This window comes from Molothrus ater, chromosome 8 (assembly GCF_012460135.2).
Source record: "Molothrus ater isolate BHLD 08-10-18 breed brown headed cowbird chromosome 8, BPBGC_Mater_1.1, whole genome shotgun sequence".
NCBI classification, from domain to species: Eukaryota; Metazoa; Chordata; class Aves; order Passeriformes; family Icteridae; genus Molothrus; species Molothrus ater.
The window spans coordinates 17,506,683-17,738,631 of NC_050485.2; the positions used below are offsets into that span (position 1 = coordinate 17,506,683).

General features: G+C 42.2%; 7 protein-coding genes and 1 pseudogene across 11 annotated transcripts; 4 read left to right on the top strand and 4 right to left on the bottom strand.

Annotated features, from left to right (window-relative positions):
* Positions 1 to 2,228: 2,228 nt before the first annotated feature.
* Positions 2,229 to 37,833, bottom strand: WASHC2C (WASH complex subunit 2C). Its single transcript, XM_054515585.1, is given in 32 exon segments — positions 2,229 to 2,712; positions 5,854 to 6,028; positions 6,655 to 7,260; positions 9,013 to 9,225; positions 9,937 to 9,999; positions 11,585 to 11,701; positions 13,886 to 13,981; positions 14,192 to 14,320; positions 16,410 to 16,592; positions 17,621 to 17,806; positions 18,559 to 18,670; positions 19,104 to 19,267; positions 20,652 to 20,768; positions 21,697 to 21,801; positions 22,301 to 22,393; positions 24,180 to 24,313; positions 24,917 to 25,081; positions 26,952 to 27,008; positions 27,791 to 27,863; positions 28,910 to 29,022; positions 29,373 to 29,399; positions 29,402 to 29,440; positions 30,614 to 30,701; positions 31,229 to 31,333; positions 32,614 to 32,661; positions 33,463 to 33,518; positions 33,887 to 33,980; positions 34,633 to 34,806; positions 35,479 to 35,544; positions 37,031 to 37,195; positions 37,570 to 37,674; positions 37,755 to 37,833. Coding segments are annotated over 31 exon segments (4,005 nt in total). The 5' UTR covers positions 37,755 to 37,833; the 3' UTR covers positions 2,229 to 2,575.
* A 6,376-nt stretch (positions 37,834 to 44,209) lies between these two features.
* On the top strand, positions 44,210 to 48,318 carry LOC118688496 (beta-microseminoprotein-like). 2 transcript variants are annotated; one of them, XM_036386144.1, is made up of 4 exons: positions 44,210 to 44,261; positions 46,663 to 46,762; positions 47,078 to 47,180; positions 48,035 to 48,318. In XM_036386144.1, the coding sequence occupies exons 1-4, from the start codon at positions 44,259 to 44,261 to the stop codon at positions 48,162 to 48,164; spliced, it is 336 nt and encodes a 111-aa protein (XP_036242037.1). In that variant the 5' UTR covers positions 44,210 to 44,258; the 3' UTR covers positions 48,165 to 48,318. The 2 variants fall into 2 exon arrangements, with proteins under 2 accessions (XP_036242037.1, XP_054371630.1); XM_054515655.1 differs by lacking the exon at positions 44,210 to 44,261 and having other exon boundaries at positions 46,639 to 46,762.
* A 3,868-nt stretch (positions 48,319 to 52,186) lies between these two features.
* LOC118688212 (beta-microseminoprotein-like) lies at positions 52,187 to 60,832 on the top strand (annotated as a pseudogene).
* A 13,216-nt stretch (positions 60,833 to 74,048) lies between these two features.
* NPY4R2 (neuropeptide Y receptor Y4-2) lies at positions 74,049 to 85,153 on the top strand. Its single transcript, XM_036385204.2, has 2 exons — positions 74,049 to 74,163; positions 79,733 to 85,153. The coding sequence occupies exon 2, from the start codon at positions 79,847 to 79,849 to the stop codon at positions 80,978 to 80,980; it is 1,134 nt and encodes a 377-aa protein (XP_036241097.1). The 5' UTR covers positions 74,049 to 74,163; positions 79,733 to 79,846; the 3' UTR covers positions 80,981 to 85,153.
* A 19,847-nt stretch (positions 85,154 to 105,000) lies between these two features.
* On the bottom strand, positions 105,001 to 117,360 carry LOC118688277 (annexin A8-like). 3 transcript variants are annotated; one of them, XM_036385740.2, is made up of 12 exons: positions 117,325 to 117,360; positions 113,975 to 114,065; positions 113,617 to 113,711; positions 112,387 to 112,500; positions 111,557 to 111,647; positions 110,881 to 110,960; positions 110,206 to 110,265; positions 109,619 to 109,712; positions 107,944 to 108,039; positions 107,640 to 107,698; positions 106,677 to 106,799; positions 105,001 to 105,342 (listed from the first exon to the last, which is right to left on the bottom strand). In XM_036385740.2, the coding sequence occupies exons 1-12, from the start codon at positions 117,343 to 117,345 to the stop codon at positions 105,286 to 105,288; spliced, it is 981 nt and encodes a 326-aa protein (XP_036241633.1). In that variant the 5' UTR covers positions 117,346 to 117,360; the 3' UTR covers positions 105,001 to 105,285. The 3 variants fall into 3 exon arrangements, with proteins under 3 accessions (XP_036241633.1, XP_036241635.1, XP_036241634.1); XM_036385742.2 differs by lacking the exons at positions 113,617 to 113,711; positions 113,975 to 114,065 and having other exon boundaries at positions 117,325 to 117,345; XM_036385741.2 differs by lacking the exons at positions 110,881 to 110,960; positions 111,557 to 111,647 and having other exon boundaries at positions 117,325 to 117,345.
* An 8,975-nt stretch (positions 117,361 to 126,335) lies between these two features.
* Positions 126,336 to 182,589, bottom strand: ANTXRL (ANTXR like). The gene is made up of 18 exons (XM_036386024.2): positions 182,137 to 182,589; positions 170,953 to 171,024; positions 170,747 to 170,818; positions 168,580 to 168,661; positions 168,452 to 168,485; positions 166,470 to 166,549; positions 166,275 to 166,343; positions 165,996 to 166,076; positions 165,837 to 165,897; positions 159,905 to 160,003; positions 157,570 to 157,639; positions 156,353 to 156,431; positions 153,296 to 153,391; positions 152,623 to 152,661; positions 149,418 to 149,516; positions 148,229 to 148,396; positions 147,036 to 147,116; positions 126,336 to 131,464 (listed from the first exon to the last, which is right to left on the bottom strand). The coding sequence occupies exons 1-18, from the start codon at positions 182,295 to 182,297 to the stop codon at positions 131,234 to 131,236; spliced, it is 1,674 nt and encodes a 557-aa protein (XP_036241917.1). The 5' UTR covers positions 182,298 to 182,589; the 3' UTR covers positions 126,336 to 131,233.
* Positions 182,590 to 188,051: 5,462 nt separating this feature from the next.
* On the top strand, positions 188,052 to 204,890 carry ZNF488 (zinc finger protein 488). Of its 2 annotated transcripts, XM_036385200.1 has the most exons (4): positions 188,052 to 188,131; positions 197,138 to 197,360; positions 201,249 to 201,477; positions 203,447 to 204,890. In XM_036385200.1, exons 2-4 carry the CDS (start codon positions 197,145 to 197,147, stop codon positions 204,637 to 204,639), a joined length of 1,638 nt encoding a protein of 545 aa, XP_036241093.1. In that variant the 5' UTR covers positions 188,052 to 188,131; positions 197,138 to 197,144; the 3' UTR covers positions 204,640 to 204,890. The 2 variants fall into 2 exon arrangements, with proteins under 2 accessions (XP_036241093.1, XP_036241091.1); XM_036385198.1 differs by lacking the exon at positions 188,052 to 188,131 and having other exon boundaries at positions 196,888 to 197,360.
* Positions 204,891 to 212,700: 7,810 nt separating this feature from the next.
* On the bottom strand, positions 212,701 to 227,700 carry RBP3 (retinol binding protein 3). Its single transcript, XM_036385798.1, is given in 5 exon segments — positions 212,701 to 213,029; positions 214,843 to 214,985; positions 217,751 to 217,941; positions 224,654 to 224,985; positions 224,988 to 227,700. Coding segments are annotated over 5 exon segments (3,708 nt in total).
* Positions 227,701 to 231,949: the final 4,249 nt, after the last annotated feature.

Consider the following 231,949-nt stretch of genomic DNA (forward strand, 5'->3'; position numbering starts at 1 on the left):
CTGTGTCGGAGCGCAGCGCTGGCCCCGGGCGGCAGGGACGGGCCGACTCCCAGCGCGGGCAGCCGCCCCGCTGCTCCCAGCCAGGACACGAACATTCCTCCCCCCGGCAGGGCCGGCACTGCTCTGGGCACCTTCAACTGAAGGCCAGCGCTCGATTGCGCTCCCAGTTCAGCCTGAGGTGGGCCAGGGCAAGCTCCAGAAGCAGCGGGCCCGCGGATGATCACAGGCTAGAGAAAACAAGCTCATCCTATTAGCAGGTGCTAATTACATTAACCACTTTACTTTCCTTTTAGGTTTTAAAATACGCAAGACCTACCCTGACTCACTGTTAGGTTTTAGGCCCAGTTAAAACGATGACTTTTGAGAAGTATGTAGCAGGTATGGGAATCTGTCAGAGCTTCTGGGTTTAATAGTGAGCCTTCAGCTCTGCCATTCTGGAAATAGGCAACTGTGGTTTATCAAATTTGCAGAAAAACTCAAAAAATCAAACCTGAAAAGCAACATACAAAAACCCCCCAAATCACCAAAAAACCAACACAAGCCAAAACCAGACCGTCTAGCCAAAACCCAGTTCAAAATACCACCTCTCAGACCAAGCCCTCCCAGAAGTGAAGTGCCCAGACCTCATTTTAATATGTGAAGAGAGACAAGGAAAGGCACAAACACTCTCCATCTGCCAGTTTAGAAAGACTAGGTGGGAACAAAGGTTCTGATCTACATCATAGAAACTTGCACTATGAAGAGTTTTTCTCTGCTGAGCTTTCACATGAAAGTTTAGGAAACACTAAGGCAGGAGCTTTTTTTTTCCTACTCCAAGAGCTTTTAGCCCTCAGGGTTCTTAGCTTGTGAACAGCCCTTTCTGTAATGTTAATAGAAGTTATTAATGTGAAGGCCCAAGAAGAAAGATGCAGAAAAGAAACAGAAGAATTTACCATCCTTTTCTTCGTCATCATATCTTTGAAGCCCTTCTAAGCACAGAAGAAAGGAGTAAAGAAGCAGTCCAAATCACATACGAGGCATATGCAGCAGATGTAATGCCTATAAATAAAGTTCAAGTGCTTTCACTGCAGACACCCGATTGCAAATAGCCCCCACACTCTTTTTCAAGATGCTACTCTCAGCTTAACCCCCACTTAACATGAATCATTGCCAGGCCCACCTATGGTGCAAATCAATACATCATGTTTCTCCTTTATCCCTTCCAACCTTTCCTTCTGCTTTACCCTCATTAGTGCTAGATGTTTCAGCTGTAGTATTTACTGTGCCTGATAAGGGAAATTCAACTTGAGAAACAAGACACTGAAGCAGATGTCTCAGAATGGGGACTGCAGTGCAAGTGGGAGTTGATCTCAAAGAAGTCCTCTGAGCACATGCTTTAAATTCACAGCAGAACAGTCTTAAAGAGTCCAAGATAAAGTAGTCACTATCATAAAAGCAGTGAATCTAGTCAGAATTGCAGGCAGTCACTTGTACAATAAAATAAACATTTGATCCTCCTGCATGTATGCGTTTGCTCTGCTTGAATGCATGCAGGAGAGCAAGTGTCTACCACTGGGTATCAATTACAGTTAATGGCATCTGTTTCAGAAGGGAATCTAGAAATTACAGGAAGCAAAGTTAGACCAAATACATTCCACGGTTAGAGGGATTCCAGAGCAGCAACCTCCTGTATACAGCTTACACTGTGTTATGGAGGAGAAGGGAAAGCAGACAGCAAGCCTTTAGGCACAAGAGTCTTTCCACAAAGTATGTGCATTGGCTTGTCAGCCTGGAAGTGACCAAGCGTGCTCTGTACAGATGGACTTGGTGAAAACACTTATTTGCAAAACTCTGGCAGCTCCATGCAGGTGAAAAATCTCATTTAATGGCCTACAACTTGAACAGAAGACACTGTTAGGTTTCTGTTGTCTTCATGGACCGCTTGGTGCTCATTTGTAACACACTCTCCCTGGCAAAGCAGCATTAACTGTTGTTATTTTTACAACCCACATTAGCTGCCTATATGAAATACCTCATTAGAGCTGGTGTCAAGTCCTGCTCTGAGATTTCCTAACTGCTCCATCTGTAAGAGAAGCTGTACCTGGTACTGAACCCAGCCTAACCCTCCCACTAGCTCAGTAGGTGGCAGCTGACCCAGACAAGGCACGGTAATGGTTTTGGTAGCATTCAAGTCATGATGCACACGTTCTAAGCAAGAAGTAAAGAGGAAAGTAAGACGTGCAGACAGATCAAGTTTAACAGACTCCATTTACTATTTATCAATTATTTTATCTATAGATCTGTTCAATAAAACAAACTATACTTTATATAATAGATTACTTCATTGCAGGTATTGCACAGGCTGTATTCATCTCGGCACTATGGAAACATGATAGCAGGAGGTTACTGTATTTTTTAAAAAATATATAATTTAGCAGAATTAGACTAGCACAAGAGAATACTAACCATTTTAAATGGGTAATCTCATTTAAATATCCATGTCCATGTCATTCCAGTTCTACTGAATTAGAGAATCCAGAGTATTAGTACTGCACAGGGCTAAGGAAGGCTGCTTCTCTGCAACACATCCCCTTGACTACTGGCCTCCAAAGGCATTCAGCGGGTCATCAAATGTGCTGAGGATCTTGCTTTCAGATTTTGGTTCTGAGGCTGCTTGGGAAGATCTGGTTTTAGGAGTAGGTATCTTGACTTGGCTGCTAGAGAAGATATCATCTAAAGAGGGGAATAAAAAATAGATTTTAATGAGAAGTGACTACTAAACAGAAGCAACATTGTACACAAGAGACTCCATCACACAGCAGTGACTGCCAAGGACATTCTGTGATAAACAAATGCTTTCCTGCTACTTGCAATTCTGAATGCATTTGTAAGGACATACGTGGGAGCCGTTAGCTGTTAAGATTTGTTTTTTCTTCTTAGTAGACAGCATAATACTTGTATTTTATAACATGTTCAGGCTCTCATAAGCATTTGTAAAGTACTAATAAATTAAAGCTCCACAATAAATTCTATCAGGCAAGGGCCAGATAACATCCCTCTTATCTAGAACATTAGTGTCTGAGGAACCTGAGAGATCCAAGCGCTGTGAGGTTGTTGCTAAAGAAAATCCAAAGAGGAAAAGATGGTGGTTGCTAGCAACTACTGTGGTGATATTCACCAACCACGAGTCTAATGTACAGCACAGTAAGAGCATAATATAAATTCCCTGAGAACAGACCATTGCTAAGATGCAAGGAGGCAGACAGCTATAACCACTCTCCTGATAATATTCAAGAAGTCTGTCTACAGTCTTGAATCGAGGTCTTGCACCACCTTCCTCAATACAAGCATATCTGTTGTGAATAACTAGGATCACAAAGTGGAAAAATATCACACTGCCATTAAGGCAGAGGACAACAACACATAGAAATTAAATCATCCAACACAGATAGCCTGTGTCAGCTGCAGAGCTCACAGTCTTGCTGTGGCTATAACTGCTTGTGTTTAGGACTATGCTCATGAAAGAGATGAAGCTGCTACCGTACACATGCTGAGGGGTTACCATCAGGTTTCCTGAGTGTACACAACAGTGTATCTTGTACTCTAAACTAAGAAATTTAGGATACTCAGATTATGTAGTTGGAGTATAAAACCAAAAAATTTCCAGCTTTAGATATAAGGATCACTACTGATTCACAAGGCCAGTGTAAATAGCACATAACTGGTCTTGAATCCCTATTAAGAAAATATGGGTGTTATACAGAGGTTAATGTAGCCACTGAGTCTAGCTGGTCAGAGCATGGCTCTAATAACACCAAAGTTGTGGGTTTGATCCCCATATGGGCCATTCATATAAGAGTCAGACTTGATGATCCTTGTGGGTCCCTTCCAGCTCAGAATATTCTGTGAATTACTAGTCCAGACTATAAAAACTACTATTTCAATCTTCAGCACATAGCCTAACCTTGAGCAGAGGCCAAGCACAATGTGGTCTATCAAAAAGTGTTTCCTTGTCTCTTCTCACTACTTCCAATTCAGCATGTGTCTGCTACTGTGCTGATCATAGGGATTACACAGGAATAATCCAGGACCACATTGCAGCACAAGAGCAGTTTAGAAAGGCAGCAAAACAGAGTAATCCCCTACTGGCATCACTCCAAAGCAAGAAGCTATTACATGGATTAGCTTTACAGCAGAGAGAGACTGCCATAAGCAGTAGAGGTATCACTCCTATTTTTTATAAAGAGGCTTAAAGAAAACAAAAAAATTGCCCAGGGAAAACAGTATTTGTCAGAGTGCAAGAAAGCTCAGTGACCATTTTGAACATAAGCAGAGGTGACATCAGCTATAAGGTAATTAAGGACTCTAGTGACTGAAAGGTGAGGTAGGATGAAAGAAAACAGCCTGCAGCCTTCATCCCCCCTCAAACTGCTGCTGAAATTTACTGTTTCATTTGCAGCAGAAAGGTTCTCCTAAGACAAACACGTACAGCTCTGTAAAAGTGCTACCACCATCACTTAAGCCAGCCCTTAAAGTGAAATGTAGGCAAGTGCCAGTTCCACAATTCTACTGCAGAACTTCCTCATCTTCAGGCATCTCCCTGCACTCCTGTGGGTGTTGTGGAGCTCCATGGGCACTAAGGAGCTGCATACCTATGGCTGAACAGTCACCACTCTACAGGAAGATGAAGCCCATCAGATGCAGGTACTTTAGGTGCAATAGGCATCAAGATCAGCTGTGACATCAAACACAAAGCTCTAGCACCAGAGTTGATGTCAGAAGTGGAAGTACAAACAACAAGTTCTGTTGTGGCTAATTTTCAAGTGGCACTCTACAACTATTTTCTTCAACATTCAGTTCAAATTCTTCTGTTGAATATTTTGAAGGGGTAACTGCTTGGCAATTTTTTTTCACTTACTAGAGACTACATGATAAAATGTAAATTATTAAAACAAGATTTTTAAAAAAATCATCCCATATGTATTTTAAATACCTTTCTAATAAACCTTTAAGTCTTATTTTTTATATCAATCAAGAAGATTTTGAAACCTCAAGATGCTCATTCTCCAGCAAGTTTTCTAGCACATTTATAGACTTCAGCCATCAGGCTAGAGTGCTTAGCAGCAGTCCAAGTAAAACAGTGGTAAGTCAGGTTCAAATTGAGTAAGTCAGAGGGAATGAAGACTTGACAAGAACCAAAGCTAGAGAAGAAATTTTGTCTTAGAAAAGAAATACATGCAATCTCAAAGAGCTATGAACATGAAGAGTCTGAGAGACAGAGCTGAGAATCACATTACTTTCAGTATCTCTGCTGACGGAGAAGAAAGGAGCATGCTTTGTGCATCATTTCACATTACTACTCGCTGTTTTTTCAACAGATTTTACATAGCAAACATTTGGTTTCAGTTGTAGTATCTGTAAATTGTCCTGGGTACATCAATGTAAACAAAAGCTTATGGGCTCCAAGGTAGTTAACACAATAGTGAAGGTGGGATGGACAGAGATGCTAGTTTGTTCATAATAGTGATTCATCTGAAAGTGCAATACAAAAAGGTGTGCAAATTAAAATATGGAATCTGTCTCAGAGCCATAATGTGAAATGAGTCTCTTAGAAACTTGTCTGGAGTAATTCCCTACAGGAATTAAACTTTTTCTCAGAACAATTTTATACTCTCTCCTAAACTACTTTAATGCTATGCTAGTTCTACAAATCTAGAAAGTTCTCATCCAAGGTTAAAATCCAAAGATGACTAGAGATTCCAGAGAAGATGAAAAGTAGAAGGTCCTAAAACATCTTAGATGAATGCAATTCAGGACAATAGTGCTACAATAGTACAAGACTAGTAGCAAGATTTTGTTTATACATACACTTACCCATATCATCGTCAAATATGGATTTTTGTTCCACCTTTTTCTTGGTCTTCTTTTCTTTTGGTTTTGCAGTTAGATCCGCAAAAATATCAATGTTATCATCAAACAGGTTTGTCTCTGGCATTTTCTCTTTAATTTTGGTCACTGGCTTAATTGCCTCAGTAGCAAATATATCATCCTTGAAGAAAAATAGAGAAAGATCTCATCAATCCACAACACACTTCAGGAGAATAGTCAAATTTTCTGTACACAGCATCTGAGATGTTTAGAAGACTTGGGTTTCCTGGGCTTATCAGACAAAGGTTGAACTCAGCAATCTGAGAGGTATTTGCCAACCTAACTAGCAAGAAGTTGGAGACCTTTTTCTTCATGGGGGACTTGGCAAAAGTGCCTTAGTAGTGGATTGTACACAGGTCAAGTACAGCTCACAGAGGCCCGTATCAAGTGCCCAGCCCACCAATTTTACTCCTTTTTTTAAAGTGTTATTTAGTTACTGGGAATGGAACAGACAGTTAATAAATAAGAACCAAATACCTTATTATTCTGCAAAAGGTATGCCATCACAGCATACTCAGTGCATGCCAGCTCCGTGTTAAGACTCCACCTTTTAAACTACTGCTGCTAGTTAGGGGCTGAACAACCAAAGAGTTTCTGTATCCCAGCAGTGGAGCAGGATTGAGAGTTTACTTCACTCCCTTATCCTGCACACCCCATCCTGTTCAGCAGCCTCCATTAAGTGTCAATTAGAGGAGTCTACATATGGACCCGGGAAACAAAAAACAACGTAGCAGGTTCAGCCATTACCTCAAAGATATCTTGGGCAGTAGGGTCAACTTCTTGGTGGACAGCAGATTTTAACTCCTTTTTTCCAGTTTTTTGAGAGGTAAAGAGAGAATCTTCCTCTTCCTCCAAAAAAGGTATAGAGCTGCTTTTTGTTGAAGACTTTTGTTGTACAGGCTGGAAGAGATCATTGCTGTCCTGGTCACCCAGATCAGGCTTTTTCTCTCTGCCCTTTATAGGTTTGTTAGCCATACTGTCTGGCATTCCTTCCTTTAGCTTTGGTTGTGCAACTGGTCTGGATGATGAGCTGCTTGCAAAAAGGTCTTCAGATTCAAACAGATCATCCCCATTTTCTGTGGATTCTGGAGGAAGGAGTTTGTTTGTCCCAGCAGACAAAACACTGCTGTGAGCTGATAGTGACAAGCTAGAGAGAAAGCCATTTTCCTTGGACTCTGCTTCAGCAGCAGCAAGAGGCTCCTTTATGTTCTCTACTGCTGACATCTGTTTTGGTAGAGAGAATTGTGGCTCTTTATTAGTGTCCATGTCCTCACTCACTTCAGCCTCTTGGGCAGCCAGACGCCGCGCCATTCTGCTAGGGGGTCTGCGCTTCCCTGGAACCCTGATCCTGGTCTGCAAGGAAGGAGGAAAAGCAAAGTAGGGTCATACTTAAGGAAAAAGCCCCACAGGACATTCAAGCTTGGAGTAATTAGGAGAATGATTTAGAAATATAACCCAGGATTTCTGATTTGCTGCCCTTAGTCATTCTACAGTGATGAACTGGCGTACAAAAGCAATAGCACCTGCAAATAGAGTCACAACAGGTCAGCAAGCCACACTAGCCCCTTGGCTTTAGGTGATACCTTAGTCAGCCTGTTATCTTGCTAATCTAGGGGCTCTTACAGTGCAGTTCAAGCCATGACTAATTGTATTTTCCACCCAGTTTCATTTTATGTATAGCCTATTGCAGTTAATTGCCGCTTTTAAGGAAGCCCCCTGCAAGTTTCCATTACAGCCTCTCCCCTTTCCCACATGGACAGGAGTATTAACATGGGTAGGAAATGGATCACTACAGCTTCTTCTTCCCTTCTGTTAATTGCTTCATGCACTCTTCTTTGAAAGGGCAGGCAGAATGCTGGGCAGGTTGCTTTGTTCCAGCCATTGGAAAAAAGTGCATTTGACTGGATATATTTACACTCAAAGTTGAAAGGTTGAAGAAGCAATGATATGCCAAAATACAGCATCTAACCTGAGCCACAAAAAACATTCACTGTAGAGTTACCAAGATGCTGCTTCTCAGATTACTTCTGTAAAAAACATGCATCATCACTACACTAAAATCAGCATTCAAGTTGATAATATGCAGCTACAGGCAGTCTATTCTTTGCAGGCCTATCTATTTAAAAGTATCACAATAGAGAGCTTTGTCTGTTGGAACACGCTGCTATTGGAAACAACTATGCCTACATAGTAATGCACCAGGCTGATGTACAAGCTTCAAACCCTGTCACTAAGGGGTCATGTCAGCCCTGGTTGTTGGTGGCTGCTGTATCTTTCCAAGTCATCTCTGCTACTTATCTAGTAATGAACAGCCTCATCAGCATCAGAGGAAGAAATAATCAAAGTTAAAATCTTAAGTTATCTTACTCAAACTGCTGCTCTCAGGAAACCCCACAGACTTATAAAATCATAGGCACCTAGATGAAATCTTAACTACATGGCTGACACTTCCATTTTTTAAAAGAACGATTAAGTCTCTAATTAGAATATGTCTTTTGCAGTCCATAAAGTAGAAAGTATGAGTGAAAAACAAGTGAGTCAGGAGGCAGAGATTTGCCACATCAAAAGCTGTAACACTTCTTTTTGTTTTCCTTTGTGTAAAAACAAAAGTTTTCCTTGAAAAAGAATTGAGAGTTACAGTTCAGGGCAGCGTGACATTTTTATCCACAGAGGAGTTAAAGGTCACCCTACAGCAGTGATGTGTTCTGGATAGCTTGTGAAAGCTGCCTGTAACCTGTTTTACCTAGTTAGCCTAGCAAGATGTCTTTTAAATATTTTTTTGGGTTGGTGTCTCCTGGGATGGGACAAGATGTTATGCTAACATACCTTCAACCAATAGGGAAATCCAGTATTTGGAAAAGGTACTTATGTACTTTAAAAGGCACCAGGTATATGCATAAGCCCCTCACTGAGCTAAGTATAGGTGCTAAGGTAGACTTTTTCTTCAGTGATCCACAGAAGTGAGAAGGGATTAGATTTTCACAGTCCCATTTAGATTCAGATAAACCACACTGTTAGCAGAACTTGCATACCAAAATAAACTCCTGCACGAGGACAGACTGTGTTTTTAAACCCCCTTCCTCTTATCCTAAATACCAAGGTTACCTTATTGGCGTTGTGCAAGGTGTCTGCTTGCATGGGCTGATCAAAGCTTACACCCAGCTCTTCATTCCTTCCTGTGGCAGAGAAGGCTTCGCTGTTCTGCACCTCCTTGGGCTCATGTAATGGAGTGTCCAGCACTGGTAAGGGGGACTTGAGATTGGAAACCTTAGGCATTGCACCAGGTAGTAAGGCTGAAGGGTTAATAGCTAAGTTAGCCTACAAAACAGGGACAACAAAAACATACACAGAGAGAGAGATCACATTACTACTGCTCCAGAGCAGGCATGGCCCCAGAGAAGCAGAAAGAACTAGTGTATCTTGGTAATCAAGTTCTACTTCTAAAGTACCTGGCTTTTCTCAGATCTAAGAACTTCTGTGTCTCCCACAAGCTCTGTCTCACTAAAATTGTGGAGTGGTCAACACTATTATTATGTGTAAAAGCTTCAGGAACAGCAGGGTCAAGTTATGCCAGACCAAACACCTACATAGATCAATATTCTGTCTGAGGAGACAATGATTCTGACTTTGAATGGTACTGACTTGAAATGGTACACATTTCACTGTGATACAGACAGTTATTAGTCGTTTTGTGTCAGAAGAGGGACATAACCATAGTCCCCCCTAAGAGTCTCTAAACCTACTTAATAGTGCTAAGAACAATAGCAGTTCAAAGTGGAGCCCACCCTCTGCCCCCCCAGCATGAGTAAATAGTGCTGCTTAGAGTCAGGACTGAAACAGAAGGAGGAAATAATATTAAACATGCGATACAGAAAAAGCAATCAAAAATACGCCATCTGAAAAAAAATAATAATGTTGCAAGAATAAGGTAAGGAAGCAATAAGATTTTGGTTCAGGGAAAGCTATCAGTGAGGCAAGGAAGATTATCTTTTTTTTTTTGAAAGTTAAAGTGCCAGTAAAGTTAATTACTTGTAGCTTTCCAATCCGAGATGAAGGCTCTTTGGTTTTAATGGGAACAGGACCTGTAGATTTCTGCACAAAATTACATTGGATTAAACAAGTTGACAAGTTGTTATCAACCAACCATAGTTTTCATTTTAATACATGTATAGAAAGCAGCTAATTGCTTACCAATTTTTTCTGAAGATACCTTGTTATAACATTCTACCATTAGAGCTATAGTCACAAAATTTTCAGCTTCAGCTTCCCACATGCCATGGCCCCATCTTCATTACATTTCATTCACCTGTCCTTCTACCCAATATCATACTTTGCCATGGTAACTGAAAAACATCCATCTTCTCCAGGTCACTGCCACCCCTAGGACAACTAGGACAGCTGCCCTCAGGCAGGACAGCTACCTTCTCTCTCCTTGCTTATTCTGTCCCCTGGTGATATGAAGCCATATTGCCAGGCAATGATCTAACTTTTCTCTTTGTGACTGGCTGTAACAGGGCTACAGACTTCAATGAAGCCCACATGGAAGCCAAGAGAGCTTCAAAATTGTTCCACTCAGACTTCAAAAAAAACCAGTTTCAGAGAAGTGAGTGTTCCTTTAAAACACCCAGGCCAGTAGTGCTAGAAAGAAGACTAGGCTAAAAGAGTGAGAGCAGCTGTTTGGTCTGAAGACTGGGTCGATTCTAGGACTCAAGGAATGAATCAAATCAGCTAAGGTGCACTTCCCATGGCTTGCTCTCCCCAAGTTTGTAGTCTGCATGGTTCTGTGAGTTAGGTAATAGTGCTGTTGGTATGACTGGGCAGTCAGAGCTCCTTCAGCTACGTTGAAGTAACTGAGATTTTGCAAGAGTTACAACACTAGTTTGAAGGGCTTGAGAGCATGACAGAGGAATCCTAGTATCTAAGGAGATTGTTCTCTACTTAATTGCATGTGGTGTTCAGCTTAACCTCAGACAGGCTGAAACCATTCCTAAGCAGGCTGTAGCTACAGAAAACAGGAAGATGAGCCTGGTTTTAAACTTCAAGGAACACTTTACAAAAAGGGAAGACATGCTAATTACTAACCCTACAGGTGTGCTCTGTGTTCTTCAGCCCAGGGGAAAAAAAGAGACTCCCACTCCCTACAACAAAAAGCTAATCTTGTACACATGAAAATCCATCAAGCAGCTCTGGTGAGACACAGACCAGAACTCTGGTCCAGATCACCTCTCCCAGAGACACTTGATTCTGCAAGATTAAGGACAGGAGTCTTGTTTACTCACCATAGAGACTCCAAGATAGGAGTCTCAACTGACACAGATTTGTGCTGCATGCCCTGATCTCCTTTCTGAGAAAGGCTGCCTTTAAAGACCACATTCACACCAACAGACACTGGCACTTCAGAGAAGAAGAAACAACTAATTTTCAGTACAACTGGACCACTGTCATTTCACTTTTTAAAGTGAAATGTGTATGTACAATGAATAAAATATCAATAACATTTAAACTTCTTGCTACTAACAATGCACCTGGTGATAAGCAGAGAAGTTTGGTCACACACTGCTGCCTGGCAGCCAGTGAATCCAGGCATTACTTTTCATCTTTCCAAGATACTTAAAACAGGATTAAACATCTCCTTTTTCTTTGCATACTGTTCGAGACACAAGATTTAAGTACTTGCCTCTGTAGTTGCTGCCTTCAGAGTCTCATCCTGCTTGGCACTTAAAGCATTTTCTAAGTTACTGCTCACTGAGGAAGGGCCAACACTGGTCTGAAGAGTTTTCTTCTCGGCCATTTTCTGAAAGCATTATGGGCACAAGTCAACACGAATGGGGTAAAAAGCATGGTGTGAAGATCCAAAAAAAAACAAACCCAAAACCCCAAAAGAACACAAGCAAAAATCTTTAAAATCTTGTTTTTAACTGAACAGAAAACTGGCCACATCTTTTAATCCTACTATGCGTAGTTGTATTTAGTTTGCATGGCCAGGTTTTGGTAGCAGAGGGGGGAGCTACAGGGGTGGATTTTGTGAGAAACTGGTAGAAGCTTTTTCCATATCTAGCAGTGCCAATCCCTGGTGGCTCCAAAGATGGATGTGCTGCTGGGCTAGGCTGAGCCAATCAGGAACAGTGGTAACCCCTCCATTATAACATACTTAAGAAAAAAACAAAAGTTATTGCACAGATGTAATTGCAGCCAGAAAAGTGTGGGATGAGAACATGGGAGAGGAACAGCCCTGCAGACACCAAGGTCAGTGCAGAAGGAGGGAGAGAAGGTGCTCTAGGCGCTGGAGCTGAGATTCCCCTGCAGCCTGTGGTGAAGACCATGGTGAGGCAGCTGTGCCCCTGTAGCCCATGGAGATCCACACGGGTGCAGAAATTCACTCACAGCCTGTGGAGGAGACCCAGCCAGAGTAGGTGGGTACCTGAGAGGAGGCTGGGAACCCCTAGGAGACCTGGGTCCTGGGAGGGACCTGCAGAACTGTGTGAGAGGAGCCCACACTGGAGCAGGTCTCCTGGTAGGACTTGCAACCCTGTGGGGGACCCACATTGGGCCAGGCTAAGCCCAAAGGACTGCACCCCATGAAAGAGTGACCTCATGGGATGGACTTAGGCTGGGGAAGTTCATGGAGAACTGTCTCCTGTGGGAAGGACCCCATGCTGGACGAGGGGAAGGACTCCCCTCTCTGAGCAGTGGCAGAAACGAGATGTGATGAGCCGACCTAAACTCCCATTTCCCATCTCCCTGCACAGGGGGGATAGGAGGTAGAGCTGGGAAAGAGACAGATGGGAGAAAGGTGTTTTTAAGGTCTTATCTTACTTCTCATTATTCCACTCTGATTTTGCTAGAAATAAATTCAATTAATATCTCTAATTCAAATCTGTTTTGCCTGTGTAGTATATTGTGCATGACCTCTCCCAGTCCTTATCTCAATTCATTTATATAAAATATATAACTTTGTTATATTTTCTCTCCCCTGTCCAGCTGCAGAGGGGAGTGAGGGAGGGGCTTTGGTGAGTGTCTGACATCTTGCCACAGTCAGCTGACTACAACAGTAGGCATTGATTTATGGCTCTGCAAAGCAAGGGCCTTCCATTCCTCCATTCCTTTAGTCTATCTCAACCTTTGCTGTCTGCGCTAACAATTAATAATGAGAGTTTCAATAAACTTTTAAATGCATACATATTTCCTCATGAACAAAACAGCAGAGAAAATAAAAGTACAACGCTAGCTAAGGAATTGTGCTATTTTTATATTTTATGGAGCAACCAGGCTCCATATATAGTCTCCCAAGCACTAATTACTTAAGACCACTCTGTCCAGAGTCCTCAAAGAAATAGTTTTCAGCAACTGTTGTCAGTTTTCTAGCCTAACTTCCAGCTATAGACATGAATATAGACTAAAGTAAAAGTTAGTTTCAATTTAATTAAGATAACTGTATTTAGAAGTAGCAGTTTAAAATGTATGTTAGGACTTTGACCTCAGATCACCTGTAACACAGTCTAGTTCATTACTGTACTGACTCACCCTTTAAAAGCAATTGGGTGACCATGAGGATTTTAACACTGCATCATTTTACCTGAGATCAAACCAATCTGCAGAAACTTGAATTACACAACTCACAGAGCACAGCTCATCAGGTCATGCATAAAGCACAGGGAAGTAATATCAGCAAGTTAAGCAATTAAACAAAACAAACTCTACTACTCTGATTTCTGCTCAGGTGCGCTGTCTTACACCTAAGCCAGTCCCAGGTGTACACAAAAGGAAATAGAATCCAATTATTTCATCCCAGCTTTGAGAGACCCAAGGCATCTGTTTGCTCCCTATGTCTTCAGGGTCACAATGACCATTTCTGTTCTCTCAAAAAGATTTGAAAAGTCATTTAATTTCTTGTGGGTATACAAATGGAGAAAATCCCTTCCCTACACTTCTTTCCCATCTCTTTTATTTGAGTCATTTACAGTAGAGAAACAGGTACCGGAATGTTTGTTTTAGCAGTACTGAAGAGATCATCCTCATCATCATCCCCAAAAAGCCCTCCTCCAGGTGATGGCTTCAGGATACGGTTTGCAGACTAAAGAAACACAAGACAAAGAAAAGGTGTGTCACAGACTCAAAGCTCATCTCTTTCAGCCCATGATGCCAGAATATAACTGACATTAGCATTTGGCCCTCCCTGGAAATCAGTGACCTCTAAGCTGTGTCCAAACAAGGAACATCAGTACACTGAACACTTCAAAGACTGTTTCTAAACAGGAGGTTCAGAGGAGGGCTTTGAACTCACCATTGACTTGTTGGGGCTGGCAAAGAGGTCAACATCTGGGTCGTTGTCCTTCTGAAGTTTGTGACTGAAGAGAAGCTCTTCATCTTGAAAGACCCCAGTGCTTTTGGGCCCAGTACTTTTCTCAGAAGCCTGGAAGGAGGAGAAAGGGCCACACAGTGAGAAACTCCCTCTGTGAGGAGGTTATTTGCCTCATGATAAGGCAGGTTACAATTCCCCTGATGCTACACTACAGTCCCGTACTGGTAACAAAAATACAACTTTAACTGCTGATTATGTTTTATTTTGACCAAATTTGCAAAACTTACAATGTAAATATTTGTATTTACAGTTCAATTTCATGAGAAGATATTCACTACAATATCTGTCTGCTGATCTAAGATCCAGCTGCTACTATTTACTTGTAAAGCTTCCTTCAAGAGGAAAATAAAAGGTTTTCAGTATATTATGACTGTACAGTAAGGTTCATATTCCAGTAAGACTTTTATGCCTCAAAAATTTCAGCTAAGGATGCAGGACATGGTAGTCAAAGGAAGAGAATCTCTTGGTTATCTTCCTAAGCGACATTTTCAAAGAGGAATAAAAAAATAGACTTTTTTTTAACAAAAGGCCTGTAAAGCTATTATTGTTGCTAGACTCCCTGTTCTTCTCCTGTGCAAGCAAGCAAACACCCACATGGAAGAACAGAACATAGTGCCTTTGGCAAGAACTTGTACTTTCAAATTTGCTGCTATGGGGAAGACTGCAGTTACAGTTATCATCCTGTAAGTCCTCCATTACCTGGCAAAGTAGTAAGTATCAGCTCCAGCACCAAAACCAATGCCTGTGTATGATCGTGGTCATTGTAGGCACCCAGGTGCAAAGGCAAAGGCCCCACTCAAATGTCCAGGTGAAGGCCCATATCTGCGTTTCACCACTCATCTGTCTCTATTAAAACAACTCAAATTAAAGGATGCCTCTTCTGGCATAACTGGCTGTCCAGTTATGTTGCTAGACATGTTATGTTACCATGTGTCTGATGTTATGTTACCATGACATCAGACACAAAATCCAGGCAGCAAGAGTAGTCTTCATAAGAGTAAAGCTGATTCTACCCATTCCTGTTCAAGTCTTCATGAACCCCAAAGGGCTGCCTAAATTTAATTTCCAGTACACCACTTTTCATCCATACACCCTCTCCTATGATTTTTACTACTGTAATTTCTTTATTACATTCTCAGTCTCTCTCTGCCCCAGCTTTAATTTCGTATCAACAGCCAGGTGACATTTTTAGAGCACTAGAATTACTGTTTATGCCCAGATATGTGAAAACCTAATGCAAATCTAGAATTATCCACACAGAAGTTGAAATAAGCCAGAAAAGTAGTTGCACCTTTCAGATTTGCCTATCAAAAAGGTTAAGTTCATAAATTACCATTCTGATTTTTGCACTTCAGCATCTTAATCACTTTGTGACTACTATATGCTGAAAGATGAGAACTTTGAAGGAAAGATTTGAATAGATTTCTGTTTTTCCAAATTCATAAGACAGATGTGACTTATTTCAATCATCTCCCAGTGTGCTGAGCTGCTCTAAACTGATTTTTCTACAACAGTCATCTGTTTCATTAAGTTCCAAGGGCTTCTGAGTAAAGTGTACATAGCTTTTAGGACTGGCAGCTTACTTTACATGGTCACACTAAGATGACAAAACCTTGTGGTACACTGTAGTATATAGTATATAACTTTTCACCCTACTTTAAACTTACAGAAAAAATGTCAGTACATTTGCATCAAGTAGAAACAAGAATATTGCCATGGATTCAAGGATATTGCTGCTGAAAATTCCAAGTGCACCTCTTGATGGTACACACTATAGCAGAAAAGCCAGACTAATAATACGGTTGCTGGAAGCTTTTTAAAAAATTGAACACACTTAAAAAACAGAAGTAAACATAGGATTAAGATAATTATTGTTGAACCTAAGTCTGAAGGCATATACCAAGCAAGCAAACTGTAACAATGTTAAAAAAAAAAAGGGATAAACCACAAGGCTTAAAACTCCACATTATTTTACTTCCTAGTGTCTTCGACCTTGAGGAGTAACTGAAGAGTCAGTTCTGTAAAGCAAAAGCAAGTAGCTGCATCGAAACATCTGTATAGAAATGTAAACAAAACCTTGCCTAGAAAAGCAGAGATGGAAATATCATTTCCCAGTGCTCAAGAACATCCTTACACTCACCATATCAACTCCTTTTTGTGCATTTTTTATGCCATCATCATCTTCCAGTCTCTCCTCTTCTTCCTCCTCAAATAAGCTTAACACTTTCTTAGCTTGGCTTTTCACATCTTTCTCCAGAGCTGGTGGTGATGTTGCAAACAAATCTGAATTGTCAGTTGGTTCTGAAGATATTACTGTAAAAGGCTCCACCAAAGGAAAACAAAAGTAACACATCAGCCTGTTATTTATTTCTGGTTTGCCCAAAAACCCTGCTAAGCTTTCTTGGTTAAACAGCACCAGTGGTCAGAGTTCTGCAATCGTTACCAAGCAGGCACCTGTATTCAACTAATTTTTCCCAAGCAGACAGATTATCAATATGCAGCTTACCAAGAGACAGTTGATAAAGAAAAGAACACACCCTTCAGCTCTGAAAGGAAGACAGATTTCCTCCTTTACCCTTCTCCATGGCACTACTGATAAGCAGCTTCCTGTGTAAGGCTTTTTCCTCATCTCTATGTCAGGCTGCATATGCACCACAAGGCTGCACTATATCAGCTTTGCCACTATCCTTCAATTACCTAGCTCATACCACTTGGGATACTTTAGAGTGAACAGCATTACCAGAACCTTAAATGTGCTCAGGAAAAGTGTGAAGAGTAAGAACTACAAGGGAAATTCATCAGCTGGTAATTCCTCAACAATCACTCAGTAAGACTATGCCCAAGATCAGTTCTGCTGAAGCCTCTGCAATAATACACTCAATACTCATCAATACTGTTCTGTAACAGTATTGCCCAGCAGAAATTCACAATCCTGAAGGCCACAATAACACTCATCACTTTATAAATCATCACTCATTATGGTGAAACAAAGTTACTGAGCTTGAAGAAAAATCTATATATTAATATAGGCTATGTTTTAAGGGAAAGCTTTGTTCATGTAAATGAAGATTACCTAACCCACTCTGGAGGGAAAATGGAAACAGATTCTGCCTACCTCCTTCCCCACCAAAAAAACCAATCCCTCTCAAGGACATCAGTTAAGAAACAACTTTTAAATGTCATTTAATAAATTTGCTGTTTGACTGACAAGTGATTTTGCTAAATGGAGACAAAGGAACTTTATCCTCCAATCCAGAAAAACAATTCCGTGCCAGAGCAGCACTGTTTGATTGTGGGTTTTTTTAAATGAATCTTTACCAAACTTCAGATTAATGTAAGAAAATCCCTCACTTTTTCCTTTATTTGCTGCCCTGCAACATCTGTTCCTTGAGGCACAGGAGCTGGTCTAGGCTTTTCTGAATACCACAATGTATCTTCTACCTGGTTAGACTTCACTGTTTCATCTGGCAGATCTTCCTTTTCCTCCTTTTCTTCTTCATTAAAGGTAGGTGGTGCTTGTGCTGGTTTTACTTTCTCCTGCAAAATCAGGAGAATGTGGGTGACACAGAATTGGTGGTTATATATAAAAAGTGTATGTTGCTGTGGGATAGCAGAGTCTCAGTTTGCCTACTGCAGAGGTCTAGGACACTGGCAACATACTTGACTTCTCCTGTTTTCCTCCCATGGGACATTCTGGTTTGTGACTTTTAATTTTCAGTATTATGAGTTTTTGAATCTGGCTGAAGAGTGCCAGGAAGCACATGTACATGAATCCCCACTACAGATACAGCTCTATTAATCCCTTGCATCTCATACTCTCAATTCCAAAGCACAGCCAGACAGGCAGTACATCACAGGCTAAGCTTGTAAGACAGAGGATGGCATGAGCACACAATAGGGAGGGCCAGTAAGAAGCCTGTTTACACATCTCAATCATCTTGGGTAAGGTAACATGAAAGGTTAACCCTGGCTACTGAGTCAGCAGTAAGCTGTTTGTTCCTTTTAGTGTTATTTAATGTTGAGAGAGCTTTCAGAATATCCTTAGGAAGGACTTTTAGCATAAACCAAACAAATTTAGGGTAAGTGGTCAAGAAAATGTTGAAGTCTCCATTAGGCTAATAGTAGTAAGAGTGTACATGTAAGAGTTCAGTCTTCCCTGTTCCCATTCCCAATTTGCTAGAGTTACCATTGTGTAAAATGAGTTAGACTTATATTCAGTACCTAACAACTATGATAGACTGTAAAATGAATAAGTGTTCCATGTTAGTTTTAAAAGAATGGGGAGTTACCACTGCAGCCTTAGCAGCTGAAGGGAGTAGCATTGATTGGGAGCTGAAGAATGATTCTCCATTAATATCATCATCTTCAAATAACAATGATGGCTTCTGTGGCTTTCTTTGGCTGCAGTGAGAGAAAGAAGAAAGTGGAAAATTCAATGGCCGTGCACTGCATCTGTTTAAAAGCATCACTGAGGACCATCATTTGCAGCAAGTGTTCCCAGATAAAGCACTTGACTTCCTCACTGTCCCAATACTTCTAACACACTCTTTCTTGTCTACAAAGCTTTCTGCAGAAGTAGAAATAAAAAAAGGTCAAGAGGATTTTATATCACTGGCATAGAAATGGAAAGGCCAGTTCAGTGGTGGCAAGGAGAATGACCCACCACAGCTACAAGAGCCCAGCACTGCCCCTTCCTACTCACACACCCCTACTTCCTCCTCAGCAACAGTACCAGGAACCAACACTTGCAATATGCCTGGGACCATCTGGTTTTGGAAGGGCTGCTGGGCTGTTCTGAATAAATGCCTCCCCACTCCCCTCCCAGGATCGTCACCTCTCTTTAGTGATTGCAAATAAATCCTCCTCATCCTCTTCCTCAAAGAGGCTTGTTGTCTTCACATCTTTAGCCTGACTGACAGTGCTCGCTGGTTTTGCAGGGTCTTCTTTTCGGCCATCCTCAGAAGGAAGTTTAGCTGGCTTGGAGACATTCCAATGTTCCTTAAAAAGAAGGAACAAGTTTTCTTTTGTCTTGGTCAAAGCCACTGTGCAATCTTCTTTAGAAGGAACACTTTGTCATCTTGGCAGTCCTTTCATCTCTCTACTAGTTTATTTAGCTGCCTGCATTTTAGCCACTGTAATGTGACATTGCTCAGGCTTTGCAAAGGGCCTGGTCACCTTCTGGCACACAATATTAATCCAGCAAAATACAGTACACACATTTTGTTACAGCTGCTCTTGACAACTGAGGTCAGTGTCAACTGCAGAGTCACAAGAGTAGGGCCACTCAGTAGAACCTGATTGGAGCCACTTAAATAGTTAGCAAGTTTGATGTATGGGAAAACAAGAAAAAAGAGGAAAAAAACCACCACATATACACTGAAAGCACAAGAGGAAAAAAACCACCACATATACACTGAAAGCACCTTTACTAAACTTCCTTCACAGCAGTTCTCCCCCAGGCACCCACCTCCTCCCACGTCTACCATTTATTCAAGCCTACACACTAAACAAGATACTTCTGCTTGTTTGTTCTGCTATTCCCAGCATTTCAAGTGGCTTTCCCCAGTTTCCCACCTTTGTGAAAGGGATTACAGGCATGACAAAGTTTGAACTTGGTTTATTCTACATTAAGATAAAAATGCATCTAAAGATATTACTGTTGCCTACTAAACAAGCAATTTAGGACAAGTAATAAAGTATATTCAACAGAGTAATTTTGAGAGGTAGGAGGACTAAGAAGAGTCTGGATCCTATTCATATGAGCTAATTTAGAGGTTTCCAGACAAGTTTTAAATTTTTAAGTTTTTAATTTACTTTAGTGTCTCTAGCTTTCATTTAAGATGGAGGATAATACCTAGTCCATCCCTAGAAGAGGGCTGCTCTATGGAAAGACTAATTATTTATGTATCATTTCACCATCCCTAGATTTAAGAAAGCAAAACAGCTAAAAAAGAAAAAAACCACCAAAACTTAAGCAAATAAAAATAACAATAAACAAAACCACATACAAAAGAAACCCAACTCAAAACAAAGAAAAACTCAACACATCTATCTAGAACTGCTAAACTTTCCTTATAGAATTTAATGCAGTAAGAACTAACTTATTTTTCCCTTTTAGTGTTTTTAAGTCAGATTTGTTGGCAACAGTCTTCATTTGCTATCAAACCTTCTAAAATTACATTGAAAATACTGATTTTCTCTATTACCTAGATCCTGTGAAAATTTGGATCAAGGATCAGCCTCCTTAGCTGCAAACAAGTCAAGGGATTGGGGTAAGCATGGCATATGGACACAGCAGAATTGGTCTGTGGTTCCCTTCTCAAAAGTTTTATAAAGCATAAAGCCCAGTAGCCACTTTCAACCAAATCTCACTCCTCAGTACCTCCTCATCACTGCTGAACAATAAGGTGGAAGCTTTCTTGAGAGACCCTGACTGTTTTGCTCTCTCTTCTGTGGGCTTTTCCTGGTGCTTCTTGGCAGGTCCCACACCAAAGAGATCCTTAAAACAAAATAAAATACAGTATTATAAAAAAATCAAAAGCCAAAGCCACAATGAAAAGCTCATTGAGAAATCATCAGCACATAAGATACTGTTGCCATTCACTTCTCATGTAAGTAGGATACAGAAATGGTGCTTTTTGAAGGCAATTTCAAGTTTAACACAATATTCTGGTACAAGGAATTCTACACATACAGCTTTTGATAGACCAGAAGCCTGTTAGCACATAGCCTGGTTCTGGCTCACAGATTCTCCACCACAAGACGTGACCAGGAGCCAAAACCACCCCTCAGCAATTCTGTAGCACAGCAGCCAACACAATGGGGCACTGTCTCTAACGTGTATAATGAAATGGAGAATTAATCATATTCTGAAGACAGGCATTAAGTGAGCTGAACAACTGCCACTGGGTAAAAAGATTAAAAAAGTACACCTCAATTCAAATTTTTTTAAGGTTTATTGCACAAACTTGTGCTCTGACCTGTGTTTCCATACTAGCAGTCACGATTCCTACACACTGAAGAGTGAGAAAAAAGGAATTCAACAGCCATGACAAGAGAAGCAAGAAGTCATCCATGTGACAGATACCACAGGTTTAGGATAAAACAGCTTCTTGAAGCTCATATTTGTTCTACTGCTCAGTGTTCTCTAGTCCTATCAATCAGAGGGATAATATCCTTCATGTTTAGGTCCAGAGATGAAATGCACTGACTGCAAACTACTTAAAAGACCTCAAGAACTTGCAAGACTCTCCACTCCCACTCTTCTCCACTGTCGACATGCTCAGAACTGCTGCACAATGCAAGAGCAATTTAGTGCTCCACTTGCAAGGCCAGTGTTGTAAATTTCTCAGTATTTCCTGCTGCATTTGCAACAGCCAGTGCAGGTGGGTTCCCTCACACAGGCAGTATCAGGAAGTGGTACTTACCTCTTCATCATCATCAAACAAGGAAAGTGGAGTTTTTGTCATGGACTTGCTGGTGGGGAGAGATGTAGCTTTGGACTTCACAGGTTTACTTGATGAAAACAAATCCTGCAAACCAAAGAAACGTCACTTTGCAAAGCAAGGCCATATGTTTAAGAACTATAAAGGGGACATGCGTGTTTTTCCTTATGAAAAAAGATGTTTAGAATGTCTATGAAGTAGTGGATGCCTTGTCTGAGGTACCAATCATTTCCAACTGCACAGGGATTTTCCCATCTTTGCTGGTTAATTGCTAGCTGAGAGCCAAAATGAAACATATGCAGTCTTTAATGATTCTTACTCTTAATTTGCTGCTCCTTCCTGTCTTCAGGCTTTTAATTTATGCCTGTGTGTACCACTAATGTTTAACTCCCTGAAGACAGGGAAAACAATCAGCTTTCACTTCTGGAGCAAGAAGGAACTTTCAGAACAGCTGGGAGTATGTGCATGGATGTTAGACTTCCCAATCCAACAAAATGCATAAAGAGTCCCCAGATACAAATGGACTGAAGTTAGGATGACTGAGATGCCAAGGATTTCTGTAGGGATTTCTCAAAGAAATGCTCACCTCAGCATCCTCCTCATCAGAGAAAAGGCCCCTCTGTTTTCTTGGAGGTGTTTCAGACAAAGGCTTGAAGTCCTCACCTGAAGATGGTTGACTCTTTAGGACAAAAAAAGACTCATCAGCACCCACTTAGATTCAGTAAGGGCTGGCACAGCTATGACACATTTTTTTGCAGTAGCCAGGAGGGGGCATGGCTAGGACTCAGAAGTTGTTTTATACCACCTCATGCCATTGCTGGGGACAGGGGGAAGGGAGTCTCTTCCAAGGAGAAGCTCTCTCTGAGTCAGTTCAGCATGGCAGAGGCAGTGGAATCATTTGCCTCTTTTTTGTACCTTCTGTCATCAGTATTGCTGCTGTTCCTGTTTGCTTTCTTATCTCATTGCTGTTTCAAGTAAATTGGTTTTATCTCTATCTCTGATCTTTATCTTTTGTGCCTCCAATTCCTCTCTTTAGCCCTCCCCAGGGAGAGAGGGATGGTTGCAGTGGAGGCACTAAATTGGGAAGTACCTTTCCTAACCCATGACAGATCCCTGCTAAGAGACATGCTGATGGCAAAATCCCAGCAGCTGAAGGGACAGAACCCAAGCTTGTCACCCATGGGCTGAAGTCCAAAACTCATGTGCTATGCACAAGTGACTTGCAGGTCTTACCACAGGCCTCCTCTCTGCCACACCATCCTTCTCAGCAGAAGAATGTATGCAGCAACTCATGCCAGGCCTCGGAAGCTAAAGGGAAAGGTTTCTTTTAACCAGCTGTGTTTCATAAAGGACAAGGGCAGTTTGTAGCAGCCATCATTTCCTGCATTATCACAGCACAGCTCCAGCCTGCCACCAGCTATATTGCCATTAAACTTAGAATAATCCCAAACCCAAGCACTACTGTCATAAAGCTGGGAATATAAAACAGCCCTTTCTTCCTCCACCCCTCCCTGAGTAGGAGGGGTGCTGCTGAATCAGTTCTCATCCTCTTCCCTAGGAAAGCCCAGTGCTGTAAGATTCCTCTCACTGCTCCTGCTTCACCTGCCCATGGATACTCTTGCACTGCAGCAGAAATAGAAGCTGGCTTTGGCCCCTGTGCTTAGGTGCTTCTCATAGGACAATATGGGGAAAGTGCTACAGCAATTTGCATTAGACATCCCCAGCACTGTGCTTCTCAGTCCAGAGGGGAGAAGAGTCACTGCAGCTAATTATGTTCAAATACTCAATGGACAGAATGCATAAAATGAGTACATACAGTATCTACTCTAGAAACAAAGAGCATTACTACTTTCCTGAAGGGACTGTTCTGAAAGTGGAGTGGGTATTAGGAGGTTCTCCTAACTCTCTCACATACATATGCATGTGCTCAGTATCATGTTCAGAGCTTTCTACAACTTAGAGGAGTTTTCAGCTGAAGAACAGTTTTCTAAACACCTCAAGTTTTGTAAATGCTTAGGTAGAACTGTGACACCCATCCTCCTCTCCCATAATACACACACAAGCTATGGGTTACCAGTTAAGCTGCTGTCAGTGGCTGGTTTAAGAGCAGACAGTTTCTGAAGCACAGAACTGTGACACCAAAGGTTTCTAACTCAGGCTGGTTTCATTTCAGCCATGAAATTCATAAACATTTTTTATTATCAGAGACTTTTAATTTTGCTCTCATTTCAATCCTGCCTTAATAAGATTCTTTCAATCACTTCCCAGACAAATAAAAACCTCAAATAAACCCCAAGTTTAAAAGGAAAAAGGCATTTAAGGACCACTGAAGCACTAAATTATGGAAGACCCTATGAACCGAGTCCTATTTCATAAATATGTCACTTTCATAGTGTTGTATATGGAAAGACTGTTTCAACTGCACTAGAAACTTTTCCTAAAACAATCCATTTATATGACATTACCTTTTTTTCCACAATTGCCTCCCTATGACTTTCTGTTTCTTTAGCTGTGACAGCAACCACAGAAGGAATGGCAGGTTTCTCCTTGAATAAATCACCTTCTTCATCATCATCAAATAGGTCAGCTGTAGACTTGACTACATAAAGAGACAAAACCAACAGGGAATGAGGAATACAGAAGAGGAGAAGATAAGAGAGTCTCAAAAGATACTGTTTAACGTACTGTTTAACAATGACCAACATCAGGAGTCTTTGAGAGAAAAAGCTAGACAAGCTCCCAAAGTGAAACACCACTTGCCTGAAAGCACTGATGATAGAATATGCAATGAAGGAGTTGAGCCAGCTGGCACCTCTAAAGGCAGTGTTTTGTATTGGCTTAGCACCCGCCTAGACCCTGCTAATAGGGAATGCTGGGCACAAAGGTTCAAGGCTCTGTGAATAAAGCCTGTACCTGATTCAAGTCTAGATACTGCTCTAGTGGTAGGAGCAGCATCCTTAGAGAGAAGTCAGAGAGAGCATGCACAAACAAACCAGCCCCATGTCACTCTGATGAAAAGAAATACCAATGACAAAAAACCCTCTACAACAGAACATCAAAAATCAAACAAAACCACAACCCCTCAAAACCCAAGCAGAAGTCGCAGTGATGAAGTTTGAATTTTATAACCCATTCGTTCCTACCAGTTTGAATTTTGATGACCTCCAGTGTTTAATCTTTCACCACAAATTTTTAGAGGTACCTGGATCTGGAGGCTTTTTAGTTGCTTCCACAAAGAAGTCATCATCATCATCATTATCAAATAGAACAACTTTCCCAGGTTGTTTAGGAGTTTTTTCTGTGCTCCGTGCTGCAGATTTCTTGTCTTTTTCCCCAATTACAGTGGAACTAAACACATCACTTCCTCCTGCAGGTCAGATGGGGGCAGAATAAAAATCAAAATAACATTTCCAGAGTTACCAAAAGCTGAATTTGTGCCATAGTAAATGACATCAGGTACAGTTTCCATCTCAGCAACTTTTAAGGCGCTCCTGCAACAGTGCCACATCAAAAGCATTAGCTAGACACATTCTGATAAAGCCAAGTCACAGACAGCCCCTCACTCTCACTGCAGCCACTTCTTCCTCAAACCTGCTCATCTTCCCTAGGTACAGCAGCCAGGCTCTGTGTTGAAGCTAGAAGACTCAGTAGTCCCACACTGCTGCCCCTATGGACTTCCCAAACCAGAATCCTACTCTACTAACTAGTGCACCACACCACTGTGGCCCAGTGAAGTGGTAATGTGCCTGGGGAGAGGGAAGGACAGGTGACTGAGCTCTTCCCAGGAGGCACACTGGCCATGTGAGCCCAGCAGCCATCCTGCAGTACAAGGCTGGCTTTGGTCATGAGGTCCCTGCACACCCCAGCTATGGCAGTGATTGATTAGAGCCAGCCAGAGCAACTGCTCCTTCTGCCTCCCTGTGGCAATGTCCAGCCTCAGTGCTGAGTGTGTGATCATCTGAAACACTCCTAATGGTCTCAGCCTGTCTTCTGGCTTCTCATGTGTAGATGCTTGGAAATGAGACAGTGGTAGGGAGATACTTGAAGAAAGTTTGGCAGAAAGTAGAATAACTGCTATTTGGTTAAGCCAGCAGACTGCATAAATTTTGATCAGCAGCAGGTTCTTATTAAAAAAAAGTTATTATGCAACTATAAAGTGCCTCAGGATTGACAGGAATACAGCCACAAAATGTGGTTATTTATTAAAGATTACTGAGTTCCTAAACAAACTGTTCAACAGAATAGCAAAGGAGCCTCAATCTTGGCTTTTCTCTGGTGACTTAAGCCTGTCCACAAGTTATTGAGAGGGAGCAACTAAAGACTAAACTCACTGCTTATACAACAGTACCTCCAAGAAGAAAGGATAAAAACATCCCACACATCAATCTGCTGTTTTGAACTCTGCTACTGAGTTTTACAATTACTTAGAAGTCCCATTGTTGACATGTATCATTGACCCTGGCGTAAAAACTCTGCATTTGTGTACTTCCTACTCTAAAAATTTTGCTGACTGAGGTCTTAGTTAACTGAAACCAGTCTTAAAATAGACCTTTATTAAGAAAGGCCAAAACTTAAAATTCAGATACCTCAATCAAGGGAAGAGCCTGCGCACTGATACAAATCTTTGTCAGTACATTAAAAAACAACTGGTGATGATCAGCTTGGATTCTGATAAGAAACAGAGATCTTAGTACAATTCTTTTTTACTTTTAGCTCCAAGTTATAGATCTGGTTCTTCCCCATGTATGCAGATCCTCCTAATCAAAACCAGAAAAACAAAACTGGTCTTAACATAGGAACTTAATGTTTAAACTGTTCTTCTGCTAACCCAAGGCAATATGACAAAATGTGAAAGATCAAAATGCAGTAATGCAGTTCCTTCTCAGGCTACAGGTGGAAGCTGTGACTGCATGTACAGCACAATTAAGCTGCAAAGTGTCAGTTGAAGTGACACACATTCCTAAAGTTTCAAAGCACAACACCTGAAGCTCATAGCTGCTAATATCTGCCATCAGTGACACCTACCTTCAAAACTCCTCCAGAATCTTTGATTATCCATAAAACATGCTGCAGTTTAGGCTTAGCATGGTAGAAGCATCTGTATTTGTCATTAAGCATATGATCAAGCAATGCAGTGCTGCTGTATCTGGATAGTTTTTTCTTTAAAACCTCAGTAGGAGGTTTTAAAGAAAAGAGCATTTTGTGCATGAAGCAATTGGCTATTGAATAAATCATACCTGGAAACAGAAATACTGCACCTGCAGGAACTTTCTTTAAGGACTTTGTAGAGGATGCTGAAATCATAGGAAGTACAATACAAATGGATGCACTTATTTTATGCTGTCAAAGCCTTCGGAACTTTACCACAGAAAGAGGAATCCAAGAAGTTGTCTGAGCTGCTTTTTATTTCTTAACAGCTCAGAACTCTTTACACATTCTTCTTGAACTTCTGGGCTATTGCAAATATATGTAACAGTCTACTTTTTTCAATTTAAACGCCACAGAACAGCTCTACTACACTGAAGCTTATAAACACATTACAAGTTTACATACAGCATTATTTACAACAGTTCACATTCACACACTCAAAACCACTTCAATACATTCAAAACAAAATGGCTTAGTCTCCCAACACATATCTGAAAATTCATCAAATACAGTGCTTCAGTAAAAGCTCTGCAATACAGAATGTGTGCTCAGAGTCCTTAAGGATATGCAGCTAGTGAGAAACTCAGGTGAATTAGTCTGCAAGAAGAAATCTCTGCTCCCCTCAAACCCACAACTGGATCCTGAGATCCAGTACACTTCAGAAGCAGGAACCCAGCACAGAGCAGAGAGCTCTGCCAATAGCAGTAAGGACATCCTTTCAGCTCTAGGAGAGTATGTGAGTGTAACAGATCATAGCAAACAAATACATGTAAAATTTACCACAGCTGCTCTCTATTAACACTGCTGAGGAGAAGAGACTTGCTCTGTAATTGCTACACCAGGCTTTCTACTTTGGGAACAGTCTAGCTGCTAGCAGTAATAAATCACAGCACAGACAAGACTACAGGAGGCAACTGTTGGTTCTTACCTTCACTTACTGGGGCTTGCTCCTCTCTCTCTTTTGATTCTTCTCCTTTTGGTGCTTCAGCAAAAAGATCACTCTGCTCATAGATGAAAATGCAAAGGGAGGGAAGTGGTGAATTTGTTTCTGTAGGAAATTACAGATGCTGATTTTTCCATATTGAATGTTCACTTCTAAGCCAAGACAGAGGAGGTAATCACTCAAATGTTGAGTGCATACATTCAGAAAAGCAGCACTCTTCTAGAATTTAATTTACTGATTGCTAGTCTGTCTGCTGAAGAGAAGGAATGACCTCTTATTTGCACATCTTCAAGGACTTCCACTAATTATTCTACAGCTGGTTAGAACCTGATTATGCCCTTCTGAGCTTTCCTACTGAAGTTTATACAGTAAGGTTTGAGAGAAAAATTCAGGTCAGGGCAAGCATAAAAATACTCCTGAACTTCATGTGGATAAAACATATGTGCAGGGAAATACATTACAGTTTAAAAACATTGCAGGACACTCCCACAGTTGTTCCGGTGTTCAGGTTGCAGTGCCCTGTACCAATATCCAACAATCACAGCCTGGATTTCCAGGAAACCTCCAGATTTTTTGAGTTCTGACCACTTAATTTCTTGGAAGCCTCCCTCTTATGCAAATAGGGTATTAGAGGTTGACTACCTGGAGACTCAAAATGCATTTTACTCTTTGTAAAAATGCATTTTACTCTTTACTCTTTGTAAAAAACTCTAGACAGAAGACAAAACACTCCAGAAAGAGTAGGAGTGTGGCAGAGGTGTCAGTGATCAATTGCCATTGGTCAGTTGTTATCATTTGCCTGTTGTCCTGCTGTGTCTGCCTGCTGGTATAGCACAGCCTCCTCCAATGCACAAGTAAAGTGAAGCTAAGTCACCCTTCAGAGATGTTTAACTTTAGATAACAGAAACCAAGCCCAGGTGTATGCAGGCAGGCAACAATCACACACAGATCTGCTTGGCCGTTCTGTGTCTACACAGATGAGGAAAGTAGTCTGAGTAATAAGTCACCAAGAGGTAACCAGTGATGGCTTCATTCAAATTTGCACTGACACAAAGCTGCCTTGCACTATCAGATTATTTTTCTTAGTATCTGCAGTATTCTCACCTCTTCATCATCAAAGAGGCCTGTTCCACCACTGAAGAGGCCACCCCGTGAACCAAACGGTGTGAAGTCCTCATCAGTCAGTTTAGGAGGCTTGAAGATGTCATCATCTTCATCTAGAAAGTAGAAGAGACATGAGCTTTAGTAAGACTGATCAAGTTTCAGGAAAGGAAATTAGAGACAACCAAAATAAACAGCTTTGGTTCCATCTGCTCTCATAAACATGACACAGAGAGAAGCTGCTGAAGACAGACTGGGTTATGTGGTTGCTGCAGAAGGCCACATAAAGGAAGAACTCTCACCAAGTGTGTTTACAGCCTTTTTTACATGCACATCCCCACCTAGATTCACCTTGAAGGATGCTCACTGATATCCCACCCAGCTTCTACAGCAAAAGCCACGATTTCTTAAGTGTTATCTTACAATCCAGCCCAAAATTCAAAAGCACGAGAGGAGGATGTCCTACCATCTGATGGAACTCTAACGTCCTTTTCTCTTTTGGGGTTTTCCTTGTTTTGGTCTCTGATGACAGGGCTGTAAGAAGAAAGAATGGAAAACCAGTCAACCTTTACTTACAGTCTGAGATCAATCTATGGCAAAAAGAACCTAAAAAAATAGCAAACCAAGCTGTCCTCTGTGCTTCCACATGAACCAGCCTGATGAATCAATTCTATGAAATACAGTTTCTAAAACTAGTACTTAAAATTGTAATAGAATAATTCTGTCAGGCACTAGGGGTTCAACACAATTGTCTACATGCAGCCTAGTGTCACCTGAGATGTCAGAAAGCAACAGAGCTTTGCACAGGTTCCACACCTTTGCAGAACCTCCAAGCATCTCAAATGGCTCCAGATTTATTATTGTCTTCATTCAGCTACCAAAAGCAAAGTCAGAGTTTTATCTCCTCTGGCCTTACGAAGTTACTTCAATGACTGGAAGATTTCCCTGTAACTGAACAGGTTAAGTTGGTAGGTTTTATACTCTTGATATCAGCAGACCTAGTTTGATTGATTGAATTGTGCAAGAACACACACACAGCTCTTGTCTGTTCATCTTCCCAATTTTACAACAGCAGCCTCACAAGCCCTTGCCAACCCAACTTCAGGTAGCTATTTTCCACTGCTGCTTTGCTCCAAGACTAAATACGTGAGACATCTCTGCCTTTGAAAGCAACACAAAAGTAAATGCATTATTTAGCCTAAAATATCATAAGTGACAGTAGCAAGGAAAACTTCCTCAAAACACTACATTTAAGCAAAGAAAACAAACACTTCACACCACATGAAAATGCCAATCTACTGCTTGAGGTGTTTTCTACTGTAGAGATCACTGAAAGACCACAGTGACCAGTGCCTTCCACAAACTTACTTGAAACAGGAGAAAGCACATGTGGTCAAACATGCACATGGAGAATCAGATTGGAAAGAAAACATTTCCAATACTGTGTGTTTTGAGAGTGACCTGTCTCACCTGAAAGCAACGTGTTTCCCACTGTAACTCTCAGTGAATTCCAATTCTGAGTTATGGGCAAAGAATTACTCAGAGCACAAAACAGTGTCTGCAATTCCTCTTGTCATGCTTTTACCTAATACATGTTCAAATAATAGACCTGTGTAGCTTCATGTATTGTTACGCACAATCTCCTGTCCCACACTTTCACAAGTCCCCCATTACTGCACACTTTTCAAAACTTGGGAGATAACTCACATGAACACTCTTCATCTTGTCTGACTGGCACTTCTCCTTTGATTCGAGCTGCCAGCTCATCTGCAAATGATGTTGGCCTCTTCTTTTTCTGAGCAGCAGGGACAAGTAACAGCAGATCCAGTTAGCAACTCGATGCAATTACAATTATAAATGCTGTATTCTATAGCCTCACTTGTACAGTATCTTGTCTAGACTTTGTCTGAAGCCCTCAAAAGAAGCAATACAGCTTTCTGTTAAGAAAGCAGAGATTAGGCATGCATCAAGAATAAAAAAAATAATCCTCAGAATTTCTAGTTCTGATGAACACATAGTTGTTAATGTCACCTTGCTTTGTAAGCAGGAGAAACAAAAGGCTTACACCTCACAAAAATGCAATAATCCATTTCTTAATATTCTTGAAAGACAGCTTTGATACTTTTTCAAGCTGTGAGAATCCCTGAGTTTAAAGGCATAACACCTGAACAATTATGTTAAAAGACTACTCAGGATTTTTGGAGGCACTTCCTACAGGATTCCATTCCAGGTACTTGAGAGGTACCATTATAATCCCTCTAAGGACAAATTTTTTGAATAAAAAGTCAGATCTCCCATTCCAGGAAAGCAGCAATTACTCACAGGCTTTGTGCTTTCATTTAAGTCTCCTTCCTCATCCTCCTCTTTTTCAGAGTCAAAGAGATCGCAGCCATCATCATCATCTTCATCACTCATTTGTGCTATCCTCTAAAAAACAATTAATATCCTGTTCACATACAAAACAAGCACAAAACTTCATCTGCTTAGATAAAATATTCAAATCAAACTCACAGAAAGGATGGGAATTTACAGCCAATTTGGAGTACTTCACAGCTTTTGAAAGGTAAGGAAGGAGTGCTTCTAGCCCCAAGAGAGTTGCTGCATTCTCAAGCATCCCCCAACCCTGTGCTGAGTTACTGAATGCTGCAACTGAGGACACAAAGACTCCCCTCACAAGGTGTGTACCACTACCATGCACAAACTAAAGACCTGGTATTTAGTCTTAACACATGAACACTGAGTTAAGTATTCCTTAGTGTTCCTTGATCAACTAGTAAAAAATTGTATCATCTTGCTCTGTCCTTAGGGTGCATAGCAGAATGACAGACACTACGTGCTCACATCCTGATTTCAGTCACATCAGTAAGAGGCTGAAAAAGATGAAGTGAACTGGATGAGAGCTGGGGGTTGGCACAGGCAAGCGCCCATAATTGAACTAAATCACCAACAACCCAAAGATACTTGCTCATCTTAAAATACATCAGGCATACAAAGCTACCCTATGAAGGTCAGCTTAAAGTAACATCTGAGTGTTTTTGCAACACTGCTTTATTAATAAGTAGATTAACGAAGGGTTGCTTTTTGCATCATTGCTCTTTTGGCATTAAATCGTGCAAGATTGAGGATCCCCACCTAGAAGTCTTTTGCAGTAGCACATCTAAATATGGATAAGATTCCTTCATCTAAAATCAATTACTAAAGTCAGGCTTCAATTTTTCCATCTCAACATTTCTCTTCCCTTCTCATTCATTATCCAAATGGATATATTGTTCAAATATCTAATACTGTTCGCATCTTTGATTCCATGTAATACTCAAACTGTATTGTTCCTTGCCTCCTGCACAGCAAGATTAGATTTTAAATTATAAACCAAATGAACCCACAGAAGCCTAGTTTTCCTGGAGAAGAGTCTTTGAACTCTCATGTCTCCCTAGTTATTCCTGAGGAAAAGACATATCAGGCAATGCCATCCCACATAGGCTCTGTATCTAATGACAGCTTGCAAGCATGTCTTTAAGCCCAACACAGGTTCATTTTCAGAACATAGTGCCATCTGCCCAGGACCTTCCCATAAAATGTTATAAAAATCAGGCCTCACAAAGTTGCTAATAATCAACTGTCTAGAGCTCTCATCTCCTGTTTCATGCATGCTCACTGTGTCACAAATGGGAAGTCTTTCAGGTATGTATCGGAGCGTTTAACCATACCGTCTTTTGGTCATCTTCACTAGGGTTTCCAAATTCATCATCTGATTCCTGTAACATAAGAGACCCAGAGACAAGTATCACACATTACTTCATCCAGTGGTTAAGGGAGAGGGCTCAGAAACTCTGAGCTTGCTGAAGCTTGGACATTCAGATCTCCTCACCATTATCTGACCAAGAAACGTTCCCCCAGTGCTGACCATTTTTGTGACAGGAGCTCACTAGAAAGTCATTAATTCAGCAAGGACAGCAGGCTCCATTGTGACTGCATCCAATGGATGCAATCCAAGTAACTCAAAAGGGATTTCACTTTAAGTGAGCAAAGACACCAAAAGCAAACACCTCAGGAGAAAGGGATTGCTTCCATAGCATGGTTACAAAGCAGAGACATCCCAGCCAAAGCAGGCAACACATATCAGAAACTGATATTCCAATGCAGCACATTTATGAGACTAAGCCTGGAGGTGCATTACTTAAAGCTTTAAACTTGTTCCTGTCAGTCTCCATCCCATTCTTTGTAGCTGTAATTTACAACAGATTTGTTCTCCATAAATGCAATTCTTTTTAAGAATCTGATTTGCTTCACAAAATTAAATAAGAGTGGAATAAAACACTTCAGTTTGAAGTACTCTACTTTAATAACAGCTAGAGTCAATATCACATAAATGTTCCTCTGGAAAGCTGCAGAGGAAACCACTGCATAAGAACAATAACGAAGTATATTTATCCCAACCAACACAGGGAAAAAACCTCGTGCAGTATTATCTTGAGAGGCAACTTTAAAAAGCAAGGTAATTAATGGCCTCACATGCAAGGAATGTTTGTGCAAAGCAGCTGGTACTTGCCACTTACCTCATCCTTCTCTTCACTGTCAATTACACTTCCACGATCGCTATCTACTGATCCTTCTAATTTAAATGGAAACAAAAAAGTTAACATCAGACACAGAAAAATGTAGTCACCATTTAAGCCACCTAAAGAGTCTGTGAAGAAAACTAAAATTCAGGTGGGTAGAGAGTGGTTTGAAAGAACTTTGAAAGCTGATGAAATTTTAACACTTTGCATTTCTAATACACAAAGCACAAGTAAATGAGTATACTGGAAATGTGGCTGTTACAGCATAATCAATATTTTTTTTCCCCAGCTAATTATAGCCTGCATCTAACCATGCAAGAACAGTACACAGGATAACCAAAGCAGTGATTTAAAACAGTCAAAAATCTTGGATTAGGACCTAATTACTTGCATAGAAATAAAAGGTCATGCCAGAACATACCTTCACTAGAGAGATCTCCAAGGCCAACATCATCCTGTTCCATAAACTGCTGAGAGCCAATCAAGTAAGGTAAAGGTCTGTCAATATAGAGATCCTGGAAAGAGACAACATCAGGTCTTTCTGACATCTTTGAACAGCCCTCAGAACAGAAGTCTTACATCCCTTGTTTTAAGGAAGATACAAGCTTGTTAAGAGTCCCACCAAACCTATGCTTCAAGTCAACATATGACTGGGTGGGCTAGCTGATGTTTATTTCCCTCAATACCGTCAAACAAAGTGGCTACTTCTGTTTGTGTAGTCCCAACTTGTTTTTTGCATGCCATGTAACAGAAGAATATCCTTGCAAACACCTACAGGCATGAGTCTTATCCCAAAACCTGGACCTTGGATTTTTAATTATTTGGATGGTAAAAACAACCCATAAAGATATGGTTTGTACCTAAAAAGCATGAAATTTGTACATCCCACTCCCACATGGAACTGAGGCTTCCCCTTCAAAGTTCACTCCAATAAACTAACTTCCTTTAGGATGCCATACCTTAATGCTAACCTAACTGCAAGACAGGCAGGTTACAAAAGGAGAAGCTCAGCAGACAGCACTTCTTCAGATGCAGTCATCAAACCCTCTTTTTAGGCAACAGGTTTAGGTAACATCAGTTTTACACTAAGGCAGTAATACAGCTGACAGAAGCAAAGAGCAAGTCCAAGAAAACAAAACAAACCCAGCAAGAACAGGTCCCTTGTACCTTTGGCTCAAGTATCAGTTCCACTCTTTCATTACTTTCTTCCTCTTCTGAGTCAGAGTTCCCTGCTTTGATGTCTAGCTGTTCAAATGCACTGTCCAGAACCTGCAACCCATAATTCACTGCTTCTTGAATTTTAGGGATTAGATCAGCTTCTTTCTGCTCCCGCGTCTTTTCCTTTAGTAACAGAAAAAAACACATGCTCATTGCATTTTACTTAAGACTCCATCTTATCACAACACACATTCAAAATGTTAATTTCAAATCAGCACAATGAAAGCTTTTTCACTGTGTGCATTAGAAGGACAATCAGATTTTTTTTTTTGCTTGACTTAATTCATTTTCATCACTCCAGAAACAGAGGTTCTAAACATCCACACAAGCAAGTATTGTTTTACTTGTGCTCCTAAGCTATTGTGGGGACATTTATGGTATAATGCATCTAGATTGTAATATATACACATACATACATATAAAGCTTTCTGGGAATTATTTCAGTCAGATTCTGCTTCCCCAATTTACTACCTGTGAATCCAGTAAGGTTGCCCAAAGCCTTCTTGGTGAAAAAACATGCATAACCACTTAAAAATCAATGCATAAGTCTTATCTGCTGGATACAGTACTGAGCTTGGGGAGGCCCTAAGAGATGATCACACACTGTAGTAGCCTCCAATATCACTGTCAACTTTATGCCTGAGTGACATACACTATTCAACAGAAAGACTTCAAGGAGAAAGGAAGGAGTTTGGTTTGTAAGCTGTAGATATAAGCAAACCAAGTTTGAAAATGAGAAGGTACACAATGGCTGCAAACATACTGACAGCACTCAAGGCAGCTGAAGTTAACTACCTGTTCTGTTTTGTCTCCAACATCAGCTTTGGGAATAGGCTCTTCCACTTCTTCATCATATACTCTCTGAAAAGTCAAGCAAAATTAATTCATGTAAGAACAATGTACTACTACAGGGGCTAAACCATGGGTACCACCTCAAAGTACACTACTAATATGTAATTAGTGACACATTAGTTCATTACACAGTAAAAAACGAAGCCATGGATGATGTCAAGTACCTCCATGCATTGGTACTGAAGGTACCATTGGCAGCCTCTCAATGCAACTGAGGTAATTCAAGTCTGCTAACAGACTATCCTGAACATAATAAAAAATGCACTGTTTTAACCTTCCCAAGGTAAAGCTGTTCTAGACACCTTCAGAGTGAAACCTATAGTTTACTTAGAGGCTGTCTACTTTAGTTTTCTGTTACTTAGTAGCTTTTCCTCCCATATGCACAGAGAGGGTTCACAACAACCCTCAACCTTCAGTTTATTCTGATGATCCCTCACATCCAGCATTCTTTTATAGGAACAGCTACAAGGAGAAAAAGGGGAATAAAAGATCTCCACGAAACCTGCAAACCTAAATCCAAATCTCAAACACAGGTGCAGTTATCCCCTGAGAAGAGACAGATCTCTCACTAACTAAAATGAAAATCAGAAATGAAGACCTATTTCTGTGCACCTTAATTTGGGAACAAACAGCTGTAAGCACATGAGATTTAAAACATTTGGCACAAACTGTTCTCAGCAGAATCACTATACTGAACAGCCAAGCTAGGTCAGAAAAGACACTGCAGCACTGAAAAAACCCACTACCACCAAAACCCCCAGAATATAAATCCACTTTTCTTTCCATCTTTTCCTCTGCCACCACCCTTCCAATAATAATGCCATGATGAGACACCTATAGCCTGAAATAACGCTGATCAAAACAAAACACTTGATAAAACTCACAGGGCTAAAAGCCCTCCAAAATCTGAAATACTATTAAAGCTCTCCATCTTAATTAGACACATCTAGTGATACAATGTTGCAACAGGCCTTCAAGTCTAGCTTTATCTTTCAAAATAGAGATATCTATAAAGTGGCAACATTAACCAGAAAATATGCTTGTCATGACCACATGAAGGGGAAAACTACCTGCAGGCCAACACCTTTAATACCAAATGCTTTTACAGTAAAATAACACCATTAAGAAAATTTACAGCATTGTATAACATTCCTCATATTTAGACAAGTAAGGCAGACAAATGCTACATTCCTGCAACTTGTGAAGATAAACCAAGACATGGCAGAATTCCCAACTCATTCATAGTTCTAAAACCAAAACTCTTATCTCCTGGTCACATATCAGCAAGGAAAGCAGGTATTGCTGATATGCACTGCCAATATTGGATACTGCATCACTCACAAGGGAATCAGGCTATCTTTTAACGAAATACAATTAAAAGTAATTTCATCCCTAAATCAGCATCAGACTTGCCAGAAAGCTAAATCACTCCTACATTAAGAGACAATGACAATGTTTCAAGTACAAGTTTGATGTTGTACTAGAACACACTCACATTCTCTATGAACTGCGTGTTGGACAACATAAGAAAGTCATTGAAGACATTATGAAGGCGGCAGTCTGTAGCTTTTGTTTCACTGATCAATCCGTCCACCTGTTTTTTGATTTCGTGTGTCCTGGAAATGGTTTGCTGTGAGAATTCTTGTAGAAAATGCAGAAGCTGTTGACAACAAAGGAAAGCAATAGTCAGCATCCAACTCTTTTTTCCTTTTGGCACCGTTTGTAAGACAGGCAGAACTGATCATACGCTTCAACTGAGGACCAAAACACACGCACATTACACTGAACCACTCCCACGCACACACACAGGACCAAGTCAGCCACTTCGTTCTACATCTCCGTTCGAGCCAAGCCCTCACTTAGTTTTCCTGCCCAGACCGCAGGCTTAAAGCACCGAGAGAGCGGCCGGGCCCGGGGGCTGCGCTCTTCCCGCGGCAGGCCCGTCCCCAGACCCGCGGCCCCGAGCCCGGGGAGGCCGCGGCCCCGCACTCCTCCGGAGCCGGGCTCAGGCCCGCTCCCGGCCGCACCGCTCACCCCGGCGTCCGAGGCCAAGGACCAGCTCTGGCTGCTCTTACGGATCTCGTCCAGCGACCAGGGCCGCTCCCACACCGGCGCCGGCTCCGCCACGTCCCCGTTCATCTGCGGGAGAAGGACGGTGAGCAGCGGGGCCGCCGCCGGTCCCGGTCTCGCTCCCGGCCCGGCCCGGCCCCGCCGCTCACCCTGGGCCGGTCCCGCCGGTGCCGCTCCCGGCCCGGTCCCGCCGCTCACCCTGGGCCGGCGCCACCGCTGCGAGCGGTCAGCTGAGCGCCGTCACGTGACCCGCCCCGCCCGCGCGCACCGCAGCGCCGGCAGGGGGCGCCAGGTGGCGCGCGCGGGCCGTTGGGCGGAGCCACCGCCTCCCGTCCCGTCCCCTCCCATCCCGTCCCCTCCCCTCCCATCACACCGCATCCCCTCCCATCCTGTCCCCTCCCATCCCATCCCGTCCCCTCCCATCACACCGCATCCCCTCCCATCCTGTCCCCTCCCATCCCCTCCCGTCCCACCGCATCCCCTCCCATCCCGTCCCCTCCTATCCCACCGCATCCCCTCTCAGCGTGTCAGGTCCCGTCCCGTCCCGCCCCGTCCTACCCTCTCCGCGGGAATCCCGCGGCGGGAGGCGGGTCCGGCCGCCGCAGCTGTGTCCAGGCTCTGACCACCATCACGGAGAGACGGGACAGGAGGTGCCGTGTACGGGACGTGCCCTGTACGGGACAGGAGCTTGTCCGCCCCGCGGGGCGCGGGGAGCGCAGCCGAGCCAGCAGGAGCGTGTGCGTACAGCGTTCCCCGCTGGAGCGCTGCACCGGCCCCTGCTGGTGCCCAGGCTTACGAGTAAAAAGGGACCCTTTCCTCCTGTTTTTCTTACTGAAGTAAGTGCAAGGCTTACCCTGAGCCAAGTAAAATCTTCTTAGTTTTAAAACTATGAGCCTTAATAAACCCGTGCCAGAATTCCAGGATCTGCTAGAAGAAAACACACTAACATGAACAAATATACAGTGCAAATCGCCAATTCAATTATCCCTAGGCCTTTTGAGGTTAAACACCCCCCGCTAGCTTCCCCTTTTCTTGCTATTTTTTTTCCAATGGATTAAAAAGCCTTGTCATACCACTGTATTTCATATGGTCTTTATTACAAGTGAATTCACGAGAAAGGAAATGACAATAAAATAACCTGTTCTTCCAGGTGATGACTAAATAATCCATTGGTATAATCAGACCTTTATATTTGCACATGGAGTTTATTTCTTTCTTGAACTTGACTACATTGATACCACTCATGAGGAACCAGGGCACGGATTGATCTTACTTGGATTCTCAAATAAGAAAAAACATGCAAGATCTCCAAGTTCTTATGTATTGATCCAATGGCTACATTCAGATACTGGAAATACGTTGCTAGGTAAGGGACACAGAAACTTCTAAAAGCAAAGTATCATAATACTCCTTTCAACTCTATTTTTCTGTGATTCTGTGACAAGACACCATTACTGAACTGGCTCAGACCTTTAAACCAGTAGAATTTAAAGAATTTTAATATACTGATAATAAAACAGGAACTAACATAGGACAAGTAGAAAAATACTAGCCTAGCTTATTTTCACATAAATATAAACATAAATATAAAATTATTCTCAAAGCCCTTTATTATTTTGCTGTAGTTTCTTCCTCCACAACATTCCATCAACCAGAAAAGCTTGCCTTTGGTTACTTTCCATATTCACTGACATGTGAATCCCCTTTGTTGATAATGCAACGATGTTGATAATTTCACAGAAATTTGTACTTTATAAAACATGAGATCTGTGTGCTCTTTGTGCACTGATGCTGCAAAATGTTGAGTCAGCATTGGGCAGCTTCAGGTCTGGGGGTCTTGCAGATCAGTTTCCATAAAAAAACCAGCATGGCAGCTACATAGAACCTGAATGGTTCCTAGAGGAAGCTGTTTATTTGTGATACACCAGGCTCTGAGCCAAGAGGAAGGTGTTTGTTTGTGATACACCAGTCTCTGAGCCAATAGCACAACAAAAATCTGCTTTCTAGGATTCGTGTCCTAAATATTACAGACAGGGTTACAAAAAGCATTTCATCCTAAAATTCCTTTTGGAAAGAAATGTAGACAGGTTCCATTTAAAGTTTAGAGATAAGCAGCAAGAAAAATCACTGAGGGGATCTTGCTGTTCCCCTCAGAACTCTCTAAATGATTATGTGACATAAAGGTATAAAAATTCACATATGTCATCAGGGACTAATCTGCAGATTAAGAACCAGAACATGTAAGATCGTACAGGGCTGAGGTCTCTGACACCCATGAAGCCATGCCTTACTCACAAATATTTACAAGGTAAAGAGAATACCACAGCGAGCTTTCCCAATAGCTAACAGAAAGTAAACATGTTTTTATAACCTTAGAACATGCAAACACAAAAAAGGTCAAATTACAATTAAAAGTTAAGCTTCTGCATTCCATGGAAAAGAACCCCAATACAATTTGTGCATTGTTCCTCATATCCCTGGCCACTCCTTGCTCTCCTGCTCAGTAGTGCTGTATGTCTTGGTATAGAGGCAGACAGATGCGGTTGTTCAGCCCTGCAATTTCCAGAATTCCTCATTCTCCAAGAGATAGTCCCAGCACCTGCATTATCTGCAGGCTGCAAAGGTCTTGGGGGTGACAAGCAATGTCAGGGTTTGAAGATGCCTCAGACTCTGGTGCACAGTGTAGAAAGGAGTATCTATAGCTGTCACTGGACCAGCACAGGAGTCTGAAATCTCCAGAGGAACTTCCCCCTCTGCTTGGTCTTCGTTGCTGGTTAATGCAATGACAGAACACACTGCTTGCCTATTAGTGTATCTATTCATTTTAGGGAATTCAAAATCAGGTTTCCTATAAATAATTAATTATAACACCTAAGAAATAAGCAACTATGATTACCCATGTCACCTATAAAGACCTTGCTATATTGATTCAAGTTATTTACTGCAATAAGCTGTGCAAGCAGTAAAAAAAAAAATAGCCAGTCTGATAAATTCAGTTCAGGCAACTAGAAATTAAGGGAGAAAAGCTAAACCCACACAGCTAACCCTATAAATGAACTGGACTTTGACACATGGCTTCATTGATTCATGGTTTGATCCTTCTTTGATCCGGAAAGTTCATGTCTGGTGGTAAAATCATGGGCTTGGAGAACAGGCATTATTACTCTGGAGATTCTTGGTGAGGTGTAGGAATACCTATATGTCAGGAATAGGGAAACGTGACTTCTGTGCTGTCTCTGGTTTCTGAATTCCTCCAGGTCATAAGCTCTGAAACTTGAAATCTCTGACACACTTAAGGGAGTGACCCAAAATCATGCATCAAGTCAGCATCAGAATGAAGAAATTAAAAAAAAGTCCTGAATCACAGTCCCATGGTTTTCTACTTTAGTCTTTTGTAAAACTTTGAAACTCATAGGACTGATGAAGTAGTGCTACCCTGCCACTTTTGTAAACAGATTAAGAAATTAAAGTTCTCATATTAATTGAGGTATCATAGTTGATAAAGAAGATAGAGCCAGGATGGCTGTGAACTTATGTTCCAGGTTAGACCCAGGAAAGCCTTGCACCAAGTATGTGCTTGAGAACAAAGAGTGGCTCCACTGCAGACAATGGAACTATCCAGTGGGCTCAAACTAAGGATATATATTAGTGCTTTGCTTGACCCAAGCCCTAAGATCTAGTTTGAAGGCTGCAGAAGTTAATGGGAGTTTTCCAGTTTTCTTCAAGTAGGTTCAAACCTATTTAAGCTAAAGATTGTGTTTCCAACCCATTGGAGGTTTAGTTATCTGCATGACTTAATGTGCAAATATTTATCTGCATGACATATGTAAGTTCCATAGAATCAGGAATGAACTTTGCAAAAAACTTTTTCTCTTACTCTCTACCACAAGGACACCAGCTCTTTTGATGGAAAGTAAGAACACCAAATCATAGAATGGTTTGGGTTGAAAGGCACCTTAAAGATCATCTAGTTCCAACCTCTGGCCTTTGGCAGGGACACCTTCCACTAGGCCAGGTTGTTCAAAGCTCCATCCAGCCAGGTCTTAAACACTACCAGGGATGGGGCATCCACAAGTTCTCTAGGCAACCTGTGCCAGTGTCTGACCACACTCACAATAAAGAATTTCTTCACAATAACAGTTCTAAACATGACCTCTTTCACTTTAGAATGATAACCCCTTGTCCTGTCACTGCCCTCCTCATCTTTCCTGTAATTCCCTGTTAAGAACTCTGCATGCTCTGATGAAATTAGTGCAGTGCTATGGAAGCAATTATCCTGGAAAAAAATTGTATTGAAAAGAGGAATGCACTGGAGATGTAGTCAGATCTAAGACTTTAGGAAGGGCCTAAATTCTTTTAAAGTAACATCTGTGTATGCTCAGGCAGGAGGTTGAAAGGCACCCAGAAGTGTCAGCCTACAGCACACAGCCCACAGCACAGCTGGCAGGGCCCCAGCATCTTTGGCAAGAAATCTTTGGCAGAAGAATGAGCTGTTGTGCCTAACAAGCACCTTGAAAGCAAAACCAGTCTTGCTTTGAGGTCCCTATCAAAAAGCCACAAAAGAACTGGCACAAAATTTCCTGTTCAGCCCAGGGTGACCTGGTGGTAGCAAAGCCTGCACACAGCAAGTGAAAGGATGGGAATGACTTTACAGTGGTACAAGACATATGGTGCACATCATCCATGATTTCTCTACATTTGTAGGAAAGCCTTATATCAAGAGATACACAATCATCACTGAGAGAGTTTGCAAACAATATTTAATGTGCCAAATAATAAATAAGTCTGGTCATCTTAATGGTGAAGTAAACTGTGCTTACTTAGTTCATGCTTCAGGTAGTTTTTTGGGGTTTTTTTGTTTTTGTTTTTTTTTTTTTTCATTTTGGAGAAATAGGATTTTTTAAAAACTCTGTAAAAAAAATATTTGTATTAACAACAGTGCCCCTGAGAAGAATTTAGGGATGGAAAGCAAGTGTCTTCTATCTAGAACAATATGGTTCAGCTTAAGACAGCTGATGAGAAGCCTGGACACATATACAGGAATGGCATTATGTCCTTCATACTATCTGAGGTTGTTCCCACAACACTTAGATGCTTTTATACCTTGTTTTATATTCAAATTTGAAATGAGATACTGTCAGGTTGGAGACTGTGCAGAAATGGGTGGGATGGATGAAAATAAATTTGTGCTAAAGAACTGAAGATGAAAACTGCTGTACTCAGCTGAGAAAGGTTGTAAGCTGACTCAACACACTCTAAACATGGACAAGATGAAGAGCTGGATGAGAAAGTACTGTTATCTACCATGCTAGAAGCAAACAATAAGAAAGGATATTTATTCAATTTTTTTAATGAAAACATGACTATCATTAAATTAAAATTTTAAAATGTAGTGATTTAAAAAAAAAAAACCCAAAAGTCAGGTGTTTAGTTGGACAATTGAATGCTTAGGAACTTTTCATCAATTGTGTCTTTCTTACTAAAGAATTATCGAACCTGCACAGACTTCAGTTTTAGCATTTCCTCCAGGGAGCTCCAGGAATTCTGTTGTGTTGTATTTTAATTTCTTTTGCTCCTGCTGAATTCTTTGGGTCAAATTAGTTATTTAGTATGCAGCAATATATAGTGCACAGGAAAAAATGACAATTTTTCTTGCCATCTGAAAAGCATATAACTCTGTATTTAATTTTCTCTAAAAAAAAGTCCCAAATGATTCAGCTTCTTTTTTCAGTCTCTAAACTTTATAACCATAGGCTAAATTTCCTGTAGCCGATAGGTCTCCCACAAGAATGAGTTTCAAATTGCTTGGCAGCATCTGTAATGAAGTATTTTAAATGTAGGTAGGGCCAGAGGTGGACAGTTCTTTCTGAAAAGAGGTTGTAGGAACAAGAGAAAGAAGAGTACTTGATTAGCAATCTGAAGTTTATCACTTCTTGGGAAACTGCACATTTAAAAGTGATCCGATACTCTACTGCATTTATTCAGGTCAGAGCCAGAACAGTTCCACAGGAGTAACAGCAGGGTTTTGATTTGAGAAGAATTTTTCATTTTGTTGGAGAAGAAAGAGAGCTCCTGTAATGGGATCCAGCTTCAGCTAAGGTCTCAATGTTCAGAGGTTTTGATCCTGGTAGAGGCCAAGCACCTTTGTTATCTTTCAGTGCACACCACAGCACTCACAGTGAGAATGCAAAGATCTGGCAGAAGCTCCATTTGCTATTAACACCTAACACACCACTCAGCATGTTCCAGCCCTCTGATGGCAGGCAGGATTTGGCATGCATTTCTACCCCACCTAAAAATCACCTAGCTGGATAACGCTGTCTACAGCTTAGCTATCAATATTTGTTTTCCATCAGAAAGGCATTTTTCTAATCATAATTCTTCCAAGGAATTCAAAGTTCTGGAGTCAGCAATTTACCCAGGTCGGTGCCCTACAAAACCAAACATTTTCTCATTGCCAGCTGGAAAAATTTCAGAGATTTCTTTGGATATTACAAAATAACTGCATTTGCATGGAGCAGGCTTTTCCCCCTCCACCTAGACTTGGACTGCACAACATAAAGGCAGCATAAAATATTTGCACTCTGATTCCACATAAAGAACTTCAGCTTTCTCAGGAAACCTAGAGCTCTTTGGAAGCCAAGCATTCCACAATGGTAAGTCAAAGGTTTAGATTGGTTTGGGTGTTTTTGTAATGGGGATACAGATAGGTATTTGCTTTAAAACTGCAAAAGGAGAGCATTTAAGAGAACCATCTAGTTACACATTTTAAATGTGGCTATATTGCATTTCAAACCTGTTAGATGCAAAGACAGGAAGGCACCTCTTGGAAGATTACTGCGAATTTTGCTCTTTGCATTGGAATTCTTTGCAAGAAGCTGTACAGTCTTTCCTTGCTGTTATCCTCTCCTCAGAAATGTTTGTGAAACCATTCAGAGTTTTGCAAACATTCAGGACCGTGCTTTTAAAACTTATAAATGTGAAGCACAGTCTCTAAAGTATTGTCCTTTTGCAAAGAAAAAGTGTGTATATTTTGTCTGTGTATTTTTTCTGTTCTTCATGTTGATCCCCCAAATTGTGTCCTGTTCCAGCTCTTCAAGCCTCCAAAGGTGTTTGCAGAATCTAAATCAACAGTTAGGTAATGATAAATAGACCAACAAAGTCCTATGGCCTGATTCTGCTGTGATTTGTGCTCACGTAATCCCAAAGGTACAGACATCAAGAAGTACCTTGGATGAGCATCTCATGAATGGCATAGGTTCTACAGAGGAGGCAGCAGTGTCTGTAATATATGTTGATTCATAAACAGGAGAGAAATTACCATTTGCTTCTTTCTGTGTTTAAGCTTTATTGCCAAGTTTCTGTAACTTTGCTGACATATCACTTGCTTGTTTCAGCATAAAGAACATTCAGACACCTGATTGAACACCAGAGCCTTCCCCTTATGTTTGTCTTTAGTTTCAGTGGAAGGTCTTAAATTTTGATCTTTAGAGAGATGACCATGCCTGAGCTCATGTGACTGGCAGTTCCGGGAGTAGCATGATAAGGAAAATACTAGAGGGAAAAAAAGATGAAATATTATCAGAAGACAGCACAACACATGAAGGATTTTTGTATTTTCTATAAAGACATGAGTGACATGGCATGGAGTATCTGTGTTGTTGCAATCATCTAACTCAGGCACCATAGAATAGCACACTTTAGGAGTTTCAGTCTTTCCCTTTATCTTCTTTCATTCTGGCTATGGTGCTCAGCATGATAGCTGTCTCTCTTCTAGCCTAAAGCCTCAGGAACTCCACATCACAGAACCACAATTAAAATGAAGCATTTCCTCCTTCCCAGACCACTCCATAAACCCTCCTCTTTCTTGCTTTCACTATACTTTAAATGTCTGTCCCATAATAAAGGAGGAAATCAAGGATTAAAATATCAAGTTTTTTCCACGGCAGACAGAGGAGTTTCTCATTGGCTCACCTCCTCCCCGAGGCTCAGAACCTTTTAATGTCTTATGGCATTGTGATTCAAGTAAGCCAAATATCTCACTGCTACTTTAAACCCTGTTTCAAGCAGCAACAGTTTCAGCAATATCTTCCAAAGTTCAGAACTTTGCAAACTTCTGAACATTGGAAGCGACTGAACTTCCAAAGTTCAGTAACTTGGAAAGCTCTACTCATTTCCAATCCTTTCCTGTTAGTCTTCAAGTGCTATCAAGAAAAATTAAATAACTTCCTCCATTGCTTCTCAGTCTCTGGCTATTCCGAAACTTTTCCTTTACGTTATTCAGCTGAAGCAACCCATCAAAATAAATCTGTGCTCTCTCCTGCTTCTCTAGTCCCTCTGCTCCAGTAAAACAATCATTACAAAGTCATGCAGACTTTTTCAAAAAAAGTTCTGGATGTTCAGCAGGTCCCAGGGGACATACCTGAAAGCCTCTTTAGATGCCTAGCTGTTGCCCCCCCGAGAGAAAAGGAGTGTGTCCTGTGTCAAGTCCCAACCTGTGTCTGCATGGTTTCACAAGATGGCTCAGGTGATGCTAAGTACAATGTACAGCACTCAAATTTTGCCCAAAGACACACATTTATCTCTCTCTTCCATGACTAGCCACCTGTGTCAAAAAAACTACTGGAATAGATTTAGATCTGAGATCTCCTCTCCATTGCAAAATGTGAAGCAATTGCTGTACCCAGAAGTGAAGCAATGGGATGCTCAACAAAGATTTCCTAGAGAAACAGCTAAAGCTGACTCAAAGGCAATAAATAAAGCACTGACAAGAGCTTGGCAGGGCTTTCAATTTTATAATACTATTGAAGTTTTGTGTGATTTTTAGAGACTGTATTTTGGCAGGGAGTGATGCTGCTGACACGGTAATATCATGCCATTTTGTATCTTCCCACCTAAATGAAAAATGCAGGGAAATATCTGGAGTGTACTTTTCCACTATTTTCATATACACTTAAGGTTATTTCCAATTTTGACTCAGATTGTGACAGCTTTTGAAAACAGAGCTAATCAATGCCGATTAAAATGCATGGCATGACCTCTGTGTTTCTATTACAGAAGAGCTTCCTGGCCTACCTTGTTGCAATGGGCATCATAGTGACGCTGGGTGATGCCTACTGCTGGAGGAAAATTCACAAGCCAGGGGAGGCCAAAGATGGTAAGAACAAGGAAGATCCTCTGACCTGATTGCTCTGTGGTAACTTGGCTCTCTGTGGAACTGCCAGGAAGGGCTCAAAATAAAAGGGAGGGGGAAGACATTGGAAAAACACAAGCAGGGGCCTCCAGCAGCACGATGCTAAAAGCAGGGGAAAAACAAAGTGTTCCCCTGGGCTGCGTGTGGTTGCAGCAATGTTACTGCAACTGGTGGTAGCTTGCTACTGCTGTTCCAGCACATGGAGCCCATTCAGGAGTTGACACCTCCTTTAGGTGGAGGCTTAAAGAACCCGTTCGATATTGCTTCTGTCTTATGCAGGCTGTATAATCAATGGAAAACTGTATCCCTTTGGACACATTGAGAGGACAGAAGATTGCTATAAATGTGACTGTGATGAAGGTGGAATGCAATGCTGTTCCCTGTAAGTTTGAAATTCTTGGTACCATCATTTCCTGTAGGATGACCACAGCTTTCCATTGCTGGGGATAAATGGGTTTGTAAGGGCACAAGGGAGCCTTTTCTCACCCAGGTCACAGAGCTAGTGAAAACCACATACAGCTCTCAATTGTTTGCACCCTTAGCTGTGTTTGCCTTTTCTCATTTTCTGCTGACTGGGAGTGGACACAAGCCTTTCCAGGCACATCCAGTTGGTGCTTGCCTTTAATTTTTAAGGAACTTGTGAACCCCTCTTTCACTGCAGTTGTCTTTCATTAGCTGAGAAAGTGGGGGTAGGTGACTTAAGTGAAGTTTCCCTATAGAGCTTCTGGTGATCTGAATCCCTTTCCTGAAGTGCTTTTCTCCAGTGAATATGCTGAACGTAGAATGACAAAGCTCTGCTCTGAAGTATTTCTCCAGCCTTCTCCTTTCCTTCTCCTGCTTTCTCAAAAGCCTAAAATACCTTGATGATGATCTTTGTCTTTATTCAGGTGGCTCAGTCCATCAGGGAGCAGCCACCACATTCTATGCAATCTGGAAATAATGAAAAATTAATGGAAAAAAGATAAAAGATGCCAAGCCCATGCTTATGTCACTGCAGAGTGCTGTGCTAGAAGTGCCTTTGCTAGTGCTGAGCATCCTGGAACATCTTCACAGTGCAGTGCACAGGGCATCATTTGAGGCTCTGGAAGCTGCAGCTGTGTTGTACTCTGCAAGCTCAGCTGCCCTTAGCCATAGTTTGACCTGTCTCACTCAGCAGTAGTTCAAGCTATAATCACTGAAGTATTGAATCTTTTATTGCTCTCAAGCTAACATTTGCTTTCTCTTTGCCTCTGACAGCTTTCACATTCCTGTTGCTTACGACAAAAAGAAATGTAAAGTTGTCTTCAACAAGAAGCGCTGTGACTATGATGTGGTGCAGAAGAACGACCCCTCAAAGATGTGTTCTGTCTATTCTCGTGTGGGCTAACCCCTGCTCCAAACCTCTCTGCATCGTGGAATTCCTCTGCTTCCTAAAGATGCTTTGCCATCACAGAGAAGCACGATGACACAGGAAAATCTCATAAGAGAGGACTTCAGTAGCTGCCTTCTAAGTGTTGTAATTCAGCTTATCAGATGCATAATCAGATAGAGTACCTCATTTCTGTCATTACTGCATTTATTTGCTACAATATACTGGGATGAAACATCCATAAATGCTTCATATTGATGTTTTGTTTTTTGCAGTGACATGGGGAAATGCCACCTTCTTTGACAAAGAAATGCATTTGGCTCTCTACTCTGACATGCTATGCACCATTACCCTGGCACAAGCCACTCTCATGCTTTCCAGGTTCTCTTTTAGCCAGGTGCCCAAATCCATTTTCATTTGGAAGTGATGCACTATTTGGGACATGCTCTACCATGGCTCTTATTCATCGTGCACAGACTTTTGGTAAGACCTGTGCTGCTAACACCTCAGGAAAGTGAGGATGAGAGATCATCATCCCCTTTCTCCCATTTTTTCCCTTATTTTCATCAACGCCATCACCCAAAACTGGCAGCGACTCTTCATGTCCTTTTCCCACTCTCTGCCAACACCTGTGGTTTAAAGCAATGTTAAACTTTAATCTCTGGTACTCTGACTTGTCCTCTGCCAAGCCCTGATCCCGAAAGTCTGCACCCACTGTGCTGCTTTTGTGGTTCTTGTCCACTTTGAAAAAGAGATCTAGATCAGCCCCTGGAGACGTGCTTCCTTATGGCAGCAGAGCTTGAGCTACTAACAATGCAGATGCCTTCTGTCTCTTCAGTACAACAATTCTCCACATTCTCAGGGGAATGAAGCTCAGCTTCAAAGCAAGGCTTGGAAATCAGATCTCCCACCTGGCAATGCCTAGGGTCCTAAATCTGCCTACAAATATCAAACCAGACAGCAACACCCTGTTAAATGCTGCCTCTACATGGAGGTCTCCACTTCAGAATTGGATATTAAAAAGCCACAACAGTGGCTGTAGTTAGCTGTTCCATGGTTTGAAAAGAAACGCACCTTCCAAAACAAGTGGATTCTTTAGTGAAATTCCATGATCACAACAAATCTGCTGTCTTGTAATAGTATGAGGTTACACACAGCTGAGCATTCCCCAAATCAAGAGCCAATCTACATTTTTCCAGCAGGGGTATTTCCTTCATAAGACAATCAATCACAAGACAATCTATCTCTGCGAGCCATTATTAGAATCAGAAAGGTTTAATGGGGTGTATTTTGTCTGGCTTTGGTCATTTGCTTATGAACTTTTTTTTAAAGTTTCTAAGACCTGCAAGTAACCTACCTTGGTTTGGGGAAAAAAATCCAAGTATTTTGCAGGCACTGGTATTACATACTTCACCTTTTAAAGTTCTCTGTGCTGCAGGCTGGATACCAGCTTGCATAGCTCTTTGTTTCTGTACAGCTGGTTCCTGTAAAGATGAAAATGTGAGAGGCCAGACTAAAGAGTCAGCTCAGCTTTTTCCAGTAGAGACATTCACATTTGCCCTCTTAAAATTTTGACTCCCATTCACTGATTCCATCCCATCATTCCTCTAAATGGAGCATGTGAAAACAAACATTTGCGTGTTGCTTAACATTCTAAAGTAAGTTTTGCCCAAAAGGGTTTTGCGTTCTGCAGGAGAGGAACAGTTTTGAAATTTGTCCCGAATGACTCTTCTGTTTTTATGCTACTTCATGTCAAAATTACACAGAACACAGCCTCAGCTGATGCACCTGAAGGAATGTTCTTGCTTAGAGAAAAAAAGCCACGGCTTCTAAGAGAGGTTGTATTTTGAGCATGGAGATCAAAGTCTTCTACCTAAGTAGCTCACAGAACTGCCTCTTGAGAAAATATGCTTTTCAGAATTTATGAGTCGATTAAAATTTTATTTGCATACATAAAGAATATAATGAATAACTAAACTTGGATTATCCTGAGAGATAACTTTTTAGTGTGAAGCACGGTAAATTGCAGACATCAAGATTAATATCCAGCTTGTAGCTGCAACTGTGCCATCTAACATTGAAGTATTTCAGAATTCCAAATATTTTCCCTAGAAAAGCCTCACAAATAAGGTGAGAAAATATTTTTCTAAAATATATGAAAATTAGATTATTACCTTATAACTTATTTTGGTGGAGAAGAAAGAGAGCTCCTGTAATGGGATCCAGCTTCAGCTAAGGTCTCAATGTTCAGAGGTTTTGATCCTGGTAGAGGCCAAGCACCTTTGTTATCTTTCAGTGCACACCACAGCACTCACAGTGAGAATGCAAAGATCTGGCAGAAGCTCCATTTGCTATTAACACCTAACACACCACTCAGCATGTTCCAGCCCTCTGATGGCAGGCAGGATTTGGCATGCATTTCTACCCCACCTAAAAATCACCTAGCTGGATAACGCTGTCTACAGCTTAGCTATCAATATTTGTTTTCCATCAGAAAGGCATTTTTCTAATCATAATTCTTCCAAGGAATTCAAAGTTCTGGAGTCAGCAATTTACCCAGGTCGGTGCTCTACAAAACCAAACATTTTCTCATTGCCAGCTGGAAAAATTTCAGAGATTTCTTTGGATATTACAAAATAACTGCATTTGCATGGAGCAGGCTTTTCCCCCTCCACCTAGACTTGGACTGCACAACATAAAGGCAGCATAAAATATTTGCACTCTGATTCCACATAAAGAACTTCAGCTTTCTCAGGAAACCTAGAGCTCTTTGGAAGCCAAGCATTCCACAATGGTAAGTCAAAGGTTTAGATTGGTTTGGGTGTTTTTGTAATGGGGATACAGATAGGTATTTGCTTTAAAACTGCAAAAGGAGAGCATTTAAGAGAACCATCTAGTTACACATTTTAAATGTGGCTATATTGCATTTCAAACCTGTTAGATGCAAAGACAGGAAGGCACCTCTTGGAAGATTACTGCGAATTTTGCTCTTTGCATTGGAATTCTTTGCAAGAAGCTGTACAGTCTTTCCTTGCTGTTATCCTCTCCTCAGAAATGTTTGTGAAACCATTCAGAGTTTTGCAAACATTCAGGACCGTGCTTTTAAAACTTATAAATGTGAAGCACAGTCTCTAAAGTATTGTCCTTTTGCGAAGAAAAAAAGTGTGTATATTTTGTCTGTGTATTTTTTCTGTTCTTCATGTTGATCCCCCAAATTGTGTCCTGTTCCAGCTCTTCAAGCCTCCAAAGGTGTTTGCAGAATCTAAATCAACAGTTAGGTAATGATAAATAGACCAACAAAGTCCTATGGCCTGATTCTGCTGTGATTTGTGCTCACGTAATCCCAAAGGTACAGACATCAAGAAGTACCTTGGATGAGCATCTCATGAATGGCATAGGTTCTACAGAATAGGCAGCAGTTTCTATAATATATGCTCATTCATAAACAGGGAGAAATTACCATTTGCTCTTTCTCTCTACAGAAGAGCTTTCTGGCTTTCCTTGTTGCAGTGGGCAGCATGGTGACCCTGGGTCATGGATACTGCATTGTGAAACTTCAGGTTCCAGGGAGGCCCTACAGAGGTAGAAACAAGGGAGATCCTCTGACCTGATTGCTCTGTGGTAACTTGGCTCTCTGTGGAACTGCCAGGAAGGGCTCAAAATAAAAGGGAGAAGGAAGACATTGGAAAAACACAAGCAGGGGCCTCCAGCAGCACGATGCTAAAAGCAGGGGAAAAACAAAGTGTTCCCCTGGGCTGCGTGTGGTTGCAGCAATGTTACTGCAACTGGTGGTAGCTTGCTACTGCTGTTCCAGCACATGGAGCCCATTCAGGAGTTGAAAGAGTAAAACCCAATTCCTTGTACTTTACTATTACCTGGAATTCCATTTTCAGAATAGCTGAAATAATTTTTTAACTCTTCTGTGTTTAGGTGGAGGCTTATAGAACCTGTTCTGTTTTGCTGCTGTTTTATGCAGGCTGTATATTCAATGAAAAACTGTATCCCTTTGGACACATTGAGAGGACAGAAGATTGCTACCAATGCGACTGCCAGCAAGGTAGAATGCAATGCTGTTCCCTGTAAGTTTGAATTTTTTGGTACCATCATTTCTGTAAGATGACCACTGCTTTCCATTGCTGGGGATAAATGGGTTTGTAAGGGCACAAGGGAGCCTTTTCTCACCCAGGTCACAGAGCTAGTGAAAACCACATACAGCTCTCAATTGTTTGCACCCTTAGCTGTGTTTGCCTTTTCTCATTTTCTGCTGACTGGGAGTGGACACAAGCCTTTCCAGGCACATCCAGTTGGTGCTTGCCTTTAATTTTTAAGGAACTTGTGAACCCCTCTTTCACTGCAGTTATTGAGAAAGTGGGGGTAGGTGACTTAAATGAAGTTTCCCTATAGAGCTTCTGGTGATCTGAATCCCTTTCCTGAAGTGCTTTTCTCCAGTGAACATGCTAAACAAGAATGACAAAGCTCTGCTCTGAAGTATTTCTCCAGCCTTCTCCTTTCCTTCTCCTGCTTTCTCAAAAGCCTAAAATACCTTGATGATGATCTTTGTCTTTATTCAGGTGGCTCAGTCCATCAGGGAGCAGCCACCATATCCTATGCAAAGTGGAAATAATGAAAAATTAAACAGAAAAAGGAAAGATGCCAAGCCCATGCTTATGTCACTGCAGAGTGCTGTGCTAGAAGTGCCTTTGCTAGTGCTGAGCATCCTGGAACATCTTCACAGTGCAGTGCACAGGGCATCATTTGAGGCTCTGGAAGCTGCAGCTGTGTTGTACTCTGCAAGCTCAGCTGCCCTTAGCCATAGTTTGACCTGTCTCACTCAGCAGTAGTTCAAGCTATAATCACTGAAGTATTGAATCTTTTATTGCTCTCAAGCTAACATTTGCTTTCTCTTTGCCTCTGACAGCTATTTGACTCCTGTTTCTTATGACAGAAAGAACTGTAAATTTGTTTTTGATAAGAAGCGCTGTCGCTATGATATCCTGCAGAGGGACGACTCCTCACAGCCATGTTCTGCTGCTTCTCTTGTGGGCTAACCCCTGCTCCAAACCTCTCTGCATCGTGGAATTCCTCTGCTTCCTAAAGATGCTTTGCCATCACAGAGAAGCACTATGAGATGGGAAAATCTCATAAAAGAGAGCACCTCAGTATCTGCCTTCTGATCTCCTAAGTGTTGTAATTCAGCTTATCAGATGCATCATCAAAAAGAGTTCCTCATTTCTATCAAAAGGTCATATTCATGTACTTAATTTTAGTTGTTAAGACTTTGTATTTTAAGTGATTTATAGATGTTTAACTTTTAAATTAAGTAGGATTTTATTCTACTAGTTTTCTTTGTTCAACCTGTATATATTTTTTTTTAAATTAGAGCCTTATTACCTGTAAGGTCCCAAGAGTTTCTGTAGTATCTGGGTGCCAGTTTTCTTACAGATGAAGATGATTTTCTTAGTGCAAGAAGATTTTTGATTTGCTGCAGAACCAGTAAAAGTGTGATTGAATGACCAAAGAAAGAAATCTAAAACAGGATTTGAATCTCATGAGAATATATTCTTTATGGTTCTGGGAAGAACCAGCATATTTGTGTGATTAGCACATACTTCTAGAAGTTATCTGTGGGTGGGGAAGCCCATCTTGTACTGCAAGGGCACCTCCTCCACGACTTGTGCTTGAAGCAGGATCTGAACAGCTCAGCACAAACAAGAGCTGACACTGGAGAAGAAAGAAAATGAATTATGATGGGTTTACCAGACCAAGGAAATGTAGAGCCTTGTCTCATAGGCTCCAGAGAATAAACTGTCTTCACTGAGACCCAGAAACTGCATATAAATGTTTTAAAAGACATTTTTTACTCTCAATGTGCAATTATATTGGTTTTTCTATTACCAGAGTAGATACCAATACTGAAACTTGCTTTTTTTTCCCCTTCTAAATAAAAATAATTTAGCAATGAAGCTCAGGAGTCTTTAATCTCCCTTGCTCAGAGCTGGGAAATGCTCAAGAACATTGCCACAGGTAATTTTTACTGGTTTGGGATTTTTTATTCATGAGATTATCCATCTGCAGGAAAACGGACTAATACATCACTCATCCTCTGTTTTGAATTTTTTATTATTTTTGCACCACCAAAAATTAATGAAATGTGTAGGGCAAAAAGAGAGAGGTACCAATTCTGTTTTCCATCCTTCACAGAAATGAGACTAAAGAAAATCTTATTGAATTTTGGTAACTTCCTCAGAAATCCCATCAGAACTTCCCTTCCAAATGAGAAATATTTTTGTGTTGGTAAAACACTGGAGAATAAGTTTTTCCTTTTTTTATATCTACAGGTTATACCATACAAAAGCTTCTTAGAAACAACCCATTATTGTCAGAGTGAGTCCAAGTTTCAGATTCTAAAGATTTTATAGCACTCAAATTCCACCTGTTGACACCTATACGATCAGAGAGTCATGGCAATACAACACATGTATTTAATCTGCTGCATATTTCACATTTTAAGGATTTCAAAAATAAAATGCCAGCTGTCATTTTGTGAAAAAAAATTACATGAAACTTGTTGCATTTTCTACCATTTTTCAGGTGGCCATTAATTTTTGCTTTGTCAAAGAGAGGGAAAGCAATTCTCCTAGCCCCAGTTTGCTCTCAGAAAGTGATAAATTACTTTAAAGAAGTATTCCAAGACACTGTGGGGGTTTTACAGCAGGGTTTTCTGGGCTTACTTCTTCACACCACTGCATAGTGCATACTGTTAGTACAAACTAAACAGCCCAAGTAGAATTCTGGTGAAACCTGCCAGAGATGCAAGTCACAAAATCTCTCATGGTGTTCTGTTCTAGTTCCTGCCCATCTCAATCAGAGAGGAAGGGTGTAGGACTAGAAATGCCAGGAAGCAGGATTTGACACATTACAGAGGAAAACAGCAAAGAAAAAAGAGAAGAGGTCCCAAAAGCCAAGATATTCTTTGGATTTGGCAGAAGAATTCTGTGATTGCTCGCCCCATCCCAGTCTGTTCTGAGACATGCAGCAATAACTTCCAACCGTGGCATTTAGTCTTCATGAACTCAGTAGCTAACAGGTTTTTAAAATGGAAAAAAGCTCATGCTCTTTAAATAGAGCTGAATTATAGTGTAGAAGGGATATACCCAAAATTAACTGACTTTCCCCAGAAACAAGTCTAAAGGATGCTGGACTAAATAACTGTTGATATGAAATTGAAGTTAAGCCTTCTTTACTTTTGTGCATGCATGGGCAGCTTGTGTTCAAGATGAAAGAGCAGATAATTTGCTACCACCTGGAGGAACAAAGGCACACTCCCAATGCCAGTGTGGCCAGAGCAGTGTCCACTGTTGCACCATGTAAGTTCCACAAAAGCAGAGGCACTAGTGGACAGAGCTACAGCAATGCTCCAACCTGCCATCCTTCCTATAGCTAACTCCTCAAGTCATGGCTCCACAAAAAGTCTTTTTCACAAATATATGGTTTTCATTTGCTTAATCAGCTGCAGGGTCAAGATAACAAGCTGTGTTTGGAATCACTGTGGTTTTTTTAATTTGTGGAACAAACTTTTCTGTCCTTATTCTGGTTCACTGAAGACTTCTCAGATTTCTTTTTACTACACATCTTGAGATGGAAGGTAGGAGTGCAGGATATTTAGCTTTTCCCATAAGCTGGAGATATCTTTTTTCCTGAATCTGCCACTCCTATTCATTTTGATTTAGTGCCTCTGGACTTCTGTTCTTGCTGGTACAATATCAGTGGCCATCTCCCTCAGTTCTACCTCTCAGACTTCAGAGATGGAGGCTGCCTTGTTGCGAGCGTGGCCTGCTATTTGTGATTGGCCCTTTAGATCTTTTTGTCTGTCCCTATGTCCCTTGCTTAGCACTGATCCTTCATCCTGGGATCATGATCTGACAGGATTTTCCAGGCTAGCTGAGAAATTATCATGTGTTTTAAAAGTGCGTTTGCACCAAGATAAAAAACTAGGTGTTTCTCATCCCACTGAAACTGCATTGAATTAAAACTGAAATTCAGCTTGGGGATGGGGACTTGGCTACACATGGAAAAAGGCAGGTGTGTTCAGATCAGAGAAGAAATGATATTATTGTCTCAATCTTGGATCTCACATGTTGAATTGAAGTCTCAATTCAAGTTTCTGCTCTGCCATCTGTTACCTGGGACAAATTGCTCACACTGCCTGTGTACCTTGCTATAAAATTTATACAATTCTTTAATAATTCCTGTCCTAGGAGAGATCTGATGGCCTAGGCTTTGAGATTTGTGGATATATGAACCTCAGACTTAAGAAAAGTGTCCCCACCAAGATAAAACTTCCTTCTACTACCTTTACAATATGTTCTTGTGTAAACAGTGCACTGTATATTTTAGTGTTTGCATGTGCCTTTCCTTAAAACAATTATCCTTTCTCACACACAAATGTGACAAACTTTAATAAAGTAAAACCAATGTACATTATACATTGCAATGTCAGTCTAACCAATTTACCCAACTTTCTGAGTTGAAAGCCAGCTGAGATATCACTGGAAGTAGTGGTCTCACTGTGACCTGCATTGCACTAATTCTGGCCTTCTCTCATAGACTGCCTGAGCTACCTCTCAACTCTGGAGTTTGAGTAGAAGATGTGGAGTAGCCAACCCAACTTGGAGTTCTGCCTCTACTCCCAAAACCACGCAAGAAGTCACCACAATTATGCAGTCAGAGTAATTAATTCAGGTATTGCAAACTGTGCAGCTCTGGTAATAAGGGATAAACTTCATCACCAAGAAGAGCCACAAAGTTTGAAATACTTGAACCTTGTAGGTGAAAGCTAAGCAAAAGGGGACCATACTGGACCTCTTTGCTATCAAATTACTGTCCTTGGAAAGTGTGTCTGCCCCTGACATATACAGCCTCTGCAGAAAAGGAACAGTTTTTCACTGTCTACAAGAATTAAAAAATGTAATGCCTATTTCTTCATAGAGGACCTGAGCATATGGATATTCTACATGATGGAAAGCTGAAGAAGGAAGAAAATGGTTATTTAGGACCCAGGTTTTAAACCCTAGATAGTTGAAACTAAGCATGCAATTTTGTTGTGATTGACAACCATCATGTCTCTAATGGTTTTCTCAGGGCAAGTGCTAATATTCCTTCTAGGCTTCAAAACTGCTTCCTGTAATTGCCTCCTAACTCTGATGTGGCACAAAAGCCACACCTATTTCTCCAGTGTCTGTTAGAACAAACCTTTCTTCCTGTGTGTAATTGCCTTATCTTAATGCCCACCCCATGAAGTCATTTTGCAGGAACTTCATTGGTGCTAGACATGCATGGTCAGTTTGCTCAAGGGCTGTTATCACAAATTCCCTCTCTATATAAGGTCTCTGAGAAGATGAGCTTTCCATCTCCCTTCTGGAAGTCTCATAATTCTGCAAGAATGGTGAGTCCTTACATCTTGTAGTGTAAAAGACCATGGTATATTGCTATGGATTTTAAAGGAGTTTCTGTTGGATTTATCTCAGTACTTGGCACATTATGAAACTTGAAGAATGTATAAATTCTGTGTTATGAGAGCAAGAGTCAAAGAGAGGCAAAGGCAGGTAAGAACTTGGGGTGAAAAATCAGGATAATATCTGAACACTTCCGTGAACTCAAAAAAAGGTATCTTGATTTTTACTCCTTTGTCAATCTGATGCAGGTTTGTGGGTTTTAACCTCTCTTCTGCAAAATGAAACACTAAATTTGCCTCCTCTCATCTCTCAGTAGTGACTTCCTTTTATAAGTCACCAGTCCTATTCTGTCTGAAACGACTCACATACAGTATGTGTATGTGATTGTTTATTCCTGGTCTACCTGGAATAAACTTTTCTTCTCTTACCCTTCAAACATTTCAAACTAATATTGAAACTTCAGCTGAATTTTCAGAAAAAAAACTCACTAACAAAGGTCACAGAATATAGAATTACCTAGGTTGTAAGTGACACCTGCAAGTAAGGTACAGGGCCAAGACCTGAGTGTTCAACTTCAGCTGAAGTTATTTCACTTGTTCCTAATCTTTCAATATTAGGGTGAAACATTCTATAGTTCTACAGACTGCAGTAAAGAAGTTTTTGCAACTGTGAGATTAGTGGGAAAAAGCAAATGATGACCAAGCCTATAGATAAAAAAAAGACTAGAAAATTTAATGGGTAATGCAAAGGAATAGAACACACATCTTTCACAAACAGTAGCTGGGTCTAGCAGTCAATGCTTGATCTTAACAACTTGGAAAGACAGACATTTTTCCCCCTCCCATGTGATGCTCTGCCTCTGCTTCTTCAAAATGGTTCTGTATTCTTGATAGTTAAGTGTGTTAAAGTGTCTAAACTGAAAAAGACAATTGGATTTTAATTTGAAACCACTGTGTATTTCGTTGTTATCAATCATCAAGACATCTTAATAGCTACTGAAGGATTGATATGAATTCTGTTCTCTTGTTCAGAACACCATCTTGGCCTGCCTTCTTGTTCTTGCCATCAGCGTGCCACTGTCTGATGCTTCTTGTTTCTATATGCCATTCAAGCCAGGGATGTCTAATGGTGTGGTTGTAGGTAAGAACTGCCTTCAACTTGACAGACATCATCAGAATCACTGCTTGATTTGTCCATTCTGTGCAATTCATCACAATTTAGAAATAAATGGAAACAGTGGAGAGGAATTAAAGGGAAATGGGAGGGCAATGGGGTATGGAGAGCAACATAATATAATATGTTATTAAAAGAACAAGTTATCTGGGGAGCTTCACACAGACCAAATTACTAACTATCTTTTTCCAGGGAAGTAGCAGAGTTTTAGTTTACTCATCTGCATGAAGTAGCAAGTCATATTTTTACCATGGAACCACATCTAGGAATCAGAGAAGGGAGAAGTGTAAGTGTGTGTTGTCAGTATAAAACAGGAAACAGATTTATAAGTATTCAGTAAATTCCACACAATTTACTCATGTCTTGTTTCTGTATCCCAAAACAAATTCCTAAAAGCAGAATGGCTGCACCCCTTGAGTCTGTATCTGCCCTTCCTGAACACAGCTAGTCCGTCACTCTACAGATGAGTCGAGCTGCAGGAAAAAAAGTTCCCAAAAGAGAAGCATGATATTTTTTTGACACAACAGGATTTGATGCATGCCAATATGCAAAAACCTCCTAAGTGGTCTAAAATAGAGTTTTACCTGGGAAAGCTGTTACTATTACTTGAAGAAATGAGTTAACATCGCCAAAGAAAAGAACATTTACAGATGAAGACACAAACTAGAAGCCCCACCACTCTCTCTTCTGTTTGCATAAAATTCTGCTTCCCAAATCAGTTACTTAGGAGGCCTATGGTCTATTCTTTGACTGTTGAATAGGAACTTTACATCCAACATTTGCATTCTTCCTGCAGCTGAGGACTGGGAAAAGTTTTTTGACCAGATGTAGTCTTGCTTTAAAGGAGGAGTCAACAAGAGATGGTGTTAATAGGAAAGTCAAAGCCTTTTTTAATTCTGGCCAGGTCTGTGTCTAGTTGGCTTTCTGCTGGATTCTTCAAATTCCATACTTGAAGATGAACTGCACCAGGAAACCCCATGCTGTTAAGAACCTCAGGAGACAGAAAGACACAGGTCTCTCTTCTCCATGCATTAGAGTAGCACACCCTGCTCTCTTGGGGAACCCCTGTGTTTGGCACATAGGGATGTTAATGCAAAAAGCCAGCAAAGATCCCACCCATTTTGTACATCCAACAGTTAGTGCAATGGTCTGACACTGAAGGCTGCTCATACACTGCATTTTCAGGCTGCCTTGATGGGGAAGGAAAGGTCCATGAATTTGATTCCCGCTGGAGAACTGAGGACTGCAACGATTGCTCCTGTTCCAAGACTGGAATTGGCTGCTGCACTAGGTGAGTTCAGAGCAGCAGTGGGGTTTTTCCTCTGCTGCCATGATACAGGGCAAACCACTTCCCTTTGCACAGGAGTTCCTGAGAAATAACAATAATCCTTCTCCCACTCACTTCCTATGACAAAGTTATGCATTAATCCAACACCATCCTCACTGAACATGCAAGAAATTCCTCTGAAAAACAGAGGTTGTATTTAACAAATAATTCTTGATTTAAAATAAAATGAGAATTTAATTCTTCTCTGAGCTAAAACATCAGGGAAGTTATTGATTCAAGAGAGAACACTCAGAAATTTCTATTGATCCTAGTCCAGATCTTCCCAAAGCCACACATTACCTCACTTTCCTCTGAGAAGCAGCTCAAGGTACCTTGGCTGTAATGTCTTCCACAGTGATAGCCAACCACTCATGCAATATTAGTTACATACCGTGAATGAAGAGAAAAAGCAGTGATACTGGAATAGCAAATAAGCACAACAAACATCCTTTGGGTGTAGATCAGAAAAGTTAGAACTTCCCTTTTCTGCTCCAAAAGTCTCCTCAGTATAGCCTCTTCATACCAAAGGTGCAGATACCACCTGAAGTGGAAGCTGCTTATTTCTTGGTCTTATCACCTCTTTTTCTTTTCCCAATCACAGCTATATGACACCAGTCGACTATGATGAAGAGAAATGTGAAAGCATTTTCAACAAGGAGACTTGCTCTTATAAAGTAGTGGAGAAAGATGATCACTCGAAAGAATGCCCAGTCCATTCATGGGTGGGGTAACAGAAGAACGGTGGGTTGGGGGAATATTTCCTTTTATTGTTCTGATGGTTCTCTCACAAATTCAAAACCACTAAAAATGCAACTGTTAAGTGAAATCTACTCCTAAAACACAACATATAATGAAACTGAGTATCTACTCACAAAAATCTCCCTTGGTTTCTCTGCCTTATGCTTCACCATGACTAAAGAACTGACCTGTTCCTTCCTTGAGATCAGACATTAAAGGTGGCATTTTAAAGCATCCTTGGTAGCTGCTAATCTGTGTTCTTCTCTTGTCATGTTTCAGTGCCAAGGAGCATATTCTATAATCTATGCACACCTGTATCTTAAAGCTAAAATAAAATCAAATAAACCATTGGAAATTTATGTGACTTATTTTCTTCTTTAAGGATGAAAACCAAAAGAATTAAAATTCCAAAAACCGTGGGAAAAAATGAAAAGCTACTTGAAAATCTTTCTGAATGCTCTGTTTTCTGTAATGTCTTACATTATTAACTTTTGTCCTCTATGTCTTCCTGGAGACCAACCTATGGATTGCAAGATCTACCAGCTACCCATAAAGTATAATTAGAGGCCTCTTCTAATGACACCATGCCTAGTACAGACTCCAGCACTTCAGGGTTGAGGCTAGAGGACTTGAAAATAATTTCTGAGAAACAACTCCACCCTGGCGCATTGAAACAGTAGGGTTGCTCTTTCTAATTTTCACCAAAGGAGGTGACACAGAAAGGGGAGCAGTGTGGATAGAGAGAGATGTTTTACCAGGGAAGGCAGTGATAAGTCAAGGAGTAAAGGTTTTAAAATAAAAGAGGCTACATTCAGATTAGACACAAGGGAGAAATTCTTTAATATGAGGCCAGTGAGACACTGGAACAGGTTGCTCAGAGAACTTGCAGATGCACTATCTTTGGAAGTGTTTTAGGCCAGTTTGGACAAGGCCTTGAGAAACCTGGTTTAGTGGAAGGCATCCCTGCTCTCAGCAGGAGGGCTGGACTAGATGACCTCTAAAGGTCCCTTCCAACCCAAACCATTCTTTTGACATCTTTCTGCCTGCAACAGACTTTGAGGTGCAGTTGTAAGGCAAGTCTACAGAGAACACCAAGTCATAAGTAAGTTGTGACCAAAGATTTACTTTCCTTTTTTAAGGCTGAGTAGACATATGCACCCAAATTCCAGAAAAACCAGCGTGAAGCAGCACTCCTACACAATCCAGAGCTATTTAATCACATTTTAAATCCATCCAAGCACCTTTCTCCACCATCTGCCAAGTCCTCTTAGATGTGGATCTACCCTGTTTGCTATGACAAAATAGGAAAGGTTCATTTCCTGCCTGACCCAAAACACCTCACAGAGCACTCTGCTCTCTTCTTGTCTGCTCCAAGTTTCAACATGGAAACAGATGATTTTACCTATTGCATCTAGTTTTGGACACCAGAAGCACAGCAGGGCTCCCTTCTGTAGCAAGGAGTCTAGCTAATGGAAGAGAACAAAACCCTCAACAAAACCCTGGAAAAACAGAAACAGAGCATACAAAACTCTGCTTTGAACTTCTCACTTTTGCCAAGTTATGTTTTGCCTTTGTATTTCTCTACTTCAGCATTCACAGCTAGAGTCCCATACAAAGAATATATGCCCCAGCCTCAAAACTTTGAGATCATAACACCACTAGATTCACATAGTGGAAAGAAAATACTCACAGGAAAGTTTCCTCCACTATCCTGTCAGGCTAAAGGTTTAGGAGGCTCTGCAGAACCTTGAGGGGCAAATCCCAGCTAGAGCAGGGTAGGTTTTGTGCTCTCTTACCCCAGATTTCCCTTTCATCTCCTGAAGCTTTCCTGCACAAGGAGAGGTAGTTTTGGATACCTGGCCCTCCTCTTCCAGTAAGTGTTTTTAAGGCAAGTCTTTTAAATATTGGAAAGGTGTTCTTGTCCTAGAAATGAAATCTAGTGCTTAGCCTACCAAAGCTTTTAAATCAAACACCAGAAAACACGTATAAATCTGATGCAAGTTTTCCTATTAAACAATGCTTATCACCTGAATCTTAATAGCTTTGTACCCATTCATGTTTTGTGTCCAATAAGATTTTTGCCCTAATCTTAAAATGAAAATCCAACTTAAACAAGGAAGCACATATCTCATTTACATTATATGCGTACCAAGGAAGCCATAGATTTTCAGTTCACATTCTGCTCTGTGCCAATTTTAAAACCTCAGATAAATTCAATTCATGAGAATTTTGCTTCTTTACTTTGCTCTTAGTTAACTCTTCTGTTGGTATGGAGGAAAGTTTGCGTTAGCACCTCTTCAAAGCCTGAAAGTTTCTTTTAGAAACTAATGTTGTGTGCATGTTTCCTTGGGTCAAGCTGTGGTTTATTTAAGGGTGAAACTGATTGGAATTGAATTGATTTGCTTTATGACAGGTATATACATGAAACTGTAGCACACACAAGTCATATGACCAATCTAAAACACACAGCAAGCCTGGGTTACTTTAACCCAGTATTCTTCCCCATACTCAAAATTCTGTTTTCACATTTTATTTATTGCAGGAGGTCTCAAGCACTGACCCATGTTCTTTACACTGCTCCAAGGCTTCAGTGCTTTTGCACAGCCAGTGCTTCCAGTGGATCTCCATTGAGGACTGCTGATAAACTGCAGTGTGCTTTTTGTGTAATGTGAAAGCATCAGGAAGTCAATCTTGAATTCTTTGCACAGAGGGAAGTCAGTATCACCCAGCACAAGTGGTGGCCAGACTGCTGCTGCAGCACTCCTAATAAGTAGCAAACCATCTTCTCACTGAAAAAGGCCATGCCACTCAGGTAGTAGTTTTAGGGAAAATTGTAAATTTCATTTGATTTCCCAGGAGCTGCATGAGCATTAGGTGTAGGGTCCTCCTAATGACTCACTCCCCTGAGTTTAGCTAAAAATGGAGTCAGTCAGCTGTCAGAGCCAGCAGAAATATCAGTTTCCCTGATTAACTTCTCTAAAACAGATTGACACAAACCATTTTAAAGTCAGGTCAGATTTATTTTTGTGCTTTAACCCAATTTGAGGCCCACCATAGTGTTTAGTAATTAAGCAATACATTGAGGTAGTTTTGAAACACAAGGTAAAGCAATAGACATCCAGCAGATCATGTGTAAAGCCACTGAAGTCTTCCAGAGAAATGTTTTCAATGTGGGCAAGTTGCAATTAAACTATAGAGCTGCCCCTATTCAGACCCTTGGTGACATGGAGCCACCATCTCGCCACCCCTCTGATTTGGGGGGGAATCACAGAGCCCAGTCCCTCCAGCTCCAGGCCTCTCCTCAGAAAAGATAGGGTCTTTGTAATTGTCAAAATCTTCCAGGGCAGAATTGCCTCTTTGGCTGGGCTCTGAGTCCCTGTTTTAGCCAAACCACTCCATGATTTGACCAGTTTACTTTGGCACCTGCCCTGACAGATGTAGGAGCGAGACAAACAGGGAAAGAAGGTGCTGGATGTTCCTCTCATTGCTTCACAGAACTCAGGCAGGGGAGGCACATTAACTGTTGCTGTTCCCCCACAAGCCAGTAAAGGAAGTTGTTCCACTTAAGTCAGAGTGTCTAGAACTGGGCTTTGAGCACTTCCAGCACAACAGAGCCCAAGGGAGAAGGTACAGAGGGAAAGCAGCAAACTGACATAGTCACCATTTCTCGAGGTACTCAGCCTTCCCAGCCATCACCTAGGCTGAGAGAACTCATCCTTCCCTTAAGAGAGGATCTGTGCTTAACATGGCAGGCCCAGAAGACAACTTCATTTACAACTGCACAACAGAGAATCCACTCTCCTCATTTTAATAATTTGGCATGGAAAACCTTGTTTGTCTCAAGAGGAAATGTCCAAGCAGGTCAGCAAGAAGATGAACAGAGTCAGGTTCAGCCTCTTCTCTGCTCCAGATTCCACAGACAATTCACTCAATGTTTCAGGCTTCCATAAGCATTTGAGGTTTTTTATTCTCAATTCATCCAAGATGATTTTTTTTTTTTTAGGGCACAGTGCACACAGAATACTTGAATACAACATGCTTCAGTTTCAGGAGGTAGTTAACAGGCACCTCTGGAAGCAATAGCCTTGGTCACACTTCAGTTTCCTATTCTATGTGTATATTTTATACATATAAATGTATTTGCCTATCTGAGAAAGAGCAAAAATTATATGAAAGTTATTAATACAGTTATTTCTCTCCAAGGAGAGAAGGATAACCAACTAATTTAGAAATAATTTAAAGTAAGAGAATAATTTGGAACCCATCATGCTCTTCAAGTCAGAATTGCTTATTACATTTTCCTGCAACTATATTCTTATTGGATATATTATCCACTGTAACACTTATTTCTCTTCAAGACAGAGCACAAGATTTGTCAAGAATTATAGCAGGGACAGAGAAGAAGTGGCTCTGGCCTCTTGCTATACTAGACCCCAATCAATTGGTTTACCATGAAAATAAAACCAAATTCACAGTAGCATAAGAGCTTTGTTATGTTTTCACCTTGTTGCCTTTGCTAACAAGTTACTTTGAATAGATAATTCCTGTCAAAGAGAAATTCATTTATTTAAAGACTACCAGAGAAAGAGTATTTCCTCAAAGCACTTCATTAGACACCACAACCGTTTCCTGCAGCAGAACTGCACACAGAGAGCATGATCTACCAAAATCATAAGGTTAACACAAAACTTGACAGCTGTACTGCAAAGCTAAAAGCAAAGTACAACAGAAGCTCTTAAGTCTCTTGCTAAGTTCATGCAAACAAATAAAGAATGATTCAGCTCCTCTGTCACAACAAACAGTGGCCACCTCCTCCGTAACTGTTACTTGACTCCAAATCCCTCAGGAGACCACACTTGTTCTGCCATTTCCCCTTCTGTCCCAAAACCACTTTCAGTGCAGCTTTGCTTCCTCTAGCTGTTTGTCAATCAGTGGAAGCTAATGAGTTCAGGCATACCAATCAAGTGCCCAATTAAAGACAGGTGTGCTAAAAGAGCCACACTAATGGAATTAATGCAACTCATTAGGCTGGGAATGCTCTGGCAACTTTTGAAACTTGTTATGCATATGCTCCAATTCAGTAAAGCATTGAATTCCTGCAGCCCTAATGTAACCACAGTGGTATGTGCTAATTTTTCTGGCTGGTTCTGAGAGGCAGCCTCACATACTGTGTCTAATGTCACAAAGACCTGGACACCTCTGGTAAGATATGTATTGAAGGAAATGTCCTCATTTTACTGTTGCAGAAACAACATTGCCTTTGGTGTCTGACTCCCGCTGTGTTCGAGGCAGGACATGCATACGGTGAAATAAAATGGAACTTTTTCTTTCTTTGCCTTCCTCAGTCCTTAGCATTGCTTCTGGACTGAGACAATACACATCTCATCTCATTTTTGCTGCCAAAAAGGTGCTACCTCGTCATGCTGATCTGCCTCTAGTCCCCAGGCCTGGATTTGCTTCAGCAGCTGAGAGATACATAACTACAGCTAGTTCCTGCTAAGTATGAACATAATGTGTCTTGTATAAAATAATTGAAAATATAATCAATCAGGCTGAGAACAGTGGACTTTCCACATCACTGCACGGTATGAATGACCTGTCCTGTACCTCCTCACAGCAGGTCAGTTGAACAATAGTGTCCTTTCCCTGCTGGTCCTTGATGGCCTGCCAGTTCTGGAGGCACTGCTTTCTGGTGGTCAGATTTCTCCCCTGACACCAGTGCTGATGCAGAGCAGCCACTGTATCTGCTGGAGTTTCTTCTGATTCACACCAGCACAATGGAGTTCAAGATGCCAAAGTATGCCAGAGTACAAAAGGAGCCTTTGCAAGGCTTTTTGAGGTGGCACCTTCTGATTGATGATCGGAACAGGTTAGAGCGTCCATTGGGAGCACGTTCACATCGCCTCCCTTTGCACTGACCATTGTTTCCTCACTGTATATAAACAGACACTACTCCTCATTATTATATGTGAGCAGCCCATGCAAGTATGGTAAGTTATCAGCTTTGTGTGTGTGTGTGTATGTATGTGATGTTTTTACACTGGAAGTATTTCTATATTTGATTTTACTTGGAATAGTAGGACTATTCCATAACTCTGTGCTAGACCTTTGAAAAAAAACCCCTTAATTATAAAAAAAAAAATCTTGTTTTCTTTCTAGAAATTCTTGCTTGTTTTTTGCTTGATCCTTCTCTTCTCAAGAACTCTGTGCATTCCTGCTCGCTGTTACCTTAGACCAGCCAGAAAATATGGTAAGAATGGCAAATATATTAAACATTCCTGAAACATTAATTTGGAGATTCAAAGGTTTTTTTCTTAGAAATGTTGGAATAGCATAACATGCTCTTTGCTGAGGAATGATCCAAACAGCTGCTTACTCAGGGAATCAACCCACCCAGAAGTATCTCTGGACTGCGAGATTCAATAATTACACTCTGTGCTGATGTACGACTGAGGTGCTTGCCTATGTGGGAAAAACTCATATACTTTTAAGTGACTTGATTAATCTGAAGGGGGCACTTGACACTAAAATCAAAGCAAAGACAGCTGTTGTTTAAATTGCATTTAGTAGTTGAAGTATAGTAAGAACTGGGGAGAAGGAAAGAATAAGAAAATAAAATCAAAACCTGTGTGTTGACTATAAGAAAGGGCAGAAATATCCTCCAGTACCTATAAGCTAAGGTGTTTTTCAGATCCATTGCTACAGCGGAATAACATGCATCTGGTATGTGGTTGCAGCACTTGATCATGCTGTGTCATACACTCATGCACACCACAGGAGCAAACACTGGGTAACTTTTGGGCAAAGCCCAGGGTTAGGCTCTTCCCTGGTGTGATTCTACAGAAATCAGTGCTTTGATTTCCACAAACATAAGACTGTGGCCTACATCTGTTGATTTACTATTATTTTCTGGTGTGTACATTCAGGGTGCCTTTCAGACAGAAACCTCTATGTTTTTGGTGCGGTGTGGAAGAATGAAGATTGTTTCCAGTGCAGGTGTAAGATGGGTTCAATGACTTGCTGCAGCTTGTAAGTTTACCCAAATTATTGTTTGTTTATTCAGAAACTGATTGAAATATTCAGGCTTAAAAACCCTCATTGAAAGCATGTACTGAAATGTCATACTCATGAGAACAAAACTCCTTTTCCTGTTTCCCAGTTGGCTCTAATCATGACCAGCAGAATAATCGGTCAATCACACAGACTTTTTGGGGAAGAAACATAATGAAACACAGGGTGTTCCCAGCGCACAGCTCCTCCTCATCACCTAGTCTTTCTTTAGATTCAGACAGTAACTGGGTGTGTGGTTCCCTTTAGCTTCTGTTTCCTTGCTCCTTCTATTCACCAGCTTTTCTCCAGATACCTAAACACCCCGCAGCACATGAACCTGTGGGTTTCTGTATCTCTGCACCAAACCACTGACCCATCTGAAAGCATCTGTTCAGATATTCTAGCATCCTTGCCATGCTGTCTAGAGCCTATATTTCCTCCTTATCAAAACTGGACACACATGTGATAATTTGCTTTCTTGTGTGTTCTTGTGTGTCTATGGACGGCAGTGACTCATCAAGGAGAATTGTGTCTTCCTGAATAGCGATGTGAACTGATTATCTCCCCAGAAGACCAGAAAAATCCTTCTTTTAAGGGAAGGGAGAAAGAGTCCCATAAAAGTGAGGAAGACTACAATCCAAGGAACTTTTGGAGGGAAACATTCCCAGCTTTTCTCGGCCATAAGAGGGAGGGAGTTGGCCTGTGCTGAGAAGAGGCCCAGCTGGGAGTCATTCATGCTGAGATGATTCATCACTCTGTAAATTGTTTTTATTATCAAGGAAGTTTTAGTTCGAATGGGGAAGACAGAATTAATCTATATTTTGCCTTTGTGTGGGAATTTATACTAATCTCTAACAGAGAACTGCATTTAAATAAGAACAAACATTGGGAAATCACTTCATCTGTTAAAAGCCACAATCTGGGCTCTGTATTCCTTCTGTCATAACCCATAGTACTTGTTATGTATATCCACAGGCCAAGTCAATCCATGGCTGCTCCAGGATGGCTGTAGCTCAGTGAGTATCCTCCTCAAACTGTGCCTCAGCTGCTGATTTTCTCTTTGCCTTTCTCAATGACAGGGTTGTAGTCCCCAAGAAGTATGATAGGGTGAACTGTGTTGGCCTATTCCACAAGAAGAGCTGTTCCATCCGAGTGGTGAAGAAGACTAATCCTGAGATAAGTTGCAGAGTCTACAATGGAGTTGGATAAGAGCACAAGATGAATTTCTCCTCTTTCACAACTGCCCCAGAAGGTGAATATTCTCTGGATCTCTCTTTAGAGGAAAGCAGCAAGCAGCATGGCTTCAAGAGAAATGAGTTTGCCTCGTGCCTTTCACAGCTCTAATTGTGCCTTATCTATCTCATTTCTGATGCTAGGTGGTTTGTCTTACACACATTTGTAACCAAACTTTATCACCAGCTTTTTTCCTGTTGGGACCCAGAGTTAAATACATTTTCAAATACATCAAATCACTGTAGTCACTGATTGGTCTCCTTGAAAACAGAAAAATTTGCGGTGTTTATAAATGTTTGTAAATCTAATTATTGATTTGGAAATCATCTAGCTTTTAAAGTAACAGGTATTATATAGTTGTTGCCAGACACACGGACTCATTATGCAATTACACTTATTGACATTCCCCCAATGACATGTGTGCTAGAAAATGGGATGAAACAAACCAGGAAAACAGCCCCTTGAAAGCTTCCCCTCACCTTGGTGCCTTGTGGAGGTCAATCCATGCAGTCAATAAATGCAGATGCACAAGGAACATATTCTCCAGGAGATGACTGGTACATTACAAAAATGGCAATCCCATGCCTGAGAGTCCAACATACTGCAAAGAAGTGCCATATAAATAGCTCTGTAGCCTTCCATACCAGGGTAGAATTTCCTGCAATAATCTTGTTTGGATCAAAGTCCACTGACAAACAACTCCATGAAAGCTGTTTTTATAGGAAACCTAGACTATAAATCATGTTTAGCCTGTAGACTTCAGGCATTACACTGTGCCTGGTGCAAAGTCCATAAAAGTAGTTAATATGAGAAATATCCTATAAAATCTATTTATACAATATTAAGAGCAATTATAAAAAGAGTGCTGTACAGCTAAAAGGCCCAGACAAATAATTTGAGTGTGTTCAGTTTATTTAACACTGACATCATAGTGCTTTTCCTCATCTGCCTTTCCTCTACCTTCCTGAAGTGTATTACAATTAAATATTTCATCTGATGCAAACAACAACTTCTTTCCATATCTGCTGTGGAAAACCACAATCACATGGTCTATTTAAAGTGTGGTGCTGAGAACATACAAGTAGAAAACCTGCACATAATAAGGAAAACAGCTTACTAATTATCAGAAAAACCCCATCTATGGCAGTCAATAAGGTGATTCCAGAAAGCAGATAAAATGAGAAATACATTTTATCTTTTAGAATTTTTGGGGGCTGAGGAACAAAAGCAAGTTAGAACAAGAAGCAGCTCCCTTTGATGATATGCCCCTGTGCCTTCTTGGGACCAATGCCATGGACATCCCTGCATCTGGCTATGACCAATCTGGGAGGAACAGGCATCAGAGGGGCCCTCACTTCTCTACTTGAGAAGGATGAATCAGAGGATTTAATCCAGTTATGTACAAATATATATATATATATATTTGCATATCTATATCTATGGAGGTAGATGTAGATACAGATATATACAAGGGGTTATGCTATCCTCTTCCTAAATGCTAGATTCATCTATAAGGGCCTGCCTAGGGACCCCTGAGTATCAGCCCTACTTTTCTGAACATCATTTAAGCAGTTCAGAAAAATTCCTGCGCAGATACATCAGTTTCATAGCTCCCCCCAGGGAATGAAAGTTATGAAAAAATTGAGGATTGCTGATAATGGTAGAAATAGCAATTCTGCTTCAGAAAGAAGTAGAGATGCTCACAAAATGAAGCCAAACCAAACTTCTGTGAAATATCTATGGGGATGCCACGTAGCCCTGATAAACTCAGCATACACCTGCACTATGTACTGTTCCATGGTACATTTTCTCCACATGCTTTTGTCATCAAGTGCCTAGTACTATTCTTTATGGATATTGTTTGCTCACTGTTCAGCAGTGCCAGAGAGAGCAGGACTCCAGATGCTGGAACACAATTAGATTTGCTAAATGTACTGTAGCAGAATTGGCCTCTGAAAATTCATGCTCAGAGGAAAGAAGGAGACAGAGTATCAGGGCTCCATCAAGGAAGGCTGATATGGCTGGAGATCTGACACAGGAATGCTGGAGGAGACCCCCAAAGCATCCAGAGTGCAGCTGTAATCCCACTGCTGTGACAATCCTGTCACTGCAGGGAAATGCTCAATCGCAGCCAGCGTTGGTTGGTAGAGGCCTTGCTGTCGCCATAACCCCTTGCTGGAAGGAGTTATTTGGCCAGAGCAGACAGGACTATTTCTTCATGCACCTGTACCCCCTTGACAGGCTTTGTCTCCATGGAGTCCAGCTGTTTTGGGCCAGCTGCAGAGCAAGCAGCACAGTTCTCCTGTGCCTTCTGATAACAGGAGCATGGGCTGTGGGTGGAGAATGGGAACAAAGCTTCTTATTGCTGTCTGGGAGCTGGGACAGCCCCATGCCATGCCAGCTACAGCTTCTTCACCCCATCTCCTATCAACAACACATGGGACTGGGCTGTTGACAGCACTTAACTAGCAATAGTTGGGACTACAGTACTTCCACACTGCTTCCCAATGTGGAATTTCCATTGTTATGCACACCCATACAAATATTCTTGTTAATTTCTCAAGTCTTAATGGGCTGGGATCCTCACAGAGACTCTCTACAGACTATTGTTCAGTAGTTCCCACTGGGAAGTGAACCACGGCCAGGTACAAACCAGCCAGCTCAAGCACCAGAACCCCTTTTAGTGAGGTGCTGAACCCAGACCACCTGAGGGAATTTGCATTGGCATCTTTGTCTTGCTGCTGCTGTTCTCACTCCAGGGTAACTTCAGCATTGTCCCCTCTGTGCTGCAGTCTGGGCAGCTGCTGCTGGGCAACTCCAGCCCCATTGCACCTCTTGCCTTACACTCAGTGGCTGCTGGTGCATGTAAGTCCCAGACCCATGAATGTCTGCAGGGTTGGAATGGCCCAAGTGTTGCTCCCACATCAGCTTATTAATAGTGAGCATTTTCATCCTGCAGTTTGGATGCCATGTGGAAAGAACATGTGTGTAACAGGGCTCTAATGCAGCCCCATTCACCTCACCAAAATGGCCAGGACCTGGCTAGAGAAGTTCATCCTAAAAATCTGTCAAGTCCCAGATGACATAGCAAGATACTGGTAGCTGTCATTTCTTGATCCCTGGGCAGCAGAGCCCTGAGCAGTGTTTCAGGAGCCATGATACAGCTGTTCTCCACTGACTTTAAGAAGAGAGCAGATGTTTATTTGCTAGCTTGCAAGCTCTGCCCAAACGTCTGAATTGAGAGAATAAAAGCGGCCCAATATATCTTTAAATGTTTAGAAGGTGTGGAGGCAAGGCTGGCTAAGGAATGCTGCAGCTGAGGGGAACAGAATAGCTTCACAAATCCAAATATCCCTCAGGAAAAGGCCTGTCTTTTTCCTAATGGTTTTCCTCCCCTTTCTTTAATGCTTTGAACAGCAGTACAAATAAACATACGATAAATAAATTAAGGAAAAAACAGAAGGGTACAAGCCAGCCAAATAAATAATTTCAGCTTCTCTGTCTCCAGTAAGATAGGAAGAATCTTGTACTTCCTGCAAAGCTGGCCAAAAGCTCAAGATTTGTGTGGGCTGATGCTTTCCCATGCCAAGCACAGCCTGCATGTCCTTTTCCATTGCCAGATTGGAAAGCTCGTCTCCTTCAGAGGTGCCTGGGTGCAGGGCAAATGTTGGGATATGGGTGCTGGTTCAAACTAGTTGGTAAATAAAGCCTCTGAAAAGGAGGCTGGAAAAAAATAAGTAACACAAAATAAGAAGCAGCTCAAGCAACCCCTGATTTAAAAATCATTAACTGTGGACAACTGTCCAGCTTACACCACTCATTATATACATTCCAGTTCTATGCTTCTCTGCACCATTAGACATGAGAAATGCCAAAATACTCTACATCCCTACTTCTGCTTTGCTTATTTCTCTAATGATGAAAGCTGTCTGCTGAGCTCTTGAAGCAGAGGATCACATCTGTAATAGCTGTTACCAGAAAAAATGAAAGAAAATATATGGTATAAATGAAAAACTGTTTTCACTTTTAGTTTAGTTCACATGAACTTGCAGTTATTGTGATATTGAAACATCTTATTTCTGTTAACATACTACATGCCTGCAAATAAAAAACCTTTTTGCTACCACTGCTTATCACAACTTAAGAAAGGCTCCAGAACAGTATTAGCCACTGTTCTGATTATGCAGCTGACTATAGCTTAAAACCATTTTTATATAAAGACCAAAATTAGGTTATTCTGGCATAGCTGTTGGAAATATTCTGTTTGTGCATTTTCCCAGTACAAGAGAAAAATTTGCAGCTCTGATTTCTACCTTAGTTTTTGATGAGAAAGACCTGGGGAAAAAAAAATCACAGAAATCTGGCACTTCTGCAATCCCCTTTCCCCCCTTTATTTCCACCTTTTTCAGTGCTCTTTCATTTCTGAGTTCTTTTCCTGAGTAACACTGTGTCTCTTCCCCAGTCACAATCTAAGGGCTTTAGCGTGCACCCTTCTAAAAGAAAATTTCAACATCTGTCTGTGATGGAATGGAAAATCTGAGAAAACTGGTACTGGCCTCCTAAGCTGAGGCAAAATTGTCTTTGTAGCCCTACAGAAATCTTGCCTCAGCAAGGAGAAGAGGATTAGGCTCTATGTCTGTATTTTGTCTCTTTGTTTTCACTTGAGATCACACTTGTGCAGCATGGGGGCATGCTGTGCTTCAGATACTTCACAGCTCTTTTCTGAAGTTGTTATTCCTCCCAAGTATCCCTAGATTTTGTATATTTATACAACAGCAGAGGGAGCCAGAACTTCAAAGTCAGACCATAATCATAGGGCAGAATTCATTGGCTAAGTTGAAGGGAGGGAAGGACAAGAGGGCGGGATAGAGAGGGGGAGAGGGAGAGAGATGCCATCCTAATCACCTACAGAAACAGCCAGCAGAGCTCCTCTCCTGGATTGCAAGGGCACAAAAGGTCTTACTTCACTCCTACAACATTTCTGCCTGCTTCCAGATCAGAAATGTGCACCAACAGCAGAGATTCTCTCCATCAGTAACTGGTAAGAATTTTCTAAATTATCTATTTCAGATTGTCAAGAGCTCACATCTCTTTATTAAAGTTATCACCTGTTATTGTTAAAAAAAGTTGATGACTATGTTTGATTCGTGAAGACTGTTTGACTTGTCACGAAAGGCCCAACTCTTGTATCTACTGAGCAAAGCTTTGCAACCTTTTGGGGTGCAAGAGGGAGATGACAGCTTCTTGGGAGCCTTTTCGGTTCAGTGTGCTCCCTGCCACCCTGTGGTGTGACAGAAAGAACCTTCCTGGTGCCTCTGGTCGCTGGAAAACACTTCTTATCTCTTAATCCCTGAGATTTCTTGGTCCTCACACAACCAGTGCAGCTTCAGACAGGACACAACACATCACTCTCCAGATATCCTGACTGACTGACTGCTGAGGTGCCCATTGCAATGTTTTATAGATCCACCACTTCCTTTGGTAATGATCATCTTTGTAAAATGTATTTTTTTTCTCTTGGGTAGCAAACATGTCACAAAGGCCATTACTCTTAAGAGATCAAGGGCTAACTACCATTCTCCAGTCTGCAGATTTTCACATTTTGCCTTTGTGAGCTGGCTCCATGTCTTTAGTAAGGTTGTTATGAATTTAACCAGAAAATAAAAAGTTGGAGTAAATGCTTTTGTAAAACTTCCTTGCTTTCTACAGGATCAGAGAAGATTAACTCATAACAGAATTTCATGAGCTCGAAAAGGTTTCCCTCAGAAAACATGCAGATATGAGAGGGGGAAAAAGAATTCACTTTCCTTGGTATTTATGCCACCCCTTATGTTCTAGACTTGTAATATGTTAATATACACAGGTTTTTATACACTCTAATTATGCAGGTTCTAGAAATTTTTATCCTATATAGCTTTTTCAATGACCTAAGACAGTTTGTCCCAATATTTTTGCAATACAAAGCTAAAAAGAGGTGAAGAGTTCATCCATTAACTTTCACTGTACAGGATCCCTTATGGATTTTACACTGTTCTGGGATGTCTGTGCAAACCCAGTGACATTTCCTCTTCTAGTTAAGTGTTGCATTCCTGGGAAGCTAGAATAATAGTGATTTTTAACTTTTCTTTAGTATGTAAGGCTAAACAGGCCAGTTGTGCTTTACTGAGATAATGTCATTGGCAGACAAAAGGGGATACCACTGTCAGTCAGTCCCCTCTACCTCAATATCTGTAATATAAATTCTGGCATTGTGTTGAACCTTTCCATTGCTCCTTTTTTATTTTTTCCTAGCAGACAACAGGCAGCTTTACTCCCAGTAATTGCTTTAACTCTTTAAATAAGTGATACAATCACTGCATGTCTTTAGGAATTGCTTCTCCCAGAATGTCTTATGGACTGAAAGCCAGTTGTCTTAGCAACTAGTTAGGCTCTGGGATAGATAAGCAAGTGCTTCTAAGTGTCAGATAATGAAGCCAGACACTGCAAATATGTTTTTTTTCTTTGACTAATGTCTGATGTGGAAATTGGCTTCCACTGTCCATCCCAACTATGGAGATGTTATTTGATTGCAGGCAGTGGATGATCATGATCAGCTTTGCAAAAATGACCCACCCTTTCCCAGTGGGTACATAGAGCCCAGCATCTGTAGCAGCCCCCTGCTTTATCCTGTCTCCAGGAAAAAAAGTTTTTATTGGGGTTTTCAAAGGATGTCTTTGAGTCCAGAGGTCTCTCAAAGGAGCAGTCATGTATTAACTACTTGAAGCCATAATGGGCTAGCAGTCTCCTTGAAACCCACTGACGGTTTTATTTTCTTCCCTGACTCATTTCTGCAGTATTCCATTTCCTTTGAGGAATTTTTCAGAGAAATACAGGATAATGCCCTGGGGCAAGACTTTTGAGCTGACAAGTGATAATTTGGTTTCTTTTTTTTTGAGACAAGCTGAGTGACATTTGTTACTTTAGAAGGCTGTGCTGTTCACCAAGACAAACCCTTCAAACTTTGCCTGCTCTTCTTCCTTGCTTCCAGCACAAACAGAAGAGTGATAAATGCCTACAAAAGATGTATGTGGGGAACTGAACTTATACTAAGATTAATTCTGAAAGCTCATTGTCTTCTTCCTTCTGTATCCTGTTAATTTGCTGCAGACTTTTGTGACACTTGCTTTTTAGAGAAGCTGTCTCATCCTGCATTAACTAGAGAACAAACTCCCATGAACATCTTCGTTTTTGTTACTGAACTCTTTCCCAATATTCATTAAGAGTCTGAACAGGATTCCTCTTTCTTCTTTAAAGACAAGTGAGCAAAAAACAAGCAAAAATCTCTCTCCCTCAACAAACAGATTTAGGAGATATACTTCTTACTCCTACAAGCCAAGTAAATATTGCTTCATTTTCTGAGGAAAAAAGCTGTTTTTTCTTCGACCATAATCTCATGGTTTCTGTGACCTTCAATACAATGGGGGGACTAACTAACAAACACCCCTGTTCCCACTGCACTGATGATTCACTATATTAGCTCACCTTTGATTCAAATGTCTAAACAGAATATGCACACATTGCTTTTTACTGGCTCTTGGTTTAGAATAAACTGAAAGGCAACCAAACACCTTGAAAGCCAAACACATAATTTGGGAGTGACTACCCTTGAGGATCTTGCCACCCAAGGATACCATACTAGGATGCATAAGTGTAAGGCTAATGCAATAGTTATTTTTCTGTTTTTCTGGGACTGCTTTTTGTATTATGGTTGCTGGAACAAGAGCTAAAGAGCACTACAGACATAGGTGATCTGTGCATTGAATTTTCCCAAGATATCAGGTTGGCAGGTGGTTTAAAGCACCTCATGGTGCATCACAGGTTCCCTAGAGACACTGGACAACTCATGTCCCATCTTCTTTTCACAGTCCTCTTATCGGTGATAAGAGGGTGATAACTCCTTATTTACTTCTGGGCAGTACCATGAGACTGAATGCCCAGCAAGTGCCTGTCATTCATCTGGTGTGGGATAGCACAAAGTGATAAAAGGGAGGGAGCTCCTAACCCAACAACACACATTACAGAGATGCTCTTCATCCCAACCACACTTACCATCAGTGACCAACACACAGCCACACTCAGTCTTTGCTATTTCTCTTGGAAATGTGTTCTCTAAACCTATGGGATCTGACTTCTGCTTTTCAGGTGGCTCCACCACTTTCTCTTTTTTTCTTCAGCATTATTAGTTCTCACTGTTGCTTCAGCATGTCCAAAAGTGTCTGGGACCCTTGAGAGGGCTTACTCTGTGGACACAGATGTTTGTAATAACTGCACATATTTTCATATTTTTCAAGCAACAAAAGAGAACCATGTGTTTGTTGTTGAGGATACTGTAGCTAGGGACATGAGGCTGGGACCGTAGTAAAAAGCTCACGTGTTTTGTTTACAGCAAAATCTGTTTGTCCTGTCCAAATGCCAGGACTTGTCTCTTCTGACTGGTACAAAATAATATTGCAGGCTGCCCATCCCTTAGCTCTGTTTCGCTTGCAGCATCTCCACTGGCCAGCAATCATTAAAAACAATGGGGCTGGTTGAAGGTTTTTAATTCCATATCCATTTTCTCACTGAAACAGACCACCATACACTCCCCATATGTGAACATGGAATCCATTCATCACCATTGCTGCTTCTTTTTCTTCCAGAAAGTGTATCAATCTGTTCACATGGATTGGGCAACAACACAAAAATGGGAGGACAGAAGGAGTTATGCCTATATCCTCAATTTGGAAAATTTTCTTTGCCCTGCTTTAATTAAGATTTAAACTACTGAGGAAATGAAAGACTAAAGGGCTGCTATATTTTTCTTGTGTGACTGTCTTGACTGCCTCAGATGGATATGGATAGATGACAGAAAGATAAAGAGAGGTAGAGTTAGAGAAATCAACAGGTCCAGCAAAGTAACAAAAGAATTTACTGTACTTGTTCATTTTTGCTGATCAAACAGAACAATGATCCCAAAGCATCCTTTTATTTACTGCACCCTATTGCTTTCTTTAGTTCCTGAGAGGCAACATCTCTAGAAAACAATAAAATTCATAATGGGAAAGACAAGGCAAAGAAAAACATATAGGATAGTGGGGGCTTTTTGTACAGTACTGGTTATCTTTAGGCATGCAGTTATTCAGCAATAAATGCTACTCCATTGAAGTGATAAGCTCACCATACCATGTTACTTATGTATTCATACCATAATCAGTAGGTTTTTCTTGAATCTCAGACATTTTTCACCGCCTCACAAACTTGTTTGAGTGATATTTAATCATTGAGGAAAGTGTCATGCAGTGGTTAAATACTGTCATTCCCCGAGTATTTATTTACTTTTCATACTACAAGCCCTTGAACAGCATGGAACTGCCTCTGGCCTGATGAGAACTCTCAGCAGAGTCAGATTTTTTTTCTTTGATTTCTGGACACAGAGGATTTGGACATGAGGGTCAGGATTATAAAGTAGACTTTGCTATGGCTCACAGGAGTCATCTGGGAGAGTCGAGGCAGTCCTGTGACTGAGATTTCCAGAAGTATGCAGTAGCAATTAACTCCATGGGTTTGGCTCCCTGAATCCCACTGAAAGTCCCAGCTCATGGCTTGCAGCAGTGAGTTTGAAGCACACCTATCTGTGCAGGAACACTCTCTAGGAGATAGAACATGCTTTTACAACAAATTCGTAAAAAAAGAAAAAAAAAAAGAAAAAAAAAAAAAAAAAAAAGCAAACTTATCCTGAGGGAGAATCAATAAAAATCTTCCCAGAAGGAATTAAAAGCCACTATCAAAATCACTCACTCTTAAAGCCAAAATCAGAGAGCTGGACTGTATTTCTGATAAACCCTGTCATGGTCACATTAGGGGAGATATCAATGCTTCATGGGCACTGGAGTTCATCCGGAATGAGGAAGCAAGAAATTTGGACTGCAGTTCCCATGACCTGTCACAGCTGTGTAGAAGCTGGAAAACGTTGAAATTATTTCGAATTATTTTAGACTTTTAAAAAATTTCCCATGATATCCCTCCAGAGAATGAGCCTGAGTTTTTGCATGGTAATTGTCTTGCACAAATGTGAGTTCTGGCTGCAATTACAAATGCATTACACAGAAGATATTTTAATGTTGGCTTTGCGCACCTAATATGCCTAGCCTTGCACATTGATATTTAGCACAGCTGAAGGTAAATGCAGCCTCACAATGTCCTCTGCCCAGTTTTGGATCAGAACCTTGCAAAACCAGAATTGCACACAATTTTACCCTGGGTGGGTTTTGATCCGGTTTTGTTGTATCACCACTCTACTGCATTAGTGATGTTCAAGATACTGCAGTGAGTGAAATAATGAAGTTAAGTTCTTAAATCCATGGGACAACCTCACAATGAATAAACATGGTCATAATTCAATAGAGTTGTACAGACTTTCATACCACAGTGCAGCAAAGGGCTCCATTTTATGATCTAATAAACTGTGTAAGAGGGAGCTGCAGAATATACACAAAATCCCTGGCATTTGCTTCCCTGTCTCCCTCCTTACCCTTTTGACTAATTTCTTGCAGCATAACTAAACATATTTTTTCTTTTCCTTTCCTTTGCAGATATATCCAGACCTTCCACAGCCAGACAGAACAGATAACGCTTTTAGACTGGCTCCAGAAGACTCAGACTGTGTTTGACTACCACCCTTTTGCATAAATATTTTGGGATTCAAGATGAATAAGACAAGGGCTGTTAATGATGTTTTTCATTTCCTGATCAGCAAGAACTGGAGCTCAAGCCGAAGCTTTCCTATGAACATTTCTAATCAGTGCATGAACATCACTGACCTTACTGTCTTTCTGGCCACCTCCTACAGCTTGGAGACTGTTCTGGGCATTGTGGGAAACATCTGTCTGATTGCTGTCATTGCCAGGCAGAAGGAAAAGGCAAATGTCACCAATATCCTAATTTCCAACTTAATAATTTCAGACTTGTTTATGTGTCTCGTCTGCCTGCCTTTCACCGTCGTTTACACTATGATGGACTACTGGATATTTGGAGAAGTCATGTGCAAAATGACCTCTTTCACTCAGTGCACAACTGTGACAGTGTCAATCCTTTCCCTTGTCCTTATTGCTCTGGAAAGACACCAGCTCATCATAAACCCAACTGGCTGGAGGCCAAATACCTCCCAAGCCTACCTAGGAATTGGAGTGATTTGGACTTTAGCATGTCTCATGTCCCTACCCTTTTTGACCACATCCATCTTGTCTAACGAGTTGTATGAGCAGCTCTCACACTTCATGAATTTTTCCACTGATAAGGCAATATGTATCAACTCGTGGCCTTCTGAGCAACACAAACTTATCTACACTACCACTTTACTGCTCTTGCAATATTGCATCCCTCTGTTCTTCATCATCCTTTGCTACCTGCGAATCTACTTACGCCTGCAGAAGAGGAAGGACATGTTTGAGAAGAGCGAGTACAGCAACCGAGCGGTCCAGCTGAGAAGGATAAACATCTTGCTAGCATCCATGGTTGCTGCTTTTGCTGTTTGCTGGCTACCACTGCATGTTTTCAACACCATCGTGGACTGGAATTACAAAATCATTTCGCCTTGCCACCACAACCTGATCTTCTCATTGTGCCACCTGGTAGCTATGGCTTCTACCTGTGTCAACCCTGTTATCTATGGTTTCCTAAACAGCAACTTCAAAAAAGAAGTGAAGTCACTGATTCTAAGCTGCCAGCATAATTCAGTAACTGCCTCAATGGAAGAATATGATCATTTGCCTTTATCCACCATGCAGACTGAAATTTCCAAGGGGTCACTGATGTTGAACTGTAGGCACAATTCTATCTAAGGAGCAGAAAACATTTCAGAAGGGTGCACTGACACCACACACCAACTATTACCTGTGGGTATATAAAGCAACTGGTGATGCCACAGCTGGGATGTGAACAGGAAGCCAACACTACCTGATTTTTGGAAGAACAAGCAAAGTAATGTTGTAAATGTTCACAGTTGCTGCTGTGGTGCACAAGCTTTTCATGTCACTGAGGTGGTAAGGACACTGAGGAGACTGGGCTGCTGTAAAGCAGCTGCTCTAAGAACAGTGACTAAGCTGTGACTGCACGGAGGCTGACATGGGTTCATCAGCAAAACTCATATCTCTACCATGGCTGCAGTAGAAAACCAGATTTCCAGTTTCATCACTGCAGGCTGCCAAAAGTTGTGTTGGAAGACTCTCTCGGTTTTCCAGTATTAGTAAGATTTTTATGCACAGGTGACACACTAGTGGAACAGAGATATGTAAATATCAATTTTTTTTTTACCACCTCTCACAGCCCATTAAGTAACAGTAATCTTTCACATCTTCACATAAAACACTGCCTGTTTCTATAAAACTTCACTCTCTGCCATAGGCTTGAGAACAGTTGTTGCCTCTGCAAGCAGGGACAAGCAACAATGACCCTGGTATGTAAAGAAGACAGTCACTTACAAAGGATGGCAGCAAATGAAAATGCTATTTGATGGATTAAACTCAAAATGCATTGAGATGATACTGAGAACTGTTTTTAAGCACATGATAAACAGTTGTAGATCTACATGGAAATGAGTCAGTTCCTGCTGCTGTCAGTCACCAAGCTCTGCAATGCTACAGCTTCATGCCATGATGGTACAAGATGGCCAGATTACAGGAGTTGTTCTAGGACTTGGTAGCAACATGACAATCTGCTTCAGCATCTTCTTGGTACTGTAATTGCAAAGTATCTAATTCAGAAGGTCAGAATGAGCATGAAAACCTGTTTGTGGAAACCATGTGTTTCCAGAGTGGCTACACTTCTAAAGAAATAAACATGTGCATGGAGAATTTGAGTTTTCTTAAAAAATAAAACCTGATGGCAGATATCAGTCACACTCACTGGCATCAGCAGCACAGGTGAAGCTGAAATTCCAACAAATCAAGAGAAGGTCAATGAAAATACACAGGTGGAACCCAGGTCAGGCTAAAGCCAAGCCACATAGGTAGTACTGACAATTGCTCTAGTAAAATGGTCATATTTTCATAACTGTGTTATTTGTAGCCTTTGTTCATGAAACCTACAAACTATAAACTCTTTTTAACCTCTGGAGCCAGAGAAATCGCTCAGTGACTACTGAGAAACCAAGGCATGCCCAAGAAGGCCATACTGAGGTACAGATTTAAAAAAAACAAAACAAAACAGGTAGCAAGTGCAAAAAGGAGACCATCCAGTTCAATGCTAATGAAATATTGAAGCATATTCTATCCTGATTTGCTAAACTAACCTTAGCAGAAGACCAGACTGGGTGGTCAGCTGAGATAATTTCCAACACAAAATGTGCTTTGATAAGCAATGATTACTTGTTGCAGTCAAGAGGTTTGCATGGAGCTGAAGATATGCAGTGTATAGTTATGCAAGCAACTAGAAATTCCTTAGCTGGCAGATCTCTGATCAGACCAATTGGTATAAAGACAGGTGAGGAAAAGTCTTCTTCCAATGCTGTGAACTGACAGGAATATGGATGCTGAGCAGAGTATCTGAGGACAAGAGCTAACCCCTGTGTTATAAGGCAGCAAGAGCTATCCTATCCCCAGCTGGCAGAAATAAAAGTTAACCCTTGCCATGAGCTGGGTGCACAGATTTCAGTTGTAAAACTTGAAGTTTGGCCTTGAATTCTCGTGTGCAGAATCTTACGGCAGAACCTTTTTTGATGCAGCCACCCCTGTAATTCTGGCCAGAACCTGTATATCTTAGTAAGGGACTTGGTGTGTGATTGATTACCTTTTGTATCTTCCTCAACTATGTGGCAAGATATTTTTGCTTTTTTCAAATGGCTTCCAGCTTTCTTTTATTTTCTTTATTACTTGCTATGCTGAGAAGTTGTTTCTCTTGATTAGTTTGCATGCAATGTGATTTCTAGACTGGGCGTTGAGTCTACTAAAAACACAGAACAAGAGGACTTTTATATCAGCTGCATCTTGAAATTTGCTGCTGTAGCCAAAACCACCATGGGATGCTGAGTAGCACAAAACACAGCAGCTCCTCCTAATCAGTGTGAGTTATATCAAAACTGTGCTGTATTACTTCAGGGCTTAAATACTGTTTCAACTTTGTCACGGTTTTGCATTTAGAATCAATTTAAGTAATTGAGTAATTCTGCCTGTTTTCCGCACTTGTTAGAATTCCAGCATTTGGTCAGCTAAAGTGTCTGTAAAGCTATTGTAAGAATACTCTGCTAAACACAAACACAGAAAATTACCTGATACATGGTCTTAAGTATATAAATTTTCAAGCAGCCAGTGTCTTAAATGGAAACACAATTACCTTTAGCATTTGCACTTCCACAAGCCTGTCTTTGTCACTAGCTCTAAGTGAAAACTTTTGGTAAAGTGCTTATAGTACAGCAGAGACCTGCTGCTGGAGCTGTGCACTGGCATTGTGCATCAGATCTGAGTTCTTCCTGCAAAGGGTAGAAATATGAGCAAGATCTGACACTGTTTAACTGTAATTCACGTGGCCATTTGTTTCCATGAACACAAGTAGATACATAAAGCAAGCGGATCCAACTTTACAATAACACAGACAAACACAAACGGATGTTATCTTCCTCTCGTGATTAAGCAAAGTGTCAAGTTTTGAGTCAACTACTGTTTATTACTAACTGACTTTGGACTGGATAAACTACAGGATTTAAACACTAAAAGGCACCAAACTGCACCCATACTTCTAACTGCAAAAATGCAGACCCTCAGAAACTCCCAACCAGCTGCAGTCTATCCATTTACTTACTATCCTGAGATACATGTTTTTCAACCTCTAAAACTTCCTACGTAACTAAATAAACTTTAAAGAAAACACAGAAAAATAAATAGATCTAGGTACCAAAGGACTGAATATGTGACAGGAAAGGTGCCTGTACCAATTCTTCATTCTGTGCATACACCAAGGCTTATGCTGCTGTGCACAAATGCAGTAGAGATAATACCCTGGTAGCTTTTTAAGTACTTTTGCAGCAACTGTTCCCTCTGAAGGCAAAGTCACAAGGCTAGATGAAATTATGCCTGCATAATTGAAAGAGCCATTTTATTTGTCACTTTGGGGCTTTATGCATCCAAGGGAGGCTAGGTTTCTTTGGTCCCAGCAGAAGGCAACAGAACAGAAATAGCTTACATACCTCTTATCCATCTGTAAATAACAGATACTGTTAATGTGTAAGAAGCACAGAGCTTTTTTGTGTTCATTGTATACAGTGATAGTTTTGGGTATACTCTAAAGTTCTGCTACTGAGTCACAAAAGCAATGATGGAGAAATAGGCAGGAGTTGTGCAAATCATGAGTTCCTACAATTTTAAGACCTTACACTGCCTTTTTTTAAAAAAAAAGTTTTTCATAATCTTGCCTCTTGTGACCCATTATAAGAAGACAGTAAGGTTTTCAGAGCAAGAGAACAACTTATTCTGTGATATAAATAGCACACTACAGGAATCTTATAATAACAAATAAAGTAATATTGTCTGTGTCACTTCTCTGTGCCTGCTTCTGTAAAATGATGTAATACTCTTCATTGTATAAAATACTTAAGGTTTAGTCCTCAGCTAGTGTTTATCAAGAGAAAACAAATGTATGGTGTAATAAGACCCACTGATGTATGAAGGATTTGACACGTTATTCCAATGGACAATGGTGCAGTGCAGCCAACAAGGGAGGACAGGCAAGTACCAAAAATTCAGCATGGAACATTGGAATACTCTGATGCCAGAACTCAAATCATCTTCACAGACTTTTCAGATTGCACAAGAAGCTGAGTCCTCTATGGCACAGTGTCCTGAACCCCAACCAGAACCACAGCCAGAAAGTAACTGACACTGCTGGGATGAAAATCAGTGTGGGATATTCAACAAAATTTTACTGAACTTCATAAAATGCTTTGACTGGGTTAAAAGTATTGGTAAATTTCTCTGACTGGGTTACCTGGCTTGACAGAAAGTAAACCAAGGTATCAGAAATGACTGCAGTTTGTGCTATAACCATGTGTGGTTTATTACACTTGCACACACAAGGGAAGAGTGCAATAGCAGGGTTTGCCTGCCTGGACTGGTGGTGTGTGGCATGAGCTGCCACAGGGGTTGGCAGCAATGCTGTGACAGCCATCAGTCACATCTGCAGCGTGGGTTTGCTGTGTGCAAACACACTGCACACACATCTGAGGACTGACACTGGGTGAGAGATTATTGTGAAATAAGATGTCATACCCTGAGGACCACTTCAGAGATCCTTTTGCTTTGACCCAAGGGTCTTCTCACAAGATCACCTGGCATTTCATTTTATAGGCCATTCTTTTCGAGTTTCTTATCAATCAAACACTGGCCTGATTTTCATACCTGTGTAGACTCCAATGTAAATTGTTGATGCTTAGTATGATGTGTTATCTGGGTTTATATTGTATGAGCATCAAAATCCACAGAGCTTTTATGCTCTTCCCTCCCTTTCTCAGTTTGCTCTATAAAGTCACTTATTTGAACTCAGGAAGTCGTAAGTAGAATAAGCCTGAGATTTATACTTCTGTACTATGCCTTTCCTGCCAGATCATGCTCATTAGGCCTTAGTGAGAATTGTTTTGTTGTCCTTCCAATAAATGCTTATTTAAAGCCCAGTAGCAGCACAGAGATTTTAGGATGGAAACCTGTGTTGAAATTTAATTCCGGAGATGTCTACCTTTTTTTTTTTCTTTATAGAACTTTAGTTGATGGCACCCACCATCCCTTTGTAAAACAATACTCAGTTAAATAGTGCTATAGTATTCATCACATATAATAGGAAGTGTTTTGTTCAATAGAAATTGCAACACAGATTACCACATATAATACTAAGAAAAAATAGCCATGATACACATAAATTGATGGCATAATAGTAGCATGAATAAGTACTTCTAGAGGAATATCACAAGATGCAAACTGACAGTAGAAAAATGGAGTTTCAGTCTAAAGGTGTGCTAACAGAGAACATGGAACTTGCACTGTAACTCTTTAAAACAGGACTAGGTTTTATTCTGTCCTTTGAGTATAGTAACTTCAGGTCATGATTTACTGTGTCCCTTATCCAGTCCATGGGAACATGAATACTCCCTGTAGGGGCTAGTGGGCAAATACTACTTCATCATCCATAAGTACTTGTCTTGATTCCATTTCTACAAGGTGATTGCATGGCAAATGCACTTGTCCAATGCCATGCCTTTTTTAAGATAATGAGCATTGATTCATGTGGTTGATAGGTTGACTTAATGACTAAAATTAACTACATGCACCATATATTTTTTAATATTAAAGATAGATTGTAGAAAAGTTCCTGATGTCCTAAAGACCAATATAAACACTTTCTGAAAGACCCTGCACTCACAGGAGAGAGCTGGAAACCACAGGAAAGTTATGGCCTTCTCAACGTGTATGTTAAACTCAAAGGAATTTACACAGTCAAGTAAAGGCTTTTGTTTAAACTCACAAATACAGAGACTGCTCCAGGAGCATAATGCACATGTACCCCCAGGGCTATGTTTTGGGAAGGCTCCCAGGCTATAAAAATAGCAGAAGCTGGCTAGCACTGTGGTAAAGGTTTTTAAAGCTGGTGAAATGAGCTAATGCCACAGATCCCATTTGAAATTCAGCGTGTGCTGAAATCCAGCAGGGAAATGCAGCCCCACAGTCCCACATTGCGCAATGTCCTTTCAAAATAACCCACATTTCCACAAGCCCCACACAGCATATGACACAGCACACAGGCATGCACTGCCTCCCACCAGGCAAGCTCATCTCCCTGAGCAGACAGAAAGGCCTTCTGTTAAACCCACAAACTGCTAATACAGTTCCTCTGCCTCAGAAAGAGTCAAGCAAAGGTGGTTCTTGAGAGGATGAATATGTTTGCCATGCACAGCAAGGAAAAGCTTAATGGCATTGTAATTGCATTCAGCATCTGGGTGAGTTACTTACAGACACTCCTAAATAAGGGAGTACCTTGTTGTTTGTGGGAAGGAAGCAAGGAATTACTTGGTTGGAGCAAAAAGAAGCATTCTACCTGTATTTAGAGCAACAGGCAAAGTATCTGCAAACAACCCCCTGATCCAGCTCATGCTCAATTATTTGCACTGCAAAATGAATATATTACATTAGAGATTTGCAAAGGTTAAGGTTTAAGTGAGGACAATTTGAGGTTTTGTGCTTCATAACATTTTCACTGATCAGTTTTCCACAAACCACAAGCGGTTAGAACTACAGTATGCACAGCATTCCAGGATTAAAATATACATAAGATCTATCATAAACATACAGTTTCTCAGGATCTAGGCCTTGGAACAAATGTACACAGTGCATTTTAAAAATAGGTCCTCAAGAAAATTGATTTTTTATTTTGAAAAATTTCAAACAAACAACTAACAAGGACAAAAAATAGTCCCTCATTCTGCAAACAGGTTGAATGATGCAAAAAAAAAAAAAAAAACTTCAAATTATGTGTGGAATAAGAGTGGTTTGGTGTTAAATCTTCTACCGTGCAGTACTTCCTAGGTCAACACATTAGTTTCACTAGAAAGAACAAAAAGGAGCAGTAATGATAAACACTGCAAAGCACACATGGGTGCACTGCTGTGACTGGTAAGTGGTAAGGCTGGTGGCAGTTCTGAACTCCTGATAGCTTCTCTTTAGTTCAATAAGAAGGAACGTGCCTTTGTTTTAACCAGCTTAACTCAGTACCAATTTTTATTAATAGAATTCACCTGAAAGAGATGATAGGCAGCATCTGAGCACACAGAGAGAGTATTAGAGCTTAAAGGACAGGTTGAAGACATTAACCATAATCCTCTTGTATCTAGGAGATCATGCAAAGTCTTTATTAGTTTTTTTAGACTTGGAAACAAATCAATTGATGCTGTTGCTATGACTCAGCCATCAGCTTGACTGGCTGCATTCACTTTTGTCTGTATAGTCTGTTATTAAAGGTAGGGAATGAAAAGAACCACTCTGGTGCTTATTTTAAGCATACTTATCAGCAGCAATCTCCTATTTTATACTAAGAGCAAACACTGTTTAATATATCCTTTTATAACGAAATACAAATTACTAAGAGGTATGGGGTCAATAAGTGGTACCAGCTTCCAGGAACATCCATTCTTTATCAAACTTTTTTTTTTTTAATAGCATTTATAATATCTATTCAGGAAAACACTGTCAACTGTTTTAATAGAGGTTTACAAATCACTGCTTTGTTAGGAAAGAATGTCTGTGTTGCATCCTCTGTTAATATGCTTCAATTGTAAATAACTGCCAGCAGCAGTTATCTCCTACAATAAACTCCAGGCCTCCCAGTGCCATGAGGATACACAGAAATTAAGTGCAGGCAACTACTCTTAATTTCCACCTACAGGAGCACGTGAGCTTGGACACCACTGGATGTTTTCCTGCATGCCACAGGGACATGCATGGATACTCACATGCACCCACAGTGCAGACACAGCCCCAGAGCTGCTCTTTGCCACACCAGACAGTAGGCATGTGCAGGTAACTAACTTCTGAGAACAGAATACTCTAACAAATTAAGTAGGTGCACGCCTTACCATTCTCTTCTCAGAGCCCTGAAGACACAGGCTGATAATTTTGCTCACCAATGTGTGCTACAAATACAGCTTGCTGCTGCTGCAGAACTGTGCAGGGAGGTGAGGAGGGGCCTTACACACACTGCCCATCCATCAGCTGCTCAGCAGTCCTGCCAGGGAAGGGCATGGCCTTGTCCAAGCTGCTGATGCCCCTGGTGGAGCAGGGTTTTGGGAGGCACAGGCTGGGCAGCTCCCAATCTGCAGGCAGCAGCAGGGACTGGGAAGGTGAATGGCTCAACAGTGGTGACAAAACCAAGAGTATTCCCACATGGTCAGAGCAGGATTTCAGAGGGACCGGGGAAGTGACAAAGCAGAGGTCTAAGATTAGGCAGAATTTTGAGGATTCTTTTTTGGAGTGTAGATGTCCAAGCTCCATCTAAATCCAATATTAAATTCAGCCCCAAGGTGACATGCTAAAGTCACACAGGAAGCTTGTATCTGTGCAGCTGTTGAACCCAGTCTCACACCAGCACACTAATTAATAATCCATTTCCACCTTAACCATGCCTAAATCTCTGAAAACTGCAGCTCCAGCATGTTCAATCCAGAATAGATTCAGGGGTAAGAGCACTGGAAAGGAGATGGGGATGTACAAGGTGACCTGAATAAGTATGGGCAGTCACACAACTGGAACAATTAAAATGATTCCCCTTCTTGGGGAGTCACTTGATTTTATAATTAACTTAGTTTGAATGAGTTTATTTCTTGCAGGCTCTGTAGTACTAATGAACCACCCAGCCCCTGAGGAAAACCAACCTGTGCAGAACTTAATAGATATGCTTCCATGCAGTTTTAATTCTTATTTGGTTAACCATTAGACCTCCTCAGCAGCACCTAAAGAAGCAAAGGTTCTGAATGCTCTGTCTCCATAAGCAGAGCACCCAAAATGTACAGTGAGCTGAAGACACGGGTCTGATTTTTCAGTTATGTTAACATCAGATAACATATAGTCCTGTTTTCTGCAAGAGACTGCATAAGCAGTGTGCAATTATACAGGATGAATCCAGGCATCATGCTGGTCTCTTCTGAGCTTTCCCCCCACTCACTTGTTCATAATTTTGTGGGCTGGGACAGTACAGCCCAGCAGAGCTGGGAATTGCATAGCTGAACAGCCATGCATTTAAAAATTAAACTTAAAAAAATATTCTAAAACCCTGGTTTGTTATTTTTAACTTTGTCTTATCATTGATCCAGTTAATGCAGTGACCCTATAAAGAATTTTATCATCACAAATAAAGAGACAGTGACTTTACACATGGGAAAATAAAGCAGAGAAGGATGTTGAGGACTGGAATTTCTTAGATGAACTTTAGCACCAAAATCAACATTCTGCCTTACTAAACCCACAATGCCTGGATTTTTACTTTACCTACACTGAGACAATTGTTATGAGAAACTTCACAGAAACACAGAGCAGCTGAAGAGGGAAGGGACTCTTGGTGCTACCTTGTCCAACCCCTGAGTTTAAGCACGGTTTCTTGAACAAGCATGATACTCAGGATTATGTTTGGATGGGGTATTTAATATCTGCATGGATGGACATTCCATCACTGCCCTGGCCAAATTTGTTCCAGTGCTGTCATCGTGCACAGGCAAATTGTATTGCTGATTCATCTCACTGTCTTCAGCTAAAATCTGCTGCACATGAAAACCAGCAGCACTTGCAGCTCTGCAGAAATTGCAATGGGATGTGACTGGTTTACACCTACTGAAAGTCTGTCCACTACTTAGCTTTCTTTCGGTCCAAGTTTCTCACTAGTATTTGATATTGAAAATTCAGCCCTAGTTCAGCCGCTGGCTTGTACTGCCTATATAGGATCACACTAGCTTGCTGACAACTGGGAAGTTTAAAATTTTATTACCAAAAATACTGCCTTTGAACTTCTTGAAATTTAGACCTAACTTGCATGACTCTGTTTCCTTAAAACAGTAGATTTTGTTTGGTGGAGATATCTCATTGGACAGTGCTGAATGTATAACCACAGTGATAATAAATCCAAAACCTAAGATAGAACAATTAGTTTTTTTTTCCTACTAAAACATGAATAAAACACCTCAATGACCAACAACTTTATTAGGAATGTCTGTATAAGCAACTTTCCTTTCAAAACCTTCAACTTTCCTTTCAAAATTGTTGCTTTAGTTGTTATCCTTGAAAACACTTTCAAGATTAACATCTAGCATTTTCCATTCTGCCATTTATATCTGGCAGATTTTTTTTCCTGTTGGGTACAATATGAAGTTCATGGGTTTAATTTGCTGGAGTATTCTGGTATAAGGAGGTGGCAGCCAATAGAGGGAGTGAAGGTCATGTCTGATACTTTCACAACAGAAGGATTGTGCTTGTCTTGTGTTACTTTGAGATCATCATGCCAGCTCCTTGAGAAATGGACTGGACACATTAGAGCAGCAAAACACCAGATTATCTTTTCTTTTGATGGGGTCCTATTTTTTAAAAGCAATTTTTTTCCTAAGCTGCCCTGTTTAGATAGTACTAATAACATTAAGCTAAATTGGTTCCTTGGGAGATGTCCCAATTAAATGGCTATCCTAATTAAGCACATCCTGATTAAGCAAAAGATCCTATAATTATAATAATAGCATGTAATAAAACCTGGCCCATGGTTCTGCTCAAAAAGCATTTTGCAAGCATTATTTACAGGAATCACTTTATCCAGTATTGAAACACAACCAGCTCTTGAGTGAAATGCAACATCTGTTTAACCATGTGCAGTAGAACTAGACAAGCTTTCAGAGCAGGAAAATGAAAAATTCTGTCCCATACTGACAATGCAGACAATGATGTGATAAAGCAGAAGGTACTTAGCATGTAATTTGGATGACGTATTTGGACAGATCTTTGCAGAATTGCTGCAGTATTGACAATTGCTTCCCTTTATCACAAGTTCACAAAAGAGGGTGTTTTAGAGAAGCTTCTAACAAATATTTAAGCTCCATACTAAATGAAGGAAAAGTACCCCACACTGAACTTTTGCCTTCTAAGTTCTGAAAAAAAAAATCTCATTCCTAAACTGCCACAATGGAATTTTTATCAACTTAAATACCAAGGAGAGTGCAGAACAAGAAGCCAAGTAGAGTCTGGTAGAAGTACTAGTGTGAAAAGTCAGTTTTCTCCAATGAGCTGTAAAGCTGAGCTCCTGACCCTGTGTAGTTATAGTGAATGTATGGAATGTTTCCTGAGCACTGCTGTTCCAGAGGGAACTCCAGTTGTGGGTTTTGGATGCTGTTGATCTCCAGCTTGCATAATTGTATTTGCCTGGCTTAGTTCCTCTCTAGATCACACTGGAGTAGGACAACACCATTATTTTTAGTTTGTCCTACACAGCACTGTAGAGAAGATGTTGAGTAATTCTAGGTAAGTAATAAGAGCTGAATAAACAAATATAAAAGAATATATATTATTAAAATTACCGTTTTTTTGGCCTCCTAATGACAAAAGAGCAAAACCAAGGAATTAACATGAAACTCATATCCCTAAGTGTCAGCTGACAATACTGAATGAATATAAATGTTAGCAGTCATCAGCATAAGGTAAATTATCACTGAACAGGAAAATTGCTGAAGTCCACCATAAACCATTATACCAGAGAGTACATAAAACAACTCCCTACATCTCTCCTTATTATCCTGCTGTTGTTGCATCTGAGCATTTGAGGTCTGTAGAGATATTATGTTATTAGTAATTCAATATTAGTTCAATATTGTGGAGATGTAGAGTTTTTAAGCTAGACACCATAACATTGAGGAGCAGAATCTGGCCCTTGCATAAACTCAGGAGTATGTATAATAAGCTGCACTGAGGCACTGCTCTCCACAATATCAAGAGAGATGCCCATCTACGATACTTCTGAAGCACCATTTAAAACACAATAGTGCCCTTTGAAGAAACCAAGGGTTGCTGGTGCTGCTGGAGGATGACAATGTTGTCCTCTCAATTGTGAGCTCCCAACACAAGTCTGTTCTCTGAATTGCAGATACAACCTGAGGATGTGCTGTAGAGCAACATAATTGCAATTATGCCAAGAGTGACTCTATACAAAGACGTAAGGCAGAGCACAGAGAGCCACACTGAGGAAACATCTACAGAAACCAGCACTAGGATCAGAGAAACAGCCAATCTATATACCAAAAATGATTAAAAGAGCTTCACTGTTCAGGATGCAATTGACATTTGTACCTGCATCAGGCAAATTAAATTAGAAAGAAAAAGCAGTTGAGGTAAAAGCGCAATGTTAAGACAAAAAACAAGATAATTCTGGACTTGAAACAGAAAGGCTTTCCTTGAGAGACCTTCTAACCATGTTAACCTTTCAGAATAAAAGCCTGTTTAGCCAGTAAACAAACTTACCTGGTTCTATAGCAGATGATAGATGTAGCCCAGCTCTTTAAGCCCTGTGCTCTGCTGCCAGGTAGTTGTGATATCTGACTGACTGCTGCAATCTCAATTCCAGCCTTGATTGAAGTCTCCTTCCTTTCTTTCAGCCTCCAAGTCACTAACTCTCCATGCCTTAGTATGTCCCTCAATGATATATTGCAAAGAAAAAAATGAAGACATTTGCAGAAGCTACCTGCAGGCAAGATTCCCCAGGATATCTCTAGCCTAGGCTAAGGAACTAACTTGTCCTCAAGCAGCTCACAACAGTTGCTTCCTGTTCCCTTCAGGTGAAAGCAGAATTACCAAATCCAAATAAAAAGAACATTAACAACACATTATAGAACTTCTAGTTTGAGCTCCAACAACAGCAACACCATGGGGAAATGCACTTCAGTGGCAAAGGCTAAACTAGTTTCTACATGGCAGCTATCCCTGCTTCTTTTTCTAATCTAATTTTCCCAAACAACTACCCTGTCAGCCTCATGTCCAGTTCCTTAAATAAGAAAGAACCAAGGACCAGTCATCTGGGACCCTCCCTACCATCCCTAAATTGGTTACCTAAGATAGAATTACACAAGGCCTGATGCTTCAGGTGGTGATTTTATACCCAGGTGCCCACAATAAACTGCAATCAGTGTTCTTTAAAAGCTACTTTTAGTGAAACATGGTGCAATATTTTGCAACCAGTAATAAAACCATGTAACAATTCTGAGTGTGGGGCAAAGGTTATGACAGATGAAGTGGAGCTACCCCAGCAGGGGAGGCTGGAAGAATGTTTTTTGTAAAAAAAGCCTATTTCCAGGCAGCAAGGACTTGCCCAGCCTAAAGGCATTAACATCTGCTTAAATTAAAAGCAGATGTGTAGCTGCTCTAAAGCAGCAGAGCACCATAGAGTCAATGAAACAGGGTTCCTTGTGCAAACTCTGCCAATTCACTGTCATGGGGGCAGCTGGGCCAAAGCTCCATCCCCATCCAGGTCTCAGCAATTTTGAACCATCCTGAAGTCCACTTAGCAGGTCATTTCATTCTTCATTTCACTGGGGCATTCTGAACTCTGAGCTCAGGCACAAACAAGCAGGTTGTTTTTTCTACAAACAGAAAGTGCATCTGTGTTAAAAATGACCCTTGTTCTGTCAAAATTGTGATCCTTTTCCAGTTATTGTTCTGCTTAGATTTTAATTGCTAAGTGATTCCATGACTGCTGGGAATCTTGTCCTTAACTCAGGATCACATTTTCAAAGGATCCTCATAATTTGGAATTAACCTTAAGAATACTGTCCACTAATCATGTGAATCTGCTGGTTTTTTTCTCCCAACAGTGTTTTAAAGGTCGAAGTATTGTCCTATCAATAGCACTCTTGTAGGACAGACAAAAGCTAACATTTTCATTATTACTCTAGAAAAGGCAATGCCTGTTTTCTTTAACAGGCCTTCTGTGAAATTTTAGAGCTTCAAAATTTGAGGCAAATTTTCCCTCCTGCTTCATACACCTTTGGAAAATTGGACCCTATTCCTCCTGTTGCTGTGACAGAAATGTTATTATTGCAGTTGTCTTGGGAAGGGACATGAAAGACTAGAAGAAACTTTATGTCTGAATTGGGACCTCAGCCTGCATGAACTGGGCTTTCTTTTTTTTTTCAGTGAGCTGGGTTCAGACTCTGGGAGGCCTGGTGCTAAGCCAGGTGGCAAAGTTTTGTTTGTGTTCATGGTTCTACTCTTCTCCTCATGGAGACTGAGTGACTGTGTGCTGCTTATTTTAACTGTCTTCAACGTGTTTCACCTCTTGGGTCATCTCTGTGGATCATCTCTGCTGGGAGGAGCACATACAGAGACATACAGAGTTTGTGATCTAGTCACAATTTGTATGTCACCAGGATCACCAATCTCACAACTCAGCTCTAGGACACCCTTAATTAATACATCAGTGTTAAAAAAACCTTCTGGTGTCCCCCAGTAACAGCAACATTTTCTGATCACATAGCCTGTGTCAGAGCAGTGTCAGAGCAGAAGGAGAAGCAGCCCTCACTCTGCACAACCATCCAGCCTCTGCCCTAAACAATGAGAGAGGCTCAGCTCTCAGAGCATGGTCAAGACTGCAAAACACTTTGAAGTCCCTAGAAGTGGGAAAACACTTCTAGGACTGTGTCCTCATATTCACATGAAAATCCTTTAGGCTTTTCAAAGTACAGATCTAGTGTTGCATATAGGGCAGGCAAAACACAGACAGTAAGAAAAGCAGGGCCCATCAATCTGCCAGGGTTTGCAATGACAGATCCAACTGTGTAGCTTCAAAATGCTGTGATTCAGCATCTACTTCTGTCCATTTACTATAACAAGCACTTGATACACATACATTTATTTATTAAATGTGCTTAGCTTCTACACCTCTTATTAAAGTCAGTGTGAGAAGAAAGTTTTGTGCAGCTCTCTGCTCCAGCAATAGGTTGTGATCTCAAGGACATGCTAACTGCACCCCAGAAATCCAAGAGAACTGTGACAAAATCCATGGTGCTCAGTCCTAGCATTGAATCTGTCCAGACAAATCATCTACCAGGACTGGAGTCCAGACTGTTATGTTAATAAATGCTTCTAAAGGGAGATGTTTCTGGGGTAAGGTTTCTGTTCCCTTCACACACGACATCAAGGTCTCACCGATAGCTGCATGCTAAAATTATCAAGAAACAGAAGTGTGTTTTCTTCCACCAGTTTATTCTAGAAGCACATGGGTAATATTTTAAGAATATTACTACACTGCAAGTTCAGTCTTGACCCTGGGATTATTTAGCCTTAACCCTGGATGTAATAACTTCACCCTGTCTTTAAGACAGAAATGTTATGCTTAGAAAGACATTGGTCTCAGCACAAATTTTTAGAAACTTCATAATATAATGTCTCCACTGATTATCAGGTGAGGAAAGTGTCAAAACAAGTGTTATAACAAGGATTAGTGGGACAATCTCCTTCTTTAAACTGACTCACGACCAAGTATTTTTAAAAATAATTTTGGCTGCTCTTTAAAAGGCTGCTGGCTGTTGCAACACAGGACCTGTGCTGTCAAATTCCAAGTTCCTTGGCTTGCAACTCACAAAATCTCCAGTCTGTATGCAGACATATAACTATTTAACAGGTAGATGGAAGGGAGAGCTTGCAGCTTATTTGTTACATTCCCACATCATCAGGTAGCTTCATATGTCAGGCCCTTACAAGTTACCTTTGCACAGGAGAAAAAAGGTAAGCACAACTAAATTTATTTATACACTATATGCAAATCCCTGAAAAGCATTGGTTACAAATACAGATGGTTTAGAGTTATGTGAGACAGTCAAAACATCAAAACATGGTTCCCAGGGAGCAACAAGCATCAAGAGCTGGTTCCAAGTAGACTGGAAGGCAAATTCTCTATCCAATGGGGTGGTAGGTTCCTTTAGAGCTCAAACATCATTGCTTGTTCCAGGGAGCATCAAAAACCAAACCAAACTGTACCACATAGTGAATCTTGCCCTCTATATTTTTAAAAAATATTTCCCTTCCAGCAGAGCAGATTTGGTGCCTGTCACAATCTCCAACTCTAAGAAGGGAGAATTTCAACTTACAGAGAACACAGAGAGCAAAGGGGCAGCTTCAACTTCCACTTTCCTGACATTGCTGCTGCCTTACTCACAATGGGGCACAGACATACACCCTTTCTTGGTCCCTTTGACACTGCTCTCACCTCAGGACCAAGTCTGATGAAAGTGGTTTGAGACTATAAATATTTACCTGGATCCACAATAAAAGGGAAATACATTTGGCAGAGTATCAGCCTTGGACCCAGTAATTTTGTTCCTTACAGGATCACAATTTTACCATGTGACATCAGGCACAGTCAAGTCCTGCTGTAGGGATTAGCAATAGTCTCTGTATTCACTCAGTTCTACACTCAAAAACAGAGGTGAAATGTAGCAGGATTTTACACACACACAAGGAATTATTCAGATACCACAATAAAGGTGGTGTGTAAATGTCTCCCAAGCAAGGTATGTTTCTTCTGCATGATTATCATATTGACATCCAAAACTCACTGCACCAGATTTATGTATCAGCAAGACACAATCATAAATACAAGATGCCTTTCAAGCACTGTGACATTCCCTTCCTGCAGATGGCTGGAAATGTTCTTAGATACAATATTTGCAATTAGCTTGCTGATGAAATTAGTGCTCTGAAATGGTTAGTTTTATAGATGCCCCTGTTACTCCCTCTCTGGATATTACTGCTTTAACCTCTTTGAGACCTTGGCTGAGAGCACTTTCTTAGGGCTGCAATTTTGAGAGTGCAGGTCAGAAAGAGGATATAGCCCAGCACAAGCAGTTAGAAGACGTGGAGTCGTCAGGTGGGTGATTTGTCTGGGGCTCTGATGAACTGCATCCTAATCCCTGTGTTCCACCTCTGACCCTGAACTGGTCACTCCCCAGTGTTTCTGCTTCAGTAAAATGAGGTACTGCTCACTGCCTGTGGCAGAGGGCATGCTGTGGGGGAGCTCAGAGTCACCACTATTCCCAGTGGCCAGTTCTGGTACTTGCTTTTTTAAGCATGAGCAATCACCATTCCTGACATGTGCTGCCCTCCTGCTCTTGTTTTACCAGCAAGATTGTTTGGGGCATGTGATCAGAACATTTAGGAAAAATCTCTCCAACTACTGTTCCAGAATTTCCCTGGAGAACTAGGCAGGTGCACACACTGCTAAGGACACCTGCCCCTTGCCTGTTGACTGGAAGAACATCAGAGATGGGGAGGATCCATACAGGGACTTCACAGGTCATATCAGGGATCTCGGGGGGATCCCACACATTCAGGGCACTGTTGCTTCAACCTAGTTTGCCACTGTTCACTGCTTTGTGCCACTGAGATGTGAGAGAGCCAAGTTTCTTCCATAGGAAGCAAGCAGGAAATTGAGATTTTGATGAAGTTTCTACTCTCTTTGCACCAAAGCCCATCAATGTCTCAGGCTGGTTTTCACCTTTCATGGGCAATAAAGTAATTTGCTCATAACAAACAAGCTGCTCATCTGAAAGAGGACTGGCATGAATCATAGCGGAGGCATGAATCAAAGAGGACTGGCATGAAAAGCTCATGCTCATTTCTGAACACTGCATTATGCCCTGATTAATTGGCAGTGGCTTATGGCTTTATCAATAGGACACACTCCCTGGAAGAGTGACACATTTCTGAGAAATCCGCAACAGACCCAAGCATGTATTATTGATGAGCTAGGAGAAAATCATCTGGGTATTTTTACAAACCCAAGCTTTACATCAGTTTTGCTGAAAGGCCTGTCATTCTTTTTGATTATATTTCCCTCTGAAATAAATTTCCCCTGAGGCAAAATGTTTAGCTATGGCACAAGCCTGCAGCTTAGGAGCCCTGTACTCGCTCCTTGGTTCTGTGTCAGACACGTGGTGCCCACAGCACCGCGGAGATCGATTTTAGCTCTGTGCCCGAACAGAGTGATGACTCTTTAAGGGGTCTCATCAAAAAATGAAAAGCATTCAACTGCTGCCAACTATCCTGGCTGTCCAGTGGTGCTCCCTCATCCCTGCAGGATTTGCAGACCTACTTTGGAGAACTTTTCCATCTTCTCCTGTTTCCTGCAGGGGTATTATCTGTGCTTGCAAGGATTCAATTAATGCCATTGATGTGGAATGTTGTTCCATTCATCACTGGCCACAGCATCTAATGAATAGGATAATCTAATTCTCCCCAAATAAATATGACACCAAATTAAAAGGGTTCATAAACAGCCTCCAAAACAAGTGAGTTTGTTTCAATTTATTGCCTTTTAAATTGCACTGGATCCCTCAAGTACCAACCTAGCTATAAACAAACCAGTGACTGAGTTTGAGAGTTTATTATCACTAATGTTTGCCTTTATTTATACTAGATTTGAGTGTTAGTATTAGCTGGAGAACAGCAAAAGGAAGGTCATCCAAATGCCACAGTTTTTAGCCACAATTTTCCTAAACTAGTGAAAGAGCTTTAAGGAACAATGTATTCTAGACAATAATTTTTGCTGTGTTTACTGTCACTGAAACATTCAACAAAGTAGTTATGACCTATCATTAGAACCATGTGAAAAGTTCACCAGGAAACCAGAAATCTGTGGCTGATGTAAAAAGACACTACTCACCCTATCTTCCACCAAAACCCAAAGCCACAGTTCGAAGTTCTTGTCTGATATAATTTTATTTGGGAGCTAGCTGTTAGAAAATATATTGCATATGTAAAGACAGATGATCTTGTCAAGTTCTTCTCTGAAGGTAGCCTGGTTTTCAGTATCCTGCCTTCTCTGACCAGTCTTGTGCAGGGGTTTTCTCTCAGTCCCAGAAGGGGACAAGCAGTGAGGAACAAGTGAACACAGAATCACAGAATGATTTGGAAGGGACCTTTAAAGGCCATCCAGTCCAGCCCCCTGCAATGAGCAGGGACATCTTCTACCAGATCAGGTTGCTCAGAGCCCCATCCAACATGAATGTTCCCAGGCATGGGACATCCAACACCTCTCTGGGCAACCTGTGCTGCTGTTTCACATCTGGCAAGGCAAGAAATGGGCATCAGCTGTAGCTGTTGTCCAAAGAAATAGCTTTTCCTATTTCTTGTTTGAACCTCTGGGGATCTGTTTAAACTCAGACCCCCAACACTGACCTCTTCTGTTAGAGAAGATTGTTAGTGACATTTAAAGCAATGACTCCCCCCTCCTTTTTGAAAAACATCAGCCTTTATTCTGGCTAAAATAACAAGGGACCTTTCAGCTCAGTGGCTAAACTGAGGAACTGAGGGGAAAACTGTGGTTCTCTGGCTTCAACTAAAATAGAAATTCAGGAGATATTTCAGAAAGTAAAACTTATGTTGTCAGGCAAATTGAATATTAAAATTTTCCCCTCCAAATGTCATGTTTAAGCTTCAGATTAATGAAACCTTTCAATAATTGTTTTCAGCTTGAATCAGCTTTAAAAATAAAGTTGCCATTTCAAAATCAATAGATGTAAATGTTGACTTTCATTTCCCCCTGTTTTTCTGCCTGACATCAATTTATAAGATCAGTTGAATTTCATTTAAGTCCACCAAATGCTTTTCTTTTCTGTGAATATAGTACTGCCAATAATATTTTGCCCAGTGCTGACTGTGATTCTATGCTTCCCTAGACCATTGCTACACATGACTCAGTTCCTGTTTGTACTGTAATTCAATTTGAGAGCTCACTGCCATCTATAATTCCAAAGAGCATTTTCAGCTGAAATCCTAAATTGAATTACAGATTCATATTGCATTGCTCACTATTTATTAATAATATTGTGCCTACAACATATCCTGTTCTTCATTACCACAGAAAGAACAGTACTGGTTCCTCTGTGTGATCCAGAGCTATTTATTTCTCCAAATGTTAAGTTCCTGCATGTACAGAACCTACAGACATCTCTGTTTCTTTTGTAATAAGTACTTTTATCTAGCCAGAAATGCAGAAAAGGTTTCTCAGGACTATACTTGGATGTATCATATGCCTTCTATATCACAGAAAAATATTACCATAAGTATTTCTTTGCAACTGGAAGAATGCAAAGTATTATGGGATGAAGTCTCTGTGAACTTTGAACTCCCATACAGTGATACTCTTAATTGCTGGGCACACACCTTTCAGTCAGAAAGGCCAACTCTGAGCCTCCAACAAGTCCAAGGCGTGATACCAACACACCATGGCTGACTGAGGTTTGTAACAGGAAATGTTGGGGAAACAAACACAGCTTGAACAAGCAATACCTCCTCCAAACAGACAGGAGCCCAGGTCCTCAGGACTGGTTCTTTCTGTCTTCTCAAAGGATAGTCAGAGGCAAACCCCAAATTATTAATTCATTTCTGCAGCCTAACATAAAGTTTTTAGTGAACAACAAAAACCGCTGGCAATTTCTTGGAATGTCAGGGATGAGTTCTTTGGATTCAAATGTATGACAGCAGAAGACTGAACAATAATTACTTGCAAGGCCAGTAATGTTTGCAGCGAGGGGAGAGATGGGGAGTGACCTTGTTTGCATGTGGTCTGAGGAGAAGAGCTTGCTGTGTCAAACAAAACAACTCTTGGTGCTGCAGCATCCCAGGCATGAGGATGTTCTGCAGTTATTGACCCCAGGCACTAAAGAAGTGAAGAGTCTTTGGAGTCAGCTCAGGCATTTGGGATCAGGGCAGAAGTTGAAGGAAAGACTGACAGGTCTTTGGCATACTCCCATCTTAGCATCTTACAGTTTGCTGCTATCTTCCCAGCAAAGGAGATTCCACACAGTAATCCCTGAGGAAGGTATATGTTTATGATCTGATGGCCACTTTGCCAGAAAAACAGCTGCTTCAGGATAGCCAGCCAATGAGCCATGAAACCAGGAGACTTCATTATCCCATCTGGGTATCTGTGGCAAGCAGTATTTTAAAACTGCATTTTACATTAATACATCAACACTAATTTACCATTAATTTATTAATTTAAGAATAAAAAATAACCCACAGTTTCCATTCAGGAGGGCTCCCATCTGCCCAGCAGTGAGGGTGCTCTGCCCTCGAGCCTCCCTTCAGCCCACCCCAGAACAAACAGTGGAGCCATCCATGGTAGCACAGCCCACCTTCCCTTCCCCGGGCCTCACGCTGGGCTGGGCTGGGTTTTGGCCAGCCCAGAGCAGGGCTGGGCAGGGCTGGGCAGCCTAAAGATGCCCCAGGGTCAGCCCCGGTGCCAGGGCCCAGCCCAGCCCCTCCCAGCAGCCAGGGCTCCCTCTGTGTGCTGCTGAGCAAACCGCAGGGAGAAAGGAAGACTGAACATCTTTCTCAGATTATTTCCTGCCCTTGAAACGCTTTCCTTAATATGAGGAGATGGTAAAGAGATCTTTGCCTGACTAAGATATCTGCTATTCTCTTCTTCCACTTCCTGACAGGAACAACGTTCTTTTAATCCCAGTCTGAACACTTAAACATATTTTATCCAAAAATTACTCCAAACTGTTGCAAAATAGAAATACAAGTGAAGCCAAACCAATCCAATCTTTTCTTCTTCTCTCTAGAAGTCACAGTGATGACACACTTAAGAAGCAGGGCCTTTGCTTGCCTGTGGCTGGCCTCCTGGGCTTCAGGTCACATCTGCTCTGGGTTTCCGGGAGAATTAAGCAAGACTAAATGAGGTCAGCTTTCTCTGGAACAGAAACTCTCAGGGGTTAAACATGAAGTATGTGCTTTAGCATCCTGTCTGGAACAGATTTCTGTTAGTTTTCCAGGTCTCAGGAGCAGAGGTAACAGTTGGAGACAGCTATCCCTAGGTACACCTGGGTGTGAGCTGAGCTATGTGCCCACACCCCCCGAGGCTGCAGCACAGCTCCTGCTGTGTGTGCTATGTGCTGTGCCCCTGTCTGAGGACACAGGGCAGCCACCCAGGGAACACAGCAAGGTGGCATTAGTGCTGTCCCTGGAGATTCCCTGCACGTGGGTCTTTCTGGAGCACAGGAGGAAGAAAAAGGCTGAAAACAGGCAGCAGAAAGCCTGCACCAGTCCTAAGCATTTTTTATATTGCCCCTGTTACTTTTTCCTTGCCAAGCTTTTATCTTGGTTTTTGTGCAATAAAATCATGTTAATAAAACTGTGAATGAATAGAAAGGCCCTAAGTCAATATTTGCACTTAGAAAAGACTGGTTAGAACAGCTTAGGAATTGATCCTGATTTATTAAAGCACCTGTTCACCCAGGGAACATTTTAGCAGCAATCAATATGTAATTAAATCTTCATTGATGTTTTACAATTGTTTTGTTTCCCAGCAATTACAGTGATAGAATCAGCTTCCCCTGGTTGTTCCTCTTTGCAGCTTTACTACTGATCTCCTGTGAGCATTCTGGCAACTCACTTTACATTTCCCAGGCTGTTATTAATAAATTGGGATCACAATCACAGTGAAACAGCTCTAATCCACACCCACTGTGCTAAGCACAGGCCAAGAAGGAAAGCCAACCTCTGACCTGAGTAGCGTGCTAACACTAACAACAACGGGAGCTCTGGGGCAATATAAACACAAATGTTTTAGTGAAAGCATCGCACAACTCTGAACTAAAATACACTACAAGAGCTGAGCTTTCATTAGGCTTTCTTAGTCAGACTTTAGGTCCCTCAAAGCTGGGATTGCTTTTCACTTGCTGCCTGTCCAGCTCCAGGAAACAGAGATGATGTGGGTGCAGCCGGGAAAGCCACTCCTGTTCCCTGCTCAGGAAGGCACAAATTCCCATTTGGGCTTTCCAAAGTAATACCCCAAACACACCAGAATGGGTCATACTTTCAGTGACGCCTCCTCGCACGGCTCTGGCCGGAGGAGCGCCTCGCTGCAGAGCCCGTGCCGTGCCGAGGGCTGCGGGCTGAGAGCCGCGGCGCGGCTGCCCAGGGTCAGGGAGCGCAGCCCTGCGAGCCCGGCTCTGCGGCGGCTGCGGGAGAGCGAACAGGCAGGGGAAACCCCGCCCGCTCCTCCCGGCCCCCGCAGAGGCCGTGCCTGGGCTGCTCCGGGATGCTCGGGATGCCCGGTGGTGCCGCTGCCCGGTTTGCGCAGGCGGTCCCCAGCAAGAGGGCGGTGTAAGCGTGGCTTTCGTCGCGGCCGCAGCCCCCGCACCGCACTCACAGGACTGAACAGACTCAAAAAAAGTCAAAACGAAACGGGGAAGCCTGATCATCAGTGTCAATTGGAATAAGTGACTGTGAAAAACCAAGTGGGAGCAGCACAAAGGACATGCGAGTCCCCATCCCTTGGTGCCCACAGCTGGCCCATGTGCCTCAAAAAGTGGGAGAAGAATCCCCCACCTTGGTGCTCAGCCAGAGACCAGGCAAGAAACTGGGATACCACTGAAAAAACAAGCACTTAGAGGGGCGAGGACTGAAACCTCCTCTTCTCCGTGTTCACTTGAGGTGTGTTGATACCCTGACCCCAGGACCCTTGTCTGTGTCCTGAACTCACCAAGAGCTTTTGAACTTGCCACTCTCATGTCACTGACTCCTGCTAATCTCAGCAGTGCGAGGGAGGGAGCACCCCTCAGCCAAAAAGTTCCCCCACTGGATCAGAAAAGCTCCTTTACTGAACACATTTACTGAAAGCCTTTTTGTAACTACACATTTAAAGGATTGCTTTAGGTGTGGAGAACCAGTGGTCAAGCAGACCCAAACTTCTCAGACTGTTCTCTCTGTATCACTGTCCACATCTGGGGCTTCACTCAGACCCCTGGTGGTGCAGTCATGGGGGTTGGAGGCAATTTTGGAGGGAGTCCAGTGACTGCTGAGAAGTTGCTGTGACACTAGAAGCAGAAACAGGTCTGCTCCCATGGGCAGGGTATCCTGTATTCACCAAAACTAAATCATCCATGCCAGTTTTGATTCCTCCACGGTCTGACATTGACATGGGGACTTGAACTTGCTGCCCTTCCCCAACAGACAAGCAAGAAGGAAATTAGGCACACAGCCTTCAACTTTCACATGCTTGCAGCAGCCGACTTGGCTCTGCCATTCACCGCTCCTTGGGGAGCTCCCTGTGAAGTTATCTAGATAAGGCTGCTAAACTACTGCCTCTGGCACTAAATTCTCTGTTCTGACCCATGTCCTAAATCCTCATTAATATCTGGGACTCCTTCCAGAACCATCCTTCAAGCATCCAACAGCCCTGCTCTACCAGCTGGTCCTGGTGAAATCAGCATGGCTTCAGCCCAAGCTTTGTAGGGTTGTTCAGACTTGTGAAACAGCTATAGAGGATTTAAAAGAACCTTTAATTCCATGTCAAAGTGCCATCCTTCACCATGGGTTAAAATACAAGGAAAACTTCAAAGAAGAAAATGGAAACAAGAAATTAACATTCCCCCTTGTGTTTGAAAAGCTGCTTGGGAAGTGGATAACATTCAGTGTGTAATGGGCATCCACATCCCTCAGAGAGCTTTGGATATCTCAGCCATTAATTTGATCTTCTTTTCACCCCCACTTGGATCAATGGAAAGATTTTCTACAAGTACATTTTCAGACCCTTGTTCACTGTTAATCTTCCCTCTGTATCCTTTTCAACATCTTCCTCCTAGAGTCTGTCAGTCACTGCCACAGAGATTCATCAAGGCTGTCTTGTAATCGCCGCTGGTATCCTCCTGACAGGAGAAAACATTAAAATATAGGTGAGTAGAGAAGTTCCTCTGCACGCTCCAAGTGCTGACGGTGTCAGTCTGTGGAATATGCCCACACAGGAAAAGGACTTTGGAAAGAGCAAGTCAGAGCTCAGCAGAGTTGCTGCCAGCTGACACACCATCAAAAGCGAATGGAGAAATGGGGCTTGTAGCTAGCACCTGAAATAACATTCATCGAGTCCAATTTTTTCCTTTGGAATGCAGGTGAGCAATTGATCAAGGTTCTGTCCCACAGAGCAGCACAAAGTCAGCACATATGACAGCAAGAAAACCTGTTGTGTTCAGATTTTTTGTCCCTGGGTATTTATGTAGCACCTCTTCCCTACAGGAAGGGAAAAGGCAGTTATATAGTTAGCCCTGACACATGGCATTTTTAAAAAAGCCAAAAATGTGGTCATTTTGGTCTAGAAGCACTACACAAAATATTCACTAGGTAAAGAAAATTTCCTCCCTTTGAATGTTTTGTGGTGACAGGTGTAAAGCTAGTTCCACTTCTCAGAAGCAATGAATGTTCTGTACAGACCCTTGAAGGCTGATCATTAATCAACATGACAGACACTGACAGTGTCAATTATAAGAAGGGCCCTTCATTACAGACCCAGACTTCCCATAGGGACTGCTAAGGACAGGGCTTTTGTGCCATTTGCACAGGGGCAGAGGAATGTCCCAAAGTCCTGGGGACAAATGGTAAAAAAACAGCACTTCAGCACTAACAGGGGAGGCACATTCACTCAGAGCTGAAACTCAAATGCTACAATAAGCCTTGACAAGGTTCAGTTTCTGAACCTATCTCATCACAGTGTAGACCAGGCTTTCACCTGGGATAAGGCAGCAAAAAATCCCTCAAACAACAGAAAAGGAAAAGGAACAAAATACCCCAGCATAATTTTGACACATATGGATGGCACTGGCTTGAGGTAATTAACAATGGCAGAGAGAGAGAGGAGAAAATGGCCCATCAGTGTGGGATAGGTATAACAGAAATGATTCATTTAATTTAGATTCATCTAGAACAGTCATGCAGTGCATGGAAACAGAGACTGGTCCATGAAAATCCTAGTGCAGTGTCTCCTTGGGTTTGCTTTGTCCAAGTCCTTACAGAGAGCATGTGGTCTGACTCACCTTTCAGACACAGGGGTCTCTCAAGGACATGGCTGTTAACAGGCCTAGTGAAGGAGAGCCATGACCACAGCAGATTTGAAATTGCTACTGCTGACAACCATGGAAGCATCCCACAGTGCTGGAGAGATTAGGAATACATGCAACAGCTGAGAACATCGTATCAAGATTCTGCTTACCAAAATCATACTGGAGAGAGACTTTCCTGCAATGCGCTTGAATTCAGGTTTGATAAGATTTAGGTCAACTTCACTTCGAGAAACCAGCACCCTTATCAGAGTCCCATCATCGGTGCCAGCCCCCTGGAACAACAGATACAGCAGTCTGTGATGCTACTGGCTGTTCAAGGGATAAGTTGGGCAAACTAGTCCAGGGCACGAGGAGTCAGCTTTCAAACACCACTTGGCACCTCTCCTGTGGAACATCTGCATCTCTTTCTAGAGGGCCCACCCTCACACCCCTCCCAGGGGCCACTGCCAACACCACAAGCCCACCATGCCTTGTGCACAAGTTTTGCACATGTCAAATGCAAAAGCAAACATGCTAGAGAGGTGGGAGCTGGCACTGAATACAGACTGCCCCTCTGCAGAATCACCCAGGCAGCGCTTGGCTTCAGCCAATATTGTTTAATCACTCACAGGAAAATTAAGATCACACTGCTAACAAAACTGTTATCTCAGCTTTCCAGAAGGTTTGGAGAGCTGACATCTTGCACATACCAGTTAAGTATTACAGGGCACAATCTGCAAACACTATGTGTCCCCATTTTAAAGTCTCATTTTATACTGCCATTGAGAGAATTGCTTCCTAAAAAAATATACTGTGTTCCAGTCTATTTAAATGGAAGGCAAGTCTTCCCCATAAACAACCTCCCAGAAAAGCCTGTTTTGCCTGTGTTCCAGAAAGTGGGGCTGGACTCCCTGCAGACTCTTAAGCCAGAAAAGCCAGACTCCCTTGTTATCTTGAATTTAAAGGGTACTGTTCTACTCAAGGTGTTTGAAAGGATTCTGCTATTGCTTGCAACAATTGTACCAAACCTGCTGAATTTCACCAAAACCTTGGCTCTTCTGGTTTGAATTGGTGGAAGCCAGGTCACAAGTAACTCTGTATGAAAACCAGTGTGTTGTAATGAAGAGTCTTACCTTTAAAGCATTGTACAGCCTCTCTGCAAAGTAGCAACGGATGTTCCTGGTGCATTTCACTAGGCATACAAAAAAGCTCAGTAAGAATCAATGGTAATTCCAGCCCAGGGCAGGAGGTGACTGAGATCCTTCATGCTTCCCATTAATTCAGTGTGCTCCTGGAATCTGAGTTTATCTTATCCAGGAGGTACCCCTTACTTCATACCAGATACCTTTATAAAGCACATCCATCTAATATAAGTCAACTACTGCAGAAGAAAAGGCAGCAGACTCTGACAAAGCAAAGGAAAAGCTCATTACTTACCAATAGCCAGCATGGCATCCTCAAGTGAACCACGAGTTTCACTCTTGATAGAGTCCTCTATGCTCTTACCAGCCAGTTTCTGGTATTCTTCAAACACTGTTTGAAACAAAAAGAACTTATATTTTTTACCAAGTAACCCTCAAGGCCTTTTGTGCCCAATATTTACAGGCATTACTTGTGTGGCAATATGAACACACAGATCCTGCAAAAGCAATGGCCACATTTGCACCAGCTTCAGTCAACATCAAAAATCAGCCACAAAGATGGATGTTAACATTTACCAAAAGCCAAAGCATTCATGGTTCCTAATTCCCTGTGCAGTTCACAGCTAATGGATTTTAAAATTATGACAACACCATTTGGGGAAACTTGCTATTTCAACCACAATTTAAAATTAAAACTGAGAAAAGATGAGCAAAATACAGGTGCAGATTCCAAGATATTGGAGTTCCTACAGTAGCAAACGCTCAGCAACAGGGTCATTGCTTGCCTTATACACTTTGGATACTCCAAGGCTCAGAAACACTGATATCTGTTTCTGCTCCTAGCTTTCTAGGACTAACGAAGAAGGAAAACTGCTATGTAATGCCATAGACATCTTAAGAAACTTTGCTCAGCACCCAAGATCATCAACATTCAAGACACTTTAGGGAAATGGAATATAGAATAGACAGATAGATACAAACTTCTCAACTCAAACTACTCTTTCCATTAAAAACAAATTTAAAAAGCTGCAATAATTACATTCAGACCTAAAAGACAAATAGGTACAGAAGAAATTGCTTAGTGCCACAGTAGGTTCAAAAGACTGATTGCATCATCACAACAAGATGAAATTCAATTCTTAAAGACAGATACAGACAAATACTAAAGAGACCACCTATTTTTTTTTTTGTCTTGTTTATTTTTTAAGGGACCTTGAGAGATTGAATTTGAAACACAAGGGGGAGCTGGCTTCCAGGGCATAGAAACAGCAGCAGAGGACCTCAGCTTAGAAAAAGTTCAGGCATATCTAGTTTATCTTTGGCTAAATTTATCAGTTTTGGGTCCACCTGATTCACAAAGTACTTCATATGCTTAGATTCAGCCAACATAACAAAATCTGTTATGCCTCAAAAGCACAGAGAAGACACTGTTTGGTCTCTGCTGCATGGACAGTGGGAAGCTGAGGTCTCAGCTGGAGCAGGGCTTGTGTCTTCCCTCCCAGCAGCCTCTGATGCCCTCAAAAGGACCTGGGGCAGAAATGCAGGCTGCACCCTGTGACTCTCCAGCACCGAATAACCAGCTACCTTTTTAGTGATTTTTTTTTTACCCCCAGATGAACCCACATCCAAGGGGACATGTCTGTTCACCACACACTCCTACTTAATTAGGACAGTACTCAGTCACTCACTTCTTGAATTTATAAAAACAACTATCCAGTTATCACCACTGTATAAGGGCTCCTGCAAGAGCCAACTGATTTTCAGCTGAATTACATCTTCATAATCTTTCACAAAATCTGCTTGCAGCTTTTGGTCACTGCGTGACCAGGAATTAGAAAACAGGCTCAGGTACTCATTTCTGCCCACCCATGTCTCTCATCTATAGCCCCACCTCCTCTTCTTGCCTAGGGTGATTTGTGATTTTGGAGGCTTGGGGGTGTAGTGCTGGTAATGTGGGCTCTGCTCCATACCTTTCATGAGGTGTGTGGCACTCCTTTTGCACAAGATGGTGATGAACTGGATCTCATCAGTGCCCCGTATCTTCTCTCCAGCAGCATAGAGAGCCTGGAATTAGCACACAGTTATTAGTGAGCTGTTCTGTGTGTGCAGCTGCTAAAGGAACAGAGTTTGGCTGAAGGCATGGCTGGGGTAAAGGGAGTAACCCAAACCACCGTGTCAACCAGAGTCTAGAAGGGCTGGTTATGAAAACCTTTCTGTCTTCCTGACAAATGGAACATCCACTGTCTCCATCCTTTCTACCCCTTCTGCAGCAGCTGGAACAGCCAACAATACACTTGAGGTTTCCTCCCTTTTCTCTCCTCTTCCATTCCACCATAGCCATATCAAAAGCAGATGAGCCAAAGCCCAGGCCTCATCACCCCTCTCTGGAATGGCAGAGCTCAGCAATGCAGGCAAAATTGAAAAAAACCCCAAGTTACTTAAAGATAACCCCACCCCAAATTATTGTGACTCCAACCCTCTGCTGACACTGAAACACTCTGAAGTTCAAGAAGGTTGGAATGCAGGCATATCAGTGATCTCAGGTATTTGAGAGTACCTCTGCATCCTGAAGAGCCAGGGCTGTGTCCACATAGAGGGTGGCATTGTCCCTCTCACCCTATGAGCAGAAAAAGAAGGGTAACAATTATGTCTCATAAAGATTCTTCCATAAATAAGGATCAGAGCACTCATTCTGATCAAAGACCAATTATCCTCTCAGTTATCTATTTCTGCAGAGTACTCAAGCACTAATATTTCAGACAGCATGAGTTCCCGCTCCTTCACTGAAAGGCGCTGAAGTCAATCATATGAAGCAGAGTAAAAAATTGCTCAGTTATTCTGCTACCAGGCAGGAAAATTCCAAAAATGTGGTAGGGTAAATGCACTCAGGCACTGAGGGCACAGGCCCTGGAAAAGTGGTGAATCCTAGTGGAGTGGCACTGTTTTTTAAGACCTTTGCAGAGTACAGTGGCTTTAGACACATGTGAAAGTGAGGTGTCTCTGCAGGAGAGCTGGCTGTAAGTTCCCAGCTCTCTTACTGCTGCTGAGGGAGAGAGAGTTCCCCGCTTCAGTCACATCACAGCTGAAACTGATCCAGTCCAAGTGACATGGCTGTCTCTGCAGTTTATCTGGTGATCATGACTGTACTGGTTCTCCCATTGCATGTCTACTCCAGAAAAGAAGAGAGAAATGTGAAGACCTTTATACCCTCATTTCTCTTCTCAAGCATTACCTGAAGAAGGCAAACCAGAATCTGCTCTAAGTAGCCGCTCGTTTCTGATTTTATGTCTTGCTCCAGATCAGAACCGTATGCTACCCAAGGGAAAGAGAAGGACAAGAGAAGGATTTGTTATTTATTTAGGCGATACAGTCAAGATATTACCAGTAACCCAAGCCCACACAATAGCCTGACACTGAGCAAGAGGGTCATCAAGGAAAAAACAGGGCTGAGAGCAGCTCACACCCTCTGTGATGCCCAGGTCAGCATTTGCATCGGGCTGAGACACTAGCTCCTCTGATGTCCAAGAAATAAACCCAGAGCTAATTTTAAAGGTATAGCTGAAAGGATGAACAAAATAAAATATTTACAAATTGATAAATTCCCAGCTATTCAATGGGGAGAAAAGCCAAGTGCACAGCTATAGTTTTGTCTATGTTCCCACAGTACTCTGTACCCAAACTGAACCAAATTCATAATTTGCTGACCCTTGGCTGCAGCTGGATGAAGACCTAGAAAGGGATTTTCAAATTCTCCCAGCATAGCCATGTTCTGTTTGCCAGCTGAAAGCAGAGTTTATTGCTTTAAGAGTTAAATGCTTTTAGAAAAGCCATTTTCTTGCTGACAGTGCTAGCTGATAACGCCTGCCTGTTGAGCTCTGACCACAGAAATCTGAGCCCCAGGCACTTACCTTCTTTGTACGCCTTGATAATCTCCTTGATCTGCGCTTTTGTCCGAGATGCCAGGATCTCTATGATAACACTTTCCCTTGTTCCCACACCCTATAATAGAAAACACAGTGGAGAAATAAAGGTGGAGACAGGTATTTAGTCACGGAAATGATTTACTGCTAGAGAAGTATGGTGAAGGGAAGAGTTGGATGGCAGCAAAGTCAGGATGTGTGCTGAGCTGTAAGAAAGCATCGTGATGAAAGCTGGAGGCACAAAACACATTTGGGTTGAACACTGTTTCTTTTACCAAGGTGCCTAATTTGTAAAGGATGCTTTTATATAACCCTACATTTTCTCAGTGCTTTTCTGGAGTCAGATCTTTGACAATAGACAGCATTAAAGGAATGCAGGGGGACCAATGTTTGGTAGTCAGTCCATCTTTATACCATTTTAACAGGTCACTCTGCATCTGAAACTTGTAAAGATACATTATCAATAGGTAGGGTCCCATCCGACCCCAGCCTAGCCCTTGCACCACCACTCCTTGATTCCTTAAAGGTTTCATGGCTCAGCTGGGGCATCAGGGCAGCAGGTTTGGGTGTGAATTCAGTCTTGTTGTTGCCTTCCTAGGCTCTATGAGTCATGTATGTACAGAAACTTTCTTACATCTATAAATATTTAAGCAGCATTTTCCCCCAGAATATTAATAGTACAATTAAGTATTTCTCAAAGGCTACTGCTAATAACAAACTTAACCATGTAACAGTCCAGTTATTAACACTTGCACAAGTGCAGGAAATTAGCACTGTATTTGTGCTACTACTTAAATATCAGCATGCAATTTTCTTACCTTCATGGCATCATACAGCTCCTTGGCATCATACTTGAATGGGGGGTACATGAGAGCTACAATGAGCCTCTCAAAGTTGCCACTCAGTTCAGACTTCAGGCTTTCAATCAGATCCTGTCAAATGTGCATCATCACATGGTTACATAAACAGACCCACAGGATCATTCTGCTGCACATGCTGCTTCTATCGCCATGGCCCAAGTAATGAAGGTGAATGACAGCATTGCTGATTCATTAAAAAAGGTCCTGAGACTGAAAAAGGCACCTAACTCCAAAATGGGGTTTGTCTAGATGTTTATACATTCCCTGTTTTCTTGATATTTGCGCTTTCTCAATAATTTATCCTGCAGCAAATCTTGCTCCACCCTGCTTAACTCACTGAGCAGAGCCAGGTAGCTGAAGGCCTTGCACTGAGCAAGGGTGTAGCTTCAGAGAGATTCCCAAAACTGCATCTAAACTTGCACCCAGGACATCTGCAGAATCAGGACTGCAGTCTGCTTGAACTTCAGATACACTTCAAACTTCCCTCTGACTATTATGCAGGTTTTCCTCCCTCTGTTGCATGACTCTATCTGTTTTAGTGGGATGCAAGGGCTCTATTTATTCATTGTTCCATACCCACCACCCCCATATTTGCTTCCCTTTCTTAGGCTTTGTATGGCAGTCCCCTTTCCAGGAAGGCTCACAGTAGGGCTGAAGGTATACAGTCTGCTGGTGAAAAGATTTTCCCAATAAAAGTAACATTTTCCCAATAAAAGTAAGATTTTGTCAAAGAAACAAAGAGAGACAAAGGAAAACACAGTTGTCAATAACCACAGAATTTCCAAACAAGCGTAATTAAATAAGTCTTGAAATTGAACTTTTTTTGACATTTAAAAAGGCCTGAAACAAACCAGTATTTTACTCAACATGTCACTTAGATGGGTATCAATTTTTGTTACAGCTTCAAATCAATAAGAAGCTTCACTTCAAATTAAGACTGATTTTAAAAAAGTATTTCTGGTCAAAATGCATTTTTAAAAAATTGAATCTTTAGGAGAACAACATTTTTTCCTGGTCAAACATTAATTTTATACATTCATCATAGGCCTTATAAATAGGTATTAGTCTACTTATTTGCAGAAGACCTGCATATAGTTTGCATCATGCTTTCAGAAAGAAGTGTACGCCCATTTACTACATCCTGCATGCAGTAAACCAGTGATTGAAATGGCATTGTTTTGGAAGAACCTTTCCAAACTGTGCTTTGAAGGATTTGGCAATCTCTTGACGCTGCAGATTGCTCCTCTTGGTTAGGACATCAATTATAGCTTGTTCATCAGTCCCTGTGGAAAGCAACAATAAATCATAAATACAGTGCACAGAATAAGCTGAGACTGGTCCAAAATCCCAATCTGAATATTTAGACACCCTTGTCTGGTTCACTGCCTCTGTGTAGAAGTTTAAGTACATACCGAGGAAACTTTAATATTAGATTTTCACAGTAAAAAAGAGGTGATATCTCTGGATGCAAATTTTCTAAGGAATTGATTTCAACTTAGCAATTATAAGAACATAGAATTTACATATGTGGTTGGAGTCAACTCACCCAGCCCTTTCATGGCGTTGTACAGAGTCTGAGCATCAGGTGCAGCATTAAAATTTAAAGTACCTGCCACAGACCTGCCCTCTGCTTCACTCTGAAAGAAGAAGAAAAGTACACGACTTTCCACCACTGCTTTTCATCAGCTGGAGAAAAAGCATTTGGAAAGTACATTAATGATATTTATTGCCTCCACAGGGTGAAGTCACAGAAAATAGGAGAGAGTGGCCAGAAGTTTTTCAGCAGAGCAAAAAGAGAACACAAGTTTCTCTCCAAAGAGAACACAAGTTGCCTGTTCCCACCTGCCTGTACCAGCCTTTGCTGGCAGGAACATGAAGTGCAAAGCATGGCTGACAGTGCTGCAAGCATTGTGAGGTCAGACAGAGTAACAGAAAAAGCACAGACTCTAATAGACTGGACTTTCCTATTCACCCCTTAATTACAGTCCTTCACAGCATGGATGCTGTTGTACCATACTGCATTTCTCAGTGGGTTGGTGCAGGATAGCTTTTAGATAGCTTTTTGAATTCCTGAAATTGTCTGTTCTCACAGACCATTTTCTTCAGCAGCTGCTGCTGCACTTCTGCACAGCTAGTTTCAAGAAGGGAGCTGGAAGGATTTGGGGCAAAAGACTACTTTGAAGGAAGAGATCCATCTGGAGGAGTGCTGGTTTGGTGTTCTTCCCTGTACCAAGAATCAGATACATCTACACCAGAATCCTCCTAACAAACCCCTGAGGTGCTGACAGTACAGGCCCAGGGCATAAAAGACACACTGAGGCTTATTTTAGTCACCACAAGGTAGTAGGGCCATCAACCAGAACCCAGGCAAAATTTCACAAAGCTGGTAGTCAAAGAACTGGCTTGAATATATTGTCACATCTATCACAAGCTGGTCCTGTCAACAGGGGGAGTATTTGGGTGGGTAGGCATGAAGAGTCATCATCACTTAACTACAATAATAAACACAATTTTCTCTTTCCCAGAAGCAGGATATCTAAGTTGGATACTACTGTATTCTCATAAATTTGCCTTTGGAGGCAGGGTTAATATTAAACTAATGGTATCAGTATGACCTGATAAATATTTTAATGGGCATGGCTACACAGTGAGATAAAAATCAGAGATTATGGATGAGAAGGAAGAATTAGGGTTGTCCCACCTGACTTACATAACATGGACCACCAAGTGCTGCCCATCAGCCTCCTGCTATGATGCAAATCCCTTCTGCTCTTACTTCCCATGTGAAAGAGAACCAGTGGGTACAGCTGGCACCTTTGCATGGAGCAGTGACAATGAGGAGTATTGAGAGAGGCAGCATGTTCGACAATCAGCAAGACTTGGAAAAGTTTGCTTTACAGCCAGCACAGAGACACTCCTGCACCACCACACCTTGCTCCCAGCAGAAAGAGCAGCTGTGAAGCAAATGGTGTCAACAGGAAACTTCACAAGAGATGCAGCTTTGAGTCCCAATGGTCACCGAGCAGCGAGTATAAGGCTGAGGAGAAGCTGTCACTGCAGAAAACAGCAGTGACAGAGCAGGGGGCATTGCCACCTCCAACAGTTTGTCATTGGCCAAGAAGAATTTGAGCTGGGAGGACCATTTCAAGTGCTCCTTTTCTAGCCCTCTGCCAAGACGGCCAGCACCACCACAGCTTCCCTGGGCAGTGGGTTAGACTCATCCATCTGAGTCTGCTTTGAAAAGGATGCCAGTCCTCTCCAGCTGCATGCAAGGGCCCTGTGAAGAAACCCCCAAACATTCTGGACCCATGCCTGGTGACTCAGTGAAAGAGGGAGTACAAAGCTGAGCTTTCATTTGGAGGCAGTGGAAACAAATTAAACAATGATCTTTTTTGGTACGAATTCTGATAAAGAGTTACGGCCCTTCCTGCTGAGTAGCACATTTGTGACTCACTCCTGCACCTCATTCTCTGTGCACTTGGCTGTTGCAGCCCAAGTACAATTGCACCAGCTTTTTAGAGAATCCCTGTTCACTTTGGTCCTGTTTCCCAGCTGAATTAATCCTACAACTCCCTAAGTGAAACTTCTCAAGGCGTTCGTGCTCATGTAAATATAAATAATTGGCATGAAAGCAGCAGAAGCAGTGTCCCTTACAGCTGATGCTGTGAAAAGTTTTACCTATAAATGAAAGGAAGAAGGAATAAAAGTTTTACTACCAAAATATTTTCAAACCTAAATGATAGACTTTTTTTAAAAAGCTGGAATCTGGGGACGGGTTAGGTTACTGTTTGCATTTTGTTCAGTCAATATTTTCTGAGAAAGTTTCACATTTTTTCATTCCTTTTGCTTTTGAACTGTATTTTTTAATGAAGGGTTTAGAAAACCAAAGTTTTTCCCAATCCTTCTTTGGACCTCTCATTTTCTTCTCACGCCTCCACCCCCTACAATACCAACTGGTACTGGATCACTGGAGTTTAAGGGCTTTTCTCCTTCTTTTCTAGCTCTAATTTACAAATTATTTCCAGCTTGGGGGTAGAAGAGAATAGATCATCCAAAAGGAAAAAAAATGAAATGAGAGCTACTCCAAGCTCAAGATAAATATCTATTTTATTATACCAAACTTCCGAAGGAAATAGAGAGGCAGAGAAAACTCAGAAGGAAGATTACAATTTGAATCTTTCTGGGGAAAAAATATTTTGAGACCTGGGAGTAAACCTGGCCTCCCACAGAGGCTGATGGGGGAGCTGGCACATCACCAGGGCTACCTGCTGCCTGGTCTGAGGCAGACCCCAGGTGCTGCCTCAGCACAGCCCATGAGCTTCTCCCCATCCTGCCACATTCCTCTCAGAGCCACAAGCATTTACAAGAGAACATACACAGCATTTCTGGCTCTGGCAAAGAGACAGGCTGCTCAAGACACATTATTGTTGCAATATTAAAAACCCACCGAAGACAGACATTGCGGCTTGACCATATCTTCCTCTGTGACCACAGCTTGCCAGCACAACAGGGGACCAAAAATGGGGACAGGCCACCACGCTGAACTCACTGCCACAGGACAAGGAGCAGGGAAGGAGCCCACAGCTTCAGCTGTGTAACTTTGCTGTTGCATGGTAGCATCTCTCCATGAACACAGAGACACAAACATCCCCTGCACCTCTCTCAACTAAGGGTACAGATAGGATCTGCTCCTCCTCCTACAGCCAGCAGTCATATCAACACCCTCCATCAATGTTTTTGAAGTACTGAATGCTATTTTACAGCCAGAAAACAGTAAAAAGGTCTTGCTGATTTTTAAAGGAAACTGTTCATTCCCACACAGTGCCTGATACAACTTATAAGTTACCTTATTACAGTGCCAAAAACGCTCAGAGTATCAGTAAATCCTCTACTTACCCAGGCCTTCCACCATGCCATTGTGGTCTCAGTATCGTTACCTGGCTCTGTTGGTGAAGAAAACCACACATATCACACCTCAGAGTTTGGGAATCTGAGATTTGAAGGGAGGCATAGGGAGGAGAGGAAGAAACAAAAGCTCTTTTCAATAAACTCACCACAAGAAAAATGGAATAACTGTACTCCTCTGGAGGCTGGTTCCCTCTGGAAGCCGCAGAATGTAACTGGTCTCTCGGGCACACGCAGGTATAAAGCATCCTTATCTACAAATTCCACAGGGCAACACCCTCCCACATGGCTCAACCTGTTTTTCACATATGATCTCACAGGGAGAGTTCAAGTTGCTTAATAAATGAGGCTTCCCTTGTGAGGAGACCTAAATTCAACCTTGTTGACTCATTGTAATTTTTCCACTTCTTCTCCCAATACACGCCCTTCCCTGCTAACATTTTGGCCTCTGGCACAGATACAACATACAAATTACAACCAGGTAATTTCTCAGCATAAAAGAGACTAGATGAATTCAGCTATAACTGAACAAGCCATTCACTATTACAGACTCTTTCTACCTCTGCTGATCTGGAACACTGCCAAACAGGACTCTAGAAACATAACATACCTTCCTCTACCTCCCTTCAAAAACTTATTTAAAAAAACTCAAAGCCAAACAGCCTAAAAATTTCCAAACCAAACAAACCACATACCCAGCCAAACTCCACATCATCCATGTCCTACACCTTACAGTGGAGCTCCTTAAAGCATCAGATTGTACAGAGACTTAGGAGGTCCCAAATCCCACACCTAGACTTCCACAGCATGAGTCACAAACATTCTCTAGGGTAATGTGGGACCAACACATCTAAGGCTAACAGGTTTGAGTAATGACTACCCCAGCTAAGTGTCATAGGGCTTGCAGTAGCTGCTGTGACATGTTAAGGTTTAGGAGCTGAGTGCAAAACTTCTCTTTTTTCAAAAGAAAAAGAACTGAGTTGAACAGCTTCTCATACTTATATTTGGTGAAATGTTTCTATGAAATCATCTGAAATACCTTATGGTTGTAGCAATATTTTCCTGTCTAGACTTTTGTCAGAATCTCCCCATGCCAGCATTTATTTATTTATTTGCAGTGGAAAGCTGCCTTGCTGGAAACATTCCCACCAGCTGTATCTTAACACTTGCTATATAGGAGCTTTGTGCCCTCCACATTTACAGGCCCATGTGGGATGCTGGGTAAACATCAAACTATGGGCCTCTCTTATTTCCCTCCCACACACTATTTCACTTAACTCAGCAAGGCCCCTGATGGCCTGGGAAGTTGCCCTGGCTGTTCCCAAGAGAATGAGCTGGGCCAGCCTCCAACACATCCATCATTGGCGAGGGCAAGTTGGGAAGGAGGAACAGCATCGCCCTTGGTACAACAAACATGCTGATGAGTCTGCACTGGCTTTGTTCCCACTCACATGTGAGAGGCAGGATGATCAACAGCACACTGCAAGGAGAGCTCATGAGTGGTCCTTCAGTCCTCCTCCTCCTCCCGGGGTGGCAAAGTGCCTTTGCACGCAGGGTGCATCTGCTTCTTCTGGATGCCAGTATCTGCTCCCTACACACACATTTCCCTCTGTTGGGATAGAATTGGTCAGCTTGCCATGGAGATTAGCTTTCTTGAGGACTCCAAGGACAAAGAAGCCCTTCTAGGCAGAAAATCACAGAGTTACAGCAAGCAGCCATAGGGCACAGAGGGCAGGAGAGACCAAACCAGACAGCAAATGGGAAAAAGTCTGAGGGCTCATTCTTGCCATCATAAACGAAAAAGGCTGTGAAGGGACAAACCAGGGGATTTTAATGCATAGAAACACTGGCCAGGTTTTAATCAATATGGACAGGCTAGGAAAGGTCTGGAGAACCTGAAATGTGCTGCAAGACCCAGAGCAAGGCTGCACAGATTAACATAGACCAGAGCAGTTGGCACTCGCAGGCTAGTGGAGCAGAGGGCAGACCAGTGCCCCTTTTGCTTGTGCAAATATAGTTACCCTCAGCAGCTATAAATATGAACAGATTTGTCTTCATTGCAGTTCTTGTCCCCCCCTCAGCACTTGTGCTCTGTGAGAGAGCTTATCTGTGGTTCATGGACTTTACTGCTGTGTACCAGAGACACAACAGCTGTTACAGCACCAGCAAGCAATGCAAGGCACAGCCTCACACATAGCTCAGTTATTACCCTCAGGAACATGCAGCTCTTTAGAAAAGGGGCAGAAAATGATGCATGGACTCTCCCAAGCTCAGCCTTCTCACCCTGGCATTGCCCCCCAGCCCAAGGGCCATACCTGCATTTCAGATACTACTCTGTTTTGAAAAATGAACCCCAAATGCACAAACCAGACTGTCCAGAAACTCTGCTCAACATAGTATTAAGGTGGTTAGAATTTGTCTCAGACAGTGATTGTGTGTGCTTGCAATGCAGTGCACTGTGGTACCCCACAAAATGCAGCCTGTCTCTGATCTGTCTGCAGGAGGAGTGCCTGGGCAGTGGGTCAGTCACACCATGGCTGCAGACACCCACGGTGTGTCAGTACAGTGACTCTCTCAGGCCTCACCCACCGGCCTCCTCCAGGCTTCCAGAGTCCCTGCACCTGCTGACACACCCATCAGCCAGCAAGAGTGGGCAGCAACCTCCATCAGAGCAGCATCTTACACCATAATCAGCTGTGGGTTTGCATTTTTAAGCCATTTAGTTCAAGCCAACTTTCAGCTAGACAAAATGCAGCAGGGACCCGTATATTTAGCTTTTCTTCACTCTGCCCCGGGTCTTCCCAAGCTTGAATCACTGACATCAGAGCTGCCCCTGGTATGTACTCAGCCAGCACAATGGGAATAGAAATCACAATCAGGATTTTAAACACAAAGGTACCAATAGCCTTGGAAGGATGCACGACTGATATCACTTCAAGAAGCTTTTGCTACCCATTAATCTCAGCAGGTTTGTTGTAGGCTGAATAACAGCAGCTTAAAGGATGCTCTAATTTAGATTGAGGATGCCTAAAGTCTTCTAGGGTACAGAGGCAGCCCCCTTTTCCATCTAGGAGTTTGTGAAGTCTGGCTCTATGCCTGGAAAGTTTCAGGCCAAGAACTGACTTCTTTGGAATATGAAAGCCTGTGGAAACCAGGTCCTCAAATGCTCAGCAATTTCCTTTCATGGCTTTCACTTCTAATAAAATCGTTTCAAGACTAACAAAACAGCACAGTCCATTGGGAATTTCATCCCAAAGTATGCATTTGTTTGATTTTTTCTAGCCAGGAACTTGGAAATCAAGTGGAATCATTGAGGAAAAGGCAGACCAAACACAGAGATATACTGTTGGGCAAAGCAGTAATACTATAACCATGTTACATAAGTACTTAAATTTGAAGAAGAGCATGCCCTTTAGACCAAACAGGTACTCTGCTACAAAGCTACAAAATGGGATACCTTTCTCCAACCCAGTCTGTAAGCAGAACCCTGTAGAACTGGAGCTCTGACAAGGACCCAGTTCAGCAAATGTCAGAATTGGTTTTGTTAATGTATGAAAGAAATGAGCAAACTCACACAGTTCTGTGCTTTCCAGATCTGAACATTACCCTTGCACAAGTCTTTTAGCTTGACACCCATTACTAACAGCACCTGGCCCTACCTTCCACAGCCCAGCCTCTTGCTGCAGCAGCTGCCGTGCCTGCAGACAGGCTCACACTCACTGTGAAACCATGGCAGTTTCATCCTGCAGGTTTTAAGCCATTGTGTAAACAAGAGCAGAGACCAGGCACTACCTTCTGCTGCTCCATTTCCCTACCCCTACCACCCCCCTGCCTCCGTTTCTTCCTGTTTATCACTCTCAACCACCTCACCTGAAATCAGATCTCCAAATGGAGAGCTGTGCAAATTTGCTAGCAAGCCTGTGCAAACAAAGTTATTATCTTTTTATGAATGAGGTGTCAGCTGGGTGGGGAAAAGGGTCAGATGGGGAAGGCAGCAGTTTAGAGCAAGGAGAAAATCTATAATGCAAAAATAAAGTTCCTAAAGCCCTGCCAAAATTGTACTACTTGTCAGCTCACAACTCACCCTGCCATTTCTTCTGGTGCCTTTGAACCAAGCTTCACAGTGAAAATGACCCCAAAATAGGTTTATTTCCATTTGAAAATCATTACCACATTTTAATTTTTGAAGTTGCACTGCAAGCAGCCATGAACCAAGCATAAAAGAAATTTCATGTTGGATGTTGTGGAGCATGTTCAATTACAGAAGGAACAAAAGGGTAAAAACTCAGGGCTAGATTCTCCTCAGCACCTCAGTGTCAGGGGTGCCTATGCTGTGGGGTCTCTGCCCAGAGGTTAGTGAAGGGTGTGGACCTGGCTTTTCCCAGCAGCTTCCCTGCCCAGGAACACTCTGCTGCAGGTGGGAGAGTCAGGGCGAGGCACCAACACTTGCCCTGCCTCTGCTCTGGCACTGACCGGCTGAGCATTTTTCTGCTCATTCCTTTCTTAGCTCGTGCTGGTGCCAAGGAATTCCTCCCAGTTGCTCTAACAACCATTCCCCACACAAAACAGGCAATTGCTGTACTCGTTTAACCCCAAAGACCAACAAAGAAAGCACCCTGTGAATCACAATGGTCAGAGGCAGCTCACTTGGGTCTGATGGGGACATGACAGGTGCCAGGAGCTCACATGCCAGCAGAGGCAGCATCCAGCAAGTCTTTGAATGCTTGGCTGTGGTGTATTTTGTACATGTACCAACCTGCATCTATGGGAATTGGTGTTTGTGTGCTTCTTGATGGAAAAAGCACAGGTGATTGTACAGAATTAAACACAGTCCTGCTGTTTGAAATGACCCTGTGATGGAGGCAGACTCACACAGAGCAACCTAAAAAAGTAAAAAAGAAAAATTTGCTCACATCCCTGGATGTGTCCAAGTCCAGCTGTTTGTAGCAAGGCAGCAACATGCACCTCACTGCTTGCAGTCTCCCAGTTATGTCAGAGCTGAGCAGCATCCATGGCCTTTTGGCTGATTTTGGTTCCCTTCCCACTGCTGCAGCATTGCAGTGACCCCAGTGAAGTCAGTGTGCTCGTGCCACTCACACAGGTAACACTGCAATGCATACCCAGATCTCTCTTGGAGGGTGTAGAAAAGGCATCCTAAAATCTTGCCAAAGCAAAACAAAACAAAGAGACATGAAATAATGCTTCCCTGCCCTGGGGCCATGGCTGCTGGGGCCAGCCCTGGCAGAGAGGATCATGCACTTTGCTTGGCTGCAAACACACTGACAGGCTAGTTTTACACTTATTTCCTGCTGTTAAGTTAGGGCTGCTCCTGAGTTACCAAAAATACTGGAATGCCAAACGTGAATCATGTGCTTGCCAGGATCAGGAGCCTCTCCAGCCTCTTGCCTGTGCCCCAGGGGTTGCTGCAAAGGTACCCAGAGAGGGAAGCTGGCAGCTGCTAAGTCTGAGAGCAGCCCCATAGCTACAATTGCTGAACCTGCCTGGCCAGGAGGGCTGAGCTCTGTCCTTGCAGGAAGGGAAACTGAGGCACAAATGGAGGGCAGAGAAACAGCCAAACTTGATTGGCCTGCACTAACCTCACAGGAGGGAAGGAAAGGCACTCCACAAAAACAACTGTGCAGAGTTTGTGATCCCTGAGGTGCTCCATCAACTCCTCAGAGCCCCTGCTGGCACCAGCAGGCTGCAGATCTGACCCATGGGAGCAGACAAACACCACCCCTGCCTGGCTCAGGAAAAGGAGAACAGGATCCATGAGGGATCCAAAACCTCAGCCTCCAGCCACAACTGCCAGGAGACCATGGCAGAGACACTTCCTGAGACCAGCTGGGAGGCATCCTGCCTTCTCTTCCCAGGGTGATGCTGGGTCCAGCTGGCCTGGGTTAGAGGCAGGGCTGCTCCTTTGCTCCTGTGTGGCCCAGAGGGAACTGAGATATTTCACATTTGTGAGTTACTTAAGCAATGCAAATGATTCCTATTGGCAGAAACAGAGACAGAGCTGGGAAGTTCCAGAGCCTGCAGAGTTACAGTTTCTCTCTGCCCACTTTTTTCCATAGAGAAGAGTAAGTGCTTCAAGGCACAAGTAGTCTCTGATCATAACCACTGGCCTGGGAAGAGACAGACCCCACCAGAGTCTCTCTCACTGTCCTGGCAGACAGGACACTGTCACCCTGCTGTCCCAGGTACAGGCTGTTTGCACTCCTGGAGCTGGGGTTTTCCTGGTGGGCTATAGAAGAGCCAAGTCTACCATTGTGATGATGGCTTTCAAGGGTTTTTAACTACCTTCTGAAGGCACTGGCTGCTGAGGACACTGCAGCATTTCCCTGTTGGAAACAACAGCCTCACTGATGCGTTGAAATCCCTTTATCACTGATGATCCAAACATACCTTACAGAGGTGCACCAGAAATCCAGGAAAACAAAACAACAAAAATAACAAAAAAGCTGAACTAGGACAAACCTCTACCCCCTAGGCACATTCACTGATAACTAAGATATTCTTGATGCAAAAGGAGAGAGAGGCACAAAGCAGGAACAGTTGTGTTTCTGAAGAGATTGAGCTGCCACATATGCTTACCGTATTTTTCCGTTGGCTTTGATTGGCCAAAAATGTCTCTGATGATGAAGGGGAATCTTGAGACTCCTGTTTCCACCTCGAAACACCTTTCTATGTACTGAAAAAAAACAGAGACTAGAAAACATTAGAGGGCACTAAGTATTTTACCCTAACAGTGCATAAGGCATGACCAGTAAGGCAAGAGTTGCTGTATTTGGTCCCCTGTGGCAAACACAGGGGTGTTTATTGCATGGCCATGGCTTGGCAGCTGTGTTCCTGTGTTCACTGGGAGAACTCATGCTCTCAATCTTTTCCCTGTGCCATTAAAGGGAAAAGTGTACACTCTAAGTGTGAGGTGTTCTGGGTCACAGGACCTAGGGGAGGTTTTGCAGGGCTCCTATTTCTACCCTGAAGAATCAGACAGTCTGAGGTCCAGAATCACGGCCCAGAGGCTCAGCAAGATGCAGAACATCAGTGTGGATGAAGGGCAAGGCAGCTGCTCCATGCCAGGGATAGGCTGCTGTGAGGAGAGCTCACCTCAGTGAGTGACTTCTGTGGCTGAGACACAGATGGGCTTATCTAAGGCCCTTCAGTGAAGTACTGACCCATGCAATCATGCATTTCTGAAAGCTTAAAAGGAAACATTTCTCAGTCTGTATCGCAGGCAAAAGCTTCCAGCAGGAAAGCTTTCTTTTAGAGAGCATTTTCATATCATACATAACCTCACAGTCCGAGCTGCAGTCAGAAATCAGTGATTTTACCCAGCCAGGAAACTCCAGTGCAGCCTCCTGTGCAGTGAAAAGGAAGGTCCTCTGATGTGCAGGAAAAGGGGAAATTTGTCACAGAAACAGATGAAACTTGAGATGAGTCCCATCCCAAAGGGCAAAGCACATTCACAGAGCAAAGACCAGACAGCTTCCAGCATGGGCAACATGCTCTCCCTGTGGTTTCTCAAGGAATGAGAGGAGAGGGGAAAAGAGCATTTTTTCCATTCCTGGCTCAGGTTGCTGAAGCCAAAAAATTCTTGTTGCTGACTTTCATGCAGACAGATAGGGCAGAGGTTTTTATATGTGAACATATAAATGCCACTCCTGAGACTGCGAAGGACATTTGATGAAAGATTCTAAATCAGCACTAGAGGCTATTTATAGAAAATTCTATATCCAAAGACCTGGATCTGCACATTCCCAGTCTCTGGGAAAGTTCAGGTCAAATCTGAATTTTGTTGTCTCAGGCACGTGTAAATTTAAGCAGCCACAGCTGCAGCCAATCTAGGGTTTTTGTTAATGCAGAATAAAAATGCCCAGAGCCTTGGCTGCAGGAGCACTTTTGTTTATCTGATCTCTTCCAAGAGCCCAAGCCTGCTTTTTGAGTAAGAAGCAGATGGAAGAACAAAACAGAGTGAAGGCCACAAAACCATACTGGGTGACTATTGTCTGGCCAGCTTGGGGTGCAGAGTGAGAGCAAGCCAGGCTCTTTGTCAGAGCCCCTGCCTCCAAGAGGGAACAGCACAGCTCCAGGCCTGAGGATTTCAATTCCCATTAGCAGCACAGCCCGTTGGAGCTGCCCAGAGGGTGCCAGGCAGCTCCCACCTGCTTTGCTGCAATGAGTTCACGTGGACCAGAGCCCCAAAATTGGGCGCCCAGCATTTTCTGCAGATGAGGCTCAGGGGATTATGTGTGTGCAAAGACCAGCTTCCTTCCCCTTGCACACAGGGCTGTGGCTGCCATGCTGGGCACACTGAGTGCAGACCACAGCTCAGCAGCTTTGCAGCAGCCCTGACTACCCATAATTGCAGCCTGCTTGGCTGGAGATTTTTGTGGCCTACCCCTGTTGAATTTCTTGCCCGCCTTATGTCCACCAGCCCTCCACCCCCAGTCCTCAATGGGGCTGGAACAGATACAGAGGAAACATCAGGAGCAGGGAGGGACTGAAAATCTGTAGTTCTGTCTGAAGCCTGGTGACTCCAGGGTTTTCAGAAGTGTAGGATTTCCCATGGAATTTCTCTTTGTTAGAGTCTTGAGCTCTGGCATTTTTTCTTGCATGGATTTTACTTTATGCCTGTGTGTTCTGTGACTCCTCTTTAAGATAGCAGCAATTATTTCAGGCTCTTCCACATGTCTTAATAAATGTCTGAACCCTGAGTCCAGTTCAATTTACTCAGCATTTCTACCTGGTATCAAAAAACAATGGATTACCTTTGAATTAGAGAAAGATCAAAATTCTCAGCCTAGAGACATGAAACTGAGGCACAGAACATACTCTTGTCTCTAATGAAGTTAGTAGCAAGTCAAGGGTGGCAATTCTGACAGCCCAACTCCACATTCCTCTCCTGACCTCTCCTGATTAGGTGGCTGAGCTGATTAGAAGAAGATACAGAGAAGATTATCACCTTTGAAAATGACCCTGCAATAAAATTCTTTATAGTGTTTAACCAGTAAGCACTTTTATTGTTGATTCTGAAGCCATTAAGACTACATTATGTTGGATTACAAGATTTTGGCTACATCTCCCACATTTGCATGCAGGCATTACATTTGCAAGGTTTTCTCAGAAAAACAGAGCACGTGCCTAAAATGCATGAAGTTACATGATTATAACATGGAAGCAGCATGTCAGTTACAGAAATTTGTACCACATGTACCAGTAACAAACCCACTCCCCCACGTAAAGCTTCTTTATCCCTCAAAAATCTTACTGCTTCCTCTGTCCCACATCTCCATGCCCCAGCTGTGGATCAGCCCACATCCCCACTGTTTCTGAAAACACTACATCTTTCTAAACAAATGAAAAATTAAAAAATTGAGTACAGTACATTCCCCCCCATAAAAACTAAAACATTTCCTAAAACATTTCTCCCTCACAACCCTTCTCCTCATATCCCAAATAAAAAAATCTATTGTAATCTACACATTTGTTCAAGCAATGTTATATACTAGGAATCTCTATTGCATTATTCAAAGGTATATCAGTAACAAACTTCTAAAAAAACTAGGATGACCCAAAAATTCCCCTTGCCCCAAAACTACAGAGAACTGAAAATGCTATACTGCATTATCACACTTGCATGCATGGATCCTGAGCCACCTCTATTTATTCACCTTGAGCCCCTTTTAATAAATAACTGTCCAGCAGTAACATCCAGAAGTGTGCTGTCTCCTCCAAATTAAACTCTATATTTACAGAAGTAGGGCTGTTTTCTCAGTGAAATGTTTCTTTAAAAAAACCAAAAAAACAAACAAACCACAAAAAAAAACCCGAAGTAACAACAATAAAACCAGCAAGTGATTAAAGAGAGAAAGCGCATTACTGATCGTGTTGTCTGAAGACCAACAGGACTAAAAAGCATTAGGAGCACCAGGTGCACATGCATTTGAACTGGTACAGTTCATGAAATAATGTCATTCATTGTTATGCTTGCTCTTTCACATGAGAAGCTGATTCTTTTTCCTTTTTTTTTTTCCTTTTTCTATTTAGGACCGTCTGCTCTGCAGGCTACTCCCACAGATGGCAACACATGCACTGAGCTTGAAAAATGGCCATAAATATGATTTGATCAATGTGGTTCTGTATCAGGTTTAAGCACACTGAATTTCCCTCCCTGCTGCTTTGTACCTTGTGTCATTTCACATCTGTACTAAGTGTGAGACCAAGGTCTCCTGAATCCACATTTTCCTCTAGGATTTTGGGAAGAATTAGATATTCACTTTTTTAGCAAGTGTCAAATGGTGCTATATACTGGAAAATACATGGGAATCATTCCCACATGAGAACATTTCTTAGCAGTGTAACTACTGTACTCACAATTAGCATATACAAGAATGCCAAAACAAACATTGAAACAACAGGCCCATTTGAGGCACTTTGTCCCTTCCTTTATTTTCAGACATTTCTCAGCTTTTGGACTCCAATATTACTGCCTTGATTTCAGTTGGTCTATTTTGATTTATACCAGGTAAGGATCAAGCTCAACAGATGATAAAATAACAACTACTTTCTCCTACTGTGCTGTTACAGTGCCTGAGATCACTGCAAATGGGTACATTTCTGTACAACCAAAAGGCCTTTCTGTAGCCAGTGCAGCATATTCACTGCTCCCACCTTCGCAAAGAAAATTCAGTTTAAGGCAAAAAAGTTCACTTTCCCTTCCTGCTTTACCAGCAAACTAAACATGCAGTGCTCCTGTCACAGAGGCTGCAGCCAAAACTTGAGTTACACACCAAAAGCTTAATTTTTTACAGTGAGAACGCAGGAAACTCCGTTTATGCCAAATCTAATTCTCAAATCCATGGTGGTTCCTGCTTTATCATACATTAATCCATTCACCTGGGATTTGGCAAAGCCGAAGCTGCTCCTATTCCTGCTGCACTTGCAAGTTGTGCAGAATTGTTAGTATATGTTATCTTTGCAGGACTGTCTATTCCAGCAAAGACCAATAATCTCCTCAATTGCAAACAACTGGCATGTTGGATGCGTGACTCTGAGAAGCCCTTGCCTGAGCCAACAGCTCCATGTCACTGGTAGGGAGTCAAATTCCACCAACATTGACATAAGGGCAAATTGCCAACTCTACTCACCTCTCCCAAGATCTCTACAGGTGCAAGACAAGACAAAATCTGGCTCCTAGGCTTTTTCATTGGCTAAAGTTAACTCTTGACCCACCAAGTCACTGCTTCAATCTCACTGCTGCCTGCTGATAAGACACTTGGCATCCCCAGAGCAGTGGTCTGTTGCAGCCCCACAAGAAATTAAAGCTCTAATGCCCTGCTTTGTCCTGGCATAGGTATCAGTTTTATTGTCCTCTGACATTTCAATTTCTAGTTAGCATTTGCTAGCTAATTATTCTCACACAACCAACGTGAGAAGCTGTTAGGTTCACTGTACATATACATTACAAATGGTCTTAGACCCAGCAAGGTTACTGTAGGGTTTCCACATTACCAGTATGATGCCCATCAATGATCTCTGTTTGTGAAGCACCTTCCCCCACCCTTCCTCCTGCCCTCTCACTGCAGCCATCCAGTTCCTTTCACTGGGGTAAAACCAGAGTTTCACCAGAACTGCAGTGGAAAATAGGACTTGCTTTTAATGTCACCTTTCAGCTGAAAGAAACGGAGATAGGTGAAGACTCTGTGTCACACTGGCTGAAAAAGGTCTTTCTATTCATAGGAGTGCAACTCTCAAGCAATTTTTGTAAAGCAAGAGAAACCAAACAAAACCCTGCACAGTTCCCACACACAAGCACAGGCACTCTCACACACACACATACTCTTCTTTCCCCTCCAAACAGAAACCCATTCTCATGAACCAAATTATGCAGACCCTATTCAAGTGTCTCAAAAGAATGAGGATAGGGTTGAGTGCATCCCAATTCTCCTTTCTGATCACAATGAAGTCACAGGTCAGCAAAGCACTTGGGCATAAGGAAGTTTCTCTTGACCTGCAGGATATTTTAACACATGCAGAAATGCTTTGCTGGCTCTGGCCTACATTAGGAACAGCTCCAAGGCTAGCTGGCACTCACAACCATGATTCCACTACCTGCACCAATATACATGAGGTAAGAGCTAAGCTCAAGAGAGCAGAGCAGTGCAAGAGGAGAAAGAGGCTCTGTGGTTCTTCTGAGTCATGTTTGACAGCCTCAGCTGCAAACACACGGCATGTCACAGTGATCAGCATAGACTGATGAGAGCTTGGTGGTGTTCTGCAAGTGGGCCTTCCACTGGAAACATTAAGCTTGATTTCTGTTTGTGCCAGTACAACTTTATATGCCTGTAACAACTGCATGAAAAGGTCTTAAATCTGGAGCAACTGCACAATACAGTTAGTGTTTTATCCTAGACTTATGTGCCAATAACTCCTGTGATGTGTCACACACCCACACACAGATGGAGAAATAGGTATATGCCGTGTCATAATGCAACATATTATTTCTACAACTATCCTAAAAACACAGCCAGTGCCATAGCAGACCAGCATAGGTTCCCTCTCCAGTACAATAGGTAGTGGTGGAGAAAAAGCAAGCTCAGGTGTTATTTTGATTCACTAGGGAATGCTCTGGGCACAACCCACTCAGGTATTGCTCACTGAACACTAATAATGGGCTGGCCCCCAGTCCCGCGTCAGGAATTCCCACCTCTGTGTGGGTGCTCACATCCCCTTCTGGTGACACCCAGAATTGAGGGCATGGGAGAGCAGCCAAGCACGTAAAACAGGGATAAAAGCTCATAAGCTCATGCTCACTCTTCACACCATGCCTCTCAGCCACTGGTAGACTGCAGGGTTACATATTAGTGAGATCTGAACTGTCTAAAGAAATAGCTGCTCAAAGAGGAATTTATGTTTTAATCACAAAAGGATGGAATTCTTCTCGGCAGTAAGATCAAAAGGAAATTTATCCAATCAAATAGCAATAGAATCAGTCCCTCAATGCTGCTGATATAAATAACACATTCTGTTTGCTTACTACAGCATCTGTGCTCAAATTCCATGTATGTTTTCTTCCTTTTGGACTACTCTTTCTATAAATGAAAGCTAAACACCAAGCCAAAATATTTTTCTCAAAATTCCTCTGAACTTCGGACAAATATGTACTCAAGTCTTGTTAAAATCTGGATTTCTAGGTAGAGTATCTCACTTTCAATGGTTATCCTACCATGTCTAAACATATGCAGAGATAGCAGGCTCAAAACTGATTTTTCCAGGGGGAAAAATATATCCCTCTTCTAAGATAGATTATTGAGCTAGATTATTGGCACATAGTCTTATGTTACCTCATTACTGTAATAGGCCTCTTAAAACTTCCATGGAAATTCCACCTGCAGAACCAAAGGCAGAAAGTTATCTTTGCAATTGTTGATCCATATTAACATCTGGATGCAGTACTGTTGGGGAAAAAAAAAGCAAATTCCTCAATGAACTATGTTGAACCAACTTGTAGGCGGCAGCTATCGAAGACACTGATGCACGAGTACCAGCTAAAGTTATTAATGAATGATCTGACACACCAAGTCAGACAACTGTCCTAGCTAAATACATCTTCAAAAGTATACACACAAAAGCTGCTACTGTATCTAGATGATCATTTTGGTTTGTTTCTATACCCCATAGCTCTGAATCTTTCCACTGAATGTTTACTCAGCACGTGTGGTATAAATATATTCATACACTAAAATTGACACTTGGCAATATTTTTTTCCCTTTTTTTTTTCTTTTTCTTTTTGCTGACCAGCAACAAATTCTGATATCTTTAACTGTAAACCAATACTCAATAAATATGCTGTGTTCAGCAAAGAGACGCGTTGTGTCGATCAGGTTTTGCTGCACTCTAAGCCATGGGCTGCGGGGGCGGGCGTGAAGGAGGAGGTCCAGGAGGGGCTCGGGATGGAGGTGGCCCAGGAGGTGGCTGCCTGGAAGGAGGCTGCAGAGACACAGGAGAGGAAGGGCTCCTTGGAGCATTGTTGAGGGGAGCGGTGTCGCGCAATGGCAGCTTCGGTGGTGGGCTGTAAGGGGCAGAGGTCCCGTCCGATTTCACACGGGTGAAGTTTATGCACCTTCCCTAGAGGTGAAGAAAAATTCATGATTAGAAAGTAGGTATTTTGACTCATCAGTAGTTAGTCAAAGGTACTATAAGCAGAGAGGTCAGGCTACAGTTCATCCAGTATCATTCTCTGGGTCCTAGAAATTACATTCAAACCACGCTGTATTAAAGTTTGTACTTTCCTTGATTTTCAGAGCTACTGCCTGTAGAGAATAGCCTAGGACTGGCTTAAACCAAAAGGGACCACATTGGGACTGTGTTCACATGTGCTCTCTGCTGTGCTACTAGAGCAGAACATGTCTAAAGTGACAGCTCCACCCAAATCATGCCTGCCTTGGTGGGATTCCTGACTGCAAAGCTGTGCTTGAAAAAAACTCGTAGAGGATTATACCAGAGCAATGACATTAGCAAAGACAATCCATAGCTCTCATTTTCAAAGTGATCCTAGCCTGGCTGATGTCTGTGCTTTGAACATTACACTAGGACAGTACATGTCTTCTGTGCTCCAGTGTAGATGTGGCTCCCCTCAGAAACACCAACAAGGTGTGGGACTTGCACAGAGGGCTCTCCAATGAGCATGTTTTCAGGATGGATGCGGGATGCAGACAGGCAGGACCTGATGGGAGCACTGTGTTCGGAAATTTTAAAACAGGAGTAGCTTAGATTTGAAAAAAAAGCAAGCACTGGGGATGTCCTAGTCAACTAGGGGCTAAATGCTAATGCATTAGGGTTTCCTTTAGCCAAAATAAAGCTTTGCATATGTTCCCACTATCCAAGTTCCTGACAGGAAGAAAGAAAGAGAGAGAGACCCCAAAGACCACCTAGCCTCTCCTGTGGGAAGCAGCCAGAGGCTCCCAGGTAATGCAAAAGCTACATGGCAACCTCAGTGAGGCACCTCAGATAGGCTGCACGCTGGAATCAACAAACTAAATTCAGCTTGAGGTTATAACAACATCCCCTGAGCAAATTCGGGGAAGGATTCCAAATATAGAAAACTTATCTCAAAGCAGCTGGAGATCATGATCCTCCCCAGCTACCAATGGCTGTGGCAGCAGGAATACAAAAACCCACATCAGTCACTGATTCTCTTGGCTCAGTGCTGCCCAGCATGAGAAAACTCTGAAGGTGTTTAGAGAATGAGCTGAGTTTCTGTGGCAAACTCACAAATCACAATTTCCTCAGGAAACGAGGCAAAAGCCATCACAGCAGAACCTCAACTGTTTTGCTGAGTGGCTTCCAAAGCCTACACCTTTGTTCATGAAAACTATTTATTTAAAAAGAGGGGAATCACTCAAAGTCTATCGCTTCTCTGAAGAAAAGCAAGCAGTGTTTCAAAAGAAGCTTGTGTAAGCTCCAGAGCTCAGAAAATGATTTTACAAATGCAGTAAAACCCAAAGGGTACCGCCCTACCACTTACTTGGACTGAATGGCTCTGGGCTTCCAGAGCTCAGCTGCAGACACGAGTTGTTTGAATGGACATGTTGTTGCCTGCACATGAGACACACTCAGTAGTTCTCTGTCCCAGCTTTCACCATCGCAATTCACCACTACACTTAAACAACAGTGTCAATGAATAGGATAAAATTCTCTTCTTAAAAATCCAGGCTTGCTATGCCAGACTTTGGTTATGAACCAGGTTCATGGCAATACTATACTGGGGCCAGAGCGTTTGCATGGAGGCAAAAGGCAAAAGCCAAGGTCTTTGTTACTTCTGCAAAGATAAACCATTGGATCAAAAAAGCCAAGCCAATGCTTTGCTCTACTCCACCACAGAACTCAAGTCCTCACCAGCACTGGAGCAGGGAGCCATCCTTGCCAGGTATTTGTCTTCTGCTGTGCTCCACTGTATTCAGAGCCCACTTGGAAATTCAGCAGTATTTACTGACATGCAATGAATGTTACAGATCTATTTAACAGCTGTACATCAAATTCATTTTAGAAAACTCAGCCTTAAAATTTATAAAGTTATGAATTTAGAGCAGCTAAATAACCAGTCAGGATGAAAGAAAAAAAAAAACAAAAAAGAAAAAAGGTCAGAGGTGCTCAGATGAGATGCACCATATGGGCAGGGAAAAATTTAGGACAGAACAATCTCCCTCATAGTAAATGCAAAGCTGCAAACCCAACACTAGTGCTTTTGCCTACAAGCCTTTCCTGCCCCTCTGTTGTGTCTCTCTCACAAACAACAATTCCAAATATATTCATAGTCTATAATCAAAGGGGATCCCATAAATCTGTTTGCATTACTTTCACTTCAGTTAAAGTGATAGGCGACGTCAAACTGCTGCCAGTTTCTGCCACACTCACTGATTTGTCAGACAGATGGGTAATTTAAAGGCCATGCGCTGCATTGTGTCATGAAAAATACGGTTGGGCTGGGAGAGTCTGACAGACAGAGGCTTGGATGATCGATGTATGTATTGTGACACTTCCTCACAAAAGATGATCACTGTTAGCCTACAATCTCATATATCAAAGACTTCTGCTGAATACTGGAGCAAATCCTCCTGAGCACTTCAAGCAGCCATTGATAAAATGGGGCCAAACTCTTAAGCCAGTGTCAGGATTAACAGCTGAAAAGGGAAAGGGAAGAACAAATGATAATACATCATAAGTGATAGTTTGGACTTATCAAGTGTATTTTCTCAAAGGATTTCTAGGTTAAAGAATTAAGCCTTCCACACATCACAGTCTCCTTATAACAGAGTGCCTCTGTTTTTCTACCTAACATGCACATCCCTCTGGGGTTAGTTTATTTAAAAAAAAAAAATCCACTATGTTTCTCAAATAAACATGCTAACCACAGGATTTTTAATATTCTCTGCTTGAAAGAATTAAGTAATTTCCTTTCCAAAGGCATATAAAGGCTTTAAACCCTGGGAACACAGACAGAAATTAATTACCCTGCACACTTATCTCTGCTCTTCCTGCACAGATGATTAACAGTGATTAAGAAGCCATCACCACCACGTTAGCAGTGGTAATGGTATATATTTTTCCAGAAGCACGGAGCACACCAAGCGTTTCAGGGAAGGTGTCAGAGCTGCAAGGTGCAGCAATACCAGGATGATGTCAGGCACCCCAGCTGTGGTAGCTGTGTCATTGTGTTCTAGAGGCAGATGCTGTGTGTGAGGCCAGCCCTGCTGGCTGGGCCCCGCTCGAGGCGCGACCCGCACCGCGTTCGGCCATTCAGGCACCAACTGAAGGTCAGCAGCGTGCCATATGGAGCTACGCCCTCGCTGCAGCCCACATCTGCACCCTCTTCCTCATGCACTATTATTTTGCCTCCCCATATGTCCATCCACTTGTTAGGCTCTTGTTATGCTGCTTGCCAAATTGGCTTTTCAAAAAGTACAAATACTGAAGCAGTGGGATCTGCCCTCGTCCAACTCCAGCTTTTATCCCAGTGTAACAATCACATGTGCAATTCAGGCACTTTGTACTTCTAGGCAAAGTCTCCTCGACCACCTAGGATGTGTTATTGTGTGTGGTTTAAGGGGGGGAGGAAGGGAGGAGCCTCCTGAAAGCCACCGCCTCATGTTGCTGGGCTATCTTCATCCCAGTGCTCACTACACCATTCCCCAGCACTCATTTCCCCAAAATCTTTAGCTACTACTCAGCAAGTTTTCAATTGACAGAAATGACTGTTAAAGATTCCAGGCAATTCAAAGAGTGCCATGGGGAAGTCTGTTCACCCATGATACTAGGAATACTTCAGCAAAAAGAATTTTAAAAATCCAGGCCATCTGCCAGTAGCTGTCCCTTTTCTCTCTTCATTTTAATACATGCATTGGTGTTTACAAAAATCAAATCCAGTTTCATCTCTGTGCACGACAGTATTCGTGTACACAAAAGTATGCCTGTTTCTTATTTTTAGCTACATTAGCTGACCTAATAAAAGGCATCCTTCCTGTTATAAGTTTTGCTTGATTTTCCATTCCCTCTTGGTTTGGCTTACGGAGTCCAAGTGCTGCAGTTTGGATTTGAAGAGGTGTTTATCTGACTGAAAGAGTTAGCTTCACTTTACTAAGTTTTCTTGTCTTTGATCTTTTAAGAATATGATACTTGCATTTTAGAATGGAATAAAATAAGCTATTTAAAGTTTGAGCATGGCCATTCAAAAAACTAGACTACCAAATTAAAAATGAAGTTGCTCCCAGTAAGGAAGTATTAAATTATTAATTGTTATAGTATTTTTATAGTTTTATAATTTTATTATATTTTAAAGTATTTTAATAATTATTGATTATTTATTATAAGTATTATTTAGGATACTGAAATCCAAAATTAATATAATTTCCTTGGGCTCTCTCTCCAGTTTTGTTACCTATGTTTGTCTATGGGATGAATCTGCCAGCTTGCTATGGATCTGGTTCATCAGCATGTAGCTTCACTTCCTAAATATCTCTCAATAGTTCTGTATAAAAATGTAGCTCTAAATCTCAAAAGAAGAGATTCAGATTTTATGCTACTTAGAAAACCACAAGAGGGAGCATAAACAAAAAGTCACAATTACTTTAGCTAAGTGAAGGCTTTGATTCACAAACCCAGAAAACAATGAGACAGACACCATTAAAGATCAGTGACTTTTGAAAAAATTGAATTTTAGCAAAATTAGGGACTACCCTGTCTTCTAATAAAGAACCAGAGTGTTCTAGCAGAAACTCCTACAGAGAATATCCTAAACCAGCCACTAGGGGAAACTCATTTATCAGAGGTAGATTGTGGATATAACACCTGTACAGTGAAAGAGATGAAGCAAGGTGGTACAGAGTTCCCAACATTTGAGTTCCCTGGGCAAGTGTCAGGATTAGCAGCTGGCTCCTCAGGATCTATGAGCATCAGCCTTTGCCAAAAGCTTCCTCACACTGCACTGCTTCACGCTGACTGTGCACTCAACATGTCATGGCTCATTAAAACCTTCATGAATTTCCTGGGAATTGCACTGATTACCCTGCAGCAGACAGGCTAGAAATTAGTGAGCTGCTGAAACAGTTTGTCACGTAAAACCCAGGGCTGCCTGGTTTTCAGGCACATACAAGTTACTTTTACTAACTCCTGCTCTTATTTGGGACTCAGATATCATTTTTGTGTTGAAAAAATAAAGTATTGGAAGTGCCAGAAATTCCCATATCCCCAGTTAGGTGACTGACCACATTTTCAGGTTAATAAATATGCAATTTATAATTATTTTCTAATTATATTATTTAATTATTAAATTATAATAATCAAATTTAATTGTATGGTGGTTATTTCATTAATCATTAACAATTATTTTATGAAATTGTCTTTAATTTTTATATGAAGCCACTTCAGGTTATCAGGGTTCAAATCAAAACATTAAATATCATCAAGTTAAAATATTTGTTTACACAATAACCTGACTCTCATACATATATTCCAGTTTAATAAGTCCTCTCTTGTACATAAAAATTTTCTGGGAAGCTATTTGGCAGCTCAGGACTGACACCTATAATGATGGTAATCCAAAATTATGAAGAGATAAGAGAAAATGGGGTTGACTGAAGAGAGGCTTTTGTAGCTAAGGTCCAGTAAAGTGACAGTGTCCAGCAATGAGAATATAATAATTTCCTTTTGTGTTGCATTTAAAAAGGAAAATAAGCTCAGCCCATTCTTTTCCCAGTGTATTATCTGGCCTCTTCCTAAGGAAGCTCCTGTCACTTTTGCTCCCTCCCTTCTACGATGGAGTTATTGCAGGGGAGGAAAATCACTGCACTGTGGGCTGTGAATCACTCACTGTAACAGTCAGGACCCTGTAATGCCCTCAGGCACATCAGATAAACTCAAATAGAGAATTACAAAATGAAAATGTAAATGCACAAGGATGATCCTAGCAGCAGCAGCAAGCTCTGTTACAGCAGAGCATGGGCAAGGTGATGCTACCAAGAGGTGTGACCTACTGGGCTCACCCACAGTGCTGCTCATTGCAAAAGGAATTAGGCTGAGCTTTAGGATGTGGGAGGTAACCCAACTTCAAACAGGATACATATCCTGACCCAGGAAGGGGCAGTGATATTTAAAAGCAGCTGAGGCACGTGTGAATCCTTCACAAAGTCCACAAAAACCCTCTTAGGAGTAAATATCTGCTTTTTCTCCTTTTAGCAACCAAACTAAACCACCCACAAAAGCCTGGCTCACAGGAGCAGCAGCAGGAGACACAGCACAGAAGTTAATCCCTGCCTCACAAACTCCGACTCCCAAAGGATGAGATCCTGCACATGGGCCAGGAGCTGGGCACATGGTGACAGTGACACACAGCTAAGCTATTCCTTGGGCTGCTGACACATTCAGGACAAAACCTATTGTCTTGGCTGAGGCATGGCTGCATTGCTGCCCAAAAAGCTCAAGATCCCTGAGCCCCTCTCATAGAGGCAAAGTGGGACAAGCCTTGTTTGTATATAAGCTGGGAGGAAAAAAAAAAATCCTTCAAAGTCCAGTATGCCTCAGACACCCTGGCTGTGGGGGCCAAATAGCTGAGAAAATAGGATTTATGGGGTGGGGAAGGGATGAGAGAGTGCTGAGCTCTTCTTTTGACACTAAATGTGTGATAATCCCATCCAGGGATCCCTCAGGACCAAGGGAGGTAGGTTGCCAGGACAAACTCACAAACAGACCCATGGCATGTATTGCACATAACAGCAGCAATAAAAGTCATCTTTTGGCTCACTTGCTGGCCTAAGGAAAAGTCAATAGCAACCAAAAGTCTTAATTTTTCAGGTAAAACAAGTATGTCAAAGTAAGTTTAATTTAGGCTTAAAACACGTGTTGTTCATTTCAAGTCATCTTTGAGTTTCACACAGAAAAGGTGTTTCAAAACAAAAATTGAAAATATTGAAACTTTTTCAGGGGTATATTTTCAACTTCAGCTAATTCTACTAACATGAAAAAACATTTCCAGACCATCTAAAGGAACAGTTTAAAATCAAAATAAAGACAGTAATAGGGAAAACTGTGTTCAATTCTACCAGGCAATTAAAACAGGAGCGGTTTTGCAGTAAGATTAACAGCTGCACTACCCCAGGCTACTGTAGCTTCTTTTATCAGAATACTGAAGTTGAATACAATCAAGTACTGACAGTTTTCCCAGACACGCATCTGCAGACACTGTTCCCCAGTTCACAGTCCCAGCTGTGCACAGCACTGCTTGAAACAAGGGGGGGGTCTGCTGGGAGCAGTCTGCTCAGTTGGGTGGGAAACCAGTGCAGGAATACACTGAAGACAAGGGGGCTACTTCCAATTTACCACTGGAGAAAGTGGACAGTAATGAGGAATCTGAGGGAGGAATAGCTCAGCCAAGGAAATCAGACTTTTAAGCCAGGACCAGTACCCTTCACCAAAATAAACTTTGCTGAACACAAACCTACCAACCAGCTCTCTCATGCCTGATACCACTTTTTCAGCTTAGGCACACAAGGAAAGAGACATGAAGAGCCCACCCCAGTACTGAAGACAGGGCTATTCAAATCATAAGCATCACACTCCATTCAGCAGGAAATTGCATGCTGCTTCCAGCCGTGCCTCTGCAAGGAAATGCAGCAACGGGCTACAGACATCTCCTGAAGGAATGGCCAGAGTCACAAGATATCTTGCAGGAATGCACAAAACATCACATGTCTTGGACCTTGCTAAGGCTGTGGCTGAGCTAATGCACAGTGCAGATCCATAACAAAGCCTGTTGATTCTCAACCCTAGAAAAGCAGAAGTGACAAAAGGAACAGAAGAGTAACACTGGACATAACCAAGGTCTATCAGGTACACCTTACATTCAGTATGAATCTCAAAGTATGACCAGACCAAATCCCACCCAAACCTCAGAAAAATATCTTAACCTAAACCTGCACTCACATGTGTTTTACTGTCTTCCCCTCTCCTGACAGCTTTTATGGATGAGGGTCCCAGAGTAGAGGAAGCAAGGAGAGCCTCTGTCAGGTCATGTCATCTACTCAAGGTTATGCAGGGGGAAAAAATGGTATTTACAAGTTGAGGACTTGTGACTCACATCCCTTGTTTTAACCACAGCACCACACATTTCCAGACTTGAATGCTGACCAGACTAAAATGTGGTTCAAGAAAAAAACACAACAGTGGTTGCTTTGCAAAAGATTTTCCTCTTTCCTTTGCTTGTTTTCAGGGAAGAGGACTTTGCATGTGTCCCTCCCCTAGAATGGGGAGGGCTTTGGAGCACAGCAACAAAGGCAACAAACATTTGCTGGGTGCAACAGCCTCAGCCTTGAGGTATTGGTGGCTTGCTGGGAGTAGCAAATTAGGCCACAAAGGACCATAACTGATCTTGCTCAAACTGCAATTAAGTGTCATCATGCTTTCCTGAGTGAATTATTTGACTGTCTCTCAAGAGCAAGCTGGGATTATTGTGTACACAATGTTATTCACCTGACTAAGGTACAGAATAATGATGGAAACTCAGAGATTCCTGGTGGAAATGGTTATGACTTTTCCTTGCCTCAGCCAAAAATGTAAGATCCTGGCCCACCACTCAGGCTGCCTCTTTGTGTAGAGTCTGGAAACAGATACAACTATCACCAATGCTTCTCTGGGTAACTGGCCCTTAAATGGCTCTACTGCTACCTAGAGCAAGCAGATGGTAAATCCACAGTTCTCAGCTTTCCCTGTGCTTATCTCACATGGATTTTCTTTTTCTGGGATGGCACTCATACAATTCATCATCAGTGCTGGACATTGACAAAGCACAGAAAGCCTCTTCTCCTGAGAAAGCTCCTGTGTTAAACTGAATGGCAGATTGTCTTGGGACACAACAACCTCACTCTAAGAATGAGCACACTAGAAAAGCAACTCAAGTACCAAAGTTCTGACATGGAACTCTGTCCCATTTCAGGTATGCTAGAGACCTACTACTAACACTTTGCAAATAGATCCCTGCCATGGTTTCCCTGTGAAGCTCTCAAGTACCAGCTGTGCATCTTTCTCTTTTCCATGAGCACCCCATTGCCAGCTCTCTCCTAGGAGCTCTATTCTACACCCTGCTCTCACCTCAGCAGTCAGTGGCCTGTCCCCCAGCAGTAGAAAGAACCCCAAATACACCTCCTATAATTTTTCAAAGCTCAACTCAGAGTGCCTGGCCACCAGCACTACAAGAAGGGACACTGCTCTTGTTAGGCCTCGCTTCAAAGATTCTGTATATCCCACTCCTTAATAAGCCAGTGAAGACTGATCTGTCTTCTTGGGCAATTAAATTCCTAAAGGAGGAGGAAAGTAGGGATTTATTCACACGGCAAAAAAACCTGAAAAACAAAACAACCAACCTGAATGATTTTTTCTATCTGCTGTAGAAACCCCAGTGTTGCCACAGAAAGCACAAGGCATTTACAGTCCTGTTGCTCCTATCTGAGACTAAAACTGGCACATAAAGCTGGAATGTTCCAAGCAAGATTAGGTTCATCTTAAGACCTAATATACATAGAACTAAGCTCTTCTTGCTGTCTAGTGACTTTTTGTTACTTGTATAGTGGGAGACTGTGATTTGGGTTTTTTTCTAGCACCACAACACAAATCACAATAGTTTCTACAAGAACAGAGACATCTGGAACTACAGCTCCTCTGAGGAAAGTAATAAGGCAATAGATTTTGAATTTTACTTATTGTTCTGTACAATAATTTTAGTGTGAATAATAGTAGGAATACATCCTCTTACACAGTATTTTTTATTTCTGCTGCTCAAACACCATCAGAAGGTCACACCATTACACATTCTGTATAATTACTGGAAGTATGCAATGTAAGCAGAGAGCTAAGGAAGGCTGGGGAGGTTACTTTCTGCAGTGTTACCCAACTCAAAGACAATGAGGGATGCACAGCTCCCAGCAAATCAACTGAACCAGTCAGATGATGCTCAGCATTGACCCAAGGGTGCTGCTGAGAAACAAATAAACACATTTATTGGCTGCAACGTACCTGTCCATGTGCAAACTGTGGATCTGTACACACTGTCCTAGCAAGGAACCACATGTACATTTGTGCACTTTTCCTCTCAAAAGAGGTGTGCCATCAATACTGCCCTGTGGCAGTACTGCTAAGGCCCAAGGCAGCCTCCAGGCTTCAAGTCAGGCCCCTGGACATGCTCTAGGATTGTGGAGCATCAGTGAAGTGATGCCTGGAAAACTGTGATAACACAAGAGCCTGTTCCCCCCATGCAGACATGTCAGAGCTGCAGCTAATGAGGGATTAAGTCACCAGGCCTTATCCCAAAGACATGTTCCCTATAAAAAAGCCCTGAGAATCAGACGTGATGAAGCTATTCCTTTATCATAAATATCAGAAAAATAGAAAAGTGGCACGTATGTTTTAAGACTAGCAGAAGAGTCCCCTCTCTACCTAACAGTCTGTCTATTAAGTGCTCAAAGTACCAGTAGGAACACTGTCTCAGCTCCTAGAATTTACTCTTCACCTCACTTATTCACTGTACAACTGCAGTTCAACAGAAGTGCAGTAACTTATGTAAGCTAGAGCCACTGCCTTAACCACGAGGCCAACCCTTCCTCACCCTGTTGTGTGCCAAGTGACACCAGCCCTGGACTTGCACTCATCCTTCACAAGAGCCTCTTGCTCCTGAGCATGCCTCTGGCTGCCAAAGACATGGACAGACTGCTGGTATGACCTGGGTGCAGACAGGCAGCATCCATCCCCAAAGTCTGTGAATTCCTCTTCCACAACAGAAATAACACAGTCCTGGCACAAGTGAGGGGTAATGCAGTATATGAGCTTCTTGTAGGACAGGAAATTCATTAGTCACTGATTACATGTTTCCAGCTGCAGCTCTCAACATGTCCTGGGAACTGTGCATTAGGACATTGGTCCCACACCACAGAAAGGGAGCTTCTTTCCCCCATGCCATGTCTGCTAAAGCGGGAATAAATATCAGAGATGCCTATGTCCTTTAAAAAAAGAAAAAGTAGCAAAATGGGAGCTAAATGTGTCACATTTTCATTAAAAGTGACAAAGTGAGATCACCTACTGTGGCAGGCAATGTCCTCATCTCTTTAATTTTTCAGCAGCTTATAAAGGTGAAAAGCAAAGGGAGAAAAGCCCCAGGACCAGGCAGCAGCCACTGATAACTACAGTCTGCAGGAGCTCGGTGCTGCCTTTCCAGCCCCCCCTGCGGCTCTGCCAGTTGTTGCACGGGTGATTACAACACATCTCCAAGCAAGAGGCAGGGAAGCCTATTAAAAGCCATTACTGGGTCTGGAAGAGAAGTAATTGGAACAAGCTGCAAATAGCAGCAGCACGTGGGCAGCCAGCGTGGCATGACAGGTGGGTGCTGCCATCTCCGTGGGCTGCTGACCACCTGTAAGTAGCAGCCAGAGAGTAATTATTAGTCATGAATAATCCATAAGCTTGGTGTCCCAAATGCCTGGCAGAACACTAAACCTCACAGCTGTAAGGAAGGTAAATCTGTGTTCTCATGATTATTTTTGTTGTTAGGAAAACTAAGGCACATAGATGTCATGGTCAGCGTTACAAGTAATCACACAAAATTTGAGTGTAATCAGACCTTCTGAGCTTTAACAAACCTATCAGACTAAGAGTGATCGCTCTAAAAGGGATGCACAGAATAAGGAACCCACATATTCCTAATTTCAAAGGCTGCTGTTTAAAGTTCCAGCTTCTCTGCCATGTTCCAAGTCACACCGTAACTCAAGGGTGAGAACTTGAAAGGATCCAGAAGTTCTGGTTTCTAAAATGACAAGCAGCTCATAGTTTGTGACATACTTGGCTGCACAGCAGCCTGCTTCTAGTCCTGTTCCCCAGGAAAGGGCTTTACACATACCAACCACAGGGTAGTACTACTAAGGCATTGCTTTTTACTAAGTAAAGTCCCAGGGGTATACAAGGGGATGGTGACTGCAAAATCCAGTCTACACTCCCTGTTGCAGCGACAAAATTTTCAGTGAAAATAATCAGATCACATTTTAAGTCTTTAAAGTAAATGATCAATTCTGCCTGAGGGGAAAAATGTTGGGTTTTTAGTCAAGGACTTTGGTAAACCGAGCCTCTAAGAATTTCCTGCATCAATCAGTACATGCTGAGAGGCAAACTGGAAAGGAATTGCTGAAAGCAGCAACTAACAGACCACTGGAAAGCACCTCCCCTTCCTCTCTGCCTACACTGGGGCTTTCAGTGTTTACCTGCTGCCATTGGTAATACCCCCCTTTGAACCATGAGGCCAAGGCAAAGCTTGAAACTCACCCTCTACACAGGGTATTGACAACCTGCCCTGCCAGCTACTGGGATTTGTTTGTATGAAATATTTCAAGATAGCCAGATTAATATTTCCCAAACTCCAACCTTCACAGCAGCTGCTGCAAGCTCAGGACCAAGCTCAGGAGGACACACATCACCAACACAGTGATGGGAAAGTCTTCAAGAAAATCTGAACACCTTGAACAAAACAGAGCCCAATCTGGCCATGTGGACACTGAGATACTCCTGTGGCCGGATGAGCAGTCCCCACCTCAGAGCTGTCAGTCCCTTTCTTGGGCCAGAAGAGTGACTGCTGGTCCTGTAAGACACAGATTTCTGAGCAAGGGTGGGAAGAAAGCCTAGCTCTAAGGGATCCACCACTGTGGCAGCAGCACAAATGCCTATAAAGGCTTCACCTTTGTACATCCCAGCAAGGCAGAAGGCCCAGCAACCCACCACAGAGCCACAAGTCCTTTTTTATCACTTCTCTCCTCTGCTGATGCTGCCTGAGAGCTCAGCAAAAGTCCATGCCACAAATAACAGCCTAGCTGCTAATGATGGGGTAGAGCTAAGTGTGTTTATCCCTTGTTGTCCCATCCTGGTGCAACAGAAATTCCTTCTAGAGGTGACCTGAGGAAGTCAAGTGAGAGGGATCCTGTGACCCTTTACTGAGGAACTTGCCAAAGTAAAACATTTCAGTGCTGGTGCTATGATATGAATGATACACTCTTGAATAGAGACCAAGAGGAGGAGCTGTCTGTAAGAGCCAAGCAAAACACTGTGGGCACACAGGAGAAGGAGCACCAGAGCTTGTGCCCGCATGGTTTTCTCTAAATAGGCAGTTCCAAAAAGCTACTGTGATTTTCACTAGGATTAATACAGTTCTATTAGTACAATCCTGCCTAATACTGATGAATCATCCATCCTGAGATCCATTTCTTGATAAGTTCATGGAAGACATGAGCCAGGGCAAGGGAACTCTCAGAGCTTCAGCCAGCTCTGCAGCAAGGCCACAGCCCAGAGCACGATGCTACCAGCAGCTCAGGTCCTGCAGTGTGAGAGGACCAGGCTAACCTGGGGACCAACCACTGCTCCCAAAGACAGGAGTGCAGGGAATCAGTCTCTCATCAAGGGAAAGGGCATGCAGACATGAACTGAGAGAGAAAACGAGGAAGAAACCACAGAAGGAAATGGAAGGCAATGTCTAGGGCAGGAGACCAAGCAGGGCACAGGTAAGGAAAAGAGCAGGATGGGGAATGGCAACAGGACCATGATGAAGGAAGAAAACTAGATGGATGGACAGCTATGAAATGACCTTAAAATTAAAAAAGGGTGCACTTAGACCCCACCAAGAACTCTTTCCCCTGTTCCCTCACCCCAATCCCTCAAAACCACACAAGCCAAAGCAACCTCTCACTCCAAGATCACCCTAGACCCCTTGGCCTGTGGATGGCAGACCCTGGAAGAACACCATCTCCCCAGCTCCACAATAAATGCCCTGCCTGCTGCCAGCACAGCTGGCCAAGGAGTGACCTCGTCCTGCCTGGGCTGGGGCAGAGCTGTGCCCTTGCTCCTGGGGCTGCCAGAGCTCTGTGCTGCCCATGCTGCTGCTCCCTCCCAGCTCTTCACCCACCATGATGAGTGTGCACCTGTGTGTGTGCTCACATTTACTGACCTGCACGTACAGGTGGATTTATACACACCCCCCAGCAAAAACCCAGCTTACAAGGAGTCAGTTATCCACTGAGAGGCTGCTACTAGAGATGTTACTCAAAGAATAAATAATAAACCTGTTCCTTTCTGTGCTAGGTTCTCTCCATGAGATACAGGCCTGTGATGTTTTTTTCTTTAACAGCAGAAGGCTGTCTAGTTGTATTCTTGTTTCACTTTCAATATTCTTCAGCCTTAGTTAATTTCACAGGCCAGAGAACAGAGATGATTCTATGATTCCACTGGATCTGGCTCAATAGGATTCTTTCCACCCTATTTCCCAGATGTACATTTGATTTTTCTTATGTTATCCCTGATACAATAATCCTTCAGCTTGATGTTTTACATTGCCTCTTTTCAGCCCCTTGTTCTCCCCACAGCAGAGCTGGAAGGCCAGGAACTGAGGATCCCTGTTCTGAGCCAGCCCCCTGCACGTTTCTTGACCATGCTGGCTAACAGAGGCTCTGTTGTGCTCTGCACTGATAGAAATGTCCCAGCCAAGGGAGTGAAAGGCAGAGGACAGATTCATATTATACAATGTTAGTGCTATCAAAATACAGCTGGACCTAAAGAGCCTATTCAGAAGCTCTAGATCGTGCTTAAAAAGTAAATAAGGTGTCTCAAGCGCAGCTGCCTTGAAAATGCAGCTTAGTGAAACATTTAAGACCATTTTAAAAAGTAGTATGAGAAGCTGGGTTTGTTCTCTTGGTTTCTTTATGTGCCAAAATTAAAATGGATGAGATTAAACTTTAAATACTGATGCAGCATGTTTGGTTAATGACTAGACAAATGGCATAATATTTTGTCAAAAGCATGAGACATGCAACTTACTGCCCTAGCTGATGCAAGTTAGAGCTACTTTTAAAGTCTGTCATTAGGTGTGACAACTACCCAGGCAAACAAGCCTGGGCATCTGCACCAGTCTTATCCCCAAAAAAGCACTTTATGAACCCTATTGCTGTAACTCTATAAACCCCTCACCTGAGAGCCAGGGTGATGAAATGTATGGACTCTGCCCACGGGGGAGAGAGAGATGCTGTTGTGTCTGCTTAGCTCTCATGTTACAAAGAACCATTGCAGAAAGCAAAACCTTGATGGTAAAACAGCTTAAAGCAGCAGCATTCAATTCTTAGGGAGTTGTCCCCTCAGAATAACAAAATAGAGACAACCATAACAGTGCCAGGCTCACACAAACTGTGAGAGCTCTGAACTAAGCTATTGCCAGTGACCCAGGGACAGTACACAGACATCTTTGTGGCTCTGAAAAGCACAAACTCCCTGCTGCCTCCCAGGAGTCTACTCCTGACCTACTTTTGGGCAATAGGCTTCACCAAGGCAGGACATACTCCTTGCCTATGTGTAGGAAATGACTGAGAAATGTGTCTGCACACAATTCAACCAACTTGTTCTCCATTTACCTTGCTATGATTTGTTTTTTCATCATCTGTACAGTTTATGATTTTGCAATAATCATTGAACTCCATTATTAAATCCAGGAAACATTAAAAATGTTTAGTTTTTAGCTTTAGGGCATTGTGAAAATAGACAAGCTTACGAAAATAAAAGAGATGGGCTGATTGTGAGAGAAGAGCATTGCTGCTACTTCCAGAGGAGTGATGCCAGTGCACTTGAGATGCCTTACCTTATCCCCTGGCTGTGGTCTCATAAGAGAGACTTGGTCATAGCCTCGTCGAACCAAAGCCCACAGTGCATCAAGTTTACCCTGCAATTAAAAAAAAGGAGACAAGATATGACCAAGAAATGTGGTAAAAATAGCATGAGATTCAACAACAGATGGGTTGGTACAGCTTTTCTGCATTAATCTGTCTGCACACACACTGGTCCTGTACACTTTATCTGGACAACCAGAAGAACCCCAGTGGGGCAATACCAAATATGCAGTGAGGATGAGAGTAGATTAATGTGAACAACTCCCTTAAAGAGGCACAATTAGACAGGTGTTACTTTAAAGCACTCATCTAAGTGTTACAAAAGGCAGAACAAAAGTACAGTACAGATGGGAAGAGAACTGAAGCATGGATAAACAGCCAGAAGAATACCTGCCCAGGCAGGCTTTAAAACTCACAGATGCTTTCCAGAAACATTCAAGCACTGTTTAATTGATCTGTGAGTAAGCAGGGGAAGGGGGAACTCATCCCACAAAGCACTGTTTTGGGACATGGCCATAGATTCCTGGGATGAGCAGGGTATGCTGCAGCCTTGACTGTGCTAGCCCTCCAGCTTCCTTCTCTGCAAGCAGAGGTTACAGCTCTTCCCTGCCTTTAGGGTTGTGTGAGGATACATACATTAAAAGACATTGAAACACCAGATATTATAATGACATGGGAGAATTGAGGATGAAAATATGGGGAGACTGAGTGACTTGCCCAAAAACCAAACACTGTCTTGTGGTTGAACTAAGGGGAAACAGATCTGCATCCCAACCCAAGCCCTTAGCCACAATGCAGTCAAAGCAAGGACAGTGCCCTTTATCTGATCCTCTTCTATGCTGCCTTGAGATGGCAGAAAACAGCATCTGCCCTCCCTAAGGTTCAAGAGATCTGCTGTGGAAGCCCAGGCAAGAGAACCTGAAAAGACAGTGTGAGCTGAGGAAAGGAAGATCTCTGCTTGGGCCCTCTACTCTTCTCAAAAAATTATGGCAACACAGTGCCAAGTGAAATACACATTCCAAAACCAGGCAAAGGTGAGAATTAATGGCCACTTTTCTAAATAGGTTCTCTCAGCTCTGCTGAAAGAAAGGCTGTGCTAAGAAAGTGGGATACAGGATCTTACGTGACACAAGAGACTGCTAAAATGGAGGCTCAGACACATTACCTTGATTGGAGTGTACCATTTTCGCTGGGAAGGTGGTTTTCTCACATGGGGCTTCTTTGGCTTGGGTTCCCACGGTTCATACTCCTGTTCTGGCAACTTAATAATAGCATTTTTGGGTTTCTCCAATTTTGCTCCTTCCTCCGTTGACCCCTTGTCTCCCCATCGTACCTGATGTCAGGAGAGCACACTGTAAGGAGACACTTCAGCAGTCCCCACCAGAAGGTGGTTCCCACAGGTATCAATATAGTTCCCATCAGATCACCAAGTGCTACCAGAATCAAGTCAAATTTATGAAAGCACCAAACTCCTACCGTAATCAGAAATACACATTTAAGAATAAAACAGTCTCATTCAAAAACTGCTGGAACTACCAGCCTTTTCATGTAGCAATCTAAGGCGTTGTGGGAATTCACAGCATCTGGGGCAGATGAGAATCATCAAGGTTGGTAGGAGCTCTAAGATGATTGAGTTAACCCAGCACCACTAAACCATATCTCAAGTGCCATATCCACACATCTTTTCAACACTTCCAGGGATGGTGATTACATCACTTCCCCAGACAGCCTGCTCCAACTCCTAATCACCTTTTCAGTGAAGAAATTTTTCCTAATATCTTAGTATGTGGTTTTGTTGTCTGACTTAGCTCAAACAGAAAGGTGACTCTACATTCAAGAACAATGTATGATCCGTGGTGTCAGTCAGCATACATTCTCAGCATCAAGGATAAGATTCTTCCAAGGAAAATGGTTAAGGATATTAAGATGCAATACTTCATCTGCAGTCCTGCAGGAAGTTGCTGAGAAGCCTTCCCTTCCACAGAAACCAGGCAGTGCACAGACAGCACCCTCAAATATAAAACCAGAGTAGCTTTCCCTGAATTTCCTCTGACAAGAGAATTGGTTGCAATTGCACCAAACTGCACTGACTCATGAGATTAAAACTCCTTTTGGTGCTTATCTCATTTCTAAACCTGCAAATTTTCTCTGTCTCTTAATGCTAGATAAATTTAATTATCATGCAAATGATAGCAGCTTGCTGCCTGTTACTTGGACAGCAGGTGTGAATTAGGTACACAAGCCCTGATTAAATCCTGGACTCCGGTCCTCTTCAAGAATCACATGAAAATACAGTGGAACAGTTTTCAATTGAATGTGCTGGGGTTTATAACACTAAAGAATAAGCCAAATACCTCCATCCTCTTAATCCCACCAACACCTCGGCCTCCATAATAAGATGCATCCACGGTTGGCCACTTCTTCTTTGGCAATCCATCTTCATCATCTGAGTCCTGTGGGAAACACAGGGAGATATTAATGCTGCTCTCACATAAAAAGCATAAACTGTGGAAAACAGCTGAACATCCTATGGTCCAATCCTTGGATATCTGACTTTGTATATTGTGCTTATTTGCTGACAAAACCCAAGAAAGTCTCTTGTCTCTGCAGCTGCAATTTTAACTAGGAAGCCAGACAGGATTGCCTATTCCTCTGCCCAGGCTGCTTTTATTTACTCAAATATGCATTGAGCTCCAAAATCTCCACTGATTTGTACAGAAAGGCAAAGTATAGATGAATTGTACATATACTGGCTTGCCAGTGTGCTATGCAGAAAATGCAGTGATGAGCTAGCCCAGAGAAATAATTTCTTAATTGCACTTTTAGAACTTAATGTCACCTAACAGAGGAAAAAAAAGTGACCACTGTTGAGTTTTCTAACATGTGCATCTGACTGTTTCCTCATGGCAGCTGTAACCAGTAATTCTACACTATTTGATGCTTTGTGGAGTCTGGCTCAAGTTGTACAATTTGAAAAAGGATTCATACAGGAGCATCTCACAGTTGTTAGGGAGATCAGAACCAGAGGCAATCATAGAGACAAAGATTCTTTTTCTGGAACATGCGAGAGTCTGAATCAGGAATTAACTTCAGGTTCATTTTTCTGTTCTTGCCTAACTAAAAGCTGGCAAATGGTCCTGGTTCAACAAGCCTGGGAACACATCTCTAGCTCTATCATCTTGAGCCAAGAGATGTGACTGGGATCTCTCAGACTCCATATCATTACACCAAGTCAAGGTACCTGAAGGTCCCAGCCTAACACTCTCCAAGTACACACATAGCTGAGGAGAGGGCACAACAAACATCCTACAATATTTCCTTCATTCCTCAAATAACTGTACCTCATGCTTATATGCAGACATGCATGCTATTCTTGGACTGGCCATGCACAGTGCTCTCTTCTACTGTTCCTCAGAACAAGTATGCTTCTAGAAACGCTACCTGAACTTATTTTTTATTTAAAAAAACCCAAAAAATTAACTAAAAAGCCAAATACTATAGAGAGATGTAAATTACTTTTATATCATTAGATGGCATTTTCACAAAATTGCCCTACATGTTTCTATTGGAATGGAAAAGGAATTAAGAGCCCAAAAGACAATAACATCATTTAGAAACCATGCTTTAATTTTTGTTTGTTTGTATTTACCTCTTAGATTATGCCTTGGGTAAAGGTTTTTCAGTGGCCTCTCAGCTACAGTTCAATAGGTCAGTTCCTCCAACAAATTCTTTAGAATGGCCAGGCAAGACCAGAGCTGACATTTGCATTAACAAGTAAGGGGAGTTTGAGTTTGGGGTTTTTATTGTTGTGGTTTGGCTTTTTGGTGTTTGTTTTACCTTTTTTTTTTTTGTTCCTGTTATTTTGTTTTATCCTAAATTAAGAAAATAAATATACAATGAAGGTATTGTGGTTTGTGTTGGGTTTGGTGTTGTTTCAGTAAGCTTTTTTTTTTGAGAGTACAACAAATACACAAATTTTATCCCATTTCATGCCAATCTAAACCAGTACCCAGTCAACTGCATCAGTGTTTTAATATTTGATATCACTGTGAACATGACATCTATTTATGATACTCTGCCTCTTCCATGCAATGTAACACAGATTTGAAGTGTTCATGTCTAACAGCTCTTACTGCTGGCAAGCCTGACTCTAGCAGGACAGAGCCAACAGTAACAGCTGATACTTTTCCAATTGATAAGGGATTTATACCAAATCCCCTACACTGAACACACAGCAAAGCAACGTTAACAGCTATCACATGGAAATCTAATGCTTGTGCTTTAGAACTAGTTTTACACACCTATATTCAGTTTAACAGTAGCAATACTGCACTGTGTCAGCTGCAGGGCAGGCAGGTCACCATACCTAGAGAGCCTAATAAATACTAAATGAAATGAAATTCATCACTCAGTTACAATTATTACAATGCATGATTATTGTAACTCATGCTGGATAAAGACAAGGCCAAGAAAAGGGATGGAAAACATCTGTATTCTGTGTTGTTCCTAGAGGCTTACATCAGTTCATTCTATTTGACTGCATTTTAAATTGCAAAGCATCTGGAATTTCTGCAGGGCTGTGGTGGTCTCTGAAACCTCCTTCAAATGCAGCATGGCTGCAACTGCAGGCTTTGTGATAGCACTGATCACACTAACCCCAGCATGAATTCTGGTGTGCATTCTGAAGTTAAATTGTCACAGTGCTGCTGCTCAGGACAAGTAGCAGGATCACATACACGCTAGTGGTGGCCTCTAGCAGCCTCAAAACAGCAGCTGTGGTTGCCTCCCTACACTCATGCCAAGTTACAGTAAGTTAACAGTAAACTATAAGCTTCTCTTGTGGGTTAGGCAAGTATTTTTCCATTATTTCATTGTCTCTGCCTAGGAAAAAATAAAGGCAGGCATAGGTTTTCTCTGGAGGTGCTTTTATTTGCTACTATTATTTTCATGGAATTAGTATGGTGAAACTAAACTGAGGTCAGGGTCAGTGAGTGACTGTCCCCAAAAGAGCTAAACACAATCCTGCCTCACACAACTCAAAACCTAAATGGAGAAAGGCTAAATGTCCTTCCAAAGGTCACTCTGCAGAAGAGCCACAGCCAGGGCAGGCTTTGTCTCCCCTCCTGCAGCAAAGCCACAAGAATGTGGCCTTTGCTGTCCTTTTTTCCAGCTGCCAGACTGTTCCTTACTACCAGTCTGGGCTAAACTCCTGCTAAGAACAATGGCAGCTTTACTGGGGGAGGGACAGCTGTCAGCACAGCTTGAGAAGCAGAGATTTGCTTACACACCTGTTTGATGCACAGCAGAAAGAACAAAATACCGTAGGAACTGCCGACCTGTGGATTTTTGAGCTATGCAACTGTTTTCACCCTGGATGGAAGCAGTTTTGCTGTATGTCTATAAAGAGGCCAGGAGGCAGAAATAACTGTCCTGACCCAGAGCACTTCCTCTCACAGCCTTTAGGGTGTCATTAGGACACCTACAGGGCTGACATTCCTGGGCAGCATGGCACACTACAGTGGCTGCAGCAGTGCCACAGCTCAGAAATAGCACACTTACAGGCTCTGGAGGTGGTGGTGGAGGTGGCTCCTTGATCACCTGCAGTAAACAAACAATGGAGAAATCTGAGACAACAGTAGGGTTCATCCTTCTCAATACTATGTCCTCCCTGCTTTCTTGCCCGTGTCACAAATGAGTCACTCTGCTTCATCCCTCCCCATTCAATCGTCTCATTAGCCCCATGGAAAATGAGCCCAGATGAGATGAAAAATACCATATAATTACCAAGTTAGTGCAAAGATATTGTTTTAGAATCTGCAGCTCCTCTGAATAAATTAAGAAACCTCAACCAACAAAATGCAAAAAAACCCTAACTCTTGTCTTTAGAGGACCCTAACAGCTTGTGCACACATTAGTAAATCAATTCCATTACACTTTTATGCAGCAGGTTTCAAAGTTGGTCTGAAGGAGGTCTTGATCCCTACAGAAACTTAAGTCACATCCATGAGCTTATTTAAAATTCTCATTCAATTAAAAGTCACATAGGCCTTGAAACAATCAAAAACCCAGACAAGAGTAACTTCAACATGCACTTTAAGCAAATTGTTGAATCAGGGCTTTACAAATGTGGCAGTTTTTTAAAGCAAGGTTAACCACCCACCCCAACACTTTAACTGTGCTTTGGCAGAGAATAGATGAAATCAAGTCAATAGAATAAAAAGAATGTACTTACCACTGTGCAGCAAAGGGGCCAAAACCACCACAGAAGAGCCAGAGCCAGCAGCAGAAAGAGAATCAGAAGAGCAATGAAAAGGATGGTCCCAGTCAGCTGCAAACGAGATGATTATTTCTGAGTTACCTTTATATGTCTCAAAGAAGGCAGGAGTCCTGAAGTTACACACTTAGAGTCAGCTTTCCACACTACAAGGTCTCAGATGCCCTTTCCTTGGGCTGTACTGGGTTCTGAAATGATATTAACTTGAGCTCTGATGTTTAAGCCATTTTTTTTTTTAATATACATTGGGAAATGAAACCTCTTCAATGGTAGACTTCCAAAATGTGAGAAGAGGTTCAATTCACCAGCAACAGAGATCTCAGGGAACAGGAAAAACTTAGCAGGAAACTAGAGGAAAGCCTGGGGCTAGGAAGATGTGGAAGGAGCTTGAAGAAAGGCCTGTCAATCAGGCTGAGGAAGGAGGAATTGGCTAGAGAGGAAGCTGTAAGAGATTTTCAAAGGATAGGTGGAAGGATAATGGGAAAAAAGCCAAATTCCAAAAGTGATTTCTATGTGATAAAGTCCATGAGATTCACCTTATTATACTGAAACTTGCTGAATTTCCATGACACCAGAAGCTGATGCTTAGCCCCTTCTTACAACAGGGATTTCCTTCACTATTCTAAGTGCATTTGTTTTCTCCTCAGACAATGAAAAGGCTGAGGGTGGAAAGCACCAGCTGGTAAGAGCTTTGCCAAGTCTGGGTGAGATCCTGAATGCCTGACCTAGGTGGTACCTAGTTCTCTCTCAGGCCAATTCCTAGAGCTGCCAGGACTGACACATTCAATATGGGACTAACACAAACACAGCTCCTACTCCATGCTTTTAAACAGGTCACCCAGTATCCCACATCTGAGTCACAGCATTGCCATTCCTACTCTGCTCTGTGGCTTTTCATTAACAATGCAACAAACCCACCTGTGTTAGGATATGCTGTTTGCCTCCCCTTCATTTGGCCAGGGAGCAGCTGGATAGCCCAAAAATGTGCCAAGCTCCCTGCTCAAACAAGTCCTGTTTGAGGACACAGTACCCAGCTGCAGTTCAGTGCTAAGCCCCCCTCTCTGTCCCTCCCATGGCCCCATGTACAACTAATGCATCTGGAAAGCAGATACTCAAAGAGAAATGAATTCTCAGTCAAGCCAGTTTGCTGAGAAAAGGGTGAGTAAAAATCAAGCATAACTTTAAGAAATATTGCTGCACTCCTTAAAAACAAATCCAAGCACAGTAGCAATGCAGTACCACTGCTACTATTACTCCAAACACACATTACCTCCTTGTTTTGTAGCCTTTGTTTCCAGACATTGCTTTTCCTGTGCTAACTGCACATATAAATTGCTGAGACATTTGCCAGCAGTAGCTCAGGAGCTGCTGGCAGCAAGAAGCTAAAGAGTCTTCTTTTAATGATCTTAATGATACAAAGCTCCGTAGTGAAGCTGGACTTTGAAAAGAAAATAGCAGACTTCATGCAGCTGAACAGAAATAAGCACGGGGATCACACAGAGGCTTTTGGATTATAGTGAAGATACTTACTGTACAGAAAAGACAGAAGGACCAGCTGGGGAGGAGAGCTGAGCAGGCCAGCTGACTGCCACCCACAGAAAAGGAAACAGGAGGGGAAAGGAAATGGAGGGAGTCTCTAAAACAAGAAGAGTGAAATGCATGAAATTAAGACAAAGTTGGAAACTGAACTGCCAACCTAGCTGCTTATAGGACAGAACAGGAGTGAGACAGTATTTTTCTATCAGCTGCAAATCAGGCTTCCTGCCTCCTTCACATTCAATCTGCAAGAGGCTGGTCAAAAACTGTCAGATTGACATGACTGAAGATTGGATTCCTCTTTTTATCCTAAGGCTACCAAAAGGAAAAGCTTCTTCCATCCATGCTCTGGCCTTTAGGAACCCTGGTTAGGGTTGACACTTCAGTCTTCATCAGAAATAAATTACATATGGGTAACTAAATGCATCAGTTAACACTTGTGTTTCACTGCAGACTTGAAAGGTTTTATGGTACCTGAGGTAAAAGAGTGGAATGAAATGTGAAAATATCAGTCCTCAGTATGGAAAATTTGGAAGAAAGTTTTAGCAAAATAGAAATAATCCCATAAAGAAACAAACACATCTCTGCTGTATTGTGTCCCTACAACCCAGGCTGTTCAGCATTCTGGTGTGATATTTCCCACCCTCATTGCTGCAAACATCAGAAAATTAGATTTACAAGTTCCAGTCGCCTCTATCTGCATTCCTGCCCTCCTGTTCTCCAGCTGTCAAAATGGCTAACAATGATTACAAACCAATATGACAGCATTTGGCATAGGCTATAAAAGTCCTTTTGACACTAATAACAATGATACAAACTGCTATCAGGTACTTCAGCCAACTTGATTTAGACCACAAGCACAAGGTCACATATTTAATTACTGTACTTGCTCACACCAGCTATCAGCACTGCCTATTTTTACCCCAAGGCAAGAAAGACAACTCTGTATCTATTAGTCAGTTTCCTAGTTTTGTTTATTTTATTCTAAAAATCAGATTTTGATAAAGGATCACTTCTAGCTGTTTGTCCCTGACACTCTACCTGGTCTTTTTGACCACATGATGCAGGACAGGCATCGCTGTCCTTTCTCTCTGTGGCCTTTCCAGATAGTAGTCCAAATAGTTGTGCCTTTTACCCTAAATCCCCTCAGGGACCCCAAGGCTCAACAGTGTTGCTCCCTGATGCTCCTGTGATCATTTTCTCAGGTCTCCTTCTTTAAGATCCTAGTTTTGAGGATCTCTCTCCCGAGGTAGGAATGGGCAGGGTGCCTCTTACTCTAATTTTTTACTCAGAAAATCTATTATGATCTCTCCACCATCCATAACAATTTGACCTTAAGTAGCCCTGGTTATTTTCCCAAGAGCTGCTGGGATCAGTCAGTAGCAGGTCAGGCTCACTCAAGGAGGCTTTGCCTGGAGACCAACCATTTCTTTCCAGGGTCTCATGGTTCCTCTGTCAAGCCCCATTGGAGTTACTCACACAATGTGTGCTGGTGATGCTGACAGAGCTGGAGATGAACGTTAGCCCGTTGTTCATGCTGACTTGTAGGAAAACCACCCTAGAGCACAAAACAGATACATTTATTTTTAGTGTCATCTTTACACCCATTGTTACCTTTATTCTGTTTCTGTTTTAACCACTGGTTTATGAGCCTGCATAGATTTTGGGTCCTGTTGAGTCTGGGCATTTTCATGGCCTCAGGCACTCACCTGCATTTGCCTCCCTGCTCACCCAGGAGCCAACCTTTTTATGTTACCTTAGTTGAGCTGGGACATATGCTTTTTATTAAAAAACTCCCATCCCACCTGGGGCAAAGAGCACCAGGACACTGAGTCATAACAGAATGCCTCAGACAATAGCAATACTACTGAACATAGCTCAAGAAACTTTAAGACTTTTTTATTTATTTAAAGAAACCCTTCTGCCAATGAATCAGAGTGTGTTCTTTTGTTTCCAAGCAAATCCAGAACACCTGCACTGAGATCAAGAAGCGTAAAAACACTGAAATGCCAGTGAAATTCAAGAAGAATCTTCCCTAGCCATTCTCCAATATCAGAAAAAAAAATAAAGTAATAATAAAAAAAAAATTACAGGGGAGAAAAAAATTAAAGTAATAATAAAAAAATCTTACAAAACCCCACCAAATTAATTTCCTTCACCTACAAATACAAAAGGCAAGGGAAGCATTCACCCATAGCCCCAGTAGAGCATTTAAGCACCCACAAGATCACTTAGGGAAAAGGTAGGTAGGACATTGTGCCATGTCTCCCAGAAGTCTACAGGATTAAAAAGGCTGAAAAATATCAACACTAGACACAGCAGAGCAAAATACAGGAAGCAACATATGCAATAACAACAAAGATATTCAAAGCAAGCATCTCCTTTCCATCAAAATTAAATGTAATTGTCTTGAATGTAATGAACTGTCTTGAAACAGTCTTTGGTCTGAAACAACAGGATATAGGAAGAGAGGAGGAATCACCATTCTGTGATTCTATGATGTGAGGCCATGGTCCAAGAAGACTTTTGGTTGAACTGTGCTGAAGACCCAACATTGAATAGAGTTATGTTGGCTCATATTAGGAAAGGATTTGGTGCAAAGGAGATGGCTGCAATATGACACACACACACACAAATTTATGACATCTTCACCCAGAAGTCCACCTTCTCAACACATGCTGGAATGCAATACTCACTGTCCAGCATCTTCTATCACTGGGGCAGGGCAAAGCAAGTATGTATCATGAACATAAGTTGGCTTTTCATCTGAAAGGAAATGGAGATAACTCTCAGGGATGAAAAAATTAAACTGTTTCAAGCAGACCACCCCCTTGGGAAGTGCTGACACCAACAACAGCCACAGATGAACTCAATATATCGGCAAGTACCAATACTCCCCAATGGTGCTGATTACAAATCCAAGTACTAGAATAACCATTCATGTTTATGCCAACATGATGCTATCAGGCTAGAGATACCACAGCTAAGAATTGGACATTTATCTCTCTTCCTGACAGCAGTGATCAGCCATTTGGAATTCAGCTTTGAGCACTTTTTATCATGTCTATCTGAAAATTATGTGCAACCTCTACTCACACTGAATAGTCCTCAAGTTACCCAAGGGCTCAAAATTTTAGTGTTCAATTTTTGTCTACCTATGTTCAAATACACACAAGAAAAGAATCCCACTGTCTGAGCCTAAGGAAAAGGAAGGAGAGGGATGGGGTGGAGCTGAAATGGAAAAATACTGGTGTGGGGGGGGAACCAAACCCAAGAGATGGTTGGTCATTTACAGGAAACAGGCAGAGAGGGTCCATGACTGATGTTATAATGAGGATGTGCTCTGCACGAGCTGCTTCTTCTGGACCCATCCCCTCTGTGGCAGCATCATCTGTAAACAGCCCATGTATGGTTATAAGGGTTTGGTGCAGGCAGGGTGAAACACAAGGGCACACATCTTCCCACCTAAGGAGGAAGCATTCCACTGCTCCAAGATCCAGCAGTGGTAATCCTGACACTTGCAAAAGTCACATCCAGAAAGCCAAGTCCTATGAATACAGACAGGAGGCCCAGCAGTAATCCTGCACTGCCACTCCACCAAAAGTGTGTAAGCTGAGGCACAAGGGCAGACACACCACTCCAGTGACTGCAGCTTAGTTCTGAATGGCCAGCAAACAGCTGTGCTGCCAGCCTGGAGAAAGAGTGGTCTACCCAAGGGAATAAAGGGCTGATAAAGGCTGCCATCGTATTTATACTCTTGAGGCTTGTTTACTCTTTATGTAGGAAAAAAATTAACTCAAGCAACAACAGATGTAAGAATTGTTCCTTCATGCTTCACCCACTTCAAGCACACCTGAAGACAGAACTCATTTCCCTTCCATGCAGAGATAAGGGAATGGAAATCAGTGATATGTTTTAGGGAGGGAAAAAAAAGGCATCACAGATCAGTATCTCATCACAACATCTGTTGCAGATTTAACCCAAAGAAAACAGCATGGATTTGGAATGGAATCAGAGTAACTTTCCTCCTGAGTATTTCCAGGCCCAGGTGAGCACTCACTGTGTGAAGCCCAGTCAAGCTGCTAATGATTGGGGTCAGGGAAGAAAAAGCAAAGAGTCTGTCTAACTGATAAACCACAAAAAACAAATCCTGGTTAAAGCATATCTGCAAGTGGAATAAATGCAAGACCACCAGAGCTGTTTGACTGCAGCATCAACATAGACAACTGGGATGGGAAATGAAGGAGCAATTCATGTGTTCCCTCTTGTAACTTAATTCACTGCTTGGGAAGGCACCAGTCTGGCCACGACAGCATATGAAAGCCTCTACTGTGCTCAGGCCACAAGGGCAGCATATACGAAACAGGAGCAGAGGTCCTCCCTCCACACCATATTTCACTCTGCCCAACACACACAGCTTCTCAGGAATGAGAGAGGACTACTGAGAAACTGGGCACTCCACCTTTTTTTGGCCATTCAGTCCTTTGCCTGGTTGCTGAGACAGCAAACAAAAGACCCTGTTCAGCACAACAGTGACAGGGGGTTTCCATGTTACAGTTACTGGGATGGGACCAGCAACTGGTGTCAGAGAGGAGCAGAGTGTGCCTGGGAGGCCTGGCTTTATGGCAATTGTCTCCTGAACTGGTGACTAAAAACTCTGAAAGCCCCACCAGGGGATCAAGATAGCAATATTTCTTTTTACTGCAGATGGACAAGGAAATAGGAGCTTCCATCTTAAAACCTGATCCCCAGTCCTCTCTTGCTGCGTGCAGCACCCACATGGATCACTGCAACAGTGCTAAGGTCACTGTACAGCCCCATGTCCCATGTTAAGTGCTCACTACCCAATGCCCACAGGTCAGTGCATTGAACAAGGATGAATTTCAAGCTCCTTTTAAGTGCACACCTCTACCCCAGCTCCCTCTCACATCTGCTGCAAGGACTCCCCTTAACATGGACGAGAACTGGCCCATGGCCTGCGAGGTGACACAGCCACAGGGGTCACTGCAGTCCTCCAGCCTGCACACTTACTGATAGTAAGGCTGTCATTGAGCTTGAAGCTGCAGAGCACCTGGTCGATATTTCTCGCATGATAAAAGCCGTTGCCTCTCACCACAACTTGAAAGGATTCTATAAGCAAAAATATAAAAGATTTATGATTTATTTATGAGAAATAACTCAAATACAGCTTTTCTGTTCAGAGTGACCCAAATTAAAACATGACAGTTGCTGTTCTCTGCCCTGTGCCTGAAATAAAACATCCCCACAGACACTGCCTCTATTCAGCAGCAATGTCCAAGAGTGCTGCAGTGGCATTAGTGCTTCAGAGTCTTCTCTTTGTCTCAAGTCAGCTCCCACAAGTGTAACACACAACTGTAATACTTTAAAAGTGCCACAGCAAAACTAAGTCTGACTTGACTGATGTCATCTCATGGTTCCTCCATGGCTTTTGGGACCTTTGCTAACCACCTGTACCAGTCCTTCCTCCTAATCTTCATGGCAGATGACTCCAGACTTTCAGCAGAGCTCTGCTCAGGAAGATGCTGACAGAGAGAACTCCAGTCCCAAACCTCCTGTGACTCAAAGCTCTAACAACACAACAGTTTGCTATTCTTCCCTCCCTTTACCGTGCACAGGTGAAGCCAAACACACAGCCACAGTCCCCTTTCTGCCAGGGTGAGCCTGAATTGCCAAACTAGGCACAAGATGCACCAGGAAGGGACATGGCAAGGGAAACTTCCCTCTAGGACACAAAAAAGCCATTGTGGCTGCTACACTGACCACAGAGATAAGACCTTTAATGCAGGCAGGTGGAGAGACACGTTACAAATTTGTTCTGTCCACAGCACGCTTTTGAAACTCCCTTTGACACTGCAGAGCAGCAGCCAGCTGACAGCTGAGATTCCTGGCACAAAGCAAGGGCACGAAGCACTCAAGTTGCACTTTCATGCATGAATTTCCTACTTTAACCAAATCCTCCACAGGGCTCTCACACCAGCCTCTGAGCGGCATTTGAGATCAGCCCAATGTAAGGGGTATAACAGCACAACACAGGAATAATTAGTCCTCAAGCTTCACATTGAAAAACATGAATAAATTACATTGTACGCCATGTAGTGAGTAAAACCATGAACAGGTCTACATGCATCATCATTTATATTTTGATGAACATACTAAAAAGGAGAACAAAACAATGTTGGCAGGATTGAGGGGAGCTGTACATGATTTTTAGTGATATAAGATTTGGCTTTTAGCAACATTCCAAGGCACTACCATGTCATTTGTGTCCTTTGGAGGAAGGACTTATTATTGGAACGTACTACATGAGGCCCAAAGGTGGCTGCAATACATTCACAGCCTCATCTGCCTGCACTTCTTATCAAGCTACTGCAAGGCAAGCTAGCACAAGGACGTGGAATTCTCTACTTTTCTGTACAAATAGCTTGTTTCTGTCAGAAACAGTCTCGCTCATTGCCATTATCACTGTATCGAGATCTAACGCAAGTCCAGGTGAATGGGACTGGGGCATTTACAAATTACAATCAGGCACTGGAAATCCACACTCTGGTTTTCATTGTGGTAACTTGCTCTAGAGCAGGGCTCTGAACTGACAAAAGCCACAAGGTATGTGGGAAACAAGAAGGTATTTTGGGAGGAGAAAGTGTCTACTGGAATGCATTTTGAAATAAAACACATGCTTAGGTAACTTGCTAAAGAAAAATTATAAAATTTGAGATCTCAATGAGCACACCAAGAGCCAAATACACAAATCCAGCATCAGAATTTGGCCTCTTTTTAGTGGGAAGAGTTTTACATCCTGGTTCTCACTGGGGGTAATGAGCATTTCTTTAAACAAATGAAAATGTACTGTAGGGTAGATTCATCTGCTTCTTACTCCAACAAGAATCTCGAGTTACTCTTAGTCAGATTTGTGCCTTGAGCCATTCCACATCTAACCCAGCTGCTATACTGAGAATTATGAGCATCCCCTTTTTTGCCAGCAGAGCTGAGAGTCATGACCAGCCCTGAGGGCAACTGGGCCTCTGCCCACCCACCAGAACTACCTGCCTGGGACCCCACACTGGCAGACTTGCTTGTGACCAGCCCACTTCACAGGGGCTTCAAGACCCAGCCAAGATGACAGTTTTTTCCCCATCTCAATTTTATATTTTAAAAGAAGCTTGCGGAAACAAAATTGCACTTAAATTTTTCTTCCCCTTCTCATGAATTAATGGCCTTAAAAGGCAGCAATCACAAAAGCTTAACTGGTGGCTGCTTCAGTGGCTTTAAAAAGATGCCGCAAGTAAGAAAATTTCAACACAAGACACCCAAGGTAAAAGCTACATCTAGAAGTTTAGTGTTGTCAGGATAATTTACCTCTCCTGCCGTTCTTTTCACTGTGACTGCCACTCTGCACAATTGCACAACTGCAGTCAGTTGTGAACAAGTGATTGGGTAGTAACCTGTCCAGCAAGACAAGCTGAAAATATACCAGGGAAACGTAAACAGCTGGTACCTCAGTTGCTCTGGAGCATTAGCATGTTCTGGGTGATGCTCTGTTGAAATGGCTAATTCCATTTAATTTTGCGCCCTGGCTCTGGCTGCGTCCTTTTCCTCCTTAGTTACTGTCAGATCATGGATTGCAGCTTTTGACAAGACAGCGAAGGGAAAAAGGTCAGCACTGAAAGCACCGGGCAGCGCTGGCAGCGAGATGCTGGGTTGGAGCTGGTGTGCACTGGCTGGGCTGTCGGCTCCGCTTCTCTGCCTCTGATGAGAAGCTGACTGCTTGCATCCACACCTGGTACTTGATGTGGTCACTAGGATGCCACATCCAACAAAACCTTTCAATCACGTCTGTGTACCATAAGCATAATCAAAGCAATGATGCTGTCAAACGGGATATGAGGCGCCTCCGATTCTGCACTGATAGCCTGTTTACAGGCTGCATGTCTTGGTTACTTTAAATCAGAGGGAGCAGGAAGGACCCAACTACACTGCTCCATATTGGGGACGATGAATTTGCAGGGTCAAAAAGCATTAAACATCAGATAGCTGTCACCATATGACGAGATCAGTTTGTAACTGGATTTGCCAGATAGCTTTGTCACAGAAAGCCAGAGTCCCAACTGGAATTGTCAACACATACAAATTGTTCCATTAGCATTTCACTAAACCTCTGGCAAGTCAAAAATGAAGCCAAGATCACCAGCAATCACCAACACAGTAGTAACTATGAGAACACTTACAAGGAGTGGCTCAGACCCTGCTTTAAGCCCTGATCATCCCTTGTTTCCACTGAGCCACACAATACCCTCACAATCTCATAGAAAATTGTAAAAATTACTAGCAATGCTAAATAAGGGCTAAACCAATTATCCCCTCCTTGCTCAGATAAGTTTCATACAAAAAGTGTGGACAGACACATTTCAAGGCTGTAAATAGACAAGTATCTTGGCTGGAAAGTGTGATAATACATTGCACTCTCTCCAAAGGTCCTATTTTTCAACCATAATTTTGAAATGAAAATTTCTATTATGTATTTAAACAAACAAACACTCCTAACCTAAATGAGGAGGAATGGTGAATTTCTAGAAAATGTTATGTTCTAATTTCCAGCCAGTGAGTACATCTACCATGCAAATGTATATATATCTTGATGTAGGTTTCAGTGGCTATAGATCTTGACAGAATACATTATCAGTAATTACCTAAATTTAAAATGCATAAAAATTCTGTCATTAATGCGAAAAATAGTGAAGCCTATGAAGTAAAGTCCAAATGAAGCACATTAAAAAAATAAACCACATTACACATAGAGTAGCACTATAGCTGTCCAGTGAACTGAACTCAAGATCTGGATTCACACTACCATGAAAAAGTTGTTTATTCCCAGGATATTCCTTCCAGGAGATAGTGGTGCACAAATCTACACAGATGAACCTCTAGTTCTCATGTTGAAGTAAGTGGGATAATAAAGGATAATAAATCTAAGCACAGATGTAAATGTTTGTAGCCTCATGCTGTAAAACCTCTTGCAGGAGGTAATTACAGCTGTGGCTTGTGATAAATGCTATTGCAGGCCTGATTTTTAGTGCTCAAGGATTTTAATACTTTAAAATAGTGTACATGATGTGGAGCTGCAGCTTTGGCTTCCTCCCCTTTTCAAGCTCCCTGCTGCTACCAGAAAACCTTCAAGCACGTGGAGATTGGGCAGCAAAGCTTCACCATGTGCCAGCCCTTGCTAGGCCAACAGGGACAGAGCAAACCTTAGAACTCAAGTGAAAGAAGCACTGATACCTTGCTGAATCAGCAGCACCACCCAGAAACTGATTCCCCCCAATTGATATTGGTCTTCTTTTAAAGCCACAAAGACAATGAAAAATTCTACAGATGCAAGATGCAAGTAAGGTAACAATATTATTTGAGTTTTTTTGGTTTTATTTTTAGGGCAAACTATTTTTAAAGCGTACTTGTGGAATTTTAATCACATTTGTCAAACTTTTTACCTAGGAAGCTTAGCAAAAATGAAGTAGTTTAAACAAATTATCCTTTGGAAAAAAATTTACTCTTTTTGCTGAAATATATAAATTTTGTTGAAAGAATTTTTTCTTGAGAATTTATTTTCTCAAATATTCCTTAAAAATATTTTCAATGTTCCATTTGAAAAACATTATTTCCAGTTCAACTTTCCCATATTCTTAACATTGTCCCAAACAGTTTCAAGAATACTAAAATCCCTCCTATTGGAACACTCACATTTTTATGTAGTTAAAAGCATTTTTGTTGAACAGGATGGCTTGTAATAAGCTTTGCACAAAAAATTGTCATGTATACAATAAATAATCAAAAATATGACAGTATCATTATGAAATAAAAAGCTTTAAATGTCAAAGCTTTAAAACTGTTTTTTCCTACTCAACTCCACAACATTTTTAAAAGTAAAATCATTGCTTTAAATTTTCTACAGATGAGACTTTACATCTAGTCCACAATAATATACTTAGGAATAATACAAGAGACACAAAGATGTTTTATATTAAGTTGAAATATTCAGGGTTTGATCATATTGAGATTGACACGTGGAAATGAAGAGTGAACAATTTCTCTTCTGTGATACTAAATTTTTCCTGAGTTTCATATTTTATCTGTTTTCAAAGTCAGCTTTCATGCATCATTGCCATTTTTTATGTGCTTCTTTTTACATTGTACAAGGAAATGAACACAAGACACTAACACTAGAGCTAAATAACCATACTGAAAAACTGTACCTTCCAGCAAACTTATGGTGTCACTCTTACTCTGCTGCAATAGCCTCTAAAGTAGAAAAAAAATCAACAAGAGAATTGCTAGCATAAACCAGAACAAATCCAAGTTAAACACACTAGACATGAAAGGCATGAAATTATCAACAACTCCTCTGGGTATCCTTCATGTTTACCATAAAGAATAATTGTTCTTTCAAATAAGTAAAGCATTAGCATTTTGGAAAACACAAGAGGTATCTTGGCCTATGCAGCAAATTGTATTTGGTTCAATAAACCTTAAATTTCTGTAAATGTTTTGCAAAGTCTTGTTCTAACTGCTGACAAGTCCCAGCAGATGCCAGGAATGCAATCTTTCCAGAAATTTGTGAGATATTGCTTTTAGGCCCTGAAATACCTCTGTCAATCTGGCTTTACACTACTTTTCTTGTCTCTCCCTCTCTGATTTTTTTAAAGAATGGTATCCTCAATTGCTCAGTTTTGGTGCCTCTGTCAGCTCTCCAAGCTGGTACTCAGCAACAGCAGCTCCATGCTTATTGTCAGAATGCTTTTCTCAAGATGAGGAGCAACATGAAAGGCTTTAGCCATGGCCTGAGAGGATGCTCTAACACATCCACAGGCTGCAGTACCACATTAGGTACTTACTGACATTTCATCGGTGTCATTCATTTGCCTAACACACAGTTCTTGTGGAAACTTACCTCCTGCACAAACACTGGATGGTTCAGCTGCCAGGATCTCAATGCAAGACTTCTTCAGAATCTGAAAGATTTAGATAAGGGCATTTTTTGGTAACGATTTTATGCTTTATTAATGCAGGGAAGGGCACCCTTTACTGTGTTTCAGAACATCCAACTTACTGAATCAATGGTTCCTCTTAGGGCATAAAAGCCTCCTTTAACTGGAAAAACATGATCGATGCTGTCAGCAATCGTTGACAGCTGCAAAGAAAGACAATCATAAATCATGAGGAAAACAAAATTACAGTGAACAAAACTGGGCCCTTTCATACTTTCTAACAGACATCACAGTGACACGAAATGATTTATGCCCCAAGTGATTAAATAAATGCCTTCATCTGATGCTGTTCCTTGTGCAGTAATGTAACAGAAAAACACAAGAGAAAACAAGCAAGTTACCTGAGTTTCATTGAAATCTTTCACTCCAACACAATAAACAGTAGCTCCAAAGCTTCTGGCTCTGTTGGCCTAAAAAACCCAAGAAGTGCCATTAAGTGCAAAGCCGTATAATCAGTGGAGTCAGCAGTAAATGTGTACAGGTGCTGGCGTTTCAGATGACATAAATTAGTTTGGATAAAGACAGAAGTGACTTACTTCTTGCTCTGCATAATAGAACTGAGCGTCTTGCAGCTCGCCGTCCGTCAGGGCAATGATCACACTGGCGGTCCGAACTCCTGCGTGGGGGACAGTCAACAACAGATTGCACACACATGGCACAAGATTCAGCAATGGAAAAAACCTCTGGAGTGAGGCAATCCTTTCTACTGACAAATAAATACAAAGCCCTAAGCCAGACTCTCAGCCTGGTCTGTACGGACTTGGTGAGACACCAGCTGAAGGCCAGATGCAAGGCTTGCAACGAGCCTGAGCACCTTCACACCACAGCATCACTGCAGGGGAAGTGCTGCTCTAACCAGGTCCACAACACCAGCTTTTCTGTTCTGAATAAAATAGAGCAGCTACCAAGATTACAGACACGTGGAGAACTGACAAAATGGGTTTGCAGAGAAGGAGAGGTTTCCCCTCTTCTCTTGACAAACTTGTTTCTACATAAACATTGTCCAGAGACTGTGGTAAGAGATACTTCTGCAAAAGGATCTTTCCTGCCATCCTACCTTTCCCTCCAGCAGGCTCTGAAAGAGCAACCCCACTGAACGTGGCATGAAATGGGCTTCTACAGGGAGGTCAGTCCTACAGCTCCCAAGCAACAAGAACTTCCGGTGAAATTCATAGGATTCTGAGCACGTGGAAACCTTAAGATCAGGTTCATTAGGGAAAAAATCACGTATTGTGATACATTTCATATCCCATCTAAACTTAAGTGAAAAGGTTGCATAGACTGCAGAGATGTATATATGTAATGCAGTATAGAAAACAATGCTACCTAAAAAAACGCAACCAGTTAACACAGTGAAACCAACTTAATATTCAAACTATGGTTCAACCAACCATTCTGAGTCCACGGTTCTTAAGCAGAGTAACAAATACACATGCATGTTACTTTCAGGCAAGTATTTGTTATCTTTTCAAAATAATCTGTTACAATTTCAAGTGTCTTCCTCCATACTGTCTGAAATTACAGACTGATTAGTTCTGACAGGTTTCTTATGCCACACAGTCCTTCCCATGCCATGTCAGACACAGACATAAATCTTAAAAAAATGACCTGCAACTTGGGGGAAAAAAAATAGCTTGGATTCCTTTTTTTTTTTGTGCCCAGAACCCTTGAAATATGCTTAAAAAACTGGAGATCTTATTTTGTTTTCTTTTCAATGCTTGTTTCTTCCCAGGTAGCTTAGCTTCTAGATCCAGATCTCATCTACTCTTTTTCCTTCCTAATTCAATTTACAGAATACTTGATTAGTTCTTAGCAATTAGAATTGTTTTCAGTTGGACACTTCAGGACTCCTGATTTTACTGGCAGAAATGCTGCAACACTGTGCAGAGCTGCTGCTCCTACACTCGCAGTCTATTTTAATAAAAAGGCACTGACCCGTTTCTCCATCTTCCTAAGAGACCATGAGCCCACAAAAGAGAACAACCTCACACCAGGGTATGATCTAAGCAAGTCTTGTTAACTAACTAGGTCTTCTTTTGACACAAACAAAAACTACAAATACACTTTCCTCTCAAAATTTAGTGAAAATGCACATTTTAGCAACTCAGAATCTGAACACAAATCATTCACACTGATGCAAAACTCTCATTCACACCTGCACTAGTAAGAACAAGGATATGGGACCACAAAGCAGAGAGGGCTGAGTGCATCAGGACAGAAAGGACCAGTAAAATGTGGGAACTGCTGTCTGCTGGGTGCAAGACCGGCAGCTCTGGCTGCTATGGTTTGGTCTGCATTCTGCAATGGCCAGATCTGGGAACATACTGGTCTTCTCTGATCTCAATAAACCATGAATCACCCATTTAGGAGTAGGGCAGCAGTCAAAATGGAATGTGGTGTTGCATAATAGCCCTCCTTCTCCAGTACTTCTGTCAGAGGGTTTACTGCAGGTCACAAAAAGAACCATAATCCCGTCTCCTCAATGCAGACATTAACATGAACACTGCACAGCACATACCTCCATAGGTCTCATGGTAAATCTGCTCATTTGCCTGCAATGAAGTGCAGAACATGGTTAGCTCATAAGAATACCAGCAGCTAAGTTTCTAGGTGTAAAACAAAGAAAGTAGGTACTGTGATGTGTACCCTTTTAAATCCTTCATGCATGAACGTGTCTCCTCCAGGCAATTCTTCCTTAAGAACGTCGAGCCCTCGTCTTATGGCTTCCCTTTGGATTGAAAAAAAACCAAACACAAATAAACAATACAAAGAAAAAGCATCCCAGGAGAACATTTTATTAGAAGTTATTTTTTCTTTTGTTGAGATATTCCTGTACCACAGTTAGATTATGCAGCCTGTCAATCAATTGCACAGAGTGCATACACATCAGCTGGAACACTGGCTGAACCAAGATTTTTTTCAAAGTCCACAATTTATCACCCAAACACCCATGGGGGCACAAAACCAGACACTGGGTACAGCATCAGGGTAACATATTTTAAAGATGGAATTCTGTCCCTGCTCCCTCATTCTCATATATTCTCAGCCAGGATAAGATTGAATTAAAGCCAATGCCAGATATTAAACTATAATAAACTGGAGAACAAAACAGAGTTTAAAAGCTTATGACCCTATCACAAAATTGGGATAAATTAAAAGTCTATTGAATCAGTCATCAGGACAGTCTGGATTAGGATTTTTCCATTTTAAAGAAGAGGCCAAAAGATAAGAGAACAGGATGGGAATGACGAGAATTGCCTATCCTAGACCAGGGACTCATCAGCCTTCCTGGGACATAGATTACTCCCGGACACAGAAGCACTTGCATGTCATGAACCCTGTTGCAGAGCTTCTTACTCCCCAAATACCTATTAACCAAGAAGTTTGTTTAGGGACATTAATAATTTAATTGATCACTGACCACCAAAAGACCCTGATCCTTGACAAGGGTTTTCATTATACTAATGTAACACAAGCCACAAATATTCAACAGATAAGACATAGGCAGGTCAAACATCAGCTCCAGATGCCGTGGGGCAGCCTTTAAGAGAATAGTGAGAACCTTTCTAAACTCCATTTTGCAACTGGGTGTTTTAGGTGGCACAACCACAATTACAGAGAATACAGGAGGCTATATGGGATGAAGGTAAAAATCAGGAGCTTGGATTGGGGATGTCCTTAGTGCAAAAAGCACATTTTTTCTCTTTTGAAGTATAAAATGAGATGAGAAGGCACACTGTGATCCATACAGAGAACAGGATTTAAGGACAGAGAACACTCTAATACCATGTTCAACATATTGAACTTTCTACCTTGCAGAGAGCAAATTCACCCAGAGAAAAGTAAGCAAGTTTGAGCTCTGCCACCAAGATACATGATGGACAAAGCTCAGGGAAGCCAGAAGAAATGCAAGAGCCCTGCAGGGTATCTGGCTTAGGATGAGTCCCTGGAGCCCAAAGTTGAGGGAGTAGCTGCTCTTCCTGCTCCAGAGCTCCCATTATTTATAGGGTGCCCTGTATTACTGAGGCCCTCTCACACAGACAGCAGCAGAAAAAGTGAAGGCTTTAAGCTGAAATGAAAGAAAATACTTCGAACCACCCCAATGGCAGGGATTTGTATGTGTAGAGAAAATGAAATAAAAAAATAACTTTCTGAGGGGAGGGAGTTTTTGTGTTGGGGGTGTTTTCAGTGGTGGTTTGGGGGATTTTATTAATTTGTTTTTTAAAGAAAGAAAATTTGGTTATAAATCTGGCAACCAGACTCTTTCTCCACTTTTTCTCCTACAAAGACTGTCACTTGGCTTTGCAAACCACCTCTGGCACAGGTGCTGTTTGCAGGCAGTCCAGGAGAGGGGTGCCACAGCCTGGTGTTGTCCTGCTCCAGCACTGGGGACAACCTGGTGTAAAGATCAGGGCTTTGAGTCCTTCCAAGGGCACTGGGGATCTCTCATACACTCCTTGGCTCACCAGTTCAGGGTCTGAAACCTCTTCCACAAAAGCTGTCCTTATTTGGGTAGCTGGGGATAGCAAGTATGTACCTGGATCCTCAACTGGAAATGCAATTTCTCCCTGAAATACCACAGCAAAGAACAAACAGCCCAGTGCTGCCTTCCTCTAACAAAGCTGAAAAGAAAATTGAAATGGGACACCCCAAGGCCTTCTAAACATTCCTCCAGCTGGTAATGGAGGAGAGGGTTTCAGTTGGCGCCACACAAGGACCAAGGCAGATCTCCAAACTCTGGGTGTGGGGACATGTGCTGTGTGAGAGAAGGGACAGAGGGTGGTCCTGGAGCAGTGCAGTGGGAGGAAGTTACCTGTTCTCTGTCAGTTTCATGATGGTAGTGCCCCGTGAAGAGAACACAATGAAGGACATCCGCAACATTGGGCTGAAAGAGAAAAACAAGCCAGATCCACGTCACAATCATTACCTCAGCAGAAATTCATTTGCTAATAAGCACTAAAAAAAAAAAAAAAAAAAAAAAATGTACAGGAAATTAAAGATCATTAAAAAAAATTTTACCTTATGAATTTCTCAGCTAGGCTTTCCACAAAGGAGTAAATCTCAGTCCAATGATTTTTGACACTTCCAGATCTGCATATAAAACATAACTGATTACATGAAGCTTTCTTTGCAGTGAAATTCCTTGTTCAATTTGAATTTTAAGCCTGGCCTACTCCAGAAGTGGTTAGGGACACAAATTATATAGGGTTGTGTTGAAAGCTGTAATAAGACCCATGATGACAAAACCCACTGACTCCAAGACAAGCAGTAAGAGGTCTGAAATGGTTTACCATAATATTTTGAAACAAACTCGGTAATCCTTCCATTTGCTTTTGTTCCTTTTATAGCATAAAATATAAATATTTTCTTTTAGTTTAATTGATTGGTTTGACTTCTTTAAGTTATCTGCTATCAGATTATTTGCTTTCCTAGAGCACAGCTCTGCCCTTGCACCACACAGAAAGTTTTGACTGATCTTCTACTCTCCCAGAATGCATGGGAGAATTTTTTCCATGAATTACTGTTTGTTTCAAAAGAGAAAGCATACTCTTGCCTAATTTGCTGGAGTAATGTTCTGGGCAGTCAAGCCCTGGCTCCATTATGGATTTTTTGTGAAAACTTGGACAACTTGAAGTTCCACGCAGAAGACTTACACGTCCCTGCTGCCACTTCCATTATATAAAACTACATTACTGGCACTCCCTGGCTTTTTTCTGCCAAGTCTAAGCAGGGACCCCCACAGTCTGATGGGACTGAGACCTCAAACAGAGCCTTGCGCACAGCAACCCTACAGTAAATTATCAATTTCTACCATGTTGAATTTACCATACACTTTCAAGACATTAAAAAGGCTACAAAACATGAAAGTCAATGGTTTTTAAAGCCCTCCCTAGGACTGTGGTGTTTATGAAAGAATGACCCGTTTGCTTTCCTTGCTTGCTGAACTCATCTATCAGATGTCTCAGGCAGATAAAAAGAAAGATAAATGAAACAAAGGCACACACACAAAATCACAGGGCCCTTGATGCAGAAGTAAAAAAAAACTTCTGAAATTCAACTACTATAAAGCAGTAGGATTCCTCTAACTGCTGTTAGGCATTTTTCTGTGTAAACATGAGAAAAAAATTACATTTTATAATTCCCAGTTCTACTATGGGCTTTCCAAGTGATCTTATGGCAGTTCCTCCTGCTCTTGTATGTCAGGCACAGAAGCCCTCGTGTGCAATGCAGGATGGCACTGCCTGCCCTGCAGCACTGTTGGTGGAGTGGAGAAGAGATAGAGAAAGGGACAGGACCAAGGGAGCCTCCTGAAGTACATAAGCTAGAATAAATTGGCTTGTGTAACCCTGTGCTTTCATGCTGCTCTTCTGGAGAAGCGGTGATTCATTCACAGAACAAACTAGTTAACAAAGAATGAACAAATTTCCAGGCAGCAAGGGAGGGCAACAAAACACTGGGGACTCCTCAAATCACAGTTCTGGATCCTCTGCAGTCCCCAGTTTGTATGTGCTACACAACAAGGTTTATATACAGGTTTATAATTTGTGAACAGCACCAATGAAAGGTGCTGGCACTACTTCCAAATTAACCCCATCAACACCTATAGCTCTCCAGGATTTTCATTAAAGTCCCTCGCTGAATCTCTAAACATGATGAAGCCAAAGATTCCTTGAATCTATCCAAGATGCATCTGCAGCTCCCAAACTTCTTTAAAATTCTTTTCCCCCTCGCCCCCGAAGCTGACACTTTTAATTTCATTCTCAGCTTGCCATCTGACTTCAATTCAACTCCTGAAATTTTCAATGAAGTCAATTCCCCTCACAGAATAACCATAGTTTCTTACTTGGAAAAGACTGACCTATTTTACTAAATTTCTACTGCCAGCTGCAGAGGCACTGATGCAATCCAGAAAAAAGTAGCAGCAAATTTTCTTTCAAACTGCAACAAACCAACATTTCCAGTACCTTCTTAGGACTGTCAGAATTACTTCTTTTTTCTCCCTTCTTTCTTTCTTTTTTTTCCCCTTGGAAAGGGTACAGCCAGGAGGAGAAGTGACTGTAATAAATCAGTAGGTGCCCATCCCTGAAAAGACATGGAGGTCTGTGTCCTGGATCAGTCCTCACAGGAAGCATACCGGGCTCTCAGAGTGCCCAGCTCTACATCTCAGAGCTACAGCCCTGCAGAGCACAGTTACTTCAGCACAGCAGTGGGTGCCCTTCACCCCTAAGGGAAATTCTGCACCCACATGTTGCTTACTGGCTGGGAAGTGTCAGAAGTGTCCCAATCCACCAACAGGGAAAAGTCAAGGCCAGACAAAAATACTAACAAGAAAACGTTAGTTTCAAAATCCCATAGAGGGAGTACCAGGGAAGTGGTCAGCATTTAATCACTTTTCCACACTCCTCCAAGCCCAGGTATCACCTCCCACTGCAAGTGGCACCAAAATGCCATCAATGCCAGTCATGTCAAAGCCCTCATAAACACCACCGGGAGCGGCCTGGCTTAGAGAAGAACCTGATTTCCCCTCCCTCTCACCCAAGCATCTCTCTAAATATCCTTGTTTGTGAAGCTATTTGTAAAGGACTTTTATTTGCCACTTTGTGTCTGTGTGTACATATATATATATATAATATACGAAGTTGTCAAATGTTGTCAAATATGAGATCCACCACTGACAAACAGAATTGCTCCACACTATTGAACATCCTGAGCCATTTCACTGCCTTTGGAAACTTATCTTCCACACTGCAGAATCACTGTTATTATCAGCATAAACTAACTTGTTGCCCTTCATGGCTGGACCAGACCAGGAGAAGAAATGAAGCCTGTCAAAGACCAGCACTGGGCACAAAAAGCACTGGGGTGTGACAGACACTCATCAGCATCAGGGACAAGCCATGGATGGGGAAGTGACACAGACAGGGAATCTCATGCATCCTGTTGTGGAGGTTTGTACCAGTTGGGCCACCATGACATCACTGTGGCTGTCTGCAAAAAAAGAAAAAGAAAGCCTGTGTTGCAGGCAGATGCATCTTGCAGGCTCACACTCTGAGATTTCCTGCCTTCAGCCATCAGATACCTGGTTCAGCCCCTCACATCAACCAAAGGCTGCCACCACCCTGCTGGGCCCTGCCCCTCCTGCCTGCACTTTCCCTGCTAGGAAGCCCAGCCAGCCTAATGCTCTCTGCAAAGCAGTGGGGCAGCACAGGAGCTCTGTGGGTAGTGACCCATAGCTGACCAGCTGTTTGTGCACCTTTCAGAGTCAAAGCAGGATGGTGAGGCTTTAGCCCTCAGAGGTGACATAATTCTCATGGTGAAGGAAAGTACACAGCAATAAACAGCTGCTGTGGGCTGCTGGAATGTTCCAGAAAGCATCTCAGAGCCTGTTTCTGCTGCTGCTTTCACTGGGCTAAACCTGGAGTGGGACCAGAGAAGTAGCAAAATTTCCCCAGGTTTATCCCTATGCAACTGGGACCAGAATTCAGCCCAAGTGAAGTTAAGAAAAAACCCCACAGAAGCCACTTGCCTTGAGCATGCTCCCTGCCCCGTGAGCCCCGTTCCCATTACACACAAGACAAAGAGAAAAGTCAGCAAACCACAACACAGGAAAAAATGTCCTCCGGGCCACATCAGGACTGGGCTCGGAGGAGCAGCTGCTGCTGCTGTTTTCCTTAGTTTTATATTGCTACTGCTGGATGGGAGGGGAAAAGAGGAGGTCAGTGAGTATTTCTGGGGGTGGAAGGAAGTGATGTGATTCCAGGGCTTGATTCCACTCCTGCCAACTTTGGAATGATTCCTTCTGGTTTAGTAGAGCTCTGTGTCAGCATAAAAACCCTGAGCATGTTAGAATTGTGCCTACCCAATCTGAAGTATTTCACCGATATTTGTGAAGACAAAGAGCCAAGATAGGTTGGAAACTTTGTCTTCTTTTCTGACAGACTCCCAGCAGCAGTGGAAGCTGGAGCCTGGAGAAGTGAAGCAACACAACCTGGTATAAGGGGTGCCACTCTCAGCCCAGCCACTTTCAGCAGGCAAACAGCAGGAGGGCCAGTTGTGTCTGTCCTAGAGCACACGTGTTCCACAGCCACTGCTGAATTCACTGTCAGGAGCCCATATGGATCCACCCAGTGCAATATACAGCAGTCACCTGGCTTTGCAGTGAAAGTTAAAACCCCAACACTACCCAAAGGGTAAATATTTTTATTACCATATGTACACAGAGAGGGCAGCAGGACCCAGAGCCTTTCATCCCTGCTGAAAGTGACAGAGTGAAACCCCTTTAAAGCACAGAGCTGCCCCTTGTCCTGTTCCACACACACACACACCCCATGCCTCCATCACAGATTAGCTGAAGGCAGCAATTCCAGACATCCTGAATCAAGTAAAAGAAACATTATTACTGATGCTGTGTTTAGTCTGAATATGGTGTCAGGAGAGTACAAGACCTCCTAAGTTTGTAGGTCCCTGTAAGTCTCTACCCCCTTGAGCTAATGGTGGCCCTGTACATGGTCCATTGCTCACAAATGTGACACTGTTGTTATTTGGAGGGCTCTTTGTGGTCACAACCACATTGTACAACAGAATTCTTGCACATGGCTAATAATGGCTCTGCAATAAAAGCAAACCCTGGGGCACTGAGTTTGTTGTGGTTTCAGACATGCATGCCCGAGTGTTTATCCACCCCTCTGCTCCCTTCTGAGCCACCAGAGCATTCAAAGTGACAAGAATCCTCCTCTCCCAAACAATGCATCTTCCATGCAGGGAACAGACCTTGACTGGGTGATTCATCCAGGCAAGGAAGGACTAGTTTCCATCATCTGCTCCAGAGGCAATTAGAAACACGGGCAGAGACAGCCATTCTGAGACAGTCCTTGCCTCAGAGTACTTGTAACAATAATGGACAAGACAAGGGCTGGAATGGGCAGGGAAGGTGCAGAGAAGTGGCTGCAAAATGGGTTTTAATCCTAGGCCAGCATCCGAGTACAGGACCTGAACTACTTGAATCCAAAAATTTCATGACCAAACCCATTAATTTCATAGCTAGTTTTTGTCCTAGGGATAAAGTTTGCAGCAATATGACAGATTTCTATGAAATCATGCCTCAAACAAAACAGTGCCCCTTTGATCCTACAGTCATCCATCTCAAGCACAAATCCTATCCACCTGGTGCCATACTATAGCTCTTGCTAAGCCCCTCACCAACAGCAGGGCACAAAGTGAAATTCAGAAGCTGTTCTCACACTGCATTCAACCACTTCAGATCTCCCTGAAAAGCTCCAGGGATGCTCTAAGCAGCTTCAGTGCAAGAAGACACACTCTGAGCATCCTGGTACTCTTCAGCACAGCACAGGGAGCAAAGCAGGGCACACAATCCCAGCCATGATGCAACACTTAAAAAGGTGCAAATGATAGACAGGACTAGAAGATTCAGTTCTACTACATCTCATACAAATTCACAGTTTATATTGAATTTGGCCTGCAAGCCCAGACAAAAGTAATGAAATTCTCAATCACTGAAGGCACAAATAAAAATCCTAGGTCAGTGGGAATCTCACGGTTTACTTCCTTGGCTCAAGCCCCAAATAAATCAGATTTAGTTACATGCATAAATAGACTGCAAATGACAAGCTGCCATGGCTTTTTCTTCCTGTTAACTGTACATGTTTTATGTCAAATAATCATTACCCGTTAGCTTTGCCTTGTGTTTCATAAAGAATTTTTTTCTTGGACTAAAGGAAGGAGAATTGGTTTTCCTGAATATTTCTTTTTTCCTGACAGAAATCAGAGCTGGCAGAAAAATATCATACAAAGTAAAAACAAATAAAACCTGGTTCAAATAACATAGGTATGTCTGAAATAGAATACAAATTTGCCTTGGAACATTCCAAGCAATTATACCTAGTTGTAAGCAAATCAGAGCACTGCTGCAATAAAACCACAACAAATAAAGATGCAAGGCAAAATACCAGGAGATTGATTACATTTTGAAAAACAATAAAAAATATTGCTTACAGGCAGCTAGAGATTATGAGAGGTGTCATGTAGATGATGTGGTCAAGTTATAAGCAAGGGAAGTCAGACAGAAAAGGAGGAAGACAGATAATCACTTTTAAATACACACAGAGAAATCAATGCTATCAAAGGAACAAAGCTGATACTTTTGTTCAGACAGCAACTCCTCTCAGCTGACCTGCATCAGGTTCTACATCTTACAATGAACTGAAGTCTGACTGCAGTAGGTAGATATTCCTACCTACACGGAACAGAGGTCAGCAGTGCTTTAAAATTCACTCAATACCAACTTTTCGGATATATTTAAGGTAGGTAATAGAATATGTCTTCATTTTTTGCCAGCAGTCAGATTTTCCAGCCACAACAATGCTGTTTAGCCACTCGTCCCCTCCCCACACACTGTGCAAAACCAGCACCCAGAATGGCAGTGGACTCAAAGAGCATGGAGAGAGAAGCTGCAGGAGTTCCCACAGGGCCAGCTCCATCCCAATGATCTTGGCTGGGACTACATAAGGCAGGAAAAGAAGCACAGGGCTGCAATGAGACCCTAAGGCAAAAAATATTTGTTCTCACTAGTACTTGTAATTACTGAGTGCTAAATTCATTCAAATCATTGGCAAGGAAATCGTTGAGGGGGGCAAATAATGTGTTTACCAAATGCTATTTGTTTGCATTAAATGCAGCATATTGTGAAAAAAACCAAAAACATACATGGAGATCAGCAATTCCCTCTAGTTTTCTTAAAATTGTAGAAGGTGACCTTAAATAGCAGCTCCTGAAATGCTTTTGTTCTGAAAGCTTTTGGCAAATGAGGGAGGATCAACCTGTTTCCCTCCTGACATTTCCCACACCCACTGCCTTTTCAATGGCAAGCTGAGTAAGGGGTATACAGACCTAAAAAACAAAATCAGGAAGGATATTGGACAGAGTAGCAAATTCCCACCTAATCAGAGGTTGTGCTCTTCCCTAACAGCAACATTCACCTCTGGAGCAAGGCTTACCACGTTGAAAGAGAAGCAGCTGAAAAATGGATTATAAGTGAGAGACTGGGCACATTTTACTGATGTCTCTACCAAAGTTGCTGGTGACATGGACGCTCTCAGCAGCAGAGGAGACAAAGTAAAATTGATGTGAAAGGCAATATTGTTGTGGGCCCAAGAGAGACAGAGGGACTATACAGAAGTTCAGGGGGAAGATGAGGATTGAAGAAAATGTAGTTAAGCCAAACTTCCCAACATAACAGTTACAACCCAAGAAAACCGGCCAAGACTTTACCGATACATTACAGCTGCTGTGATCTATGCCGTAGAAAAAGGAAGCATTTTCCCAGGGCTGTAAAGCTCATTTTTCCTCAAAATCCAAATAACTTTTAGCAAACATCTCAAATAGGAAAAATAAGAAAACACTTCTGTCTATCTCACAATCAAAAATAACCAAGAAGTTGTTTCATATTTGGAAAATTATAACACAGATAGCTCAGCAGTTCAGACATGTCTTGTCAAGCATTGCCAGCAGCAGCAGATATTTATGCTATGTATAACTCCCTACTTTAAAGGGGTTTCTATTTGTTGCATTAATAAACAATCATAATGATGCTACCAGGCATTGTTATAATTAGGAAACACTAGAGGTCAGTCATCCTTTCTTCTCATCAAGTGCAACTCAATATGATTACAAACAACAGCTGGATGTTAACAGCAAGGCAGGATGAAAGGGAGTTATTTACATTCTCAAGCACAAGTATGTCACTACAAGGCTTGATGGTCAAGCAACCAAATCCCTGACAGGGCCTGTCCTCCACAGTTTTGAGATGGGACAGAAATAAGTTCTTTGTGCACTGGGACAACCTAAGCAAATGAAGCAACCAAAGCAAGTGAGAACTGCTCAACAATCCATTATGTCTGACTTAAAAGCTTTTTACTTTGTTTAAAGGTAAAACTGAGAACTTTGCTATCACAAGTGACTTGATCTTACTGTATGCCATGGGAAAGGTGGGTGTGCCAACTGCAATGTACACTGCCTTACCTCATGCAGAGAGTGACTTAGTTGCTTACAAAAGAATTTTTGCTGCTTCATTATGATATTTTAAAGTCTTCCACTATGCCTCCAAACAAGCTCAGGCCTGCACAACTCATAAAGCACAAGATTCAGACAGAGCAAGATTGCAGACTCTAGGCAGCCACGTCTGCAGCCAGCAAATGTCCTGCTCTCCCAGCATCAAGAGATTTCCTCAATTAAGCATCCCAAGAGACAAGGAAGTCCTGATGTAGCTCTGGCATGGTCAGCCAGTCCTAAGGAGGATGATGGCTGGTCTCCCTCCCACACATGCTGCTTTTCCCTTTCATTATGGCAGCTTTTTGGGGCATCTAAGGTTTAGTGGCACTGCCCTGATCTTGCTTATCCTATGGAGTTAACATGAAGGACTGCAGTCAAACTCAGGCAGAGAAAAAACGCAAGAAAACAGCAAGTTTCTTTTTTTCTAATTGGCAGCACATATATTATACCAATAACTTCACCAGAAGATGATCTTTTCCATCTGATGGTTGTTGCCTGCAGGATTAAATCCTCACAGACTGCCTGGCAGAACGGAAAGGAAAAATCATGCCCCAATAAAGTCATTGCAGTAACACACACTGCATAAGGAGAAAGGTTTGTTGTCTTCTTCCAGATTTCCTCCTACAGATCTTTCTATTGGGAAGCAAAGCAAACCAGACTTAAAGTCATTTTGGTTCAGCCAGACTGATTTTAGAGACAGGAGCTGTCACTCAGCTCATTACAGGGTCACAGGATTAAAGCCTGGTATTTTCACACAACCAATACTTCAATCACACTGTTAGACAGCTAACTAAGACTGAATGCATCCAACTCCAGACTGGCAGGGCACCAACAAAGAGAGGCAATCCCCAAGCTATAGGGGTGTACTTCATGTGTATGGCTAGGTTTTTCTGGGGTTTCTCCCACTTGAAATTACAGACAGAATTCTTCAGAGATACATGTCAGTATGGATCCAATCCTAAAAAAAAATTATTGTTCACTGTATTTACAGATTTACCAGATGCTTCTGATGGGCTTCCTGCCTTCTCCCTACCTGAAATACCCTTACTGTCCTCAATACTAATGAATTCTCAACACTACCTGGAGTTCCTTCCTGATGAGCTGTTCCAAGACCCAGGGTGTATGCACTAAGTCAGTCCTCCCTGCCTCCATAAAGCTCCTTGTGTTGTGCCAGATGTCACAGAATACAGCTGTGATAAATACACCCTCAGCCAGCATAGGACCCATGGCTCCCAAGATCTGCCACTCTAATATTACCCATATGGATTGTAATGCAATCTCATTGAGACCAACAGCAGCTTTGCCACCCCATTGTTACAGGCTTGGCAGGAGCAGGGATAGATTCTAAAACCACTCAGGGGCCCATGCAACTATTAACACAGCTTTTACCAAAGGAGAACTATTTGGTGTAACTCTCAAAGCTCATAAAGACTCAGTTTGCAATTGAAGCTAAAGAGAATTTTCCCACTGGAACCCAAATGCATGAAATTTTACTTCAATCATGATCAGGTCCAGTTTCCAGTGGACTACTGTAGTGAATGGACAACACCTGAAACAAAATGAAAGGCCTGTGGCTTGTAAAAAGAAAATACATTATTTCAGGTCCAGAGTACTAGAGAGAAACTTGCTTAGATGATCAATTTCCTACTGTTTGAAGATCAGTATCTCTGAGCAAATTGCTCTCTTTTTTGCTTTTATCTCCTTGAATGCAATATGAATGGTAACAGCACAGCCAAAAAGGGCTTTCTGAAATACTGACTAATATATACGTATATATTCTGAAATATAGATGAAAAGTAGCATGGGGCACAGTGAGATTGCTGGGGTACTCAATGTCATTGTAACAAAGAAATTGTACTACGGAAGACAGAGGAGCCATACTGCTATCACAACATTCATTTTTACAGGGAATTCAGTGTGGGAACTGGGCATAACAACAGTGCCAGTCACTTCTAGGAAGCTTGGCAGGAATGAATTTGAGAACTAACACTAGCCCCCCACAGAGCCCTTTCTAGACACAGAGGTTACTTCAGGAACAAGTTCTAAGCAAAAGAAAAACAAAACAATGACCACATGGTGTAATAGTGTATCTTTTAGAATGGCAGAATGCCTTTGATCTTCAGCTTCTTTTGCTCCAAAAACAGAATCACTGTTTAATGATATTTCTTCCCCTCTTGAATACAGAAATATACATCTTGAGTGACAGTAACTTTTTGCCTCTTGGAGGCTGTACTGAGGGCCTTATGGATTGATCCATTCTCCCAACTGGGAAACAGAATAATGCAGACGTTATACCTGGCTTGAGGGCAAGTCTTCCATCTTTCATAATACTCTGTCACATAGGTAACCCAGGATGTATTTGATAACACAGTCATCACATTGTGGGACACTAACAATTTACTCCTTGAGTTAATCCCTTGGCTTTAATCCTCTGTGAAGTACAGTACACCAGAAGAAAGAGAAATTTGTACCTTCTGAAGAACACCTGTGGGTGCACCACTTTACTACTTGCTCTGTTAGCGCTTGCTAAAACATGCCTACACACGTGAGCTTAATCATACCCCCCCATACCTGAATTCAGCTGACACAGTATTAAAGAGAAGTCCTATTTTAATAGATGTAACTCAAACACAAGTTTAGACAACTCTGAAGAAGCTGAGCAAAAATAAATTTTATAAAACCTTGTTCTTATAAGTGAACTTGTAAAAACACGGACAAGCAGTCTGGTCTTGACTTTAGGTAGGTCTGCATGGTCCTAGCACTGCTAAGTCCCACAAGTGACATCTCTGCACACAGCCCAAGTCACGACACAAAACTCCAGGAACAATGTGGGCACTGACCAAAACCCCCTCAAATCCAACACTCACCCACACCCCACACGCTACAACCTGAAAGCAACCCAATTTCCCAGGTTTGCATGCACAACTAACTCAGCATAAAGGACACTGCTCCCCTAAATGCTCCACTTGGGAAATGCACAAGTTTTGGGAAGCAAAAGTAAGGAACGAGACCCACACGTTGCATTTGGCATCAGGAGAAGTTGTCCGGGAAGACGGGGGAAAGAAACAACATCCCTGCTGCTGCAAGGAGTCACTGAAGGGTGAATAAACGTTTTTAAATGCGACTGTCACTTACTTATCCAGGACGAAGTAGAGATCAAAGGCACCGTGACAGGAGCGCTGCTCTGCTTGCTCTTCCTCCTCCTCCGGCCGGGCGCAGCAGATTAGGCTCCCCATTGCCAGCAAAAAGCAGCACAAAAATGCCGCTTTCTCCACACTGCTCCAGCAACTCGCCATCTTTTCCCTTTCCTTAATTCTTCCTCCTCCCCCAGTCTCTCTCTCTCTCTCGCTCTACAAATCTTACAGGCGCTTCGGAAGCACCAAGAGCAGAGGAAAAAAAAAAAAATCAAAATAAAACAGAAGAAACAGAAATCAGTAACTTCAGGATCTCAGCTCAACCCTGAGAGCCCCAGGCAGCCCTGCCCGCGGGGCGCCGGACCGCTGGCTCCGGGCAGGGGGCTGAGCCCAGGAGGATGGTCCCCAGAGCCCAGTCCCCCTTCCCTGCCCGGCTGCCCCCAGCGCCCCAGCCCCGTCCCGCGAGGAGAGAAGAGGCTCCTCTCGCACGGGCCGAAGGCAGGAAGGGGCAGAGGGAGGGGAGCGGGAGGAGGGAGACAGGATCTTAGGGGGGCAAGATGAACCGGGACTTTCCTGTTCCGGGATACCGATATGGCAAAGGCTGCAGCTAGCGAGGGACCGAGCTTAGGGACCACTGCCCGACGCCGGCGGGGCACAGGGCGGGCATTCCTGCCTCCTTCCCTCTCGGACTGCCCTCGGGGCAGGACAGCGGGGAGCGGGCAGGGCACTCCGCCGCCGGCGGGCACGGAAGCCGGCCGGGGGCCGGGGCAGCCCAGCTGCATTCCGGAGCATCGCTGCGCGTCCTGCTAAGCCTCTCTCCAGCAGGCTCGGGAGCGGCTGGAGCCCAGAGGAGGTCAGAGCTGAGGGGTGGCAGAGCACAAGGCAGAAAGAAGTTGCTGTCGGAGATGGGCGTCGTGGCAAAAACCTGTGACAAAGCGGAGGTGGGGGGCACAACGCGAGAGGGCACTTAAGAAAAATCTGTTTGCATCTGAGTGCAATTAAAAAGATTATTGCTTGGGGGCGGGGGTAGGGGCAGGTTTTCACGGTCCTCTCGTGCCACAGCAAATTGTTCCTCTTCATGGAAATCTTGGTTTACTTACACTGGAGTCTGAACACATCCTGCAGGCGATGAGTTATGATGAAATGAAATCTCTTAATAGAGGCTTTGCACAGTAGCATAATCACTCCCCGCCTGATACGCACAGGTTACAAAGCGCTGCCCTAAAGAGATTGACCATCTCATCTGGATGCTGTCTCCAAAGTTTGAATAATTAGTGGCTCCCAGCCGCTTCCCCCTCCCCCACAATCTCTGCAGCCCCTAATTAATGAAAAGAGCCACGGGGAGGGATGCGAGCAGAGTCACTTTACATGACAGAGTTGGGGCTAGACATTTCTCTCTCGGGGCGAGGCTCCCATCGCCAGTCAAGGAGGAGGGAACCCATCCCCTGTGGGGTGCTGGGGCGCTGTCCCACCGAGCGCAGACCCCGAGCACGGAGCGCTTCGCCGGGGCCTGTTCAGCCGTGCCATCACGCTCCAGCCGGGAGCCGCTTCCACGCCCCTGCAGCAAAAAGCGACACCTCCTGTCCCCGACAAAGGTGGTACCCGCGGGGGGCACGGCCCGCCCGGGCGGGGCTGCGGGCGTGGGACGTGTGCGCTGTTTCCCCACGCACACGGCAGCCCTGCCCGCTCCGCCCCGAGTGTGCGGCTCTCCGGGGAGCGGTGCGCTGCCCCCCGCAGCCGGCGGGCCCTGTCCCTGTCCGCCCCACCAGGACACGCGTGGGCGCGGCGCGCCTGCCCCTCGGCGCGAAGCCCCCTGCCCGTGGGAGCCCGCGCCCCTCCAGCACAGCAGCCTCGGCGTGCTTGGTGCGGTGACTTGTGCTGCCGCCCGCCTGTCTGAAATACAGCTTGCACTTCAGGGAAGGAAGAAACTCGATTTCAGTTGCGTGTTTCTGTGCTGGACCGAGTTCAGACACAGCCAACCGCGGCGGCGGTCGGGGACTTATCAAGGAAAGATTAGAGGGTCCACCGGCTTTCAGCCGCTTTGCCTGGTTTAACTATGCACAGCTAAAAGCTGAATGCACTGCTTGAGCTCACCACTTGAAAGGTTTTTTGAGCACTGGCCAGTTGAGACCCAGCGATTACTTAGATCATGGAGAAATAGAGAAAAACCCACATCCTCCCTGGCGACATTCACAAAAAATGAGCAAACGGCTGCTGAGCAGTAGGAATCCCTCGTTTCCCCCGCGCCGCCGGGCTTCGGCCTCGCCGGTGCCCACTAGTGTCCGCAGCCCGCCTGGTACTCGGCACCCCCCGCCCGCGGCAGCCGTCCTTCCCCGCACACAACGCAGCCTTTCAAAACGAAATAAAAATGCTCGTAGCGTCAGATTCCCTCGGTGCCTCGAGAATATCAGATTGTATTGTAAGACTTCGCGATAAGACGTAAGACTTCAAGGGAGTCTCCAAAGCAAAGTGAGGCACTGCCGAGAAAAAAATCACTATTTTTCCATAATGTGCACTGCCCTTCTCTAGGCTCTGACATATCCTATGATTGTGCAAAGAGAGATGGCCTGCTCATCTGCCTCCTCCAAAGGGCCCGACGAGAGGGCATGTTTTAATGCTAGGTGGGCGTATGTAAAAGCAAGGACACGGCTGAGTTCTCCCTCGGTCGGTGCTGGGCAGAAACACCCTGGGGAATGTGGGGCTGTGTCTTTGCCAGGGCCCCTTCCCTGCTCCTCCATCCCCTGCCAGGAGGGCTGGGCGCGGCGGGAGCTTGGGGGCCGCCTCTGCAGAGCCAGAGCCTTCTGTTTCAAACAAGACAGGTTTTCTGAGCGGCCTGAGCCCCTCCTGTGGCTTTCACACCCCGAGCAGGCCTGTCCGGCCCCAAGCCCGAGCGAGGTTTGTGTGGGGTCAGGAGGGGCGGGCCGGGCTGGTGACCCGGGCACTCGGAGCCATTTGATCGCATCTTGCTCGAAGGAAAATCACATCAAACACTAGGAGAGCTGACTGTAAGGTGTGCATCTCACCCTCCTTGGGGCACAGGTTACCTCAGTGTACTGTCTCACAGTGCTTCAAGCTCCCGTAAGGCAGGTGACCACATCTAATGGTTCCTTCTTACACCTTCTGTTGCTATTTGCATAAAGGCTGCAAAATTATAAATTCTTGCGGTATGAAGTGCAGTGGGAATTGTCCATCCCAGTTTCCTGACACCTGCATCCCAAATCAGGTGATGTTTCCCAAGCAGTGTTAGGAGATGCCACCACCACACCGGTTCCTGGGCGGGAGGTAGGATGCAGAGCTTCCAGGGTGGCTGGGCTGCTACCAAACCCCCGCTGCCCTCAACAATGCTGTTCCTTCGGCCCGAGCTGAATTTTAAAAGAGAACAGGAACTCTTGAGTTCATCCTCCATAATCCCTGTATCACAGAACACAGCGAGAGTGGTTCGCCCTCATTATTGGTATAAGATTACTCTTCAATTGCAGTGAAAATCCATCCTTTCAAAAGCATTAAAGGGTTGACGTTTCTTTTCCTGATACAAGCCCATATTCAGATTACACAGACACTAATCAAATAACCCGGGTTATTTCATTTGTCAACATGTTCATAAAAATCTTCTACCAGGCGTTAAAGGCATTTATATGGAACGACATCTTTCAAAAGCAATGTCGCTAGTCCAGATTTAGGGTATATTTGATTATGACAAGACGTTTGATGGTTTTATTTTGCATACCAGCTGTGCCACAAATCATTTCATACCTCAAAGTCCTAATTTTTATCCTGAGAGTATTTTCTACGAAGCAGTTGTTTTTATTTAAGCAGCTCTTGTCAATACCTGCAGCTCCGAGAAGAGCCTTCGATTCAAAAGCGTTCTCAGATGATCTAAAGGACAAGTGGGAAGGCGGCTTTGGAGATGGTTTTGTTTGGTTTATTTCGGCGTGCGTGTGTGTGGTTTCCCGCCCCCAACTTTAAAAGAAACTCCTCGGTTCATGGTACCGTTAGAAGGGGAATCCCGTCCACCTTGTGGCTCCCCCGCGCTGCTGTCCGCAGCCGCTGCGGGATGCCTTCCGCTCGGCCAGGGCTGCGAGCCCCCGCGGGCGGGGCGGCAGCGGCTCCCGGGGGAGGGCTCCGCCTGGCCGGCGGCGGGGGTCGGGGGCAGGAGCTGCGGTAGGCGTTTCCCGGGGTCTGCTCTGGGCGGGGAGCCGCGGCGGGAGGAGGGTGCCGGCGTGCTGGGGCGGTGCGGCGGCGGGGGGCTGCGGCGCGGCTGCTGGGGGGCCGGGCGGCCCCTGCGGTGGGGTGAGCTGAGGTGAGCTCTGCGCGGGCACTTGTCCGTAGCGGGATCCTGGCAGAGGGAAGGGGCGCGGCGGGACCCCCGGCGCCGCAGATCCCCCGTCCTCTGCCGCGGGACCCCCAGGTGAGCGGGGCCGGGGCAGAGGGGCCGGGCGGGGGTCTCGGCGCGGCCGCTGCCCCTGCAGAGCGCGGCGAAGCGGAGCAGCACCGTCCGTCCCGCCCGGGCGCGCTGCGCTCCCCGAGCCGCGGAGCTACCGGGGCCGGGCCGGGCCGGGGCCTGCGCGGGGGTCCCCGAGCCGCCCCGGCGCTGCCGCACGGCCGGGACCTGCCCGGGGACAGGGACAGGGCTGGGCTGCCACGGGCCCGGGAGTGGCCGGGGAGCAGGTGAGGGCACGGAGGTGACCTTTGCTGGCTGGTGCCTAGCCCTGGCCGTGCCGCCGCCCGCTCCGGTGCGGCTGCGAGGAGCCCGGGCAGAGCGGCCGTGCCCGCCGGGGCTGCCGGGGCCGTGCCCGCCGGGCTGCCGGGGCCGTGCCGAGCGGAGGGCGAGGCGGGTCCCCCTCGGCAGCCCCGGCGGCAATCGCGCTTTTCCTCCCTCCCGGCTCTCTCCTCTCGCCGAGAACTCTCGAGCATCAGTTGCTCTTTTTATTGGTTACAGCGCTCCTCAGCCTTCCAACTTCGACAGGTGATCAGAGCATCGTGGCTGTTCTAGGTACTTACCTAGGGTCTAATTGCTTTTATGAAATTGATGAACTCTGTTTGGAATAGCTGTCATTGTTATTCTCTGTGTGTGTGTATTCCTTATATCATGGATATTCATGTAGTAGAAATTTCTTACTTAAGGTAGGAGCTGCTATTGCTGTCACTTTAAAATGTCACATTGATCTTTAAATTTTCAAATCTTTATATTAAAAGGTTTTTGTAGGAATTCAGTCCACTGAAAATGTTTGAAGCATTTTAATGACTTTTTTTCTGTGAACTGATAGCTACTAGTTGAAAGAAATGTCAATAGAAACTTGCTGGAAGATCAGAGTTTTTAATAGTTTTGTATTTTTAGTATAGTTGCTTTCAAATAAAAAGCAGTTGCAGTCATGCATGAAATTCACAAATGAATAATCAATTATGTCTCAGGAGCTTTCCCTTATTTTTGGCTTTTAAAAATGTAACACTTGACAGCTTTTGTTACCATGTATTAAGTATAACTGGTACTAGAGAGAGGAATAGAGCAATTTATTTTGGCGGTAGAGTAATTAAATTTATGATTTTTAATGTATAAAACTACACCAAAGCAAAAGCTGTTACTTGAAAATGCAATTATTTTTTCGTATTCAACAATTTTCCATTATTTCAAAGCAAATTAAAGCTGCCTTATGGAACTCTACAGAGATATAATTTTCTAGAGAAAATAGTTTTGTAGCCATAGAAATATTAATGTAAAGTCAAAATATTTAGATCCTGTTAGCTGAATGTAATATAAGCAGATGAGAAAGTACAAAAATAAATTATGTGTAAGAATTACAGAGTGTACCAAAGATTTTGCAAAAGAAATTAGTTGGATAACTCCTAGTATTTACAGATGGATATTTCCATGTCTATAATGCTGTGATTCTGTTAATATAATTTTCCTGCAGCACAGTCTTATGTTACCTGCAATTGCTATTGATAAACACCAGGTCAAAGAACAAAATATTTTGTTGGAAAACAAACTATTTCAGGTAAGACCTGTTTTAATTTACAAAATCACTTTCAATTAAAAGGTTTCATTGTAGTGAAAAATAACTTATGTTGCTTCCCACAATTTCACCTTGCATAGTGTCCTTCAGCTCTGTCACTTGTTTTTATTGGAGTTGATATCATGTAGTAAGTTTGGCACAATTGTAAGTAAGATTAATGTAAGTTAATGCCACTTAGTACTGTTGAAGAAATCTTCAGCACCAGCCATGTGGAAGTAACTGATCTTTGTTTAAAAATATTTCTTTTAAAATACAAATTATGAACATGCAAAATCACAAAAAAATAAATAGGTGTATGTATGGCTTAAATAGGTATATGTATGGCTATATGTTCAGCTATGAACACAGGTATATTTGTAGATATATTTCCATCTTTATGTATGTGCTTACACACCGCATGTATATGCTTTTCTGTCAGAAAGAAACATTTGAACAGATACTACTTTTTTTTTTTTAAAGCTGCCAAAATCAATAGCAGGACTCTTAAATAGGATCATATCTTAATATATTTTTAAATTGAACCAGATAAAGTAACTTTGAAGAATTTCTGAAAAAGAGACATCAATATGAATTGTATGAAGAGGGAAGACAAGTATTTATGAATGTTTTCACAAGTTACACATTTTGGTTCAGTCTGTGTTTGGTTCAGCCTGTTTGTGTTTCATTCATGCTGTTTGTGTTTGGATCATGTTGTTTGGTTGGCTGTTGTTTCTCCATTTGCTGTGGCTGCATACAGGGAATGGTGGTTTTGTCTGCATGGATGCCCGGGTGAAGGAGCCAATGCACAGATCTATGTCAGAACAAATGTGTTAGCACAGATTACTGTGGTCAGGGCTGCTGTTTACGTGAATCAAGGATTTTGCTGAAAGCAGGCACACACATCTGTGTGACAAGTAACTTTCCTAGACTGTGTGACAGATGAATGGTTGACTTCTTTGTTCCCCCTCTCATGGAATAACATTTGCTTTCTGTTCTTTTTGGATGTCCCTGTAAAATTCAAACTTCCTGTGATGTTTCAGAGCATTATATCAATTGCTGAATGGTGAACAGTGCCAGAGCAGCAGGTGCAAAACCAGACCAAGTCTCTGAGGTGACCACCAGAACAATTCAGGCCTGGATATGAGATACTGTAAGCTCTGAACTGAAATGTATCCATACAGTGTATGGCATGTACAGCTGTATAAGCAGTTGAAATTATGTATTCATAACATTCACAGTTTGATATTCCTCAGTCCTGGCTGAAAAATTAAAATAAGCTCCCTTTATTCTACAGAAACCCAGTTTTTTCCTTTATCCTACAGAAACCCTGTTTTTTAGGTCTTAGGCCTTGAAACCACAAGAGTGAAGTGGTGGATAAATGCACTGCTTCAGTAAATAGAGCAGCTGTAAGCCAGTGAAGAGTCAGCCCTTCACACAAAAATAAAGTCTTTGAAAGCCAGTGGACTATGGAGCTGTAGTCATCTCCTCTTTATGCACAGGTGGATTGTCTGATTTATGAGTGACTTGTACAGCCCAGTACCATCCAACAGGGTCCATTAGATCAGACACAGTGCCAGACAGAAGCATTTATTCTGTCCTTGGGACCAACCCAACTAGAAAGGAATATTGACATTTTATGCATCATGAGGCCAAATTCCTAGACCCAGTCTGTTTGAGCTACCAGGATTGCAGAAAATAAGTGTACTTCATCCTTTCCAATGGATGCAGCATGTTATTACTGTTGCTCATTGTCCAGTTTGAAGTATCAAGAGTTTTCCCAGTGCTTGCACTCCATTTCTTGTAGTTGAGCACTGGAAGAGATGGAACAGAGACATCAGTGGCCCTGTTCATGTTCTGTCAGATTCAAAACCTTCAGCTAAATCCAGGGAGGCTTCATGGGGAACTGTGCAGAGACTGATGCATCACACATGGCAACAAGGGAGTATTAACCAGGCTTTCCAGCTGTGTGGGATAGCCCATTGCTTTCCTACCTACTGCATTTCTGGCCATGGAAGAGAGTGGAAGTAGAAATAGGTGTTCAGTGTGGAAATTCCAAAAACCAAACGGCAGCCCAGCACCCCATTGGTGCTGGGCTGCCATTTGAGAGCCAGTGGGGTGAGGGTATTGGGACTTGTTCAAATCACAGTTATTTTCTCATCAAACCAAAGTTGATGCTCAATCCCAGGCATTTTGTTCCTGGATATCGGGTAGAGACTGGAAAATGCATCCTCTTGGAGACATAATGTATCTTCATCTGCTTTGGAGAGGGATGTCTGTGTGTCTGTGTGGCAGCTACCATCAGGAGAGAGGCCACTTCAACTTCCCTATTCTCAGAGAAAATAAGAACAGACCTGAAAGCTTTTCTTTTAGTTTCCACTTCCAAATGGTTCCTGTGTGTCACGAGACTGGTTGAAAGCAAATGTGGAGCTTGAGGTATTTGTTCATTTCCAATCAGCGATTTTAGCTCTGTCTTCTTCATTATTCCCACAGAAGTCTGAGAGATTGTTCATAATAAAAAGATTTGGCAGTTTCATGATTCACTAGGCTGGGTATCCAGCCAAGATATAATGATGGTTCATCAAAAGCTGTCAGCCTACATTGCATGTACTGGGGATTTCAGATGATGGAAGACAATTTGAAGACCACACAGCCTTAAAATAGTAAGAACTGGAGAACTGGTCCCTGAAGGTATGGGGATGATACAATAACAAAGTCATGAGCACCCCATAAACCTGAAGGTCTCTACTTCACAATAAAACCTCCAAAAGGGCCCAGTTTCTAAAAGCTCAAACTAGACACCAAACTCCACACCCCGAGCTGCCTCCTCATAATTCCTGAACAATCTAGGCAGTGAGCTTCCCTGTTTCTACTCATTATTTTTAGGTACTTGTCAGGTTAGAGTTGTGCAGCTGCTGTACAGAGAAGTGTGAAGAAAGAAAGATGGGGAGGCCTGGAATGCCAAGGGAAGACCACTTCCATGCATCAGGCTAGTTCAGTCCTGATTGTATTCCATTCCTCCAGATTCTGTTCATCTCTGCAGTCAACAAATTCCTCCTTGATGCATAGTTGTATTTCCTTCTACTTCTTCCCAGATGCCTAGCTCAGGTAAGCACATCAGGCAAGTGTGACTGAATCATGCCAGGAGAACAGGGGATATGTTAGATGAGCAGTACATCAAGAGCAGTGAGGAACTGAGAAGAGAGGTACTCAAAATATGCCCCAACTGTAGCCCTGGACTGCAAAAAAAGGGTAAAAATTCCAGTTTCCAGGTTTAATTATTGTTCTCTCATTGACCTCATCAGTGCTAATTAGGCTGTTTTTAATGCATGGATGTGACATGGCTCACTGGAAGGAAAGAGACCTGTGGATCAGCAACCTTCTTGCTTCTCTGCAGGATCACCACTGGGATTCAAATTGTGACCAGTAAAAATGGGAAGAGGAAGGATCATAATCAAAGCTCAGAAATTCGGGGTGTGTTGTCTTATGTCCATCTCAAAGATGGACAGGTTGCTAAACCTGAGACTCAGAAATGAGTGACATATGAGTAGTTTTTTTTTTTTTAAATGCAGAGAAATTCTTTCCAAGGTAATCCAAGATCTTTGCATACTCTGCTAGGGATACAATATCTGTCTGAGTGATAGCAAACCAAAGCCCCAGATGGCTTTCTTCATCCCATAAAGGCTGGGAATGGCAACACATAGCTGTATCTCCAAGTGTTTTTGTACAATTTTCTTCATGTGTATGGGATTTTCAGCAGTGAAGGTGCAAAGAAATAATTTTGTGCTCAGAACGACCTGACTTGCACCCAAGCTGAAGCACATAAAGTTTGTCTTGCAGTAGCAGTGAGCTAAAAGACATTACTTCTTTAGACTTTTCATGCTTTTAAAGCACTTCTCAGCTTGTGATTGAATTTAGGAAACAGGGTTTGGTTTCAGGATTTGTTTCATGGGTTCCGGGATTATTTTTTAAAGCAAGAATTCTCCATTCTTTTATTTGATTCCCTGCCAGTTTCCTTCAGTTTTTTGATTTTTCTGCTTTGCAGTTCACAACTTAAATAAATGGAGAAGAAAACCTGGTATAGAAGAAAAGCAGTTGTATAAAACCCAAGAATAGATTTTCTCACTTTTCTATTTTGTATTCCCTTGAAATTTCCCTCATGTGTAAAGAATCCTCAGTTTCTTATAACAACAGAAAATAATAAATGCTGCAGACAGAACCACTCTGTCTGCATCAGCTCAATTCCTTTATTTTCTGTAGTTTATTATGCATGACACTGCACGTCTGATCATGGATTCCTCAGGCCAACAGACCTGCTATTGAAATCAAAGGCAGTTTTGGCAGTGGCACTGTCACAGGTTATGTGCTTCAGGGAAAATGCCATCACACTTTGGAGCAGAAAGGAGTAAGTTAAAAGGTGAAGGAAATGATGGCCCCAGTATTTAATATTTCTGTTTCATTTTTGCTTTCAGTTTTGTTGACATGGGAAACGCAGAGCTATAGTGTTTACATTAACCCCTGCTCTGGGGAAAGTCTGGAGTAGATACAGAAATGGTTGGGAAGACAGTGGGGTGATGGTTTCCAGGATCAAATACTTTGAATTATTTTTTAAAAGTATCTTCTGTGCCATTTTTTTTCCAGCTAGGATAATTGCTCTGAAAGTGATATAAAGACATGCAAATTAATCTACAGTTAAAATGGAAGTAAAGGTGAAAGTGAAGTAGTTACTGACAATTTTGAAAATCAAATTAATTTTTAAGAAATACTTTTTATTACCTGCTTGTGCTTTTGATTGTGAAGAGCAGAACTAGCTAAATAAGTTCTGGCTGAAACCGTTCCCCTCTTGCAAATGTGATTAATTTGTTTCCTTCCCACTTGCACAGTTGATCATAATACTGAGCAGGGCTACCAGTGCCTTTAGGGCCACTAAGAAGCTCCAAACGATGCCACAGTTCAGTATGGTCACTGTGGCAAGGAGAATCGGGTCATGTCCTTTGAAAACAGAATTCAGGGGAGTCCTTGCTCAACTCAGTGCATTTGGGCATTCTACATTTGGGAATTTCCAGACATTTCTTAGGAGAGCTTGCAGTGACATCTGAAGGCCATGCAGTAGAAAACCAGGGATCTGAAAATTCCTTTATTTTCCTCTCTGGTAACATGTTTTTCTCATGAGGTACAGGAGCTATGTAAACACATTTCAGGAAGGTAGAAGTTGTATCCCTAATTAGTTAATGGGATGCTATGCAAGTGCTAGGAAAGGGGGAGAGACTAGGAGAAGGCTATCTTTGGAGTTCCAGCTTGGAAGAACACTCAGGAAACCAAAAGCTGACTAGCAATTTGTGTGCTGTTCTGGAGGCAAGCAGGCTGGGAGCATTTGCTGTGAGCATCATCTATTTAATGTGCTTTTTGATGGAACATTCAGAATTGCATAATCCATAGGGAGTTGCCTGCCCATAGGTCCTTGTTCTTTGACAGATCTGTCACACTTCTCAGAAATCAAGATGCAAAATCCATCACTCAGGGACATGGTATATGTGTATCAGATACTGTCTGGGGGATGAAGAGTCTATTAAACAGCAAGTCCCTAAACTCATCCATATGAAGAATTCCCATCTGTGACAGATAGAATATGGAGAGTACCCATAACAGGTGATCTGAGTCTAATGTGCTACTAAAGCACTATAAATATTCATTTTATTTCAGCCTCAGAGATGTCTGTGGGTGATTCCAGAGGGATAGGAACTGCTCATGCAGAACCTGAGTGGGAACAGCAAGATCATGTTGTAGGTGGGGGGGTCCTGGGAAGCAATGGCACTCCCAGCTCTGGCAGTTTGAGGCAAGCATATCATTGCCTGCAGGATGCAGAGCTGAAGATCTGACCTTCACAATGAAGCCTGTGGTACAGTTCTGTAAACTTTGCTATGTAGTAGGAGAAGAGTGAATGAAGTTATATGTACAACAGCTAGTGAATCTGTAAGAAATGAAGGCACAGCAGATTTATTGCTCATTAAAGGAGGTAGCCAAAATGTGGAGATCAATGGCATTAAGACAAGAGTAATCCGTTGTGTGAAGTCATGGGGAACAGGCATTCTCTGTTATGAGAATTTTCTCTCTTCTTCACTCACTGGGAAGAATGTGAGTGATTCACCTACTTCAGCCTGTTAAATTATAATAGCAGGCATTCTAGCATATCTTCTCCATTTCTCATTATGAGTCCATTTCCAAGTTCTTAATTAATTTTCTTTGACTATGGAGACTGTTGGCAAAAGTGTGAGATTTGCATTGAAACCAAATTTTGTAATTAAACAAGAGCTCAAGTACTGGGTTCATGGTTTGGTGTAGAATTCTCATTCAGGCTCAAGTCTGAAGTTCCTGAAAACTTAAGGGAGGTTTTATTAAAAAAAACCTCTAAACATCTTGACTGTGGCTGAAATTTTGGCTTTAGATTATAACCAGATAAAAAACATGTAGAGATTCAAACTTACATCCAAATTGAGGGGAATTTCAGATTTTTCAGATTTATATTCTGGCCTATTTACACATTTTTTTTCCTAGCCAATTTCTCCGTCTGTTCTGAGTGTTGTGGGTGCTGCTGCTGTATTTCAGCAGCTCTGAGATCTCTGCTGGTGGTTTCAAGGTACGAGGTTTGCATTGACTATTACACAGCCTTCTGCACTGGCAGGTGCCACAGTGTAGTCACATCCTGCTGATCCTCTCTGGCAATCCAGCAGGTGCCCTCTATTTCAGTTTTCTGTGGTAAGGGCAGCAGCTACCAGAGAACCCCTACCACCTCTCACCTGTGCAGGAGGCAGGACTTGTTCCAGTTCTGCCCTGGATGAATCTGCACTTTGGAATGGAGACCCCTGAACGAGGGCAGGTCAGAAAACCCACAGGATGCAGCACATCCCTTTGCAGAGGTAGCAGCTCAGGTTTGAAAGCAGTACAGTCATGTTTGCTCACTGTTATCCCTCTGCTGGTGAGCTTGGCTTAGTGACAGAAGCTGAAATCTTGTGGATGCAGAGGGAAGAGCTTTCTCATGCTATTTGAAGACTGCAGAAAAAGATTCACCCTTTTTCTTCTAATGATGTTGCAGAAGATCCCCACTCTCCACTCTAAGTACCAGTAGCACGTCTTCAGCCAACACTGCGAAAAGCCAAGACTGTAGATTTAAATGACTCTCCCTACCTGACATAACCCTGACCAGACCCTGTCAAACCCAGTAGCTGAGGAGGCACCCAAGCTGCTGTTTGAGCAGAGGCTGGCAGAGAGAATGACCCACTCCGGAGAGAAAGGATTCCTGCCTGACAGGGTGCTCAGAACCTGGGGCTGCACATTGCACGGACAGCAGCGGAGATGGGGCTGTCCTGCTTCGTGGGACACTGTGTGATGCTGAGATGTGACACTAGATGGTGCATTCGCCACGTGATTGGAAAAGAGGGCTCTTCCCAGTGCCTTTGGAGCAAGCCTGACGGTCACTGTCCCATCTGCTGCGTAATCACAGCACATCCTTCCCACAGCTTTTCACAGAAGTGACCCTTCCATGCAAGAGTCAAATTTTGTGCTCCCACAGCTGCCAGGATGGCACTTTGAGACTTTGGCAGTTACACATGTAGGTTTGGGGGATTTTTTGTCCGAGCACATACTACGTTAACAAGTAATTTAGAAACAAGCAAACTTTAATGTCATATTGAGTTCAAGGGATGCTTGGGGTTGGATAGAGGGCATGTGTTATCCCAGTCTGGTTGTCTGGTTTAGGCCTTCCTCCTTCTGATGTTTATACATACTGAATGTCTGACCATGTATTTTATTATTTTTAGGGTAGGGTCTTAGACCTTGCCTACAAGGAATAAATTATACTGAATTAACTACCCTGATTTAGAAACTGATTTAGTTAAATCAGTGCAACTCTCCTGAGCACTTTATACCACTTCAGTTTAAGTCATGAGTCAGTGAGTAACAAGTCAATTCTGTTGGCAGAGAGTGAGAAAGATTAGACTAGGTCTTCAGCCCTTCTATCTCAGTATTTAATAGGCTAAGGCCTTTCAGGGCTTGTTGCTGTTCTCTTTAATTTTCTCTGCCTAATGGACCTGATCCAGCTCTTGATGGCGTAAATGAGGGGTTTTCTATGACCTCCAGCTGGGAGCTGGAGATGGCAATATCTTTATTAGAAACCCAGAGAGGCTTAGAATGACAAATAACTCAAGCTTGTCTTCTCCTTGCTACATACTGAGTTCTCACATTGTGGCTCATATTGCAGAAGTTGCATCTACAATGACAAATATATTATTCTACATTCAGGGCTGGAAAATTTATCCTCTAAAGAGAGGAATCTCTACTAACATTGTGCTAGGCGTATCACTATGCAAAGAGTCATAATCTGATTTGATTTTCTCAACAACAGCTGACAACATATACTTTGAGGCAGGATGAAAATAATTCTTTTGAGGAATTTCCACAAATTTTGTGCATTATAGTTGGATAGACTCAGGGTTCAGGTTATTCCTGGTTTCATAGCAGCTTAAACAGAAACTAGACTGATGTTGCACTCAAGCACAAAAAGCACAGCTTTTTCAAAATATGTTTCAAAAGTCTTGCTTTATTTTTTTGCTGTTCTCCTTCTCTACCTTTCTTCACACTTCTACAAAATATTAATAATAAGAAGGATATCTGAGAATATGCTTAAGAATATGCTGAGTTCTACTCACTCAAAATTTTGCTTATTTTTCCCAGATCTTCCTACTTCTGTCTGTAGAGAGCAGCGGTTGAACTCTTGGACTGTCTGCCTATTCCAGGAAGAGTAATTCACTTGTTTACAAACCTAAGACTTTGGTTTAGTGCAAACTTTCTCATTCTGAACTGGATGCTAATAAAGCTGTAAACTCTGTAAGCAACAATGTCCTGGCATACTCTAACAATTCACCTACAGATCCTGGAAATCTTCGTATTTGAAGTAGTGATGCCACCTTCTACTTCTGTCTCTGTGCCAAATGTGATTTCTTGTGGTTTTTACAGGTTTAGAATGGAACTTACCTCTTTGCCTAAATTCCTTTGGACAAGTGACAACAAGTTTCTGCATCACCATCTTCCAGACATACTGGCTACTGTTCATACCACACAAGACATCCCTGAAGAAGTTGTTTTTGGACCATGCATGCTCCAGAACACCCTGCTGGACACTGTAGCTTTCATTGCTCTCAAGTGTTCTGACAGACGGAACATCCACTATGTATTTAAGGTATGAGAAAAATATGAATGGGTAATGTTAGACCTATCAAAAGAGGTACACCATCCCTGAGAAGGTAACTTTGCAAGGGGTAGGTTTTTGTTTTGTTCAGCACAAGTAACAGCTCCTTCAAAGAAAGGGCCAGTGCATTTCTGATTTATGAGCTGTAGACTGGAAAGACCTAAGGAAAACTCTGTCCTTTGCAGGAAGAATACAAAGTCCCACTTCTATGCTGATAGTTGATGGCCTGCTTCAGATCTGACTTGGAATACGAGGGAAGAGGGACAAACAGTTCAGTAATCTCTAGTTCAGCTTTTTTTAGGACAAAGGAGGTTTATCAGGAGGTGTGACAGCCTTGTGAGAACAGAGGGGGAAGACTGTGGCATTGCACTGATTCGTGCAGGTGGTACATTCACAGCATTTATTTGCATATCTAGACAACTGCTACCCCAGTGTGTTCAGTTATCCTTACAAGTGAAACCACAAGGGCAGTCAGACAGCTAGCCCACACACACTTTGGGCAGCCACAACTTAACTGCTGTTAGTACATGGACTTCCTAAAGTCACTTTAGATCTGAATGTCTGTGCTACAGCTACACTTTTCAATCACTGTAGGGAAGGCAGAAACCCCTGGATTGTAATGGACTGTTAACTCTCAAGCTCTAGTTCCCCAATTTTTTTTTTTGTTTCATAGCCACTGTTTATCATGCTGATCACTTACCCTGGCTTTCTGGGTCTTGGAGTGCCTTTCAGTCACTGTTGGTCTAGAGGAAGACAGGGAGGTGTTTTACAGTGTGAGGAAAGCCAATTTCCCATATTCTGTGGCATGGATGGATCTGGGAGAGATCCAGGTTTGCCTAAGATTCCTGTGCTCTGGAGGAGAGAAATCCCAAGGCATATGTGTAATATGGAAGATACAGTAGTTGGGAGATAACCTGTTCTACACTTCTGATTTAAGCAAATTATGATGGAGAAGAAGAGGCTTCAGGGTTTATCTGACTGTTTTGAGTCTCTGGCACAAGTTTGCTTTCTTGGATGGTGTTATTAGTACTCCAGGAGGCCAACAAACTCTTTGGAGAGAGACCTGCCCTGAAGTAAGGCTTTATTTTTGGAATATTTCTGTATTTCTCCGGGGAGTTTTGAATTACTGTAGAGAGAGCCTCAAAGGTTTTCTTCATTGGAAGAGCCCTCTAGAGGGATGGCTTTAGTGTTTTTCTACACTTGAGCTAAGTAATTGCTATGCAGCAATGAAATTGGATGCCTGAGTTGGCTCAGCTCTCTGTCTTTTGGCAGTAAATACACGAAATTCAGTGCAAGTAGCTGTTTCAGATGCAATTGGTAGTCCCATATCCTGTTAACTACTCATAATTAAAAGTAAACCTCCCAGAAATCAGGAATTACCATTAGGCTCCTAAGTGTGTGTAGTAAATAATTAAAAATTCAATCATGATGCTATGTTGTCATCATGACACTGAAGTGCAAAACAAAAAACGAGTTTTGCTCTGCTGGGTGTAGTACAAACAGAACACACATGAAAATGAATTGGCAAGGTGGATTCGTTGCAACTGGGATTTCTGTTCATTATTGTTCATCAGCACTCCTGCAAGACTTTGGGGAATCTTATTTCTAACAAGGGTTTCATCATCTTGGGCTTTTCTGTTTAGACCAGAGGGGAACTTCATAATCTTTTTTTCCTAATTTTCTTGGAGACCTTAATTTGATCTCCTTGGCCCAGTTTGTACACTTGGGCAAAGAAGATGCCTTGGCAGCCATTGGCACCGGTAGCTCTTTTCACTGATTCCTCTGCCCCTTACAGTTTCTTGGGGGGTTTCAAGGAAAAGCCTTATTTTCTCTCTTCTCTTCCAGCATCTCCCAAGGGAGCCACATTCCTCCACAGCCCAGCTCTGACTGAGATGCTGGGCTGTGAAGGCCTTACCTCATATATGGGTGCAAAGGGTCCATCTGGGCGATCCAGGAGAGGGTGCATTTGACGGGTTTATAGTGTCTCTAAACACATGGAAAAACTAAAGCTGGTTCATGATTCTAGCTGGCAGCACCCAGATCTTACCTTACATCTGGTACTCCTCCTCACCTACTTGAAGCTGACTGAGCTCTTTCCCTGGAGTCCTGGAGGAACTGTGCTCCCTTTGACTTTGCTTAGAGCACCGGGTGGCTGCTCGGAATTTCTGAAACACAGCAACTAAAATATGACAGCCTCTGTCATAGCTGTTAGTTACAGCCACTGTGTGTGGGTGGGTGTTCCTGGGTTGCTGTCAGGCACTTGTATTTCTCAATCATTGTTAATTGCCATGGCATTTAGAGAGAACCAGTTTCAGGCCATGCTAATTTATTTTCTCTCTTACACTAAATAACTCTCATCCTAATGGTTTTTTAATGTTTCATTCTTGTATCCAAGCTACTAATGTGATCAAACTTTTCACGTAGGTAATAGTCAGTTAAAACCAGAGAAATAGTTAGCCAAAATACTGTTTCTGGTACCAAATACCAAAGAATGGCTGCCCTGCAATTAGTGGAAAACAAAGAGCTATACATTGCTTGGGGTGAAATTTAGATCATACTTGTCATTAGACATTTTTCATTTGCAAACTTCTTCCTTTCTAAACAATTACTTAGTGCTTCAAAAATTAGTTTTTATGCATATAAATGTTGCCTTTGACCACCCTGTGTTTTTAACCTTCAAGCTATGAAAATATTCCCTTTCAAATGTTGCAGAGGGCACAGACCTGCTGTGGTAAACACCAAGGAAAAACCTATAAAGAAATAAATAATTCCCTATTCCGTGTAATAAAGTAACTAAGATTGGAGTCACACACTGTGTGAGGAAGACAATGCCAAATGTTTTGTACTTACATTATTTACTTGTCAACCTGTGACTAAATGACTCAGGAGACCTATGGAGTAAAAATTATATGTGATTTAGGACTATGCTGTAATATACATACAGAACAGAAATTTAATTTGAGCAATAGACTTAATATTATTTTTTTAGCTTTTTAGTGCCTGACCTGAGAAATGTTTTTAAACTTAATTTGTTTGGTATATGTGCATGCCCACAAATTGAAAGCAAATCAACCCGTTGCAGCTCTCAGAAATTATTGAAAAAAAAAAACTGATCTGATGAGGTTTATCTGTTTAGATACCTTGAAATTAATTTAATTAATCCAGTAAAGGTAAAATATAATTTTATTTCTGAAAAAAAGAGAAAGAGATTATATAAGTGCTTCTTAGTTGTATATATTAAAATCTGTATTTTATGTAATCTAGCCAAACATATATGCAGATGTTTACTTGGGGTATTGAATCAAATAACCATAACTTTTCTTACACCCTCTGATCTATATCTTCTTATGTCACTGAAAAACTCCACATGCAACTGTCCTGAGTGTATGTTCGTTCCCAGTTTCACACCGCACTGATCTGCACATCTCTCAGTCCCCAGGTCACAGCACTGGCACATCTCCTGACTCATATCCCCTTTTCATATCCCAAGGATGGAGACCCCTTCTTAGAGAGGATCTCACCTCCTGTGCCTCTGTGATCCACACCTGGCACAGTCCCATGGGATGTGTGCACAGGACAGGGCTAGGGACTGACCAGCACAGCAGGCCTGGCTTTGCCAGGGGAGGCTACTCATGAACATTGGTGTCCCCTCCTCCTTCCCACACAGCTGCATTCCCAGAGCTCTCAGCCCCCACGCTGGGGAAGCCTTCTCCCTGGGATGCCTTTGGATTTGGTGACACTGGCACATGTGTTGGGCTCACAGCTTTGTCATCTGTGCTCAGTGCAAGGCAGAGACCAGGCTTTGTTCTTCAGTTGGATGCAAATCTTGCTTTGGGCCTCGAGACCTGTGACTTCCCTTCTTTGTGTCCTGTCTCACAGGTGGATGTTACATCTGTGCACAGTCCCACGGGACTGCCTTGGATGAGGCTTGTACAAGCAGCTGCCCATAGCAAGGAGCAGAACTTGGAAGCTTACTTGGAAAACAGTCAGTTATACTATCGCTCCACCAGGAAAATCAGCAAAAATGAGGAGCTGCTTGTCTGGTATGATGAGGAGCTTTCCAGCCTCTTGGGTTTCAATGAGATAAAAGCTCAGAGGCCCCAGAATGGTAAGTACTGAATTGCTGGTTGCAGGGGTCACTGAGGACAGAAGGGAGTCTGCATCTTCTTTAGTATGTGGTTGTCTTGTAATAACACAAAACATGTGCAAATCCTTAGCTGGTCTGCTAAGAGAAAAGACCTTCTGCTTTGAGGTTTGAGCTGGAGGCACGGATCAAGAAACAATTTGCCATTTTTAATGCCATTCTCATTGGTACTTTCTAGCAGAGGATGGTGCACTAGGGATTCATGCTGAAATTCTTGAGCTATGCAATGGAAATCTATGCACTTCAATAACTTAGAATCCTAAAAAGTCTAAAGTATCAGTTGGAAATAGGCCTTTTTTAGCTCATTGACAAATCAGGTATAGGCTAGTGTTCAGCTTTAATCTTGCAAATGAGCAGATCTTTAAAAATACATAACAAACCTAACAGTATTGCATGCAGCACAGTCTGCCTATTTAATGTTGGACACAGTGGAAATGAGGAAAAGAGCAAGCTTCAATTTCTGAGATGTTGCTGGAAATTCATTGCTCCAAAAGAAGTTGACCTAGAATTTGTTACAAAACTAAAAATCCAGATTACAGAGACACCAAGCAAGTTAGTCAGGTCCATACAAGTCTGATTCCAGCTGTCATTTTTCCAAATTTTACCTGGTTAGACTGGAAGAAAACCCTTTCTGCATTCCCTTTAGTTGATTTAAACAAATTTTATATAGATTTGTTAGTAAAGGCATAGGTTGGTAAAGATATGCATTAGCAAATTCATATGGTAATGTGCTTGTCTGTAAATGAGTATTAAATTAATTCAGACACATTCATAGCAGGAACTGACTAAATCATTCCAGCTGGTTTCAGTGTATTCTGTTAGTTTCTGTGTGGACACACACTGCCAGCCCTTTGGATTTACCAGGGAAGAGTGTAACTTGCACAAGAAGCACTATATCTAGACTCAAGACTTTAAACTCACAGGTATAATGCTCCACCCATTTCAGCAGCCTTATTTTCTTATAAAAAGTTCTGCTTCTGTAGTTTGTGAAGTGATGTAAGCTGTGATGAGTCCCAAATTAGGAATTTTTCATTCTACCCAACCAATTTATGAAGTTTCCTATGTATCCCAGGCCTCAGGTGCTGTCTGGCATCACTTGCATTGTAAAACTGCTGTGTGGTGAAATAATGTAACATGGATATAATTTACAAGGGTTAAGGTGTACCATATTTGTGTGTTGATTGCTGAATTTTGTACCATCTGTTCATGGGCAGTCAATCATCCCAATGAACCAGAGGTGCAGTAGGTCTGAAGACCACAAGGAAAGAGTGTTCCTTATTCCTCCTGCCCATCACTGGCATTGTTTCAATTTGAACATCATTTTCTGTGCCATAGACATTTGTGCCTTAAGGCATATAACAGCTTGCCAAATAAGCATGAGTAAGGGCTTCAGGCATTAAGGTTGGATGATTTTTGAACAATATTAAACTTCCAGAGTATCCTAAAAATAGAGAGTCATGTAAAAATCTTTGAATCCTGGTCTAAAACTCATTATTGCTTGGATACATAGTGTTTAACATTCATCCTGAATGAAAGCCAGTGACTTAGTTAAGAAATGTACACCCAAATCTGGGTTTAGACTTCAAATCATTATAAAGTCCAAATGGTTTTATCTAGATCATGGTGTACTGGCCATTTTATGTACTTTTATGTAATATAATTACATTTTATGTAATAAAATTTAGGCTTGAAAGTCTAAATGGAATATTTCTGCCAGTAGCACGGAAGCATGGAAGCAAATAAGAATGAACCATTTTGCATAGCAGGAAGGGACCTGATTCTGCCCTGGCATTAGTTTTACCATGTGTAACCTTGTATGACACAAGAGGGGTTTCTGGGTTTCTGGTTTTTTGTGTCAATGACAGGATCAGGATCTGCATCCACCCATGATTCCACCTTTGCAAAACTCATCACTTGTTGTTTGTTTCTGCAGAGTTGAGATGCCAAGAGTGCGACCGAGTCTTTAAATGTGAGCATTCCTATCTGTCCCATGTCCGCTTCCTCTGTGTCCCAGAGAAGAGTGCTCTGCTATGGAGAAACTTCCAGAACCCTAAAACTGAAAAGGGCAGCCTAGCTGAGCAGACCACAAATTTCCACAGCCTGGCAAGGGACCTGGAAGTCAAAATGGCAGCTTGTAAAGATGATGCACATGGTGTTATTGGAGAAAGGAGAGCGAAATCTGAAGAGGCTGAGAGCAACAGGAGCAGGAAAACAGTGCTGTTGGAGAAAACCAATAACTTGAGTGAGGAACGTAACTGTGGGGGCAAGGAAGAGGTTGGGGGAGAGCATGCATTGGCTGGTTGTTTCAGGAAGCTTAGTTCAGGGAGGCAGTCAGCTAGGAAGGATGCTTTAGAGCAGAAGCAGAGTGCTTTCACTGAGGTCAGGAGGATGAAAGAGAAGCTGAGGAATGAGAGACTGCAGGAGCCAGAGCAGGAGGATGGCACGGCCCCACTTGGTAAGGAGCAGGTGTCAAAGGAAGCGTTGCTGAACTCCTCTGGTAGTGCATTCTCCTTTGTTTGGCCCACCAGAGCTCGAGGAGAACAGAAGAGTGCTTTCAGCAAGCCCAGTAAGTGCGTAACAGAAAGAGCTGCAGTAAATTCCTCTCATCCCATGAGTGAGTCAACAAAAAGCCTGGGGGAGCTGTCTGGCTTCATTGCCACCGCAGACATCATGTGCTGCAGCAGTCTTCTCAATTCCAAGTTCTTTGTCAGTGATTTGTGTAATGCTCAGATGCTGCAGACAAGCATCACTCGGAGCAATGTTTTCCCATATACCTCAGAACCGTGGCTCAAGCAAGCAGGAGGAGAGTTACAAAACACCACCACCACTTCCTCCTCCTCCTCCTCCTCTTCCTTCTCCTCCTCCTCCTCTTCTTCCTTGACTCTTCTTCCCCCCACCTTCACATCCTTTGGAGTGGCTGCCCAGAACTGGTGTGCCAAATGCAACCTGTCCTTTCGCATGACATCTGATTTAGTCTTCCACATGCGGTCTCATCACAAGAAAGAATATTCCTCAAGTGAATCCCAGTGCAAGAGGAGGCGGGAGGAGAAGCTGACATGTCCCATTTGCCACGAGTACTTCCGAGAACGCCATCATTTATCCCGGCACATGACTTCTCATAATTAGAGCTGTGCAGGCAGATGTCACTAAGGGACCCCGCAGGTTGGATGAAGAAGGGAATGATAGTTCACTTAAATCCATTTCTTTTTGAGTTTACATTAATTTCTTTCAGGAAATCACTGTTTACAATAATTTATAATAGATGCTTTGCGAAAAAAATATTAAATGTTTACAAGAGTCTGTGTGGGTTTTAAGTTTTGAAAACTCAACCTAGCCCTTGTCAACCTATTTTTGAGGAAATAAAATAGTGAAAAGAATCCACATGCAGTGTTAATTTGCAGAGTAGGGACAAAATTATAGATTTGCAAACAGAGTTGTCTTTGCTTATATTTGATTTGCTGGTGTCTGTGCAGTACAACGTAAATACAGAAATAACAACCACCTAATTGAATGAGAAACCTTTAAGCATTAGAAAAATCAGAGCTTATATGTCAAAAGAGGATAAGTTACTATTTCTAGCAGAATTGGTGGACTCTTACTCCTTTATGTTAGCTGAATCAGCTCTCTTACCAAATTTTTAAGTTAAAAACTGACATCTTACCATCTCCTTGGCTTTGAAAGGGACCTGAGTTTTAGACTGTTTGAAATCTGTGATTGTAAACAACTGACTGGCAGACTGCCAAAGAGGATGGAACTTGTAAAGTAGAATATCCATGTTCTGTTCCAGGCTCTGCTGTTTTTGAAATGTCTTTTACACAGTGAAATCAACGTGGGTCTGTATCAAAATGTGAGCTGTTTTCAAATATTCTAAGACCTGTGTGACTTTAGTAGGCAGACAGATCTGATGGGAGTGGAGTTCAGCCTGTGGTTTTCAGGTTTTGGATATACCAAAGGAAGCAGGGTATCTGAGTTGAAATTAGCTACTGATAGATAGAATCTGCACAATTTAATTGTAGATGATAGGCTCTGTTCTGATAATTGCTAGAAGAGAAACACAAAATGATACAGGTGTACACGAATTGCACTGCATTGCACCACCTTGTCTGTCCTCTGGTTTCTACATGAGCCAATTCCACCTTTTTAAAAAAGAAAGTGGCATATTCTTTCTCTTGCCTGTCCATGAGACATTTTTCTTTTGTCTACTTTTTTTTGAGCTTTGCTGAGTCTTAGCAGTAAATTTATACTGCTCAGAGTGGGAGGAAACACTGTCTATTGTTACTGCAGCCCATCTAATTAGCCTTTCATTACTTTTTAAATCCATTTAGGGGCTTGATTTTGATAGTTTATGCCACTTTGTTCTTCAAGCAATCATTTCTCTTGTATAGTGTTTTTTCAGGTTGTCTGATGTTTTGGTGGCTTGCCTTTGAACCTCACCTGCCTCATCAAGGGCTACTATTCTCTTTCAGTTAGAGAATGATCAGAAACCATTCATTTCCCAGCTGAGGGTAAAGGACATTTCAATATGCTCTATATGTTCCACTGGACTGATGATATACTCCAGTGGCTTTTGAATACTGGACAGAATTTTGAGTTGCCATGATGATGCCTTGCCTGATAATGCAAGAATCAGCATGTAAGTACGTCTGAATGAAAAAGGGAGACTGACAGTCTTAGGCTGTCAGCTGGAACCAACATAGCCCACTCACTGTCACCTCTTGGGAGATTTCTGAAAGTCAGGAGATTGTATTCTTCCCAATATATTGCTGTTGAACATTAATACATGGCTCTTTCCTATTAACATAAACATTTTTCTTATTGCAGGCTTTATTTTTGAAACTGTCATGGTTTGATGCTGGCGCAATGCCAGTGCTCCCATGAAAATACACTCTCCCTGGTTTCTGCTGTGAGATGTGACCAGGAATAAGCAAAGCAGGCCCCCACTTAGAAATAAAGAAAAGAAAACTTTAATAACTTTATTAACTACACTACAACTATATGTAAAAAGGAACACACAGGAAAAATGAAAAACCTTACAAATACATTTCCTCCTTCCCCCACCAAATTTCCTATACGTCTATCCCCCTATCTCAGTCCAGCACCACCCTTCAAACAATCAATCCTCAGTTCATCAAGAGGAGAGGAGTCCTTCTTGTGCCATGGGCTTCCCCTGGAAACACAGCTGAAGCCTCGTGTGTTTCTGTGTCACTCGTGGCACTGCCCGGAGAACATCTGCCATCATGACCTCTTCCTTTCAGGTCCAGTGCTCTCACCACTGCACATGGACCAGAGCTGCTTCTAGGGTCGTCTTTTAAGGATGCTTTGTTCCATTGCAAAAAGAGCACAGTCTCACTTTTGGGACACCTGTCTCCCCAAATTTCACCCCCTGGGGCCGAGGGGTACCAACACTGAACCCTCTTGGCTCTGAGCCATTGCCTCCCCCTGGATGCAGTCTCTGTGTCACAGGAAACATGGTTCTGTCCATGGCTATAACAAGAAGAGTCCAGTTAAAACCACTCCATCATCTCTTCCCACCTAAGATTCTTCTCTCCCGACATCTTTCACTTGCCCAGACCTTCATCACACTTGCCCATTTCCTTCTTCATCTTCCACTCTCTTCTAGGAAAGGTTAATGTTCTGTAAAGTTTTCATTGTCCAAAAAGGGGTTAAAAACTCGGGTTCTGCCTGCCCCGGCCGGACACCTTCTTGCTGCACCCCCCCCCTTCTCTGCAAGCTGGGCTGTGCTGCCAGCACATGATACCAAATTTCGAGGTGGCACAGGCTCTATCTCTCTCCTCTCTCTCTCTCTCTTCCAGCCTTCTTCCACCCCGAGGGTGTCAGGCCTACCTCTCCCCGCCGCATGGATTTCCCCCGCCCCAAGAGGGCTTCCCATGGGAGTGCTCTGCTTTTAACCCCTGTGTTCTCAGAGGCGTATCCAATGTCCCCAGTGGCCACACCAGGTGCCAGTATTGAAATCTGAACACCCAGTGGTGTGACCACAGCATCACAGAAAACCCACGACAGAAACATAAAGTGATAAAACTATTACATTATGCTTTCAGTTTAGGAGACAGTTCTGGTTGGATTGTAACACAGCTTTTCAAGGTCGGTGGTGGAAGCGCTTTCACTTAAATCATTAAAACACAAAATGAAGAAAGACTTTGAAACATGGAGCACAGGGAACAACCTTGCATTGAGTAGGGGATGGTGTGGTTTTCTTGTAATCTTTCCATCTCTATTTTGTGTCCAATAACATTTGCTGTGTAAGGAATTTATTTATGGCAAAGTTTAATGGACCAAATTTCACTCCACCTGGGTGCCAGCCAGTTTACTGTGAAGTCAGTGTCCATAAAGTGTAATGAAGGACTCTGTGGTGTAACTGCATTCATATATGGTCAGGGTTATATTTCCCATTAGTAGTTTAGGCCAGATTGTGATCTCATTTATTCCAGTGAAAATCCAGAATAATTCCATGTTGCTACTCCTGATTTATATTAATTCCTTTAAGATCAGCCTGGCCCAGTATAAATAAGACTAAAGATTTTTTGGTACCATTACTGCAAAATGTTCTTTTCTGTACTTACTGAAAGATGCCATGTTTTCTTAACAGTTTTATGATTAGAAACCTAGCTTCAGATTTCTTCTGGAAAAAGACAGGACTAGCTGTATAATGCTCCCCAGTATTATTTTGGCACATCACTTCAACATTACCCTGCTCCAAATGCCTGTTTTTCCAGTGCACTACACCTGGTGTGTAATTTAGAATGAAACAGTACCAAATCTTACTGGTTACATGGTTTCACTGGTTTTCTGTTGGACAAAGTGTAGAAAACCAACCACTGAAAAACAGATGCCGAGTCTCAAAACTTTTCAAATAGTGTGTTAGACCTACAGCCTCTAGGTTTGATTACTCACCAGTAATCAAACTTCTTCACTTTGCTTCTGGTATGAGGCTTAAGCAGGCAGCAAGGTTACAGGGAGAAATAGCTTCCCTTTATGTCATGGAGTTGTTTTCTTTGGGAAAAAAGAAAAGGTAAGAACTCTTACCCAGTTTCCTTGTGGGCATATCTCAGCCACAGCAGTTTATATACTGTGATGCCAAGCAATGTAGGAATGCCTTCTGTGCACAGAGAGAGAATTATGAGGAGAAGCAGTTACGAAAAGTGGCAGAGCTGGTTCAAAATGCAAAAATGAGGAGAGGTTTTTAATAAGCTTGATTTCTGGTACTTTCCTCACCTCTTCTAGCTCAGGGGCAGTGCACTGTGGTCCTGGTCTGTAAAGATTGAGGATTTCCCTCTTGTAACATGGAAATCACACAGCAGGCAGTGTGTGGAATGCTGTCCTTGTTTTTTTTGTAGGTGACCATCAGTATAAAGATTGCATTAACAAATTTCTTCTTATTCTGAGGTAAAGGGGTTTGTGAACTACGACTTATTTAGACACACAGCAAACCATACAGCCAAACAATATGACATCTTGTTGCCTGCTGCATCTGTGCCGGTATCAGTGCAAAACCACACAGATGCCAATAGAACCAGAACTTGATTCCCTATGTATAAAACCAGCTCTTTGTGCAGGCACAGTGAAAGTCTTTTATGTGTCTCAAATTTAACTGTCTCATCTAAACTGGGTTACATAAACCAGGGGGCTTATCCAAAATTTTTGGAGATTTTATTTCTTTAAATGAAAATACTCATATTAAAGCTTAGTGAACCAAATATTGAACAGGCAGAAGGAAGCCTAACAAGAAAAAGAAAAACAAACTTCCTATAATTGAGTCATGCTGGAAGCTTATTTCCCCTTATGTCTAGAAGTCTGAAAATTTAAATTGGTGCAGATGAAATCCTGCTGGAAGGAAAGCACTCCACTAGAACAGGGGGTTTGTGAAGAAATGAAGGACTGCATTCTGTCCCTGTGAAATACTGTGATTTTACAGCAGGGATCTGTCTTTTATTCAAGTAGAAATTCTAGGGAAGGGGGAAAAATAATTTTGTTTTTAAAACAAGAGGAGACAATTTGCAATGAGCCAACTGGTTCTCTTCCTGTCTTTGCTAGCAACTAACTGTTAATTTTGATCAAAAAACTGTTTCTCATGACATGTGTTTCTGGATCAGTGAAAAAGGACACAACACAGGGCTGTCAAGCAGGCTGTGTTTCTGCAATGGATAATGAGTTTACTGATAGGAAATGCCCGATTACGATATTTGTTCACTCACTGATCATCGATCCCTGAATTGTTTCTGATGAAGATGTGTTTTTCCATCGAAATGGCATTTCAGATGTGCTTTTCAGAAATATATATTTGCTTGTTTTTTATGAGGTGTTTTTTCACTAATCAAGGCAATCTGTACACTTCCTTGGATCTATGAGGCATTATTGCAGTTTAGAGTTCGCTTTGATCCTCTTGCTCAGCTTGGCTGGAGGGAGCTGGCAAAATAAGGAATGGGAATGATGGTCTAGCCCTTAAAATGAGAACTTTAATAATGAAAATAACAAAGGTGGAGACCACAGGTTACAGAGACTGGGACCAAAGACCCATGGGCAGGGCAAACACAGCCAGGTGCAGGGGCAAAGGTGCAATCATGAACGTGAACTTGCAACATGACCTTATTTGAACAGAGTCCTGAACCAACTGAGAACAAGAAGTGGAAGCTTGACCAAATACAGGGTAGTTCTGTTAGCACACCAGCTCCCAAGAACCCACAGTTCCCACTGTGACCTGGCCAGGTGCCCCCTCAGTATATGGTTTGCCAAGGTCTGAGGTCAGAGCCCTCTGCAGATGCATCTGAGGTGGAAATATCAGCTGGATGAGATCCCACAGGGCACAGTTTGGAAATCACTGGACTAAGGCAGCACAAAAGAAATAAAAGCTGGCTGTCATTTCTTGGTTAGAGTTCTATGAATGCTGGAAGGAGAAAGAGGATACTGCTGGGTAGTCTGATACGATAACTCCTTTCTTTCTGCCTTTAAAAGGAACATGATTAGGATTAAAATTTGAGAAGTTATTCTAGGTGGGATGATAAGAAAATGGTGCTATAAATTGTGGAATGTCCATGTCAGCTCTGGAACCAGATGAGAGAAGGGTGGCAGTTTCATCATGTTTCCTGTTGTGTTCTGGAAGAGCACTTCTGAAATTGCTTGCCCCTCCCTAAAAACCTTCTAACTTTCTCATTTAAACCACAAACCATGGACTTTGCATAACTAATTTGCATTTGTGCTTTTGTGATTTTCAGACCTTTCAATGCAGTGTAATTTTCTACACAATTACTGACTGTAGTTCTGTGAGGTCTAAACTCATTGAGGTGACATAACTATGACACAGCAGTTTGTGAAGACAGGAAAAAATTGCTTTTAACACACTGGCCTTTGTTAAGCCTGGCAGTTTCAATATTAATTAGCCAGTACTATGAAATAGCAAATAATATTTTGTCAAGTAATAAAATTCTCAAGATTGCACAATAGTTTTCCACTGAAATCGATCACTTAAGTGAATTAACAGCATTATTGATTTAAAATGGACTCACCAGCAATTGCATCTTCATTGTTTGTTTTTCCAACTGGATTCCAATTTCTAGACATATTTATGATACATCTGTATTCCCCATATTACTCTGAGAAGAATTTATTTGCTATTTGTGCCCATATGGTATAGCTTTTTGTCCTTGAATGGATGGCTAAAGTTTCTAAATATTTGGCTTAACAATTAACATTGTTTGTACATGACAGCACAACTGATTGTTTTTAGGAAAACAAAGCAGTTTATGTGGATCATTGAGATATTAAAGAGGTTGAAAAGACATTAGAAGATGTACATTAGTGTTGTTTACTCATTCATTGACTACTCCATTTTTTTACACATTAAGAGTATTTAATATTCTTCATACATATATCACTTTACATTAAATTCTGTATGGGATTTAATTAATTAAAGTTCTTTCCACAACACTGAGAAGTTTAACAACAAGCTAGTTCATAAAAATCAGAACATAAAAATGTCTCAAAAGAGTTCAGGTTAGCAATCACACTGAATGTAGTTGATAAGACAATTAAAAAGGATGGAAAATCTATTTAGTTCTTAAAATTTTCTTCCTGTAAAAACTGAAAGTCAAGTGTTTAACACAATTTATAAAAAAACCAGCAGGAACTTAAAAATGAGCAAATGAACACCAATGTGTAACTACTGTAGATTCCAACTGAATTTTGGGGGACCATTTCCCTAATTTAATTATCTTACAGCTGGCATTTTTTAGAGATGAGAAAATCTGAGATCTAGGTTAAAGTTACACATATTTCTAAATAATTACAAAGATATTTGTTTAACTAAGAATTGTAGGAAGGACAAGGAATGTTGTGCATTAAGCTCATGTTAATAACTCTGTGAGTTATCCTGGAATCCACTATCACTTCATATGTAGCTTGATAGCAGGGTGCAAAGAATATTTTTCAGCTTTCTTTCTTTTTTTTTTTTTCTGTCTTTGTAGCAGGACAGAACAAAATAATCTTATCCTTAAGTAAAAAAGGTATGATTCTTTTCCTTGAGTCAGTTGACCTGGGCACTGGGTAGAAGAGTCGAGGTGCTGCCTTTGTCCTGCTCATCCTCCCCTCTGACAGACACTGAGAGGAGCAGGCATGTTCCTTTCAAATACCAGGAGTCTTGGACACCCTGACAGACTGGGAATGGTTATGTTTGGTACATCTAAATGGTGAAATGGAGAAGAGACTTAATTTGGCTCTTGCAGTTTGAAAAACAGACTGTTCCAACTACTGCTAATTTTTAAAGATGTATAAATAGGAATGCACACCATTTCCAAAGAAGAAGAGCCTTTTCTGTCATTAAAGTTGTTCACATGCTTTCAACACTGACAACTGGGATTTTCTATGAGATGAAAGGAGATCTGTGATTGGTAACTACACTTCAAAAAACTTACACACTGAACATTTATGTTTGACTACAGAAGAGGAATCCAGAAACCCCAGTGAATTATTCAAGTATTTCAATCACACACAGAAAGAGCTGGGTTGTACAGAAGGGGGAAAAATGCCAGCATGTTGGAAGGAGTCACTTGAGCTATGTACAGGGATCCAATCACTGACCATAGAGACTGAAACGAAGCTCCCACTTCTTTCTAGGGTTTACATTTGGTAGCTAGCTTTCTTTTCATAAGAACTAGGATGTGTTCCTCCACGGGGCTATCTAGAGCTGTGTAGGTGAGCACTGAGCATCTCCTTTGCCTTGATGAGTGCTGTTTCAGCGGGTGTTTCTATGTGAGGTGGGACTCCTTTCCCTTCCCAAGAGGGGCTGTCTGCAGAGATGACTGATCTGGAGGTGGGGATGACAACGTAGAAGTTGGTTTCATCTACCTGATATGTCTGTGGGGAATGGCAGCCACCACTGGTCTGCTCCCCAATGATGAGAGCTCTGCTCAGTCTCTTCATTATGTGTACAAACTCTTCAGCAGCCCCAGCTGTCACAGCACTGGTAAGGATTACGAGCCCCTTCTGAGAGCCGTACCTCTCCCCTGTAAGGTAGGAAAAAACCCATCAGAAATGGATCCATTTTCAGAGGTTTATTTGTATAGTAGAGCAAAGAGAAGCCAAGATAGAGGATTTGCTCCCTACCTGCTATTAACAACCCAAGCAGTTGGAAATTTACTTTGTGCCTATGATAGTATTAAAGTACTTTCAACACTAGCCCAGACTATATGCTGTGAAAAAGGCTGTCACCCTGTGTGGTGCTCTTGTGCCATCAGCTTCTGGCTATGAGCTCCATGAGGAGAGAAGCCAGCTCATGATTACCACTGTTAACTCTTCTGTAGCTTTGACTTTCACAGGAGCTCCAGATCTCATCAGAGTAGCGGAATAGACACGTGAGAAAAATGACATTTTTCACCATTGCAACAGGAGTAGTCAAAACTCATCCAGAAGCATCTTCAGTTTCACCCTCATCCCTGCTCTAGGAACATGACTGTCATAGAGCTTGGCCTGCAACTGTGCAGGCATTATTTTATGAAATTACAATCACAGTGGTTTCCCACAGTTTTTTTATAGTTTGTAAATGGATGCTATACATGACCTTTGTCCCAAACCCTTCAACAAATACCCCTTTATTATTAGGGTCTGAGCCAAGTATCTCATTTTCTTACATAAAACAGCTGACAGGAATAGGAAGGGCTTTGAAACTTATTTCAATATATCTGAACATGCTAGATACTTTTTGATAGTTTAGTTTTTTTGAAAAGGTGACCAGTGGGTAACAACTAGGACTTGATAGCTTGAAAAGTAAACTGCTCTAAAAATGTCAATTTATGAGTAAGTAATAATATGACATATAATTCTCATACTAAATTCTAAGAGAGGGGCCCAATAGCATGGTAATTAATTTTCACACCATCTTTTGTCTTCTCATTTCACCATAAACATAATAACCATTAAAATACTCTTTTCACGCTAGATCTATATAATACAGGACCAGATCCAGGTCCTTTGAAGTTAATATGAGTCTGCCAGTTCTCTTTGATGGGAACTGGAGTGTGTCCATAGAAATCATATCCCTAAGCACAACCCACCTCTGACTGCCTGGGAAAATAGATGGACAAAATTTAACCATTTCAGCAAGATCCAGGCTAACAACTGCATACACCATTAACTTTTTTGCTGCTGTCTTAGCTTAAGAGGGGGAAATGATTAACCCCCATGTTTAAGGCTTCTTAGCACTCTAACTGCAGCCTATGAGCACCGAAGAGCTCTGTTTCTGCATGTTGCAGCATCCTTTCAGCTTCCACAAACTGGGCAGGGTATGTGTGGGGTGTGTGTGACTCATTGCCAAATGCTTCAAACTCACCCAGATGTACAAAATTTAGTGTTTTTCTTTGTCTTGTCTGGACAAACTGGGGTATTATGGTGTTTTCATCTACTGATGTAGAGGATGACACAGGTAGGTAGTAGGGAGTAATTCATAAAACTGCATGGGAGTGTTGGAAGAGACCTTACTAGAGGTCCAGGCAGCACGGGATTAATTTTTAATTTTGGCAACTTTTAAAAGCAACAAGTTACAGCTGCTGTACACAGTATTTGGCTGAACTTCTGGGGACCAATTTACAGACCTCTCTGCCTAACAGCCCATTTCAAGGAGTGATAAACTGTTTATTTGTAGTTGGCATTGAGTGACATGGCTGAAATGCACATTTTTTGTTTCTACATTCTTTACACAGCTTGAGCTGATCACGGCAGGTGCTTCAACTAACTAAGTTACAGGATTCAATGCCTCACTTTAAAATGGCAAGGAGAGACATCTGAAATGAAAAGCTAAGCTGAAAAGAAATTGTCATTTACCTTTGAGCTGAGGGTGGGTCCATATTTCCTTTACTGAGTCACTGGGTCTGTCATAAACTTTGTCCAAGAGAACTGGGTGTCCTTCATCAAAGAAATATGAGCATAGGATTGCTATAGGTGTAGTGGAGCCTCCAATATTATACCTTTGCAAAAATTAAAAATATTAAGGAAACAAGTGAAAATTTGTGTCAGGCAGTAAATCTCTCTTCCAAGTATTGTTCCTTATTATCAGTCCTGAAAAGGCTTATGGTTACATTTTGATATATTTATAGTCATTCTCCCCATCAGCATTTGCATGTCTATCAGATAAGCAAAATCCTGTCTAAGAGTGTCAGACCGTCATTGCCCACAACTAACTTCCAAAGAAAACACAAAACTTAAAAGTCTATTTTTTTTCTTGATGTTACCTAGAAAAAATCAGAAAGTAAGCAAAGACTTTGGATCTGCAGAGAAACATCAGATTCTTGTTATTCTCCTCTGAGTAACCCATTCTGTTCCTGACATAGGCAGCAAGGAGTGAAAACCTAAGCCCTAATACATAAAAGTAGATTCCAATTAAAGCAACATATGCTTGTAGAACTGTTGTGTTCTTATTTTTGCTACACAAAATAAGAAAACTTAGTGGTTTTATTGAGGTAATTTTTTGTGCCTAATGATTGAAAACTTTGGTTGCAGTTTAATTGCATAGCAGTCTTTGAAGGTTAATTTTACTGAAGAGCCTGTCATTGGAGAACCCCTGCTATGAATACATGCAATTAACTACCAAAATATTTTTGCCTGTCACTTTTCACTAATACTAGAGCAGATACAGCTCTAGAAATGCTTTTACTTTACTTACTGAAGTGTGGATTCAGTGCTTTCCTGTAGATGATTTTAGGAGAACCCAGAACAGGTATTCCAGCAAAAACCTGCTGAAAAATGACTTTATTCAGTTCAATCTATGGCTAAGACTTTTCACCTCCAGAAAAGGATCCGACAGTCTAGGAGGCTTCTGTTCTGAAGAGTGAAGTCTTTATTCTTCAGCATTTGGGAGCTGTATGACTGACAGTGTGACTGGCTGGAAATTAAAGAGCCATCTCCAGCGTGTCCCTGGTGGTGCCGTGCTGCCGGGGGTGCTGCTGCTGCTGGTGCTCAGCCCAGCAGAGCCAGCCCAGCCCAGCCCAGCAGAGCCCAGCTCACACAGGTGCCACCAGTGCTGGAGGTGGTGGCAGGCAGGGCAGTGCTGGAATGCTCTTCTTGCAGACAGTGAAACTGCAACAACTTCAGTCAGTAATAATGACTGAGCAGATGCCAGAGTTTTAACTCAACTCTTGGATGCTAGTGCTCCTTCTTACAGATGTCTTATGTGACCTTAGGGAGGCCTTTTATTTTATCAGTGTCCCCTATCAATGCTGTGAGGGTTAAAAAGATGAAGTTCATGAGTGGCACAGCTGTTCTGTGAAAGGGGACTATCAAGGTGAGAGACATTAGGAATTATGGTTAACCCCATGCAAAATTGAAATTTTCCAAATGTGAAATTCATGAGTGACCCAGCTGTTTCAGGGAGGAAAACTTGTAAAATGAGAAACATTACTCATTATAGTTAATCCCACGCAGAATTTAAATCATCTTAAAATGATAAGATTGGCTAACAGAGAATTTCGAAAGGTTTGTTTGGGGTTCTCTTTTGTATACCTTCAGAGACTGAGTCTTTTATGTGCACTCAAAGGACTGAAAATACACTTAATAGAAAAAGAATAAACCAAAACCAATCAACACATGAAAAGAGCTATAATAATGCCATTTGGTACCTGAGATGTGATTTCATATTTGCTGTTTCAGTGCCCTTAGCCCTGAAATTTTTAGTTTGGGAGAAAACTGGGGCGAGAAAGAAGAAAGTCCCAATGCTATCTCAAGTCTAGTGCAAGATGGTGGAGCTTTTGCTGAAATCAAATTCAGTCATGGTATGTTATGTTGGTAGCTGCCTTGCTTCTTCTGTGCTCACACAGTGAGATCTCTATCTCTGCTCTCATCACTGTGCTCAACTTTTCCGCCCTATGCTGAAAATCCCACAAGAGTATTAAGAAGATTACCAAATATTAAGAACCTTGTGATGAAAATAGATGCAAGTGGTTCTAACATTAAAACCAAGTTCTTACAAAGTCCCTCTTTGGTTTATATTTGTAATGTTCTGGGCTCCCACACATTAGCTCTGGACCACAACAAGGGAATTACTTCCCTAAATATTGTGGAGGAAATGTAAGTTTTTATATTAATGTACATATTTATATTGATCTGCTTTGATAGCTGGTGATAAATGGATGACATCTTATGGCTCATAAGATTTGGAGCACCGTTGACACACTGGAGTGTCCAGAAGAATTCTAAGCAGAGCAGGTGTACGATGCTGCAGCTTGGTGCAGCAGGGCCCAGGAGGGCTACAGGACCTCTGAATTCCTCTGTGCACAGGGCCTGTTCTGGACAGACCTGATTACCCAGAATTATTTAGCACTGCATAGATGGCAAATTAAATTAAATTAAATTAAAGGGCACAGCCTTAAACGTGGTCTGTCTTTTTGATTGTTGAATCACTTGGCCACTACATGAAGTAAAAGATTTATTTACATATATATGTGGCACATGGAGAGTTAGATTAGAGAAATAAAATGCATGTAAGGTCCAGATTTGCATTCTGCAAACTATTACCTAAATTTGCCTATTTAGTTCTAAACATCTCAAGTGATAATACAATTTATCTTGAGATATACTTCCAGACTGTTATTATTTTCCTTGGCTGTTTTCCTTTTCTCATTCAATCCTAGCAATGTAAGCCTGTAAACAGGACAGCAAGCCATGTAAAGCTAATTCACTGTTACAAATAAAATGCTGCTTTGAAAGAGCTTTGGTTATTTGCCATTCAAAGGTTTACCTCATGTCTATGATTAATGCATCTGTGTGAACAATCTTCTTCCAAACATGCTCTATCATTAGGTCAGACACCTGGGTTAGAAGTTCACTGTCTCCAAACATATCAAATCTCAGATAGCCGATGTTGTTTTCAAATATATTTGTGTGGAATGAAAATTTAATCAGATCTTCAAATACTTCTGGTGGAGGGATCTGAAAGAGTACAGAAAAACAAAAAAAATCATTTGCTGGCACTAGCTTGACACAAAATTATGTGGGTTGTGTTTAATCCAGGTGGGATATGTGTGAGGAATGTGACCAAGTTTGAAAAACATACTAAATTCTACAATATTTTTGCACACTAAACATAGGTTAGCATTGCCTAATGAATTTTTGCGCAGTATAAGGTTTATCAATAACACACCCAGAATCCGGATCAGCCTCCTATATCCCAGAGCTCATTTTATTTTTCAAAAATACAACAATTTCCTTGAAGCAAAGAGGCTTCAAGAACAATCCCAGCCTGCAGCACAGATCCCAGGCCTGCCACCCAAGCCCATATGTTGCCTTTAGGAGTTGTTTCTAAACGCGCACCTGGGACTTTCATAATCTCTTGACTGGCCTCATGGCACAAACAGCTGCTGGCTGCAGGTGCGAGTGCCCCAGCCCCTCTGAATGACCCAGTCCCTGTGAGAGAGAGGAGCCTGATGTGTTGGGCATGTGCTAGGATACTCATGAAGCAGATATGTTAAATCTCTTATGTGGTGGCCATGTGCCTGGAGCCTCACGTGTTAGGTTGCGATTTATTTAATTTTGCTTAGCTTATGTTATTAACGAACAGACATTTTTTAGTAGCAATGTGTAGCCAAATAATAAAGTTCTCCTAGTAACCCCTGTATGCATTGAGACATAGCCAGCTCCTGTTGCTAAACTTCTATTTTGTATGCAGTATCTGAAAATGGAATAGTCTCCTTCAGCTTGAGATAAGAATTTAGAATACATATGACTTATATGACCTTCATCAATTTGGTCTTTTGTCCTCAGGGTTGCTGTGAAAATGGTGTTATACCTTCTTTTTAATCAGTTGCCCTCTGCCATAGCTCATCCCCAGACAATCCATGCTTTTACAGTCAAAAGAACAAGGAGTCAGCCGTGAGCCATGTGCCAGAGGTGCTCTCCCAGTCTACAACATGCCACAGAACTGGGCAGGCACTTGGGCTCTCTGCAACTGCAGAGATGTCAAGTGATCTCCTGCCCTCTATATAGTGCTCTGGCTGGAGCTGTGCTCCTGACAAAAGCAGGTCTGCCACAGCAGAAAGAGTTTTTTTCCAAGGTGTGTGAATGTGTTTGACACAGATTGAGGTTACTTAGGGGAAGATTACCTTCCATATGACACTTTATCATTCAGTCCCTGATGTATGCCAAAATTATCAAATTTTCAATCATTAATTTAAAAGCCCTGTTGGCCAGTAGCTGCTGACCTGATGATAAGAGCAAACTCTTTTCTGTACTCTTCTTTTCACTATACCTTGTGAAAATAACCATTGTATCTGGACTGTAAACACATCAGTCCAGCACTGCTGAGTTTGTCATTTCCAATCCACTTCTCAGTGGCAGCAGTTATACCTGATCTGCTCACTGTACTTTGATTAACTAATCACAGTTTTGAAAGATACACCCAGCATGCACTGATTGTTCTGACAGAACTTATGTCTAGTTCAGAGATACTGGTCCCCCTCAGGAGGAAAATAAAAACATCACTCATTAGTAACATCTACAAATAAAACTGATCTGTTAATCTCAGCCACTTGCTAATGATATTTTAACTAAACACAGAAATGTCTTATCTCTGTCTCCAGTGATAACTGCTAAATGCATACACATAAACATGTAAAGAGTAATAACTGTCTGATAATTTTTTTCTTGACTTGTTCTTTTACTGTGATGCATCACATTTTTGTTCCATGAGGACTTCAGTTTTGATAACATTTGAAAATTCATTATAAATTTCAAGGTGGGAAGGTTGCTCACTCCAGGTCTTATGGGGTGAAATAAATGTGCAAGGATCTAAATGAAAGCTCTTCATGGCTGCAGGAAAAGGTATGAAAATGTATCTATTAATAAAGTTCTAAGACTGGAAATCAGATGAAAAGCTCTCAAAATGTAATTTTGAGGTGCCAGGGAAAGTGTCTGAACCTTTCAGCAAAAGAGATGAGGAGCCAGTGACTGGTCTTAGAGAGTTACTGCCCTGCAAAACTGCAAGTTCATGACACTGGCACGTGAGCCACATGCCAGTAAGAAGGTAAATGGTACCTAAGGAGGTAAATCAAGCTTCAGGAAGGAACCACACACTCTCCTTTGGAAGGCAGGGCTCTGTTTGCGGGCCAAGGACAAGCTGGGACAGGATGCAGCTGAAAGTAAGATCTGCTGCACAGTCAGACAGTGTTTACATACAAAAGACTTGTTGTTAAATATAAACCCTCAGGTGCACTCTATAAGCAATGTGGCTACACTAAGGGACCTCCAAGCTAACTCCACTTTAAGCCAAGGAAAAATGTTTCTTCATTAACTATATAAGGGTCTGCATTCCTATTCTGCAGACCCCTTTCACAGGTGAGTGGTGTAAGTAAAACACATGACGTCACACAAAATAGGACATTACAATGCTGTCCTAGGACTTGTGCATGGAGTTTGATCCCTGATTCTGACACAAACCCCAGCCATGGGCAAGCCACTTTTCTAAATGTGCCTCTCCCATCTTTTCTCTCTTTTCATATCTCCCTTGTTTTTTCTATTTAGATGGAACCTGTTTTTCCATAGCTATTTTTGTGCTGACCGTTGTAAGATAACTCTGACTTCCATTAAGGATGCTAGTGCTGTCAACTGCTGGCTGTTAAAATATTATCAGCAAAGACCCTTGCAATACCATTGCAAACCCTGAGATTAGTTTAAGAACCATGAGATCAAGAGGGCTGAGTGGCAGGGCTGCACTTTTCTCAGAACATTTGGGTTCCTTGTGCACCCTCACAGGCTGGAATGGAACTGTTCATTAGGCCCCCAGCTCAAGGCCTGAGCAGGCTCAGCTCTAGCCCTGACAGCTCCTTCTCACTTGCTCTTAACAACACACATTTTACTGGGTGATTTCCAGGCAATCCACCCTAGTACGTCACCAGCCTTACTACTAGAAAGATGTTTTCAAGATCTGGTGTAAACAGTCTAAGTTCACTACTTTGTACTGTTTAAGTGCATTGCTTCTTGGCCTATTTACTATGGACAAGGGAAGAGATTATTCTTTTCATATTTGAAACAGTCTCTTACGTATCTGAAGACTGTTTTCATGTCTCCTCTCAGTTTTCTTCTCTCTGGAATAAACAACTCAAATATTTTAAACTTTTTGAAGGCTACTTTTATTCATTACTCTCTTTACTCCTGTCCCTCTTTTCTGCTGTCTCCATACTTGAGCCACATCCTTCCAGAAAACCATTGCCCAAAACTTTACATATGATACTCTAGATGAATTTCCTTTAGAGCTAAATGTAGCAGAAGATTTCATGTCTTCCTGATTATATTCTTCCTTATCCATTCCAGTTTGATGATGATGAGTATTTACTGCAACGGCTTGACCCTATTGACTTGTGCTCAGGTTATGAACTCTGAAAAACCCATTTACATTTTTACAGGACTCCCCTAAACAAGCTACTTTTTTCCCAGAATTGTGCAGTGAACAACTATCACCCCAAAAACAAGCAAGCAAAGATTGCAAAAGGTGAAGAGCTAAACATGAGCTAATGAGTGTTAAATATGAGACATTTTTCTCTTGCATAAACTTGCATAGTACCACTGTCTTTACTGTGGTTCTGTTGCTATAAATCAACATCATATGGGCCTACAACAATTGTTTTTCCACTTGTTAGCAACAGATGTAGGAATTTGATTATTTATCTTGACACTTGGAGGCTGACCATTTTGATTTCACTCATTAATGAAGGGATATGAACAAGCATACTTCTTTCTGGTGAAACATCTCTAACTATTGCCTCCTTCAGCAAGTACAATACTCTCCTATATATAGATATTAATCACCTGGAAATAGTAGGACTTGAAATGCAAGAAAAAAATCTCTCTTTACAAAGGATTAGTTTTTGCCTTTTATTCTGATACTAGTCTTTGTCTGATATTCTGATCACTTTCAGCTGCTTATCTAAACTGTCATTACAAAAATTCTCATAGGTGAAAAGACTGCACTAAAAGTATTTGGTCATTAAGAAGGGGCCAAAATAATTACTCAGGGAGACTCCTCATCAATTTAATTGGACATAACACCTATGCCAAAATCAGGCAGCAGTTCTTCCATGGAGAGAGAGAATAAGAAGCAAGGATTGTTAAACTGCAGGTCAGCAAGTTTGCAGAGCTCTGCCTTATAAGCAAAATGTTATTTTCTGGATCACAAAAAATATAGACAAAATTTGCCTGAAGGAAGTCTGACTCTGCAAAGTGGCATTTATGCAGCTGACAGCTCTGACTAGCAGTGACCTTGCTGCTGCTTAGAGGAGACATATTCACTCCTCTGCACTATGCTTCAGCAGCTATTCTAGTGCAGCAGATGCACAGGTCTGCATGCATTTCACTTGTCTGTCTCCTATGTCCCATCCCATCCTTCCTGTAGTTATTCATCATCACTGTGTTAATTGTGTTGGATCTGCTTCACCATCAAGGTCATTAACAGTAAAATTCTGCTGTCAAGGGAGAGGATGGCTTGGAAGATAGGTAGCACAAGAGAAAAACCAGCTCTTAGGTTTTTAAGGAATAATGTCATATCGATTAAGAAAGCCACTATGTCCATATATCGGGCTGCTGAATTTAATTTTTTTTTAAATTTGCAAACACAGCTAAGGCTATCATATATGCTTCACTGTACGCTAAAGGTATTTGCTCTCTGGGGTACTGAAATGTTCCACAGAAAGCATCCCTCTTATGGCTGCAAAAACAAAACAGGAGATGAAGGCACTCTTGCTGCCCAGGGCTCTGTGGAATGGGTGAATTTTCTTTTACCTCCATCTCAAGGAAAATCCTTTAATGACTTCAGTGTCTTCTTTAACATCTAATGATCTCTTGTCTGACTCCCAGTTTCCTCCAGCAGTATGAGGGAATGCTTCTACCTCTGGAAACCATTTTAGTCTCACAAGAGATGTGATTCTCTGCTCTTTATACATTATTTCACCTTGGAGAAATCACACATTTGTCCTAATTTTCATCCACACTGATGTGATTTCCTTCTTATAGATGTGTCCCTGACCTCTCCCAATCATTTTGCTTGACAAAGATGGTAAAACAGAGCCATTGAATAACATAATGGCATTTCTTCACTAGCTCTATCAGGATCAGAATTTTATGTCATGTGACAAATAAGATACTTGTCCCCTATGTCATGTTCTTGACGTTTAAGGTCTGAATAAAGTAAGATCTGAACAAGTAAAAATCACCAAGAGTATTCATTAACAACCTTCAGTGAACACAGTGGCTAATTTACAAGATTTTTCCATTTTATAGAATGGGGAGAAATTATGATGTGTCGCTACTGGTATGTCGATAATAATTGAGCATGGAACTCTTCTTTGACTCTAGTCAAAAGCATTTAAATATCTTTAGAGTGAAGTTTTCTTCACACAACCAAATTAGGAGGGAGAGTGCTGGAATAGAAAACTCCTTTAATTAATTATTTCCATTTAATCTTAGAGGCAAGAATGGGGCCAGCATCTCTTGGTTAACAAACTTGAAAAAAAAAATCCATCCCTGGCAATGCTTAGATTTTGTCCTTTACCTTAGTATTTGTGATAATACCATAAAGGTCATGGCCACTCTAATCATGCATGCCAAAAATTTCAGAGTGTGGAAGTCCATGGATTTCCTCCCCCAGGAAGCATTTAATAGTTACCTGACACTTGGTCTACTCTGGTTCATTGCAAAGGCAAATGCGTTCTCTTCAAAAGTAATTTTATGAGTCCCTGGAGAAAATACGTCTCTGATAGCCCTGCTAGTGCAGTAGCCAGAAAGCAGCTAACTCCATCCAAGAAAGGGATCAGGTTATCCTAACCCTCTATTTAATTTGAAGATGGAATTTTAACAAGTGCTCCTGGGAGCTCCCTCCAGCACAACAATGAACAAGAAAGATTGCCAAGGCAGACCAGTGTATAAACACTCGGGCTCAGAACAAAGCACAGACTGTTATGCAAACCACACAGCAAGGGCAAAAGTAGATTATTAAAAATCAATTTCTCCCTGGGGTCACCTAACTTCCACCCAGATACTTCTTCCAAAATATTTCTAGGTCACTAGGAAACTCTCTGATGCTGAGCGTGAGATACAATTAGAACAACTTTCCACTGCCACTACCAAAGGAGTTGCTGATTATTCTGGTGTAATAGATGTCAGCTGCTAAAATTTTATATAGAGAGGTCCATCAAAGAGCACATGACTGCATGTTTAGTGAGTTGTATGCATTTACTCTAGTCCAACTAAACTTCCCTCAAATTACAACCTGGGTTTGAAACCAGAGGGTTTCTGAATTAATTACAGCTGAAAAAGCTGCATAATTGAAAGAGGAGGGATCACAGAAACAATGAGATATCTTACCTCTAACTCAGACACACTACATTTTTGCTTGTGGCATATGGCAACTGAGATTCACAGCCTGAAGGTTGTTTCCAAAATCTATGCATCCAGAACTACCATCAAATTCCACAAGCTACTCCCCTAAGTGTCAGAGACAGCTCAGCCCACAAAACCTACTCAGGCATTGGCTTCTCCTCTGGGTACAGGTAAATCTGGGTAGATTTATGGTTTGGGCTAGAAAAAAGATAAGGTATCTGACTTAATGCTCCCATTCCAGCTGCCATCTCTATAGCTGAATATGAGAGAGCTGTACCTGTTTTGGCATGAATCCTGGGATACTGTCCTTGGCATGTTCAGGGATGTAGAGTAATTTCAGGTGTTCATCATCAGAAAGAGCTTGTAAGATGGCAGTCACCTTCCCAGCAAGTTCTTCCTCTGTATTGATCCTTTTATAATTGTCTTTGTTGATGTTCTTTGTGAGGTTGGATGCTATAACAGTCCCAATGTCCACAAAGGCATAATTACCTGCCACAAGCTTGCCCACAGTTTGCAGTATCTGTGGCACCTGGGCACGCAGGTTGGCAATGTGCTGAGCTACAGCCATGGCTTCACTGGCCTGGATGGTGATGTGTGGCTCCACCCCGACACACTCCATACTTTTCCAGTGACTGGGCTGAGCACCACTTGGCTGGGGATGGAGGCATATAGGGAACTGTTCCCAACACGATAAATGCCCACCGAGAGGGATCCGCCGACTGTGGGCTCACCGACAACTGTGGCCCGGTGTAGGTCCTTCATAGAGCGAGTGAAAGCTTCAGCTGCTGAGCCACTCATGTGGCTTGTTAGGATGTAGATGTCCTTGAGGGAGCCGTATCTCTTGCCAGTGAGCTGGGGGAGAGTCCACACCTCTGTGCTGCGGGAGGTACTACGATCAAAGACAGTGTAGAGGTGTTTCCGAGGCTCGGGATCAAAGAAGTAGGAACAAAGTATTGGGATGGCAGTGGAGTAGCCACCTGTGTTGTACCTCATGTCAATGATCATGGCATCCGTGTCCACCAGCTTGTTCCATACCATCTGCAACAGCTGTGGCCCAATGGCCTTCACCGTTTCTGCCTCAGCCATCATATCAAAGCGAAGGTAACCCAGGTTCCCTGGCAATACCTCAATTTTGAAGAGTGCCTCAATGATGTAGCTCAGCTCTTCAGGGCTGGGAATCACATTGGGAAGCTGCTCTTCTGGTGTTGGTTCCACATGGCTGTGGAAGACGTGAAGCCGGTGGTCTCCAGAGGCCTCCTGCAAGTCACTGGTGAGCTGGGAAGCCAAAGTTTCGGGATCTATAGCTGATCTATAACCTCCTTGGGCCCGTTTGGCACTGAGCATAGCGCTGGCCTTAGCAGCCACCTCTGGGATGGCATAGTGAGCCTCTAGGAGCTGCCCGGTACCCTCCAGAAGTACTCCCATGCTCTTGTGGAAGGCTAGGACTTCTTCAGCCTTCTCCAGTGCATCCTCAGCCAACACTATGGCATCAGGAACAACTCCTCCACCCATCCAGCTCTCTCCGTGGTTGTCAATGAAGGTGATAACAGGAACTGTGATAGTCAGGCCACGGGTTATTCCCGGCCCGGGCTGCAGCAGAGGGAAGGTACGGGTGTGTGAGAGGCTTCCTGCTGTGATCTCCCCGACCAGTGTGGCACGGCCCAGGGACTGCATGAGGTAAGCAAACTCCTCAGCAGCTGTAGCAGTATGGTGGCTGGTGAGCAGGTAGATGCCACGCTTGGCCCCATAGGACTGGCCCAGCAGTTCTGCCTGGCTGTTGTGCTCCTGGGTACGGTTGGTGCGTCTGTCATAAGTTGTGAAGAGATGGACAGGACCAGCAGCAGGATCCTGAAAATAGGAGAGTAGCACAGGCACAGCAGAGGAGGAAGGGCCTCCAAGGTTGTAACGTAGGTCCATGATCAAGTTCTCTGTATTTTGAAGGGGTTCCCACACTTTGTGTACAATGTAAGGCCCCAGCTTTGCAAGCACAGAGGCGTCTGCAAATTCATCGAAGCGCATGTAGCCAATATTGCCTGGCAGCACTGACACCTTGAAGACGGTATCCACCAAGGCGTGCAGCAGCTGCTCATTGTCAGGTAAGTCAGCTGCCATTCCAACTGGCTTCTCAGCTGGGGGATCAGCAGCTTCACCTGGCATCATGACTCGGACTGTCAGGCGGGGGTCGTCAGACAAGGCCTGCAACTCAGTGTTGAGTTTGGTGGCCAAGTCCTCGGATGACTGCACAGAAGAGAAGTCAGAGGTGGCCAGGCTCCGCAGTAGCACAGGCACTCTCTCCACCAAGCTGTAATAGTCCTTTAATATGTTTTTGAGGTGGCTAATGGTGCCAGGCACTGCTCTGCGCACTGCCAGGATATCCAAGGATTTCTGCAAGGCTTGCTCTGCCTCAGTAGCCACACACGGCATCACCCCACTCACTTCCCAGCTCTGTCCACCCCCGCTCAAGGGGCTCACAGATCGTGACACAGGAACCATCATATAGAAATTGGAAGGACCAATACGCAGCTTCTGGATGTCCAGCGAGCCCCCGGCTGTCTTCTCTCCGACAGTGATAGCTCTGTTCATGTGCTTGAGGATGTAAGCCACATCTTCAGCCACTCCTGTGGTGTGATGGCTGATCAGGACAATGACATCCTTGTCTTTGCTGTACCTCTCTCCCAACACCTTTGGCAGTGTCCATATCTCTGTGGTGGTGTTGGAGGGACGATTGTATACCGTCTCAATATGCAGTCTCTTGTCTTCTTCATGTAAGTACGAGATGATGAAGGGGAGGCCAGAAATCTGTCCCCCAGTGCTGTGACGAAGATCTATCACCAGGGCAGATGTGTCTATCAGTGTCTTCCAGACCTTGTCCACCAGAAAAGCTCCAACTTTCTGCACAACTTCCTCTCCTATGATATAATCAATCCTCAGGTAGCCAACATTGCCTTCCAGCTTGTCATACATGATCACATGCTCAATAAGACTCAGGAGTTGCTCACGGGTAGGGGAACTCTCAGCTTCTTGTTTGGGAACTGCATGTGGTAATGGCTCGTAGGAAATCACCAGTCTCGGGTCATTCAGAGCACCCTGCACTCCAGCTGTCAGGACGCTGGCCAGCATCTTTGGATCTGAGATGTCCAGGATCTCTCCGCTCTTGATTGCTTGTTCAATGGCCTCTTGCATTCCCACTAGGTTTTCAGGATAGCAGTAATTGTCCAGAAGGACTTTAGCCATGTCCAGCACTAGAGTTGGCTGAAAGATTTCCTCAGCAGGTATGCTGCATATGATCAGTGCTGAAAACAGCAAGAAATGTGTCCTGGTCATTTTGTCTTTGTATGGAATAGAAAAGAAGTCAGAAGCTCTTATCGATCAGGATGAACATAGCTCTCCAATGACTCTGAATCACATTGAAATCCCTGTGTTGAATCCAGGTGCACTGAACAGATCTCTTATCTGCATTAAACCTTTAATCTCATTAAAATGTAGTGCATCATCCAACGTGCACCAATAGATGAAGTTCAGCTCCTTACTACTTCACAGGCCTCTTATGAAACAGTAATGAACTTCAATCATCAAGGAAGATCTTTCTAGCAGTAAATTGTTTCCAAAAGGTAGTGTATTGCCTGTTGCAAACTGGTCCTGGCTTATCCTGAAAGTGAGTAGCTTAAATGCAATACTGATTTTTACTACAGTTAGAACAGCAATGATCCTGCCTTTTACCATTATTTATGAAGAGCTTATACCAGGAGATTCTTCAGTGACTAAATTGTATCAATATTTAATATTCTTTCAACAGTTGCTTACAATACATTGTCTTTGGTTTTTTAGTCTGAGCTGCAAAGGACTGTTCATACATTCTATAACTAAGGATTCCAAACAAGGAACTCCAGACATTTAGCACAGCTCATAAAATCCAAGGTAATGACAGCCTTTTAATTTCTGTGCTGAGAATTGCCAGCATTTTAAACAGGACTTTGAAACACATTTGCCTCAACATAATACAGCTAAATCTGAGATGACTTTAATCTTCACAATTTGCACTCAATTAGGATTTACTTGTAATACCGTTGGGTAACATATGGTCATGTCTGATGACAGCTCCCAGCCAATAGACTTCAGGCTCAACATACCAAAATAGAATGTGGGGGGTTGTTTTCTTCTGCTCACAATGTATTTGAGACCCTATTGTATTAAGAGTTTGAAAGAGGATCAGAATATGCAGGATGCAGACTGTACCACTCTGAGCTCCAGTATGACATGACGAAGATATACAAGAAGAGATTCCTGGCTTCAAGTCTGAAATGAATTGCCACCCCAGCCACTCTGTTTGCTGGAGGTAGCCACAAGAATAGACTCTGAAATCTAGGAAGAGCATGTTTCTGTACTCCTGTCAAAATGTTGCTACATATGAATGCATGCGGAGGGAAGAGTCCAAAGATAGTCTGAGCCTGTTGGGATGCACTCTGTTGGTGTATGTGTGAGTGTCCTGAATGAAGCTTGCCACTCACAGCTTTCAACTTACTGTGCAAAGGGTGTTACAGGTGTTAGATACAAGGTGCTAACGGTCACCTCATCTTACTCAGAATGTAACAGACATAGATGAATTGTCATGAAGATAATAGTCAGACAGGAGAAAAGAACAGAACAGCAATGGAGTATTTTTAATCAGTGTGGCACATATCAGCTGTGCCTTCCATACCTAAACGAGGTCTATCTATCACTGCTAAACTCTTTACATGACAATTTTTTCCATAGCATTTAAGGAAGTATTTCCAGTTATGAACAATATTCTTCTCCAGAGAGGCCTTATCTAGAGGTTAAAAATCACAAAATGGCACTTTCCTGCCTGTGATTGCTACATAATAGTAAGATAAGAAAAAATACTTTTCTCTATTTTCCTGACATTTGTTTTGCCTTTTATCACAGTCTATAAAGATTTTCATATCAGAAGTGCTAGAAACAGTAGCTGAGCTTCTTATGAAGCAAAATTACTAAGAAATATATACAGTATTGTGATTAGATAAGGCAAAACCCCACAGCTCAATTTATCTCTCAAGCTAAGCACATTCATTCTCATGTACTTTATTGCTGCCACGTAAAAAACGTGCCCAAAACCAGCTTCATAATGTAAATATAAAATTAAGGATTTTTTCCAACATGCACGATTTAAAATGCTAGGACAATGGAAAAAACTATTTTTCCTCACTGGATCTGTTCAGTCATCTATTTTTATTGAAATTCAATATGAATATTCAGTATGCATTTCTGAATTCAATGTGACATGCAACCTTCACTGCTACCTTGGTAATTCTTTACAGATGGTGTTAGAAGGTAAGAATCCTTTCTGTGTGGTGTGAATTCCTTACGATTTGGAGAATGACTATTTGCTTACTCATTTTGAGGCACATATAGCTTAAATTTTTATCAAGTATGTTGTTTAATGCAAGTCTGTTCATTGAACTCTGAATAACCAGATCCAAAATGTAACTCTACCATCTATTCTAATTTATAATATAATTCAAGCCAAAGTCTTATTTTGAATTTACTTTTGAGCAGAACTAAATAGCTAAGGCCTAGTTTTAGCTTTTATAACTCATAAAACTTTATGATCCTTTAAAATCTGTCCACAAGTATTTCATTTTCTGACTTCCTGTGGGTATGAATTTCCCACATACTCTGAAAAGAGGTATTTTTTATCTGTCCCAGACTAGTCTGCTTGCAGAGTCTGCATAACTCAGATCATATGCTAAAAATCTTCCATAGGCACAAGATTAAATGTTTTGCTGTATAGTGTTTGCATTCTATATTCTGCTCCAGTATTCCCCATTTCTCATGCGCAGCTGGTCCCACCATTCCCTCACCACACTCATGCAGATATTTGGACACTGACAAGCCGCAGTAGCAGGAGGCTCATCTGAAGGTGGCAGCAAGAACACCCTTTTCACTGGCAGAGATGCCAACAGGATAAAGGTGAAAGTTGGAATAAACTACTTTTGGTTTTAGTAAAGCCTTTAATACAGCTATTTTTTCAAATTATATGTATGAATAAGAATTAATTTAAAGGTGATAGCTGGCTTCCAAATACTGAGAGGCAGAATTTATTAGCTCAAGCGCAGGACTATGCTAATGAAATATTTAATGCTTCCAGGACTTCAATAAGTATTTCTAGACAAACCTTCACTGCCTTTTATAGATGTACAAGTCTGGGTCAGTACTACTTCATAGCTGTCTGTGACAGGCATGACTGGATCGCATAGGTATGGTCTAAGACTGTCTATTCTGTTCTGTTCTTGTACTGTTTGGTACAAAGGAAAACTTGTTCCTGAGTAGGCTTTCTAGGCCCCTGAGAAATAAAAAGAATTAATAATAACACCCTTAGATTCCTTTCTAATTCCCATGCTAAAAGAAGTAATGTTAGATTTTTGTCCCAAGGTTTTTCAGTTTTTACGCCATACAAGCCTGTATAGATTAAAATTGAAGTTGGAAGTTTTCTTTCACATTATTTAAATATTAAAATATTTCCATTTTATGAAAATGAAACTAGCATTCTGAGTTGCTTAATGATTACATTCATAATAAGAAAAACTTAAATCCAAAATGTGTTAGATTTTGATTTTTTGTAAATATTCCCTTCCCTTCCCTTCCCTTCCCTTCCCTTCCCTTCCCTTCCCTTCCCTTCCCTTCCCTTCCCTTCCCTTCCCTTCCCTTCCCTTCCCTTCCCTTCCCTTCCCTTCCCTTCCCCCCAATTTTTACAGTGATCAAGAAAAAGAAAAAAAAAGAGAATGAGAAGATGATTTATATTTTTAATGTAGGATTGAATAAGGGTAGAAAAAGTGTATTCCCATTTTGAAATCTCTCTAATTTCAGCCAGGAGCAGGTGGAGAGTCACCACAGTTTATGGAGCACAGCTGTGATAAACTCACATTGAATAGCTCCACTGAACAGATGAACTACTATATTCTAGATAAGTAGAAGATTCAGGAGGTCATCAAGAAAATGCATTACAAATATGCAACCTGACCTAGTTCAGAAACTTACTTTTAAAAATGCAGTCCCTGAAAAATTGGTACATTATGTGCTTGCATTATATTTTCTGTATTCTCTGTGTCTTACATTTTGGGTAGATTTACATGTTCAGTACACCAAGCAGAGTTAGCCAATCATAAATACTGAATATTAAATACTCTATCAAGCCCTCCTATCCTGGGGTTATATTTGAAGCAGTGAGAGGTTCAGACACCCACAGCAGGCTTTGTTTGGTGGCTGTCAACAATGGCTGTCTCCGAACCGATCCCATTCCTGCAGATGGGTCTGCCCCCAAACCGATCCGATTCCCACAGAGAGTTCTGCCCCCAAACTGACCCCATTCCTGCAGATGGGTCTGCCCCCAAACTGATCCCATTCCTACAGAGAGTTCTGCCCCCAAACTGACCCCATTCCTGCAGATGGGTCTGCCCCCAAACTGATCCCATTCCTACAGAGAGTTCTGCCCCCAAACTGACCCCATTCCTGCAGATGGGTCTGCCCCCAAACCGATCCGATTCCCGCAGAAGTTTCTGCCCCCAAACTGACC

Excerpts from the sequence above, each read along its gene's own strand:
- LOC118688496 (XM_054515655.1), top strand. The coding sequence starts at position 46,639 with ATGACCTCTGTGTTTCTATTACAGAAGAGCTTCCTGGCCTACCTTGTT. Across the intron at positions 46,763-47,077 it reads GCCAGGGGAGGCCAAAGATG|GCTGTATAATCAATGGAAAA; the intron begins GTAAGAACAAGG and ends TGTCTTATGCAG. Across the intron at positions 47,181-48,034 it reads GGAATGCAATGCTGTTCCCT|CTTTCACATTCCTGTTGCTT; the intron begins GTAAGTTTGAAA and ends TGCCTCTGACAG.
- NPY4R2 (XM_036385204.2), top strand. The coding sequence starts at position 79,847 with ATGAATAAGACAAGGGCTGTTAATGATGTTTTTCATTTCCTGATCAGC.
- LOC118688277 (XM_036385740.2), bottom strand. The coding sequence starts at position 117,345 with ATGGCATGGTGGAAGGCCTGG. Across the intron at positions 114,066-117,324 it reads TGGCATGGTGGAAGGCCTGG|AGTGAAGCAGAGGGCAGGTC; the intron begins GTAAGTAGAGGA and ends TTCTTCTTTCAG. Across the intron at positions 107,699-107,943 it reads GGATGCCATGCTGGCTATTG|TGAAATGCACCAGGAACATC; the intron begins GTAAGTAATGAG and ends TTGTATGCCTAG.
- ANTXRL (XM_036386024.2), bottom strand. The coding sequence starts at position 182,297 with ATGGCGAGTTGCTGGAGCAGTGTGGAGAAAGCGGCATTTTTGTGCTGC. Across the intron at positions 168,486-168,579 it reads TGCATGAAGGATTTAAAAGG|GCAAATGAGCAGATTTACCA; the intron begins GTACACATCACA and ends ACTTCATTGCAG. Across the intron at positions 165,898-165,995 it reads TAAGAGGAACCATTGATTCA|ATTCTGAAGAAGTCTTGCAT; the intron begins GTAAGTTGGATG and ends TAAATCTTTCAG.
- ZNF488 (XM_036385198.1), top strand. The coding sequence starts at position 197,019 with ATGTCCTGGCATACTCTAACAATTCACCTACAGATCCTGGAAATCTTC. Across the intron at positions 197,361-201,248 it reads ACATCCACTATGTATTTAAG|GTGGATGTTACATCTGTGCA; the intron begins GTATGAGAAAAA and ends CCTGTCTCACAG. Across the intron at positions 201,478-203,446 it reads AGCTCAGAGGCCCCAGAATG|AGTTGAGATGCCAAGAGTGC; the intron begins GTAAGTACTGAA and ends TTGTTTCTGCAG.